This window comes from Danio rerio, chromosome 9 (assembly GCF_049306965.1).
Source record: "Danio rerio strain Tuebingen ecotype United States chromosome 9, GRCz12tu, whole genome shotgun sequence".
Taxonomy (NCBI): Eukaryota; Metazoa; Chordata; class Actinopteri; order Cypriniformes; family Danionidae; genus Danio; species Danio rerio.
Genome location: NC_133184.1, coordinates 17462697 through 17674967, shown reverse-complemented (window position 1 = coordinate 17674967; position 212271 = coordinate 17462697). Strand labels below are relative to the sequence as shown.

The 212271-nt window shown below is 38.4% G+C and overlaps 2 protein-coding genes and 3 long non-coding RNA genes across 13 annotated transcripts; 3 read left to right on the top strand and 2 right to left on the bottom strand.

The window, feature by feature from the left end:
• The first annotated feature begins 17738 nt into the window (after positions 1-17738).
• Positions 17739-28976, top strand: upp2 (uridine phosphorylase 2). The gene is given in 7 exon segments (NM_200144.1): positions 17739-17980; positions 18198-18312; positions 18435-18593; positions 19020-19134; positions 19310-19519; positions 19927-20073; positions 28057-28976. Coding segments are annotated over 7 exon segments (942 nt in total). The 5' UTR covers positions 17739-17927; the 3' UTR covers positions 28200-28976.
• A 10737-nt stretch (positions 28977-39713) lies between these two features.
• On the top strand, positions 39714-43128 carry LOC100538006 (uncharacterized). 7 transcript variants are annotated; one of them, XR_012385241.1, is made up of 6 exons: positions 39714-39757; positions 40853-40922; positions 41034-41099; positions 41440-41694; positions 41925-42289; positions 43007-43128. It is a non-coding gene; the product is annotated as an uncharacterized lncRNA (long non-coding RNA). The 7 variants fall into 7 exon arrangements; XR_012385242.1 differs by having other exon boundaries at positions 40853-40941; positions 41509-41769; positions 41814-42263; XR_012385240.1 differs by lacking the exon at positions 43007-43128 and having other exon boundaries at positions 41509-41769; positions 41814-42453.
• Positions 43129-66857: 23729 nt separating this feature from the next.
• On the top strand, positions 66858-203473 carry crfb4 (cytokine receptor family member b4). 3 transcript variants are annotated; one of them, XM_068223482.2, is made up of 7 exons: positions 66858-66982; positions 110037-110163; positions 146103-146269; positions 169985-170139; positions 188097-188241; positions 188384-188538; positions 202936-203473. In XM_068223482.2, the coding sequence occupies exons 1-7, from the start codon at positions 66925-66927 to the stop codon at positions 203056-203058; spliced, it is 930 nt and encodes a 309-aa protein (XP_068079583.2). In that variant the 5' UTR covers positions 66858-66924; the 3' UTR covers positions 203059-203473. The 3 variants fall into 3 exon arrangements, with proteins under 3 accessions (XP_068079583.2, XP_073768404.1, NP_001077337.1); NM_001083868.1 differs by lacking the exon at positions 202936-203473 and adding an exon at positions 188616-189471 and having other exon boundaries at positions 66862-66982; XM_073912303.1 differs by lacking the exons at positions 188097-188241; positions 188384-188538; positions 202936-203473 and adding an exon at positions 173016-174198.
• Positions 82410-84312, bottom strand: LOC141376094 (uncharacterized). The gene is made up of 3 exons (XR_012385244.1): positions 84240-84312; positions 82678-82862; positions 82410-82511 (listed from the first exon to the last, which is right to left on the bottom strand). It is a non-coding gene; the product is annotated as an uncharacterized lncRNA (long non-coding RNA).
• Positions 139769-144233, bottom strand: LOC141376095 (uncharacterized). The gene is made up of 9 exons (XR_012385253.1): positions 143045-144233; positions 142705-142942; positions 142046-142601; positions 141847-141923; positions 141622-141755; positions 141226-141474; positions 140927-141098; positions 140692-140841; positions 139769-140549 (listed from the first exon to the last, which is right to left on the bottom strand). It is a non-coding gene; the product is annotated as an uncharacterized lncRNA (long non-coding RNA).
• Positions 203474-212271: the final 8798 nt, after the last annotated feature.

The window sequence follows — 212271 nt, the reverse complement described above, 5'->3', positions numbered from 1 at the left end:
CACACATATCACACATTCACACATATCACACATCAATCTGAAACTTTGATGGATAGATGAAAAGTTCAATAATGCATCCAAAGAGAAGAGGTAAAGGACACCAGAGTGGAGGAGGAAAATGATGACGAGGAAGAGCGAAAGCACGGAGGACCAGCAGTTTTGGATGAAGGTCCAGCCACTTTAGTTGACCATGTCATACTGTATACCCAAGGTTTTCTAACATGTTTCTGCCTGCATACTCTATAAACCCAATAGAGGATTTTATTTTTTTATTAATTTATTTTTTTGCATGGCGGTAGAACGTGTATGAATGAGTTAGACATTTGACATTTAAAAAAAAAAAAAAATCCTCTTTTATCCAGATTTCTGCTTTAACCAAGAAAATGGGACTTTAAACAGTCTATTGCTTTGTGTTGCTGTCTTTACTGCAGATAAAGTTTGTATGTTGGCTACTTGTCAGTATTTGTCAAATAAATATTTCTGATGTTTACACAGGTGCTGAACATTTTTTATGAAATATTTATTATTTATATTTAGATATTTTTATTTAATATTTATATTTTTTCGTGTACTGAAGAATAACTAATAAATAAAACTGTGTGTTTTACTGTGGTTGTTTACAGTGGACAGCTGATTCACAATCATTTAATATTATTCAAATTCTCAAACTCCACAAAGAAACCTCAACTGACCCAGCCGAGGCTCGAACCAGCGACCTTCTTGCTGTGAGGCGACAGCACTACCTACTGTGCCACTGCGTCATGTGACATATACAGTAAAATTGATTTAGATAGACTGAGGGTGGGGAACGATGAGGAGGAAAGGGGCCCTTTATTATCAGAGGACCAAGAGAATTATCATAAACATGGTTTTGGCCAATAATTTGATGTTTTAGAAAAATTCACACAAATAATAGTAAAATAACATCCTAAACCACCGAAGAGTTTGCAGTATTAATTTATTGCGTACTATCATCTGTTTTGGATTTTTCAGTGCAAAATGTAAATGCAGCATGTATAAACTGAATGAATTTACGATGTGGAGATGAAAAAAAAAATTACTAGTTTTGGAAATATTGTTTTTTATTAATTGCAGTGTGCAAGACTATGCTGTAGTGCGAGTGTGTTTCCTTGTGTGTGATGTCTGAGGGCAGAATTTGTTTTGTTTTGTTTTTTTTTTAGCAAGAGTAAATGGTTTGAGTGTGAATGATTTTGGGTTTCATTTTAACATGACAATAGGATGTTTGAGAAATTTGGTGAGACATCATGAATTTGTGTTTACTGTTTTGGGAATATAAAGGAAAGTTTCAAGAATGTCAAGCAATCAAGAAAAACTCAAGAAGGAAGTTGTCAGTTGTGTCTGTATAAAGGACCCAAAAGCAGAGGAGTTCAATTCAACAAGGTTTTTTAATAAAATAAGCAAAAAGAAAGTGACTCAGCGCTTGCTGAGATCCCAGAGCAGATCTTGAACTTTAGTAAAAAATAAACTGAAAATTGGACCACAGGCAATGTTCAACAGTACAGGAAAAATACCAACAAAAATTAGTAGCACCACATGAAAAAGAAAAATAAGGAGTGGGCTAAATTTCAATCAAAAAATAAAGTTAGTTTTTGGTCCAGGCCTGGTAATGCAGGAGAAGGGCAATGGCAACGCAAAAGATCAGCTCTCCAGTAGGGCAGACCAAATCCGGGATGGATCCAGGGAACTGGACAGAGAACACAATGATAATACAACAGACCGACAAGAAGGCTGTAAGAAATCCAACACTCTGACAAAAGGAGAAGCGAAACACCCTCAGATATAGGAGCAGCAATTAGCAGAAATGAAAGGCAGCTGGCAGTAACATGTGAGGCTACTAATTGTAAAAGACGATCAGCTGAGTAAAGTTACACAGCAATTTGGAGACAAATTAGAATGTTGTCAGTAAGGAAAGATAGAAAACGCTGTCAGAAAAGAAAGAGGGCAAAGTTCAAACCCGGGTTCTGACAGTACCCCTCTCCCCAGGAACGCCTCCCGGCGTACCCGAGATTTGAGGCAACTGCCGATGGTGGAATTCCTCAATGAGCGCATGGTCCAGAATGTCCCGAGCTGGGACCCAACATCTCTCTTCTGGGCCGTACCCCTCCCAATCTACTAGATATTGAAAACCTCTACCTCGCCTCCTTGAATTAAGAATCTTTCTGACGGTGAAGGCTGGAGAGCCTTCAACCATCAGGGGAGGAGAGGGTGTAGAAGAAAGGGGGGAGTGGGGAGAACGCAAGACAGGTTTGACACAAGAAACATGGAAAACAGGGTGGACACGGCGTAGACTCCGGGGTAGCCGAAGCCGCACCGCCACCGGACTGATCACCTTGGTAATGAGGCATGGTCCAATGAATCGGGGTGCCAATTTACGAGCAGGGACCCGAAGTGGCAGGTCCTTAGTGGAGAGACACACCTTTTGACCACAGACATATTTGGGTGCATCAGCTCGGTGGCGGTCAGCAGTTCTCTTGGTGCGTTCCCTGGTCCGCAACAGTGCCTGCCTGGCCCTTTTCCAGGTGCGGCGGCAGCGTTGAATAAATGCTTGGACCGAGGGAACGGCAGCATCGGCCACCCGGGAAGGAAACACAGGGGGTTGGTAACCAAGACAACACATGAAAGGAGACAGCCCAGTCGACGACACCGGAGTTGTGAGCATATTCTGCCCACACCAACTGCTGACTCCAGGAAGAGGGGTTATGGGAAGCCAGGCATCGGAGCATCCGCCCAAGATCCTGGTTTGCACGCTCAGTCTGGCCGTTGGTCTGTGGATGGAATCCTGACGACAGACTAGCAGTAGAACCAATCTGTCGGCAGAACTCCCTCCAAAAGTGGGAAATGAACTGGGGCCCCCTGTCAGAGACCACATCCTCTGGAAGACCATGAATCCGGAAGACATGGTCCACGACCACCTGGGCCATCTCCCTAGCAGATGGAAGTTTGGGGAGGGGAATGAAGTGGACCGCCTTGGAAAAGCGGTCCACCACAGTGAGGATCACAGTATTGCCATCGGATGGAGGGAGACCAGTGACAAAATCCATGGCAATATGTGACCAGGGGCGGGAGGGAATGGGGAGAGGATGAAGCAGACCAACGGGACGAGAATTAGAGGATTTATTTTGAGCACAGACCGAGCATGCACCCACAAACCGGCGGATGTCCTCCACCATGGCTGGCCACCAAAAGCGCTGACGAACGGCAGCCAGCGACCTCCTTACGCCTGGATGGCAAGCGAACCTGGAGGAATGACCCCACCGAAGGACAGCTGCTCGGGCCGACACAGAAACATACAACAGACCCACCGGACATCCCTTGGGCACCTGGACTTTGGCTAAGGCTCGCCTGACAAGGCCCTCAACACCCCAGATAACAGCCCCCACCACATGGCCCCTGGGCAAAATGGTATCAGGGTGGGGATTGCCATACGGAGTGCCAAAGCATCGTGACAAGGCATCTGGTTTACCATTCTTAGAACCAGGTCTGTAAGAAAGAGTAAAATTAAAGCGCCCAAAGAACAATGCCCAGCGAGCCTGTCGGGAGTTCAGCCTCTTGGCTGTCTGAATATACTCCAGATTCCTGTGGTCGGTCCATACCACAAAAGGTTCAGCTGCCCCCTCCAGCCAATGACGCCACTCCCCCAAAGCCAGCCGCACTGCCAGCAGTTCCCGGTTACCGATGTCGTAGTTCCGCTCTGCAGGAGACAAACGGTGAGAATAGTAAGCACAAGGGTGCAATTTATTGTCTTTAGGGCATATCTGAGAAAGAACTGCTCCGACACCCACCTCTGATGCATCAACCTCCACCACAAATTGTCATGCTGGGTCAGGTAGGACAAGGATTGGCGCAGTTGTAAATCGAGACTTTAATTCTCTAAAAGCTGCCTGAGCAGCTATAGACCAGCAAAAATGAGATTTGGTGGAGGTTAATGCTGTCAGAGGGGCCGCTACCTGGCTGTAGTTGCGAATGAAACGCCTATAGAAATTCGCAAAGCCCAAGAATTGTTGTAGAGCTTTGCGTGAGCCAGGAACCGGCCAGTCGGAGACAGCTCTTACCTTTTCTGGATCCATTCGAATGCCCTCCACCGAAATTATGGAACCCAAGAACGGAACTGACTGGGCATGAAAAAGGCATTTCTCTGCTTTGACAAATAACTGATTCTCCAGCAGCCTCTGCAACACTCGTCTGACGTGCTGGATGTGCACCTGGAGAGAGGGAGAAAAGATGAGAATGTCATCCAGGTACACAAAAACAAATTTGTTTATCATGTCTCTCAGCACATCATTGACGAGTGCCTGGAAGACAGCTGGGGCATTGGACAGCCCAAAGGGAAGAACTAAATATTCAAAGTGCCCAGTGGGGGTGTTAAAGGCGGTCTTCCACTCATCGCACTCCCTAATCCGGACCAAATGGTACGCGTTGCGCAGGTCCAACTTTGTGAAAACCCTTGCTCCCTGCAGGATTTCTAAGGCTGTTGACATTAGAGGAAGGGGGTACCTGTTTTTAATGGTTATGTCATTGAGCCCTCGATAATCAATGCAGGGACGCAAGGAGCCGTCTTTCTTTTTCACAAAGAAGAACCCTGCTCCGGCCGGAGATGAGGAGGAGCGGATGATGCTGGCTGCCAGAGAATCAGACAAATACTTCTCCATGGTCGCTCGTTCTGGAGCTGACAAAGAGAAGAGCCGCCCTCGAGGAGGTGAGGTACCAGGTAGGAGGTTAATAGCACAATCATACGGCCGGTGGGGGGGGGAGAGATGCAGCTCGGGATCGACTGAAAACCATGCGCAGATCGTGGTAAACCCCTGGAACCCGGGAGAGATCAACATCCTCCTCCTGCAAAACAGAAACAGAAGAAACAGAAGGCAACAAGTTGCTGACACAAGACAATTAGCATGACAAGAAGATTTCCAAGTTATAATAGTGTTCTCTGCCCAGTTAATGTGTGGATTATGTAAAGATAGCCATGGATGGCCCAACACTATGGGGGTAGCTGGTGACTCAAAAAGGTAAAACACCAATTCCTCCCGGTGGTTGCCAGAAGTGACCAGACTCACCGGCACAGTGATGTGGGGGATGACAGCTAGCTCACGGCCATCCAGTGTGGAGACAGACACGGGATCCACTAGAGGCTGGATGTGAACCCCTTTAAGATGAGCCCATGTCGAGTCCATGAAGTTGCCCTCGGCACCTGAATCCACAAGCGCAGAGCATGAATGGAGGACATTCTTGATGGACACCATGACAGGCAGTAGGGTGCGGGAGCAGAGGGATGAGGAGATGAAAGTGCCGCTCGCCAGAACTCTCCTGATTACTGGCGAGCACTGGCTTTTACTGGGCAAAGTGAAGCAACATGACCCTGCCCGCCACAGTAGAGACACAGCCCTTTAGACAATCTTCGTTGTTTCTCCTCTGCAGTAAGGCGAAGTCTGCCCACCTGCATGGGTTCAGGCTCAGTTGGACCAAACTTCAATTGGGCAGCAGGAGGCAACTCAGTGGCTTCTGGTCTTGAGCCCATTAAAACACGACGCCTAAGGTCAAAACGATGATCCAGCCGAATGGCCAGGGAGACTAGTTCATCAAAATGCTCTGGGGGATCACGAGCATAAATTTCATCTTTGATTATGTCTGTCAAACCATCCAAGAATCGAGCTGACAATGCCGCTTGATTCCACTCGCTGGTTGCTGCAAGTGTGCGGAATTCAATGGCATAGTCTGCCACAGAGCGTCTACCCTGTTGGAGAGCTGCCAGCAGTCGAGACGCTTCCTTTCCGAACACAGACCTATCAAATGTTTTGATCATCTCCTCCTTGAACCGATGAAAGTCAAGACAACACACATCTTCAGCCTCCCAGACTGCTGCCCCCCAGTCTCGGGCCCGACCAGCAAGGAGAGAAATAATGAAAGCCACTTTGGTTCTCTCCGAAGCATAAGTCTGAGGTTGAAGAGAAAACACAACTTCACACTGGGTGAGGAAAGATCGACAATTAGAAGGCTCACCCGAGTAGACTGGTGGGTTGTTAACCCTGGGCTCCAGTTGAGGGATGCGAGTAGTTGTGGATGGCCCTAACCCCTGCTGGAACTGGAGACTATGGAGCTGATCAGAGAGCTCAGCTACCCGGGAGGCCAACATTTCCACTGTACGATGTGCTGAAGTCAGCTCCTGCTCATGGCGGCCTAGCATGGTACCTTGAAACTCCATTGCAGACAATACAGACGAATCCTCCGCTGGGTCCATACTGGTCAGAGTGTTCTGTCAGGTGTGTCTGTATAAAGGACCCAAAAGCAGAGGAGTTCAATTCAATAGGGTTTTTTAATAAAATAAGCAAAAAGAAAGTGACTCAGCGCTTGCTGAGATCCCAGAGCAGATCTTGAACTTTAGTAAAAAATAAACTGAAAATTGGACCACAGGCAATGTTCAACAGTACAGGAAAAATACCAACAAAAATTAGTAGCACCACATGAAAAAGAAAAATAAGGAGTGGGCTAAATTTCAATCAAAAAATAAAGTTAGTTTTTGGTCCAGGCCTGGTAATGCAGGAGAAGGGCAATGGCAACGCAAAAGATCAGCTCTCCAGTAGGGCAGACCAAATCCGGGATGGATCCAGGGAACTGGACAGAGAACACAATGATAATACAACAGACCGACAAGAAGGCTGTAAGAAATCCAACACTCTGACAAAAGGAGAAGCGAAACACCCTCAGATATAGGAGCAGCAATTAGCAGAAATGAAAGGCAGCTGGCAGTAACATGTGAGGCTACTAATTGTAAAAGACGATCAGCTGAGTAAAGTTACACAGCAATTTGGAGACAAATTAGAATGTTGTCAGTAAGGAAAGATAGAAAACGCTGTCAGAAAAGAAAGAGGGCAAAGTTCAAACCCGGGTTCTGACAGAAGTACAGCATTGCATCAGCCGGTTATTAGACATTTCTGAATTTGAATGTAAAAATGTGGCTCAAAAAAATCATAGTATGGGGATGTTTCTTATATACGTGTTTCCCATTTGAGTTTATCATTTACTATGCATCATGGATCGGTTTGTGTACATCAAATACTTGGAAGAGATTTTGTTGATTATGATTAAGAAAATGCCCCAGAAATGTTTCAACAAGACTATTACCGCAAACACGGTCAACAAACACGTTTGAGATACTTTAATGGAGTGGTCAGCTCCTGCAATGATCTCAACCCATTTGAAAATTAATGGGGTGACATTAAAAATGCAGTTTCTAAAGCAAAACCCTTAACATTTACAGCAACAGCGGGTATTCTGTATGCCAGAAGTTGGATGATCAGAGAATGAAAAACTTGGTACACCAAGTCATAGCTAAATATTAGTAATTAGATGCTTCAAAATTGGATAAAAACAAAGGTTTCTCTTTTAAAGGGTAGATCATAAAGTTCTTAATGGGCTTGTATCATATCTTTTGTGTAATGCCACATAAGATTCATTGGAAAAAAAAACAATTTAGAATACTTCTGTACGCACACTGACTTTCCTTTGGATTATTTCCTTTTTTTTTTATTGAGGGTCACTATAGCAAAAATTGAGTCACCATTTTTTCTGCCAATTGTTTTACACAGCAGATGCTCTTCCAGTTGCAAGCTAGCACTGAGAGTAGAAAACAAAAGGTCTCCTGGTTCAAGCTACTGTGTCACCCATAGAGTAATACAAATATAAGAAATCTAAAAAATAATTCAAAAAGACAAACCCACAAGATGTATTTTATGGAAAAATGTAATTAAATACTTTAATCAAACTGGATAGTCAAACTGAAATACTTGGTTTTGGACCATAATAATTCATTTGTATAGCTTTATTTTGTGGCCAATAGAGCATCAAGTCCTGCACAGTGGCCAGAGGGATTTTGAGCCATTATTCTTGCAGAATATTGGCCAAATATGTGATGCTGGAGGAGGAAAATGCTGAATCACCACTAAAAAACCCAAAGTGGCTTAACAATATTTAGCTCTGGTGATTGTGCAGGCCAAGGGATCAACTTAACTTTCATGTTCATCAAACCAGTCTTGCTGTGGTATTGGTGCATCATCACCCTGGTACAGGGACTGCCTTCAGGATACATTTTTTAAAGTCCTTGGCACTGACGCGCCAATATTGCGTCACACATATTGGGCCTAGGGAATACCATGATATTGCAGCACAAACCATCACTGATCCACCCCCATGCATCACTCTGGGCATGCAACATTTGGGCTTTTCTTCACCGTAACTCTCACAGATGTGGGAAAGATGAACTCCAATAATACATTTTTCACAATGTCTACAGCCCAAGACATATGCAGCTGCCACCAGTGAAATCGGTAGCTGTGTTTCCACTATCGCGTCTAAATCGAGCGAGCCAAGGCCAGTCGTGTTTCCACTGTTACTTCCTGCAAACATGATTTAAGACAAAGATTTACTCTCTCAGGTTATTATATTATAGCCCACGCTATATAATATAAACAAACAAATACGCAAAAACACATCTGTATAGACTTACGTGCCTTTTGGATAACCATAGTTTTTATGTTGGAAATACACTTTGTTTTGCTTTACGGTTGTTGTAAAAGTTTTAAAACTGTATGTATAAATATGCCTACATAGTATTATCATAAAACATTTAAACAAGTGTTGCACACAACCCACTTACAGAACAGACGACAGAAATGAGGCATGAGGAACAAGTCTATCAAATGCCTGCTAGTTACACTATGGACACAAAACAACATTTGATTTTTTTATATAAATATTTTTTTTTGTTCTGAAGAACAGCGAAAAGCAGCCCATACAGTCACATATGCTATACATTTTTAGGAGAAGTTTAAATATTGCAGTTATGACAGAATTAAATGTGTCCAAATTAAGAAAAAAAAAAGACGAAATATCAATTGATCACGTTAAAATGACAGTAACATGTATGTATTTCTTACACATTTATTTACACATGCTGCACTGCAGTATTCTCATAACATTGTTTAATTAAAATAAGCAAACAACAAATGAATCTGTCTTGACAAGTCAAGCCATTATTAACACACAATATGAACTCCCAATTAGAAAAATACTACAAACTATAAAATACTATTCATAAAAATACTTAAATCACAGACTAATCCAAATGCCCATTGCCCAACGCAAGCGGGCTGCGATCCAGACCATAGATCTATACATTACATGTCGCCTACCCTGTAGTTATCTATTAAAAGGAATGCGTCAATAGCGCCGCCATTTTAGTACAGGATAGTGCTCCTTTGAAATGAATGTGGAACCAAGCTTCAGTGAAGGACTGTGGCCATCCAGAGATAGATATACACATATACACATTTATCTCTGATCAGGATTTTTCCCGTGTCCTGAAACACACCTCCTCTCCTGCTTTTACTTCTCATACTAACGAAGGGAGCAATTAGTTTGTGAATCAATCTCTGTTATGAACGACTTCTTTACTTAGCCAACAATATACAAGTTTCTGGCACCGCAGCATCTCGCTGTCATATTTCTTTTGCATTGTTTGTTGATTTTATTCAACAAAACTAGAATAAGCCATTGTATTTAGCGCGAGTTTGGGCTACTTTGCCTTATGGTGAATGCAGTAAAGTGACTCCCTGCTGAAAAATCTAGCTTAAACCAGAATAGGCTGGTTGGCTGGTTTTAGCTGGTCAACCAGGCTGGTTTTAGAGGGGTTTTAACCATTTCCAGGCTGGTTTCGAGCCATTTCCAGCCGGCTCTAAGCTGGTTTTAGCTGGTCATCTGCCTGACCAGCTAAGACCTGGCTGGAATTGGCTGGAGATCAGCCTGGAAATGGCCAAAACCCTTCTAAAACCAGCCTGGTCAACCAGCTAAAACCAACCAACCTGCCTAGTTTATGCTGTTTTTTTTAGTAGGGCTGTATTATCAGTAATGCTACTTGTTTAGCACAAAAGTTTATAACATACAAAATCGTAAAAACGAAATCTTAGCTATGTTCTGCCTTTATGCTTTGTTTTCTTTGTTTGCTCGTTACTACACCTGTACACAGCACTAAAGTCCAGCATCTTGACGTAGTAACACTGTCTTGACTAGTGCGATTGCATTACATTTGTCCTGGGAGCCCTGTACAAATGTGGCGGCGCTATTGGCGCATGCTCGGGGTCTCTATGCAATATCTAGTGTATATATCTATGGCTCCAGATCAGCTCGATGATGTATAATGCCTCCGACACCGCCTGTAGTACCATTTAGCAACTTAATAGTAACCGTCTTTTTAAAGAAGTGTGACCGATTTAAAAAATCAAGAGTGTGGTGTAACTGATGTGTTTTATGTCAGAGAGTAAAACGTGAAAGTATCTTGAGTTTGTGTTTGCCACTCACCTTATTTAAGCGATTTTACTGAAATCCCATTGAAAAAACTTATTGACTTTGGGACGAGGGAACTGCTAAAGTGCTAACTCGCTTTTGGGTTTTTCCATACAAATTGACGTCACAGTTCTGACCCTGTGGAGCTCTTGACAAACAGATTTGGTAAAAACAGAAATTGAGGTGGACATATATTTATGTAGTAAGTTGTACAGCTGTGTTTGTATGTTTTTTTGTGTGTGTGTTTTTTTTATTTTTTTATTTTTTTCATATATCTCCTTCACAAAGTTTTCTCTTGTGTACACAGTTCAATTCAATTCATCTTTATTTCTATAGCGCTTTTACAATGTAGATTGTGTCAAAGCAGCTTCACATAGAAGATTATAGTAAACTGAAACAATGTCAGTTCAGTTTTCAGAGTTGAAGTTTAGTTTAGCTTAGTTCAGTGTGGTATAATATTTACTGCTAAGAGTTCAAACACTGAAGAGCAAATCCATCAATGCCCAGCTATAGAGGTCCCAAACTAAGCAAGCCAGTGGCGACAGCAGTGAGGAAAATCTTCACCAATTGGTGAAAGTAAAGAATTTTAAAAAAATCAAGAGAAACCAGGCTCAGTTGGGTACAACCATTTCTCCTATGGCCAAACGCCTTGTGCAAAGCTGCAATCTCGGCACCTGAGGCTGGAAAGCGCAGTAACTTTTTTGTGGTTCGTCCTTCTTGGTGGTATGCTGACATTACCTTGGATAAAGTGACTCTTCATACATCACAAAGACTTATCTTGGTCACAGATGTGACAGTGAGATGCACATCATCAATTTGTCCACTTTTGAACTTTTGTAATATTTTAAGCAAAATCTTTACACAATGTGCTATCAATTAACATTGCCACCAGGCTGGTCAAAATTAGACATGAAACCTACAATAACGCAATGGGCCAGTGTTACAGTTTCGTTGTCACACCCCTGTATATATGCATGTTTTTCTCACCCTCAAATGATTCCAAACATTTATGTTTCTTTATTCCGTTGAACACAAAAGAAAAAACTTTGATATCTATTGTTAGAAAAACAAATTATATGGAAGTCAAAATGGTTACAGGTTTCCAGCTTTCCTTCAAAATATGTATTTTTTCAAGAGAAGAAACTCAAAACCAGTTTGGAACAGGTGAATGGTCAGTAATTCATGACATAATTTTCATTTCTGGGCGAACTGTCCTGTTAGTCTTCTATGGCCAGTTCAATATCTATGGAAAATAAGTTGACTTGAAAAAAATGTCTTTAAAGATAATGAAAATGTGTTTAAAATCTCAATATGTATTTTATATAATTTATTATTTGTTCATGTTTTTGCTCTTTTCACCACTTGCTTGGCACGGTTGCCTGAGAGGCAGAAGATTATGGGTTGATTAGGCCTTTCTGTGCAGAGTTTGCATGTTCTTTCATTGTTTGCATGGGTTTTCTCTAAGGCCGTACTCACACTATGTACAGTTGCCTCGAACCAAAGCACGCTTGTCCCCCCTCCCGTCTCCCCTGACAGCCCGCACTCACATTACAATCCGGCCTGAGCGCGCTTACGTCATAGATGCTGCGCTGTTCAGTGAGCGCTCTCGGTCAGCAGAGTGGAGATTTTTTTAGTTATACCGCTTCAGTCATTTGATGCAGTGACATGCAGTCAAATATTTCGCTAAATAGCCCTTAGGGATGTGGTGACACGCAGTCAGATATTTTGCAGAACAGATCCACCACTTTTGACGCTCATAAACAATCATAAAGCCCTTGTGCTGCAGGAATGAGGAGGTTTGCTGAAGGTGCGCAGCTGTCGTGCAGTGAGGTGTCTGCGTCTTTAATAAACTACAGCAGTATACGTTCATTGAACAGTAAGAATGATTGATAAATCCATATGAAACAGTCCCTTAAAAGTCACGTCTCGCTTTCAGTTTTGGGTTTTGGTGCGTTTTGCACTCACACACAAGCATACGGTGCCAAAGCCCAAGTGAACCGCGCTCAGGCCCACCTGTTCCAACCGGGCCAGGGCCAGCCAAGTGAACTGTGACTGAGCCCGGTTTCAGCGCACTCACACTTCTCAAACGATCCGGAAAACAGGCCTGGGCACGGTTCGGATAGCATAGTGTAAGTGCGCCATTACTCTCAGGTGCAGCAGGAAGGGCATCTGCCTGTAAAACAAATGCCATTGTGATTGGCGGTTCATTCTGCTGTGGCAAACTACTAACCCTGATAAAGAATGGAATAAACAAAAGGAAAGTGAATAAGTCAATCAATGTGTGAGTTAGTGAGTGATATCCAAATGTGTTTGTTTATATATATATATATATATATATATATATATATATATATATATATATATATGACACACTCATACACTATGGACAATTTAGCTTACCCAATTTACCTGTACCGCATGTCTTTGGACTGCGGGGGAAACCAAAGCACCCGGAGGAAACCCACGCAAACGCAGGGAGAACATGCAAACTACACACAGAAATGCCAACTGAGCTGAGGTTCGAACCAGCGACCTTCTTGCTGTGAGGCGACAGCACTACCTACTGTGCCACTGCACCGCTGACTTTTTGTTCTATTATTTTAAATATATTTTGTTCTGCCATTATGAAACATTGAGGTGTTCAATTGAATTTTTATATTCAAGGAAATAAAACCTTTCTTGGGTGTTCTTTGAGCCTACTGTACATTCAGTATGAGTAAAATACTAAAGCTCTTAAAAATGGATACTTTTATACTTTTACTCAAGTCTTATTGGAATTAGTGACTTGTAACTTGTAATGGAGTAATTTTTACAGTAAAGTATCTGTACTTTTACTCAAGTAAAAAGTTCAGGTCGCTCTACCGCTGTATCATTCTTTTATTTCAATAATGTAACATTTTATTTTGTGAGGGAAGTTTGAGTGTCTTTTTATTTTCCTTTTGTCTACTCATTGGCGTTGACTGGCATGTATGTAGTTGACAGCACTTGGGAGAAACGCATAAAGGTAATATGTAGTAGGTAATATGAAGAGCGAAATAGTTTCTGTCTCCTTTTTTTCATTCCTGTCTCTGGGTAAACAGCTGGCACCCGTCACAATATTGACGGCAACAGAGAACTACTGTAGACTGTAATGGACTGTATGGAGATATCTCTGTAGACGAAGGGTATTTCATGTCACGTTCAGCCTTATAATTTTAAAATGTAAGCAAAATCAGCAGTTTTGTCATCATCACTAGACATTACGCTACAGAGAGTCATTTAAACGCTAACTCTAAAGTGACCGTGAATTAATAACGACTTCTGCTGTTCTGACGTCAGCTGCAGATGTGAATGAATGGCGGAAGAAAGTAGTTTGTCATACTAAGGGTTTTACACTCTCTGTGTTTGATTTTCCTTTTTATATACATGATTTGCCGTGGAACTGTTGTATAAACGCAATATCACACTCATAGCAGTGTGATATGGCTGTATATCAGCGCTGTTGGGATGCTAAGTCACTCGGCCTGCAACCTTGTGCCAACGCACGCCTCCCACAAGTGCTGATAGACAGCCATATTGCACTGCTACTCATGTGATATTGCTCATATATATAACGGATTACATGCAGTGACCCATATGTATTCCCTGGTTAGACATTTATCTGTTTTTAGCATTGGCATAATCTTTCAAATAGTGAGATTTTAAAAATGTCCACAATATTATTGTTTTTTCTCTTACTTTTTCTGAATAAAAATTTCATTTAAAATCAAATTCAGATTAGATGTACAATGCATCTTCAAAATAATTTAGAATGGTTTGTCACTGTAAACCCAAATGCTCAAAATAATTAAATTAATTGAGTTGCATAAACTTAATTTTCTAAAACAGTTCTACTAACTCAAATAGTTTGAGTTTGTGTGACTTTTTAATAGTTTTCAAGTGAATTAAACATATTATATTTGACTAACTGAAACAACTTGCTCATTTATGCACCTAAATGAGCTTGCTCATTTAAGTGCCACTTAAGAGTATAATTTAACTTTAATAATTTGTTGTTTCAACGTGTGTGTGGCGATTGTTTCACAAATATATAAAGAAAAAGTGAGAAAAGAAAGTGATGAGCCTAACTAAATTAGATGCTGACCTCCACTATGGTGACTTCAAACAAACAACAACAATTTAATTAAGAGCATTTGTTCACATTTGACAGAAACAAAGGCAAAGGTTAATAATGGGTGAAAATCCTGATGCTTGTGAAGTTGTTTTATGGTCCTCTGCTGAGATCTTGAGAGAAATGTGTTTGATAAAAAATACATACTGTGGAATGTATTTTTAATGGAATATTCTGTAAATTTATGACTGCAAAATGTTACATTTAAAACAGTAGATTACTAGAAAATACAGCTACCAGTAGTTTCTTTGTAAAATCAAGAAGAGAAAAAACCCTGTACAATACTGTAAAAGCATTGTGTTGCCATTGTGCAGGATAGTAGGGTCTGTGTGCAAGTCCAAGATGAACTGAGAGTATGTGATGTTATCTGCATCTTCTTTTATTTAAATGTAACTGTATAGTTAATAGTACATTGAAAATCTGTTTGTTATTTACAATCACACATGAACACAATAATGCATTTAATTTAAACTATTTAAAATCATTTGAGATGAGTTACCCTTAAAAAAGGTGCTTTTGAGGCATACAACTTTGAGTATTATGTTTTAAATATTTTGAGTTACTTGAACTTAAAACAAAAAGACCAAGATACTAATAAATATTGAGTTCATTGAACTTAAAAGTGGTTATTTGTGCACTTTTTTGAGTAATGGTAACTTAATGCCATGACAATGGGTAAGCAATAGTTTAAGTCACTGTAACTAAATTATTTAAGTTGATTTTATAACAAGTTTTATTTTAAATGTAGTGAAAAGGTCTATGTAGCATTCAATCAAAATATTTAAGTTTAAATATTTATAATAATATAATAAGTTTATAAATATTTAAAATATTTAAGCAAAATTGTCCGTAGTAAATAAGTGTGAATGAGTGTGTGTGGATGTTTCCCAGAGATGGGTTGCAGCTGGAAGGGCATCCGCTGTGTAAAAAAAGTGCTGGATAGGTAGGCGGTTCATTCTGCTGTGGTGACCCCGGATTATTAAAGGCAATAAGCCGAAAAGAAAATGAATGAATGAATGAATGAGTATTTAATTTTTAAGTTCATGAACTAAAAATTAAATTTCTTAAAACTTAAATATTTTGATTACATGATACATACAGAGTTTTTTTTTTATTTTTATTATTTTTTTTAGTTCTGCTTACTAATTTGAGTTTACATTGTGATACTTTGCCATTACCCAAAAATCAGATGTTTAAACCCTATGGATTTTTTTTTTTTTTTTTTAAATAATATTAATTTTACAGAAATATGTTAGTGAAAGCGGTCCACCTTGTCTCTGCAGCTCAGTCCAGATGTTTTTCATCACATATGGAGAGTTGTCCTGGGTTGAATTCCATGGCTTGGAAAGACTGCTGGTGGAAAGGACTCGGCCTTGACAGATTGTGGATGTAGTGTTTAAAAATAGAGCCAATCTCAGAGCTGCGCTCCCAAAGTTCCCACCATTGTGCAGTCTGGGAACACAGTAGAGGCCAAACCTCATGCAACAGGCCATCCCACAGACACACCCAAAAATTTTAAGTGGAGGCCCTAAAACTCCTGATTAAATTGTGATTTCATTTTACATGATAGCCCTTAAGTTGAGTTGTCTTTATGCAGTCATCAGTCCAGAGCCACCAAAAATCATTACAGCAAGGACAACAAGAGAGTACAGCAAAGGGATACAATAGCACTGTGATACTTTGTGGTGTGATCAACTTCTTTAGTCATTTGTTATGCTTTTAATCCGGCACTGTCAAAATCACAGAAAGTATATCTCTGACTGTGATTGACTTTCATTAAGCTGCATTAGTCTCTGGCACCCTCTTCTGGTGCTGCAATACATACTGCATGGATTAAAAAAATGTTTTATGCTTTACATAAGTATATTTTAATTCATTTCAACAAAGCATCAGCCACAAATTTACATCAGGGCTGATAATTTAAGATACAGGTCATATTGGTTCAGGTCAAGATGTATAGGCCAATGAATATTTTTCATTATAATCACAACATTATATCAAACATAAAACATCTGTCACTGTTGATTTAATGTACAAACAAATCTAAATGTATAATGAAATTACATCATACTTTACATTCGTTTGATTTATGGTTTTACATCTTTAAAATGTTTACACAAAGTGTAGGTAAAATAACAAAATATAAAATTCTAATGAAGCCAATGCACTGTAAAATTCAATGTTTCACTGCAATTTTTTATTACTGTATGTGTGGTAGCCTACACAGTGTGCGTAAAATCCTGTTTTCTACAGTATGTTGTTCTGCTTTGATTGAATGTGTAATCTATGAACGATGAGTTCTGTCCTGTGCTATATGCAAATAAAGGTCTATGAAGCTTAGAATAGTGTGTGTGTGTGTGCATGTGTATGTGTGTGTGTATGTGTTTGTGTGTGTGTGTGTGGGTGCGTGTGTGCGTGCGTGCGTGTGATTGTTTTTACTTTATTTAACAAAAATAAAATAAAACAAAAATTTACTAAATTTATCAAAAGCATTGCTTCAATAAATAAAGATTTTCTTCTCTCTCATAGTGTGATTGGAAAACCTACATATGTATTTTATTTAATTTTTTTAAACTTATATTTTTTTTTCTTAACTCATACAGCCCAAGTACAATCTTAATATCTTTTTAACATACATAAAAATAAACATTTTATTACTCATAACAATTATGATGTCAAATTTTAAAGACCGATATAATATTCTAAATCTGTTTTACGGAGCACAGATGGCCTGGCAGACGGTCTACAGAATGTTAATATTTTATTAAATAAACCTAAAACGTGAACAATATTTATTTAACCATTGAGTTTTGTCATCTTCATTGATCGGGTTACATAATTGCTCAAACACTGGTACAGTCAACATAGAACAATTATACTTAATAATTAACATACCTGAATATGAATTTGTTTATACATATGTTTATTAAGCTACAAAACTAAAATATTATTTTTTTATGGTTTTGAGTAGATGAAGCAGTGTAAAAAATAACCTGGATAACATATATAGATCAACAAAAACACATACACTTGCACAAACTACGTACATCAAACGTGTCTGTGTTCAGAGGTAATGTTAGCACAGTGCTATAGTCTGTAGTCTATTTATCAACATTTCAAATAGAGATCAGTAACCAGGTGGAAACAGAAGGAGCAGGTGTTACACCTCCCACAATAACCAATCAATGCCTTCTGAGCTCTATATAAAAGCTTGTCTTAGATAGAGGAAAAAATAAATATAAATATATTTATATGTGTGTGTTTGTGTGTGTGTAGAAAGTCTGTAGAAGTCAGAGGTCTGTAAAGAGAGAAAATCAGTAGGATATATCAAAAGGATTGTTTTTTTTCTAAAAATACTTTTCTAATTCTGCATATATTTTTATTGATATCTCTGTAAACAATTTTTTTTTTGAGAAGAATCATGGCACTTATTTTAATAAACAACACTGGAAATAAGCACAACAATTATATTCGGTAAGAAAAACTTGATCTCGACTTTTATTTCTAAAACTCACCATTTACTGAAATATTTAAAAAAAATGTTTTGTATAAAATAGCTCTTTTTTGGTAAAATACAGTTCCTATGTGTTCTAACCTTCCATAAGCATTAACAGTTTATGTTAACATTCAATGTATAACAGATTTGTTTTTCACTGTCTATTATAACAGTAACTTGTTTAATGTGTCATAGACAGGCGAAGTATGTGAATAATCCTCATCTGGATGGCATGGAAGAGGACATCTTGTACCATTTCAGCCTGAGCACCAAGACCCATGACCTGCCCCAGATGTTTGGCGATGTAAAGGTGTGTCTGCCAGCTAAAAGCAGATTTAAAGTTATATACAAACTCAATTTTCCTAAATTAACAAAAGTTAAATATTATCATATATTATAAAAACATACTTATCTTTCTGTCATTTTCCATAGTTTGTTTGTGTTGGTGGAAGTCCCAATAGAATGAGAACTTTTGCTGAATATATACATGAGCAGCTGGAGATGCCCAGTAACACAGCAGACATTAAAGATATCTGTGAAGGAACAGACAGATACTCGATGTATAAAGTGGGACCTGTGCTTTCCATAAGTGTAAGTGTATAACATATGGATGAGGTTTGAATATATTTAAACTATTTGTTTTTTTTAATTATGTGACAGACTTGAATAGCAACTTGAATCATGCAACTTCATGCCATATCACTAATATTTTTAAAGAACTGGAAATTTTCCTTGGTCTCTTAACCTGAGCCAATAACAAACTGCTCCCACAAATGTAGCGTTGTGGAAGTACAGTTTGTATGGTCACGCACTACTCACCTTTCTTTAAAATAAATAAATAATGGGCAAAGAAAGATGAGTAGTTTAAAAAAAAAAAAAACAATACTGATTGAATGCTACTTGATTTCTTTAAAATAATAATAATAATCTTACATCTTATTAAAAAATGGAATAGAATCACTTTCTTTTTTTACTTGCATCATCACTGATGTATTTTCTGGTATGTATTTCTGATAGCATGGCATGGGTGTTCCCTCCATCTCCATCATGCTGCATGAGCTCATTAAATTGCTCTATCATGCTCGCTGTCGTGATGTCATCATCTTTCGCATTGGCACATCAGGTGGAATTGGTAAGCACTTCTTGTATCACAGACATGTAAACCAAAAATACATCACTCTAAAAATGTTTAATGATCAATTCTAAGCCATTACATATAAGAGCCTAGTATTGTTTGAAGACAAAAAAGGTTTACTGCTCTGTAATTCTGGAGAAAGGGGATTTAAGCCTTTTCTTTGACTACACAGGCTTGGCTGCAGGTACAATAGTGATCACAGATAAAGCTGTGGACTCATTCTTCAGGCCACAGTTTGAGCAGGTGGTTTTGGGAAAGGTAATCACCAGGAGCACAGAGCTTGATGTGGATATAGCCCAAGAACTACTGCAGTATTCATCTGAGCTTACAGATATGCCCACTGTAATTGCAAACACAATGTGCACGCATGATTTCTACGAAGGTAATTTTTTCATTCACTTATGTTTATTATTTTGTTTGTTTGTTTAGTATTAATTCAATGTGTTAGCCAATACTATTAACATAGGATGAAATGCTTTGTCAAATGCATAAAATTTCAAATTTGGCTGTGAGACGGGTAGTTGGCTGTAGACGTTTTTACCCCACATAGTGTTTAGTTTTAGTGAAATGTGTGTTCATTTTATACATATCATTGTGCTACTAAAATGCCAACTATTAACACTACTATAAGACTTGTTAAGCACGAGCTTTAAAACTGTATTTAAAGCATTGCATTTTGCACCTTATCAACCACAAGCATGATAAATCAGAATCTGCTTTTGAAGATTGCACTTTAAAATTTTGTTTATTCCATCTAGAGACATGCATAACCTCTTTTTCCTGTTTTAGGTCAGGGGCGCCTGGATGGAGCCCTGTGCTCATTTTCTACTGAAGAAAAATTTGAATATCTGCGGAAAGCAAGTGAAGCAGGTGTCAGAAACATTGAGATGGAGTCCAGTGTCTTTGCTGCCATGTGTCATGTCTGCAATCTTAAAGGTACTTTAAATATTTACAGTGTATTCTGTCATTATCATAACGTTAATAGAGCCTGAAAATAAATGAGTGTGCCCTAATCATTATGAGAGCATTATAATAGTGTTATTATAATATTGTTAAAGGTAATAAAATCAATATTATTCAAACATTTACGTTTTATATATAATATATAAAAAATGATTGTCATACTGCCTGACCATTGTGTTTCATACCACAAAAAAGGGAGAAAAACAAATCTTTACTTTGCATGTCCATATAAAGACATTGAACAGCAACCAGCTTTGATTAAGATGTCCTTTACCAAACTTATATGCTTGAAAATGAGGAGCACGAAAAAAAAAAAAACTTTTCCAAGTCTGGTTAAATAACAATAAACATATGGTAATCTGTAATAAATTGTATAGTGTTCTTGAACCATACTATTGTAAAGGGTATCATATATAGTATATTATAGTAATAACAAACATTTGTTTATAAATGCTTTACAGTATACTGCAGTATTTTCAGTGTAATTGTAAAACTATATAACTGTTAAACTGTAATAAATATGGAAGTATACTTAAGTTCACTATCAGCTTGGAAACTAAGTTTTGTTAGCATGGCATATTGGGGGAATAGCCGTTGACCAATCACTCTAAAGAGTAAGAAAAGGGAGGGTCACATTTCGGTCTCTGACCTTGAATCAAACATGATGGCAATGTTTTCCTGGGCTGCTTCAGTGATAGGACTGGAGGTGTCATTACCCCTGGTCCATCCACTAGACCTACTAGATGGGTACTATGTGGAGGGTAATAAGAGGGGCAATGTGAGCACAGTGAGCTCATGTAGACATAGTGGGTGCCTTTCTCCTCCCAGTTATTGTGTGCTTCTGCCCTCACCTCTCTCGGTGTGAGGTGGCCAAGGGGTATGAGGCTAATTTCCAGGAGAAGCATGGTATTGTAGTCAATCTTTGACCGCAAAGTTCTGCTACCTGGTAGGGGTCAGCAGAAGCTCTCGTCAAAGTGTGTATGTTATCTGCAACACTTAAGGCCAGCGCCTACACTGCTGTACAACTGGCTGTTTCCACTCTGCATGCAATGACCACATACAAGCAATACCAAGTGTAAGTGCAGGCCAAGCTTCACAAGGGTGGTTCTTCCCCAGGTAAATGGTTCAGCTTCGCACAGAGACCGATTATTCTCTTATGACCACCAAGTGGTCCAAGAATACCACCTATCCCTGAACCTGGCTGATATGCATGACATCTACAAAGCTTGTTTTCTTGGCAGGCCTGTTCGCCGTCACTGGCTGGGACTTTACCCAGGAGTTCTTGGAGGTGAGAGTGCTTACAAACATGATGGGGCAATCACAGCCCCTTCCTTTGGCATAGAGGCTGCATCGAGCCCACCGTAGGAAGTCAACCCACCCAGCCCAGGGCGGCTGTGAAGTGATCCTGACATGGGCCACCCAGATAAGAGGGAAAATGCTTTTCCTCAGTGGATAGCCAAGGAGCCCCATTGCTGCACAACACCTTGCCACTGGCCTGCCACTGGCCAGCCACTGAGCGGCAACCAAATTTTCAAAAAACATAACACTTTTCCATCTCTCCGGGTGTAAAAGCATGAACTCTACCAGCATAGAATGTGATGACTGCCAGCTCACAACCTCTGTGCACTTCGCCACAGGCTCAGAGGGTGTCAGAGAATGAGCTCCCTTCTATCACACCTCCAGCCTCTTTGCAGAATACTGGTAGGAAGGTAAGAGCAAATCTCTCACTTTCAGATCTTTCTTGGGGCTCCCACCGCTTGTCCGTCAGCAATCACTCTGTTGCCTCTCGTTCAGGCACTGCGAGCCTGTTAAGAGCTGCCCAGTCCATCGCGTTAACTCATTTGGATGATCAGACTCAACAATGCGATTCAGTGGGGAACAGAGCATCTCTTATCTTAGAATGCAGCTGGACTCAATCACCATGATGGCGCACTTTACCACCAAGTGCACCAGCCTGGTGCTGTCCTGGCTGTTCTCAGAAAAAACAGTAGTGCAACTGAAATCTTTTCAGAGGCTCCTGAGGCATATAGCATCTGCAGCCTCTGTCACGCTGCACAAACTATTACATATTAGGCCACTTCAGTCCATCAACCATATGAGTGGTATATGCTCCCACTGCATGTCTCAGTTCATGTGTCTGAAATCACTGCTGATGTTGCTCACATCCTGGGTAACCTCAACTGTGCAGCAGCTGATCCTCTCAGGATAATAGAGACTCCACCCTGGTGTGGTTCTGCTGATATGTGAGGACTTCAAAGAAGCCCAGATGGACCTGTTTGTTCCTCCCTTTACCTGGCCCATTGTCAGTTGTTTTATTTTTTGACTGAGGCCTCCCTCTGTTTGGATGTGCTGGCTCACAGATTACTCCAGGGCCTGCGCAAATACCTCCACATGTGGTTCATAGATGCACCAGAGAAAACTTGGATGACTTAACGGCTTTGGTGCACTGTAAAACCCAAAAAGTTAGGGTAACTCAAACCATTTAAGGAAACCGATTGCAACAAACCATTTAAGTTCAAAAACTAATTCTAATAAGTAATATGAACTTAATCTATTTGAGTACATGAAGAAATTTGATAATAGTAAAACTCAATAAATTAAGAGAACTCAAACCAATTGAGTACTGTAAAACCCAATAAGGCAACTCAAACCTTTTGATGACACCAAATGCTACAAACCATTTGAGTTCAAAAACAAATTCTATGTACTGTGGACTTACTCCATTTAAGTTGAAGTAATGAGTTAAGTGATTAAGATTGAGCATTTACGATGAACACTTGCTATTAACAGGCTAAATTACTGAAGAGAAACACAAAACTAGAGCTGAGTCACAACCTTAAAAAAATAAAACACATTCAATCTTTCAACATTTCAGCAGAGGATCATTAAACAACTCAACAAACAGTATCAGCAGCTTCATTTAATACTAACCTACTTGAGTTTATCTTTGTCATATGTCTCCTTAAATTCTCTTAAAAATGATAATTTTCTTAGACATCACCACTGATGTGAACTGTGGCTGCGTCCGAAACCACATAGTTCCATACTATATACAGTAGTACGCTAAAATCAGTATGCGAGCTGAGTAGTATGTCCGAATTCATAGAATTCAAAAATCATTATGCGAGAAGTACCCAGATGACTTAGTACTTCCGGCAAGATTCTAGAGTGCATCCCATGCATGCTACTACGCAATCCCATAATGCCTCGCAAAAGAATTCATGAATGGAAGTGAAGCGACGCAACTGACGCAGGTAAGTCACATGACCATGACAAAATGGCGAATGTAGTACTTCCGAATTCCATTCAAACTTTTCACATTCATACTGTATAGAACGCACTTTTCTAATGGCCGAGTAGTACATTTAAATTCAAATGCAGTACCTACTGAGTAGTAGGTGGTTTTGGACGCAGCCTGTGTTTGCTTTATGAAGGAGTGTTGAAACATTCTCCCAGCATGCACTGCAACATGAAATGTGTCACCACCAATGAGACTCATACTCTGATTCTTGATGTCTTCATCTCTTAGTTAATTTTGATGTGAAGGGAATGTTCCCACATGTTTGTTTAGAAGCCCTTAAAAAGGTTTAGTAAATTAAGCATCTACTTTATTCAATGCTTCATATCCAATACCATATCATCAACTTAATTATGAATTAATTTAAATAACAACATCAATTATGATTCTGCAATTTAACCTGATAACAGTTTTTTCTTATTTTTTTCTTGTAAAAACATAAAATTACAACATTCAAAGAGAAACTAACACTACAAATGAAGTCAAAGAGCTCTAGAAAAGCAACTACTGTTCTGATCAATGGTGGCGTCTAAGACATTTTTTTCTGTGAATCTCACAAAGGACTTTGTAGACATATAACAGAAACAAAGTCCAGCAGGTTAGTAATAAGTGAAGCTGTTGATACTGTTTGTGGTGTTGTTTAATGGTGCTCTATTAAGATTTTAAGAGATTGAATGTGTTTAATTTCATTTAAGTCTGTGACTGAAGTCAGCTCTAGTTTTGTGTTTCTCTTCAGTAATTATGCTTGATAACAGAAGGTGTTCATCATCAATGCTCAATCAACATTTACCTAATCACTTATTTAATTCATTAACTTCAACACTGTTCAAAACTCTTTTCAAATTAGTAGAATTAACTTCCAGTACATTTTGAGGTAACTACACTCTTTTCAATTGATAAATTTGACTGTTGGGTTTTACAGTGTAGTTAACACCATAACTCAGGCTAGAGCATCCTCTTTGAGGCATGCTTACTCCCTAAATTAAATTTTTTTTTGCTTAGTGGTGACTTCTGCCATAAAAAGTTCCGGAATTGCCAGTTCAGTGTTGTGTTATCTTTCCTTTAGTATAAGCTGTAACAGAGGCTGTAACCCTCAACACTGAAGGTTTATTTTGATGCCATCTCAACTCATCATGATGCAGTGGATGGCAGCGCGCTTGGGAAGCATAACCTCATCATCTGGTTCCTCAATCCTTTCATTACCTTTTGGAATCTCTCTGTAGTTCTAGCAGGTCTTCAGCAAGCCACTTGACTAAGTAACTTTAAGAATTCAGTCCATGCATCTGCTGGTTTTGGTCAGCCTAAATTTTAGAGACTTTTGCTGTGTGCCTAAGGTTCCTTCTAATCCCTTTTAAAAACAGGTAGTAAGCATACAAGTGCTTTAATTGCTTTGTTGTTATAAGATTATCTAAGCAGCTCATTGTCTATTATGGTGGTCAGTAGAAGGACAAGTGTCATAAGCAGAGGTTGACCCACTGGATAGTGCGACACACAACACATTCACAAGATTTTAGATTTGGCTAGCTGGTGGAACCTGACTGGTGCTACCCAGCAACCAGGAGGAAAGTAAGCTTGGTTCACCATTCTCTTATTGTATGGGTCTTAGGTTGCTAGGTGACCGTTAACAGTTTTTTTTCAGAGCATGACAAGCTGACAAAACATTGCTGTCACTTCGATACAAGTTTTATTTAAGGAGAAAATTACAAAGCACTGCCGTGTTTGGGTGCTCTGTGTTTGTTTGAGAAAATTAGTCTACTGAAATGTGCATATTTTATACTAAGTAGGAAGCTGATTGGTCAGTTCTTGTCACATGACTTGTGGTGTGCTCACGGCATAGAAGGTGCGAGTGCATTATGCCACTTGAATGTGCAAACCGTGCACTTCCACTGAAAATAACCAACTTGCCCGAACTCTAGAAAAGATAAGCCAATGACCCCTAAAAGGCCGCCGTCATTTTCGATCTGCAGCAATTGATCTTCTTGCACAGATATGGTGGATTCACCTGATTTGTTGACAAATGGGTTGTGATTTATTCATTGGCCGTTCACAGGTCCTTCACTAGGTCTTCCTTCCTTAGCAAAGACACTTTCCACAGACGTCTGTTTGTGGGTTAAATTTGGGTGCTCAAGATGTAAGCGAGAGAATACAGTCATTTTTCAAAATAAACAATTTTTAAAAAATAAAAGATAGTTCTTATTCAGATAATAAATACAACAGAAATAATTAATAATTTCTTGTGCGGCCCAGTACCAATTGATCCATGAACTGGTACTGGTCCATGGCCCGGTGGTTGAGGACCACTGAGTTTTATACTCAGCTGATTAAAATCTGCCACACCTACGAGGAGTTGCTCTTTCCAATTCATAGAACTTCATCTGCCATATTTCTAAAGCTGAAGTCACACTTGACTTTTCTCCCCATAGACTTCCATTCATATGCACGCAAATGCGTCAGACCAAAATGCAGGGTCATGCGTTAAGTTTCGCAGTTCACTGCGGTGCAAAGTTCAAGCTTGGTCAACTCTGACCAGTGAAATCACATTATTCGACTGCGTGAGACCAATCGAGGATCAAAACATGACATCTCTGGAGAGAAATTTATAATATAGAGCAATCGCTCACTTTTTAAAATGTCTAATAAGCTTGTTTAATCCCACCCCTTTTTGCAGCGCCGCACAACAGAATATCGCACACACAAACTCTAATGTGACTGCAGCTTTACTCTTCGGAGTGGTTGGACATCTGGCAATTCCTCCAATATGTTGCACTGACATAATGTTACTGTTCCCTTCTTCAGTAAACGAGGGATACCACAGAGAATTATATAATTTGTTCATAGTTGTTTTACAATTCTAACTACAGAACTGCCACAACAGATTAAAGTACTTTACTATAGTATGGTTCAAAAACACTGTAGCATTTTCTTTAAATAACTATAGTATTTATCTAATTCTACTTTAATGTCATGAATACAGTAAAACAAAAAATACTGATGTAAATGACAAAATGCAAATGTCTCTAATAATTTTCACAAAAGCGGCAGATGTTTATTTATTTTGGATTTTCTTTATTTGATTATTTATTTATTTATTTTTTTATTTTGGAGTTTATGCATTAATAAATCAAGACACAGCTAATTATTATGTCAAATACAAAAATAACAACATGGAATAAATTGTTTGGCCCACAGAATGCAAGTCTTTACATTAAGTAATTAAAATGTTAGCTTAATATCTCAAAAAGAAATCTGACTTCTTGAGAGGGGTCTGGATGCATACTTGGTGCAGTTGCAAGGTGAGCTGCATTTAATGCTTTTAATGTGCACACCTAACTCCAGCCCTAACCCCACCCCTCATAGTGACGTCACCAGCTTTGTGTGCATTGAGTGCATTGTGTTTGAGAAAGGCAGTTTTAGCTTGTAAATCTAAGTCTGACTTAAGATACTATTGGACTTCACAGTCAATCTCTCGCACTGCATCTTTGTAGTTTATGATGAAATTGGTGCATGTACATACAAACAGCCGCAGTACTACGATATTGCTATGTAAAAAAATGCATATACCTGCTCAGATGTTGATGTGGTGGTAAATACCATGTGAAGTAAATATGACTGTTGTCATCGATTTAAGCATACACAAACTCTAAGATCAAATCTGAGATTATGCACATTTTATGAGGACACTGGACAGACAACTACACTGCAAATTTTAGATAGTAGATTTAACTACCTTAGAGTTAAATTTAACACTCCTAAGTTTATATGGGAACCACTATAAAAGTGTTAAAAATAACACTTTTAAAAGAGTTCACCATTCTCAACACTGAGAGACTGTTAATTAGCAAACTCTCATAGTGTAAAATATCTGTGAAATTTACAAAAAAATACCAGCAGCTGTGGTTGCCAGAATTTTTCTGTACAAAAACTTAAGTTTTATAGAACTGTTTAAATTTATGGAAAAAGACTGTATTTCATGAATTGACACAATGTGTCAAAAAGTCATAGCTTAGTGCACAAAAATGTAAAGTTATTCAAAGCATTAATGTGTTCATGTGTGTTTACAATTAACAAACAGATTTTCACTGCATTAGTAACTACACAGTTACCTTTAAACAAAAGAAGATACAGCACAACATAAGATGTTTTCATTTCATCTTGGACTTGAACACAGATGCTACTATCCTTCACACTGGTGACACAATAAACGTTTTGCTGTAATTTTTTCTTTCTTTCTTGTTTTTACATAAAAATACTGGCAGCTGTAATTGCAAGTAATCTACTGTTTTTAACATTTTACATTTATAAATTCAATCTACGGAATATTTATGTTAAAAATACATTCCACAGTCTGTATTTTTTCATATGCCTGAGAAAACCTCTAATCAGATTATATAATAAGCAAAACATTAATGTTTGCAATTCACTGTTTTTAAAACCTAACTAAAAATGGTAGCTTAATTATACTGTCAAGACTTCTGGGATCAGAATCGTTTTATACACACATTATTCCAATATTAGTGTGATTACTTTAGACCCTTTTAAAACAAATTACCTCAAAACTACTTCAAAGTGGTTAATATCATAATGATTAAATGTTACTTAAATATTACTAATAAATATTAAGTAATCAACTTTTTTTATTTATTTTATTTGTTTTGCAGCTGCAGTGGTGTGTGTGACTCTTCTGAATCGGTTTGAGGGGGATCAGATTTCTACACCTCATGATATTCTTATGGAATATCAACAGAGACCACAGCGTCTTGTGGCTCACCTAATCAAAAAACGGCTCGGACTTATCTCATAAAATCATGCAATGAACATCTGCAATGTACATAATTCTGTTCATAATGTGTGTAAATTGATAATGTTGACTTACTTTATACTTTATAAACACAACTTACTTTTGGTATCGTAATAGTCCATATACTGTACACTATGGCAAATAAGTATTGAGCATGCCATGATTTTTTTTTTTTTTTTCTGGAAGTAATATTTCTAAAAGAGCTGTTGGTTCTTTGGGTCCCATCCATCAAATCAGATGTTTTTTTATTTTGTATTTTGTATTGGATTTAAGTCAGGGGGATGGCTCGGCTGGGCCATTCTACAGCATGTTTTTCTTTCTCTGAAACCATTTTAGAATTTCCATGGCTGTGTTTTGCATCATTGTCTTGAAGTTGCAGAAATGTTTATCCTGGTTTCATCTTCATCCTCTGGTACAGTAATGTAGATGTTGGACTGAAGCAGCTAATATTCATTTACAATGGCGAAGAGATTTCAGCTGCTTTTCTTATATATCAATATATCATCCAATTATATCAATAATGAAAATGTATTTATCAGAAAATGCTAACCAAATGTTTATTAAATGTCTTAAATGTTTAGTTTACAATATCTACTGTATAGTTTTGTTTTACCAGTTGTTTTGTATTATAGAACTTAAACATATGTTTTGTATTATTTCTTTAAACATATGCTTTTAAATGACGATTCGTTTTAATATTGAAATTATTCATAAAATCACTTTGCCTTTCCTGTAATATTTATTTTCATATATTGTAATAAAGAAGGAGTTGACCAACAAGTATGTACTTTTTTTTTTTTTGTTTTTTGAGAACAATTGTGTACCTTCATTTCAGTTGTACCATAACAGGTACAGAACAGTATTATATGAGGTAGCAAAACTATATACTACTGTATAGTGGTTGATTGCCAACAATTCAGTCAGGGGGGATTTTGAACCATTCCTGTTTACAAAACTGATTTAGTTCAGCAATGCTTTTGGGATGTCTGGTGTGGATCCCTTTCTTATAAGGTTATGCCACAGCATCTCAATCAGTTTGTGGTCAGGACTCTGACATGGGGCACTCCAGAAGATGTATTTTCTTCTGTTGAATAAAGGGACTGAGCTGAAGTAAAATTAATGAATGAACTTTGGAATCACACACTGTAAAAAATTGCTGTTAAAAAACGGTCAGATTCTACGGTAAAATAATGTTTTTTCACTAAAACAGTAATATTCTGTTAAAAACAGTGCATTCTGGGTAACATTTTTGTTTTCGAGAAAGTAACCAACTGCAGAAAACTGTGAGCGAACAGAGTTCAGATTTGAAGTTTTGAAGTCTGTGTTTAAAATCACATTTTGTGCCCTTGTTCACTATTTCATCAACTAGTTCACCAATATAGTTCATCTGACAGAGTTAATGAAAACTAATGAGTGAATTCAGACACTGATAAACACCTGCTGTTAATAATCTCAATTACTGAAGAAACAAGAAACGCAAACAGTGACTTGAGTTACAACATTAAATAAAATCAAGTCAAATAAAACACCTTCAGTCTCAGCAGAGGATCATTAAACAACTCCACAAACAACAGCAGACACACTTATTACTGACTGCTTGGACGTCCATACTATTCTCATTGAGATCCAACAGAAATTTAGGTGTTTTTGTGTCACCGTAATGGAGCGAGGGGCTGATTTAGTTGGGCTCTTCACCCTTGAACTCATTTGATTAAAATTTCCAACTGCTGTAATACAGAGTTTACAAAATGTTTGTACTATAGCAATAAAGTGGGAAAGTCAATAGATAGATACATCTAGTTGTCTAAAAATTATTCCCATGAATGTTTTGGTATGGTCTAGATGAAGGCACTCATGCAACAGTTTTTATGTTTCGTTGCAGATATTCATTTAATTATTAAGTACATTAGTAACATACAAAAACAATTCTTATATGGCAAAGACACACTCAGACCTCATGAATCAGACCTTGTACCTCAACAATGGTAACAATTCAAATGTTTCATGCTGCAATGCATGCTGGTTGTGGCACAGTACAAATATCCCAGCATGCATTGCGCAATGAATAAATGTAGTATAATGGTCTTACAGTTTTCTTTATTTGCGTTTTATTCTGTTGTTGTTTATGTTTAGACTATCAGTTGCCTGTTTGTGATTTCAACTGTTAATTTTGTTAGTTGTCAGCATTATTGAGGTTCATACGCTGATAATTAATGTCTGTTTGATTGCAACTTACATCATAGAGCAGTGTTTTTGTCCAAGATGTTCTTTAAAACTTTCAGAAATCATTGCCACATATGATGTGAAACAATAGATTAAACACTGAATAGGAGTAGTAAATTATATAATAATTAGAACAGCTTCTGCTATTTAATAGCAACATAAACATCACCAGATCTTACATAGGTTTTTGGCTGGCTTGCCTCATCAAAAGAGCTTTTTAAACAAAGTTTTAGATAATTGCAGCAGCCAAATTACATTAATGATACAAATGTCAGGGCTAAGAGCCCAACTAAAGCAAACTCTGTTCTCCATGATGGTGACGTAAAATGTTAACATTTCTCTCAAGAAGAACTTTAGTAGATGTTAAACAAAAATAAATGTTTCAGTAATAAGTGTAGCTGGTGATGCTGTTTGTAGAGTTGTTTAATCATCCACTGATAATTTAAATGATTTAATCATTTGTTGACCTTCAGGATATTTCATTTCAAAGCTGTGACTTAAATTGTAGTTTTGTATGTTTTGTTCTTGTTTTTTTCCTTCAGCATTTCTTCATTTGTTCACTGCTAATCCTCAATGATCATTTAATTAGTCATTTAATTAATTAATTTACTTTAGCTTTGCTACATTTCTTGAACACTCAGTAGTGTGGACACTTCAATTAAAACTGAAGTATATGCTCTGGGGTTTAAAGGGTTAAAGGTGTGAAAGTAAAAACACAGTGTAAAAATGTATTTTAACAGTAATATACTGTTAATTTAAACTACGGAAGTAGACTGTAAAAAAACAGTAGATTGCTGGCAACCACAGCTGCCAGTAGTTTACCGTTAAATAAAGGAAAAAACAGTATTTTACTGTTTAACCTGAAGCAAATTTCTTCTGTGTGTCACCGATGTGGAGGAGAATAGAGCCAGTGTATGAGCTAAAGATGAACAATGAACTGCTGATGTTATTCTGTATGTTTCTTTTTTTTAAAGACAGCGGCTGTTTAGTTGCTGATGCAGTCAGAATCTCTCTGGTAATTCCAGATTTACATGTATGTGTGCTGCTGTGAAATATAAGACATTTGGGTTAAATAAAACTTTTCTAATTAACTAAAATAAGTTATCATTATGAGTATGCTTCCAAGCATATATAGCACAATACTTCATAAACTCATTCAGTAGTTGGCCAATTTGAGGATGTTGCTTTCAGTGAACAAAATTAGTTCACTTGAGTATTGTGTATATCAATGTAGTCCATGTATTTTTACAGCAACATAGTGTAAAATAACAGTACATTGCTGGCAACTGCAGCTGCCAGTATTTTACAGTTTTTAACGGGACAATTTTTAACAGTGCACATAGCATTGTGAGTTCTTTACAAACAACTCAGTTTTGGTTTCTTCTGTCTACAGAATATTATGCCAGTATTGCTGTGGAACATTAAGGTTAGGGATGGGCAAACTTGTTCCCCTAGGACCGGTGTCCCTGCAGAGTTTTGCTCCAACTTTAATCAAACACATCTGAACAGACTAATCAGTGTCTTCAAGATCACAAGAAAGCTACAGGCAGGTGTGTTTGATTAGGGTTGGAGCAAAACTGCAGGACACTGGTTTGCCCATCCCTGATCTCAGTGCTCTTTTGCAAACACACAAAACACAAAAACTTGATCCAATGTTTTTTTTTTTTTTTTTTTGTCCAGCAGTGGTTTCCTCCATGGTGTTTTCCCATGAACTCCATTATTGTTTAATGTTTTACTTATTGTAGATTTGTCAACAAAAATGTTACCATGTACTAAATGTCTACCTATACACCAACGACTACACCGGTAAAGACCCCTCCATCAAGCTCCTTAAGTTTGCAGACGACACTACTGTTTTTGGCCTCATCAGGAACAGTGATGAGTCTGCATACAGACAGGAGGTGAAGCGACTAGCTTTATAATGCAGATACAACGACCTGGAGCTGAACATGGTCAAAACAGTGGAGATGATAGTGGACTTTAGGAGATACCCCCCTGCACACCCCCAACAAACCATCATGACAGCACTGTGACTGCAGTAAAGTCTTTCAGGTTTCTGAGCACCATCATCTCTCAGGATCTAAAGTGGGACATTCACATAGACTATACTTCCTTCATCAACTGAGGAAATTTAACCTACCACAGGAGCTGCTTGTAGAGTTAGTTCTACTCAGCTGTCATCCAATCTATCCTCTGCACTTTTGTCACTGTCTGGTTTGGCTCAGCTGCCAAAACCGTCCTCTGTAGACTACAGCGAATAGTCTGGACTGTTGAACGAATCGCTGGCACTACTCTTCCTATACTTCAAAAACTTTACTCTTCCAGAGTGACTAAAAGGGCTCGCAAAATCACTCTGGACGCCTTGCACCCAGCTTCAGAGCACCAAGCACAAAAACAGCCAGAGACAGGAAAAGTTTCTTTCCTCAGGCCATCTACCTCATGAACTGTTAAATATTCCCCAACTGTGCAATAAACATGTGCAATACTTTCTCATACGCATTTGTACATAGCATCTTATAACAATATACAATACTTTCTCCATTCGCATTCGTACACAGCACCTTATAACCTGTATATTTATAACAAATCTGTACATACAATTCAACATTCAGATTTTTGGACTAACTGCATCTCTGTTTAATGTTTATTGTCTTTTTCATATTTATTTTGTGTTGTCACTTTATGTACACTGGAAGCTTATAGCCAAAACAAATTCCTTGTGTGTGTGAAGCACATTTGGCAATAAAACTGATTCTGATTTGTCTGATTCTGCTAGAGATTTATGTATGTCTTCAGCTGACACTAGGATTTTTTGTTCTTTCTCGGGTATTCTAAGCTGTGCAGTCATTTTTACAGGAAAACAAATGTTTTGCAAGATAAGCAACAGTGCTAAACTTTCTCCATTTGTATTGCAGTGGAAACTTGAACATCAAATCTTTTTAGAGATACTTTTGTAACCCTTTCCAGCTTCATTCAAGTGCACCAAACCTGATCAATCGTAGCTAAACCAACTAAGCAATATCTAAAGAAGCTTTTGGCTATTAAAGACAGCTTTGTTTGATTAGGGTTGCAGCTGAACCCTCAGGAATAATCAGAAACAGAGTTAAACACCCCTTGCCTGTGGGGTTCACATACGTTTTCCACCCTGTCTTGTGAATCTTTAAATATTGTGTGCAATGAAAACAACCATTAAACATGATAACATTCAATGCAGGTGTGGTATTAGTTTAAACAGAGTTTTTCCAAAACAAGTCATCACAAAGGGTTCACATTTTCCTTGCAATTGTGTGTGTGTGTGTGTGTGTATGTGTGTGTGTGTGTGTGTGTGTGTGTGTGTGTGTAAAACTGTATTTAGCCGATAACTGTTATTACCAAATAGTGAGGTTCGTGCATTGCGAATGATGTAACTGCTGATGTATTATTAGTGATAGAAAAACTAGCATAGATGACAGTATTTGTATTTGTTGTTTCCGAGTGTTTGGCCAATACATTGGAAAGGGTATGTTTAAAGACACAGTTTACTGTATACACAGTTCACTGACACAAAATCATGCTATGGCGATATTTCACATATTGGGCCTATTTATTGTTTAGCAGATTTCATAGAGCAGTTGAATACATCAAAATACTTAGTCAAGGTTATGTTCTCATATATGCTGAAAAGGAAATGCTGCTGAGATTAGTGTTTCAACAATACAATGACCCCAAACTTGAGTAAGTGAGCAACAACAAATTAGTAAACAAGCAACAACTTGGTTGTCAGACAAAAATTTAAATAATAAAATAGTAAGCTCAATTCCCTGACCTTAACCCTCATTGAAAACTTGTGGCATGACATTAAAATGCAATTACTGAATAAAAACCTAAAAACTCACAGGAACTGTGGCAGTTGTTTTTCTTGTGCCAATAAACCCTGCCTCTGTGTGTCAGAACCTTAAAACACTACAGATATAATCTATTTAAATAAACTACAAAAACTATAATATGAATATATCCTGATGTATATATTTACAGTACCTGTTTAACTTAAAGGGTCCGGAAAGAGCTAGAAATCATTAAAAAATAATAATAACAATAAATTTCCCATATACCTTTATTTATTTAATCTTTTATCAGCCATGCATTTTAAGGTATGTGGTATCATTGATAATTGTGAAAAGATGCATTTAGATTAATATATGATTATTTAGAGTATAGGGTGATATATGCTTGTTAAAAAAGATATAAACAGGATCTGAAGGCAGTGGACAATGTGTCTCATCTAGGTGGTTTCAGGGGTTGGATCTCAGACAGAATCAATCTTGCATAAGGTGTTTAATGAAGACATGCAGGTCTGAACCCCTGTTTAAAATGCACTCTGATGTCAGGCAGTCTGAAGGAAAAACAAAACAAGTGCTTTTCAATAAAACCAATTATCATTTGATTAAAAATTCATATAGTGCAACTAAAAATATAACTTAAACTCGTATATAATGTAAATGGATTACTTATAATACTGAAATGCTGTCTGAGTTAATCATTTTGTAACAGTAGCCATTGACAAATTGATCTGTTTGATTTGGCCAAGGTTAAAGTTGGGAACTTGTCTCTGTTTTGTTTATTTACAGGATGTGATGTTAAACATCGATTTTATGAAACAAATGTCTGGAAAAACCTGTTTGGCTTATGACTTGGTAAAGGTTAAAGTCCCTAAATGTTGTCACAGACGGAACCAATATTAACTTAGTGGAAACAAAATGTCCTGTGAACAGACTGTCAGAATAAAAAATATGATTAAAAAAATCTTAATTTCAAAATATTATGCAATACAGAACTGGACACCATTTAAATCACATTTTGTATGATTTATAGGAAAGAAAAAACCTCATTTAAAATAACTTTTGAAAAAGGTTTAACATGTTAATAAATACAGAAATAAATACAGTTGAAGTCAGAATTATTAGTCCCCCTGATTCCCCCCACCCCCGTTAATTCCCCCCCCCCAATTTCTGTTTAACGGAGATAAAATTCTTCCCAACACATTTCTAATCATAATAGTTTTAATAACTCATTTCTAATAACGGATTTATTTTATCTTTTCCATGATGACAGTAACGTTAAAAAACGGTAATATACTGGCAGCTGCAGTTGTACTGTACTGAACAGCAATGTACTGTTGTTTTACAGTATGTTGCTGTAAAAATTAGGGTTGGGTACCGAAACCCGGTGCCATTATAGCACCGGTACCTTGGTAACCGGTATGTATCGGTGTTAAATCAGCGTATGAATTCGATGCCTAATTCCGGTGCTACGGCAAAAACATGAAAAGCATCAAAGGAGTGCATGAAAAAAGGCACATGCGTCGTGTCACAGCATCACTAAACATTTAATTCTAAACAATTTTTAGGAATACGACGGACAGGCGATATCAGGCCTTTGCTATTGTCTCTAGGGAACAGACGCACGCAACGCGCGTAGTACAACGCATTAAAACTGGTTTTCAGTGAGCGAAAGCAAAGCGACGCTCTTTAGATCATGGCGCGTGATCACGTTCATCCAATTTGCTTAAACTAAGCATTCTAAAGCATATTTTACAAGCAAGGATTCTGACACAGCAACTGTCTTTACAAAAGTTGCGTGTAAGGGGGAAACATAAATGACTTAAAAACAAACTTAATGACACATTTGACGGCTCAAAGGCAGAGCCTCTCTCGCGTGCTTTAGGTGTCGCTCCCTCTGTTTTGGCTCTCTCTGTGAAGGTGCTGTGCGCATCAGTTTCCCGCATTCGTCAGAAGTTGACGCCCAAATTGACACAGGTAATAAAAAGATTAAACTTCAGTCATGTCCATCATGTGAAATAGGGGTGTCAAAATTAATCGTTTCTTCGGTGCACTGCAATGCAGACTCGGACAATTCGGTATCGGTTTAGCAATAATCATAACCGGTTATTACTGACGTAATTTACCTCATATGCGCTCTGTCGCGAGTGAGGCGATCGCAAGTATTTACAACGCTTTAACTACTTAAAGGGCCATGAAACCCCCTCGTTTCAGCAGTGTGTTTTCACACCTCTACTTTGGAAAAAGTCAGAAAGTGGGCGTGTCCAGCTCTGTTTAGGGGGGAGTGTCGGAGGAAGAAAAGCGGCTTGGTATGGGAGTGTCTATTTGGGCGCGCTGAATTTCAGAGTCAAAACACACACCCACAGCGGACAATGTGACTGTGTTTACATGGACATCTGTAGTATAATTATTTGCCAAATTATTAAATGGTGGACTTTAACTGCAGTTTGGCTCTTTCATTCAGGGAATTCATTAATGTCCCTCCCGACAAACGTGATATTTGATTCGAGGCGCTGCTCTAAGCGTGTATTTTTCATGCAATGTTTGATACCGCACGGCGAATGAGAAAAAAAAACTCAGCATTTCCCGGACACTTAGATACACACGGCAGGTAGCGTCAGAAAGCCGCGTGTGTTATTCCGGTCACAAAATCCAACACGAGGTTATAGTTTGGTTGTAACTGTTAGTGCTAACTATTGCACTCGGTGCAATAGTTTGTTTGATACGAACAAACTACGAACTGAATAAACAAAGAGCACTGGTCGCTCATTTACCAAATCTGTAAAGACAGGACAATCACCAGCAACTAGAGCCGCGTCTTTATTTAGAGGAGACTACAATCTGGATCTCAGCGTTTGCAGATGAGAACAGCTCTCAGGTAAACAATAATCCTCCTTAGACACGTAAGTTATTGTTGTCGTGCGTCGCGTACACTGTTAATCCACGCGTGAGTCTGCGCTCTCACAGAGATACAATGAAAACGAAACGTAACTGCAGCAAACTATAAAAGCAACACTTCACGCTTGTTTTGCCAACACAAAGTGCCGTCTTTGCCGTCTACACTGTGACAGTAATGAATATTGATGAAGTTGCACAATAGAGCGCGCTGATTGGTTTGAACCAAGCCTTACTCATGCATTAATGCAACACACTGTAAGACGTAATAAGACTCACTCTGGCACAGACGCCCAGTCTGCACGCTGGAATACAGGCTATTATGTCATGACCGTGACGCAGCTTCAAAAATTCGTTTCAAACAGGAAGTATGAATTTGCTTGAAATAACGCAAAAACAACCAATTTACACTTTTTAGTGAAATATAGGTTTCCTAATAGTGTTTTTAGCAGTGTGGGACACATATACGACTGTCAACAGCTCAAAAAATTTGTTTTGGTGTTTCGTGACCCTTTAAAACTCATAAACTGTTTTAAACTCATAAACTCGTAAACATTTTCAGAAACATTATTTTAAATGAATGGGAGGGGTAAAATAAATTGACTTAAACTGTAGGCCTGTTAAAGTTTACAGGTGCAACAATGTGCCTTGATGTACTTGAATGTTAGAGATGTGTTATCCTACACCAGTACAAAGTCACTTGTCGAATAAATGAACAAGAAAGATTATTTTGAGTTTAAGTTTTTCAATTATCTTACCTATGGAGACTGCAGAGTGATGCATGAACAAAAATGACTTTGAATAATGTTAGTTATTTTGTGATGTATATGTTAAAATGTGCTCCTAATAGTAAGTGACCCCTGTCTGCCCCCCCACAGGTTAGTATTATAAATTAGTAAATTTTAAATTCATGCTAACCAACAAATGATCAAAGGAAATCTATTAATGTAATACAAAATGAATTGATGTTTACTTTAAACTGAAATTATATTGTTTTATTAAAATTATTTTTTAATAAAATATTTTTTTAGGAGTCATCCATCATCATTTTGTGGCTAAAAAGTATCGATTCAGGCACCATTTTGGCACCGGTATCATTTTAAAAGTATCCATTTAGCACCGGTATCGAAAAAAACCCAAACAATACCCAACCCTAGTAAAAATACATGGACTACATTGATATACACAAAACTCATGTAAACTCATTTTGTTCATTGAAAGCAACTGTCTCAAACTGGCCAACTACTGAATGAGTTTATTAGTAAAGTGCTATATATGCTTAGAAGCATACTTAACTTATTTTAGTTAATTAGAAAAGTTTCATTTAACCCAAATATATTATATTTTACAGCAGCACACATACATGTAAATCTGGAATTACCATAAAGATTCTGACTGCATCAGCAACCAAACAGCTGCTGTCTTTAAATAAAGAAACATACAGAATTACATCTGCAGTTCATTGTTCATCTTTAACTCATACACTGGCTCTACTATCCTCCACAACAGTGACACACAAAAGAAATTTGCTTCAGGTTTTACAGTAAAATACAGTTTTTTCCTTTATTTAAAGGTAAACTACTAGCAGCTGTGGTTGCCAGCAATCTACTGTCTTTTTACAGTCTACTTCCGTAGTTTAAATTAACAGTATATTACTGTTAAAATACATTTTTACACTGTGTTTTTAAATCTCACACCTTTAACCCTTTAAACCTCAGAGCATATACTTCAGTTTTAATTGAAGTGACCACACTACTGAGTGATCAAGAAACATGTAGCAAAGCTAAAGCAAATTAATTAATTTAATTACTAATTAAATGATGATTGAGGATTAGCAGTGAACAAATAAAGAAATACTTAAGGGAAAAAAACAAGAACAGAACTACAACTTTAGTCACAGCTTTATAATGAAACAACCTGAAGTACAACATATGATTAAATAATTTAAATTATAAGCGGATGATTAAACAACTCTACAAACATCATCACCAGCTTCACTTATTACTGAAACGTTTATTTTTGTATAACATCTACTAAAGGTCTTCTAGAGAGAAAGGTTAACATTTTACGTCACCATCATGGAGAACAGAGTTTGCTTTAGTTGGGGTCATAGCCCTGACATTTGTATCATTAATATATTTTGGCTTTTGTAATTGATAAAACCTTTGTTTAAAAAGCTCTTTTGATAAGGCAAGCCAGCCAAAAACCTAAATAAAATCTGTTGATATTAATGTTGCTATTAAATGGCAGAATCTGTTCTAGTCTAATATAATATAATTTACTGCTCCTATTCAATGTTTAATCTATACGTGGCAATGATTTCTGGAAGTTTTTAAGAATATCTTGTACAAAAACACTACTCTATGGTGTAAGTTGCACTTAAACAGACCAACAGATCAAGAATCAGCGTGAGAACCTCAATAATGGTGACAACTAACAAAATTAACAGTTTAACTCACAAACAGGCAACTGAAGAGAAGGGTATTCCTGCACAACTGGAGTGGCTGCACTCTCAGGACCGCATTTTTAGGACCGCATTTTTAGGACCCTAGTTTTTTGTGACAGCGTCACCTGTCGGATTGGATCATGGATGCGCTAATGGACGACACGGATGACAAGGAAAGTGTAAGTACCGATTTTTCTATTAAGTTTTATTTTAAACTGTTAAAGTATGTGTTTATTTTGTAATCCTGCTGTTTTATACAGTGAGTTTATGCAGAAATGCCAGATTAGCCTGCATGATTTACCCCACTTTTAAGGGTCTGGGACAAAAATGTTACGTGACGATATTTTTTCCAGAAGAAGAATAAAATATTATAATAATAATTATGGATAATTTTACACAGCCAGAGTGAGAGCTGTTATAACTGTTAATAATTTTCTAGAGTTCGTTTTCTAGTTTGATTAAATGCTACGACGTTCGTAGCTCGTGACCATGGTTTAATGAAACATTGTTGATTTAATGGCTTGTTGACTTAACGGCTAATGTGCTTAGTGACATGTATTAAACTAAGATGGTAAAAGCACGTTTGATGTAAGAGTTTTAGATTTATCTATATTTTACTGAATTCGTGTTATTCGTTGTATTACATTAGCACATTAAAAATTGTGCTGACTGCCTGTTTGCCCCACAATACTGTATGTGTTATTAGCCTGATGTTTTGTCATCGTTTTACAGTGATGAATGAGATTCTGAAAGTTAGGATTATTCTGCAGGTCTTAACCATATAAAGTCTCATATCTTTAATTTATATCAGGTATGTTTTACCTGGCGAATAAGAAGTTATGGCCAATATGATAGGATTGCTTAGGCTCATTGTAGGAGGAAAAGAAAACAAACTACAGGAATATTTTCATTGAGGTTATCTCAAACTGTTGAGTAACACTTTATAACATCTGCATACTATAAATAAATAATTATTAAGCATTTAATAACTAGTTAATTTATGAATATTTTATTTGTTTAGCATTAACTCTACATTAAATAGACATTGATAAGCAGTTTATAAATACAGTTACAAATGCTAGCTGTGTTCTTGAGTTTATAGCATATCTATGAAGAAGTGCAGCTTATCTGTGGTGTTCATTTTCCAGAGGAATGTCTGGCCAAATAAGTATATAAACTGCACGCTGGGTGCTACTCATTTTTGAATCCATGTAAAATGATTTGCTGTTCTGTGGTAGTATTTTAGTTCATATTTAAATGATTTTTTTTCATAGGCCATCGTACATCCTCTGGGTGTCTTGAGGAGCTGGTCTTTGGATAATGCTGAGCAGGTCTTTCTTTCTGGTAAAGATTATTATTACAGGTCAGAATATGGTTAATTTTGGCACAATGCTCAAAGAGCCTTTTTGTTACTGGTATATATGTTAACTCAACAGTGATTGTTCTCTATTTCAGTGAAGTAAAAGAATTTAACAGACAGATTTACAAACAACTGACGAAAGAAGGGAGACCATTCAATAGGTGGGTATTGCTCTTATAAACTTAAAAATATGGAGTTGGGAGTAAAGTTTCCTGTTTGGTTCTCCCAACAAGCCAGAAATAAATATATATATATATATATATATATATATATATATATATATATATATATATATATATATATATATATATATATATATATATATATATATATATATATATTATAGCTTACACTGTAAAGCAAATGTTTGTTATTTTACCTCTTATATTAAATATTAATCTGAATTTTATTTCATAACAATTGATTAACCTTTTGAGTTCATATACATTGTTTTACATATTCAAGAATATATATATTCATTCATTTTCTTTTTCGGCTTAGTCCCTTTATTTATCAGGGGTTGCCACAGCAGAAGGAACTGCCAACTTATCCAGCATATGTTTTACACAGCGGATGCCCTTCCAGCTGCAACCCAGTACTGGGAAACACCCATTTACACTCATACACTTGAACATGGGGAGAACATGCAAACTCCACACAGAAATGACCACTGGCCCAGCCGGGGCTTGAACCAGCAACCTTCTTGCTGTGAAGCGACGGTGCTAACCACTGTGCTGCCCTATGTGCTCTATGCGGGTGAGTGGGATTGACAAACCACTTGGAGGGAACACTCTTGCTGTCTTAACCAGACATTTTGTTATAAATAATCATGTGCGTTTCATGTTTATTCATATAACTGCTATTTTATCTCTTAGCACTTCATTTTTGTCTTGATATTTAATATCTCTTGTTTAAATACACTATGAACAGCAGCTGCGCTAATTATTTTCCTTGTTCCCTATTTCCACCTGGGGATATTCATCCAGAGGCCTCTAGAGATCGTAACCTGTGAAGAGATGATGCCACTATAGAGGACTTCTAAATGTATCCATAATCCTGAAACAGACCGTATCATGAGCAGATGCTGTGGTGGTCATGGAGAAGTGGAGAGCATGAGACTGATTAATGAAAGACCCCAGTGACAGATGAGTGCCCACATTGACCCTGTGGTCCAGCCTGAAAACCAGCTGGTGACCTACTCACACCTGCAGCTTCTCTACGATGGACGCCCAGTGTTTGCCTCCAGCGCCTAGACTGCAGCTCTGCATGTGAAGTGTGGCCAGAAGAGAAATGGTTGTTCCCAACTGAGCCTAGTTTCTCTCAAGGTTTATTCCTTCCCTTTCATCAATTGGTAAAGTTTTGTTCCTCCACTGTTGCCATTGGCTTGCTTGGTTTAGGACTTGTGGAACTGTGCATCGATGGATTTGCTTTTTTTTAGTGTTTGGATTTTCAGCAGTGAATACTAAACCACACTAAACTGAACTGAATTTAATAAATATTAAGCTGCTTTGACACAATCTACATTGTAAAAGTGCTTTAGAAATAAAGATGAAATTAATTAAAATTGAATTGAATATTCAACACGTTTTCATTTTTCTCAGAAAACATATTTATAAAGGTGCTGTTGACTTGAAATTTTCACCAGATGTTAATAACAATTTGTAAAGTAATTAGATTTGTTTTCTATTCATATATTTTTTTCTTTGGTTTTCAGGTCAATAGCACCTTTAGAAATATGTTTTCTGAGAATAATGGGAACTTGTTGAATACTTATTTACCCCAGTGTGTATGTGTATATATATATATATATATATATATATATATATATATATATATATATATATATATATATATATATATATGTATGTGTGTGTGTGTGTATGTGTGTGTGTATTTATATGTATGTATATATATATGTGTGTGTGTGTGTGTGTGTGTCTATATATATATATATATATATATATATATATATATATATATATATATATATATATATATATATATATATATATGTGTGTGTATATATATATATATATACTTGAACTTTCTTCTTCACTCTCATTCACAGGAGCTAAAGTCTACAGCCAGTCTGAATGCAGCAACTGAATAAACAGTGGGGTCAATTTTGTGGTTGAATTGCATTAATAAAAAAAAAGTGTGGATATTTATATAAATGTACATTCTTGAATCATTCTTGCGTCTTGTCTCTCTAAAACCTTTACAACCTGGTTTTAAATTAGTAACTGCAAATGCTGAACCCATTTGATTTCAATTTATTTTCCTTAATACTAAGCTAATTTGTTCAATGTAATGGGGTTCATCAATATACAGTATTTTTCAAGGAATTTAAGACTTTTAAGGCACTCAACTCTACTTATTCATTTATATTTTAGGTGTAAATTCATTTGTTGTATTTTAAAAATGTTACTTAAAGCAGGCGTTTTACACTTTAACCTCTGTAATAAAAGTGCCTGAAAGTTTCCGCTATATAATCCAATTCGGTAGGTGGCGCAGTTCCAAAACGGGTCCTAGAAATGCAGTTTCACTTTGTCATCCAATCAAATCAGGTGGCGCTTCTGCAAAAAACTAGGGTCCTAAAAATGCGGTCCTAAACATGCGGTCCTGAGAGTGCAGCTACTCCAGTTGTGCAGGATCATACTATTGCAACTGAAAGTCTAAACTTAAACAAAAGCAGAATAAAATGCAAATAAAGAAAACAGTGAGACCATTATACTTAGAGATGTAACGATATTAGAATTTCACGGTACGATAATACCTTGGTAATGGCACGGTACAGTATTTAATGAGTAATTTACAGGAAAAACAAAACTAATGACAAGACTCGAAAAAAGTGACAAAAGTGTTTATTTACCTTAGCACTGAACATATCAATGACATACAAATTAGCCATCTATCTGTAAGTTTCCAAACAGGAACTTCAATTTTTCAATTTTAATAACAAAAAACTATTAAAACATATAAAAAAATAAAGTTTCAATTTAGTATTGTTGAAAACTCATCACATTCAACATTTAATCACGCACTCACTTAGATGAAGATGGGTTTTTTTAAGGAAAATTATCACATAACTATAATCTGGTAAAAGCTGGGATCTCTGGGCATGTCCCCTGAAACAGAAAAAAAAAACTCTCATTTGGGACTGAGGTTTCTGGGACATGATTTAGCCAAGGTAGACAGCAGTGGGTAACGTTGTGCATTGTCTTTCCACCACTTGAGAGGACAAGCCATGAGTGAGATAGAGGTCTCTTTGCGGTACAGGTCAATGTCTGCATCAATCTAACAAGTGTGCTGTGTTCTGCAGTCCCCATGACTGTTTTTAGTCGTATTCCCCGACTTATATTTCACCACAGTCTGGCAGTGCCTGCATACTGTTTTTTTATTTGTCTGTGTTGTAAATGAGGGCGATGCCAATCCTCTTGTGCACCACCAGAGGGAGCCATCGCCAGAATTCTAATTCGACTCACGGACTCAAACTCCCATAAGCCCTGCTACCTGGCACTGATTGCGGTCCAGGTGCAGCTCATCAGCTCTCGTGTATATATACCACACTCACACTCTGGTTCTTTGCGAAGTCTTGATTTGCCTGGCTGTCATTTCTGAGCGTTCCATACTCCCTGCTTCGGACTGATCTGTGTTTCTGACCCTGTGCTTGTTCTACGATTACGAAAGATATCTGCCTGCCTTTGAACTTTTGCCTGTCCCACGTTCTGTCTCCTGGATTGCCCCTTTGTATTTGTATGTATGTGTGCTTTTAATAAAGCTTGCAAATGGATTCAATGCCTTCTGACTCATCACAACAGTCTGTCACCTTTTCTCCTTTTTCGTATCTTTTTAGAAAGAAATCAAAATGTTTCCACACATCTGATTTAAAACCCACTTTAGGTTAGATCATTTCCAGCTCTTTTTCTTCCCCCCTACTAGCAACACACTCCATATCCGCATTACTGGATCTGTAGTGACAACAGACAGCAAAGGATGATGGCCACACCTAGGCTGATGGGAATTGTAGTTCCCGTTACCTCCCGTTCGCTTCATTTGCCTAAGCAAACTTTTCACAGAAATATAGTTTTATTGAGTCATTTGCCTACGGTAATATTGAAAAAAATTACTATTGCGGTATGACGTATTAACAATATTGTTACATCCCTAATTATACTACATTTATTCACGCCACAATGCATGCTGGGATATTTGTACCGTGCCACAACCAACATTTGAATTGTTAACATCTCAGAAAAAAAGGTACACGGTGGTACAAATAATGTTCCTTGAGGGCCAATTTTGTACCTTTGTAAAAGTTTACTTTATATGGTACAGAAAAGACCTCTTATGATACTGTTCTGTACCTTTTATGGTACAATTTAAATTAAGGTACATAATTGTTCTCATAAAAAGGTACACTCTCAGAAATAAAGGTATTGGAGCTGTCACTGGGGCGGTACCTTTTCAAACGGTACATATTTGTACCTGAAGGGTCCATAATGGTTCTTCAGAGGTACTTTTTAGGTACATTTGGGTACTAATATGTATCTTCTGAAAAAGTACTGCCCCATTGACAGCTCATGTACCTTTATTTCTGAGAATATATATATGGTGAGGCAGTGGTGCAGTAGGTAGTGCTGTTGCCTCACAGCAAGAAGATCGCTGGTTCGAACCTTGGCTCAGTTGGTGTTTCTGTGTGGAGTTTGCATGTTCTCTCTGCCTTTGCATGGGTTTCCTCTGGGTGCTCTGGTTTCCCCCACAGTCCAACAGTGTTATATATATATATATATATATATATATAACAGCTATACTGCATACTCTTTTCTGTTTTGGTCTGGCCAAGCAGCGGGGAAAATGTCACCTTGCATGGCGAATCCAGCCATGAAAAGCATCAACTGCTATAGCTTGGAGAAGGGTAAATCTGTGTGGGGATTTCGGTCACACACTTTTCATCTCCAGGCAAAACAATTCCTCGATAGGTTTGAGGAATGGATAATATAGAGGGACATAAACAACTAAAAATTGTGGGTGGGAAGTGAACCGGTTATGATCCAGATGAGCTGTGATTTCTAAATTGCAATTCTGTGTGAAAGGTTTACTCATGTGATAAGTTAGTATGCTAAGTAGGGCTTCACTGCCAATTATCCCAGCATATAAGCACACCTGGAGCGAGCAAACGCCATCCTTTTCGCTTCAGAGACTTTCTGATCAAGTCGATGAGGGTTCCTCCTGCTGTGATCCAGCAATTCCGAGCGAACGAGACCATTCTCCCGGTCCAGAGTGTGTACACACAGCGGCAGACGGTCGAGATGGGTTTCTCCCTTGCCTGGCGTTCTTTGGGTCTGGTCCTCCAGAGCGGTGCGTATAAAGTTGCACTTCACAAAAAGAGCAACACAGTCGTGCAGCACTGTGGTTCATGCGCACAATCAGACTAGGTGACCGATTCAGTTCGCGAAGCGGCCCCCCAAGTTCACGGGTGTGTATTTCATCAGGGTCAACCCCCTGTCTTGCGAAAGGAGATTGCTGCCCCCCTGGCGAAGGGTGCAATCGAGCCAGTTCCTCCAGCCGAGATGGAGAGTGGGTTTTTCAGCCCATACTTCATCATACCCTAAAAGAGCGGTGGGTCAAAACCAATCCTTCTGCACGTTTTGAACCGTTGTCTGCACAAGCTGCCGTTCAGAATGCTCACGCAGAGGCGCATTCTCCAATGCGTTCGTCCTCGGGATTGGAACCGCCAGTTTCTGCGGTTTGCGTTCGAAGGTTGAGCGTGGCAATACAAGGTCCTCCCCTTCGGGCTCTCTCTGTCTCCGCGGGTCTTCACCAAACTCGCGGAGGGTGCCTTAGCTCCCCTTTGGCTCGCGGGCATCCGCATACTCAATTATCTCAACGACTGGCTGATTTGCTCACTCGCAGGAGCAGTTGATTATGCACAGAGACAAGGTGCTTCGGCATCACCGCCTATTGGGGCTTCAGGTCAACCGAGAAAAGAGCAAACTCGCCCTTGTGCAGAGGATCTCTTTTCTCGGGATGGAACTGGACTCGGTCACCATGGTAGGGCACCTCTCAGAGGAACGTGCTCGCCTGTTGCTGGGCTGTCTGAGAGAGCTCGACAGCAAACTAGTGGTCCCACTGAAGTTCTTTCAGAGGCTCCTGGGGCATATGGCATCCGCAGCCGCCATCGCCACTCGGATTGTTCCATATGAGACCACTCCAGCACTTGCTTCACGATCGAGTCCCAAGACATGCATGGCATGTGGGCACACACCGAGTCTCTGTTACTGCGCTGTGTCGCCGCGCCCTGAGCCCTTGGAACGACCCCTCATTCCTACAGGCCGGTGTGCCTCTAGCACAGACGTCCAGCCATGTTGTTGTTCAACAGATTCTTCCAACACGGGTTGGGGGGCCGTGTATCGCGGGCATACAGCTGCGGGCCTGTGGAAGGGTGCCCAGTTGCATTGGCATATCAATCGCCTAGAGCTGTTGGCAGTGTTCCTCGCTCTCCACCACTTTTTACCGGTGCTGGAGCGGCAACACATGCTGGTCAGGACGGACAGTACGGCGGCGGCGGCGGCGTATATACCCTGGAGGAGGCAGACCCAGCCCTTTCCTTACTTTGTCCAGTTCGTGCCCTGCGCATTTATGTGGACCATACTCAGAACTTTAGATCCTCTGAGCAGCTCTTTGTCTGTTAGGGCGGTCGGCAGCAGGGAAATGCCGTATCGAAACAAAGATTTTCCCACTGGATTGTGGATGCCATTCACTCGCTATTCGAGCAGAGATGAGCTGTGTCTCCCAGGAGTGCACTCGGAGTGTTGCATCCTCTTGGGCGCATGCACGCGGCGCATCTCTAACAGACATTTGTAGAGCTGCGGGCTGGGCAACACCCAACACATTTGCAAGGTTTTACAATCTGAGAGTGGAGCCGGTTTCCTCAATGGTATTAGGTAACCCTTTGGTGATTGAGGAAACAACTCGGCAGGGTGTTAAAAAACACGCTTGCTGCGCCATTCTCCCTAACACGGAGGTACGTGCGCCTTTTTATCTGTCAGTAAGTTCCCCGTCAGGTGAGCCCTGCAGATTCCTCCGTGGCCCCCAGCACTGACTCAGCGGAGGAGTCACCAGCTGGCCCACTACGCTGTAGGTCAGCCCGCTGGTCAGCCCGCATTTTGGGTATAGGTGCTTGCTATGCGTGATCCCGACTAGGTGATCACATATCCTCATTCTGCCACTGTTAAGTCCCCCCCCTGGGTGGACCGTGTCTTCCCTCTTCGCTAACCACTTGTTTTTCTATGCATACTCCCCCTACTTTCTGTAGTTTCTGCCAACCCGACTCTACACCATAACTTTTCAATCCAGATGGATGGGGCAACCATTACTGCATCCAAAATGGTGAAAAGCCTTGGAGTAACGATTGATGACCAACTAAACTTCTCTGACCACATTTCTAGAACTGCTCGATCGTGCAGATTTGCACTCTATAACATCAGAAAGATCCGACCCTTCTTATCTGAACATGCAGCTCAACTCCTTGTTCAAGCTCTTGTTCTCTCCAAACTGGATTACTGCAACTCTCTACTAGCTGGGCTTCCAGCTAACTCTATCAAGCCTCTTCAACTGCTCCAGAATGCAGCAGCACGAGTTGTCTTCAATGAACCTAAACGAGCACATGTCACTCCGCTGCTAGTCCGTTTGCACTGGCTGCCAGTTGCTGCTCGCATCAAATTCAAAACTCTGATGTTTGCCTACAAAGTGACTTCTGGCCTAGCACCTTCTTATCTGCACTCACTTCTGCAGATCTATGTGCCCTCCAGAAACTTGCGTTCTGTGAATGAACGTCGCCTCGTGGTTCCATCCCAAAGAGGGAAAAAATCACTTTCGCGAACGCTCACGCTCAATCTGCCCAGTTGGTGGAATGAACTCCCTAACTGCATCAGAACAGCAGAGTCACTCGCTATTTTCAAGAAACGACTAAAAACTCAACTATTTAGTCTCCACTTCACTTCCTAATCTGCAATTGCCTATTTAAATATCACACTAACTGTACAAAAAAAAAAAAACTACTAACACTTCCCTTCTTAGACTTTACAGACCTGAAACTTGCCTTTAGTACTTATTCATTGTTGCTCTTAGTTGTGTAAATTGCTTCCTTGTCCTCATTTGTAAGTCGCTTTGGATAAAAGCGTCTGCTAAATGACTAAATGTAAATGTAAATGTACTTAGGGCTAGTCCATATGTAAATTCTGCCATCTGTAAATTCCCCGAGAAGGGGAACGGAAGTGCTAAACTCCATCACCATAATGACTGTCCCGTAGCTGTTTGAAAGTCTCTGAAGCTTAAAAGGATGGCGTTTGCTTGCTCCAGGTGTGCTTATATGCTGGGATAATTAGCAATGAAGCACACCTGTGCAAGCTTACGCTGCCAATTCATTGCATTCATTGGCCCTTTCAATACTCTTTCAGACAAGCGGCTTCTGAACCGAATCCCCCCATATGTGGATTTTCCCAAGATCAAATCCACTGTATAGCACTTCCGTTCCCCCCCTCGGGGAACGAAGGGCTACTTCTGTAACCTCGAACGTTTTTTGTTATTAAAATTGAAAAAATTGAAGTTCCTTTTTCAAAACTTACAGATAGATGGCTAATTTGTATGTCATTGATAAGTTCAGTGCTAAGGTAAAGAAGCACTTTTGACACTTTTTTCAATTCTTTTCATTAGTTTTGTTTTCCTGTAAATTACTCAATAAATACTGTATCGTGCCATTCATACCGAGGTATTACCGTACCGTGAAATTCTGATACCATTACATCCCTAGTAAATATAGTACAATTGTTTTAAATATTATAATTCATTTGGGGAACTTTGTCTGTCACCTCAAATTTCTGAAATGTCAAAATGGTGTAACCACCATTTATTGAGCCATTTTGTTAATATTGTGCACAAGACAGTTAGACAGGAAATTGGATCACAGAGAAGAACTCTTGATAAGACTAATTGCTGCATGCAAATGTTAGTAACTCTTTTTAAAATGTGAGATACTTTGACCTTTTTAAGGTATGGTCAGCTATTCTTAGATATACATGTAAAATGGTAAGACCCCAGGAATGCACTGATAATTGTTAAATATTATAAAAATAAGTATTATATTTAAAAGTTACATTTGAAATATTCCCACCAAGCACATGTGCTTGCATAGATGTTAATGATAATGCCTGTCAAATTTCATTTTAAGTTGAAATGTCAAGGGGTGTAACTGGTTACACCATTTGACTCCTATTGCAGGAGTCTTTCTGTTGGGGGTCAATTTAGTGAAATATCATAAGTTCATGATGCTGATCAAAAATCTGACATAAATTAAACTACTATTTGGAGCTATTTTTGTTCATAGTGTTTGGCAAATTGTTTCTAAGTAGATTAGAAGTAAAATAGTGGATTTTTTTTTCTAATATCATCTACTTATTTTTATTTTACTTAAGCCAACTGAAAAGAAACAGTGATGGAAAAGGTGTTAAATGCTAAACATGTTTCTTTAGTTTGTTAATATTCTATTGATGAAGGCCACACATTTAATGTAAAGGATGTTATTACTTGGTGTATTAAAGTTCAGCAACTTGGTTTAAACATATTTGTCAATGACAATCCCACCCCTCTCAGATATTGTTCCTCAACTGTCATTACAATATGAGACATGGGTACACCGTTCATGCGCCATGATGATTTCTTGTTGCCAGACATTTTGGTTAACATTTAAAAGAAATTAAAATCACTTCAGCTAAAATTGTTGACTATCATTCTTAATTTGAATTGATTTTAATTGTCAATTTCAAAATCTTTGGTTGTAGAAGCAACACTGGCAAGTGGTGTAACTGGTTTGTGTCAATTGGTGTAACCAGTATTTTACATAAAAATATAATTATGTACATGAAAATAATGTGACATTAAAATTAAAACACCTAGTTTAGTGTAATAAAATAGTTTTTAACGTTTTTTACATAATTTGTTAAAGATTATTTAGAAATCAGAAGTGTTTTTAGCATGTGTCCAGCCAAATATTGCAAAATCTCATTAAAATGTACATTGAGAGATAATGCGAATAAAATAAATGTTATTGTGGTATTTTAAAATGAAATATTTATTTCGGTGTGTACACTTGCATAGGAGGAGTAAATTATTTAATATTTCACAATTTTTGGCAGTTACACCATTTGACATTTTCAGGTACATTCAGTCTTAATGTTTGTAAAAATGGTGCAAATGTTATTTTTAATAACATAAAATCAACATGAATACATTCTGTACATTTTAAAATATCTGACGGATGCTTTTAAATCAACTTTATAAAAGATTTTTAAATTTCCCGTCTTTCCACACCCGTTTTGTCACTGAACCTAATACTATTCTTACAATCTGTCCATCTGCAACTTTATCACGTTAGTAAAAATGATCATGTGTATGTAACAGGACAGGAATAAGATCTAAGTGAGAGCTTATTACTACCGATCTATCTATGAAGAAATCGGAGTCTCCTCACCAGCTGAGAGTAGGACAGAATTAATGTGAATTTCTGTCCTGTTCATATTTTTACTGTTCTAAAGTGACCACCACTGTTTAGTTCGGATAATCACAGAAACACAGATGCTATCTTAGCTTGTAAGCATGATTATTGAGCAAGATATATTAGGAATAAAATAATACAATGCAGTTCCATCCACAACAGACAAATAGCTCTGTTATTGCTGAGAATTCTTGCTGAAACAGTGTAGATGACATGTTTTCTATAGTCTATAAAATCGTAATTAAATGGGTGGGTGACCCAAAACAATAAGGTGTTATTAGTTATTTTCACATCAACAATTTGTCTATTGCAATATTTATTAGTTTTTTACGTTAATGAAGAAATGCTTATCTATTTTGCTTGTTAACTCACAATGTAATAGCTATTGTTAACAATCATGACTTTTGATGTTTATTAATTAGCAAATTAGTTTAACAATTGCTAACTATTAAATATTAAATAGTTATTTTAATAGTTAATATTAACTATTTATGTGCTGTACAAGTATTGTCTATTATTAGTTCTTGTGAGCAAATGCATTAACTAATGAAATCTTATTTTAAAGTGTGACTAATGGGAGATACTTTTAAAGTATGTAAAATAAGTATTTACAGTGTAGTTTAACCTGATGATATTGCTGCAGATGCAGAACGGCTTTCAAAAGAAGATATTTTGAAGAAAGCTGAAAACCTGTAACCAGCGACTTTCATAGTAGGAAAAAGAATACCATGAATGTCAGTGGTTGCAAGTTTCCAGCTTTCTTCAAAGTATCTTCGTTTGTGTTAAACATCAGAAAGAAACTCAATCAGGTTTGAAACAAGTGAAGGATGAGTAAATAGAACAGCCTTTAATAACTCTCTTTAAAAACCTATTAATATTTTTGTTTCTGTTTTCTAGGTAACATTATGAGATTCAGAGCTAGAAAAGTTTGTGTGTTACTCCATCCTGGAGCGGACATCCATCAGAAAATCCCTGCCATCATCTGCTAGTTAATAGCTCCTGCTTTTGTGTGGCTGAGACAGGGATATGCAAACATTTGGTTGCTTTTCTTTTCCAGACAGCCCATTCATCTAAAATGTGTAATGTCTGTTGTCCCTCCTGCACCCAAATGGAACAGAAGTTGCATAAACCATAAACAACAGTTTGGAATGGATTAATTATGTGTTAAGTTCCATGAAACAGAGGGGTGATTTATTTATTTATTTAATACGTATCAGCCCAAATACCTCTCTATGCACAAGTTACAGAAGAAGCACTGTGCTGATTAAACAATTGATTCAATGTTATTGTTTCTGTTCATATGAATAAAATCTTTTTTTAAAATGTTACTTTTTTTGACAATTTAATTTAATTCACTGTATATAATAAAATTATATACAGTGAATTACATTTTATATGTACAGTAAATAAAATAAAGGTCTTTATTCTGAAAAATATGTTGCAATTAGAAAGTAGCTTAAGAAATGTTTATATACATTATTTTATGTTGCAATTAGAAAGTAGCTTAAGAAATGTTTATATACATTATTTTCAGTTTTTTTTTTTTACTTTAAAGGCAATGGAAATAAACTGTTGTTTGCCATAAAAGCTCCTTTCTTTAAATGTCTGCATCTGGTTGGCACTGGAGCCTCGATCAGGTTGCTAGACTGAAATTGTCAGCTACACTCTTGTCTTTTCTGTTTCTGTAAAATTCTCACGTATAATATTAACAACCCAGCTCTTCTGCACGACTATTTTTTTTTTGGAAACGTGCGAAACTGAGGTTCAATTTCTGATGCTGTGCGTTGCTGAACACAGCAGTGGTAGCTAAAAGTACTCTTCTAACATCTTTGAAATGACAATTTCAAATGTTTAGATGTCATATTTATGTAGCAGACATAAACATATAAAATATTTTCATAAAACATTAAGACAACTCTCCAAAACGTTAGTTGTTTTGATCAGTAGCGCTCCTGTTGTAGCACTGTATGTACGATCGGCGGAAGTTGGCTTGGGGTCTTACATTTAACCGGAAATGCGTCACGCACCGCCGTGCATATAGCCCATTATTTTTTTATTAAATCTTATAAGAACATACAGAAAGAAACAAATAACCGAACAAAGAATTACATTACATTACAAGTCCAAATAGCAGCATCCACACAAAAACAAAAAAAAATATATATAAACATAATAAAATAAAAATAAATTAAAAGCAAAGTACAATGCAATATAATACAAAGGGGTTAATCATCAAAAAATGGCTTTAACAGACTACATATTTTAAGGGCTTTTTATGTCTTATCAGCTTTAAAGAATTGAAGAATACCATTAAATCTTTGGAAAAGCAAAAAAGTGGGGGAGTTCTTAAAAAATCTGCATTTATGAATGAAATAGTTTGCCATAGTCACAATATTGTTAACCAAAAATTCCAGCTCAGGATTCTGACAAAAAGATAAATATTTTACAGTTTTAAAATCAGGTATTACATATTTTAATCTTAATCAAACAGTAATGTCATCCCATAACTTTTTTGAAAATTTGCATAAATAAAGCATATGTTCCAATGACTCTATGTCCGCTTCACAAAAGGTACAAACGTTACAATCCAAATTAAATTTATGTCTGAAGAACTTATTACAAGGATAAATATCGTTGATAATTTTAAACTGAACTTCTTTTGCCTTTGGTAGAAGTGGAAAAGAGAGAAATCTTGTTCGAATTCGAACCACCTTGTCTTCCGGAAAATCTAAAACAAGGGGTCTTTTTTTAACTTTAGAAGGGATAGCTGTTTATTTACTAACCGTCTTAAAGTCTTATTATTACAGCTCTGCCCAGTAAAATTAATACCACCAATAATAAGATTGCCCAATCTTGGTATCAAAGAAGAATTACCCAATTGCCCTTTGATCAGCTGAACCAAACCATCAGGAATAGCTTTCAACAAAGACAAATACAATTTCTGAGTACATATAATATGGTATTTTTCACAAAAATCATCATAATTGAGGAAATTTCCAACCCCATCAAAAATGTGTAAAATAGACCAAACACCTTTGTCCATCCACTCTTGAAAAAACACAGATTTCCTCTTAATAAGTATATACTTATTATTCCACAAAGAACAACTGTGGCGAAAAATTATGTTTGTATATTAACTTCCAATACAGCTATATGAAGAGATGACAATTTACACTTTAACCTATAACTGATGGCTCAAAATCGCATCTTAAAAGTCTATGCCCCCAAAGAAATAAAACAATTTTAGAAGAAAAACTAAACCAGAAAGAATGTTTATGTCAAAGGAAGGTTTGAAGCCACTTCAGCTTAAGGATACCATTCATAACATCAAAATCAATTACATTTAATCCTCCCTCATTGATTGGTTTCACTACATCTGATTTTCTTAGATAATGATGCTTATTTTTCCATAGAAATTTATATTGCATTTGATTTAGATTTTTAACGCACCTATCAGATATACTTAAAGAAAAAGCTGGGTAAATCATCCTGGAAAGTGCTTCTTACTTTTGTAAAACAATTTTACCAAAAATAGATAGATCCCTTTAAACCAACAAATTTAATATTGTTTGAGTTTTTATCAAATTATCCATCAGATTTTTACCTAACTTTAGGGTCTTTAGAAATAACAACACCCATGTATTTTAACTCATTTTTAACTGGAATATTGAACAGTTGTGTTTCAGTGTAGATATGGAGTGCCATCAACTCACATTTTTTAAAATTCAATTGCAGACCAGAAGCATTTAAAAAATGAGACACCAGATTAATGGCAACTGGAATCTGCTCTGCATTACTGAGAAACAGGGTGGTATCGTCTGCTAGTTGACTTATTATTAATTGACTCCCTAAAACATTCAAAGATCTGATAGCTCTGCAATTTTTAACATACAATGCTAATAATTCAGCAACTAAAATAAAAACTCTTCGAAGTCCCAAATGGTAATGATACTGAACTATTTATGTCTTTATATAACATTTCTATTACTTTAACAAATTTATGACTACAACCAAAAAATCTCAATGTATGTAAAATAAAATTATGTTCCCCTTCGATTGGGGAACTCCAGTGCTATAAGTGGATTTGATGTTAAAATCCATGTATGGGAGGTTTCGGTTCAGAAGCTTGTCTGAAAGAGTATTAAAGGGGCCAATGAAAACAATGAATTGGCAGCGTAAGCTTGCGCAGGTGTGCCTCATTGCCAATTATCTTAGCATATAAGCACACCTAACGCTAGCAAACGCCATCCTTTTCGCTTCAGAGACTTTTCTGATCGAGTCAATGAGGGTTCCTCCTGCTGTGATCCAGTGATGCCAAGCAAACGAGAGCTTCTCCCGGTCCAGAGTGTGTACAACGCAGCGGCAGACGGTCGAGCTGGTTTTCTCCCTTGCCTGGTGATTCTTTGGGTCCGGTCCTCCAGAGCGGTGCGTATAAAGTTGCAACTTCACAAAGAGAGAAACAAAGTCGTGCAGCACCTCCTTTTCAGGACGGCGCTGCGACTGTGCATTTCTGGATGCTGTGGGATTCTGTCCTCGGATGATGGGCACGGGCATTGCGTAACATGCTCCATCATGTTAATGCGCTGCTCGGGGGCAGTTCATGTCGTCATTGCGATGCCATGACTGTTGCGCAGTAAAGATCGCGGCTAGCCTTTGCAAAAGGGCAAACCACCCCAGTTGTCCTTTGCTCTGAAGCTGGCACTCAGGCAGATCTGAGGGTTCAACAAGAGATAATCCGTCACCCACGGGCCCGCAGACCTCTCACTCCTCCAAGCGCTCCATCTAAGCTTCAGGCGGGGGAAGCGATCCGTCTAACAGATGGTAGCCCTTACGCTCAATGACACCGGATACCAGACATCTACCGCGGCATCGGAGGGTGGGCTTTCATTGTCCGATGATGATCCAGACCCCCTCGCCCCCTTCGGGCAGGTGAGCGCTGTCCAAACGGATCCTGAATCGGACATGTTAGCCGTGCTTTCCCGGGCTGCTTCGGCCGTGGGTTGGAGATGGTTTATCCCCCAGCTCCGCAGCCGGACCGACTAGAGGGGCGTTCCCTTCTTCCCGGAGGTGCACAGTAGGCTCACGCGGACTTGAAGGGCACTTTATTCTGCTCGCGCTGCGTGTCCCTCCACCCTCACCACTCTCAACGGTGGAGCGGTCAGGGGGTATGTGGCAATTCCTCAGGTTGAGTGCGCGACGGCGCCTCTTCTTGGCGGGGTCCATCTCGTCTCCCATCCAAAGCCTGTAAGTTTTTCTGCTCCCTCGGAGTTAGAGCTTACAAAGCTGCGGGCCAGGCTGCTTCTGCCTTGCATGCGATAGCCACCTACCAGCGATACCAAGTGCAGGCGCTGGCCGAGCTGCACGAGGGTGGGTCCAACCCAGGCTTATGAGCTTCACACCACAGCTGACTAAGCTCTTCGGACTACTAAGCCCGCTGCGTGTGCGTTTGGGAGGACGATGTCCACACTAGTGGTCCAGGAGCGCCACCCCTGACTAAAACTTGGCTGATACGCGCAAAGTCGACAAAGTCCGCTTTCTTGACTTCCCCATATCCCAAGCTGGTCGGCGACATCATCTGCGAATTCACCCAGGAATTCGGGGCGGTGAGAGAGCAGTCTGATGGGTGATGTCACCTTCAGCGGGACCGTACCATCCATATCTGCTCCTCGCCGAAGCAGGCAGCCTCCTGCCCAGAACGCTGCTAAGTCCGGCAACGGACCGCGAAGCGCCCTGGGACAGGTCATCTGGAGAAGAAGTCATCTTTCCCCGCTGGACGGCGGAGCCCCATTTCCAACGGCACTTTTTACTGCCATGAAATGAAAGGGCACTTTTCCACTTCCCCCGATGTGACAGCCCGAAATCTGCCAGTCTGAGACAATGTGCTCTCTAGCTCACAGGTTTGGTGCACTCCGCCAGTGGCTCACGAGCGCTGGGATGGTTTCCTTTCCCCAGCCCTCGAGCCCCCTCTCCGGAGTCAGGGTGCGGAGCCAGAGCGAATCGCTCTCCTCCAGCTCTTTCGCACGACCCTTGCGCTTCCCGGATCAGCACACCCGCTCCGCGCTGCCCCACCTCTGGTACATCAGCGGTTGTAGCGGTGACGCCATTAGCGAGGGCTCTGCCTTCCTGGTTAGCGCGGGCCAGCCCCTCGCGGTGGCTCATACGTACAATCAGACTCGGCTATGCGATTCAGTTTGCGAAACGGCCCCCCAAGTTCACGGGAGTGTATTTCTCCAGGGTCAACCCCCTGTCCGCCCCTGTCTTGCGAGAGGGGATTGCTGCCCTCCTGGCAAAGGGTGCAATCGAGCCGGTTCCTCCAGCCGAGATGGAGAGCGGGTTCTACAGCCCATACTTCATCGTACCCAAAAATAGCGGTGGGTCACGGCCAATCCTAGATCTGCACGTTTTGAATCGCTGTCTTTACAAGCTGCCGTTCAGAATGCTTACGCAGAAGCGCATCCTCTGATGCGTTCAACCTCAGGATTGGTTTGCAGCTATAGATCTGGAGGACGCGTATTTCATGTCTCCATTCTTCCGTGCCACTGCCAGTTTCTGCGTTGGCGTTTGACGGTCGAGCGTGGCAATACAAGGTCCTCCCCTTCGGGCTCTCTCTGTCTCCGCGGGTCTTTACCAAACTCGCGGAGGGTGCCTTAGTGCGCTTTCGGCTTGCGGGCATCCGCATACTCAATTATCTCGACGAATGGCTGATTTTAGCCCACTCGCGGGAGCAATTGACTATGCACAGAGACAAGGTGCTCCGGCATCTTCGCCTATTGGGGTTGCAGGTCAACCGAGAAAAGAGCAAACTCGCCCCGGTGCAGAGGATCTCTTTTCTCGGGATGGAGCTGGACTCGGTCACTATGGTAGCGCGCCTCTCCAGAGAGCGGGCTCGCCTGTTGCTGAACTGTCTGAGGGAGCTCGACAGCAAAATAGTGGTCCCACTGAAATACTTTCAGAGGCTCCTGGGGCATATGGCATCCGCTGCAGCTGTCACGCCGCTCGGATTGCTCCATATGAGACCACTTCAGCACTGGCTTCTAGATCGAGTTCCAAGATGCGCATGGCATGCAGGCGCACACAGAGTCTCGTGTCGCTGCACCCTCAGCCCCTGGAACGACCCCTCGTTCCTGCAGGTCGGTAAGCCTCTGGGACAGGCGTCCAGTCATGTTGTTGTTTCAACAGATGCTTCCAACACGGGCTGGGGAGCCGTGTGTCATGGGCATGCAGCTGCGGGCCTGTGGAAAGGTGCCCAGCTGCATTGGCATATCAATCGCCTAGAGCTGTTGGCAGTGTTCCTCGCTCTCCACCGCTTTTTTCCGGTGTTGGAGCAGCAACACGTGCAGGTCAACCGAGAAAAGAGCAAACTCGCCCCGGTGCAGAGGATCTCTTTTCTCGGGATGGAGCTGGACTCGGTCACTATGGTAGCGCGCCTCTCCAGAGAGCGGGCTCGCCTGTTGCTGAACTGTCTGAGGGAGCTCGACAGCAAAATAGTGGTCCCACTGAAATACTTTCAGAGGCTCCTGGGGCATATGGCATCCGCTGCAGCTGTCACGCCGCTCGGATTGCTCCATATGAGACCACTTCAGCACTGGCTTCTAGATCGAGTTCCAAGATGCGCATGGCATGCAGGCGCACACAGAGTCTCGTGTCGCTGCACCCTCAGCCCCTGGAACGACCCCTCGTTCCTGCAGGTCGGTAAGCCTCTGGGACAGGCGTCCAGTCATGTTGTTGTTTCAACAGATGCTTCCAACACGGGCTGGGGAGCCGTGTGTCATGGGCATGCAGCTGCGGGCCTGTGGAAAGGTGCCCAGCTGCATTGGCATATCAATCGCCTAGAGCTGTTGGCAGTGTTCCTCGCTCTCCACCGCTTTTTTCCGGTGTTGGAGCAGCAACACGTGCTGGTCAGGATGGACAGTACAGCGGCGGCAGCGTATATCAACCGCATGGGGGGTACGCGCTCTCGCCGCATGTTCCAGCTCGCCTGCCGTCTGCTCCTCTGGAGTCACCCGTGGCTGGAATTGCTGCGCGCCATTCACATTCCAGCTATGCTCAACCGTGCAGCCGATGCGCTCTCACGGCAGCAAATTCACTCTGGAGAATGGAGACTCCACCCTGAGTCTGTCCAGCTGATATGGGCGCGATTCGGGGAGACCCCGATCGTTATGTTTGCCTCTCCCGAGAACGCTCATTGCCAGTTGTTCTTTTCCCTGACCGAGGGCACTCTCGGCACAGATGCACTGGCCCACAGCTGGCCTCGGGGCACATGCAAGTATGCGTTTCCCCCAGTGAGCCTGCTCGGGCAGCTATTGTGCAAAGTCAGGGAGGACGAGGAGCAGGTTCTGGTAGTTGCGCCCCTCTGGCCCAACCGAATCTGGATATCAGAGATCTCCCTCCTCGCGACGGCCCTCCCCTGGCAGGTCCCTTTGAGAGAGGACCTACTTTCTAAGGGACAGGGCACCATCTGGCACCCTCGCCCCGATCTCTGGAACCTCCATGTGTGGTCCCTAGATGCGAGGAAGACTTAGGTAACCTACCGTCTGCGGTGGTTGATACCATCACTCAGGCTAGAGCCCCCTCCACGAGACGCGCCTACGCCCTGAAGTGGAGTTTTTCACTGAATGGTGCGTTTCTCGCAGAGAAGACCCCCGAACTTGCCAGATCAGTGTTGTGCTCTCTTACTTCTAGAGAAGCTGGAGAGCAGGCTGTCGCCCTCCACTCTCAAGGTTTACATTGCCGCCATCTCCGCTTATCACGATGCGGTAGCTGGCGGCACCGTGGGAAAGCATAACCTCATCATCCGGTTCCTAAGAGGCGCTAGGCAATTAATCCATCTCGCCCCCCTCTCATGCCCTCTTGGGATCTCGCCCTCGTTCTCACGAGCTTGCGTTCAGATCCCTTCGTGACACTCGAATCAGTATCCTTAAGATTCTGTCGAATTTGGGCCGGATTTTTGTCACGTTATCCTGAGACCCTGCCCGTGTTATGTGCCCAAGGTTCCTACCACTCCTTTTAGAGACCAGGTAGTAACCCTGCAAACGCTGCCCCCGGAGGAGGCAGACCCAGCCCTTACCTTACTCTGTCCAGTTAGAGCGCTGCACATTATGTGGACCGTACTCAGTACTTTAGATCATCTGAGCAGCTCTTTGTCTGTTATGGCAATAGGCAGCAGGGAAGTGCCGTGACCAAACCAAGATTATCCCACTGGATTGTGGAGGCCATTTCTTGTGCTTATTTGAGCAGAGGTCAGCCGCGTCCCCCGGGAGTGCGTGCGCACTACACTCGAAGCGTTGCATCCTCTTGGACGCGTGCACGCGGCGCCTCTTTAACAGACATCTGTATAGTTGCGGGCTGGGCGACACCCAACACATTTGCAAGGTTTTACAATCTGCGAGTGAAACCGGTTTCCTCAAGGGTATTAGGTAACCCTTGGTGATTGAGGAAACAACTCGGTGGGGTGTTGTAATACGCTTGTGGGGCCCTTTTTCCTTAACACTGAGAGATGTGCACCTTCCTGTCTGTCAATAAAGTTCCCCGTTCAGTGAGCCCTGCAGATTCCTCCGAGGCCCCCAGCACTGACTCAGCGGAGGAGTCACTTGATGGCCTACTACATTAGGTCTGCCCACTGGTCAGCCCGCGTTTTTGGGTATAGGTGCCGGCTATGCTATGTGCGATCCCCTTTGGCAATCCCATATGCTTTTTCCACCACGGTTCAGTCCCCCCTCTTGGGTGGACCTGTGCCTTCCCTATCCGCTAACCACCTTTATATGCGCACTCCCCCTTCTTAGGGCTAGTCCATATGTATTTCTATTTTGTCTCCCTCATTGGGTGCGGATGGTCTCAGCAGTGTCCTCCCTACTGGGATTGCACACTTCCCAACGTGCTGTCGTATTCCTAGAATTATCTAGACGCTAGCGACTCCCAAAAAAATATAACTATTCCATAAAACTTTTTTTGAAGTGGGGATAAGTTAGGGCCAAGGGCACGTTGGAGGACTGTGCCTTCCATGATTTGGGTATGTCACGCTTGCTTGACTGCCCTCTCATCGGAGGTGTTGGTAAGGTGCAGTCATTATGGCATTTTCCATAGTCTCCCATACGTGGATTTTAACATCAAATCCACTTATAGCACTGGAGTTCCCCAACCGAAGGGGAACGTTCGAGGTTACAAAAGTAACCCTTCGTTCCCCGAGGAGGGGAACGGAAGTGCTATACTCCGTCGCCATAATGACTGTCCCTTAACTGTTTATAAGTCTCTTCAGCTTAAAAGAATGGCGTTTGCTAGCACCAGGTGAGCTTATATGCTGGGATAATTGGCAATGAAGCACACCTGCGCAAGCTTACGCTGCCAATTCATTGTTTTCATTGGCCCGTTCAATACTCTTTCAGACAAGCGGCTTCTGAACCGAAACCTCCCATACGTGGATTTTAACATCAAATCCACTTATAGCACTTCCGTTCCCCTCCTCGGGGAATGAAGGGTTACTTCTGTAACCTCGAACGTTCTACAGCAGGGGTCACCAAACTTGTTCCTGGAGGGCCGGCGTCCTGCAGATTTTAGCTCCAACCCTAATCAAACACACCTGAACAAGCTAATCAAGGTCTTACTAAGTATACTTGAAAGATCCAGACAAGTGTGTTGAGGCAAGTTAAAGCTAAACCCTGCAGGGACACCGGCCCTCCTGGACCGAGATTGGTGACCCCTGTTCTACAGTATCAAATGCCTTGTAGAAGTCAAGAAATAAAACAAACCCATCCTCTTTAATTAAGTGTCCATAATCAACTAGATCTAAGACCAGTCTATGTTCACTTATAACTTGATTCAATCTAAATTTCAATCTATTAGCTATAGCAGATGTAAGAATTTTATAATCCACAATGAGTAGAGTAATCGGCCTTAAATTCTCAATAAATCTTTTATCTTTGTTTGCCTTTGTAATTAAGAATACTCAAGCCCTGTTTCATACTTGTAAGTAAAGTATTAGAATTAAAACACTCTTTTAATGCTGCTAATAACAAATGTTTTATATCCTCCCAAAACAATTTGTAGAAGTTATTAGTCAAACCATCCTGACCAGGAGACTTACCCAAACACATCTTTTTAATAGCTACTTCAAGTTCCTCTAGCTTTAAATCCTCATCAAACATTTCTTTAAATTCAGTATCTATCTGTGGGATATACTCTTTAACCTTTTCTAGAAATTGAACAGCATTATTTTCAGAATATGATGAAGAATAAATATTACTATAAAATAAATACATTTCCTCAGATATCAGTTTAGAATCCATAATTATTGCATCCTTAATAACTAAAGTATGAATTGCATTACTTTGCTGTCTACTCTTTTCTAATTTACAAAAGTAAGCTGTGTTCTTCTCTCCTTCTTCCACCCATTTTGCCCGAGACCTTACAAAATCTCCTTGTGCTTTCATTACATACATGCTGTCTAATTTAGCTTGAAGAGTGATTAACTTTTCCACATCTTTAACCTTATCATGTGTGTTACAGCAAGCATTAATTTCCTGAATTATTCTTAATTCTTTTAGCAATATATCACTTCTCTTTTGTTTACCAAAACAAATTGAAATTTCCCTTGTTTTAAATTTAAAGTATTCCCATTTAATCCCACTGGAATTTAAAGAGACATCATTCTCAACCTCACTAATTAGGTTTCTAATTTGACTACTATAAACTTTATCCTTTAAAAGTTCTGCATTGAACTTCCAATAGTCTTTCTTAGTAGTATTTTTGTTTACTGGTGTCAAAGTTAATGAAATCACACAGTGATCTGCCAATGGTGCAGCAGAAATTAAAACCTGGTTCGCAAACTCAAGATATTCCTCAGTTATGAGCCAAAAATCTATTCGTGACCTAGAGGACCCATTAGGTTTGACCCAAGAAAACTGATTAGTATTAGGATTCTTGACTCTCCATACATCTATAAGAGAGTTAACTTGGCAAAATTCCTGAATAATACTATTAAGATGATGACTTGTAAAACTAGAAGGAGATCTATCCATCCATTCATTAGGTGCCAAGTTAAAATCACCTCCAATTAGTACCAAATTTGTATTAAATTTCTATTCAAATTGTAAAACAACCTTTGTTAAATCGGATAATAAAGACTTGTTTTGCCCAGCACTATTATAGCCATACACATTCACTATAATAACAAAAATACCTTCAATGATTAATCACATCAGTAAGCCAATGACCATAATCATCAGACTGAAAAGTCACAACCTTCCCAGGACAATTGTTGAGGCATATGGCGACACCTGCTGATCGATTAGAGCCATGACTGAACAAAATTGTGTCTCCCCACATTATTTTTCAAAAAGCTTCATCTTCAGCAGTAGAATGAGTCTCTTGAGGAAACAAAAACTGTGATTTCTGCCCCATAGCAAACAAAAATATAGTTTTCCTTTTTACTTTGTCCTTTAGACTCCTTGCATTCAGTGAACAAAAAGATAAACTAGATTTTAGTGAAAACATATTCCACTGGAACTCACAGTGAACAAAGAAATAATGTCACAGAACAGTCAGTGTAGAATTGGAAGAATAAAAAAAAAAAACTTGCAACGCAAAAAGAGTCTCTGAATAATAAGCTTTTCCCTTATTCAAACCTTTCATCATCCTGGAAAAATTTGCTTTCCCTCAATAAAGGCAAATGGACCCCGAAAGTACGCCACTTTCCCTTCTGCTCGAGCTTGTTTAATGCGTGGCCAAAGCACTTGCCTCGCCTCTTTGTTCTCTCTAATTAAATCCTCCGCAAAATGACAGCCTGCCTCGTTGCACACTGATGATCCTTTGGACAGTATCGAGATTTGATCTCTGTAGATTCTCTTTGAAAGCTGCATGATGATTTGACGTGTGCGATTACCTTCTCTCCCGCCAATTCGATGGACTGTGTCAACCGCTTCTTCTATTTCCCAGGGCACGCCAGGTGCAATATTGGAGAGCAAGGTGATCACTACTTCTTACTACGATCACTACTTACTACGTTCATGATAAACTGCCATGCTTGTGATTTTGCAGAGTGTGTGTCATGTGTAGAGGTCTTAAAATATTGGCACAAAACAGACACCTTAACAAATTACAAACCTGTTTTAATCATAAATCTTAATAGACAACTGTTTACAGCTGTCAACATCACGTCTTAAGGCTGATTTATACTTCTGCGTCAAACACCGGCGTATGCTACGTTGCTGACGCATAGCCCTTCGCCGTGGCCGTCACTGACGTGCACCTCTCAAAAAATGTAACTACACGTCGCAACGACGCATAGCGTAAGCTCTGTGATTGGTCGGCTTGGTAGCGCTGACGAGTCTGGGCGGGACCGAGAGCCGCGCGAATGGCGCGAGCGATTGTTTACAAGTGTGGAGTACCGTGAAGGAGCTCCGAATGGAAAGTTTTATTTCGTGTTTACCTCATAGTTAAAGTTGTTGCACGTCCGCCAGTTCCTGCCTCAAAATGAGCGAGTTTGAGCCACTTGTACATCCCGGAAGTGTTCAGGAAAAGCAAAAAAGCAGCGAAGAAACTCGACACAGAGTAACATTTTCACCTCACTGCCAACTAGCGTTTCGGAAGTGTTAATGCAGACCGACAGAGACAGCGCGCAGAAGTATAAATGCACAGCCACGTGCGTTGCATGCGCCGTGGGTTACGCCGGTCACCTGACGCAGAAGTATAAATCAGGCTTTACTGTCGCCATTGCAAAGCGTTTGGTGATTGCTGATTGGCCAAAGGATGTGACCAGAAAGAAAACCTTTGACCAATGAAAAACCTTTTGCCACGCCCCAACCGGAAAAAAAACTTTGACCAATGAAAAACCTTTTACCACACCCCTACCTTTGCCACGCCCATTTCTCTAGACTGCAGCTACCCATTCTAGAATTCTGGCGCCGTTTTCATATAAAATTAAAAGGGGACTGAGGTTATAATTCAGTGTACAGTTTATGAGCTAGTTGCAAAAGTTTTAGGGGGGCTGAGTAGAAATATAGAGGAGCTACAGCGTCCCTAAAGAGGCCCAGCAACGCCCATGAAAAGTACCCTTAGGTTTTGTACCAACTCTTGAGTTGTTTTATTATGCCACCTTGTGGCTACTGCATGAACTGCATCATAATCAGTTTGTATTATTTACATATCATGTCAAAAAATCGGTGTTCAAATAAGAATAAAACAGAATATAACATAAATTCTTTGATGCCTGAGTTGGGATTTTTTTTATTAAATTGTGCCTATGTAGGCTATTTAAAAATATAATCAATACTGATGCTAAGGAATGACCCCTATTTACAAATATATATTTTTGATAACTCAAGAAGTTATATGTTCTAAAAAATCTAAAATAGTATTAGGCCAGTTCTCTGCTCATTTCAAGAAAAAAAAAAAACTATTTCATTATGTTTAGTGGTCTGTTAGCAATTTATGAAATCATACTAATAAATATTTATTAAACAACACAAGTTCTTATTTATCACTCGTACGCCAATTCTTATTTATGACAATTATTACATCATTATTACATCAAAAGTTATTTGCAATTTGCTGCATGAAACAACATGCTAGTTATTTTTATACCCCTATAGACATTGCTTATATTATTCCAGTTGTAATCCTGTGTCTAATGATGGTTACATGTGCACATCTTAACTTTTGTGTTGTCTGTTTACTACTAATAAACCTACAACGTTCTCTAACTCTTCAAGTGTGTCATCACGGAAATATTCCCAATAATCTGTCAGTCCCAGGCTCCCAGCACCAATTAAATAACCCTGGCCCCTGCTTATTCTAATTTCTATTCCACTGGATATAGTATTGTTCATATCCTTCACATCTGTGAATTTCCTCTGTAGAATAATTAAAATATTTGTTTTGTCCATGTTTAAAAAGCAAGGAACAAAGATTTTAAATTTGGCACAATTATTGTGTTACTTGATTACGTTTTATGTTTCACAGAAGAGATAGCCTAATGTTTATTTTGTGCAATTTCAATTGAAATACTTAAACAACAACAACAACGACGACGACGACGACGACAACAACAACAGAAAGACGTATTCTGAATTACATTTAGATAAATAAGTTTATTTTTAGGCACTTTTGTGCCCTTTTAGGTCTTTCTGTCCCTCTTCATTATAACAGAAAAACAGAGAAAAAAACAATAAAATGAACGTTATATAAAAAATATAGATACCAGGTATACACATATATATAATAAACCCCTCTGAAGCTTAAACCTTTGTCTGCTTTACAGTTTGACACCTCCCCTTACACGGGGTTTCTTTTAAACGTACGCTACGTACATGATGACTTGACTTTTTTCTTTCCCTTTCTTTTTAGAACTCGCTTATTCCTCTTCCTCGTTCACAAGTGTCATACCCGTTCTCAGCGTGCGCACTTCATACCAAGGGATTCTGTCAAATTGAGGAAGAATGTCCGCTTTTATCAGTTTTTCTGTTGTCTTGTTTAATATCATCGGTGTCATCACAGGTAAGTTTCATTTGTTAAAGGTTTACACATATACAACGAATTGTTGTCTGGTAATACTTCACGTATAGGGATTAAAACTGTATATCTGTATCTCAGGGGAAAACCAGTCTAGCAGTTCGCCTAACTTCCTGTTTGTTGTTAACGTTACTGGACGATTTAAACAGGAACATTTACAGAGTCAAACTGTTTTACATGTGTGTGCCTCAATCTTTTTCGCCTCAATGTAAACCTTATCACTTAATTAATTTTGTATTCACGAGCTTATACGGTCCGTGTACAATCAGGGTGTTTTTCACTACGGTCAAGCCAGCCGCGGTTCGGAAAAACACAGTCAAGCCAGCCGCGCTTAATATTTTGGTGCGCGCGCATTATTATCACTACGGTAATGTCAGCAGCCACACAGAGAGCGCTCCACAAGAGCATCCATTTCGCCCATAACAGAGAGATAACAACGAAACATTAGTTTCTCCCACTTTTCTCCCACGTATGCTTTATTAAACATTTTATTAGCTCTTCTTTGACAGTGCTGTTATTTTAAGAAATTGGTGTATGGGCTTACCTGTAATTTTCTTTAAGTTTATCTTTTTGCTTAAAGTGGTTTTATAGCAGATCAAACGGACAGAATAAATATACTATTTATTCTAAATATACTAAATACCCAGAATGCGTTTCTATTTCTCCTAGCCAACTACAGTACATTGCAAATAAGGTTAAATGCAATTTTATAAAACGTGGCTAACCTCAGAAAGTGAAAACAATCATAAAGTAGTCCAACAAAACATTGTTTGAGTTACAAATATATGTTTATTTCATTTAAAGGGGATTTAAAAAGGTATGCTTCTTTCAGTATATGGGATATGGGGCGTTACTACACTTTAGATGACTGTAAAGACCTTAATTTGTTATAAGTAGAATAGAACAACAATATCTGATGCAGGAAGTCTACTGTATGCATACATCATATGAAGCCTGTCTTTCTGCAGCATTTTGGACTAATGTACCATTAACTCACTTTAAAGTGCTATAAAGAAATAAGTAGAAAAAAAACAAAGCTTGGTTCTGATACAGGATGTACATGCATACTCATGTGAAAGACCTACAGATGTTACTACTTCAATGTGTTCCTTGTGCCGCCATTCATACCGCGGCGACGGCGGTACTTGATGCGCCAGCAGCATTTGACCGCTGGGTGGCACTTTAACCACAAATATTCAGCTTTGCCTTTTCACGATGCTAAACAGACTGTTCTGTAGGCGTAGCTTACTGTATGTGATGTGATGTGTTCAATTAAAATATAATTTTAATTTAGTTTTTCTGGTAATAGACATGCTCTTACACTATACTATGCTGCAGAAAAGATACATGGTGAGAAGTCAAAAAGCAAATATAAGAATTAAGTTATTAGCCTTCAGTGCCCGATTAAATTGCGTTGGGGTGAAAATAATGTTTTGATTTCTTTGACTATCATGGCAATGTTATTATCTCAAATCTTAAACGTGCGCATATAAAAAACAGCAAAATAATATAGATTATTCTGCCGGTAGAGCACATCACCTCACAGTTGTGAACTTGCGATCACCTCAACTTACATTTAAAATTTGTTTACCTGGTTTATTGTAAACTTTTTAAGTGCAAAGAGGATTCGTTTTGGAAAATAGAATTGAAGAAATGAAAGACAACTAAAGTGAAAGCATAAACATTCAGTACAAATAAGTAGTCTTAAATAAATAAATAAATAAATAAATAAATAAATAAATAAAGCAGTCTTTTAGTCTAAATATAGAGAGATGTAGTTTGCTATTTTGATAGGACTAAGACAAGATATTTTCATTTATGTTTTTAATTTACGTTTTTATTTACATTTTCGTTGTTGATTATATTTTACTATCTCATTTTATGTTTCAATTATAGTACATAATAATAAACGAATAATGAAAATAAATAAATAATGAAAATAGGACATAAATTAAGTCTGGCAGGTTTATTTTTAATAATTTAGTTTCAGTTCCGTTTTTTTGTTTCAAAACGTCAATGTTCTGCTTTAAAGTATAACGGTTTTGTTTTGTTTTTTTACTTAATGGCTCAGTAAGTTTTGTATTTTAATTTCATATTCAGTCACCTTGCATATGCGTGTGAAATATAATGCCGCATAACCGCGGAAAAAGAAGAAAAGGCTGTCGGTTAAAGCTAATCAAAATTAGCTATATTAAAATACAGCATTTATGTTAATACAGGCAGAGTGTGAACAAACTCAAGGCTAAGATATGCGCTTGTTTTTTTAATGCATTTAAAAATAAATGCTATATAAATAAATGTTTTTTTTTTTTTTTTTACTTTTTTTGTATGGTAAAGGACAATGCACATTATGTTATTGATGTAAACTTAGGCTAAAACTTACCATTGATAAACGTGACCTACCTCAAGCAGATCACTTAAAGTGTAATAAAAATAATGTTGCAGCAGGACATAAACGAAGTCCCGCAAGTTTATTTTTAATAATTTAGTTTCAGTACTATTAACTGTTTCAAAACGTCAATGTTCTGCTTTAAAGTATAACGGTTTTGTTTTGTTTTTTTACTTAATGGCTCAGTAAGTTTTGTATTTTAATTTCATATTCAGTCACCTTGCATATGCGTGTGAAATATAATGCCGCATAACCGCGGAAAAAGAAGAAAAGGCTGTCGGTTAAAGCTAATCAAAATTAGCTATATTAAAATACAGCATTTATGTTAATACAGGCAGAGTGTGAACAAACTCAAGGCTAAGATATGCGCTTGTTTTTTTAATGCATTTAAAAATAAATGCTATATAAATAAATGTTTTTTTTTTTTTTTTTACTTTTTTTGTATGGTAAAGGACAATGCACATTATGTTATTGATGTAAACTTAGGCTAAAACTTACCATTGATAAACGTGACCTACCTCAAGCAGATCACTTAAAGTGTAATAAAAATAATGTTGCAGCAGGACATAAACGAAGTCCCGCAAGTTTATTTTTAATAATTTAGTTTCAGTACTATTAACTTTTTTTTTCTCAAAACATCAATAGCACCTTCAATAATCTAAACATTAAAGATAGACCGCAAGATGTGTTGAGTGGCTATATGTGGTGAAGAACGATGGCAAAGCTAAGTGTGATTATTGTAATAAACTAATAAGTTATAAAGCAGAGAGTCCCGACCAACAGGACTGACTTAGCATATGCGGTTGGCTCATTCTTCACGAATATAGAATTAAAATAATGGCGCGTTAGGTTCATTGTGCATCCCGCAGGTGCAACCAACAAGAGTTGTGCATTTTAGTTTAACTTTTTTGAGCGTTATAAGCAGCTCGGTGTTAGTTTTTAATTAAATATATCGAGCCGAAACTAAGCAGCGCATTCTCTCCGCCTCCTCCTTTATAACCAGCGGGACACGCTACTGAAGCAGGAGACACTCCGTCGTTCATAATCTTAGCTGATGTGTCGGAGTCGAAAGAATATATCAAAGAGGAATGTTCTTTTTACAGTGCCGATATGTTTAATCTTTTTTTCCCTGTCATTTCTCTTCAGCAAATTATATTTTTAAAGCTGCTTGATTCTTTTAAAACCGAAAGCAGAGCCCGTCAATTGGTGTTTTTTCATAAGATACTCCTTTATTAATGTTTTATTTTATGAGTGTCTTTAATGTGCTTTTTAATAGTTTTATTTTATTCAAAGCAGCGCCTAAAAGCCAATTTATCCTCAAATCGTGGCATGCGAGCGATGTCATATCGCATATATTGCCTTTTTTTCTGATCTTTTTGCATAAAGGTTTTAATCAAAAGACAGGTAATTTAATTACTTTCGATGTGCTAAAATATTTGTTAAATAAATGTTATTAAAAAAAGGCATATGCAATGTGCTCTGACGGGTAAAATCAGATTCTTTCTCTCTTTCAAGTTCAAAGCAAATTTGAATGCCAAAGGATTTTAGATGCATATACAAGACTATATGTAGTATATTAACATCAACAAATTAATAAAATAAGTAGCAAATGAGAAATAAATGACAGACAAGTTGATAAAAACAGACATTATCTCTAAAAGTTATCAGAATTGCAAGATTAAAACAGCTGAATATAGGCCTAAAATAAATCTAGAAAGCTTGCGCACTGATATTTATTCTTTTTTTTTTTTCGAATAACGAACAATTTCAACCGCGGGGAGATACCGACAGCTTGATTTGCAGTATTTTCTAACATGTTAGAAGAGGGCAGCGGACATGGCTGCCGGTGGGGAAGCGGTTGTGCCCTCAGCAGCTGATTGAGACGGAGCTGCATATCAAGTGCACTAAATAGGGCTCAACCTGTGCAGTGCACATGCCCTTTTTAGTCTTGGATAGAAAGTGCCCTTCCAAAATGATCAAAAGTGCCCCCGCGACGCGGCACACCCTCGCTCCCGCCCTTCAGTAGGCGCGCAACAACACCGCTCTTGACAACACCACGTCAACACCGCTCTTCAGTACTCGCGCAACAACAACCCCCATATTTGTTTGCACTACTGCCCTTTTTGCCCTTTTTGTCTTGTTTGTGAGACGCGACGCTGCACTGCTTTGGCAAAACGAACGTACAGTTACTTGTCATGCCAATAAAGCACCTCAAATGTGAAAATGTGAAAATAGCCTAGGCAACAAATAAATAGTAGTCTAATAATAACAAAAAATGCCCTTTTCATTTTCATACAATAGGCCTATGTGTGGGTTTTGACAATATGTGTTTAATTAAGCTATAAAGATTTGCCTATCAGATGAAATGCATAGTAAAATATGAAATAAATGTCTCTTTTGCTGAATATTTAATTAATCTATTTAATATTTTAAAAATCAACTCCTTTTTGCCCAGAGAAAGACGCGCGCGGCACTAGTGGACATGGGGTGCTTTCCCCGGCTGAACTATGCACAGTTTGGGGAAAAAAAGGATATAGTGATGCATGTTTCCCAAAACCCCTAGTTTCTCTGTCGCAGATCCATCATTTGAATCACGTTGTAAGTAAAACGCACATAATGATAAAGCACACCATCATCACGAGGGCAATTAAATAAAGACAACCTAAACATATTTTTAATTGTTTATTTATGTAATGTGAGTTTTTATAACTTTGTTCTTTAAATTATTTCAATATAACTTAGGCTATTCTATCGTGATAACACCATAAAAGGCCTTCAATGCATTGATATAGGTAATAGGGATACAATGAAAAGCCGATTTCACTATTGACCCTGTTTTTATTCATTGACGGCTTCCCAACGCCGCAATTCTGTTGCGCGAAAAAAAGCTGCTGCAAATAAGCAAATTTATGACAATACACATTTAATAGTTTCATGAAAGTAGTTGCTGGTGTGCTTCATCTGCGTGATTCTGATTTGACATTCTTCCGCTAAACTTGCTCTATGTTGAGGTGTGAATGGGCTGTGCTCTTTGCTATTGATGCTAAGGCATCAAGGTGTAAATGAGCTATAGTTCTCTTTGCAACTTTCAATTTTGAGGTGGGGGAAGTGGGAAGAGGCAATTCAAATGTACCATCTCTAAAAATAAAAAGGTCGCTTACGCGGAATTTGTGTTTAAAGATTATTACCTTATTTTTATTTTATTATTATTAATTTATTCATTCATTCTTCATTCATTTTCTTTTCGGTTTAGTCCCTTTATTAGTCTGTGATCGCCACAGCGGAATGAACCGTCAACTTATCCAGCATATGTTTTACGCAGTGGATGGCTTCGGGACGGAGTGAAAGGAAAGGCGGAATTTGCCCCGAGTCTGGGAAAGATGGCTTGCCGTAATTACACTAGTTTTCCTATCGCACACATGCGCCAAACACATAAACAAATAAATAAAAAAGGGAAAGAAAACATCTAGCCTTGAGGTCTTTTTGCTTATAATCGCCCTTATGTTTCCGTTTTAAATGTAAGGCTGTTGCATAAAATAATACAATTTTAATTTATAAGTTACTTTGCTGCGTCCCCCTTGATGTTACAATAACGCATAATAATCTCCACACCATATTAAAGACACAGCAGACATAAAGGTTGTGTGTGAGAGCCCGAGCAAAAAAGGATCAGAAATTGATCACGCACGCACAGGAAAAAAGGCAATTATGCAACACATGACATGCATCGCTCTCAATTGACGGGCTCTGCTTTCTGTTTTAACATAATCAAGCAGCTTAAAAAATAATTTGATGAAGAGAAATGACAGGAAAAAAAGTAATAAAAAAAATAAAAAGATTAAACGTATCGGGACTGTTAAAAGAACATTCCTCTTTAATATATTCTTTCGACTCAGATACATCAGCTAAGATTATGAATGACGGAGTAGGCTATCTCTCCTGCTTGCCTCAGCAGCGTGTGTCCAGCTGGTTATGAACGAGGAGGTGGAGAGAATGCGCTGTTTAGTTTCGGTTTGATATAAAAACTAACACCGAACTGCTTATAACGCTCAAAAAGTTAAACTAAAATGCACAACCCTTGTTGGTTGCACCCGCAAGTTGTGTTATTTATATTTGTGGCTGTTAAGTTATACATATATTGAGATACTGAGCCATTACAAGTAAAAAAAACAACAACAAAAAACTAAAATTTTACTTTAAAGAAGAACAGACGTTTTGAGAAAAAAAAACTGAACAGAACTGGAACTAAATTATCAAAACTAAACTTGCAGGACTTCGTTTATGTCCTGCGGCAACTTTATTTTTATAACACTTTTTTTTTTTGCCCCGAGTCTGGGAAAGATGGCTTGCCGTCATTACACCGATCGCACACGAGTTACATGCGTCAAACACATAAATAAATAAATAAATAAATAAATAAATAAATAAATAAATAAATAAATAAATAAATAAATAAATAAATAAATAAATAAATAAATAAGGGAAAGAAAACATCTAACCTTATAGGCTGAGGTCTTTTTGCTTATAATCGCCCTTATGTTTCCGTTTTAAAGGCTGTTGCATAATACAATTTTAATTTATAAGTGACTTTGTTGCTTCCCCTTGATGTTTCAATAACGCATTATAATCTATACACCATATTAAAGACAACAGAAAGACATAAATCTTTACAAATTACCTGTCCCCTTTTGTAGACTCAAAACAAGTGTCAAATCTTGAAAAAATTGCCTGAGCCATATTAAAATATAATTTAAAGAATTATTATTGGATAAAACCGCATTAAATAAATAAAACAATATAAAACAAGCAAAAGCAAGCTATAACAGTTTAGGTATAGGTCTATGTAGCCTACATAAATGAAACCGTTAAAGTCAAATTAAACTTTCATTTTACAAGATATTTTTTTTTTTAAGATTTTAGATATTTTCTAAAAACAATAAACACCAGAGAAAGTTTAAATAATTATATAGTGGTTACGATGATAATAATTAAATCGTTCAAACAGAGCATTTTTTGGGGAGAGTGAAAGCAGAATGCGACCTTTTGATGAATTAGCTCTAACCTTTGACAGTTTTTTTTTCTTTCCGCGGTTATGCGCGCATTATATTTCAAATGCATATGCAAGGTGACTAAAATTGAAATTAAAATACAAAACATACTGGGCCATTAAGTAAAAAAACAAAACAACAGTTATACTTTAAAGAGAACTTTAAAGAGAACATTGTTGTTTTGAAACAAAAAAAATAACTGAAAACTATTAAAAATAAACCTGCGAGATATGTCCTGCGGCAAAATTATTTTATGAAGCAGTGTTCAACTTAAGCTCTTTAGACCATGCATGCGCCTGACCGTTTCTTAGTGTTTCACCACATGTCCTTAAATACATAAGGCCTATTTTTATTATTTTTCATTATTCGTTTATTATTATGTACAATAATTGTGACATAAAATTAAATAGTAAAATATAATCAACAACGAAAATGTAAATAAAAAGGTAAATTAAAACATAAATGAAAAGGTCTTGTGTTAGTCCTACCAAAATAGCAAACACTGAAAATCTCTTTACATTTAGGCTAAAAGACTGCTTTAATTTTTTAATTTAGGCATACTTAGAATATTTGTACTGAATGTTTGTGCTTTCATATTAGTTGTCTTTAACTTCTTCAATTCTATTTTTCAAAAAGAATCCTCTTTGCACTTAAAAAGTTTAGAATAACAATAATTCGTGTTAACAAATTTTAAATGATTAATAAAGGAATTATAATGCTTTGACTTATTGTTTTATCTCATTTACAAGCACAATAGCATATTTAAGGCTGCTGTGTGGGCTATTTCTGTCGGTTCGCATCCCGTCCCTTTGCGCCCCCTGGCGGCTCATTCACAAACTGCGGTCATACACTAAAAACAAAGCGGCTCCTATTTCAAACGGCGGCGGTATATGACGCGGCGGTAATAGTCACTTTGAACTCTCACCTACTGTAATTTAAGTGAGCAGAAGAAAACAATGGACAGGACATCCAATATTATATGCATACCTCATAATAATTTACTGCAGCATTTATTAGCTATTATTAGCTATTAATGAGCTATAAAGTCTTTAAAGTGCTATAAATACAATTTATAAATATAAATAAAAGACTGATCTGGTCTGATAATGGTTGTCCTATGCTATATGCATTTATACCACATATGAATCCTTTTTACTGCAGCAATTTGGAAAAAAATGCTAATTTAAAATATGTAGAAAAAAACAATAGTCAGGTCTGACACAGGACATCTCATACTAAACCTCAGATAAAGACTTGTTACTGCTGTGTTTTGGAGAAATTTGGTATTAACATTACTCAAAGTGTTATACAGACCCAATTTCCAATGCGTAGACAAAAACAATGATCAGTTCCTGTACAAAACATCACATACAATATGCATACTACATATAAACACTTCTTACTCCAGCAATTTAGAGAAGTGGGACATTAACATAATATAAAGTGCTATAAAGACCCCATTTCCAATAAGTAGGAAAAAAATGGTCAGTTCTTTTACAGGACATACTAAACTATGTGTTTACTTTACAAGAAAACTTTTTACTGCAGAGTTTTGGAGAAACAGGGTATTAACATATTATAAGGTGCTGTAAAGACCCCAATTCAAATAAGTAAAAAAATGGTCAGTTCTTATACATGACATACCATGCTATATATGTACTTCACATAAAACCTTTTTACTACAGCATTTTAAAGAAACAGGGTATTAACATAATATAAAATACTATAAAGGCCGCATTTTAAATAAGTAGAAACAAATAATGGTCAGTTCTTATACAGGACATCCCATACTATGTGTGGACTTCACATGAAACCTTATTACTGCAGTGTTTTAGAGAAATTGTATATTATTATATTTCAAAGTGTTATAAAGACCTCAATTCAAATAAGTTGAAAAAAACAATGGTCAATTCTTACACAGGACATCCAATACTATATCTGTACTTCACATGAAACCTTTTTGCTGCAGCATTTTGGAGAAATGGGGTATTAACGTCGAAAAAAGCACTATAAAGACCCCATTTCAAATAAGTAGAAAAAACAATGGTCAGATCTTATACAGGACATCTTAGTCTATGTGTGTACTTCACATGAAAGCTTTTTCCAGCAGCATTTTAAAGAAACGGGGTATTAACATAATATAAAGTACTTTAAAGATTGCATTTTTAATAAGCAGAAAAAAATAATGGTCAGTTCTTATACAGGGCATCCCATACTATATTGTGTACTTCACATTAAACCTTGTTACTGCACTATTTTGGAGAAATTGTATATTTATATGATTTAATGTGTTATCAAGACCCCATTTCTAATAAGTAGAAAAAAACAATGGTCAGTTCTTATATAGGACATCCCATACTATATGTTTACGTCACATGAAACCTTTTTACTGCAGCATTTTAGAGAAATTGGGTATTAACATATTATAAAGTACTATAAAGACTGCATTTCAAATAAGTAGAAAAAAACAATGGTCAGTTCTTATACAGGACATCCCATACTATATGTGTACTTCACATGAAACCTTCTTACTGCACTGTTTTGGAGAAATTGTATAATGGGGTAACAAAGTTTTTATACAGGACGAATGTGTCAAGGACAGACAGAACATCACAGTTTTCTACAACTCCAAATGTGTCAAGGATACAAAAAATTGCAGTTCTCTTCCTGCTGAGGGACTATATTTATTGACCTCCATAGTAATTGTTTTTTTTTTCCAAAATGAAAGTCAATGGTTACCAGTTTTCAGGTTAATTCTAAATATCTTCTTTTGTGTTCAACCAAAGAAAGGAACTCATAAATGTTTATAACCATTTGATTGCCAGTGAATAGTGCGTTTTTTTTCACTTTTGGGTAAACTATCTCTATGATATTAACCAAACATATCAGGTCGCTTTGTCTATGTACCCTACATTTGGAGCAGCACCACTCATCATCCCCAATAATAGCATTTTGTAGTAATGGTACAATAATAGCTTCACACAGTTGGGATTATGCCATCAACCTAACTGACTATTGAATTGACTATTGAAGTGACTGACCTTTTTTTTTTTACTTATTAGAAATGGGGTCTTGATAGCCACCTAAAAGTTAATTATGTCCCTTTTTTCTAAAACGCTGCAGTAAGAAGTCTTCATATGACGCCTCTAGTATGGGACGTCCTTTTTAAGAACAGACCATTGTTTTCTTCTACTGATTAGACATTGGGTCTTTATGAAACTTTGAATGTTGTTATTCCCCCATTTCTCCAAAATACTGCAGTGACAAGGTTTCATGTAAAGTACGCATATATTATGGAATGTCATGAACGTGAACTGCCCATTGTTTTCTTCTACTTATTAGACATTGGGTATTTAAAGCACTTTATATAATGTTTATGCCCAAATTTTCCAAAACACTGCAGTCTTTATCTGATGTATACATGTACTGTAGTATGGGATGTCCTGTACAAGAACTGACCATTGTTTTTTTCTACTTATTAAAAAATTAGGTCTTTATAGTACTTTAAGTTGATACCTATTTCTCCAAAATGCCGCTGTAGGATGGTTTCATGTAAATTGTGCATAAAGTGAGGGACGTCCTGTACAAAAACATAAAGCACTTTATATATTATGTTAATGCCCCAGTTCTCCAAAAATTGGCAGTAAGAATGTTTCATATTAAGTATGCATACAGTATGGGACGTCCTCTACGAGTATTCAGTAATAAGAAGAGCTGAGCATTGTTATTTTTTCTACTTTTTAGAAAAGGGGTCTTTAAAGCACTTTATAAGTTTAATACCCCATTTCTCGAAAATGCTGCAGTAATAAGTTTTCAGATGAAGTATGCATAAATTATAGGACATCCTGTATGATAACTGACTAATGTTTTTTCTACTTTTAAGTAATGGGGTCTTTATAGTACTTCATATTATGTTAGTGCCCCATTTCTCTAAAATCTAGCAGTAAGAAGGCTTCATTTGATGTTTGCAAATTTTATGGGACGTCCTCTACAAAAACTGACTATTTTTGTATTTTCTACTTCTAAAAAATGGGGTCTTTATAACACTTGTATTATGTAATTTCCCGATTTCTCCAAAATGATGTAGTAAGAAGTCTTCACATGAAGTATGTGTATAGTATAGGATGCCCTGTATAAAAACTGGCAATTGTTTTCTTCTACTTATTAGAAATGGGGTCTTTATAGCACTTTCTAATATGTTAATACCCCATTTCTCCAAAATGCTGCAGTAAGAAGGTTCCATGTGAAGTACACATATAGTATGGGATGTCCTATATAAGAACTGACCATTGTTTTTTCTACTTATTTGACATGCAGTCTTTATAGCACTTTATAATAGGTTAATACCCCGTTTCTCCAAAATGCTGCAGTAAAAAGGTTTCATGTGAAGTACATATATAGTTACATATATTGTATTGGAAGTCCTATATAAGAACTGACAATTATTTTTTTCTACTTATGCGGTCTTTATAGCACTTTATAATATGTTAATACCCCATTTCTCCAAAATGCTGCAATAAAAAGTTTTCCTGTGAAGTACACACATAGTATGGGATGTCCTATATATGAGCTGACCATTGTTTTTTCTACTTATTTGAAATGCGGTCTTTATAGCACTTTATATTAGGTTAATACCCCATTTATCCAAAATGTTGCAGTAAAAAGCCTTTATGTGAAGTACACATATAAAATGGGATGTCCTGTATAAGAACCGACCATTGTTTTTTCTACTTATTTGAAATGGTGTTTTTATATCACTGTATATTATGTTAATACCCCGTTTCTGCAAAACAGTTCAGTAAGAAGGTTTCATGTAAAGTACATATATAGTATGGGATGTCCTGTATAAGAACTGACTATTGTTGTCTTCTAATTTAAAAAGCTGTCTTTATAGTACTTTATATAATGTTAATACCCCGTTTCTTTAAAATGCTGCAGTAAAAAGGGTTCATGTGAAGTACACAAATAGATTAGAATATCCTGTATAAGAACTGACCATTCTTTTTTTTCTACCTATTTAAAATGCCGCCTTTATAGTACTTTATATTATTTTAATACCCCGTTTCTTTAAATTGCTGCAGTAAAAAGGTTTCATGTGAAGTACACACATAGTATGGGATGTCCTGTATAAGAACTGACCAATGTTTTTTTCTACTTATTTGAAATGCGGTCTTTATAGCACCGTATATTAGGTTAATACCCCATTCAGCCAAAGCAGTGCAGTTAAAAGGTTTAATGTGAAGTACACATTCAGTATAGGATGTCCTGTATAAGAATTGACAATTGTTTTTTTCTACTTATTTGAAATTAGGTTTTTATAGCTCTTTATAATAGGTTAATACTCCTGTTTCTTTAAAATGCTGCTGTAAAGTTTTCATGTGAAGTACACACATAGATTAGGATTTCCTTTATAAGAACTGACCATTGTTTTTTTTTCTGCTTATTTGAAATGGGGTGTGTATAGTACAATATATTAGGTTAATACACCATTTCTCCAAAGCAGTGCAGTAAGATGGTTTAATGTGAAGTACACATATAGTATAGGATGTCCTGTATAAGAACTGACCACTGTTTTTTTCTACTAATTTGAAATAAGGTTTTTATATCACTTTATAGTATGTTAATACCCCATTTCTTTAAAATGCTGCAGTAAAAAGGTTTCATGTGAAGTACACATATACTATGGGATGTCCTGTATAAGATCTGACCATTGTTTTTTCTACTTATTTAAAATGCTGTCTTTATAAAACTTTATATTATGTTAATACCCAATTTCTTTAAAATGCTTCAGTAAAAAGGTTTCATGTGAAGTACTTATATAGTATGGGATGTCCTGTATAAGAACTGACCATTGGTTTCTTCTACTTATTAAAAATGGGGTCTTTGTAACACTTTAAATTATATTAATATACAATTTCTCCAAAATGCTGCAGTAAAAAGGTTTCATGTAAAGTACACATAGTATGTGATGTCCTGTATAAGATCTGACCATTGTTTTTTTCTACTTATTTGAAATGCAGTCTTTATAGTACTTTATAGGGGTGTAACGATACACTCAGCTCACGATACGATGTGTATCACGATATAATGTTCACGATTCGATATGTATCATGATATTTGGAATAAAAATTGAAAATTTAACTTACATGCAAATTTTACCAAGTAAACTATTTTTTATGTATTTCTTTTGTTTCAACTTGTTAAACTGAACCTTCTTTTAGAAAATATATTAAACAGGCCTGTCTCTGGAAAATAAAACTATTTAAAAACTTCTTAAAAAATATTATTGAATGACAGAGACAAAATTAAGGAACAATTTAAGTAAAGGTGCAAAAAAAATAAGCTTTATATTCAATTGAATTTAACAGTAAGAGCTTAAGGCTTTGCTTGGTCACTTGCGTTTTTTGTGTGTGCAAAAAAAAATCCACATTTCCAGGTAATCAGCAGTTTTATAAAATAATCCTGAACTTATGTGTATCTTCTGAGAGGTTATTATGGATGTCTGTCTTCATGTTGGGCATGATGAGTGACAGGGTGGCCGTCTTTTCATTACACAGGACAGTCGTGACTCTTTTCAGCAGTTTAGGCAGGTTTACTATTTCTTCGGCGTCGCTGATGTCGGCGCTATCAAGTGTATCATGTTGACGTGCATTTTTGTGTACCTCTGTACTCAAAAGGGTTAACCCAGATAGCAAAATACACTCGGGCCAGTTCCGGCTAGATTGTCGCCTGCCGGAGACTAACCCCTCGGCCCAACTTCGGCTGCCGGACTCGGGCCGGATGCCTGTGGACTCACTGCCCGATTCCGGCCCGAATCAAGCGGGCCAGATGCGGCGGCCGTAAGCGAGCCGACGCTGCGCATCCGCGCCGGAAACGGCGCGAGGGTAATGTGCGCTGCGGCCCGGAGCTGGCGCGACTCCGTATTTATACACCTTATAAAACCTTTTGGTATTACATTGGTACTTGATATATGGTATTACAACCATTTGAATTTATATAACAGCAAACACAGGCTATAATGTAAACACAAAGTGTAAGCACTGCGTTTAACCTTTGAATAAAGTGCAAACTGCATACATATTCTGTAACGAAAATAATCAGACAAATGACAAAATAAATAAATGTTAAACGTTTATTCATTGCATGAAAAAAAAGTACTAAAATTTTATAAATAATTTTGAAGTGCACAAGAATATCAATATAAAAACAACACAATAAAGACACACAGAAAGATTTAAACAAAAAATCTAAAAATTACACACAAACACAGATGTTTTTTAAAACAACCCTGTTTTTCCAATAGACTTGAATTAAAAATTTGTAAAAAACAGCTAAATTTTATATAAACCTAAATATAGAAACCAATTTAAGATATAGCAAGAAACATCTTAAAAATACCAATGACAATCCGTAAAATAGTACAAGTCAAACTTGTAAAAAGTACTGCAGAATTCCGAAGAAACATCTTGAAACATTTTTTAATAAAACATTAAAATAATAATAAACAAACAAACAAATATATATATATATATATATATATATATATATATATATATATATATATAATTGCAGAAGTATAAAGTCAAACTTTTTTTTTAAATAAACTTGAACAAAAGCAATTGCACAAACAGCAAGACATGAGTGAGATGATTATACATTTCATATATATACACGTCTTGTGCAATTTTATATTTATAATTTTATTTGTATTACGTTTATTAAAAATGTATCAAGATGTTTCTTCAGAATTTGGCCCACACACATACATACATACATACCATACATAAATACACACACACACACACACACATACACATATATTTATATATATATATATTATATTTTATATTGTATAAATGCAAATGAAAGAAACAAATTGTTCAAGTATCAGGGAACATCCTAATACACTTAAAATGTTGTTTAAAAAATAAAACAAAATAGTGATGTAGACATTTGACACATTAGCTTTCTCTTCTTTCTTCCTCCATCCCTGTCAGGGGCAAGTTGTAGCTACCTTGTAATGCATTTTTCCACTTCTTTATCAGTGGCGTGGTATGGACATTTGTCCTCACTCCATCTGTGATTAAAAGATAAACAGATAATTAGTAGTGAACAAGTACTAATGTAAAAAAAAAAAAAAAATTAGGAAAAAAGTAGGCTACCTACGAAGCAAAAAAAAAAAACAATTAAAAAAAAACAAATTAACCTTAAACACTTTGAAATTAGCAAGAGCTTGAACTTACCAGTTTCTTCATTTGTTCAGGCTGCTCCTTTAGTTGATTTTCAAGCTTTTCCAAATCAAATTGGCCAAAGGAAGGTCAAATGTGTTTACATCTGGAATTTCATCACGTCTGTTTTGGTTTTGTGAGAATCAGGCCCAGCTGCTGCTTTATGACGCTGCATGATTTTAAAACTTCAGTCAGTCGTGCTAAAAAAGAAAAATAACAGATTAGTATAAATCAACCTGTAGCTTATTCTCATACAACTTCTGTAAATACAACAGTGGGTTAGACACTGCTGATATTCTCTAGTTGATCTTTACTTTCTAGCTGCATTAAACCTTAACAAATTTAGTGATGTCTTCAATTCTTACAAAGACATCACGAGATGCAATAAGTTCTGTCTTGATCTCAAACTGCACTAGAACAAAGACTGTAAATGTTCATAGGTGTACTGCAGGAGTGTCCAAACTTTTTGGGCCGAGGGCCAGATGCAAAAAAACAAACGTTGTCGCGGGCCAAATTTTACATACATCACACAGACACGTGTATATAAATATATATATATATATATATATATATATATACAGTTGAAGTCAGAATTGTTAGCCCCCCTAAATTATTAGCCACCGTTTATTTTTTCCCCAATTTCTGTTTAACGGAGAGTTAAACATTTTTTCCACACATTTCTAAACATATTAGTTTTAGTAACTCATTTCTAATAACTGATTTATTTTATCTTTGCCATGATGACAGTAAATAATATTTGACTAGATTATTTTTAAGACACTTCTATACAGCTTAAAGTGACATTTAAAGGCTTAACTAGGTTAATCAAGTTAACTAGTCAAGTTAAGGTAATTAGGCAAGTTATTTTATAACAATGGTTTGTTCTGAAGACTTAAGGGGCTAATAATTTTGACCTTAAAATGGTTCATAAAAAAAATTCAACCGCTTTTTATTCTAGCCGAAATAAAACATAAGTCTTTCTCCAAAAGAAAAAATATTATCAGACATACTGTAAAAATGTCCTTGCTCTGTTAAACATCATTTGGGAAATATTTAAAAAAGAAGAAATAAATCAATGAGGGGCTAATAATTCAGACTTCAACTGTGTGTAGATAGATAGACAGACAGACACAGACAGACAGACACAGACAGACAGACAGACAGACAGACAGACAGACAGACAGACAGACAGACAGACAGACAGACAGACAGACAGACAGACAGACAGACAGACAGACAGACAGATAGATAGATAGATAGATAGATAGATAGATAGATAGATAGATAGATAGATAGATAGATAGATAGATAGATAGATCATAACAAGAACTGCTGCTTAATTGAATGCATGTAATAGCGACACCCGGTGGTTATTTATTGAATTACGTTCATTTTTGTATAGCGGGCCAGATTCTATTGATATTTATAAAAACGGCCCGCGGGCCGTAGTTTGGACACGCCTGGTGTACTGGAATGTACAGTATCTGTGCATCTTGATGGTGGTCTTAAGATTTCTGCCATAGTCATTGATGGTGATGGTACTTGTGGTGCTGCATTGATTTCTGAAATCTTCATACCTGCCTTTTATCCAGCCTCTTTGTTCCAAGTAATTTTTCTTCATCATGGTATAGATGTGTCTATACTGTCCCTTAATCAGATACATTTACAAAACAAAACATCACTTTAGTATAGTGCCAGGGCAAAACTCACAGGTTGTAATAGATCAATGACATAATGTTGACAGTATGTGTTTAAAATAATTGCAAACAAACCTTTAGATGTATGACAGTCATCGTCCTCATCTGTCTACCAGTCAGAAATCACAGTTGCGTGTGGATATTTCAGTCGAGCTTCCTCATATGCATCTATAATAAAACATCGCATTGTTGTTAACCTCCCGTAAAGAAAAGTTCAAATCCTGAAATACTATCAAAGTTAATTAATGCATATAATACATATAATGCATATAATGTTATAGTGTAAATAATCAGTACACAGAAGGTTGCACAAGATTTATTCGGAGATTCATGCAGAGTGACAGCCTTATGAATCTGAGACATAGATTTGTAAGATGGCCAAGCACATGCATTATTCTGTACCCATGAAGATTAACCTACCATTGTGAAAAATGTTTGATGATGATAGCCAATAACAATAAACCATTTCAGCTGTTTGTGAAGCAATTAGTAATGTAATGTCTGAAAAGCTCAATCTATGTTGAAAATGTATCAGCAGTTTACAGCTTATGGACTTTTAGCACACAACTATAGCATGCCTATTCACGTTCAAAAGAGTGTGCCATTGACTGCTTTGGTCGTGATGTGCTGCAAAATGATCTCACTAACCTTTGTTAAACAAGAACAATAAGACTTAACCAACAAATATTGTTACCCATTCATTTAAATCAGAATTTATCACTGTCAATAACATAAAAAAATAAAAAAAAACATCAAAATCTGCTTTAAGACGTTCAGTTTTACATTAACTGATCATTACAGCTTGAACAAAAGATATAATTGATTCACAGAGGCTAACACATATGAATTAAAGTGCATAGTAATATATTTCTCTTGGATAATTTAAAGAGAATAGTAAACAGTCGAGTTTCGATAATTTTCGTGACTAACTGCATAAACAAGATAAACAATATTTTATTAATCCAAAACGATTAGTTTTTATTTACACATAATCACAGAATTAATACTGTTGGATAAGTATACGCCTGTACAATGATTTTTTTCAACATCCACGGTACTTTATAATGTTAAATCAGGAAAAAAAACACGTTTTGCCAAGTTAGTTAATGGATTCGTCTACAGAAACTTTCTTTAACGCAAAGTTAGCATACACACAAATTAGTTTCATGTTTCTTTAAAATAATTAAAATAGTTTTCAGTTACTACACACGTTACAATCTAACATTGTGTAAAAGGAAAAGGAACTTTCAGACGTGTTTGTAACTGTTAGCGTTAGCATACATTAGCTCCAGTCGTGTTTCTTAAAGCAAGTTACATTTCGTATCAAACTGTTTTAAATTACTAAACGCTGTTACAACCAAACACAGTGGAAATGTTTTAAGCTCTAAATTCGCAAATTTTACAGAACACAAGCAGTAAAAAGCTTACCTTTCTGACCGGAATCCACGTGAGTTTTTGGAAAACCAAACTTTTTCTTCTTGTGATCTTCGTGCCATGGTGGTTGACAACCAGCTTTTTGGAGCATTACCGCCACCGTCTGGATTGGAGTTTGGATCAGGAGTTTAGTAACGCATGAGTTTATTATGAAACCAACTTCTGCTTTAAAAAAAAAAACAGTCAGCACAGGAGCGTGCTATCTCAAAAATAAGCGAATTTTACATGTGACATGTATAATCTATTTATAAATAATATTGTTTTGTTTGCGTCTAAACATTGACCATCCACACTAAATATTCTTTTTTTTTTTTTTTTTGCTATTGTACCATGAATATTTTCTCAAATTATCATTAAACGTGGAGCTAACAGATTACTAGATAAAATAAGAACTTAATCGGTTGCCATCAGCTGAGTCCTTGCAAGAAGCGGCCAGGATATGGTTGACCGGAATCGGGCCAGTGCTTTACAGCCGCATCACAACCGCATGTGCGCGAGCGAGCTGCGGGCCGCACTCGGCCCGGATAACACTCGCCGATGCCGAGTCGGAGCCGGAGGCGCCGGGGGGCAGCCGAGCTCGGGCCGATTACTGCCTGCTATCTGGGAATGCTCGTCGTAATCATAACTCTAAAATGCGATATGATTGTTTAAATAATGTGTACGTTTTCGGTTTCATTTCCACTGCTAAGTGCTGTTCATACGTCCCACGCGGCTCCTGAAAGATCACTCTGTTCCACAAACTGAATGTTGTTTACTACTTTATTAGTCACAACCTGCAGGTTCTGTTCACTGAAGCAGACGCGCGCATATGGCAAGCCATTTTAGCATTTAAACCTTTGTTCTGACTATCCATAAATATATTTAATTCATATTCAATTAAATTTATTTAGAAATATCTCTAATTATATTTTGACTAGTCGAATTATAATTATGACTAGTCAAAATATAATTAGAGATATCTCTAAATATATTTATGGATAGTCAGATCAAAGGTTTAAATGCTAAAACGGCTTGCCGTACGCGCGCGTCTATCATAGTCCGCCCTCTGTAGTAACAGCTCACGTCATGTGTGATTTTGCGGCCGCCAATACATCATTATATGAAGACAAAATGATATTTTAGGGGGAATTGTACCTTATAAATACAGTATGTGACTCTTTCAACACCATTAGGAGGTATCCATGTCGCAAATCACTGTGAAGACTTTAAAACTTAGGATGTTTGACCCAGAATGCGTGTCAAAAAGCGGACGAGTCTAAAGCAATGACTGTGTTAATAACGATGTTAATACCCAATTTCTCCAAAATGCTGCAGTAAAAAGGTTTCATGTAAAGTACACATATAGTATGGGATGTCCTATATAAGAACTGACCATTGTTTTTTCTACTTATTAGAAATGGGGTCTTTATAACACTTTAAATCATATTAATATACAATTTCTCCAAAACAGTGCCGTAAGAAGGTTTATTGTGAAGTACACATATAGTAAGGGATGTCCTGTATAAGAACTGACCATTGTTTTTTTTTCTACTTATTTAAAATGGGGTCTTTATAACACATTAAATCATATTAATATACAATTTCTCCAAAACAGTGCAGTAAGAAGGTTTAATGTGAAATACACAATATAGTATGGGATGTCCTGTATAAGAACTGACCAATGTTTTTTTCTACTTATTAAAAATGCTGTTTTTATAGTACTTTATATTATGTTAATACCCCGTTTCTTTAAAATGCTGCAGTAAAAAGCTTTCATGTGAAGTACACTCATAGATTAGGATGTCCTGTATAAGATCTGACCATTGTTTTTTTCTACTTATTTGAAATGTGGTCTTAATAGTACTCTTTCTACGTTAATACCCTGTTTCTCCAAAATGCTGCAGTAAAAAGGTTTCATGTGAAGTACATATATAGTATGAGATATCCTGCATAAGAACTGACCATTGTTTTATTTTTCTACTTATATGAAATTGGGTTTTTATATCACTTTATATTATTTTAATACCTCATTTCTCCAAAACAGTGCAGTAAGAAGGTGTCATGTGATGTACACACATATTATGGAATGTCCTGTATAAGAACTGAGCATTGTTTTTTTCTGCTTATTTGAAATGGGATCTTTATAGCACTTTATATTATGTTAATACCCCATTTCTCCAAAATGCTGCAGTAAAAAGGTTTCATGTGAAGTACAGATATAGTATGGGATGTCCTGTATATAAACTGACCATTGTTTTTTTCTACTTATTTGAATTGGGGTCTTTATAACACTTTGAAATATAATAATATACAATTTCTCCAAAACACTGCAGTAATAAGGTTTCATGTGAAGTCCACATATAGTATGGGATGTCCTGTTTAAGAACTGACCATTATTTTTTCTACTTATTTAAAATGCGGTCTTTATAGTATTTTATATTATGTTAATACCCTGTGTCTTTAAAATGCTGCAGTAAAAAGGTTTCATGTGAAGTACATATATAGCATGGTATGTCATGTATAGGAACTGACCATTGTTTTTTTCTACTTATTTGAAATGTGGTCTTTATAGCACTTTATATTATGTTAATGTCCCACTTCTCCAAATTGCTGGAGTAAGAAGTGATTATATGTAGTATGCATATTGTATGTGATGTTCTGAACTGATCATTGTTTTTGTCTACTTATTGGAAATTGGGTCTTTAAAACAGTTTGAGTAATGTTAATACCAAATTTCTCCAAAACACTGCAGTAACAAGTCTTTATCTGAGGTTTAGAATGGGATGTCCTGTATCAGACCTGACTATTGTTTTTTTCTGCATTTTTAAATGAGCAATTTCTTTTTCTAAATTGCTGCAGTAAAAAGGATTCATATGTGGTATATATGGATATAGCATGGGACATCCATTATCAGACCAGATCAGTCTTTTATTTATATTTATATTTATAAATTGTATTTATAGCACTTTAAAGACTTTATAGCTCATTAATAGCATATTTCTCCAAAATGCTGCAGTAAATTATTATGAGGTATGCATATAATATTGGATGTCTTGTCCATTGTTTTCTTCTCCTCACTTAAATGAGGTCTTTCACATGAGTTATGCATGTACATCCTGTTTCAGAACCAAGCTTTGTTTTTTTCTACTTTTTTTTTTATAGCACTTTAAACTGTGTTAATGGTACATTTCTCCAAAATGCTGCAGAAAGACAGGCTTCATATGATGTATACATACATGATGTATGTATGTATGTATGTATGTATGTATGTATGTGTATATATATATATATATATATATATACACACACACATATATATTTATATATATTTATTTATTTATAGCCGAATCATAATCAATAGGAGGAAATAAAATATTTAGAAAATAGTACCCTTTGTTTTAGCAACTGAGCCCAATGTGTTTTTATTCTGGTCCTGCTAAAACTATTTTTAAAAAAACTAAACAATAAAAAACAGTAAGTGGACAATGATAATAATAATTATTATTATTTAGGCCTACAGTACCTCGGAAACAACCATGCAAACCAGATGCTTCTCGCAAATGGCTGTCTTTGCTCAGCATTAGGTGCACAACAGCAAGATGTTTGGTAGCAAACTAGGCATTTATTATTATTATTATTATTATTATTATTATTATTATTATTATCATTACTAATAATAAAATAATCATGCAAACTAGGTGCTGCTCAGAAATGACTATCGTTGCTCAGCATCAGGTGCACAGCAGCAGGACGTTTGGCAGCGAACTGACTTTATTTAAAAGACAAATGTCTAATAATACTGCTAATTTACATTTTTATTTAATTCATGCATACGCAGAGAATGTAAGTCTGCTAACTGATCAAATAACAGAATATGTAAACTTACTTGAGATATATATATATATATATATATATATATATATATATATATATATATATATATATATATATATATATATATATATATAATTAAATAATAATAATAGTTAAAAGCCTGGGTGCTTGTCCACAGAGGGCTCTTATTTTGAGGGCTACGTCACAAGCTCAGATTTGGTTAACCAATCAAAGGAAAGTTGGCGTTTCAGCTAGGGCTGCATAATTTTGGAAAAATATCACATTGCGATTATTAAGGTAAAAATTCGATAAACAAGTGGTATGACTCAACTTGCTTGTTATTAAAAAAAATGCACACACAGATTACTAATAATGCTGAAATTTTTATTTTTCAACTGATATACAGTATACAGTGCAATCTAGCAACAACTACAAAACGAACAATGTTTTCAAATTAAAACAAAGTTGTACAAAATTAAATAACAGTAACATCTTAACATTACTGAAATAAATTACATTAAATTAATTTTAAAATAAAATTTAAAAGTCAAATGTACAGATAAATAAAACAAATACCCATTTTTAAAAATATTTTTACATTACTAATCTTGGCTTTTATCGCCATGCATTCATTATATTTTTCTCTGTGCTGCTTCAGGTGCTGATATAAATTTGTCGTGTTTCCACGTGATGTAGCAATTTTAGTTTGCCAAATTTTGCAATGTACCTCTTTCTGCTCAGTGTCCGATTTTCTGAAGCCAAAATATCACCAAATAACAGAGGTAGCATTTTTTCTGGGCACAAGTTCAGTGTTGGTCTGTTCTGTATCCATTTTCTCCCGTCTCTACATTGCGTGTATAGTCATAAGAAACTAAATCGCTTTTTGATCGACTACTACAAGCTGGAAAAACATCTGATAAATATGCCAATGCAATTAACGTTATTGCTGAATAGATTCAATATTTACACTTTTGCTTGAGGAAGGAATGATGGGGGTAGTTAAAATTACTATTACTATTTTCTATAACATTTATGCCCTTACATAACATTAGCTGACGTTAAAACTAACAGATAACACTATAGCTATTTACTGATTAGCAATCTGTCAACGTTGGGATGTAAAAAATATGGGACAACAAATAGCTTCAAATGATAGAATACATAGCAAACATTAGAAAATATTGACTATAAAATAAAAGGTTTAGCCTATTAATATCAATGGCCTATACAGAAATTAAATAAAGCTATAAAATCTTTGATTGTATTTGCATATTGATTAAAGTTACTATAGTTATATTTAGTGAAGAGCAGCAAATGAATCTCATTATTTTGTTTGCTAACAGAGGTGTTAATGTAAGAATGCACAGATCTATAATGAAGCATTTGACTACTTTAGTTACTGTTTGTGGTCATTTAAGAAAAAAATTAGTTGTGTTTAAAGTAAAACACGCAGGACGGACATGTTTACATATTTTTAAGTGTATTGTCTGTTTAAACACACACCCGAATCTGAGCGGATTGATCCCTTATCCCTCTGATCCCTTACTGAGAGCTCCTCTCAGCGCGAGCTCTCCTGGCTACATGCATAATGCGACTGCTTAAACGGAGCAGTGCTCGTTATGTCGAGCAAAAAAAAGAAAAAGACAGCTGTGAAACATAACCAGCTTTGTCTTTTTGTAGGAAACACACTTTAGATCTTTTTAGGGTAAGAGGTTTTTGAGTTATTGTCCTCTAAAACTGAATGTGTCAGAAATATCGAAAACAAAACCAACTTAACTGGGCTCATTTACGGCGGCGCCCTGGATGTACAGCGCCCTTAGCATTTGCCTATACTGCCTATGCAGCGGGCCTTAGTGCAGATAGAACGTTTTTTTAAAGGTGCATTTGTTTATATAGAGAGATATATGTAACTACATAGAATAGACAGGGATAGATTGATCTCTGCAGCAGTGGCGGTTCTAGACCAGAGTAACTGGGGGGGCCGGGCAGGGGCCACTTCTACTTTTAGGGGGCACACTTTAACATACATCACAAACTATTTAAACAATTATTCAGTCATTTTTTATGCATCATCCTGCAGTCTTCATAAACATTCATTTATTCATTTTCTTTTTGGCTAGTCCCTTTATTAATCTGGGGTCACCACAGCAGAATGAACCACCAACTTATCCAGCATATGTTTTACGCAGCGGATGACCTTCCAGCTGCAACCCATCACTGGAAAACACCCATACACTCATACACATTGGACAATTTAACAATTTCACCTATAGCACATGTTTTTGGACTGTGGGGGAAACCAGAGCACCCAGAGGAAACCCACAGCAACAAGGGAAGAACATACAAACTCCCCACAGAAATTCCAACTGACCTAGCCGGCACTCGAACCAGCAACATTCTTTCTGTGAGGCATTTGTGCTACCCACTTCGCCACTGTGCTGCCCTGTCTTCATAAATAAGCTAATTAAATAACTTAAACTCGAAAATAATCTTCAGTGTTCATTTATTTGACAAGTAACTTTGTATTTTAGGATAACACATTTCTAACATTCAAGTACAGCAAGGCACATTTTTACACCTGTAAACATTAACAGATGCAATTAAAGTCAAATTTTTTTTGCCCTCCCAATACTTAAAAATAATGTTTCCCAAGTGATCTAAATCAAACGAAGGAGATTTTCTCAGTATTTCCTATAAAACACAAATTTAATTAGTCATAACAAGGCTTATTTCTTATAGTTTATTTCTTGAATAAAAGCAGTTTTAAATAAAATAAAATAAAAAAAAACTATTTTAAGTCTGCGTTATTAGCTTCTTTAAGAAATAAATACTGTATATTTTATTGATCATCTACACAACAAACCAGTTCTACAATAATTTAACTAATCATTCCAACTTTCCTAGTTAACATAACCTAATTAAGTCTTTAAATTACAATTTAATCTGAATCAAAGACTAGAATACTTAAAGGGACTTATATACTTACTGTATATACTTAAACTGTATACAACTGTCTTGCTAAATAACTAGTAAAATATCATGCTCTGTCACGATGGGAAAGGTAAAAAGTAGTTATTACAAAAATTGGTTATTTAAACTATTATGTTCAAAAACGTGTTGTAATAAATCATGTCTTGATGACTCGTGCTTTATGTCACGGCTGAAATCAAAAACGAATGAAGGCAAAACTAAACGAGTTGATTATGACTTTTACATGAGCGTGACTGAAAACTAAACTGGATCACTGTTTCATCTGTTGCCGTTTGTAAGTTCAAGACTGCATTTCCTAACGTAAAACTATGTACAGTCAATTTCTGAATAATAATAGCCTCTCCATAGCCGAGCCCTAACCTAAAATAAAAGTTTTGAAATCGCTTTTGTAAAACAGAAGCCTAATATCATCAACAGCTGACATTTTGATAGTGTTTCACAACATAAACATGACTAAAGTTGAATTGTTTTATTACCTGTGTCAATTCGGGGGTTAACTTCTGACAAGTGCGGGGAACTGAAGTGCGCAGCACCGTCACTGACACACAGACAGACAGACAGACAGACAGACAGACTGACAGAGAGAGAGACAGAGATAGAGAGAGAGAAAGAGAAAGCGCACAAAAGCAGAGAGAGTGAGTGCACGCCATACGACTGCGCTTATGGCTTATGGGGGGGGGTTGCTGTAATGTAATCGCATAGGCTGACATAGCGATTGCGATATGATTAATCGGTCCGTGTACGTTTTGTTCATTTGTTTTCCATTTTCAAACAGAATAAAGGAAATGGAGAAAACGGCCGTTTTTCCATTTTTCTTTTGCTCACGAGAAAACGAAAAAACGAGATTTTGGCTGGATTTTCGTTTTTTGGTTTAGGGTAGGTAAACGGATAAACGACTTTAAAATTCATTTTACACATGTAGGCGGCGCTGAAACGCCCACTTTTCTCTAATTGGTCAACCAAATCTGAGCTCGTGACGTCGCCCTCAAAATAAAAGCCTTGCACGCAGGCTTTTAATTATTATTATTATTATTTAATTGTATATAAACTAAGTTTATATGTTCTATCATTTGAACCACACACAGTTAACAGGCTTACATTCATTGCTTATGTATAAATTCAATAAAAACGTAAATTAGCAGTATTCTTAGACATTTGTCATTAAAATAAGGTCATAGTTTACTGCCAAGCTTCTTGCTGCTGTGCACCTGATGCTGAGCAAAGATAGCCATTTCCGAGCAGGACCTGGTTTGTATGATTGTTTCAGAGCAAGGGCTTTATAATAATAATAATAATAATAATAATAATAATAATAATTTATTATTATTATTATTATTATTATTATTATTATTATTATTATTATCACTTACTAGTGTTTTATTGTTTAGTTTTTTTTTCTTCTTTTTAATAGTTGTTAGCAGAACCAGAATAAGAACACATTGGGCCCTGCTATAAAAACAAAGGGTACAACTTGTTTTTGTTTTATTTCTTCCTGTTTTGCTGGAATAATGAAATGCATTTCAAATTAACTAATTAAACACATTATAGTTGATAAAAAATAGTGTCTAGTAATTCCGACAAACAGATGAGCGTTGTGCATGTGCGTTGCGCTAATAATTTGACATTTGCTCTTCTTGAGAATGTGCTACAGCGGGCCCTGCTATTTCACGTATAAGGTTAGTGATAAATAATTTTTTTATTTTTTTTTGCACATTATTTTGACAATAAATAAGGCTCCCAGTATTTCTGACGCAGAGTCTCTTTTATGGCTACACTACTGAATCAGAGGACACAATCTCAAACAAAACTTGATGCTTATTTACATTATCTAAAGTCATTTCTTTCGAGGTAGGATCTGTTGTTGTAAGCTTATATATTTTCATTTTAATACACAAATAATTTTCTTTAATTTGTAATAGGCCTATTGTCCCTCATTGCATAAAATAAACAGCCTTTGTATTTAATATATTTGTAAATTGTCCATCCAGTTTGATGCAAGCTAAACAACATTTTGGCCTGTTTTGCTTATTAGCCTAAATGAGTGGTTGAAATCCTTAGTTTTCACGGAGAAACAAATCATCCATCCACACAGTTTTGTATAGGACCTGTGTGAACAAAAATATAGACTTTATCATAGCCTATAGGAAAATGTATCTGTTTAGAACCATTTTTTTTTGGTATAATTAAAAATATTAAAAATACAATAAAAATAAAAAGGAAGAATAACATTTGAAGTGCAATGCTTCAAAATAAGATCCACAATACGCTGCATGCAGCGCCAAAACACAAACTGGTTTGTTTCTTTAATAAAATAATAACATGAAATTAAAGTGAAATATTCATAGTTCCATAACCTGTATTATAACTGTATTTACTCTAAATGACAAATCATCCGTTGCTCCGGTCAGTTTCACCTTTAATCAAGAATGTGCCAGAACAGCCTTTACAGACTCTTCTAAAAATAAGAATATTTACAGATTACCTCGAAATAAGAACTCGGTCTGTGAAGGATGCAGAACACAGAAACTCATTGAAAATGGATTTGCATGTTAGATGTTTTATATCCCTTTAGATATTGTAAATAAGCAACAAGTTTTTATTGAGATTGTGTCATGTGTTTTCTTTGACGCACGCGCTGAACAGCTCTGAAAAGGCGCCTTTATTTAGCCTCTAGCCTGAATAATAGTTTATATTTTATAACATATAATGTTACACTACATTAAATGTATAATGTTTTTTAATATTTATGGATCATATAAAATATATAGTTTTGATAAATGCGCTTTAATCATTCAAGGGTCATGCGTTGCATATTCTTCTTATTCTTCATTAGGCTTGATCCGTAAATTGTGTATTTTATAAACTGATCATTTATAAGGACTAAGCTATTAATAACTGTAATTCCTTGAATGGAAAAGTCTTGATTAAAGTAAAAGAGATCTTAATTCGACATATGCATATAATGCGCTTATTTCTGCACACATTGAGCGCTTTACCGAATTACCTTTTTTATTTTTTTTATGCAATATAAATGCATCTGGCAGCACCGAAAAGAGCAAATGGCAAGTTATTAGCGAAGTGCACAGACAGCTAACACTATTCATTCACATCCACTGATCCGATTGTATTTTATTTAGAATAAACCACTTATTTAAAATTAATTAATTAAAAGGTTGCCTGCGTACTCTCCAATACACCACTGAATTATAGTGTCATAATATTTAATAATTTAATAATTATGATTAAGATAGAAACCTGATCTCCATTTAATAAACACTTTATTTGCCATACTCTGTTAATTTGAAGTTTAAAGTTTAAGTTAAATTATTTCAGTTAAACCTAAATTATTTAAAAACTTAAAAAGACTTAAATTTAGTCATTTAAGACATTTTAAGTCATAAGTTTACATACATTGCACGTTGCATTTAGTGGGCCTATTCTGGTCTAAATAAGCTTTTTGCATCTTAGGTGTTTACACACACAAATTAAGCAGTTTATACGTACATTTAATGTTACTTTGAAATTACTTTTGATGCAATAAATAATCCTAAATAGTTGAAAGTGTTAACATATTCTTCAAATGTAGTTATTTTATAACTATGAAATTGTGAATAATTGTGAATTTGCCAAGAAATAATCCACTTTACCACTGTAAAGCAATGCCCCACACTCACTAGAACGGTAGAACCTGGACTGTATGATATGTTCTGTATGTAAAATAGAGAAAATAAGCAAGATGCGCAGTCTCATGCAGCCTTAGTAAAATATAGCGCGTCACAGCAATGAACTGAAAATAAAACCACCCTTGAAATGCTGGCGATCTTAATTTTTTCAGCCTACACTGACTGAGAATAATGTTGCACTATTTTATTAACAAATAATTAGAATGTTTTTTTTCCTTCAACACATTCATCATTACTTTTGCCTGTGCAAGTTTTTTGCGCGTGCGTGAGCGCGAAGGCATCTATTTTCAGGTGCAAGATGCCACTTTGGGTGGTAATAGCACACTCTGCCACACCTGTGGCTATATCCCTGCTACAATAATAATAACAGCAACAACAACAACAACAGCAACACCACCCCCACCAACAACAGCAACAACAACAACAACAAAATAATAACAAACAATAATAATAATAAGACAGGCCTACTTTGACGTTGCAATAAAAAAAGTATTAATTATCAAATAAATATTTACAATAGGATAAAGGCATATATTAAATTAAAATAGGAGAAAATCCAATAGAAACAAATGTTACCATTTATTATAGCCCCATGCAGGTGTAAGAATTGAAATATTACAAATATTTTTGATGTCTTTGACAATTCAAAACATGAGCTGAAAACAGGGCCAACTGACTCCACAACCCAGCAGGGGGGAATGCGGGAAAAACCAGTTCCTGCTGCATTTGCATCTGAGTATGCTGAAACTCAGCTTCATCCCCCCCATCTCACGCATATGGTCATTTCAATGTTTGAATGTTCTAGATTAACCAAACTGACTTTAATTATCATGTTTGATATCATTTGAAATGTCTCAATGCGATTGGTACAATGGTCTCATTCTCTCAGAAACAGACATAATCAAAACAATAAATATATAACTTCAGGCATCTTTTGAACCACTGTGAAGGGTGTGACTTTCCACGGGCAGCACCAAGTGTGAAAGCTCTTTTGTTATACACACACCCCCTTCCTTGAGGGAATTCTTGGATTATTTAAGGTAAGGTTTGAGAAAGGCTCAGGGCGATTCTGCCTAACCAGATCAGCCCATAACATGGAGCCTGCTCCTAGTTATGTATATTTGAGAAGTCAGGTATGCATCTTTCATCTTGGATTTATCTTTGATAATTTGATGTTTTGTATTGATCATTTATGAATTGACTGATTGAATTGGCATAATACATTTACCTGACTAATAAATTGTAATGTTTGACCATATTTTGCTCACTCTGTAATTATTAATTCAAGTAGATTACGCTGTATCCTTGTTTCCGCACGTCTTGCGTCAGGTCAGTAGACGGACTAAAATCCAATTGAGATGGAGCATTGGGCACACTAATTGTGTTTTAGCGATCCGGCTGACTCTTGATATTGATTCATGTGTACTTAGATGGAAAGGGCGATAACTTCCATCTAGGTCAACAAGGTGTTGCACGACTAACCTAGATTGTGTACCCGACCTTTGTTTGAAGGTAATATTATTCTAAATTAAGTTCATATGGGAAACCATGGGCTTGGTGAAAACCAAAGTTACTATAGAGTCCAGTAGTTGGGTACATTTATATTAATGCAGTAACCTCTAATTAGAAATGATGATTGTCTTAACTCAAAGGTGTACACCTAAGCGGGACTAACTAAAGTATTTTAGAACGAGCGCGCTGGTAGCGGCCATCTAAAGTATTAGTCAATTACCTCTGTTTAATATTCAAGACTGACCGGAGTGTGACCGTGAGGGACGCCTTCGGCCGAGGCGATTTCTCTGAGCGACATGAGCACCCGAATGAATGGATGTAATAGTTACTAGTGAAGACAAAAGGTTCAAACATTTATCTAAATTACATATTGATATAATCTTCTTAATGTTTTATGATTGGAGTCAGATAAAACGAGGATAAATATATTAATATTCTAAACCACCTCATACTAAAATTGGAGTCAGATATGAGCTAAGTTTAATATAAATCAACATTGTGCACTGGAAAGACCGGACTGGCATTAAACCTTCATCCACCAGTGGACACCGGCATTGGGCCAACTGGGTGGACCTTACACAGGGTCCAATGTGTTCTTACAACCATCGAATAACTAAGTAAATAATAATAATATTAATAATAATAATAATAATAATAAATTATTATTTTATACAGAGTAGGCTATTATTTAGGCCTCCAATAGCTCTGAAACAATCATGTAAACCAGGTGCTGCTCGGAAATGGCTATCTTTGCTCAGCATCAGGTGCACAGCAGCAAGAAGCTTGGCAGTGAACTATGACCTTATTTTAATGACAAATGTCTAAGAATACTGCTGATTTACGTTTTTTATTTAATTTATACATACGCAATGAATGTAAGCCAGCTGACTGTGTGTGGTTCAACTGATAGAATAGGTAAACTTTGTTTATATGTATAATTAAATAATAATAATTAAAAGCCTGCGTGTAAGGCTTTTATTTTGAGGACGACGTCACGAGCGCAGATTTGGTTGACCAATTAGAGGAGGTGGGCGTTTCAGCACCGCCTACATGTGTAAAATGAATTTTAAAGTCGTTTTCCTGTTTTCCTACCCTAAGCCAAAAAACGAAAATCCAGCCAAAATCTCGTTTTTTCGTTTTCTCGTGAGCAAAAGAAAAACGGAAAAACGGCCGTTTTCTCCATTTTCTGTATTCCGTTTGAAAAGGGAAAACAAATGAACAAAACGTACACGGACCGTACACGGACCCAAAACGTACACGGACCCGGAAGAAACCCTGATTCGTGTACGTTTTGTTAATTTGTTTTCCATTATTAAACGGAATTTGTTTATATTTATGGCTTTTATAAAATATATAAACGCTTCGCTCTGATCATAATGCAGGGATCATATTGCGTTGTACATTCTTCAGTAGATCCATATTGCGTAGCCTATTTTCTAAACGTATAATCAATAACAGTAATTCTTTGAATGGAAAAGGCTTGATTAAAGTCCTGTCGTTTTAAAAAATTTCTACAATTTAAGCATTAGGTCATTAATTTGTGTGCGCATCACGCGCTTTACCAAACGCACTTACTTTTTATTATTTCATGCAATAGTATATATATAAATATAATGTAGCCTACAATAATAATAAAAGCAACAACAGCAATAAAATGGCGTTGCCATAAAATAGTAATAATTATTAAATAAATAATTACATTAGGCTAATAGCATATATATTATTAAAATAGGAGGAAATAAAATAGAAAAACAAATGGTGTCGGTTGTTATAGCCTAGCCCCAGGGCCCAATGTGTTCTTATTCTGGTCCTGCTAACAACTATTAAAATAAATTAAACAATAAGAAACACTAGTAAATAACAACAACTATTATAATAATAACAATTATTATTATTATTATTATTATTATTATTATTATTATTATTATTATTACTATTATTATTATTATTATTGTATTTATTATAAAGACCTTGCTCAGAAACAATCAAGCAAAGCAGGTGCTGCTTGGAAATGTCTCTCTTTGCTCAGCGTCAGGTGCACAGCAGCAAGACATTTGGCAGGGAACTATTAATTTATTTTATTAGCAAATGTCTAATAACATTGCTAATTTACGTCTTTATTTAATTTATACATACGCAATGAATGTAAGCCTGTTAACTGTGTGTGGTTCAAATGATAGAATATGTAAACTTAGCTTATATATATATATATAATTAAATAATATTAATTAAAAGCCTTTATTTTGAGGGCGACGTCACGAGCTCAGATTTGGTTGACCAATGAGAGGACAATAGGCGTTTCAGCACCGCCTACATGTGTATAATGAATTTTAAACTCGTACTCTGGTACTCGGGTACTCTGGTGTTACCCTCACAGTCCAAAGAAATGTCATATAGGTCAGCTAAATTATCCGTACTGTATGTATTCGATGAAAAATACAGACTATGGATACATTCTTAAGATAAATATTTTGTAGATTGAATTTATGAATAAAAAGACAACAGTAAAAAAAGGTAGATTATTGGCAGTCAGAGCTGCCAGTATTTTTCCACAAAAACAAGAAAAAAGAAAAAAAAAACAGCAAAACTTTTTTTTTTTTTTGTAACCAGTCCAAGTCCAAGATGAACTGAGAGCATCTGATGTTGTACTGCATCTTCTTTAGTTTAAATGTAACTGTGTAGTTACTAATGCAGTGAAAATCTGTTTGTTTATTGTTAACACACATGAACACATTAGTGCATTGAATGACATTTTTGTGCACTAAGATATGATTTTGTGAACTGAACATTGTGTTGTTATTGTGATTGATTATTTTCTGGAAATTTAAACAGTTCTATAAAACTTCATTTTTTTTTACGGAAAAATTCTGGCAACCACAGCTGCAGGTATTTTTCTGTAAATTTAAAAGATATTTTACACTATAATAGTTTGATAATTAACACTCTCTCAGTGTTAATAATTCAACTCTTTCAAAAGTGTTATTTTAACATTTTTATAGCGGTTTCCATATAAACTCTGAGGAGTGTTAATTTTAACTCTAAGGTAGTTAAATCTACTATCTAAAATTTGCAGTGTGTGAATGAGTGTGTATGGATGTTTCCTAGTGATGGGTTGCAGCTGGAAGGGCATCCACTGTGTAAAACATATGCGGGATAAGTAGGCGATTCATTCCGCTGTGGCGACCCCAGATTAATAAAGGGACTAAGGGTTTTTTTGTCTCAGAAATATACGAGTTCAAAATAGAAAAAGTATTAGTTTACATCCAGATGTAAATTTATTTTCATTAAGAAAAACAGAATCTATGGGTGACACAGTGGCACAGTAGGTAGTGCTGTCGCCTCACAGCAAGAAGATCGCTGGTTTTAGCCTTGGGTGGGTCAGTTGGCGTTTCTGTGTGGATTTTGCATGTTCTCCCTGTGTTTGCATGGGTCTCCTCCGGGTGTTCCGATATTCCCCACAAGTCCAAAACCATGTTATACAGGTGAATTGTGTAGGCTAAATTGTCCGTAGTAAATGAGTGTGTGTGTGTAAATGTCTCGCAGTGATGGGTTGCGGCTGGAAGGGCATCTGCTGCGTAAAATGTGCTGGATAAGTTGGCGGTTCATTCCGCTGTGGCGACCACGGATTAATAAAGGGACTAAGCCGAAAAGAAAATTATGAATGAATGACTGAAAAACAGAATCTATTCAAATTGTAGCTGTCAGGTTCACAATCCCCACCCATAGTTTACTGTAGCTATTACAACCTCACTTCAGTATCATTTTAGTTTGACATTTATTATGTAAAACAAATACATTTAGTACAAATAAAAATGCACAGCTGATTAACAAACAAAAATACTGTACAGTACAACCACACTGTTTTCAGATTTGGAAAATAATGGCACTTTTGTCTTTAAACTTAAAACATTTGTTATACTAGAAAGCTCTGTAAGAAAATGCTTTTCAATGTAGGCCTGTTTTACAAATGTAGGCTAACAAACATTTATTTATTTTTTTTTACAAAATGTAGCTTAGTCATACTGGCTGCAAATCGTGAATTTAATCACTGTAATGATTAGATTCGCGATAATAGATAAATTCAAAATAATTAATTTTACTGGAAGTTGCAGTCATTTAAAATAAATGAATCACATTACAATATTGCTATATAAAAAAAAAAATTAATATTAGACTACTTTTGCATTACTGTGGGCAGTTGCACAAGCCAACGTTTTTTTTAAATATTTGAACTTTTATGACTAGACTGTATGTGACCGGCCAACCGGATGTGATGTACTGCAGGTCTGTGTGCATGAAATGAGAATTATTAGTAGTTTGTTTGTTTTTTTTTTGCTAATTTATGAATCAGAAATAGTCTATATTCAACAACACATTTCAATTCATAAATGAGTGATAACATTTTTTATTAAAGCTTTTTCTAGGTGGCATGGTGGCTCAGTGGTTAGCACTTTCATCTCACAGCAAGAAGACTGATGGTTCGTGTCTCTACTGGGCCAGTTAGTATTTCTGTGTGGAGTTTGCATGTTCCCCCTGTGTTTGTCTGTGTTCCCCCCTGTCCAAAGACATGCTTTAGGTTATTTGGATGAAGTAGATTGGCCGTAGTGTATAAATGAGAGAGTGTATGGGTGTTACCCAGTACTAGGCTGCAGCTGGAAGGGAATCTATTGCATAAAATTGTCACAAGGGAGACTCTGACAAAGGAAGTGCGGATACAAACGCAGGCTTGGTGGTTGGAGATGGTGTATCTGAAGAGCGATGAGGGATCAGGTGGTGAGGGGTGTGAAGGATGTGCGACTTATTTGAGGACCGGGAGGGAGACGCAAGACAACCCTACTATGCACTAATGCACTATGTACGTATGCACTTACACACTCAACAGCGTAGTATATGTATGTAGTGTCCTCCCAAATTGAGCACTAATGTTTTTTTTTACTAAGTGGAAATTCAAACCATTTCCCTGATGACGTTTGACAGTTGCCAAATCAGTAAAATAAATGACAAAACTATCAAATAATGCCTGCTGTAAGTATAACCGCATTCACCATCGGGAGGCGGTATAAGCACTCTCGTAGGAGAATTTTCAGTTTACCAACCAAAGGTAGATTTGGGATGCAGCTAGTGAGCCTTAAATATGTGTAGTGTAATCAGTCCATGAGCAGCATCAGCTTGTCAGTCTAATCATTGGAGACATAGAACAGGTGTGTGTGCGTTGCATGACTGGATCTTATAGTCCACATTCCTGCAGATTTGTAGTTCTGTTTTTTTTAACGTTCATTCAGCCATGGTAAAAGCACAGAGATGAAAAGTCCTTGCTTTTGCCCTTTTTTATTTAGGACATTGTGAGAGTACACAACAAAACTGAAAAGTTGTGTGACTGCAACAAAGGGGCGTGTTCTGACAGTTGTATTCGAATGTGATGTGCAGTGGAAAAGTGGAAACAGAATTTTCAGTTTTGTTGCGCACCATGAGAGAGAAGCTGATTCTCGCGGTGTCAGAAATAAAGGAGTGCAAAAGCAAGAGCTTTTATTTTCTGTGCATTTACCATGGTTAAAAGAATTAATAAATAAATGAATGAATACTGGAAATACACAGACCAGATTTTAGAGGGAATGTGGAAACAGCATTACATTTTTTGTTATTACTCATTTTGAATAGAAACATGTTTTTTAATATAGACAATTTCTGATTTAAAAAGTAACAAAAAAAAAAAAAATAATAATTCTCATCTCATGCACACGGATCTGGAATACATTACACCCGGTCAGGGTTGGGCAAAAATTAACTGAAATGTATTTTAAAATAAAATACTAAATACATCAGAATCGAAAACTGCTGCTCGTTAACCAAATATTAATGGTTAACTGGTCAGATTAATATTATTCTTTAATCAAAAAATGATGTGTCTATTTTGTGTCTGACACATTAATTATTGCATTTTAAAATACTGATTTATTTTAACAAACTAAATAAAAGAATAAAATAAAGTGCCCTAGATATTTTTTCACTTAAATTACAAATTTAGATTACAAAATCTACAAAAGAACTGGCATTTTTTCCCCATTATATGTTTTTTCCCCGTCAAATAAGAATAGCAGGCTACAGAAAATAGGCCTATGCCTATTTATTAATTTATAGTCCGCTCTTATTCTTTTATTACAAGCCTCTGTTAACATTTTTATTATAAGTCATAAAAGATTACGTCTTGAACATCAGATTTTACCTCATGTCTGTGTGTTTATATTTCCTCTCTCTCTCTCTCTCTCTCTCTCTCTCTCTCTCTCTCTATATATATATATATATATATATATATATATATATATATATATATATATATATATATATATATATATGGGTTATTAAAAATCACCATCAATATTGGTTAACACAGTAAACATTTAAAGAAGTGAGAGCAGTGGCGTATTTAGGCATGGGCAATATGGTCGATGCCCAGGGCAGCATCTTACTGGGGGGTGGCACGGGGAGACGGTGCGAAAAAAAAAAAAAAAAAAAAGATCCCCAGTAAAAGCTTTGAGATATGATTTACTTTATGCAAGTGTATTAAGTTAAAGTAATAATCCCTGAATAAAGACGTTAGAGGCCACTCACATTTGGCGTATTTTGCATGCACAAGTTTGTTATTCTCTATATATATAATTTAAAGCCCTGTTAAAATGTTTTTGATAAAACTATGACAGGATTCAGAAAACAATAAAATCAACGCTGTTGGGTTATTAAAAATCAACATCAATATTGGTTAACACAGTAAACATTTAAAGAAGTGTGAGCAGTGGCGTATTTAGGCATGGGCAATACGGTCGATGCCCAGGGCAGCATCTTACTGGGGGGTGGCACGGGAAGACGGTGCGGGGAAAAAAAAAAAAAAAAGATCCCCAGTAAAAGCTTTGAGATATGATTTACTTTATGCAAGTGTATTAAGTTAAAGTAATAATCCCTGAATAAAGACGTTAGAGGCCATTCACATTTGGCGTATTTTGCATGCGCAAGTTTGTTATTCTCTATGCGCAACCGAAACAACAAACTGATGCATTCATGCTCGCAGAAAACCATTCAAGCGAACCTCATGTGCTGCTCTGCTCCCGGTTGTTTAGGGGAGCGGGGCAAAAAGTAACGCAGGGTTAAATGTAACACAAAGTTTTAAGGTATTTACTCGGGGCTAACCATGGCATTCTTCCGAGGTTTTTACCCCAGTGTCTGCAGATGTCTTTTTGCCAATTATTGAAAAAGTTTGCAGTATAAAAGTATTTTTTATTACAGTCATTTTTTTAAAACATCTGTTAAATGAAGTACAGCTATTGTTGTGATCACCGTCTTCTAGGCTAAAAGATGAAACCATTTTGAAAGCTGAAAAAACACACAGTGACTGCTAGCCAGTTTTGAGAAAAACACGACTCAGGCTAGTTGTAACAAGGTGTGGCAATTAAGCCACACATTGTTGGAAACCAATTAAACCAACAAAATATTTTTTTAAATTTTGAGTGTAATGTTGAGTACTTTTTAAATAAAAATATTTTTAATAGAAAATATTGTTTTAATAGCAAAAATATTTTATTAATAATAATGCAAATAGTTTCAAATTTATCCAATAAATAAATAGGCCTAAATACTTAAACATACTGTGCTATGTAGATTAAAAAAGAAATGAGCCAAATACTGAGGAAATATAGCCACTATTTAAAGTAAACTGAATTTAAATTAACTGTGTTAAATCTGCCTTTTTAAGCATGTGTTACAACTAACTCAATGTCTGTTACAACTTGCCCCGCAGGCGGGGGTAAATAGTAACATTTTTACTCCTGGCGCTTTAGGCAATACTGCACAGAAACCTTAAGTGCGGCGGTCATAATTCCAGTGCTCATTTGTAGAAGAGGCTTGTGTGTTACTGGTAAAAAATATGGCTTGTCTAACCCCATTACTTTGTTCCTTAATTGACCAAAAAAAAAAAGTGTTACTTTGTGCCCTGCTCTCCACTACATGCACGTCAATAAAATACACGCCGCTCATGTACTGTGAAACCAGAGTAACTTTTATTCAGAGGTGTCGGCACGCTGCGAGCTTTGCAAGTCGACAAAACAAAAGTTATAATAACATTAATTCTCAGCCATGAGTCGGGTCTAAGTAAACAGATAATTACATAAAATATTTTTTTTTGTATTCTATAGAATTGTCTTTCAAATTCAAGCAAAGATTTCTTAAGACATTTCTAACACGTTCTAAGACATCTTAACATATCACTAGTTGTGTCTTTGCATTTTTTCCAGTTACATGTAGGATTGATTTCTGTTATTATATATTTAGAATAAAAATTGTCTAATATTATTAATAATGTGGTGAGGCATGTAGGTTTTCTACATGATGCATTGTAAATAAAATAATCATAAAGCCTAGAGACACAATATGAAAATGTTGTATTACAGATTGTGTTTATCTAGACAAAATGCATGAGAGCTTGAACTACATGCCAACCAGAAAGTAGTGGATGCGGTTCTCCCGTTACAGGGCTCTTTAAAATGACGGCAACTGAAGCCCCGCAGAAAAAAAGAAAAAGTTATTTTACAGTATTATCAACTTCAATATGTGTCTTGTTATTTCTATACATATTTTGGATCAGTTTTTAAAAACTATAACCTACCTTTTTCTATATTGCAGACAACAACAATAAAAAACACACATTATACTCTGGATTTTAGTTATTTTATTCAACTGACATTTTTACCAAAACAATATTTTACTCACAACAGATTTTTTTGTAAAAATAAGTTTTACCAAAACTTCACCTTACGACTGTTAAGTAGCACATAGCCAGATTAGTATTAGAAGCCAGCATAATTTGGCTGCGTAAACTTAAAATAAAAAATGAATAAAAAAAAAAAGCCTGAATATTTTTTAGGATGCTTAGCCTTGCAAATTGAGACTCATTTACTTTGCACCACAATAAAGGATCCGGGTTTAGAGAAATGCATGGCTACCTGAAGAAGCTTTCGATTTTGGTGTCATCAGGTGAAACATCACTCATACCGTAGTCCTCGCCGAAAAGAGTGTTGAGACATGACGCACACATGGCAGCTGAAAGTATCACACACCAGACGCGCAGATTCGCATGGTATTTAAAATGAAACTATTCATATGGCGCTCTGTGGTGCGGCAGAAATATAAACAGTGTCCTGAGTTGTGGCTTGGCACCGCTGTGTACCCTGATAGAAACTGAAAAAGAATTCTGAAATGCATGGCACTGCGTGGGCCGGGGCGCGACGCAGCGCTTGTGGTGTGTGACCCTCTGTAATCTGTGCTCTCAGGTCTCGTCTCTGGACCGCAACTCCATGCAGCCATAACCAATCTAATATCAAACTACTGCCCAAATACCAGCATAACCAATCAGAAAGAATGAAATTCATTTTATTTTAGAGCCAATCGATCATCGTTTTCATGCTCGATCATAGCTGATGCGTTCGAGTAATCGATTAATTGAACAATTATGCACATGCCTAGTGCAGAGTTAATCATTATGCAAAAATCAAGAAAATCTTTGGATCTGTTTGATTCATAGATTAGGCTATGATTGCTATTTTAAAAAAAAATAATAATAAAAAAAATAATATATATATATATATATATATATATATATATATATATATATATATATATTTTTTTTTTTTTATAAGAATTAATAATAACTGTACTTTTTTTAATGGAAAAAGGTTGGTTTGTTGGTTGTACACTAAATTAATAGTAGCCTGTTTGTTGAGTTTATGACAGATCCAGGACAGAGGCTATCAGCATAAGTGCTGGTTTAGCATCAACTCGTTTGTGTCAAACTGTAACCAGCAATATCCTTCTTTCAGGGCGCATAAGCAGCACGCAAAACACTCACGGCTGTTAGTAAACCATTCAAAAGATTCGCCTCTCAACACAAAAAGCATGTTCGCTGTGATCGGCCCCTTATGCAGCCAAACTTATATTAAGTATTAAGTAATATTATATATTAAATAATATTTTTTAATCAGTCAATTGATAACATTAATCGGTTACAAATGCACCCTTTCAGTTAGCAGTTAATTAGTTATTTTGACCATTCTTACTACAAAACAACAGCCCCAAATGTATCAAAATAAAATGCTGTATTTTGTATTTTGACATTGACATTTCTTTGCAAACCCTCTATCAATGGGCATATTTGATTAATCCCTTCACCATATATCTGACTTTCTCATTCATTTTGGCATAAATTTTGTACAAATTTAATACAGAAATTCATGTGTTAAAGATGATTTCTTTACCACTGTAAAAACCATCTAATGCAGTTATAATGAGTTGGAATATAGTTCTGTATCTGTAAGTTGTTTTTTTTTTTTTTTTTTGCAATTGAAGTCTTCAATACTTAATGTAAAAACATGATTAAAATCTCCAGTTTTAGTAATTTTCATAAATCATGTTTTTTTTTTCAGTTGTACTCTTCAATTAATATTGAACATGATATCTCTAAAAAAATTAATTCTCTTTTTGCAAATAAACTCTTTTTATATATCCTACTATCACCATGTAACAGGAGTCTGGATTTTTTGACCAGTCTGTACACACTGAGGTATTATTAAATATTAGTGTCTCATATACTGTATTGTTGCACTGAGAGGACTGATATTTTATTCCAACTAATTTCTTAAGGAAAGATGCTTTTGCATTGTACACTATACTGCCATTAAATTTGACTGGTTTTAGCATTGTGCAGCATGCTATTTTCAATGATTGTTAACTTGCTCCCCATATATTTAAAAGTAAAAGTACCCATATATTTGTCTGTTACTTTCTTTATGTGTGTTGCACAGTTTCCATCCATCCATCTTAATCAATTTTTCTGTTCTGATCTCAAGCTTAGGCAAATAACTTGGAAGTTTTTTTTTTTTTTTTTTTTTTACGAATATGAGAATATACTGTGATTGTATATTCTCATTTTCGTATATCAACAAGAAATTGAAGAGACAAAAAGAACCACATTTTTGAAAAAAGAAACTACAACAGAGAAAAAAAAAACTGGAGGGGTAGATACGTTACACATTAAAGAAAAAGATTATATAATTTACAAATTTCAGTTGTTTTTAAAGCCTTTTTTTGTAAAAGAGTTAGAATCTGTTTCAAAGTAATACTGCATTTGAGTCCCTGGTTCACTTATTTTGGCAATGCCGTTACTCTAGTTTGCTTTGAAAGGACTTCTCACTTTTTATAATTGAGAATGTTGATGGGGAATTTTCCTTGCTGTGGGAGAATGTTTGGTTTGGTTTTGTTGATTATGGAATGGGGGCTTTACATAAAAAGAAAACATATTTTCTTAATCTTATTAACAAAATTTTATATAAACACCTTCAGGTATCAATCAGATACTGGATTTTTATGATGTCATCATGTAGACTTCTTCCAAAGTAAGTTTTACAGTATTTTAAATGTTGACAAAGTATTTTGATAGTATTTGAAGTATTTTGTTTGGAGTTAACATGTTCTCCCCGTGTTCACGTGGGTTTCTTCCGGATGCTCTGGTTTTTCCCCACAGTCCAAAGATATGTGCTATAGGTGAATTGGTGAATATGTGTGAATCAGAGTGTATGGGTGTTTCCCAGTGATGGGTTGCAGCTAGAAGGGCATTAAACCTATGCTGCATAAAACATATAATGGATAAGTTGGTGGTTCATTCCGCTGTGGCAACCCCTGATTAATAAAGGGACTAAGCCGAAAGACAATGAATGAATGAGTAACTTAAACAAAACTGACGATAATGATACCCGTAGTGTTACCATTAATTCCGAGTCTTTTTTTCAGCATTTCTCTCATCACTGTAAATATTTGCAATACATATTGACTTGAGTTTTAACATTTTATTAGTGAATCCTCAGGAAGAATCAAGTATATCAGACAGCTATGCAACAGGGCTGCCAATTATCTTTCATTGGGCTTGAGACTCAACTGGCAGTATTCTCACGCCAAGAATCCACTCTCACTGATTACCCTCTTATGATTTACACCCACCACCCCAATCCCACTGCTCTTTTGTTAGTCCTCTCTTATGATACCGACACAAAATGGGGACAGGGGAGTGATTCTCCAAGCTAAAAACAAAAATTGGCAGCCCTGCATGTAATAATAAACACATAGCATTTTAAGGCATATCATTGGCTGATTTTGGTAAACATTTTGTACTAGACATGTGGTTAAATATTATGTTTGTGTGTTTTAGTGTTGTCAGAAAATGTGCCAGTCCCGGAGAATGTGAGAGTAATCTCTATAAACCTGGGATTAGTTTTGGAGTGGGATCCACCACAAACAACTAATAATCATCCATTTAAGTATACTGCTGAACTGAAGTAAGTTACTTTTCAATGTCAATAAATGTACTAGATGGTTTTAACAAATGCATCTTGACAATAATCCCATGCTAAACAAAACTGTTTAAATGCCCTGACCTGTCACGTAATTTGTTTTATTGTGAAGTAATTGATTAATTAGAGACCGTGATAAATAACCATGATTCACTGATGTTTACTTTGTTGTTTATTGTTAAAATATTAAAAAATTTACTTGACAGTTAAAAAGTGCCATTTAATTACTTCATGCCAGTATAATATTCTTATTTTTTTCATGCATTGGTGGAACTTATCTTCTGAAAACAGTCAAAAGTCAAATTTGTAGAGTAACATCTAAACGATCAAAAGGAACAAAAGGAGCATGCAAATGCACTTTCAATTGTGTACTGGTAGGTTGCGATAAAATGGCCAGAAATGGTCTCTCAGTAGCGAGAAGGTCTTGTTGGCCCCAGGGTGGCCAGTTCCCAGAGAGGAGTGTACAAATTTGATGTGGGGTATATGTTCTGACTGTGGAAGGAACTAAAGACCAGGGGCCTCATGTATCAACGCTGTGTACTCACAACAACTTTTTGAACGCCAGGTTTCACGCTCGCGTTTGGATTTACTAACGATAAAATGAGAATGTGCGTTGGACTTCATGTCTAGCGTACATTTGTTTCTTGTGTGTGTTTGTTTAATTTCTATTGGCGACTTCTAGATTGCTATTAATTTATAATGAATAAAATGGGTTAATTGGCACAATATATATATTTTTACCTATTATGTGATTTAGAACATTTAAAAGCATTTGCAAATGTATACAACCCTTAGTCCTTGGCAATGGCAGTGTTGTCCTTATTAGAGGCCATTGTCAATGGTCGAATTCGAAGGGAATGCATTTTTTAGGCATCACAGTGATTTTCTGGTCCATGATGATGACTGGCTTATTAGCCGTTTCAGATTTCCAAGAGCTATCCTCTTGGAGTTCTGTGCTAAGTTGGTTATTCATTTGGAAAGAGAGACAGCAAGGAGGCTCCAAGGTGGCAGGGTGAGCGATGGATGGGTGACTTCTTGGTGAGCGATGGATGGGTGGCTTCTTGGTGAGCGATGTATTTAAAAATGTTATTCCAGCTTTTTTTGTTTGTTTGTTTTATTCAAGTTTTTATTTTTATTTTATTGAGCGTAATTTAACTGCATATCAGGAGACTGTGGTTGTCCATTAAAGACGTGGCTGTTAACTCCCCTCAACAACCCACAAACTGACAGCTAAACTTTCCCACTCTCCACATTTTTTTTTCTTTTATTATAATTTCCGGAGGACAAACTTGCTTGCTTTTGCCAATGCTTTTTCATTTTGTTTTGCCAAAGTGAAGTCATTGCCATATTTTTACGGGGGAGGAGGCAGGGAGTGGTTTTGCGCTCGTGCATGTTGCGCTCAATTTCATATTAATTCGGATGTACAAAGAGAATATGCCTGGGATTCCGCGTATGCAGTGTTTCATACTCCTGATTTTTTTACTGTGTTCACATTTACAGCTTTGTCCGTAAGCAAGCTGAGAAGTTGGAGGTGTCTCCCATTCTATGGTACTCACAATCAGACTTGAAGGGATGATTGGCTCGGGTTCATTTGAGGTCTCTTTGGGGCTATGTAGCCTAAAAAGGATATCTGCTTTGTTGTTCTTACAAACAAGGAGACATGAGATGGTAAAGTTAAATCTCGTAAAGTACAATGCCTACCTTGCTTGTCATGAATTTAATTGCTGAGCTTTATGTAGGTACTGGAGATTCTTATGATTGGCGAACACAATGAATGGATGTTTAGACCCCTCCAACCAATGCCTCCACTCTTTGTGGACAAGCTTGACAGTTAGGAGATCATGGTTTCCAACACCATAATTGGACTCCACCGGGCTGAACTTGCGGGGAAACAAGGCACATGAATGTAGTCGGAATGGCACCCCCTCCCACTAGGATAGAATGGCTCTTACTCCGGTGGTGGATGTGTCCACCTCAACAGTAAATGGGAGATCAGGATTGGGGTGGACTAGGAGGGGTGCCTGGGTAAATGCCGTCTTGAGGCTTTGGAAGGAAGTCATAGCTTCTTCTGTCCAAACTAATGACTTTGCCACGGGGTAGGCCGGTGAGCTGACAAGTGATTCTACTGTAGTCCTTGATAAACTTTCTGTAAAAGTTGAAAAACCCGAAGGAAACACTAGAGTTCCATGTTAGATTTAGGCTGTGGCCAAGAAAAAATGCCTTCCACCTTCCCCTTGTCCATCTTGACCCCAGCTGCAGAAACAAAAAACATGAGGAAGTGGATAGTTTCCTGATGAAACACACATTTTTCAGCTTTCAAGAACAGATTATGCTTACGGAGATGAGACTAGACTTCTCTCACATGCTGTTTTTGTTTTGCTAGATTTCTGGAAAAGATAAAGATGTTATTGATGTAAACAAGAACTGACTTGAATGGGAAGTCACAAAGTACCTCATTCAGGAAGTCTTGGAAGACATTAGCTAATCCATATGGCATCACCCTATGTTCATACTGGCCACTCGGGGTGATAAAGGCTTCCATTTTTCACCCTCTAGGATTCTGATAAAGGTGTAAGCACTTCTGAGGAAATGTTTAGTGGATATACAAGCCCCACGAAGATGTTTAAGTGCAGCCAGGATGAGGAGAAGTAAGTAATGATTTTTAATCGTGATGTTATTGAGAGCTCAAAAATTGATGCAAGGTCAGAGTCCCCCATCTTTCTTGGCCACGAAGAAGAAGATGGGCAGGGCAGGGGATGTAACCTTGAACTAGGGCCTCTTCTACATATTACTCCATGGCCTTCCTTTCGGGAATGGATAAGAGTCAGACATGTCCTTGGGGCACTGGCTCATCTTTGTTCAGGTCGATCGCACAGTCCCATGGCCTGTGACGGGGTAATTGAGTGGCTCTCTTGGGGCAGAAAATGTCTTGAAAATATTTGTAGCGGTGAGGAATCTTCTCGGAACACTGCTCAACCGGACTCTATGGCAATTGTAAACACAGACATAGGATTAAAAATGTTCTTGAAAGGACATTTTGGAATACATTTAGAAAAAAAAACAGTCTTTTCCCTATTCCAGTTTTTCTTCAGTACCCCAAGAGAGCACAGGATTATGCTTGACCAACCACGGCTGCCCTAGGATGATGTCCACGGGGACCCCTCTGAGAACAAAAGTTCAATCTTCTCCTCATGGAAAAGACCCACTCTTAGTTGAACAGAATTCACAACACGATTGATGTGATGACGATTTAAGGGCTTTCTGATGATGGACTGTACATTATAACTTTTCTCAGAGGACCGGGTCTTACAGCAGAGCTGATGGCAGAGAGCTCCAGAGATGAAATTGCTGAACTGGAGTCAAGGAGTGCGACCACTAGAAGAAAGATGTTAGGTGCAGTAAGTGTCACAACAGTTGTTAGAGTTAGCATTTTTTTTTTTTTTTTTTGCATAGCATGAATAGCGGGGTTAACACTGTTGACATGTTAGACAAATGAGTCATGTAGCTCGGAAATGCCTTACTCTTTCACAGTATGAACCTAGACTCCGATTCAGCTGAAATCCGTCTCTGCGACGGTAAGTTTTCCTTGGTCAAGAATCATGAGTTCGGGGTTAGGGTCTGGAGCGGTTAAGGAAACAGGCTACAGGCTTCCATACATGCTGAACCACAAATAGACAACTGGATGAAGTTTTCCAGACCAAATATATCATCATAGGCTGATAACTGCATTCTCGGACAGGGTTCCAACCTCTGATGATAGGTGGCTCTTTCATCCCAAAGGGTGGCTGTTGTGAGGGTAAAACATTTTAAAGAATATTCTTGGATTGACATTTTACCTTGTTTCAGATTATATAACTGTTAACCAGCAGTAGCCTCTTCAACCGATAGGCCAAAAACAAAAAGCGTTAAAATGTTCAGTAAACAGTTTGATGGATTATGTTATTGCTCCTTCCTGAGTTCTCAAGATTTCAGCCCAACACAGTGCCTTTCCTGAAAGCAGAGATATCTTGAAAGCGAATATGCGAAACCTGTTGCACTCCTCTGTCTGTCCAGCCTTGTGTCTCAGAACTGGACTGAGACCAGAACTGAGTGAGTAAATGTAACAGTTTATTGTAGATAGTTGAAAAAGAGGATATATGGCAAACAGGTAAAGTATTTTCTCTTATAGATAATGATCATTGATATGTAATTTAATGGACAGGAGATTGATGGTTACAAAGAACATAGATGGGTTCGGGAAACACACAACCAGGAGGGAACCACAATAAGAAGAGAAGAAGACACCGTAGGTTAACTGGAGCAGACAATTATTATTGTCTGACAATTATAGTGCGTTAACGCATGTGATTAATTTCAAATAATTAACGCGTAAAAAAAAAATATTTAACGCAGTTGCAGGTTTTTTTTACATCCTGTTGTGGTGGAAGCACTGTTTGAAGGCAAATTTCAGTATAAAACAATTAGTCGCATCACCAGGCTCTCCAAAGTTTCATGCAATTTCGGGTGTTTCATTTTTAACTTTCAACTTCTGTTGTAAGTTGATTCCGCATGGCAGACAGAAAGAAAATCCTCCATTTCGTGACTCGGTGTTCCTTTAAGGTAATAAAATCACTGCTTTGGCTACACGGTAGAATTTTAATAAGAGTATAATCTTAATCATATTAAAATCGGAGTATTGTAGTCTTATGTGAATGTACTCAGAAAGTCTCTGGTGAAGTCGCGAGCTGTCAAAGACAGGGCATTACTCTGCCTTTCAGCATGAGCCCTCATAGTTTAGCGTGTTTCCTCATTAAACGCAACGAAATCGTATGCTTTGGGTTGTTGTGTCAGAATCCTTGTGAAATACAGTAATTCTTTAGGATTCTTTAGTTTAAGCAAATTTGATCAACGTGATCATGCGTGTTGAATCTGAAGGGAGTCGCTGGAAGGCCGTTGGGGCCAAAGCGTCTGCAGCACGTTGTGTGTGTGTCTGTGTGTGTGTCTGTGTCAGGCCCGTTGAGGGATGTCAGAGGTGGAGTGAGCGACGTATCTGAGTTGGGGCGTGTGTGCGCAAGATGTGCCTGAGTGAGGGGTGAGTTACGCGCGACATAAGCTACCCGAAGAACTAGGAGGGATGCAGGGGAGAGGGGTGTGCAATGTATCTAACGACTGGTTTGCGAGTAATTATCATACATTTGCAGGCATCCGGGAGTCTCTGTGCACTTGCGGGATACTCCTAGTCTTAGCAACTGGATGAATGTAAAGGAGGATTAAGCAAAATTGTTTCTACTCTATAACTAATGTTCTCAACTCACAGCAATAAAACTTTACAATGAGTGCAACAGTTAGTATTCTATAGTTTATTATTATAATTTTTCATTTTCCATATCTACAATGCCTGTATTTTGGCACTTTTTTGCAGTCCACTTAGAATCCAACTTGGAAATCAATGTTTTCTTTATTGGCATTGATTGTTTTGAAATTTAAATGTCATTAACATGCCTGCGTTTTAATTTCTTTAATAAATATGGCTGTCAAGCCAGGATCTTGATGGTTTATTGTGGGTATGTTGTTTACATGAAAAAATCTGTTACACAAGTTAAACAAAAATTCTATTAAACAATTATATTTTGAATTTTAATTCTAATAAACAATTATATTTTGAATTTAAATAGTTTTTGTCTTGCGCTTACATAAATTTTACATTTGAATAGCCAAATTTACAGGCAAATTTACAAGTTTCAGTATTTTAAATGTATTTTAAATGCGATTAATCGCGATTAATTTTTAAAAAAAGATACGATTAATTTGTAAAAAAAATTTTATCGATTGACAGCACTAATATATATATATATATATATATATATATATTAGAGATGCAACGATGTATAGACCAACAATCTGTATCGTTCGATATAAGCTTTTTTTTCCACTATCGGCCTATTGTCTAAAAACATCCGATTATCAGTGCCGATATATCAGCTATGCAATACATTTCGCGAAACGGCTTCCCAAGTTTATGGGCGTGTATTTCACCAGGCTCAGTCCTGCGTCCGACCCTCGCGAGTGGAGATTGCTTACCTCCTGGCGAAGGATGCAATCGAGCCGGCCCCTCCAGCGGAGATGGAGAGCGGGTTTTACAGCCCGTACTTTATCATGCCCAAAAAGAGTGATGAGTTACAGCCAGTCCCAGATCTGTGCGTTTGAAGCGCTGCCGTCACAGGCCGCGCTTCAAAATACTTACGCAGAAGCGCATCAACCGATGCATTCGTGCTCAGGATTGGTTTGCAGCAATAGATCTGTTGGATGCGTATCTGCATGTCTCCATACTTCCAGACCACCGGCAGTTTCTGCGGTCTGCGTTCGAAGATCGAGCATGACAGTACAAGGTCCTCCCCTTTAGGCTCTCTCTGTCTTCGCGGGGTTTCACCAAGCTCGCGGAGGCGGCCCGTACGCCCCCTCGGCCAGCGGGCGTCCGCATGCTCAATTCTCTCGACATTTGGCTGATTTTAGCCCACTCTTGGGGACAGTTGACTATGCACAGAGACAAGAGCCCCTCCTTTCTCGGGTTGGAGCTGGACTCGATCACCATAAAGTCGGTGACCATAAAGAGCCAGTGCTGGACTGTCTGAGAGAGTTCGACAGAAAAATGTAGTCCCCCTGAAATCTTTTCAGAGGCTCCTGGGGCATATGGCATCCGTGGTCGCAACCTCGCCGCTCTGATTGCTCCATATGACACCACCACATCATTGGCCTCACGATCGGGTCCCCAGACGCGGGCACACACCAAGTGACTCTACTCCGCTGTGTCGCTGCGCCCCCATCCCCTGGAGGGACCTCTCTTTCCTATGAGCCAGAGTACCCCTGGGTTAGTCGTCCAGTCATGTTGTCATTTCGACAGATGCTTCCAGTACGGGTTGGGGGGCCGTGTGTTGCGGGCATGCTGCTGCGGACCTGCGGAAGGGAACCCAGCTGCATAGGCATATCAACTGCCTAGAGCTGTTGACAGTGTTTCTCACTCTGCGCCGCTTTTTACCGGCGCTGAGGGGGCGACACATGCTGGTCAGGACGGACAGCACGGCGACGGGAGCGTATATCAAACGTATGGGGAATATGCGCTCCCGCCGCATGTCTCAGCTCGCTCGCCGTCTGCTTCTCCGGAGTCACTCGTGGCTGAAGTCGCTGCATGCTGTGCCAACGGGCTCTCACGGCAGCTCCTTGCCCCGGGAGAATGGCGACTCCACCCCGAGTCTGTTCAGCTGTCATGGGCACTGCCCCACAGTTTGCCTCGGGGCATGCACAAACTTGCATTTTCCCCAGTGAGCCTGCTCGCGCAGTTTCTGTGCAAACCCAAGGAGGACGAGGAGCAGGTGTTGTTTGTTGCGCCTCTCTGGCCCAAACAGACTTGGATTTTTGAACTCTTCCTCCTCGCGATGGCCCCCCCTGGCAGGTCCCTTTGAGAGAGCACCTACTCTCTCAAGGACAGGGCACCATCGGGCACCCTCGCCCAGATCTGTGGAACCTCCACGTGTGGTCCATAGACGCGAGGAAGACTTGGGTAACCAATGGGGGTGGTTAATACTGTCACTCATGCTAGAGCACCCTCGACGAGGCATGCCTACGCCCTGAAGTGGAGTCTATTCACTGAGTGGTGCGCTTCTTACTGAGAACACTCCCGATCTTGCCAGATCAGTGTTGTGCTTTCTTTCCTTCAGGACAGGCTGGAGCGAAGGCTGTCGCCCTCCACACTGAAGGTCTACGTGCTGCCGCCTCTCATGCCCTCTTGGCACCTCGCGGTAGTGCCACGAGCCTACGTGAGGAGCCCTTCCAGCCACTCGATTCAGTATCCTTGAGTTTTCTGTACTTGAAGACAGCTCTGCTGGTCGGGTTGGCATCGGTTAAGAGGGTCGAGGACCTGTAGGCATTTTCGGTCCGTGACTCATCTCTAGAATTCGGGCCAGCCTACTATATCGGCCCAGCTATATGCCCAAGGTTCCTACCACGCCGTTTAAGGATCATGTAGTGTTACATTGTTGGCATGCCCGCTGGTTAGCCTGTGTTCTGGGTATAGGTGCCTGCTATGTGTGATCCCCTGCGGGCGATCCCATAAGCTCACTCAACCACGGTTTAGTCCCCCCTGTGTTAAGGCGGGCTCGTGTCTTCCCTCCCCGCTAACCATCCTTTTATGTACCCCTCCCCTGTTTCCGGGGCTGGGCCACAGGCTGTCACCAGGTCTCCCCTCCTTGGGTAGCAGGTGAACTCCGCAGCGTCCTCCCTATCATATTAAAAACCCTTTACCTGGTTATTTTTGACTTCCTGAAAAATATAGCCAAACCTGAGTAGGTAAGTAAGGGCCAGGGGACACGTTGGAAGACTGCATCTCGTGGCGTTGTAGGTGCACTCGCTCTACTGCGTGGCGCACCCTTCGCCTGGGAGTGGTAAGGTGCTTTTGTTGTGGCGTTTTCCATAGATTTCCCCATAGAGGAAGGTTTTCCACATAGCATTGGAGTTCCCCATACAAAGGGGAATGCTATGGTTACTAAAGTAACCCTCGTTCTCAGAGGGGGGGAACGGAAATGCTATGTACCTTCACCACAACGATCGTCCCTTAGCTGTTGAGCGTGAAAGTCTCCTCAGTTCAAAAGGATGTCGAGCATTGCACTAGCCGGTTCTTATATACTTGACTGATTTTCATTGATGCCAGCTGTGCATGCTGACGCCGCCAATTCATTTGGCATTTCATTGGCCCGATTTTATACTCTTTCAGATGATTGGTTTCTGACGAAAACCCCATAGTGGAAGGTTTTCCACATAGCATTTCGGTCCACACCCCTCAGGGAACGAGGGTTACTTTAGTAACCGTAGCGTTTTTCAGCTTCTTATTTTCGCTCAGGAAAACACACTAAGCAAGGGCTCATGCGGTCCTGGGGATCGTACTTCGTACGTGGATTACTCAGTTAGCTGGATTTGGATGTTGACCATTTGACACAATCCAGGATCGTTTCGTTATTCAAAGCTGATCCGAGAGTTGTTGTCATAGCAACAGTTCTGGCATTAGAACAATTTGTGTATATTAGAAATGCACAATATGTGACTTTTTTTAAAAGCAGTAAAACATATGCAGTCATAAACATGTTTTGACAGTTAACCCTTAAAGACAGAGACAGTCGCCCGCGGCTAAAAATAAGTATTGCTCTTAAATGTTTAATAACTTTTGATCCGCTAATCCGATTCATAGAATTCAAAGATTGGCATAAAGAAGAGAATCTCAGCTTTCCAGTGCTGTATCACATTACATTCACGGACTTTCAGAGGCTCCGGAATCAGTGCGGTTAAGTCATCAAAATTTGACAACGCTGATTTGACAAAGAAACGCTCGTCACTGTGTCTCCGGACAAACCAGACATGATACATTTATGCATTGTCCCTCCTCCATGCCCAGATTGGTTCAAACTCGCTATATCACAACCAATAAGCATAGGTTTCGCTTTGTGGACCAAACGAGCTTTTTGAACAACACAGAATGAAAGATAGGCTGTACATTTACGCACGGCTAAATAAAACGCAAAAAATTAAAAAGTTTTGCATGAAATAATTCTCATACTAAGTATTTTTGCATGCACAGCAGCACAGAAACATGACAAAACAGTGACACAGCTTAAGACGAAGTGTTGCTCTTGCTATTTTCAAAAGACACAAATGAAGGTGCGGCTGTTTGTCTGCATTGCAGACAACCATATCCATATCCATTTCCACAGACAACCATATCCATGCTGGCACATAAAACCTAAGGATGGTCCATATTGAATCTAGTTTAGTTATGTAACTATTTATAGTATAGTAAATATTTATATCTATTTTTTTACTGAGGATTTGCACCATGTTTATTTGGACTTTGACGCATTATTTATTATTTTCTTATTTTTTTATTTGTTCATTGTAAGTGGTGTTGTTTATAGTAACTGAAAATATATTATTTGGAAAAAGTCAAATTTGCTTCACTGTTCTGTTATTTTGTAACATTTTTTTTCTGTTTAGTTTATTCCCAGAACTTTTGGGCAAATACATTGTCAGTAAATAAATGTATTTTTTCCCCCCCATTGAAAAACGCCTTGGAATAACATTGAAATAAATTGCTATAACTTGCTCAGGGAATTGTGGATGTAGAGAAAAATTTATTTTGGACGTATAAAACATCATAGCATGTATTTCTAAAGAAAGAAAAACAAATTTCATAAGGTTTTGTTTGTAATAACTAGAAAATGCCACTTTTTGAAAAAATCGTTTCTGGAAAATTCTGGAATATTTTCTGTCTGTTCATATGTTTTTGGACCAAAAAATATTTTAGACTAAACCTTTAAATGATACAGATTGAAACTTCAGGTTCTCCTGTTTAAAATGATATATGACACTTGAGGCTGACTGCTAAAATAAAAATAAAACTGCTTTTAAAAAAATAATAATATAGGTAGAGTTGGGGTCGAGTCCACCTTTGTCGAGTCCAAGTCGAGACCAAGTCCTTAACCAGTCGAGTACAAGTCCAAGTCCGAGTCCAAAAGGGGTCGAGTCGAGTCCTTAACATCCGAGTCCGAGTCGAGTCCGCCCGAGTCCAGACAGTCTTAAAACTTCAAAAAAAAATTTTTTCTTTTGGCTTAGTCCCTTATTTATCAGGGGTCGCCACAGCGGAACGAACTGCCAACTAGTCCAGCATATGTTTTACGCAGTGGATGACCTTCCACCATTCACCCATTCACTCATTCACACCCACACACCACGGCCATTTTAGTAAATTAAATTCCCCTATAGTGCATGTGTTTGGACTGTGAGGGAAACCGGAGCACCCGGAGGAAACCCACACCAATACACGGAGAACATGCAAACTCCACACAGAAACACTCCTGGCCCAGTCGAGACGCGAACCAGTGACTTTCTTGCTGTGCGGTAACAGTGCTAAGCATTGAGCCATGGTGCCACCTATGTAAAAAAAAAAAGTAAAATAATAATAATAAATCAAAGGTATGAAACAATTGATATTACATAACTTGTTTTTAATAAACATCCATAAGATGCAGCACGGTGGTGCAGTGGGTAGCACAATGGCCTCACAGCAAGAAGGTTACTGATTCGAGCTGGCTTAGGGCAAAATAAACACATACTTATCTGTTCATTCAACTTTGAACTGTCTATTCTCTTCATCAATTCTTTTCAGTGAGGCTGACATCTTCTTCTATTAAAAATTATTGCTTTGCTGCAGTGTGTTAAAACAGGTGAGCACGCACAATTATCCATTATGATCATGAGTAGGCCCGGCCCTAACCAATTTGGAGCCCTAGGCAAGATTTCTGGTGAATTCCAGTAAATTCCACTGCTAGTGTAGATATACTCATAAGACACTTATTAGCTTTGTCTTGGACATTCTTTCATTTTAATAAAGCAAGTGTACAATCAAAATACTTTTGATTGAAGTTTTTGCAACTCTGGGAAACCTCGAAAAAATATGCAGCGATTATGCATAGTGAAACCTGTGTAAGTTTTGCAAGTGGACAAAACAAAAATTTAAACAATATGATGATGATCTTATTTTAACTAAACATGCTATGAAGCAGAAAAGAAGGATGAAGAGTCAGGCAGGTAAGATTAGCCCTAAAACGCTTCACAATTCAGGTCTAAAAAGACAACAGATAATTCTCATTCATTCATTCATTTCTTTTCTTTTCGACTTAGTCCCTTTATTAATCAGGGGTCGCCACAGCGGAATGAACTGCCAATTTATCCAGCATGTTTTACACAGCGGATGCCCTTCCCTTCATATGCTATGGCCAATTTAATTCATCAATTCACCTATAGTTTTTGGACTGTGGGGGAAACCGGAGCTCCCGGAGAAAACCCACGCCAACACAATGAGAACATGCAAACTCCACACAGAAACATCAACTGACCCAGCTGTAGCTCGAACCAGTGACCTTCTTGCTGTAAGGCGACAGTGCTACTGTCATGTTCACCAGCGAACAACCACCAGATGTCGCTGGTAAACACTCACTCATAAAACTACATATCTGCCTTCTTCTGGACTACATATGCATACATGCACTTCTCCTAGACACTCACACCTGCTCACTCATCCAGCTTGATTACATTTGCACACCTGAGGACTTTCAGAGACTGATTAACACACACTATTTAAGCCACACATTCACCCCTTCAGTTTGCCGAGTCTTGTTTATCTGTAAGGTGACATTACAACGCGTTATCCTGGTCTTGTTTTCCCGTGTTTTGTTCTTAGCCCTGTTTATCCTTGTCATCCTGTTTAGCCGCCTGCCTTATGACCTATTGCCTGTTTACTGACTACGATTCTGGATTGTCTACATATATCTGTTTGCTCCCGTATTGACCACTGCTTGCCTGACTGTGAATAAAACCTGCATATTGGATCCTACCTTCTGTTGTTGGTGTCACTCCCCGGCGTTACAGCTACTCACTGCGCTACCGTGCAGCCCACAGATAATTCTATAAAACATATCTTTTTGTATCTTATGGAATTGTCAATTTAAATTAATATTCTTGCAAAAGACTTCTTAAATGATCTTAATACATCACTCCAGTTGTGTCTTTGTGTTCCAGTTACATTTAGAACAAATTTCTGTTATTTATTTAGAATATTAATTGTATAATAATATTAATCATAATAATAATTATATATATATATATATATATATATATATATATATATATATATATATATATATATATATATATATATATAAACGGTGGGTGGGGGGCTTTTGAGGATATAGGTCATCGTCCTAGTCCTCAGTTCAAAAGACAGTGATGATGACATCAGCATACAACTATGCATAATTCTGAATCATTTTAAAATGAAACAATTAAGATGATTAATTGTGCAATACACATATTCTTGCACTCTGTCATTGACTACATATAAATAGAATCAGAAATGTGTCATTATCAGATTGTCTCTTGCATATTCAACATGTAGGGCAGATATATACTGCTGCTCACAATCAGTAATGTTTATTCTCACACAGAAGACTCACATTGTGGACCTAATCTCTCCAATGTCTCTCATCAAAATATTACCTGAATAATAATTTTTACGCAGATTCAAAGTCAAACCTCATTCTATCTTTAAAAAGATTAAATTATTGCTTGAATTTGTGGACTTAGTCCAGTGATTATCCATTCTGAATGTTGTCTGGATTTGAATATAACTCTACATTAAATTCATTTGTGCTTTTATTGACTTAATATAATATGCAACTCCAAGCAACATTATTACAACGTTTTTGCTATTCCATAATTTAATTACTGTAATTTTACACAATCTTTATACTCTCCTAACCCTACCCTCAAAAGCAGAAGCTGATCTGGGATCGGGGATGAGTTTATTATACGGAACGCGTCCGTCAGTTAGCATGTATAGGCTACACTGATTCAGAAATGTGATGATCGACGCACATCTTTAATGGAAGTGAATGCAAACATTTTTATATTCATTTTAACGTGCTTTCAAGCCAAAATAAAGCGAAAGCACAATTCTCTTGAACAGCTCTTGCAGTTCTATCGCATTTGAGATCGCTGTGTTGACGGTGCTTTCACTTTTCATAGAAAGATTAAGCATAAGGGGGACGTATTGGAAAATGAAACTGGATGATTGCGGGGATGTCATTATAAGAGTCACACAGGAAAACTTTGAATATTACGGAGTCCGGATTTGAGAAGCCTTGGCCTAAATAAAGTGCTGAACGCATCTTTCTCTGGCTCAGAGCCAAAGCGTGAACCCTCTGGCAGTTATTTGCGGATATATTGACACCAATATAAACAACAAAACAATATCGCCAGTATGTTTTAACATCATCCCTACGATATGAATGTACAATTCAAGTAAATAAGCTCTTACCTTTCCTTGTTTTCTTTCAACATGTCGGTAGAAGAAAAATTATTGTTGATTTTAAAGACATTATTGTCCTAAACCTAGCCACGCATTGTGTGATATATGGCTATTTCTGGTTACACGTTTAAGGTGATGACGTGCTGCTGCTGTCTGCTGGTACAGTGCGGTGCCGTAAATAAAAGCTGGCATGCAGCCAGAGAGATCGCTAAATTCTTGTCATAGTTTCATGCTGTTTATTAATTTTTAATATCTTTATTTGTGTTGTGAATGATGTGGACTCGACTGGACTCGTGATATTTTCCGGGTCCAAAATGTCCATGTCCGAGTCAAGTCCGAGTAAAAGTTTCCCCAAGTCCGTGACAAGTCCTAGTCCAATGAAAACTGGACTCGAGTCCGGACTCGAGTCCGAGTCCAAGTTCGAGTACCCCAACACTAAATATAGGCCCATTAGGTGCCCACAAAATACCTCTAGGTCTTTAAGGGTTAATATGACGGTGATTTGATGCTTCACAAAAGTTGCAGACACCTTTAACAATATCAAAATGCTTTTGTAAACCCAGTTATTCTTTACACCGATTAAAAAAAGGCTACTATAATAAAGAAGATATTTTCCAAATGTAGAACTAAATACACTGATATGCATTGAACAATAACAATTAACAAACGTGTAGTGTACAGTCCAAAGATAAAATTACTTTTATAGTTTAGTATTTGATATTTACTATTTGATTTGAGTATTTTGCAAGGGTTTTATGACTCCTGGCTCCAAGAAGTCTGGATTTTCATGACAGCTTAAGTTGTCCAGGGGGACTGGAGAGATATGCCTGTCAACTTCAGAGACATTCCTGCCCAAATACACACACACACACCCACGAGGCTGTCCCGACAGAAAGAAAATGAACTAAAAAAAATGAACCAGCACAAGACTAAAGTGTTATGTTTTGTAAACTTTGTATCTCATTTCTGACTTTTCTTACCTGTGTAACCTCTCTTATAACCTGTATGCATGTTCCCTTTAGGCCTTTTTAAAGCATAAATATTGTAAGGATATGAAAAATTATGTTGATGTACTTATAAACCCCCCATGTTTGGTACCGATGGGTTTCTGCTGACATTTTACAACACATGATACATAGAGCAAAACCATAACTCGCATTGCTTTATTCTTTAAATCCCTGTATTAAATGCCTGTCCGCATGCTCTGGGCGGACACTCAAATTTGCATACGAGCAGCCTCGAGACAAAGGAAGGTTTGCGCGCAAACTTTCTCCTGAAATCATTGGTCAGAATGCTGAACGGGTTGTCACGTGACCCGCAGGTATAACCAGACTTCTCCCCAAACATCCCACAGAGAACGTCCTAACAAAGAACCCATCAAAAGGGCCATGCGGCTTTTCTACGCCGCATGGACTTTTTCCCGCCACGCTTTCTTTATTTTCCGGCAAAGTAAACTCAGTTTAAAGTTTGCGATCGCGTTCCTCAGAACTGTATTACAAACTCAAGGCATCAAGAAGGACATCAAAGGAGTTTCATCAGGACGGAAGCATAAAGAGAGAGAACCCAGACATTAAGTACAGGTACTTTTATTTATGCGATTAAGCTGTGCCCCTTTTATCAAAAAGGTGTTTTTTATAATCTTGGTGGTCCTAAATGGTGCGTGTGGAACTGAAAGTTTTGTCACTCTTTTATCTGAAATCTCTATTTCCTAGCTTTACTATTTCTCTTTGTTGTTACACGTTCAATAAACCCGATATCTCCATGTGGTTTACCTTTGTTTTGTGTTTAATATATGTTTGTGCGTTTGTTCGTTATCCGTCTGACTAGTCAATAAATCCTATTATAATCAAATTAATTGTATTTTTTGCCTCACGAGAAAATGTCACTGAAATACAGATTCCCCCTACCTAGCTATTATAAGTTGTTTAAAACTTTTGAATGATTAATCTACCTCACAAGAAGTAGCAATTAAATTCCCTTTTTCTAAATGAATAGATCATTTCCGTGTCCGCTCGGAAGAGCGGCGGCTCTGCTTGTGTTTGTTTGGTCAAATTAACAATTAATTGATCCGGAATATTAATGATTAATAATAATTTGTTATTGTTGATAATTAATATTCATAATCTGGGAATCCGCTCGGTCGCGCAAGCATGATCATATACAATCATATGTTCGTTTGACCAAACTGACTGAAGCTTAAGCCAGAATATTAATAATTAAGAATAAACCGTTATTGTTGATTATTAATATTCATAAAATGAGCTAATTTCTGTTACAAACGGTTTACTGCTAATTTGATGTCATTTTGCTCACATGGATAATTGAATATTAATCAGATGATGTCATTATGCTGATGTGCCGTCAGCCAATCGTTGCATTGCTGATCATGATTTCGAGGATCGATAGATCTGTCCTTCACAACACACGCAGCGATCTCAGATCAGTTTATCTAGATATTCTTTTCTGATTCGTGAACTTGTTTGTAGAACCAAATTAGCCAGAGATCAGTTATCGAGATGAAAAGATCCAGGATCTGCCAAATAATCTTAGATCATTTAAGCAAGGTACGAAGAACGGACTCCTGGTGCCATTTTGTGGATAGACAATGCCAACCGTCTTTGGCCGCTGACAAGCTGTCTCTTAGAAATTGTAAATATTTTAATATATACACTATTCTTACAAATAAACTGCGTAGTTGCAATCTAAACAACTACATTCTTGACTAAAAAAGCCTCAAAAGTAAATTTTGTAAAATACATTGCAGTTTTGTCTGAAACTAACGTTATGGTTTTAGCTGGCTGTATTTTTGCCTCCCGTTCTTTCGCTCTCTTCATGCTGGTCTCATTTTTGTAGGTCAGCCTTCACGACAGCTGATGCCTGTCATTTGTGTAGGTCTGCCTTCAGAACAGCTGATTGGTCAGGAGACCGATCTATCATCATGTGACGACGTAGCGCGGGGATATAAAAAGCATGTCAGGAAGAGCGGGAGAGCGCGCTGTTTTCTTTGATCTAGTTTTTCGTGTATTTTGATGACATGATTATGCTTTTCGTTGTTTTTGCTTAACTTTCGTTTGGGCAAAATTATTTTGCATTACTTTTGCCCACTTTGTTAGTTTCGTACATTTTTATTTTGATTAATTTGTTTGTTATTTTTTGGCTCAGCTCTTTGCCGACAATATTGAACTATACCTCCTCAAGTTCACTCTTTTCTCAAAGTAAGGTGGATAGGGAAGATGTCGACTTTCATTTTGCAATCACGTAGAATATGTATCATTAAAGACATCAGGTAAAAGGTAAACGTCATCTTTTCTAAAAATTTTATTCTTCAGTTAAGTAAAGGGAAGAATGCGTCGCACTGCGCAGAAGACCTTTTTTTTTCATCAGTTTATAGCCAGGTAAAGGGTTATTCATGAGTTAGAATTGTTTTGTTATATTTCTTTCTTTTGTTTGGTTTCACTATCTTCCCCTTACTTGAGTTTAACTATTTTTTTGTTTGATACTTTGTTCGAATTTGCTACTTATGTTTTTTTTTATAATTGTAAATATTTCTTTTTTTTGTATATATTTGGGCATTATTCTGGTTTCATTTTTGTACATAAAATGACTTGATGGCAGTTCTGTTGTCAGTGTCTTTTGCTCACACACTCACTCTGTGAATTTTCCACACTTTTTAAATGTTATTCCTTATACGTTTCATGAAACCGTTACGACAGATAGGCGTGCGCTTTGTCAACGACACAAATTCCATTTCTGTACTCCACTGGAAAACCAAAATGTTCCCACACAGACAACTTAAATGTGTCTGGGGGATCTGCAATCTCAATACTATGTGAAGCAGCCATCCTGCATGCAGTTGTAACCGAGTGTGTTCGCTCAAGTCACATGACATGACTACTAGTAAAATACTAACTTTAGAATATAATATTTAGAACAAAAGCTCATCATAACTAATACAATTACTAATACAATTTATCAAATGTGATCAAATAAAGATGTTTAAATGGGTTCAATTAGTTACAACAAGTGACGTCAACCTTAACAATGGGCAGCAGGGGTGGATGGTGTATCGCGATATTTCGGTTCGTTTTGTAATATCGTTACACCCCTAAAAAATATATATATATATACACACACATATATATATACACACACACACACACAGATTTAATGCAGTACAGGCTTTATTTACAAAAGGACATTAATTACTACAAGATATACAAACAGAAAATGCACTGGAATTATAATAAAAAAAAACAAATTAATCTTCTATTCTGCCCGGTCTATTGCATTTGCCAGGCTTTTTCTTCTTTGGCCTGGCATGGTAACTGTGGTCCTATGGCTTATTATGTTTTTTCCACGGCGACGTCTTTTCACCAAGTTTCACCAAGTTGAAGCCAGCCTCACCAACATAATTTCATATGGGACTTGATTGGCCTCCAACTCCATGACTCCCTGATAGTAATTAGACACAGTGTATGTAAATGCTGTACTGTACTGTATATCTACTGTATGTACTAATGAACTTCAGGTTTATAGAGTAGTTTACTGCAAAACACACTGTGTATAGTACAGTGATGACAGAGTTCTTTGGTTCGCTCACTGTTCCTTTAAAAAACAGAAAGAGTGAGAGGGGTCTGGATGTCCAATGCTTTTTAATGCGTTTACCTAACCCTACCCCTAACCCTACCTGTCATAGTGATGTCACTCACTCCATTAAGTGCATTGTGTCTGACAACGCATCCCTGAGTGATGCAATCTCAGCTTGCATCATAAATAGCTTCTCTTGATTTTTCCTCTTTTTTAAAATTTGTATTCAATATTTTTCTATAACATATAAATTTGAGTGTACTCATTTTGGACAGTTATCGTAAGTTATTTTGTTAGATAAGCTCCAGATTTGGCTTCAGTACTGACTGATCTAATGTATATGTCAGGGAACACAGGCGGACACAAGTGCAGGTTAGGAAAAGTTTATTATTGATCAGAAAATAACCCTTGAAAAATCAAAAGAAAAACAAAACAAAAAAACTGCATAAAAAACTCCCAGAAGAGGGTGCTGTTAAGTCCTCAACAACAGAGACTGGGTCCTGTCACCAGACACATCCAAAAGGGGGCGCACCGTTCACAATCTTCTAAAAAGGAGAAAGCAAAAGACAACCGGGGTGAGCCAAAAAAGGTATACAAACAATAGAGTCTATAATGTTGTTACCCGGCATGGGGCGTGCTGAAGCGTGGCCGTACGGGAAATGTGGAAGTGAAGCATGAGCAAAGGAGAGGAAGCCGGCAGTCAGTTGAAGCCGGTAGGCTCCGTGAAGTTGAAGCAGTCCGACCTGGGAACAGAGGAGGTTAAGGAGAGGCAAAGTAGATGGTTCTGGCGTGGAGCAGCACAACAAAACGAGATGAGACGAGAGTGGCTTGGAGTGGGCGCACTCGCAAACAACAATCTAGCACACGACTACACACAAGAGGGGAGTAAATAGGACACGAGAGGAATCACTCATAGAGTGCAGGTGAGTGAAAATCAGTCTTAATAGATGGAAAATGGGGAGTCCGGGTATGATCAGCTGCTGCTTTGGTCCGTTTATTAGCCTGGGCCAAGGCCTTCCTGGCTCTCCTCCAGGTGCGTCGACACCGCTGGACGAAAGCAAGAGCAGACAAAACAGCAGCTTCGGATTTCTGCGTGGGAAACAAAGGAGGTTGGAACCCCATGGAGCATTGAAAAGGGGACATAACTGTAGCAGATGATGGTAGGGAATTATGGGCGTGCTCGACCCAAAGTAATTGTTGACACCAAGAGCCAGGATTGTGAGATGTCAGGCAGCGGAGAGTAGTTTCCAAATCCTGGTTTGCCTGCTCGGACTGCCCTTTGGTCTGGGGATGAAATCCTGAAGACAGATTCGTAGAGGCCCTGATCTGTCGACCGAATTCCCTCCGAAACAGGGAGACAAACTGAGGGCCCCTATCAGAAACTACATTGACCGGAAGACCATGAATCCGGAAAACATGATCAATCACCATTTAAGCAGTCTCCTTGGCTGAGGGGAGTTTGGGAAGGGGAATGAAATGGGCTGCTTTGGAGAAGCGGTCCACCACCGTGAGAATAGCGATGTTGCCTTTAGATTCTGGTAAGCCAAAATCAAGGGCCAAATGTGACCAGGGGCTGGATGGGATGAGAAGGGGGCAGAGCAGACCAATGAGAGGCATGTTGGAATTATTGTTCTGAGCGCAAACAGAGCAGGCGGCCAAAAAATGCCTGACGTCCTTGACCATAGATGGCCACCAGAATCGCTGATGGATGGCAGCCAGCAATCTCCTGACTCCTGGGTGACAGGTCTACTTAGAGGAGTAACCTCACTGGATTACTTCAAAGCGCATCTTGGTAGGAACAAAGAGACATCACGCTGGAATCCTCCCCCGTCTTGGACTTGTCCTCCTGGCTTCCTCAACCCATCTTTCAATGTCCCAAGTGAGAGATGCCACCACCATTTTCTTGGGTAAAATGTAGGGCTGTAACGATACACGATATAAAATCGAAATCGCGACACTCAAATCTACGATCCTGTGTCGCGGAGTGATAAGGGAGAATCGCGACACACCCCGTGATACCTTTCCAATAACGTCACGCGTGCCTGCAAAAGTTGAGCTAATTAACACTTTTTTCGTTCGACATTACAAGCACTGCTCCGTTTAAGCCCTCGCAATATTTAGCCGGGAGAGCTCACACGGAGCTCTTAGTAAGGGACCGTCTGAATGGGATATCAAAAACAAAACCAACTTAACCCCGCTTGACAACCGACAACGCCAGAAACATTGCCAATGCTGTCAAAGCGGCCGGATTTTCAGCGCATATACGATGATTTGCTCACACTGTTAATGTGGCTGTGCAGAGAGGGATGCGCGTTCACCAGATGTCAGGTAACAGCGCAAACTTTTCTGTAACCGTGCTGTGTGCTTTCTGTTTGAACCTTTGAAAGTGCTGACTGACAGGTGCGATGCGGGAGGTCAGAAAACACGACGAAGCTTTCAGTTAAGATGAACACAGTTTCTATAGTTATACTTTATTTAGAGATAAAGGTATATGGCTCTGCATATAATCACTCTATCTTGCTGGAGTTTATAGCCGTTTCGCTTTACTTCAGGACGCATCAACGCCGCTCTGAAGGTCTAATCGCTGTTTTAAGTTATCCAGAGCTGTATGAATATACAAATCTTGAATATCACAATAGTATTAAATATTACTTTTGTAACAACACAGACAGCAACACTTTTGCACAATCGATACCCAGCTGATTTAGTCGTTTCATGAGAAGACCGCGCTTCTTCTTTTTTCCTTGTCAACATAAAGGCAGTGAGATGCGCCTCGTTTTCGGCCACTTGTTTAACTGCAAGGCATACTTAATTTGCGGGACCATAACGTATAACCCGTGCCTACAGACACATTTGCCAAAGAAGTAAAATGGAAGAAGAATATTGCTGTTTGATACAGACCTGTTGGTGCTTAACCAGCGCTTATGTTGACCTGGATCTGCGTAATAAATGCAACAAATAGGCTTTACTTTTTATTTTACAGCTTATAAAGCATGTACGCAGATTAATGCAATATCATATTTAAACAACAAAACTGTTTACAAAAAGTCTGAGTGCATTGTTGCTGTCTTTTCATCACGCAGCGCGCACTTGAACCGCGAGGGAGAAAGAGGAAACCATAGGCTATATCAGGACATAATCTTTAAAATAATGATTTCTATTAAAAATGTAAAAGGTTTTGTGATTATAATGATAACAGCGGGGCATTAAATAAATGCATATTTTCCGTGGAACGGGCAATTTGAGGAAGTCTGCGATTTTTATTTGACGGAAGAAAAAAACATATGATTGGAAAAAAAAAGCATATGCCGGTTATTAAAAAGAATCAGTCTGTATTTTCGTTTTGTAATATAAATTAATTATTTAAGTGAAAATAATTTAGGGCAGTCCTATTTATTTTATTCATTTTATTTAGATTATTCTGCTCTTCTGTGCTAAACACTGCAGGTGCGTGAAGATGCTCTGTTGTTCTGTTCCGCTATTAATATTCTAACATTTAAAAATAAATCAGTATTTTAAAATGCAATATTTAATGTGTCAGACACAAAATAGACACATCAATTTGTTTAATATAAAATTAATAGTAATCTGACCAGTTAACCGTTAATAACCGATTAATGAGCAGCGGTTGTCGGTTAGCAAAATTAACGAAATGAGCACCCCTAGTAGCTATTTAGAGAACTTGATTGAAAAAGAATTTTCAACATGCTTGAACCATCTACACAATGGAGTTTAGTTCTGTTTGGTTTTTCAACAGTATTTTGTTACAAAGAAAACAGAAGTGATAGCTTTGGCTATTTATTTATTTTATATATGGCTATTTATATTGTTAATAATTTCCATAGTTAATATTGTTCTTTGATGTTTAGTTTATAAAGATTTTTCAAATGTTATTTAATAAAAAATAGTTTCAAAAATCTTTTTTTTCCCACCCCACACGAAAAAAAAAAAAAATAAAAAATCGTGATACAAACCGAATCGTGGGTCAAAAATCGTGATACAAACCGAATCGTGGGTTTGGTGTATCGTTACAGCCCTAGTAAAATGGTGTCTGGTTGTTCCTTCTCCCCTGGGGCCTCAAACAGACGGGAGAGAGCATCTGGCTTAATATTTAAGACAGAGGTAAAATTAAATCGCCCCAAAGAAGAGGGCCCAGCTTTCGGGAACTCAGCCTCCTGGCTGAATGGATATATTCAAGGTTCTTGTGATCCGTTCAGACCAGGAAAGGCTGAGCTGCACCTTCTAACCAATGACGCCACTCACCCAGGGCCAACCTGACTGTCAACAATTCCCTATTACCTATGTCGTAATTTCGCTCAGAAGGATTCAGGACCCCAGGAATTGCTGCAGAGCCTTACAAAAGTCTGGAATTGGCCACTCGGCAACAGCCTTTACCTTGTGTCTGCCTGGATACCGTGTCTGCCTGGATCTCTTCAGCTGAAATAATAAATCCCAAGAAAAAAAACGACTGGACGTAGAAAACGCACTTCTCCGCCTTAACATAAAGCTGATTCTCCAGCAACTGTTGTAGCACCTGGCGGACATGTTGGGTGTGTACCTGTAAAGACGGAGAGAATATCAAGATATCATCAAGGTACACAAAGACAAAATGATAACCCATGTCTCTCAACACACCATTAACCAAGGCCTGAAAGACCGCCGGAGAATCGACAGACCGAATAGTAAGACCTGGTACTCGAAGTGTCCCGTAGGCGTGTTAAAGGCGAATATGCGAATGAGATGGTAAGCATTCCGGAGGTCAAGTTTGGTAAAGACCTTGGCTCTCTGCAAGAGTTCAAAGGCAGAAGACATAAGAGGTAAGAGGTACCTGTTCTTGATAGTGATGTCATTAAGACCTTGGTAATCAATACAGGGATGCAGGGAGCCATCTTTCTTTTTGACAAAAAAGAACCCGGCACCTGCAGGGGAGGAAGAGGGTTGGATGAGACCGGCTTTGAGTGATTCATTGATATATTTATCCATGGCCTCTCTCTCAGGACCAGAAAGGGAAAACAAATGACCCTTGGACGGAGAAGTGCCTGGGAGGAGTTCTATGGCACAATTGTAAGGACGATGCGAAGGCAGGGAAGTGGCCCGAGACTTGCTCAACACCCGGCGCGGGTCAAGGTACTCCGCCGGTACCCCAGACAGATCAGCAGCCTCCACCTGTAAGACAGGACACACAGACACAGGAAAAAGCAGCAGGATCCAAACACGAAGCAAGACAATGCTGACTCCAAGACAAAATTGAATTACTTGACCAATCAACGTGAGGGCCATGCTGCATCAGCCATGGATGCCCCAAAACTATGGGGGCCCTAGGCGAATCTAGGAGGAGCAGCGTGGTGACCTCATGGTAATTGCCAGAGACAATGATATGTAGGGGAGGAGTGGTATGGGATACAGTGGTGAAGAGGGTGCCATTAAGAGAGCGAGCAGGAATAGGATTGAAAAGAGGAAGTGCAGGGATTTCCCACAAGGTAGCTAAAGAACTATCCATAAAACTACCTTCGGCCCCGGAATCAACAAAGGCCGAAGCAGAATTAAAAGAGTCACCAAACTGGTCAGATACAGGAAGAACAGTTCAAAAAGAGGGGGAATGCAATAAAGGGGTAGCGCTCACCAGGGTCCCCATCTTCACTGGTGAGCCACAACTTTTAACAGACAAGCCACTGCAAAGTGTCCTGGCTTGCCGCAGTAGAAACACAGGCCCTGGATAAGGCACTGTTGTTTCTGTTGGGGAGTCAGCCAAAGACGCCCCATCTGCATGGGCTCCGAACCCAAGGAAGTGGTTTTAGCAGCCTCAGGAGCAGCAGAAGATGTGTCCTCCATCCTCCAGGGTGCCGGAAGGCCGGATGTTGGCGAAGACAGCACAAATGTCTTTCTACCCGTAGGGCCATACTGATAAGATCGTCAAAATCTTGAGGAAGGTCGATGGTGACCAACTCGTCCTGGATTTCCTCTTCAAGCCCCGCACGAAACATGGACATGCAGGCCCCTTGATTCCAGTTGCAGGAAGCTGCCATGGTCTTAAACTGGATGGCATACTCTGTGACTGACCTGCCTGCCTGGCACAAACGAGCCAACTGGTCTCCTGCCTCCTGCCCCTGGGCAGATCTGTCAAACAACCTCACCATCTTTTGTCTAAAATCTTCATGTCTGATGCACAGCAGGGAGCTTGGATTTCCCAGACTGAGGTTCCCCAATCACGGTCCTTGCATGTGAGCAGCGTCAGAACGTAGGTCACCTTTGTTCTTTCAGCTGTGTAGGTATGTGGCTGTAAGGCAAACACCACAGAGCATTGAAAAAGGAAGGCTCTACATGAGTTGGGGTCCCCGTCGTAAGGTGGTGGGTTGTTTCATCGGGGTTCATGTGGATGCTGAGTGCCAGGGTCCACTTGCCCCCCCTGGGCTGTATCGTGCTGTAACTCATGAATACGTGCGGTTAAATCAGCTACCTGGTTGGCCAAGTACTCCATCTGCCTAGTGGTGTTGGTCAACCTTGCCTCATGCTGGCCTAGCAGCACACCCTGCTGGGTGACTGCAGTAAGGACTGGATCCGAACCCGCTGCGTCTATTGTGGCTAGATTGTTCTGTTGGGGAACACAGGCCGACACAAGTGCAGGTTAGGAAAAGTTTATTCTTGATCAGAAAACAACCCCTAAACAGGTCGCACACCAAAAGCGGCGCTCGGCGCCGCGACACGGCGCGCACATGACAGTTTAAAGTATCGCACACCAGATGCACACATTCACATGATATTTAAACTAATCAGATGGCGCTCTGTGGCGCGGCTGAAAAATGAACTGCGTCCTGAGTCATGGCCGGGCACCGCCGGCTTGCAACGCCAATGTGTGTACCCTGATAAAAACCTACGTTTAGAATTTTAAAATGCATGCCGCTGCGCGGCGCTTCTGGTGTGCGACCTGCTTTAGAGAGAAAAATCTAAATACAACTGGGCTCTTGCAAAGAAAAATAAGAGAAAAATAAAACAAAAAAAAACTGCATGAAAAACTCCCAGAAGAGGGCGCTGTTAAGTCCTCAACAACAGAGACCGGGTCCTGTCCCCAGACACAAAAGGGGGCGGATCGTTCACAAAAGGAGAAAGCAAAAGACAGCCGGGGTGAGCCAAAAAAGGTATACAAACAATAGAGTCTATAATGCTGTTACCCGGCAGGGGGCGTGCTGAAGCGTGGCCGCATGGGGAATGCGAAAGTGGAGCGTGAGCAAGGGAGAGGAAGCCGGCAGTCAGTTGAAGCCGGTAGGCTCCATGAAGTTGAAGCAGTCCGGCCTGGGACGAGGAGGTTAAGGAGAGGCAAAGTGCAAAGTAGACAGTTCTGGCGTGGAGCAGCACAACAAGACAAAATAGGATAGGATATCAACGACAGAAGACAAGACGAGACAAGACGATAGTGGCTTGGTGTAAGCGCACTCGCAAACAACAATCTAGCACAGGACTACACACAAGAGGGGAATAAATGGGACATGAAAGGGATCACTAATAGAGTGCATGTGAGTGAAAATCAATCTTAATAGAAGGAAAATGGGGTAACGAGAGGGAGGAGCGATATGGGAGTGATCAAAATAAACATTCATGTGCGCTCGCCACATGTAGACAAAAATGGGAAACAGACAGCATGATCAGACCAAGGGTGTGAGAGTATATGCACAAATATAATATTGTATAGCTTCCTATTAAAAATACAAATTTAAAAGATAGATTTGTGAGGTGTGTACTTGCTGTATATGCTGATCACTGTATATTGTTTACTGAGAGTGTTTACATGGTCTTAATACAGCAAATTATACAACAAGCATTTAGGCCCAGTTTACACTAATATGTATCAGTTTTAGAGGCATGCACTGCAGCATGCTTCGAGCACATCTTCTCATTTGAGAGCTGTGCATGTCGGACTTTTAATCAAGCATCTACAGCTGGATCTAATCTTACTATATTTGTTAAACGTGATATTCAGTTTATCTTGTTGTCCATATCTGACGACTTATTCCCCAACTTTTGTCTTTTGAATTTATTACTTATTTACGTTACTCAGGTAACGTGTTTTGGCTGAGTGCAAAGATAAGTTAGGTAAATATATTAATTAATGTAACCGTGGACACTAATTCTGCATATTAACTGATTGCTTGCGTTTGTTTCCTATATTGTAGAACTATTTTACGTTATACTTTTTATAATGGCAATTATTGATTATTAAAACAGATATTCATTGAAACAGATTGCATATTTTTCATATTTTCAATGAAAATTAAAGGAGGCAGTAATGTAATAGGCTCCGTTTAGTTATAAATATGCATGAAGATGATGGTCTTATAAATATGCAGCTACACAATGACGACAACATTTTTAGTGTCTTTTAAGTTGCTAGTATCAAAATGAAAATAGGCAGTTCCTTTTATCTGGTTTTCATTTTATTGTTAAGAAAGTGAAACAACGTAGCCAGGGTGATGTGAATAAGGTTATACAGTACAGTTTTCCCTAAGATTTACCCGATGTGTCCTCGGGAGTTTTTTTTCCATATCAAACTTGCGAAGTCTGAACTTACAAGCAAAGGATGCAAGACTGAACTGTGTGTAGGCTACTTAACATTGAGGTAAAAGCTCAGATCCCTCATCCACACTAAGAACAGCAGCGTTTTAAAATGAAAATGGCCTCTTCGGATTTTTCAAAACGCTTCGTTATGTAAATCATTGTAATGTTTTTTGAATAAGAGAACTGAATAATTTTCACATAATTGTGAAGTAAATTTTCTAGCCTACAAGACTGGTTACTCAAATGTAAGGCCCATTCAATGTGGTATTTTGGACCTTATTTCAGCTAAAAAGATATTCTCCAGAACCTACGAACCATGACAATTATTGTTTTCTAAATACTGTGAACCAGTTAGCATAATATCATTGAAACACAGTCCCTCCCCTGCCATCCAGAGCCATGCCTCCTGAAACACGAAACAACTGCACCTTAAAAATTAAAGCAGAAAATCCTCTCTCACATGCTGTCCTAAAGCGACTCTGCTTAGTGCTTGGCCGGCAATGTGGAGGAATTACACTTATTACTAAGCCATACTTGCATGCTATTTCAGACCGAATATTCAAAGTAACATGGTAAACAATATAGTGAGCACATCACAGGTTGTCACTGTTGAAAAATAAACCAATTTGAATATAAAACCAACCATCTCTCAGTAAAGTAGGCTAGGCAGAATAGTGCTATGTGCTTATGTTTTGTTGTTAAATCCAGTTAAACTTTGCGGACCCGGTACTGGGTCCGTGACGTCATCGAGTTTTGCTTTAAGATTTAAAGGGCTAGCGTTGCACCAGACCCCCATAAGTGGTTTCATTTGAAAGTGTAGAATCTATATTTTATGCACGTATGCATCACTTTTTTTATTCTACTGTACAAAAGTTATTTACACTTAAAGGGCACATAGTTTAGCCCTTTTTTGAGATTTAATACTAATATTATGGTTCTTCTGAGTGTGGGAATGTAGGTTCAGATCAAAACGCAATTCAGATATTGGTATTATGCTATGTTAAAAAGTGTAAATTTAGAGGCGTGTACACAGGTTGCTGTTTTGGGGTGTGTTGCTTAACATGATAATAAGTTTCGACTGCCCGCCCAACGTAACAAGGGGGCGGAGCCAAAAGCGCCTCTGCTTTGTTCACTGCATCACACAGGCAGACAGGAAGAGTCAACATGAGTGAGAGGAACAGCATTCAGCTGTACATGTACGACCCAGACTCGGACACAGAACAAGCAGAGTCGACTGTTGAGGAATCTATAATCCGAATTTGCCAGAATGTGTCAGAGTGGTACATACAAAATAATTTATGTCTTTTTATACTTTTACAGCCGCTATGTAATGATGCATGCGTCATCCGTAATTTGTTTGATAAAGTTAGCGAACGTCGTGCGCCACATCACAGGTCTTTCAACAAACACAGACAAGACATAAAGATTTCCACAAAGATAAATTTTGCATTGGTATGATTTATTTGTAATTCATAAATATTGACGTTGACAAATATTGGCAGGTGCTTGTGTGACAATTGTGAAAAAATGCCAATTGATGCTGAAAATGTATGCTGCAAAGAGGTACCGCAAGTTAATTTCCAGTTTATGTTAACGTTGCTTCTCTAAAGACATCGAATGAGATAATAAACAGCAAAACTATGTGTCGTGTAATAAGGTTAGAAGACGAATGGATCAACTGGAAGTGCAACCCTCATGCATGACGGAGCATCCAGGAATGGATCCCGTTTGCTTCAATATTTATTCCTTGCAAAATGCATCGAATATATACAAAGCAGACTTCCCCTGCGAGGTCCCCTGCGACTTTGTGATGTGCAAAAGTGAGTTTAAATAAATAGAAAGAATAGCAGGTTACCTTGTAGATGTTCATGATCTGCATGCTCGCGTTCTTTTTAAGGACATTACACTGTGTAGTCAATAAAATAGCGATAAAGTTGGTTTTATATTCGCACATTCAGAAGTCCCTGTATTGTTTGCCATGGTACTTTGAACATTCGATTGGATTTAGCATGCAAGTATGACTTGTAAACAACATTAACACTATCTAATTTACTGTAAACAATGTTCTACTTTGTCATTTGCTGCTAACAAGATTTCCCTATTTAGAATTTGCAAAGAATACTTTTCTGAAATGATAGTATTAAAGAGAATGTCTGAATATCTGAAGAGTAGGGGTTTAACCCCGGCATCCTGGCCAAATCTGCCCACTGGCCTCTGTCCATCATGGCCTCCTAACCCTCCCCATATCATGATTGGCATATCATCACTCTGTCTCCTCTCCACCAATCAGCTGGTGTGTGGTGTGCGGTCTGGCGCAAAATGGCTGCCGTCGCGTCATCCAGGTGGATGCTGCACACTGGTGGTGGATGAGGAGATTCCCCCCCCATTGTGTAAAGCGCTTTGAGTGCCCAGAAAAGCGCTATATAAATGTAACGAATTATTATTATTATTATTATTATTAATATAAAACCAACTTTACCTCAATGTCAATAGAAATGAAATACGTACCTTATTTTTATTGCTGCTATTTCTGAAATGACAATTTGAATTATTTCATAAAATGTTGAGTAATGTATGTACTTTTTATTGAAAAAAATATTTTAAAGTCACTAAACATTTTAATTTAATTTTAATTAATTTTAAAAATCAGTATGGCATAGAAACATTAAACCTTCAGAAAAGATGCTTCAATTTCTGAGTCATATAAAAACTTTATATTGAAGTATAAATTAAAGTGTGATTGGCATATACAAAATGTATCCTTGTGCAAATATAAATATAAACTCCAAGTTGTGTCACTTTGTTGAATGAAATACAATTGTCCATGAACATTAGAAAGTATATCTACAAACACATAAAAACATATCAAACATACATTGGCAGTTGAATAAATGAAATATGACTTCTGAAATGTTGTTAAAGCTAGTTATTCAATCAAAAATAAAATTGTATTTGTGTTAACTCCCAAGTTCAAATTGTAGTGCAATTTCTAAAACAATGTTTCATTATTATGTCTCTGTTAGACAGTCCCGCTTTTTTGGCTTATCAGAGCTTTGTGAGCTGGTTTTGGGGTTTCCTCGGGCGGAGAGTCCGTGTTGTGATTCCTGCATGTGTGGTGCTGAAGATTCGCAGACAGTTTCCTGAAGAGCAGGGCAGCTATGTGGGTTTTAGGATATCTATTGATTGAAGCGGGTCACCCTGCTGGAGATAGCCTCCACCATCTCAGGTCGATCGTAAGCTGATGATAAAGCACGTGGTATGTGAATTCCCAACACTTCATTAACATAGGGTGACGGGTCCACTAACACTTCGTTGAAGATGAGGTCCAGCAGCTCTTCTACATAACCTGTGCAATATAACAGTTATCTTTTTAGTAATTTAATTTTGTATTTTGAGTAGTGAACGTGTATTGTGAATGTAAAGTGCAATTATTTATATTTTTTTATTTGTTGAAATATTAATAAAAATATGAATATTTATATACATACTGAAAATTTGCTGTGTCTTCACTTCTCGGACCCTATACTCTCCTTTCTTTTTTCTTTGGTAAGGCAAGCTTGTAAAGGGGTTTACCAGTTGCTGATGTGGCCTGGGGATGCCCAACATTTTTATTGTAATGCAGTGCAGCCAAGTTCAACCTAACAAAAAGAAAAAAATGTAAATGACGTACCATGACAAGACTGTATGATATTGTAAATATAAATTTCTGATCAGTGGCTTTACCTGCATAGCATCCCCAGAAATGGGAATACCCCATTTTTGGGTGCAAGCCGCAGTATGACGCTGTGGAAAGCTTTAACTGTTGACGTCTGGTGGTGAGGACTTAGCTTGGCCACATCCTTTAATATTCTCTTGTTAGCAAGAACTTTCTCCAGCTTGTGGAATGGCATCGTTGCTGAAGAAGTAAAGATGTATTTAGGTTATTAGAGTCTGAACCGAAAACAAATCTGAACAAAGAAACAAGCTCTGTTTTGCATTAGTTTTATCAAGAAAAATATTTTATTTGTTTGTATACAACTTACCAGCCGACAGTCATTTGTTCCTGTCTCTGCTTATCCGTGGCGGATGCAGACAAGCCGGAAAATTGGGGTCTTCATGTACATGTTTGTCTTTTACATGGTTCAAGATAGAGGTCCACTTTGCCACTCTTTCAGGACTGTTTGTGTATGATGCAGCAGTCCTGTAGATGTGGTTTTTGATGCTACGTAACCATTTGCGTAACTTCTCACACCGCTTTATCTGACATATCTTGTCCAGTTTTTTGGAAATTCCTGGAAATTAAAGGAAAAAAAAGACCAACAAAAAAATAATAAAACACATGTAAGAACTGTAAATGGCAATTTGATCTTGGATGAATGCTAAATTACATATCTTTCTTGATATGCCACACATCAAAAAACTGAGTGACATTTCGATACCTAAGATATTTCTAGATTTGAGGATGTCTGTCTGTGATAATGCATTCCAGACGAACACCGCGGGCATCCAACAGGTCAAGGCTTCTCTTTAGGCCTTCTTTTTCTATATGGTAACTGCCGCCCACCTCATTACTCTATAAAATTTTAAATAAGGTAAAAAAAAAAAAATTACATATTTTCCATCCAAAATATTATGCTAGTTCACATAACACTTTTCTGTATTACCTGGACTAACTGTAGGTCGACCACTGTGTTAGTTGCAAGGTCCATCATTGTAAAACCCCCATACTTGGCAGAGTGGCCTTCAAGAACAAACCGTACATAATTATTTTAAACACATTTTTGGAATAATTGTAATGTATTTCATATTTATTTTTGTTATTAGACAGTATTTAATTAGAAATTAAATCTTTTGTCTAAATACCTGGGGAGTCAGCCCTCCTATCTCCTCCAACGATCACATTCTCTCTTCGACTGAGCTGTTCTAGTATTTCATTCTGCCAATTTCTCCACTTGTGGACAACAGCAGGTTCAATGTAAAGTCTTGCATGTCGACGAAATGAATCGTGTTTAAAAATGTGTAGTTTCATTGCAGCAAATACCTGACAACAGAGAGGAGAATTTTTAGTACAATGTGCATGCACCCTGTGACAAAATTCATATTGTGTTTCTAAAAGAAACGTGATAAATTTTGATAGATAATTAGCTTTTCAACTACAAAAAATGATGCACCGCTCAAGTACACTGCAGCGGAAAGATGCAGGTTGCCAGCTGGAGTACTACCAATAATTGGCTGACTGTTCCATTGTCTAACAAACTCGCAGTGTGGGTAGACTTGCTGTACGCTAAGAAATGTCCCAAGCCTTTGTGACTTTACATTACATCTACTCTGACACACTGGGCAGTCACTGAAGAGCTCCATGAGGCATGTTTCATAGACAATGAACTTGGCTATCTTATGAACTGGGCATTCTTGGATTCTGTAAAAATAAATATATACATGTACATAAGTAAAAAAAGATGATGAATGTTATGATGACAATACACAATCTTGCAAATAATTTACATAATGCATAAACTCACGACAAGTCTGTTGGTTCAGTTGCAGATGTGTATTCCTCTGCAGGGTCAAATGTCACATACGAGTCTTGGGCTATAATTTTTGACTCTGTTAGAGTTTCTTCGGCTTCTTCTTCCTCCTCCTCCTCCAGCTTCAGACGAGGTCTTTTTAATGAAGGTTTGAGGGGTGTCGAAGTCATAAATGCAGTAGAGGATGCTGATGGTACAGTCAGTTCAAAACTGGATACTGTTGTCTGGACACCTATAGTGTAATTTTATGATTAATCTCAGTGCACGTTTATAAAGATAGTAAAAAATGTTTCTAATGCAGCAACTTAAAATAAACAGAGAAAATTTAACTTACTTGTACTCCTGCGTTTGGCCTGAAGCGTCCTAAACAACAACTGCGTACCAACACTGTGTAAAGATATGTGAAATGGTTCTGTCTGGCAAGCAACATCCACCTTGTTGCTCTGTGTCAACGTCGTGGCCTTTGTAAGAAAACATACATTTTTTAAAATGACCTTTCTTTGCTGAAAACATACCGATCTTATTGTAAACAACTGCAGACCACGTGCAAGTACAGTGAAAAAATTACAACAAACATCCCACATACACAACAAACTTTAGCTGTAGCCAGTGGTACTGCTTTATTACAATGTTTCTATTTTTCTACGGTTTCTGTTTCTAATGGCTAAAACTCCTTCATGTACACATTACCACTTACAGCTTAGAGTATATAGACTGTTTTAGAAAAGCACAATAGCAGTAAACACGCGCAAACAAACATCCAAAGTAGCTTTAGCCGCAGATGCTATTCATTTCGGCTTAACATTACAGTATACACATTACAACAAACCACCTTACATACAAAACAAACTTTAGCTGTAGCCAGTACTGGTTACTGCTTTATTACAATGTTTCTATTTTTCTACGGTTTCTGTTTATAATGGCTAAAAGCCCTTCCTGTACACATTACCACTTACAGCTTCGAGTATGTAGACTGTTTTAGAAAAGGACAATAGCAGTAAACACATGCAAACAAACATTCGAAGCAACTTTAGCTGCAGATGTTATTCATTTCGGCTTAACATTACAGTACAACAAACATCCCACATACACAACAAACTTTAGCTGTAGCCAGTAGTACTGCTTTATTACAATGTTTCTATTTTTCTACGGTTTCTGTTTCTAATGGCTAAAACCTCTTCATGTACACATTACCACTTACAGCTTAGAGTATGTAGACTGTTTTAGAAAAGCACAATAGCAGTAAACACGCGCAAACAAACATCCGAAGTAGCTTTAGCCGCAGATGCTATTCATTTCGGCTTAACATTACAGTATACACATCACAACAAACATCCCACATACAAAACAAACTTTAGCTGTAGCCAGTACTGGTTACTGCTTTATTACAATGTTTCTATTTTTCTACGTCGGTCTAAAAAAGCAGCTCCAATTGTTTTGACCCTTTATTTGTAGATAAATTAAAAAAGGACTGGGTGTGTACATATCACCCCAGTATGATGGTCTATACACTATACCAACACACAGATCTGTCCAAACAGCTTGAAAAGTAGATTTTTACCATAGGTGCCCTTTAAATACACAGTATTTTGGATACCCGAGCTGGGTATTGAACATTGGTTCATTTTCATATTTTTCATATGGTTCATATATGACACATGTGCAGGTTATAGCTCAAATGAAAGCTCTTGCCGATGCTCATATGGTTCTAGCATTCTTTTTACTTAATTATATTCACATATCAAATAGTTATCGAATGAATCGCGATGTTTCCATGGTGCAGAAGTAAAAACAATACATTTATGATCAAAAAGCAGCCAAAGATAGCACAGACTGCTGTCATCTCTTACCTTAAGGCTGATTTATACTTCTGCATCAAGCGCACGCGTATGCTACGGCGTTGACGCATAGCTCTACTCTGTGGCCGTCGGCGTAGTTGATTTGCACCTCTTAAAAAATTTAACTACACCTCGCAACAAAGCGTAGCGCAAGCTCTGTGATTGGTCGGCTTGGTAACGCTGATGAGTCTGGGCGGGACCGAGAGCCGCGCAAGCCCGATGGAGTGATTGTATACAAGTGTGGAGTTCCGTGAAGGAGCTCCAAATGGAAAGTTTTTTTTTGTGTTTACCTCATAGTTAAAGTTGTTGCTCGTCCGCTGGTTCCTCCCTCAAAATGAGCGAGTTTGAGCCACTTGTACATTTAGGAAGCATTCAGAAAATGCAAAACACCAGCGAAGAAACTTGACACAGAGGAACATAAACACCTCACTGCCAACTAGCGTTTCAGAAGTGTTAATGCAAACCAACAGAGACAGCGTGCAGAAATATAAATGCACAGCTACGGGCGTTGCATGCGCCGTGGGTTACGCTGGTCACTTGGTGCAGAAGTATAAACCAGGCTTCATGCTGTGCGCTTCAGGGCCATTCTACAGACATGTGAAGGAACCACCAAAATTAATTACAGCACCCTAGACCACACAGAACCTAAAAGGTACACTTTCAAATTTGAGTTTATTAAAAAAAACTAAAAATACCAAAAAAGCACCTCTTTTTTAGGTGTTTATTATGACACAGACAACATATAAAGATATTTTAGACACTTTTAATAGTGTTTTATGAAATTTAAAATTTTTGCATTTACAACTCTGCATGTGGATTTGGGAAGCTTTTAAATTTTGGTAGGCAAAATTCAGGCGGAAATCCCAAAAATAGCAGCAGAGTTTAACTGGTTAATAAAGGGACTAAGTTGAAAAGAAAATGAATGAATGAACTACACTTCTGCACATATAACCCATTTGTAACAACACAATCTACAGTACATTAGCTTTGCGTGACTAAAACAGTTTTAAAACATAACATTACGTGTCTAAAAGAAATACATCAGCCATGGTGTCATCTTTCCAGTGTGCAAAAGTAACTTCGATATTGATTTCATGATTTTAAAAAGTTTTGATTCAGCATTGGTATTGACTGCTCTCTCTCTTTCTCTCTCTCTCTCTCTCTCGTGTCCGCATAAACGAGCAGCAGCATGTGTACGCGCAATTGGCAGATCTGCATGAACAGAGATGCACAGTTGTACAAACCTACTTATCAGAATTATGTGAATTGTCGGCCTTACAAAATTTAATTGGATGAACATTTTTAGTTTTATGCCTTACTTAGAATATGAAAATACATATAAATACATTTACTTTAATCTTTACTATTGGAATGTGAAGAGACTTTCAACCAGCACAACAAAAAAAATGTTTCTGAAGAAAATCACCTACTGCACCTTTTAATGTGTCATTTTGCTTTATTTTTGTAAAGAACCTTATACAGCCATTTAGGTTGTAATGTGTTATATAAATACAATTGTAGTATTAATTCTTGTTTATTCTTTTTCATTTTTAGAGGGTGGAGGGGTTATGATCCAGTTTGTCAAAACAGCTCATCGCTAACCTGTGACTTTACTGACAATGTTACCATTTTTGGTTCTTACCAACTTCGTGTTCGGACAGAACTAGATGGAGAAACATCTGATTGGGTGGAGACTAAACAAGTTGCAGTGGACAAAATAAGTAAGTACCTTGTTTAATTTGACTTTGTTTGGAGCAGAAATATTTCAGAGTAAGACAGATTTTTACACAAATATTAAGAAAATATTACTATAATGGTTTAAATTAGTGTTCAAATACGTTTTCAGTAGCATACTCTTACATTTATAACACTTTGTAATGTTTCAGTCTTATTCCAAAATCATTTTTATTGATTGATTATCCCACATCAATCTACAGTCTAAAAGAAAACTTAAATAATCCATGAAAAGATGTTAACACAGTCTCTCTTAAAAATGGAAAAAATGCACAATGTTTTTCAGCGAACATTGATGCATAGTTATCTCTTATCTCATAAATTGAACATAAATAAATAAAGACATTAACATGGCACTGTGCAAACGTTTGGGCACTTTATAAGTTTTAGACCTTAATCAACTTGTTAGATCTGATGCATAGCAACAGCTGTCATTAGTAAATGGCAATTTTAAAGCTTATCAATACTTTGTTCAATATTTTGTCCACCTTGTGCACACACTGGTGGACACTAAACACTAAACATAAGCATATTATTGAAGTAAACACCTCATTCAAACTAGATAAGATACACATATGCGGCTGTCAAAAATGGACCACACACAGATACACACACACGCACATTGCAAAATGTGAAAGTTTTTTTTCTTTCCATTTCCATTTCTTTTTAAGAGGACAATAATCTTTAACTTACCTTGAAATCCACTATAGGATTTCTTAAAAGATGCAAGCTGAAGATTTTGGAACGGCCATCACAGTGACCTTATTTACAGTTTTTATTTTTTTTTACATTGCCTACAACAGTTTTTTTAATACATTTTTTTTTTTTCAATACAGTTTCCTAAACTCTTAACACGGTCAGTACAGCATCCGTCTTTGTAGGCTATACAATTAAGACATTTCTTGTTGCTTTGATACAAAATGCATACAGTTAACACCAATTTCAAATGCTTGAAGAATGTAATTTTACTGTCAAATTTACAAATGCTTTCACACAGTATGTCAGAAGAGCAGATAACATTATGTTCTAAACATAACTTATAGGCTAAAGTCAAATTGAACAGCTTTTCATATCATGCATGGAAACACAAATATATTCTCTGTATTATTTTCCATTGCCAATGAGAATCAACTTATTACAGTTATGTTAGTACATAAATCACAGCAGTTTCCGTTTTAGGAACCACATTCAGGTTTTTCAAATTACATGATCATATGTTCTAAAAGAGGACTCTTTGGGCTGATCTTGTGTGGAAAATGAACAACAAGAGAATTTTTCCCATGATACCTTGCCAGAGAAGATATCCGGTGTGATGTGGATGAGAGCATGTGGCCAAATACAGACGATTACTTTGTTTTTTTATTATAATTGCGGTGCTTTTTCTGTTTGCAAATCTTGCAGTAATGTCGTTTTGCAAATAAAGTCTGTACTGCAGCAATTTTGTGCCTGTATTTTTTTTTACATAAACTAAACATTTTATAAAGCTACTCAGACATAGTAAATTAAAATTTATGGGTATCTTAAAGTTTTTTTTTACAATTGCTATGACAGTACATTTAACAAGTTTCCTAAACTCCTAATGCACCAACACACCTAAAACATATAATTGGCAGAACAGTTCGTTTCATGCACAAAATCACACATTGTAAACTATGGAACAAAATCAATGCCTAAAGTCTTGAATTAAAAAGCTTGTTGAATATCACAAACTGAAAAAAATAATACACCGTATTAACAAGTTCTTGCATTTCAATGAATGAGACGCTCATTTAATGCATTCGCATGTTAAATTATTTTAAATCAGACGCCCCATCCATAACCAACCTTAAATCATACCTGAACTCTCTGTTTAACATTTCCAAGTAAACTGTTTTGTGACATTCTCATAAAATCTCTCTGGTTTTGAAAATCTTTGTTCGTAATTGTTCTTAGCCCTGTCAATGTTTATCTATTTTGTATTATTATTATAATATTTCCTCTCCTGTTTCGCTTAAGTTTATATTCTTTAGCTGTCAATATAATACTTAGCGTCTATGGAAGAAAGAGTCAATAAAGATAGACAATGTGTAACATCATATTCATCAAAAGACGGATTATGTGCAAGTAACCGCACCGGTCCGAGCAGGTAACGAGCCAGCATGGGAGACAAGCTCCGATAAGATTGCAGAACAACGTCTGTCCCTGGATCTGAGGGGTGAGCTTTACGCGATCACCAGCTGGCTTCCGTTACATAAGGGCAAATATAGATGACTAAACCCTCATTTACTCATTTTACTCTGTAAGAATCAGCTCTTTGGTTTAAATCATGTTTAAACTTTGGGGATTCGAATCAAAGATTCGAACATGATTCACATAGAATTATTTAAAGCTTACACTTAACTTTAGTATTTGTCCAGCAAATAGAACGTTTAGTGTAAAGCAATTCTGTATTATATTATTACGTGGCCAACAATAACAATATAAAAACAGTATCTAATTATTTAATAAGCAAGGTAGCAGTATCTGAAGCTGAGGCATTAACTTATAAAGCACACAACACACCAACACGGATCTTAAAACGAAACAAAAGTTTATTGCTACTCTATAACACAAAGTACTAATCTACGTAAAACAAACAAACGCACATACATACACACACGCACAAGCAGTTTGAGGAGAGTTTTGACTGAGTGGATTTAACTTCTAGCCTTTGCTAAGTTCTTAGCATTGCAACCTGAGAGAAACCATAAAAGCAGAGAATTTCGCTATTCTTTACTACTTAAACATAATTCACACCAGAGTCAGCAATGGATAGAAACCTTGTTTGTGCTACTTGCGTTCTGATGTAATTTGGTTTCCTCGACTGGTCCAAAGGGAAATCCCGGCGAAGCTGATTGGTCAGCGTAGCAACTTCAGTGACGTGATGGAATTCCCTTGTCGGTGAAGAGGGGTTTCCTTAGTCGGTTGCTAGGGATACGGATGTTGGACAAGGCGGCGTTCGAAGTCCTTCCTGGGTTCCTGTAGTTAGGATGAGTTTCAGAGTTTGGATGTGTTGACCCGATGGCTTGTTGTTGAAGCGGTTGCACAAGCAGATCGGGGGTCGAGCCGGCAGCAAGTGAAGGTCGCGGTCTGCTCCGTGATGTAACGAGGCTTCCGGCGAGGCGATGTAACGGCCACAGCACGAGAAGAGCGACGTCCGGGCAGCGACGGCGGTGACGACTGGCAAAGATGACCGGCAAAAGACGATGATGAAATTCCTTTGTTCAAAGTTTTATAGGCTTTGGTAGAGGCTGGGTCTACACAATGCTTGTCCAATCAGATAAGGTGCGGGGTGGAGTCACACCCCAATTCTGCCCTCTAGGAGGCCGGGTTGACACCTGGTGTGGGTGCTGCTTTGATAGCATAGTGGTTAAAATAAAGTCTTATAACATAAACACTTTTCATAGTATGGTTTCTTCATATAAACCAATGCATTTGAAATGTTCCTAGCTTTCAATCGATACCAAACATGAAGTATTTCACAAACATTCTGTAGATTTCATTTGTCGCTGAGGGCTATTACTCAAGAACTATTTATAACAGTTTTGTTAAACACATGGAACATGTACACACAAAAACCTACAGAAACATAAAGCAAACATACATTACTCAAATAAACACAGTTTTACTGTATGTCCATTAAACTTTGGAAGCGTTTCTGATCGCTTCTGTGTCTGCCTGAGAATGTGTATTCCTTGCAGACGCCAAAGGACACGCAAACCAAAAGGTACTTCTCAAAAACCGGTTTGGTGGGTTTTTGATTGTAGAGCCTCTTATTGTTTTAAGGTGTAAAGTTAATTAACACGCAACTGTGATGTTGACCTGTGGATTGCCTTTTGCTGGGTGCCTGTGGATTGCTTTGAAAATGAAAACAAAGCTCAGACATGTAGGCACCAACCAATCTTTTAAGGATAACATGGTCTGTGACTTGTTCGGTTCTGGAACGATCCGTTGACTCCCCACATCCCCCATTTGGATGGTGATGTTCCTGGCATGAACATCGGCAGATACTGGAACAAGAGGCATAGGTAGAGAGAGAACAGACACACAAGACACAAACCACATTTCCATTCCATAGACTGAGTTCTGGTGCAGGTTTTAGCTTAAATTGTTCGGGTTAAGAACACAAGGTGTAGTGTAACATTGCCTGAAATAATTCAAATTTAGTTATTTAGCTAGTTTACTTCATTGCGAGTATGTAGTGGCGCTAGCTTCAACTTAAATGAGCAATAATTCTGCAGCAATTGATACTAATTTGGGAAAAGGAGTCAATCCTACTTTTAGGCCCTGTGAATGAATTTACAGGAGTTCCCTGTAGAGGGGACTGGAACTGCAAATTAGTTAGGGAGAGAGAGAGAAAGAAAGAAATGAAGAGGCATAGTGATGCAACAAAACAAGGTAGGTTAAAAACCAGCAAAACAGTGTTGCAAATGTGGAGTGGATCCTCTCTACTAGAGGTTGTTCTAGCAGTGCTGAAGAGGAGAAAGTATTAGTGTTGTGTTTAACTAGGTGTTCCCTAGAATGTCAAAGGTTATGTTAGTATGTAGAGGGTAGAACAGTTGATCTGTGTCAAGTTGTGGTCCTCCCCCATTTGTTGTTTAATGATGATGGAGCAGTCAAATGTTCATCTAGTAATGGAGGTACCGGAGTTTGGCATGGGTCAGGAAGGGTTTCAGGACTGAACTGAGGTTTGTCGGAGGAGTGGCAGACGACCAGAATGGCACTTTTAGAAACCTGAGGGTTTTCACCTGCAAGTGTTTGTTGGTTCAGGTGGTTGTTGCTTCTCCGCTCGGCAACTAGTCAGGCTGAATCTGCTTTTTCCTTTTCCCGTTTCCTGTCCTCCTCTATGCATTTGAGAAACTCTTTCATCATCAATTTCACCAGTTCTTGAGGGTCAAATCCCGGTGGGGTATTTTCCTCTTGCTGGGATTGAGTCTGAGCGTTGTCAGGGTGGAAATGTTTGGAGTACCTTCGTTGACTCCTTGGACTTGATGATACAGGGTTTTGATGTCTTCCCTTGGATGGTGACCAGCTTTTGTTCGACCCCCATTGGTTTCTTTCCCGGTGGTGTTCAGGTGAGCGTCGTTGTCCACGCGGTCTATCCCAGTGACTGTTCCTCTGTTTGAATCTCGTGTCAGCGTAGGAGTTCTGTTGTCTATTGGACGGAGACGCATTCCACGCTGGGGATAGTGGTCTCACGCTGTTTGAGCGTTGGGCACCCTCTAGTGCCAGTTCTGGATGGGTGTTAAAGTCAAAAACTGTGGCAGGTTTAGTGTTTTTCTCTAACACCATCTTTTGTTTGTCGTGGGCTTTCCGTGTCAAATCTCGCAATTGCTGGATGCTCATTGTTCGTGGGCATGCGAGTACTCCGAGATGTTGGCTTACTGCAGGATGGAGGTTTCTCAGGAAGAGAATCTTAAAGTTCAGGTCTTCCTCCATATTCGGTTCGTTGCGAGTTCCGAAAAAGGCTTGCCTGAGTCGGTTATAGTAAGCATGTGGGGACTCATTGCGAGCTTGTTTTGTCTCCAGAGCACTTAACAGTCCTTGATCTGATTCAGGGTTTGCAAACTCTCTGATGAGGGCTTCTTGGAGCAAGCGATAATCATTCTTTACCCGAGCCGGTTGTCGGTCCAGGAAGCTGCGCACCTCAGTGCTGGATGTGGCTCGAAGCAAATACAGTCTTTCTTTATGAGAGACATTGGGTCTCATTTCCAGGTGGAAATCAATGTCTTGCAAATAAGCGTGGACCTCCAACCCACCTGACACACTTGGAGTAAACTTGCCAATGTTTCTGGCCAGCTTGTCAAGGTCTTTAAGGTCCAGACTGTATGACGATCTGTGACTGGCTATCACAGGCTCTCGTCGCTGTGGGGTAAGGTAAGGCTCTTCAGAAGGTGTTGGCGAAGATCTTCGGCATGGTTTCTCACCTCTTTCAATAGGTGAGAGCTCAGGGACAGGGGATCCTGTCCTGCTTGGCAGGGGCGAGGCTGGTGCACATCTTGTCTTTGGAGGTTCATAGCGCAGTGCATAGGCATGCCTGAGTTCACTGGCAGACTCCTCTTTGATGTCATCCACTTCCTGCATTAGTCTGTCGATCTCATGTCTTGCTTCGCTCAGGTGAGTTTCAAGGGCTTTGATTCTGGCCTTCTTGTCTCTTAAGTCCACCTTCGCTTCTTTCAGTAGTTGTTCAGCGTAATCTAGCTTGTTAGCGACGTCAGCGTGGTCTGCTCTGGCTTGTTCTCTTTCTTCTGTGACGGCTGTTAAAGCTTCTTGTAGTTTGTCGATCTCCTCTGTGGTACCTTCATACATCTCATTTGGTTGATTCAGACGTTCCTGAGCCTCTAGCTCTAGCTGCTCGGTGCGGGCTTGCAGGCGTGTCAGCTTGTGTTGGAGTTGGGAGGCGTGTCTGTCACTCAATTTGAGGGTGGCTATGAGTGTGTGACTCAAAGTACCAGTGATTTTGGCCAGCTCCTTGTGGTTGAAGCTTTGACTTGGGTCTTGCTTCATGATGCTGTCTATGTTCTCATCCAGTTGGTTTTGCGTCAGGGGCTGCAGTGTTTCGGCAGCTTTAGGGAGGAGACTGCCTGTTACAACGCTCAGCCAGCATTCCAGGTCCTTCCAGAGGCCAACTGGATCTTTGAAGTGAGCCATCTTTTGCGGCAGGGGGGAGGACTTAGAATTTAACTGACACAGACCTTGAAGAGAGATAGAGAGGAGAAAGAAAAAACAAGGTAGAACAATGCAAACAGAAAAGGAGAAATGTTAATGTGCAATGTTAAGTGTGTTCTAATGTTGAGTTAAGTGTGGTTCTCTGGAACTGTGGCCCTCTGGTGGGTACGCGTGTCTAACTGGTAGTCTCTGTGGAAAGAGTCAGTAGCACAGACACAGTGAGAGAACAAAGAAAACAAAAGTGATGAGGAGACTAAGGAGTAGGGTGAAAATCTGTAGTTTCCACTTTCCTAGAGAGAGAGTTCCTTTAGCTTTTGTTAAATATAAAATTAAGATTTCTAAATACCAGGACTGAAGTTGCTATTAACTTTCCTCTGAAGTGACAGAAAGTAGGAAAACAATAACAGTATTGGCTTCTGAATAGGATTGACTCCGTACACCAAATAAATTGTTTCTGGATGCGTGTTTAGAATTGGATCCAACGACGCCTATCCTCTTGTTGACCTGATGAGTGAGAAAGGAGGGGTGAGATCAGACAATTTCAACAATTAAAAGTGTTCAAGTGTCCCAAACATCTATTAAATGTTTCTAAAATTCTCTGCTTTTTGACTCTCACAAGCACAATCCTTAAACCAGCATCAATAGTCTAGTTAAAAGAAGATAGTAAGTAAAGAGAGAGAACAAAGGAGTTAGTTTTCTCTTAGCATTAGGTGGCGCTGTTGAGTTGACACTACAAGAAGTGTTGGTTTTATTGTGTTATATAGTAACCACTTAGCCTACGTATTAGAAAAATCTGAATTTTCCTTTTGAAGTTGGCTAATTGGAGGGCTACTGCTCTAAGACTAGGCTCAATGATGACTTAGGTTGGTACCTTACAGCTCACTGGGCTGGACTGTCCAATTGCATCAATGAAGCAGCAGGGGGAGCACTGTCTGTAAGCAGGCTTAAAATAAACTAAATTTAATAGACTAAATTCAATTTTGAATTGAACTTAACTTTCAATCTGAAACGGGGTAATAACTTTTTTAAGTTATCTTTAAGATTGATAAGAACACTTATGACTAAATTTTATTAATAATTGTTATTAAAATGATAGAGCCATGCATAAATGAACCATTAATGAAATTAAAAATTCAAAACAATGAAGTTGGTTAGAGTAACATTTAATGCAGTTTATCATTAAATTAAACAATTATAATTTATTTAATCAGTGAGTCTTATCCGTATAAATCAACAATTATAGGAAATGGGTGTTCCTAGATGTTGATGAATGGAAAAAGTATTTATACTTGTACAGGTCAGAGAGCATTAATTTATAGTAATGAAAACAAAACTATAATTCATCACTAATAAAACCAACAGCTTATGTGAGTTCAAACTGATCAAATTCAACAGGCCAAGTACAGCAGTAAAAACAAAAATAAAATAAAATAGTAGTGATTAAACTCAGCAGTTAGATCGTGCACTCTTTGATTAACTTTGCGTTTGTCAACTTTTCCAAGGTGAGTAAAGAGAAATAACTGAGATGCAAGAGTTATTTTAAACATCAGCCATACAATGCATTTAAGACCACTAAATGCTACGTGCTATTTATTAGCCTTCGCTGCTACTGGAAATGCATAGACTTCAATGCAAACGTGTTAGCGTTAGTTTAGCTTAGCTTCACGCTATGCTCTTTGTTTACAATTCAAGCTGGCGCTGGCGGACTGCACATGCACGCTTGAATGTAATTCCGGCAAGTCTCTCTGTACTTCCGGACCAAGGTTGCTGCTATGGCAACGACCACAAAGTGGAATAATAGTAAATTTCACAGTATCACTTGAGATGACGGCGCATCTCACACTGTTCAAGCAAAAAGCACTTGTTAGATTTTATATCTTAACAGTACTGAACCATCTCAACTCATGAAAGTGAGATAAATTAATCAACAGGATTTCTGAGATTAATACAAATCGTGACAGAGATATGCGGGATCTCAGCACTCTGTGTTAAGTCTGTTTAGACTGCAAACACAACCGTGGATTCAAACCACAATTTTAATTGATCAATTTCAAAACTTCTCCTATAAACTACGTTAGGCAGCTTTCTCTGAGCTCCGCGTTTTAAATAATTTACTAAGTATTAGCAAATTACAGGGCAACATGAATTTAGTTAGCTATGCTAAATCAGTTACTAGGAGAAAACACAGCTGAGTTTCCATCCGGGAATCGCGGCGTACGAAATCATACTGTGAAGGCCTTATATAACGTTATGAGATAAGCACAAAGGAATACGCTTTGTCTTTCTCTGCATGCGCTTTAGAGCGGCTTACAGTGTGTCTCGGCGGACAACTTAAATGAAGTTTTACTTTCTTAACAACACTAAATGTAGTCAAGCAATAAAACAAATGGTACCACAATGAAATTGTGCAGTAGCAAAACTTCTGTTCTTTCTGATCTATTCTTTCCGGACAAAAATAGAAAAGATTAACAACGTGATTTCGGGATTTTGTGCTTTAAAAGTTAGATCTGCTTGCCCGAATTATTCTCCACCACTATGTAAGAATCAGCTCTTTGGTTTAAATCATGTTTAAACTTTGGGGATTCGAATCAAAGATTCGAACATGATTCACATAGAATTATTTAAAGCTTACACTTAACTTTAGTATTTGTCCAGCAAATAGAACGTTTAGTGTAAAGCAATTCTGTATTATATTATTACGTGGCCAACAATAACAATATAAAAACAGTATCTAATTATTTAATAAGCAAGGTAGCAGTATCTGAAGCTGAGGCATTAACTTATAAAGCACACAACACACCAACACGGATCTTAAAACGAAACAAAAGTTTATTGCTACTCTATAACACAAAGTACTAATCTACGTAAAACAAACAAACGCACATACATACACACACGCACAAGCAGTTTGAGGAGAGTTTTGACTGAGTGGATTTAACTTCTAGCCTTTGCTAAGTTCTTAGCATTGCAACCTGAGAGAAACCATAAAAGCAGAGAATTTCGCTATTCTTTACTACTTAAACATAATTCACACCAGAGTCAGCAATGGATAGAAACCTTGTTTGTGCTACTTGCGTTCTGATGTAATTTGGTTTCCTCGACTGGTCCAAAGGGAAATCCCGGCGAAGCTGATTGGTCAGCGTAGCAACTTCAGTGACGTGATGGAATTCCCTTGTCGGTGAAGAGGGGTTTCCTTAGTCGGTTGCTAGGGATACGGATGTTGGACAAGGCGGCGTTCGAAGTCCTTCCTGGGTTCCTGTAGTTAGGATGAGTTTCAGAGTTTGGATGTGTTGACCCGATGGCTTGTTGTTGAAGCGGTTGCACAAGCAGATCGGGGGTCGAGGCGGCAGCAAGTGAAGGTCGCGGTCTGCTCCGTGATGTAACGAGGCTTCGGGCGAGGCGATGTAACGGCCACAGCACGAGAAGAGCGACGTCCTGGCAGCGACGGCGGTGACGACTGGCAAAGATGACCGGCAAAAGACGACGATGAAATTCCTTTGTTCAAAGTTTTATAGGCTTTGGTAGAGGCTGGGTCTACACAATGCTTGTCCAATCAGATAAGGTGCGGGGTGGAGTCACACCCCAATTCTGCCCTCTAGGAGGCCGGGTTGACACCTGGTGTGGGTGCTGCTTTGATAGCATAGTGGTTAAAATAAAGTCTTATAACATAAACACTTTTCATAGTATGGTTTCTTCATATAAACCAATGCATTTGAAATGTTCCTAGCTTTCAATCGATACCAAACATGAAGTATTTCACAAACATTCTGTAGATTTCATTTGTCACTGAGGGCTATTACTCAATAACTATCCATAACAGTTTTGTTAAACACATGGAACATGTATACACAAAAACCTACAGAAACATAAAGCAAACATACATTACTCAAATAAACACAGTTTTACTGTATGTCCATTAAACTTTGCAAGCGTTTCTGATCGCTTCTGTGTCTGCCTGAGAATGTGTATTCCTTGCAGACGCCAAAGGACACGCAAACCAAAAGGTACTTCTCAAAAACCGGTTTGGTGGGTTTTTGATTGTAGAGCCTCTTATTGTTTTAAGGTGTAAAGTTAATTAACACGCAACTGTGATGTTGACCTGTGGATTGCCTTTTGCTGGGTGCCTGTGGATTGCTTTGAAAATGAAAACAAAGCTCAGACATGTAGGCACCAACCAATCTTTTAAGGATAACATGGTCTGTGACTTGTTCGGTTCTGGAACGATCCGTTGACTCCCCACAACTCATACTTTTTATTATTTATAATGTCCAAGGCATTGATATTAATATTAAATTCTACTTTTGTGCCTTTTTTAGCCTTTTTCTCGCTTGTTTACTGGGTTAAAAATCTTACATTATTCCATCTCCACCTGCTGGTGAAAGCTAGAGCAGCTGGCGATCTTCAATCAGCAATCTATTGGTTCTCCTGCAGTTCCCGGATGTAATGTTGAATTTTATCAGTCGAATTTGATCCACTGAATTTATGGACGCGAATATTTGAACTGAAATAAAATGAACTGAAAATGACCTTTTGAATATTATACATCGTATTTTTAAAGGGTATTGAATATTTTGTAAGTGAAATCTGAAAATTTAATATGAATTATTGAATTTTTAAGTATGAAAAAGTGTTTGAAATATTTTTCGTTGAAATATTCACAGCTTAAATAAACAGATATGTTAAATTTCAGGACCTAAAAATACAAACCCTGGAATTCAAGTCATTGAAATGCAAGAACTTGTTAATACGGTGTATTATTTTTTTTAGTTTGTGATATTCAACAAGCTTTTTAATTCAAGACTTTAGGCATTGATTTTGTTCCATAGTAAACTAAACCACAAAACAAATTTTCAAAATGCAACAATAAACTAGCACAATACACCATGTCCAACAAAACACTGCAAACATGTTTCAAAATGAAATAATGTCTTAAAAAACTAACACATGGGGCCCTATCATACACCCGGCACAATGTGGCGCAAGGCTTTTTTCACTTACACTTACTTTACGTCATGTAAATAGCAAATGCGCTTATGGCGCAACGCAAGGCTCTTAAAGGGAATGAGAGATAAGACTCTGATTGGTTTATTCTCAAAACACACCTATAACTCATTAAGAAAATAAACTCAATGCTTTTAGACCATGCGCCATGGCGCAAAGCGGATTTTCCCTATCCTTAAATTAGCAAACATGGATTCTGACACACCCTGAATGAGTTTGCGCCCTGCGCTTTCCGTTTTGCGGATGGACCGTCAAAATAGAGCCTATGTTCTCTACCTACAGAAACATTAAGTCAATCATAACACATTGACCAAAAAAAAAAAAAAAAAAACACTATCATTAGCTAAAATTACAGAAACTGCATTATTTAATGTGTCATGTCTGCCATTATATTTGAAGCTTCTCTATCGTTTTGTTTTGTTGGGTTTAGTAAATGCATGCATTTTCTTGCTTTTACTGCAAAAATTCAATAAAAAAATGAAGAAAAAAATTGCTTGACAAAAATTTACAGTTTATGTAAGAAAAAAAAAAAAAAAACAAAGACACAAAATTGCTGCAGTACAGACTCTTTTTTTGCAAAGGGATATCACTGCAAGATATACAAGAAGAAAAAAGCACCGCGATTACAATACAGTTTTTTACAATGGCTATGACAGATTTTTCAATACATTTAACAAGTTTACTAAACTCTTAACGCACCAACACACCTAAAACACACAATTGGGAAAACATTTAATTTCATGCTTAATATCACACATTGTAAAACTAAACCTCTAAACTACTTTTCAAAATACAATAATAAACTATCACAATACACCATGGGCCTGTTTCAGAAAGTAGGTTAAGTGAAAACTCAGAGTATTTTAACCCTGAAATGAGAGAAACTCTGGGTTTTCCATTTCAAAATGGCATCTTTCAGGCGTTATTCCAGTTTTGCACAAATTTACGTTATATATTTTGATGGAAACATAGATATTGCCTACATTTTTGTCACACACAGAACAAAGTCACGTATGAGAATGGCTTGTCCTTTTTTCAGAAATAATTAGGTTAACCTTTGACATGTATTAATGGAATTATTATTCTTTCTAAAAAGTATTTTTAGCACTGCTTACCTTCTAAATGTTATATCAACTTCTATCACTTGATCAATAAAAAGGCAGACACACAAGTGCACTGTTAAATCTATTAAAACTGATAAACGTGTATAAAAGTTTATTATACTTAAATATTTAAATAGCCTACTTTAAATTAAAAATGACGCATTAACTTGAGCAGCTGTTTTTTCACGCTAACTGTCTGTTTCACTGATGGCTTCTTTTTAAATATATACGCTCATATTTGCTATAACTTTGCATGATCACATCAAGTTCAAGTTTTTTTTCACATCAAGTTTTTTTTTAAGATGTTGCCATGTTCACTCGTAATATCTGCTCCATTGATAATGCCTTTTTATAGTCACGGTGTGCGTGCTTTACTCTGAGTTGGTCGACTCAAAGTTAATTGACCTAACTCAGATCTGCTATTCTGGAACCGAAAACTCTGAGTTTTTAATCTCTCGGTAAATCAACTCAGAGTTCAAGTTTAAACTCCGAGTTGTTTGAACCTCCTAACTGAAACAGGCCCCATGTCTAACAAAACACTGCAAACATGTTTCAAAATGAAATAATGATTCAAAACACTAACACATGTTCTTTTCCAACAGAAACATTTAGTCAATCATAACACACTCACACAAAAAACACTATCTAAAATTACAGAAACTGCATTATTTTATGTGTAAGCTCTGCCCTTATGTTTGAAGACATTTTTGTTTTGTTGGGCTTAGCAAGCGCTTGCATTTTTTTTACTTTTACTGCAAAAATTCTATACAAAAATGAAGAAAAAAAAAATGGTTTTATAAAATTTACAGTTTATTTTTAAAAATCGACACAGAATTGCTGCAGTACAGACTTTATTTGCAAAAGGACAATACTGCAAGATATACAAACAGAAAAAGCATCACAATTATAATTATTATAATAATAATAATAAAAAAGTAATCTTTTATTCTGCCTGGTCTTATGCATTTGGCCACATGTTCTCATCCACTTTATACTTGATAGCTTCTATGGCCTGGCATGGTAACTGTGGCCCTTTGACCTTTTATGTTTCTCCCACGGCGACATCCACAGCCTCGTCAACATAGATAATTCCATGTGGTACTTGATTGGCCTCCAACTTAATGACTCGTTGAAAGTAATTAGACACATGTATGCAAATGCTGTACTGTACTGTATATCTACTGTATGTACCTATGAAATCCAGGTTTATAGAGTAGTTTAATGCGAAACACTGTGTATATTAAAGCAATGAATGTATTGCATAACCTTACCTGAACGCATTGGTAACAGAGTTCTTTAATGTGCTCGCTGTTCCGTTCATAAAAACTGCAATTAGCAGTAGAATAAAATACAGGTAATATATTTGTCTTTTAATTCACAATATAATCAGCTGTTCACTTTGACTTTATCCTATACAAGTTCTGTTTAGAACATGATGTTATCTGTTCTGACATACTGTTTGAAAGCATTTGTAAATTTGATTGTAAAATTACATTGTTTTGGTCTTGGTTGTGCTTGTGTGTAAAAGAAGTTCAAGCATTTTAAATTGTTGTTAACTGGATGCATTTTGTGTCAAAGCAACAAGAAATGTGTTAATTGTAGAGCCCACAAAGATGGATGTTGTGCTAACCGTGTTAAGAGTTTAGAAAACTTATTAAATGTATTAAATAAACTGTCATAGCCATTGAAAAAAAAAAAAAAAACTGTTATGTGTTTACTGTTCCTTTCAAAAGCTCAAATAGTCCTCTTTTATAACATATGATCATGCGATTGGAAAAACCTCTGTTTTTCCAACAGACTGCTGTTGTGTTTGTGATAAGGAGGGACAAGGCTGAATCCAGTTCAGGGCTCGAAATTAACGTTTTTGCTTGGTAGCACCGGTGCTCCTAACTTTAAAAATGTAGGCGCATCAGCCAAAAATTTGTCGCACCCACCAATTATTCGCACCATTACTCAGGTTTTATACAAACATATTTATTGTATTTGAAATCAACACTAATCAAACTAACAAGCAAAAAAAAAAAATAATACATATATGCAAGCGTGAGGAAAATATGTCTCAACGAAATCCTGTTATCACAAGAAAATACATTTTTATAACAGAACTGAGTGACCAAAGCTTACACGGAGCGCTTACCGGCCCTGCACACACTGCTTGAATGAATCTGTTAACGGTATAACTGTGCTGTTCTCACAAGTGCTGTCTGATATTGCACTGATGCTTTTGACACATACTGTACCTTATTATGTGCATACATGTTAATAGCAATACCGGCCTTTTTATGAGTAGCGATGTTAGGTTAGTCAGTGCTGCAAGCCCTTTGCGTCGGTGTACGTGGTGTTAAATTTGACATATAGCTGCCACTTGCACGGCGGACAGCATCTGGCAATTATATGAAGGATTAAACTGAAGGTCTCGTGCTAGATGTGGCAAACAGTTACCTGAAAACTCCATCCCACCGACTTTTCATAGCGGACTTGAAGCCAATGGAAGTCCTCTAGTCTTGGAAAAGTGTTGATGGTGGATTAACATTCAGCACATGATCACTAGTAAGATGTGTAATTATTTGTAACTAGATGGTTTCTAAAACTAAATCTGTCAGTGTTATCTTCATTCTCATCTTCAGCGCTTAACAATTTTTCGCGGTAGTAGCTCTCTGTCATCCGAAGCCAGAAGGCGCTGAGTGATTGACAGCTGATATTAACCAATTATTCGCGTTCAGTGCTGAAGCAGTGGTGGGCCAAAAAGAAGAGCGTGAAGGCGGGGCAAGCATTAAGGACTTGGCTTTGTTTACTGCAGCAAGTTGACATGACAACTGTTTCAAACCATTCCTGAGCACTGCGTTTCGCATTTCAAGTGCCGACAAAGAGCTTAGAGATGCATTCTGCGTGAATGTCTCCCGAATCCGCGCGTGTGGTGAACATTTTGCAGTAAAAACTGGTCACACACAGCAATTTTAAGCACTCGCAGAAATGCTCCCAAATATATTTTAAGGTCGCATAGATAAAATTTCGGGCGCATATGCGACCAAAATGGTTGCAATCTCGAGCCCTGAAGTTCGTATTGCCTCTATCCGGTCCACCTTAAAAACCACGAGGCTTCTGTTTTTCAGCTTTTTATTCTCGCTCAGAGAACACACTGAGCAAGGGCTTATTATGTGTTTCTGGCGCTAGACAACGTCAACCGTCTTTGGCCGCCGAGGAACTCTCAGAAATTGTAAATATTTTAAAATAGGCACTATTCTTGCAAATAAACTGCATAGTTGCAATCAAAACAACTACATTCACGACTAAAAAGCCTCAAAAGTATATTTTGTTGTGTAACAGCAGTAATATTTGTCAAACTGTAGTGTCTGCTTGTTGCTGGCTGTATGTGGGCGCAGTAATACACAAAGGGTAAAGAGACTGTACAGATGGTGATATTACTTAAATATATATATATTAGAGCTGCACAATTAATCATTAAAAGATCGCGATCTCGATTTGACCCCCTAGACGATTTTAATCCACCATTTCCACGATTCTGCCAATCATATTTTCAAGTTCAGGAGAGAAGAAAAGGTGGCTGCACGAGTCTTTTCATTGTTTCACACACATTGCTCAGTGACATCGACACCTCCAAATGATGTTGAATTAGTTGAGTTAGTTGAATTGATATAATAAATTGATATTTATATGATATTTATATGATATTTAAATTAATATGATAAATCATGATTAATATAATGATGTTTTCGCGATCGGGAAATCACACGAGACGTGAGTCGCTGACCGTGAGCTGTTATCACAGAGAGGGCGGGCGCGCGCTCTCTACTTAATGATAGACGCGCGCGTCTACTTTAGTGAACAGAACCTGCATATGTTGCGAGTAACAGGTAATACTGTTGTAAATAATATTCAGTTTGTGGCACAGAGTAGAGGTCTGCGTTCCCGCTGCGGGACCCGACCAGATTTCTGCGGCGCGGCAATAAATTTTCGAATAAATCGTGGGAGCGGTCGGTAACGGGTTTAATTTGAGACGGGAGAAGGCTGTCTAGCAATATCGCGGATATTGCTATGCAAATGAAAGAGAAAGACCTTTGCCTGTGCGTGTGCTTGGTGCTTGTGTGTGTTTATGTTAGTGCGCGCGCGAATGAGAGAGAGAGAGCTTTCCCAGATAGCAAAATACACTCGGGCCAGTTCCGGCTAGATTCTCGGGCCGGATGCTTGTGGACTCACTCCAGATGCGGCGGCCGTAAGCGAGCCGACGCTGCCGCATCCACGCCGGAATGGGCCCAAGAGTAATGTGCGCTGCGGCCCGGAGCTGGCGCGACTCAGTATTTATATACCTTAATATAAAACTTTTTGGTATTACATTGGTACTTGATACATCGTATTACAACCCTTTGAGTTGATATAACAGCAAACGCCTGTGTGTCTGCTTGGTGCTTGTGTGTGTGTGTGTTAGTGCACGCGCATGTATGAGAGAGAGAGAGCTTTGTCTGTGTGTGTGTGCTTGGTGCTGTGTGTGTGTTTATACAGACAGCTTGGCTGTCTGGACTGTATAGCTTGGTGATTTTCGGTTTTGTTCTCCCCCGCTCTTTAGCGGGATCTGGCGTGGCGGCCAGAAAATGGGGCTGGATGGGCAGTGGGACAACAAATTCTTAATATAAGCGGGAGTGGTCGGGTTCGGGCTAAAACCTGGCGGGTGCGGGCGGGAGCGGGATTCAAAATTTAGTCCCGCGCAGATCTCTAGCACAGAGTTATGGTTTGGGAGCCGCGCACGAAGTATGAAGAGGCACTTAGCAGTCAAAATGAAACCGAAAGTGTGCACTTCATTTAAATGATCATATCGCATTTTAGAGTTATGATTACGACAAGTATTTGATATGTTTTTTCTTTCATAACGAACCCACAGTTGTGCATGAAAATAAATGTTTACAATGTCAGTATAACTACTTTAGTCTATATATTGTTGAATATAATCTGATAATGGCAAATGTCTGATTTTACTAGTGTTGGGGTACTCGAACTTGGACTCGGACTCAAGTCCGTATTCGAGTCCAGTTTTATTTTGACTTGGACTTGTCACGGACTTGGGGAAACTTTTACTTGGACTTGACTCGGACTTGGACATTTTGGACTTGGAAAATATCACGAGTCCAGTCGAGTCCACATCATTCACAACACAAATAAAGATATTAAAAATTAATAAATAACAACATAAAACTATAACAAGAATTTAGCAAACTCTCTGGCTGCATGCCAGCTTTTATTTACGCCACCGCACCGTACCAGCATGCAGCAGCAGCATGTCATGACCTTTAACGTGTAATCAGAAATAGCCATATATCACACAATGCGGGGCTAGGTTTAGAACAATAATGTCTTCAAAATCAGCAATAGTTTGTCTTCTACCGACATGTTTAAAGAAAACAAAGAAAGATAAGAGCTTATTTACTTGAATTGTACGTTCATATCATAGGGACGATGTTAATACATACTGGCGATATTGTTTTGTTGTTTCCGCAAATAACTGCCAGATTCAGAGAGAATTATGCTTTTGCTTTATTTTGGCTTGAAAGCATGTTAAAATGAATATAAAAATGTCTGCATTCACTTTCTTTCCATAAAAAGATGTGCGTCGATCATCACATTTCTGAATCAGTGTAGCCTTTACATGCTGACTGATGGACGCGTTCCATATAATAAACTCATTCCAGATCCCAGATCCGCTTCTGCTTTTGGGAGGTAGGGTTAGGAGAGTATAAAGAGTGTGTAAAATTACCGTAATTAAATAATGGGATAGCAAAAATTTAATAATGTTGCTTGGAGTTGCATATTATATCAAGTAAATATAAGCACAAATGGATTTAATGTAGAATTATATTCAAATCCAGTCAACATTCAGAATAAATAATCACTGGACTAAATCCACAAATTCAAGCAATAATTTAATCTATTTAAAGATAGAATAAGTTTGACTTTGTGTAAAAATTAATATTCAGGTAATATTTTGATGAGAGACATTGGAGAGATTAGGGGTGCCTGTGTCCACAATGTGAGTTTTTTGTGTGAGAATAAACATTACTGATTGTGAGCAGCAGTATATATCTGCCTTACATGTTGAATATGCAAGAGAGAATCTGATAATGAGACATTTCTGATTATATTTATATGTAGTCAATGACAGAGTGTAATTATGTGTATTGCATTATTAATTAATGTTTCATTTTAAAATGATTCAGAATTATACATAGTTGTATGCTGATGTCATTATCACTGTCTTTTGAACTGAGGACCAGGACCATGACCTATCCTCAAAAGCCCCCCACCCTCCATTTATTTATATATATATATATATATATATATATATATATATATATATATATATATATATATATATATATATATATATATATATATATATATATTTTTTTTTTTTTTTTTTCATTTTTTTTTTCAATATATAAAATTATTATTATTGTTATTATTATTATTGTTATTATTATACGATTAATATTCTAGAAAATAACAGAAATTGGTCCTAAATGTAACTGGAAGGCAAAGACACAACTGGAGTGATGTATTAAGATCATTTAAGAAGTCTTTTGCAAGAATATTAATATAATTTGACAATTCCATAAGATACAAAAAATATGTTTTATAGAATTATCTGTGGGCTGCACAGTAGCGCAGTGGGTAGCACTGTCGCCTTACAGCAAAAAGGTAGCTGGTTCGAGCTACGGATGGGTCAGTTGATGTTTCTGTGTGCATGTTATCACCGTGTTGACGTGGGTTTTCTCCGGGAGCTCAGGTTTCCCCCACAGTCCAAAAACTATAGGTGAACTGATTAATTAAATTGGCCATAGCGTATGAAGGGAAGGGCATCCGCTGTGTAAAACATATGCTGGATAAGTTGGCGGTTCATTCCGCTGTGGCGACCCCTGATTAATAAAGGGACTAAGTCAAAAAGAAAATGAATGAATGAATGAATGAGAATTATCTGTTGTCTTTTTAGACCTGAATCATGAACTGTTTTAGGCCTAATCTTACCTGCCCGACTCTTCATCCTTCTTTTCTGCTTCATAGCATGTTTAGTTAAAATAAGATCATCATCATATTGTTTTAATTTTTGTTTTGTCCACTTGCAAAACTTACACAGGTTTCACAATGCATAATCGCTGCGTATTTTTTCGACGTGTCCCAGAGTTGCAAAAACTTCTTTCTAAGTATTTTGAATGTACACTTGCTTTATTAAAATGAAAGAATGTCCAAGACAAAGCTAATAGGTGTCTTATGAGTATATGTACACTAGCAGTGGAATTTACTGGAATTTATCTGAAATCTTGCCTAGGGCTCCAAATTGGTTAGGGCCGGGCCTAATCATAACCATGCTGGATAATTGCGCGCAGGCCTGTTTTAACACACTGCAGCAAAGCGATCATTTGAATGGAAGAAGATATCGGCCTTACTGAAAATAATTGATGAAGAGAATAGACAGTTCAAAATTGAATAAACAGATAAGTATGTGTTTATTTTGCCCCAAGCCAGCTCGAATCAGTAACCTTCTTGCTGTGAGGCCAATGTGCTTCCCACTGTGCCACCGTGCTGCATCTTATGGATGTTTATTAAAAAAAAGTTATGTAACATCAATTGTTTCATACCTTTGACCTTAATAAAAAAAATTTAAGAACGTGTTTCAGGCTATAGATAGCTAGATAGACCCAGATCATGAGCCTAGAAATCTGCCCTGGACTATTTTTTCAGTCTGATTACCACTGGGTTTTATTTTGCACCCAATCGCCCCCGCTATTTATTCAATCTTTGTTTATTTAGAACAAAATTCTTCTGTCTGTTAATTCCCTGTTAAGACAGCTGTGAAGCCTAATTGTCTCTTTTTGCTCAACCTTTATGTTCTTTGCTGATCTGGGTCAGTCGGCATGAATATGGTTTCATTTTCCACACTGGGGCTGATAACAGAGTTCTCTGGAATTAATGTAAAAATGCATTGTTGCCTTGGTAATGTAAGCGTAGTTTAAGCAGAAGAAATGTGAGAAAGTGGCATGAGAATAATGTCAAACATGTGAGTCTTGTAAAGTAATAAAAATTCTACATATATCCTCCTATTTTCATTTTAATTCAAAGCAAGCTAACAAAAAATATAAGGCATTTTGCAAAAATGTATAAAAAGTTTAAAATATTAATTTAACTGTTTAATTGTTAATAGAAAAATATATTTGATTTATTATTATTATTTTTTTATTTATTTCTTTTTTTTTTTACATTGGTGGCACCATGGCTCAGTGCTTAGCACTGTTGCTGCACAGCAAGAAGGTCACTGGTTCGAGTCTCGACTGGGCCAGGAGTGTTTCTTTGTAGAGTTTGCATGTTCTCTGTGTCTTAGTGGGGGTTTTCCTCCGGATGCTCCGGTTTCCCTCACAGTCCAAACACATGCGCTATAGGGGAATTTAATTTATTAAAATGGCCGTGGTGTGAATGAGAGTGAATGGGTTGCGGCTGGAAGGGCATCCGCTGCGTAAAACATATGCTGGTCTAGTTGGCAGTTCGTTTCGCTGTGGCGACTCCTGCTAAATAAGGGACTAAGCCAAAAGAAAAATTAATAAATGAGTTTTAAGACTGTCTCGACTCGGACTCGGATGTTAAGGACTCGGACTTAAGTCCGACTCGACCCCTTTTGGACTCGGACTTGGACTTGAACTCGACTGTTTAAGGACTTGGTCTCGACTTGGGCTCGACCCCAACTCTAGATTTTACCAGTGAATTAAATTGTCTAATATGACAGATTGCAAGCATATATCTCAAACATAATAATCCAACATCAGAATTATTACAAGAATAGATTAATATAGAATAGAATTATTTATAGAAACCAGTAGACCTACACATATTATTATCGAGGTTGTGCCATATGTTTGTTTTTACCATACTTTTATTTTACATCTACAGAATCGTAAGAAAATCATGATCTTTATTTTGAGCAAAAAAATCGCGATTCTCATTTTAGCCAGAATCGTGCAGCTCTAATATAAATATATAGATATAGCAATATCACATGAGTAGCAGTGTGCTATGGCTGTATATCAGCACTGGTGGAAGGGAGGCATGCGTTGGCTTAGCACCCCACCAGTGCAGATATACAGCCATAGCACACTGTTACTTATGTGCTATTGCGTTTATTCAACAATTCAACAGCACAATCTTATACATAAAAAAGAAAACATACAAAGAAAACACAGAGAGTCTAAAACCCCTTTGTTTTAGGAACTAATTTATTCAGCCATTCATTCACATTTGCAGCTGACTTCAAAACAGCATAAGCCATTACTAATTCACCAATGTCACTTTTGAGCTAGTGTTTGAATGATTCTCTATATCGTAATGTAAAGCGACGCTTCTGGTGTGTGACCCCCTTAAGGTGATGAGAAAACAGCAAATTTTGCTCACATTTTAAGATTATATGGCTGAACGTTACATGAAATGCCATCCCTCTACAGTGATTTCTCACGAGACTGCTGTTGTGTTTGCGATAAGGAGGGACAAGGCTGAAAAACCTTGTGGCTTCCATTTTTTAGCTTTTTATACGTGCTCAGAGAACACACTGAGCAAGGGCTTATTATGCGGTTCTGGCGCTATCTTGTAGATAGACAACTTTAACCTTTTTTGGCCACCAAGGAGCTCTCAGAAATTGTAAATATTTTAAAATTCTTGCACTATTCTTGCAAATAAACTGCATATTTCATATTTGCAATCTAAACAACTACATTCATGACTAAAAAAAGCCTCAAAAGTATATTTTGTTGTGTAACAGCAGTAATATTTGTCAAAATGTAGTATCTGCTTGTTAGCTGGCTGTATGTAGGCATGAGCAATACATAAAGGGTAAAAAGGGCTGTATGATGCTTAAATATTTCTATGTGTGTGTGTGTGTGTGTGTGTGTGTGTGTGTGTGCGTGTGTGTGTATATATATATATATATATATATATATATATATATATATATATATATATATACATATATATATATATATATATATATATATATATATATATATATATATATATATATATATATATATATATCTGCGATAAGCTGTTTCTCTTTGGCAATGGAATAGAATATACGAATATATTTGAAAGCAAACAGCTGTTCACTTTGACTTTAGCCTATATGTTATGTTTAGAACATGATATTATCTGTTCTGAAATACAGTGTGAAAGCATTGGTAAATTTTACTTTATTATTGCATTGTTTTGGTCTTGATTGATCTTGTGTTTGACGGATGTTGTACTTACCGTGTTAAGAGTTTAGGAAACTTGTTAAATGTATTGACGACCAAAGAATATTACAGTACTAGAAGCCTTTTGCAAGGAAGAATGGGACAAAATCCCAACTACAAGAATTGAAAGAATTTTAGCTTTCTATAAAAAGTGTTTGCAAGCTGTTATATCTGCCAAAATGTTGTACAGTGCCATATATATTTTTTTTTCAATTTATGGCATAAGAAGCTACTATGCATCGGTTTACAAGACATATTATGCATTCCCTGAATTTTCAAGAGAGACTGTGTTAACATTTTTTCAATTAAAAAAAATCACCAAAATCTGTTATTTATCATGGGGTGGCTAATCTTTTGCATAGGACTGTACCATTATGCAGGAAAATGACTTTTCTGAACCATAAGAAGGCAAAACTCAGGAAGATCATAAGACAATTCGAGTCACTCATATTTCTATATGAAGAACATTTTTTAAAAAGGCTGCAAAAAAATCAAATGTATATATAAAAAACTTTATGACTTCATTATATATGAAATACTGCGTTTTTTATACTTAAACATTTCATTTATTTTTTACTTGAAATGAATATTTTTTAGTACTATGTTTTAAAACATTGCTGTGTGTCTACAGCTGAGATTAGTGCTCCTCATGTAGAACTGAGAAGTAACAATGGACAAACAGAAGTTGATATCACTGATCCACCGATGAAAAGAAAAAACCTGAGAGACGTCTTTGGGAATATTTCTTACCTCATACGTTTTTGGAAAAAAGGAGAATCAAATAAGGTAAAGAACGTTTCCTCAAAAGTATTTTAAATTTTTTATTTTGCAGTTGGAAAAAAAATGTGGCTCACTCCACTTAGTATATTACACTTTGTGTTTACTTTAAAACTATGGAGTTTTACATCACTACAACAATATAAACACCTGTTCATAATGCTGATGTGTCCTCATTACAGTTACACTTGACATTAATTTAACAATTTACAATGTGCATAAACATTTCACAGGACAATAATGGATGCTATGAGTGAAAAAAGAACACTTTAAAGTAAATTGTTTAGAAAAACTGACTGCTCTTGACTACTTCAATATAATAGGGCTGTATATTGGCAAGGGCCTCACGATATGATACATATCACGATACATGGGTCATGGTATCACAGTATATTGCGATACAATAAATATTGGGATATATTGCAATAGTGTGTAATAGTATGTGTATCATGTTATATTGACAACTTGATAAAGTCATGGGGTTTAAAATTTATTTACTATGCATTTCAATTCCTTAGAACTGCACAGAAATGCACTGTGATTGAACAGAGAACTCACTGAAATGTATAAAATGCATATTGTAAACACTTAACTAAAACGTATATGCCACTAAAGTTACATATAAATAAAATAAACAAGTTATAAAACTAAAGCAAGTAAAAAAAATAAATAAAATGCATCAATTAATTATAAAACTGGAACACAGTGCTTTAAAATGTGACTAAACTATTAGAAACTTAAGTGTCCAAAATCAGGGCTCTAAATTGTATACTAATCTGCGCCCAAAACTTTATCTATGCAACCTCAAAATATATTTGGGAGCATTTGTGCGAGTGCATAAAATTGTTGTTGTGCTCCTATATATTTTCCACCATGCTTACTCTTGCTTGCGTACTAGTTAACGTTTTGTTAATAGCAAATTAGCGACATCTACTGGAGCAGAGGAGGAGGTTGTTTGGCACAACTTGTATGGATACTTAAGGTTGGATTATCGATACACTATCGTGAAAGCAGTTATCGCGATAGTCAGATATATAGATAATTTTCCACAGCCCTTCAATATAAATGTATAAACATTCATATGCAAATTAGGCTTGGACGGTATCCAAATGTTAATACTGTCAAACCTCCTCTCTATTTTCCCTCGGTATCCGGTATTACTGTGCATAATTAAAAAAAAAAAATATGGCGTAAGGCTCAGACAGCTTCACCAAACTGTTGGCTTGTGCCTAAACCATTCAGAAACTGAATACCATATAAGCGACCTGTTTGCCTTGTTCGTATTAGAAATCTGCACGGGACGCTCTCTCATATTCACACACATACACACACATGACGGAGTATGTGAGTGGAGCGGGACTATTCACATAATCTCCAGTGGTATTTTTTGCTGTCGTTACTAATGCAAGAACTTAAAGTGCTTGTTCGGCTTTTACTTGACTGGCCTTTAGTGCATACATGATGTTTCATATTTTAGATACCGGTCTTGTGGCTTTTATATAAAGCGCTTTACTGCCGTTGCATAGCCTATTACATACCCAGCATCTGATTCAACCTCGTTAATCTTTGATAAAACACTCATAAACAACACTTTTCTTTCCTTCCTTTTGTTTTTAATTGTCCATTTTTAAGTTTCTCTCGGATAGGTTTTGCCTTCAGTTCTGCTTTAACAAAAAAGTAAAAAAAATACAAAGCAAAAATCATTAATTAAACTCATCCACCCGCAATTATTCATAATGTACATTTTATTACCCGACCCACCCGACCTGCGGATAAGCAGCGTGCACGAATAAAATCGTCATCCACGCATTACTTATTTATATATATATATATATATATATATATATATATATATATATATATATATATATATATATATATATACAGGGCTTGAAATGATCACCAGCCAGGTCTTTTTTGATCACAAGCCACTGTGACTAGGATTTTTCCACTGTTACTGGCCATTCACCAATTTTCCTAGCAACAATTTTGTTGTTGGGAAAATTAATTTTATATGCATAAATTTGACTTTTGGCATGCTAAAATTACTTCATTTAGATTTTGTGTTTTTTCTACTTGCCACTTGTCTCATTTAACTGTTTTTTGTTTATGAGCTTATGGGTTATGCTTTCATAAAAAAAAGGGTCTCATTGCAGTTAGTTTTCTTTCACAGGACTTTTCAGGGCTCAACACAATAAGGATTTAACTTTTTCTCTGGCCTCACCAAACTAATTATTTGCTTGCCACAAACTTTAAATAATGTGTTAAAAGCAAAATGCTGCTGTATACATACACTTTTTATTCAACAAAACAGCTGACATTTAAAAAATATATATTCTCACCCATCTAAAATTATGCACAGTGGTCTGTTCTGGCTCAAGATCCTAGATCACCGGTTAACTATACACACAACAACATATTAAAGCAATATTATTGTAAAGGATAATCATTAAACTATATTAACAAACATAACAGCAAGCAAAAGAAAGTGGGTAAAAAACATTCTGTGCTCGATAATGAAACGATGATGCCGTGCACACGGTTAATGTTAGGCCAATTAATAATCTGTTCAAAGAATGATTAAAGTCAAAGTGTCAACAACTGCTGCTGCTTACAAAAAATCTGGAGCCCCTGAAGGACTGTGGGTGCACGAGCATCGCACTAGTTTCGTTTCCAGGCACAGTTGCTTCGAGTGAGGAAACGGCACAGGAGCTTTTAAGCACTTGGGCAAAATAAATCATCTGTGCACGACACTAAAGCCCTCATACATCATCAAGATGGCGCCAAGCATGGCCACCGTGTTGCGAACTCCCAGCAAATTTTGCTGTGTTTTGTGTATTTTACTCATATTTTTTTACTTGTATTTTTGTCGTTTTTTGTGCTAGATGTACACACTCTCATTACCTATGACAGACACACACTTCGGGAAATTGGCTCCCTCGTTGCACATCGAAGAACCGACTTTGAGTTCTTTAACAAGGCTCTGTTTACAAACACAGCAACAGGGCCCTGTGTCTGGTTCACACAACCGAAGCGACGAAGGAAATGCAGCCGGAAAAGAGAAATGAGAGTCGGCATGGATTTCGACCTCTGCTCCCCACCATTCTGCTGGCTAACGTTCAGTCACTGGACAACAAATTTTGTGAGTTACGGGCGCACATTTACTTCCAACGAGAAACAAGAAACTGCTGCATTATCTGCCTTACAGAAACATGGCTATCTGCGGAAGTACCAGACACAGCTGTTGAACTTTCGGGGTTCTCCATGCACCGCACTGACGGAACAAAAGAACTCACAGGAAAAAGAGGAGGTGTGTGTTTCTTTAATAACAACTCATGGTGTGATGAGAGGAACATACACCCAGTTAGATCATTTTGTTCTCCCCATCTGGAATAACTTATGCTTCGGTGTCGACCATAATGGCTACTAAGGGAGTTCACAGCTGTTATCATTGCGGCTGTATACATCCAACCTCAAGCCAACACAGAGCAGGCGCTCAGGGAAATGTACGGGAGCATAAGCGAGCAGGAAAACGCACACCTGGAGGCAGCGTTTATTGTTACAGGGGACTTTAACAACGGCAATTTCAGGAAAATCGTTCCAAAATACTATCAACACATCACCGTAAACACGCGGGGAGACCGGATTCTAGACCACTGCTACTCCTCGCTCTGGCACGCATACAAATCCCTCCCCCGCCTACCGTTAGGCAAATCAGATTACTCTTCTGTTCTGCTCTTGCCTGCTTACAGGCAGAAACTGAAACGGGTCTTTTATTGCTATAACTAATATTTACTTTAAAAATCTCATCACAACAAACTTGTCTATTGTCTCTAATACAAAGTCATAGGTGGAAACACAGCTCTGAAAAATACTTAGCAACAAACTAACAACCTGGGACCTGACAGTGGAGCTTTTATGTGTGGATAGCTATGTGTATCATATTTTTTGTGATTCCCTGTTATAATTTCTGTGCACGTTACCTTACTGAGGTGATGGAATGTAATGGTATTTATGTGTATAGAAACTGTACTGAAATATGCAATATCCAATAAATAAATATACTTAAAAAAGTAATGTAAAAAGTTATATGAAGAGAGGCTAACTAGCTAACAATGTAGCTTTTAAGAACACAGTTTAAGATAACAACAATATAACTTAAAACACAGCCTTATTTTAGAAACCCTCAAAAACACATTTTACTTACTCATTGTAGATTCTTATTTAAAGCCTAAAACATATTAGACTCAACATCTGAATTGATAGACAGAGAATAGACAGAATAGATAGAGAGTAAACTAATCAAACACCTGGCTCCCTTAAAGGGCCAGCATTTTCTTGAAACTTTTTCCAACACCTTTGTTTTTAGAATAAAACAGACAGCCTGTCGTGGGTGTGGTAATGCCTAAATCGTTGTTTTCTGCCTTTAAAATATAAGTCTCTGTAAAAAGCAACATAAAGTATCAGAGTAGACGGGACATTAATGGTTGAACAGTAATTTGCCATTTATTGTCACAGTTACTACCTGTAATGTGTACATAAAGTAAATTACTGTAGTTTATTATTTGCACTACACAGTTTCATACAAATCCTGCTCTTTTTACAGTAAAATACTGTTTACCTTTCATTACAGCAAAACACTGGCTATTTTACAGTTATTTACTGCATAATCTACGGTAAGGGTTAACAGTATAGCAAGGGTTTTCTCATTTTGTGTGTGTACAGTGTACACGTTTATGAGGTTTACAGGGACACAAAGTTGCACAATGACATCTATATCTACTTATTGAGGTGTTTTTTAGGGACACACCTTGTGTCCCTTTAATTCAGCACAGTTACACAAAGCACAGTTACTTAGCTAGAGCCTAAAAGTTTGTTGATGAATTATTATGTTTATGACCTGAGTCTATGAATTTAAGATTTGCACAAACATGTTTTGCATGCATGCATCTTAATTTACTTTTGCGAAAAGGAAGTTTTGTATTTTTGGATCAGGTGATGCTCGTGTGTGAATTGACCCTTTGTTTGAATCTATACTGCCAGCTTCATTTGAATTTTGAAATTTTATTTTCATGGTTTTTACACTTTTTTTAGGAATCAAACACAAACAACTTTAAATAAAAAAGCCACAACATTCTAATGCAATTTGTACACATCTACCTACTGATTTGAGAATTATACAATCCTGCGTTTCCACACTTATGTCTGAAAAAGCCTGATTTAATTAAATGTGCGATTGTATTTTTGAGTACACATACTCTCCTGGGGATTAGGTGGCGCTCATTATGGGTGACTGACGGCAAATCCACGCACGTGCAACTCTTGATCCACGTGCAAATGTGCTAATGCATTTAACCTGGGACCACTAGATGGCAATCTCAGCATTACAGAGCAGGCCATATAACCTAACGACCTGTAAAAGCCAGCAAAGTCACAAAAGTGAATGTCGCAACGCATCAGCTGGATGAATGGCTGGGTATTCTGACACTCTATGCCTGTTTGAGGTCAACATTTAAACCACTGAAAAGTCAAGTCTCCTCTCAGGCAGTGCTGGACTGGGGCAAAAAATCGGCCCTGGCATTTTGGGCCAGAGTGGGCCACTACACACAATCAAAATGCTACCCATCTGTGCATGTACAATATGTTTAACAACTTTTATATTATAAAAAAAACACAAATGCCATATATTCATTCATTCATTATCTTGTCAGCTTAATCCCTTTATTACAGTTTGTTTACAATGGCTATGACACTTTTTTTCAATACATTTAACAACGTTCCTAAACTCTTAACACGATTAGCACATCCGTCTTTTTTTGGCTATACAATTAACAAATTTCTTTCAAAAAATTCATCCAGTTAACGCCAATTTAAAATGTTCAAACTTCTTTTACACACAAACTCAACCACGACTAAAACAATGTAATATTACAGTCAAATTTACAAATGTTTAAACACAGTATGTCAGAACAGATAACGCTCTGGTTACTAAAGTAACCCTCAGAAATGCTATTAGTGGATTTTAATCCACAAATGGGGGATTTCGTTTTAGAAAGCCAATCGTCTGAAAGAGAATATAACGAGCCAATGAAATGCCAAATGAGTTGGCAGTGTAAGCTTGCGCACCTAGAGCTTATTCCCAATTAGCTTTGCATATAAGCACAGGGAAAGCAAGGAAACACCATCCTTTTAAGCTGAAGAGACTGACAATTACAGCTAAGGAACAATCATTATGGTGATGCTATATAGCATTGAGGGTTACTTTAGTAACCAGACCGTTCCCCTTCGGATGTGGAACTTCAATGCTATTAGTGGATTTTAATCCACGAATGGGGTAAATGTCTGGAAAATACCATAATTACTGCACCTTACCTTCACCTCCGATGAGAGGATTGCCAGGCATAGCGTGAGCGCTCCTGCATTAAAGAGAGGCGCGGTCTTCCAACGTGATCCCTGGCCCTTACTTATCCCACTTCAAAGAAGTTTTACGGATTTAGATATATTTTTTGGGAGTCGCAAGCGTCTAGATAATTCTAGGAAAATACGACAGTATGTTGGGAAAGCGTGCCGTCCCAATAGGGAGGACGCTGCGGAGGCCACCTGCTACCCAATGGGGAGATATGATGGCAAAATATATGGACTAGCCCTGAGAAGGGGAAGTACGCATATAATAAGATGGTTAGCAGAGAGGTGAGACACGGGTCCGCTCGTGAGGGGGGACTGCACCGTGGCTGAATAAGCATATGGGATCGCCTAGTGGGGATCACGCATAGCGGGCACCTATACCCAAAACGCAGGCTGACCAGCGGGCAGACCAACGACGTAATGGGCCAGCGAGTGACTCCTCTGCTGAGTCAATGCTGGGGGCCTCGGAGGAATCTGCAGGGCTTAACTAACAGGGAACTTTACTAACAGATGAAAAAGAGCATGTATCTCTGTGTTCGGCAGAATGGCACAGCAAGCGTGTTTCAACACCTTCACCAAGTTGTTTTCTCAATCACCAAGGGTTACCTAATACCCTTGGGAAAACCGGCTCTACTCGCAGATTGTAAAACCTTGCAAATGTATTAAGTGTTGCCCACCCCGCAGCTCTACAGATGTCTGTTGGAGAGGCGCCGCGTGCACGGGCCCAAGAGGATGCAATGCTCCGAGTGGAGTGCGCACGCTCTCGGGGGACACGGCTCACCCTGGTTCTAAGTGAGGGAGATGGCATCTACTAACCAGTGGGCCAAACTCTGTTCCAATATGGCACTTCCCTGCTGCCGGCCGCCATAACAGACGAAGAGCTGCTCAGATGATCTGAAACTCCGAGTGCGGTCCAGATAAATACGCAAAGCGCTAACTTTACAAAGTAAGAAAAGGGCTGAGTCTGCCTCCTCCGAGGGCAGCACTTGCAGGCTCACTACTTGGTCTTTTAACGGTGTGGTAGGAATCTTGGGCACATATCCCGGGCGAGTTCTCAGGAAACGTGAGAGTAAGCCAGCCTGAATTACAGGCACGAGTCACTGACCAAAAAATGCCTCCAGGTCCCCGACCCTCTAAATCGATATCAACGCGACCAGCAGAGCTGTCATCAGGGACAGAAATCTTAAAGATACTGAGTCAAGGATCGAAGGGATCTGACGCAGGCTTGTGAGAACGAGGGCGAGATCGTAAGAGGGCATGAGAGGGGGCCAGGGTGGATTCGCCTAGCGCCTCTGAGGAACCGGATGATGAGGTTATGCCTTCCCACGGTGCTGCCAGCCACCGCGTTAAATCATAATTGCTCAAACTAAGCTCATGCTATGGCAATATCTGAATCATGGCTAACCTCTGATATACCAGATTCATTTCTTTCAATAGAAAACTATTCATTGTTCCGTAGAGTTTGGAATGAGAAAATGGGTGGTGGAGTTGGAGTTTATGTAAACAAAAAATATTGTCATTCAGTTACAAAAATCTCAACTGACTCAGAATCGTTACAATTAGTTGTCAATCTATCAAACCAGCTTTCAGTTACTATTATTGTCACTTACAAGCCCCCAAATGTCAGCGCGGCTACATACTTAATGCAGCTTGCTTACATGATAAAATGTGTTAAAAATAAGGAGCTTGTAATTCTTGGTGACATTAATATGAACTGGATTGACAACTTATCCAAATCTTTGAAAGCCATAGCTATAAAATTGGGTTTACATCAATTAATTAAGGCTCCAACTAGATTTGGTAAAACTCGTAATTCTATTTTGATCTTATATTTACAAACCAACCAAGTATGGTATATCTGGAATAATTCACACCTCTGTTTCAGACCATTCACTAATATATGTCATATAGAAAACTTTTAAACATCCAAGAACCCTAAAAAACAATTATACATTAAATTTACCAAACTCCAAATTACCCCAGTTTAATGCTGAATTTGGAGATATTGACTGGAGTAATGAGATGTTATTGTCAAATCCTGACTGCATCTTGGCAAATTTCTATAGCAGATGGAGGAAATATGGCAAAAGTATACAACTACTTGCAAAATGTATGTCAGACACAACAAAGTACCTTGGGTAAATTCTGAAATTTTACAACTTTTAAATAAAAAAGCATCCTCTCTGAAGGCATACAGTTTTTCTAAAACACATGAAAATAGGCTTATGTTTAGTCAATACAGAAATAAATGTTACTCTGAATTGTGGAAAGCTAAACAAGTCTATTTTCAAAATCTAATTAATCAAGCTGCTACCAATCCAAGAGTACTATGGCAAACTATTAAATCTATAACTGGTGAAAATAGTTTAAATCATAACAATAACTTACAAATTGCTATAAATGGTACTCTTCTCACTGATCATGAAAAAATTGCTAACTCATTCAATGAGTATTTTATTTCATCTGAAAAAGGGCGGTCTTCTAAATTTTTAGCTTCTCCTATGCTCCAAGTACCACCAAATACATGTCAACAGTTTTCTTTTTCTGAGATCTCACAAAGTTAGTTATCCGATATTCTGAACTCTTTTAGTATTTCTCATGCCTGCGATGTAAACAACTTAAACATGCATTTTATGAAAACTCATGCTAGTACTCTTATACAACTTTTCCATTATTTAGTTAATTTATGTATTAGGCTCCATAAATTCCCTGACACCTGGAAAACTGCTCAGATTATTCCAATATTCAAATCTGAGGACCATACTAGTGTCTCTAATTATCGGCCGATCTTAATTCTCCCTACATTTTCTAAGTTACTTGAAAAGGCATTGTATAATCAGTTAATTGACTATCTTGAAGACAATAAGTTGCTTAGTGATAGCCAGCATGGCTTTAGACTATTGCAGTCAACCATGTCAGCATTGCTTTTATTTACTGAACATATATGTATGGCACTAAATAAAGGTCATGTCACTGGAGCTGTATACATATATTTTAGAAAGGCATTTGATACAGTTAATCATAATATTCTTTTAAACAAATTGATCTCTTTTAATCTCTCTTCTTTTGCAATAGATATGTTTTCATCATATTTATCCAATAGATCTTAGGTTTTTAAAATTGGTATAACTTCCCAGGCATTAGGTTGTTCTATGGGGGTTCCACAGGGGGAAGTATTTTGGGACCTTTACTTTTCCTGATGTATATCAGTGACCTCCCTCAGGTAATTAAACATTCAGATTCTTTATTATATGCAGATGACAATGTACTTTTGTGTCTGGATCAAGTACAGACATAATTAACAATAAATTAAATACAGATCTTCAGCTTTTACATGAGTGACTGCAAGACAATAATTTGACTATTTACGTTAAAACAGAGTGTATGTACTTTTATTCACCTAGGAGAAAATTATCCATATCCCATCCCCTCACTTTCTCAAATCAAAAACTTTCCATTGTATCCACATATCAATATTTGGGAATCAGTCTGGACTCTCACCTCACTTATTGTAACCATGTTCAAAATGTTTATAAAAAGCTGAAACAAAAGCTGTTTGTTTATGACAAAATTAGGACAAATTTGTCTTTTTCTGTTTCAGAAACTTATCTGCATGCCATAATCTTGTCTACCTTGTCCTACTGTCTGCCTATTTGGTCTCTCACAACAAACAATATCTTGGAGCCAATAGCTAGACTGTACAATAGGGCCTATAAGATCCACAACAGACTTTCTGGATGGACACAACATTATTTTGCTCTATCACTTTCTAAAGCTTTAACATTTCAAAACTACATTATGAACACAGGTATTAAACTGTACTATAAAATTTTAAATAGCCCTACCTAGCAGCCCTGTGTGCTTTTGTACCAAAACTCAACACAAGGACTGATCGTTCCACCAGATCTGTAACAAATGGATGGTTACCAGTACCAGCTTTTAAAAACTGTTATGGACAGATCTTTCTTTTAGTTTGCACAAAAGCCTGGAATGAGATCCCACAACATCTCAAAACAATACCAACACTGAGACTTTTTAAAAAATCCCATGCTTGTCATCTAATGGTCAACTATCGCTGTAGCCACTGAGATAGTAGCCTACTTTTCTTTATTTTATATGTTTGGTGATTGTTTGTACTGTGTTGTTGGATGAAATGTTAGTCTGTTTTTATGTTCTGCAGAGCAGGAACCTGCTAAAAACCAGCATTCATGCTGAGTCAGGCCCAATTATATTTTAATCTTTTCCTGTTTAAAAATCATAAATAAATAATAAATAAACAAACAAATAAATAAATAAACACTGATCTGGCAAATTTTGGGGGTCTTCTCTGTGAGAGACGCATCATTCAGTGAATAGATTCCACTTCAGGGCATAGGCGCGCTCAAGGAGGGGGCTCTACCCAGAGTGACGGTATTAACCACCGCAATCAGTAGGTTACCTAAGTCTTCCTTGCGTCTAAGGACCACACGTGGAGGTTTCAAAGAACGGGGCGAGGGTGCCAGATGGTGCCCTGTTCCTAAGAGAGTAGGTCCTCTCTCAAAGGGATCTGTCAGGGAAGGGCCGTCACGAGGAGGGAGAGCTCTGACATCCAGGTAGGTTGGGTCAGAGGGGCGCAATAAGCAAAACCTGTTCCTCATCCTCCCTGACCACAGTAACTGCACGAGCAGGCTCACTGGGGGAAACGCATATTTGCACATGCCCCAAGGCCAGCCAGTGCATCCATGCCGAGAGAGCCCTTGGGCAGGGAAAAGAACAACTGGCAATGAGTGTTCACGGGGGAAGTAACATCGATCTGGGCTTCCCCAAATCGCACTCATATCAACTGAACAGACTCAGGGTGGAGTCTCCATTCTCCGGGACGTAACGGCTGCCGTGAGAGCATGTAGGCTGCACAGTTGAGCTTGCGTGGAATGTGAATGATGCGCAGTGGTTTCAGCCGCAGATGACTCCAGAGGAGCAGACGGCGGGCGAGCTGAGACATGCAGTGAGAGCGAATAACCCCCATGCGGTTGATATATGCCACCACCGCCATGCTGCCCGTTCTGACCAGCACATGTTGCTGCTCCAGCACTGGAAAAAAATGGTGGAGAGCAAGGAACACTGCCAACAGCTCCAGGCGATTGATATGCCAATGCAACTGGGTTCCTTTCCACAGGCCCGCAGCTGCAGGCCGCAGCACACAGCCCCCCAGCCCGTGCTGGAAGCATCTGTTGAGACAACAACATGACTGGACGCCTGTCCTGGAGGCACTCTGGCCTGTAGGAACGAGGGTTCATTCCAAGGGCTGAGGGCGCGGCGACAGAGCGCAGTAACAGAGAATCGGTGTGCGCGCATGTGCCATTCTCGTCTGATGCGATTGTAAAGCCAGGGCTGGAGTGGTCTCATATAGAGTAATCCGAGCGGCGTGACAGCAGCTGCGGATGCCATATGCCCCACAAGCAGACAGTTCAGCATCAGCTAAGTGCGCTCTCCGGAAAGGTGTGCTGTTATGGTGACCGAGTCCAGCTCCAGCCCGAAAAAAGAGATGTTCTGCACGGGGACGAGTTTGCTTTTTTCTCGGTTGACCTGAAGCCCCAACAGGTGGAGGTGCCTAAGCACCTTGTCTCTGTGCATAATCAATTGCTCACGAGAGTGGGCTAAAATCAGCTAGTCGCAGAGATAATTGAGTATGCGGATGCCCGCGAGCCGAAGTGGCGCTAAGACACCCTCCACGAGCTTGGTGAAGACCCGCGGAGACAGAGAGAGCCCGAAAGGGAGGACTTTGTATTGCAGAGCTCGACTTTCGAACGCAAACCGCAGAAACTGACAGTGGCGAGGAAGAATGGAGACATGGAAATATGCGTCCTTCAGGTCTATTGCTGCAAACCAATCCTGAGGACGAACGCACCGGAGGATACGCCTCTGCGTGAGCATTCTTAACGGCAGCTTGTGCAGACAGCGGTTTAAAATGCGCTGATCTAGGATAAGTTTTGACCCACTGCTCTTTTTGGGCACAATGTAAAACCCGCTCTCCATCTCGGCTGGAGGGACCGGCTTGATTACATCCTTTGATAGGAGGACAGCAATCTCCTCTCGCAAGACAGGGGCGAACAGGGGGCTGTCTCTGGTGAGATACACACCCGTGAACTTGGGGGGCCGTTTCGCAAACTGAATCGCATAGCCGAGTCTGATTGTATATATGAGCCACAGCGAAGGGCCAGCCCACGCTTACCAGGCAGGCAGAGCTCTCGCTAATGGACTCATCGCTACAATCGCTGACAAACTAGCAGTGGGGCAGCGCGCAGTGGGTGTGCTGATCCGGGAAGTGCGAGGGTCCCGCGGAAGGGTCCCAGGCGAGTGATTTGTTCTCACTCTGCACCCAAACTCCGGAGAGGGGGCTCGAGGGGTGGGAGAAAGGAGACCGTCCTCGCAGCGCTCGTGAGCCACTGGCGAAACGCACCAAACCTGCGAGCTAGAAGCATAGCATCTCAGATTGGCAGATTTTGGGCTGTCACATCCGGAGAAGTGGAAAAGTGTTCTTTCGTTAATGTTTTCAAGGCAGTAAAAAGTGCCATTGGAAATGGGGCCCGCCCCTCCAGCAGGGAAAGAGCAAGTTCCCTCTTCTCCAGATGACCTGTCCCAGGGACGCTTCGCGGTCCATATACAGAACTTAGCGGCGCTCTGGGCTGGAGGGGTGTGGGGGCAGGCCAGCTTGGGATATGGGGGAGTCAAGAAAGTGGACTTTGTCGACTTTGCGCATACTAGCCAAGTTTAGCCAGAGGTGGCGCTCCTGGACCACTAATGTGAACATCGTCCTTCTCAACGCACACGCTGCAACTTAGTGGTCCGAAGAGAATAGTTGGTTGCGGTGCAAAGCTCATGTAACAAGCCTGGGTTGGACCCACCCTCGTGCAGCTCGGCCAGCGCCTGCGCTTAGTAGCGCTGTTGGGTGGCTATCGTGTGCAAGGCTGAAGCAGCCTGGCCCACAGCCTTGTAAGCTCTAGTTCCGAGGGAGGCAAATAACTTACAGGCTTTGGACGGGAGACGAGGTGGACCCCGCCAAGAAGAGGCACCACACGGTCAAAGATTGACTGCAATTGCGCACTCGACCTGAGGAATCGCCACATACCCCCTGGCCGCTCCACTGTCAAGAGTGGTGAGGGCGGAGGGACACGTAGCACGGGCATATAAAAGTGCCCTCCAAGACTGCGTGAGCCTACTGTGCACCTCCGGGAAGAAGGGGACGATAGGCTTCAAAGGCTTAGCCCTCTGGTCCTCTACGTAGCACCCATCTAGTCGGTCCGGCCGCGGAGCTGGAGGATTAACCATCTCCAACCCAACGGGCAAAGCAGCCCGGGAAAGCAAGGCTAACATGTCCGTTTCAGAATCCGTTTTGACAGCGCTCACCTGCCCGAAGGGGGCAAGCGGGCCTGGTTTCTCGTAGGACAATGAAAGCCCCCCCTTCGATGCAGCTGTGGATGTCTGGTCCCCGGTGTCATCGAACATAAGGGCTACGTTTAGACGGATCGCTTCCTCCGCTCGAAGCTTAGATGGAGCGCTTGGAGGAGCGGGAGGTCCGTGGGCCCGGAGGCAACGGATTATCTCCCACTTGAACCCTCAGATCTGCCCGAGTGCCCACTGCAGTGCAAGGGACAGCTGGGGTGTTTTGCCCTTTTGCAAAGGCTAGCCGCGATCTTAACTGCGCAACAGTCATTGCATCGCAATGATGACGTGAACTGCCCGCGCATTAACATGCATTAACATGCTGGACCCCCAGACAAGCAACGCAGTGCTCGTGCCCATCATCCAGGGACAGGAAACCATCGCATCCAGAAACGCACGGTCGGAGCGCCATCCTGAAAAGAACGTGCTGCACGACTGTGTTGCTCTTTTTGTGAAATTGCAACTTTATAGGCACCACTCTGGAGGACCGGACCCAAAGAACGCCAGGCAAGGGAGAACCCATCTCGACCATCTGCCGCTGCGTGTACACACTCTGGACCGGGAGACTGCTCTTGTTCACTCGAAATCGCTGAATCACAGCAGGAGAAACCCTCATCGACTCTCTCAGAAGGCTGTAATCTCAGGCCACCTGTCATTCACTGCGGGACTCGTGAATAGGCAGTGATCTGTGTCATTATAATGGCGTCAGTATAAAAGGTGCACAACCAACAGGAACCAGCCAACAGTATCTGAGGTGTTCGCTAAAATGACTAAGTACAAGTGAGTGAAAGATTGAAGCTGTCTACTGAACCTCTGACTGCCTGGACCTGCTGTCTCGAGCGCATGGCTGTGTGTGCCTCTGTGTGTGTGTGTGGTCACGTGATGTGCGTTTTCAGAGGTAGTGAGGAAGGAGGGCTGCTCAGAAATGCCACATGCCACTGTGGATGTCAAATCGTTGTTGTTCTAAAATGCCATTTAAAAACAAAGACATGTTAGTGTAAACACGGCCTGAGTGTGTACTTTTCCAAGCGGATTTGCAATGGGGGCGGGGCGGAGGATTGCGATGCCGGTGTTGTCTATCGGTCGAACCCTAATACGTACATAGCAGAGCTTGCAAACTGTTTTTTTTTTTTTTTTTTTTTGTCAACAACACGAACGTTGTCAACATAACTCACTTGAAATCCAAAATGCTTCCACAACGGTGACTTCATTGAAAGAGGAGAGAGTTTAAGCTCTGTCGACGGGTCTCCTGCTTCTGCAGTTTACAGTTTTTTTACAATGGCTATGACACTTTTTTCAATACATTTAACAAGTTTCCTAAACTCTTAACACGGTTAGCACAACATCCGTTTTCATAGGCTATACAATTAACACATTTCTTGTTGCTTTGACACAAAATGCATCCAGTTAACGACAATTTAAAATGCTTGAACTTCGTTTACACACAAACTTAACCAAAACAATGTAATTTTACAGTCCAATTTACCAATGCTTTCACACAGTATGTCAGAAAAGATAACATCATGCGCTAAACATAACGTATATATGCTATATAGGTTCTATATAACAATTGTAACACAAATTTTAGAACATACAGTATGATCATGTGATTTGATAAACCTCAACACATGAGTGTGGTTTCTAGATGTGAATCAGCTGTATATATATCACAGCTGATTCCCATCTAGAAACCACACTCATGTGTTGAGGTTTATCAAATCACATGATCATAATCACAATCTGGTGTCATCCGCGGCTGAAATCGCTGCACGCCATTCACATTTCAAGCTAGCTCAACCGTGCAGCCGATGCGCTCTCACGGCATCCTTTACGTCCCAGAGAATGGAGACTCCACCCCGAGTCTGTTCAGCTGATATGGGCGCGATTCGGGGATCGATCTGTTTGCTTCCCCCGAGAACGCTCATTGCCAGTTGTTCTTTTCCCTGACCGAGGGCTCTCTCGGCACGGATGCACTGGCCCACAGCTGGCCTCAGGCCATGCGTAAATATGCGTTTCCCCCAGTGAGGCTGCTCGCGCAGTTACTGTGCAAGGTCAGGGAGGATGAGGAACAGGTTTTGCTGGTTGCGCCCCTCTGGCCCAACGGGACCTGGATGTCAGAGCTCTCCCTCCTCGCGACGGCCCTCCCCTGGCAGATCCCTTTGAGAGAGGACCTACTCTTTCAGGCACAGGGCACCATCTGGCACCCTCGCCCCGATCTTTGGAACCTCCACGTGTGGTCCTTAGACACGAGAAAGACTTAGGTAACCTACCGATCTCGGTGGCATACCCTGATCATCCGTTTCCTCAGTGGCGCTAGGCGAATTAATCCAACCGGCCCTCTCTCATGCCCTCTTGGGATCTCACCATCATTCTCACTAGCCTGCGCAAAGATCCCTTTGAGCCACTTGACTTAGTATCTTTTAAGATTTCTGTCCTGAAGACAGCTCTGCTGGTCACGTTGGCATCTATTAAGAGGGTCGGGGACCTGGAGGCATTTTCGGTCAGTGACTCCTTTTCTTACTTTGTCCAGTTTGCGCTTTGCATATTTATCTGGACCATACTCAGAGCTTTAGATCATCTGAGCAGCTCTTCGTCTGTTATGGCGGTCGGCAGCAGGGAAGTGCCGAAACAGAGGTTGGCCCACTGGATAGTGGATGCCATCTCCCTCGCTTATCAGAGCCACTCGGAGCATCGCATCCTCTTGAGCGTGTGCACGCGGTGCCTCTCTAACAGACATCTGTAGAGTTGGGGGCTAGGCGACACCTAATACATTTGCAAGGTTTTACAATTTGCGAGTGGAGCCAGTTTCCTCAAGAGTATTAGGTAACCCTTGGTGATTGAGGAAACAACTCGGTTAAGGTGTTGAAACACGCTTGCTGCGCCATTCTCCCTAACACAGAGATACATGTGCTTTTTCATCTGTCAGTAAAGTTCCCCATACTTTTCTCAATGTACTGTCGTATTTTCCTAGAATTATCTACACACTTGCGGCTCCCAAAAAATATATCTAAATCCGTAAAACTTCTTTGAAGTGGGATAAGTAAGGGCCAGGGATCACGTTAGAAGACCGCACCTCTCTTTGATGCAGGAGCGCTCACGCTATGCCTGGCTATCCTCTCATTGGGGGCGAAGGTAAGGTGCAGTCATTGTGGCGTTTTCCAGACATTTCCCCATTTCGTGGATTAAAATCCACTAATAGCATTGAAGTTCCCATCCGAAGGGGAACGCTCTGTTTACTAAAGTAACCCTCGTTCCCCGAGGAGGGAAATGGAAATGCTATATAGTATCGCCATAACGGTTGTTCCTTAGCTGTAAGTGTCAGTCTCTGAAGCGAAAAGGATAGCGTTTCCTTGCTTTCCATGTGCTTATATGTGGAGCTAATTGACAATAAGCTCCAGGTGCGCAAGCTTACGCTGCCAACTCATTTGGCATTTCATTGGCCCGTTATATACTCTTTTAGATGATTGGCTTTCTGAAACGAAATCCCATTTCGTGGATTAAAATCCACTAATAGCATTTCCGTTACCCTCCTCTGGGAACCAGGGTTACTTTACAGTTTTTCTCATTTGCCAAGATACACTCAGTGAAACTGGGATTCACTTGATCTTCATCATCACATTCTTAACACAGGAGAAGTCTTCTCTTTCAAATGCCTTAACACTTTTTCATTTGTTTCACACATTTCTCACACCCTTTGTCACCACAGATCTCATTGAAAGAAGAAAGTACTTGCATAATTATGAATATCCATTGCACCTGTGTGAAACTTGTTTGCACAACTCTTCAATTAGCAATCAATCCTCATCCTTCTACAAAAGATGCCACCTCTGCATTGCTATTTGCAAGCATGGATCAAAGAGGCCACAGGCATGGAAGGAGAGTAAGAGGCCATGGCAGAGGGGCCAGAGGAAGAGGAGCTTGTATACGTGGTATACACACTTTAGCCATGTAGCTTGCTAACTTTCTTAGATCTTATCATAGCGCATCTTCAGTACTATTTACCAAGACCATTTCACTTTCGACTTCTTCAGGGCCAGGTGTAGGCCAACCATGGTAGAATTAGAAAATAGAGAACATTTCAGCTATATCTGTTTAACCAAGTTGTGTAATTTAATCTTTTTGTAATTCATTTTTAACAGGTCAAACTAAAAAGAGAACAGAGCAGAGTCATGTTACCAAAAGTGAAGCCTCTGGAAAACTACTGTGTCGAAGTAGAGGTTTTGTATTTGAAGAATAAAACAAGCCAGCCCAGCAACATGACCTGTTTAAAAAATTCGCCCAGCAGTAAGTATTCCACTATATAAAGTCTGTATTCTCTTTTTTTTTCCAAATTAATTTACTGAATGTTTATTATGATGATGCTTTAATCCTTTTTCTTTTGTTTTTAATATTTAACATAAAATACTGATTTGTATGTTTTTTTTAGATGAGACAGAACCCTGGCTTATAGCTGTGATGCTTTTGATCAGTTTTCTAGTGGTGTTAGTTGCGGTTCTCCTGATCTTTATGGCTGTGTGGTACAGTTACAAAGGATACAGAATTGTATTCCCTAATGATAATCTGCCAGAGCATCTAAAACAGGTAGCAAAATTATAAAAGGCAACTGACTTACTGTTAATCTGTTACTGACTTTTTTCTCTTGCTGTCTTCTCTTAAAGTATTTGGCACAACGGTCCCAGTCACCTGCACCTTTACCCATACATGAGGGAACTCACCTGAAGGAGCCCATTCATGAGTTAATGATATATGAAAAGAAACTTAACAGCTCTCAGGACAATCAGCAAATAATATAACAATTATCGTTTCAGACAAATAGGAGGATTGTATTTGAGGTAATGTAAATAAATGTAATGATAAATGTAATAAAGAGAAACTTTTTTTTTTTTTTTACACAACAGAAGTTTTGCTTACCATAATCATATTACAGTTTTTAAAATTGCTAGCATACATTTGCCCAATCTGTAGCCACATTTTCAAAACACTAAGTGAAGTTTAATAAACTAATTTCAAGAGGAGCACGTGATATGCACCGCTGGCCACTCATCCGTAATCAGTAAAAATCCAATCAGAATGATCCTAGCTTAATATAAAAGGATCACTTTCTCCTTATTGCTCTATATTCGTTTTGGAAGAATCCCCCCTTCCACCACATCTCCTCCTTTTTTCTCCTCTTTTAAAGGGGGAGTGATCAAGACCTACCTGATCTCGGTTCTCCTGATATGCTTCTAGACCGGGCGGGAGCCCTGGGCTCAAATATCTCCGAGCTCAGGGTTCTCTCCCGGGACAGCATGCCAAACCTGCTATAAGTGCCAAGCATATCTAAGTGGAAACGCTTGAAACACAATTAGCACAACATTAGTATATTGTGACCATACCATTACAGTTTTTCTCACTTGATTAAACACATGTCTTGAAACTATGCCTCATATTCTCAAAATAGTAAACACAAAGCCATAATGTATAACCAAATTTCCCAAACATCCTATTTAAGGTCAAAATTAAGCTCTTTCCAAACCATTCACTCTTGCTGAAAAACCAAACTCAAAAAACACACACTTACACACTGGTGCAATAAAATAAAAACATTTCCAAAACTGGCAAGTTATGTTTTTACATGATGAACACAAAAGACAAAAACAATTTGTATGTACTGGTTTATTATTTATTTAAGGACTATAAAGTACAAAACACAAACACACTTTTTTAATTTAACCATTCAATTCACAACCATTATAAAACCATTCAATTCTTCCATGCTAAGAATACATTTTGCACTGAAAAAAAAAAAAAATTATGGTACACAAACAAACAAAAAACACTGAAATCTGGGTCGTGATTCAGGATATTATTTTATTATTATTAGTCAGATTTTTTGTCTGTAACACATCGAATTATTGGCCAAAACCATGTTTATGATAGCTTTCTTGGTCATCTGCGACTAAAGGGCCCCTTACCTGGAAAGCACACAAGTTTCAAACATGGAATACAGTGAACACCAAAAACTGGGTTTAACCAAACACTGGCTATGTTTAATCAGTTGGTTCATGTGCATGTTCATTTGAAAGCATTTGCTTTAAACTTGTGAGGAAATGACATGATAAATATCTGTCTAATGCATAAAAGTGTTTAGTGTTTTTCAAATCAATGTGTGATGTTCTGCAAAAAGTGTGAAGCTGACAATGCGCTTACAGTTGTGCAAATCTCTTTGCTCCTTGAGTGTTAAGGTTTTGTAAAATTGTGGGAACTTTAATGTGTAAACAATTGGAAAACATCTGTAACTCTGCTAGGCAGGCTTCTTCAGTGGCATAAATACATAAATTTGTCTTCCACTGACATAAATTTCTCTGTCATACACTTTCCACTGTCATGCCAAAAAAACTCCTCTATCAGGTTTATTAAGGGAGAGAATGAAGGCAGAAAAACTTGGGTGTAGGACATGCTCAAATAAGGGACTGGAATTTAAACTAAGACTGCAGGTCTCCTTGCCTTTGTTCTTCCATGTCCTTGTCATCACCTTCTCCTCTTCCTCTTTCATCACTTCCTCTTCTTCATCTTCTTCTTCTTTTTCTTCTTCTCCCCCTCCACTACATTGTCCTTGACATCTCTAATGTCTCTTTGGATCCTATAGCTGCGTCTCAAATGACACACTATACACTATGCACAATATACTTATGCACTTACACACTCAACAGCATAGTACATGTATGTAGTGTTGTCCCAAATGGAGCACTAATGTTTTTTTTACTAAGCGGAAATTCAACCCATTTCCCTGATGACGTTTGACGGTTGCCAAATCAGTAAAATAAAAGACTAAATTATCAAATAATACCTGCCCTAAGTATAACCACATTCACCATCAGGAGGCACTATAATCACTGTTTGTAGGAGAATTTTGCTTTCACAATCCAAAATAAATAAAGTTATCCAACATGTGCGCCCGATTCCTCTGCCTCTTTTGCTATGACATTGATGACATGCGTCACAGACACGCTACTGTCCGTGCTTAGCAGTTCGCTCTATCGCAGTCTCGCAGAAAGTTTTAAGCTACAAAATGGGAGCCCTGAGTAAAGATGTGTATGAACAAGCTTCCACAAGTAAGAATGCAGACGAATTGGTTGATGAGAGAGAAAGACTAATGCAATGGTTTAAAAGTGGTTCGGCTTTTTAAGTTCCGATAAACTTATAGTTCCAGTGCTCTGCAAAATGTGAATGCCGACTAGCATCGGGAACCCATCAAATCTGTTCTACCCGATAGAACAGTGGTCAGGAACCTATGGCAAAACCCACCATGCAGCTTTTGCGGCAAAGTACAAGCTGAGCGAAAGTTGAAAGAAGGCATGAGGAGCTTCAGCAAAAAAATGCAAACCTTTCACAAATGGTGAATAAGTCGTGTATGTTAAGTACGCCAAATAAACTGTTTGCGCCAGTGCTGGATCTTGCTGCGGGAAATGTCAGATTTTCGTGTTTTGCGTAACTTGTGCGTGGTGAATACCTGCATGTTTGTTTATGTGAGAGAGAGACTGTGAATGAGTCCGAGTGAAAAACAGCTAGCAAATGTCAAAAATCAAAAACCCGGCGAAATGCAAAAAAAATAAAAAAAACGCCCAATCTGGCAATAATGGTGGAATGCATTGTGTACGTGTGTTTATTTAGAGAATTTAGAGAAGAAACAGGAAAAAATGAAGCAGTTATTTGATCGTAATTCTGAAGTCCGTGAGTTTTCTCCTGGGGATCAGGTGCTTGCGCTGTTGCCTTTGCCTGCTTCACCTTTCCGAGCCAAATTTTCAGGCCCTTATATAGTTACTCGCCGCATATCCGAGTTAAATTATTTTATTTCAACCCCAGATCGAAAGAAAAGTGAGCAGTTGTGCCACGTAAATTTGTTGAAACCATATTATTCCCGTGATCAGACTGATTGTAAAACATCTGCTGTGTTAACGGTTTCTCAGACAGATGAAATTGTACCGGAGATGGAGGAAGATGAGGCTCCAACTGATTGTGTGCTGCAACCGAGGTTTTCCAATACAGAGACGCTTCTTAATTTAGAGAATTTAATGCGCCATCTAACTATTTCTCAGAAGGGAGAATTAATAAAGCTGATACACGAATTTCCAGAGTTGTTTGGCGATGTTCCATCTCGCACCCATTTGATCGAACATGATGTGGATGTTGGTGACGCAACACCTGTTCGTCAGCGTTTTTACCGAGCGCCACGGGTAAAGCAACAGGCGTTAGAGGCTGAAGTTCAGTATTTGCTTGATAATAACTTGGCAAAACCATCTTGTTCTAGTTGGGCTTCACCTTGTTTATTGGTAAAAAAATCTGATAATTCATACCGATTTTGTACAGATTATCGAAAGATAAATAAGATCACTAAACACTTCCACTTCCCAGAGTCGAAGAATGCGTGGATCAAGTAGGGGCTGCTAAATTCGTAAGTAAATTCGACCTGTTAAAGGGTTATTATCAAATTCCATTAACACCTCGAGCGCAAGAGATCACTGCGATTGTGACTTCTTCCGGATTATATTCCTATTCTGTAATGAGCTCCGGATTGCGAAACGCTCCGGCAACGTTTCAAAGATCAATGAATCGGGTTGTGTCAGGACTTTCGGGTTGTGCAGTCTATTTAAACAACGTAGTTGTTTGTAGTGATACATGGGAACAACATCTGGAGCGTGTTCGTGCTTTATTTTTGCGGTTATTGGAGGCGAAACTCACAATAAATTTGGCAAAGTGCGAGTTTGCCAAGGCTACTGTGTTCTATTTGAGAAGGGAAGTCGGACATGGTTACGTGCGTCCCTTGAAAGAGAAGGTGCGGGCAATTGAGGGGTTCCCCGTCCTATCTACAAAAAAGGATTTAATGCGTTTTTTGGGAATGGCGGGCTATTATCGAGGGTTTTGCCCAAATTTTTCTTCTGTAGTAGCCCCATTAACAAATCTTTTAAAAGAGTCTGTTCCATTCGTTTGGTCCTCTGGTTGCCAGCAAGCATTTAACAATGCTAAACTTCTGCTTTCCTCAAATCCAGTTCTTGTTGCACCGCAGTTTGACAAGCCATTTATGATTCAGGTGGATGCGAGTCAGATTGGGGCAGGTGCAGTTCTTTTGCAAACTGGGTTGGATGGTGTGGACCACCCAGTTTGTTATTTCTCAAGGAAATTTAACTCCTATCAGGTAAACTACTCTGTTATTGAGAGAGACACTTGCTTTAATATGGGCACTCCAATATTTTGAAGTTTATGTGGGAGGTGGTTCTCAAGTTGTTGTTTTTTCAGATCATAATCCGTTAATTTTTCTCCATACACTGAAAAGTCCCAGTCAGAGATTGATGCGGTGGGTTTTGTTTTTACAACCCTATAATTTGTTAATTAAACACATAAGGGGTACGGACAATGTGTTTTCTGACTGTTTGTCTCGAGCTCATTCTGAGTGATGTGACTGAGTGGGTAAGTTGTTTGGTAGTCTTGTTGTGTCTCTTCTTTTTCTTAAATGCTTTTAGGATCCGGTTTGCTGGAGGAGAGGAGATGGGGCAGGAGTATGCCAAACTGTAGCTTTAATTTACCGTTTCATCCTTAGAAAATTTAAGCAGTACTAATGTTTAAAGTTTAGAGAGAACAAAATAGGGAAAAAATAGTATAAAAATTGAAGAGAAATTATTGGTATTTGTGGCATTTATATATTTTTTCTTTTTTTAGGGGGGGAGATGTTAGGTCACATGTGGGACCTGTTTGTATGTGTGTTTGTTATTTGCAGATTCTGCGTGATTGCAGATTGGTGGGTGGGTCATCCCACCTGAGACTCATTGTGTGGGGTTTATAAGGAGTTCGTCATTCTGTCTGGGAGAGCTTGATTAGCCGGACGTCTCTGCTCAGCGCTATTGATTTGTTTTAGTTTGTGTTTGGATCATGAGCTCAGTACACTTCCATACACATGCTTTTCACTACTGACTTTCACCTATACTGACTTTGATTGCTTTAAATACTTTTGTTAATTATACGTTTTGATAATAAATCATTTCTCTTTTCAATTTACCTGGTCCGTATTGTCTCTCTGATGTTGCAACTTTGAGCCGGTTGTAACAATATATATATATATATATATATATATATATATATATATATATATATATATATAAACTTGATTCTTGCATAGACCCAAATTAACACTAACACACATAAACTTGCTGCATGCTGGTATAGCACTTGAGCAGACTTACAAAATAAAATTCACAAAAATATTTATCAGGAATCTGGTTATTGCAAAGCTGTTGAAATAGAATGAATGTGATTAATAGAGATAATAAGTCTGTTAAATAATGAAAGTATGTTATATAAAATAATATAAAATATTAGCCTATATAAATAGACTATATAAAATATATAAGAACTATCTTATGTTAAACCTTTTCATTTAATTAGGTGATTTCATACACAAATATAAATAGACAGAAATAACCCTTAAAGGATGTTCAAGTTAAAAAGCAAACAGAACTATGAATATACTCATCTGTTTGTAAAGGCTTAATACAAATAAAAAGTGAACATTCTTTTTTTTTTTTTTTTTTTACTTTTGCAGTTTTTTTTTTAAAGTTATAAGAGCCTGGAGTTATTATAGACTTTGCAAATTCAGTTTGCAGACATTTGTAGGTACAGACATCTATTGTGTGCATTCTTGGCAGTTTTTCCTGGCTTTTTAAACTTGTCCATATCGGTATTGGAATTATATTGTATTGACCGAAATTAAGAAATATATCATGATATAAATTTTTGCCATATCGTCCAGCCCATATCACTGCTATGCTGATGACACACAGATTTACATCAGTGCTCGCCCTGATGTCACCTCTGCCAGGTCAGTTTTATCTGCCTTGAGAACGAGCCAGCACACTGCCAGTTCTCAGCTTTTCAAAGGGGGCAGTGCATGCATTGATTTTGCAGAAGCCGTTTTATTTTTGGTTTTCTGTTATTTTGAATGTGTAAATGATGGAAATAAAGTAACTTTTTTTGACATATAAAAAAAATGTCTAATCTGTAATTTGATCCCTTTTGGAGATTTTTCCTTGGCTTCTTTTTACCTGGGGTGCTCAAACTTTCGATCCCCACTGTATAATACATATCTGGATTTTGCATATATAAAATATATATTTTTATGAAAAATTGTTTTTATTATTTCAGTTTTTGTTTAATATAGAAAGGACACAGCATATGACTATTGTAAAACAACCTTGAATCCCCATCCCCCATTGCATCCTCAAATAATGTATTACCTATGGTTTACATGTGATTACAACGTCTTAAAGACATTCATGTATAACCGGACTGAAATTAGACCTGATTGCATTTCAAAGCTTTAAATAATAATGTAAAGTCCAAAAGATGACAATTCGACGTGCAGGAACCGTGTAGAAAAGATGGGTGATTCACGGCCAGATGACGTAAAAGACGCTGGTTGGATTTTCATTTTGGAACTGCTTTTCAACCATGACGGGATGTGACAGAGGGATGTCTTTTCAAGGAGCAGTTTTGCAAACTCTCAGCAAACATTTGGACATCCGATTACCATTGAAAAGACGTCGCTCTGTCACATCCCGCTATGGCACGTCGAATTATGTCATGTTCTGGACATTTGTGCCATATTCAGGTTGTTTATAAAACATGTTGCTGCATACATTAAGTGTTTTAATAGCCTATTGTGCATATTAAATAATTAAACTTATTATTTAAAGCTGTAAAATGCAATCAGGTCTGATTTCGGTCCAGTCATACCCAAACGTTGTAATCATGTGTAAACCATAATTAAGACATTATTTGAGGAAACTATTTATTGTGCATATTGTGTAACAGATTTACATCAATGTTAAACAGACACAGCTAATAAGACTGAATAAAAAACAACAACAAAACATAAGTATGGGCAACACAAGTGTAGAAGTCCATCTATTAGCCCAATGATGAAACTAACAGCATGTTCGAAGGTTAAATGCATGTTAGCGTTTTACTAGTGCTTCTAAAAAGATTTTTGTTATTTATTAGAAATTATTTATATTTGTTTTTTTTAGCTCCAAATTTATTCTCACTCCAATTAAAGTGATCCTAAAGTTTTAAGTGTATTTCTAATTGTAAGAATGGATCACACTCATCATTTATGATTTAATTTACAGTTTTGATTTATATCTGTTCCCTTACTCTTCAGTTATACGTTCATTAGGGACCTAATGCCACTCAGAGTTCCACGCCCTGAGTTGAAGTATCTTCTCACGGACGGTATGTCGACACTCTGAAGTTAGTCAGAGGGTACAGGATTAAATAATATTTAAATAGGCTGGTTGCAAACCGCCCACACATTCCTAAACAAGTAGCAAAAACAGCCAAGCCCATTGCTAATTGCTACTTTCAGCAAATAGTTGATTAAAGATCTTCTTGCTGACATGCCAAAACAGCTCTGTACAGTCAAATGTGCCTTAGAACCAAATCTAATCATGTTGAATGATAAAGGTAACATAAGACTCCACTTAATCTTCTAAATATAAAAAAATTCAGAATTCAAAATGAATCAAAACTTAACATTTTATTTGTCATGTAAAATTGTACTATGCCAATTACATAATAGAACCATCAGAAAGCCAATTCAGAGATGAGACTGTAACAATGCAACATCGATTACTCAAAGATAAATCAAAGAATTATAGATGCATCCCTGACCAGAGAAGTATGTTGCAGCATAAGTCTCAGAAATTTCCCCCCAACTGATATCACATCTTCACCTTTTATACTCAACTCAGAACAAACAGCCATAAATTCAAGACAATAGAAGCATCACCGAGACCCTTGCCTGGGTAATTTGAGGAGGTTATTATCTCTGAGGAGGGGGAGCATCTGGCAAATATCTTATCAAAGCCAAAAAACAATTTAACATATACAAAATAAAGTTTACAGTGAAATTAATTTTCCAGCCTGTTTGCATTGTCAACAGTGACTTAAATTGAACAGTTGAACAGCTGCTTTCCTGATCTTCTCAGATCAGAAAGACTATTGTTGTATTGCATATCAATTCTTATGGTCTTGTGTCATGAAATTCCATAACAGTTCTTGGGGTCTGATATTCTGAAGTCTTTCACAAGTGAAAAGTCATTTTAGAGTCTTTTATTTCTAATATCCTCCAGTCCTTCCTGAAAGGTGTTCGCTGTGTTCCTCCATTGCTGCATCTGTGTCTGTAACATCTGGACTCCATCACTTCACAGTATCTGAGGGGGAGAATATGATTTTGTATGATCCTACAACTAAAAACTTACAATAGATCAAGGATTATTGTCATGTTTTAGGAATAAACAGCAATGTGCAGAGTAGCAATTGTATGTAATGTCTATACATACACATTCCCTACCACTCAAAGTTTTTTTCTACATATTTACCCATATCCACAGTTTTTTTGAGAAGCAAAGACTATCATTCATGGCTTACACTGAAACTATAATTTAATTTACTGTTAAAAGTTGTCCCTAAAAAACAGTAAAATACCGGCAGTTGCCAGCAATGTACTGTTATTTTACAGTATGCTACAGTAAAAATGGACTTAACTGATATATACAATACTCAAATGAACTCATTTTGTTCACTAAAAGCTGCCTCAAATTGGTCAACTGCTGTATGAGTTTATGAAGTATTGTGCTATATATGCTTAGAAGCATACTTTTAATGATAACCTATTTTTGTTAATTAGAAAAGTTCAGTTTATCTCAAATGTCTTAAATTTCACATCAGTACACATACATTTAAAGAGATTCTTTCTGCATCAGCAACTAAACAGCCACTGTCTTTAAGTAAAGAAACATGCAGAATAACATCAGCAGTTCATCTTTTACTACGCTGGCTAGAAACATGTAGCAAAGCTGAAGTAAATTAATTAATTAAATGACTAATTTAATGATAGTTAAGGATTAATGATGAACAAATAAAGAAATACTGAAGGCAAAAAAACAAAAACAGAACATGCAAAAAACTACAACTTTAGTCACAGCTTTGTAATGAAATAACCTGGAGGTCAACAAATGATTAAATCATTTAAATAATCAGTGGATGATTAAACAACTCCACAAATATCATCACCAGCTACACTTATTACTAAAACATGTATTTTTGTATAACATCTACTAAAGTTCTTCTTAAGAGAAAGGTTAACATTTTAGGTCACCATCATGGAGAACTGAGTTTCCTTTAGTTGGGCTCTTAGCCCTGACATTTTTAACAGTGCATTTTTAACTCAGTTGCTGCAGTTGTTAAGAACTGTTTGAACAATTCTTTTGATATGGTAAGCCAGCCAAAAACCTTAATAAGATCTGGTGATGTTCATGTTGTTTTTAAGAAGACTCAACCTGTTCTAATTTACTATAATATAATTTACTGCTCATATTCAAGGTTTAGTCTATTGTTTTACATAATATGTCTATACGTGGCTTTAAATTCTGGATTTAAGAATATCTTGGATCGAAACACTTTGCGATATACACTATGTTGAGTTGCACTCAAACAGACAACATTCAGTGTATAAACCTCAACAATGGTGACAACTAACAAAATTTACAGTTTAATTTACTAACAGGCTACTAAAAGTCTAAACATAAACAACAGCAGAATACAACGCAAACAAAGAAAACTGTAAAACCATTATACTACATTTATTTATGTGACAATGCATGCTGGGATATTTGTACTATGCCACACCCAGCATGCATTGCAGCATGAAACATTTGAATTGTTTAGATTGTTGAGGTACAAGGTCTGATTTATGAGGTCTAAGTGTGTCTCTGTCATAACTTTACTGTTTTTGTATGTTATTTCTTAATCCTGTAAAGTAATTAGGTATCTTTCCTGATTCCACTTCTCTTTAACTAGATTAATATCTGCAACTGATGCCTCGTTTCCACTAACTGGTACAGTATGGTACGGTTCGGGTCGGTACGGGTCACCTTTATCAGGCTTGCGTTTCCACTACCAAGGGTACCCTTTTAGTGGGCGTGGTGAATGACAAAGTTTCAGTCGACTTCACTTTCGCAAATGGACATTAGACATTGTCTACAATATTGTCTACAATAAAGCTGCACAGGTTGCTCACATATCATATGAAAAGCACTTCTCACAAAACAGATGCTTTACACACAAACACTTCTGTATAAATGTTTATTACTAACTTTTCTATGAACAGGATTTGATTGTAACTGCAGATCAATGACAGCTCGAAAAAGCCTACTGTAACGTCTGTAATTATAATATTATATAAATTATTATAATATAAATTAACATATATAAACACATACAGTCCCCAATATGTTACCAACTACAGAAAAAGTACACACAGCATACTATTCGTCCTTAATTAGGTTCAAAACAACACAAAATATCGCCTACAGTCAGTGAAAACCTCTCGTCTGTAATCTGCAGCGGCACATGTAGCCTCTGTTAGAGAGTAACTCCATCATTCCCAGTTCATATTAGTCCAAAAGGTGATGTTAAAAATTAAAAAGGGCAGTTCGTTCATGTTTGCTGAAGAAATAACATGCTTCTTGGCTTCTCCTTTTTTCCGCACTCCACTCTCGTGTTAAAGTTAGTCCTTTTCTTTCTGAATGTGTCATTCTCGCGTTTGTCAGCTTCTCACAGGATCGGTTTTCCAAAGCTTGTCAATAACCAAGCACACATTATTATTATCAGCTCAAGAAGTTTGTTATTTCAGATATAGATGGCAGCTAGCACAAGCAAGAAAGTGTAACCGCTCGCTCTTTAGACTGGCTCTTAAAAAACTACGAGGCACAGGGTTCTGGGGTCCGTTCTTCGTACGTGGATTACTCAGTTAGCTGGATTTGGATATTGACGATTTGACAATATCCAGAATCGTTTCGTTCTTCAAAGTCGATCCGAGAGTTCTTGTCATAGCAACAGCTCTGCTAGCTCAAACCTGATCGGAAGCAGGTTCAATTCATATAAACAGGATTAGATCGGGTCAGTTTAAGCAAAGATAATAGCGAAAGTATGTACCGAATTCTGATATTTTCTTACAGTAGTAGTTATATACACTTGGGAAAATAGTAAATATTTTTTCAACTATATATATAAAGTTATAGTTATTAATAAAATAAATAAAGTTATATATATTAGCGCTGTCAAAATTAGTGCGTTAACGCATGCGATTAATTTTAAATAATTAACATTTTAAAAAAATTAACGCAATTAACGCAGTTGCAGGTTTTTTTTGTACTTCCTGTTGTGGTGGACGTGTGTTTAACATGCAAGAAATGTGGATAAGACCAAGGAAGCACTTTTTGAAGGCAAGTTTCAGTATAAAACAATTAGTCGCATCACCAGGCTCTCCAGAGTTTCATGCAATTTCGGATGTTTCATTTTTAACTTTCGACTTCTGTTGTAAGTTGATACCGCATGGCGAACAGAAAGAAAATCCTCCGCATTTCGGTGTTCCTTTAAGGTAATAAAATCATTGCTTAGGCTGCACGGTAGAATTTTAATAAGAGTATAATCTTAATCATATTAAAATCGGAGTATTGGTGTCTTATGTGAATGTACTCAGAAAGTCTCTAGTGAAGTCGCGAGCTGTCAAAGACAGGGCATTACTCTGCCTTTCAGCATGAGCCCTTTAAGTTTAGCGTGTTTCCTCATTAAACGCAACGAAAGTGTATGCTTCGCGTCGTTGTGTCAGAATCCTTGTGAAATACAGTAATACTTTAGGATGCTTAGTTAAAGCAAATTGGATGAACGTGATCATGCGTGTTGAATCTGAGGGGAGTCGCTCCAGTATGGAAGGCCGTTGGGGCCAAAACGTCTGCAGCACGTTGTGTGTGTGTCTGTGTCAGACCCGATAAGGGGTGTCAGGGGTGGAGTGAGCGACGTATCTGATTAGGGGCGTGTGCGCACGAGACGTACCTGAAGGACAGTGGGGGTGAGTTGCACGCGCCATAGACTACCTGAAGAGCTAGGAGGGATGCGGGGGAGAGGGGTGTGCAATGTAATTAATGACCGGTTTGCAAGAAATTATCATTAATTTGCGGGCATTTGGGAGTCTCTGTGCATTTGCGGGATACTCCTAGTCTTAGCAACTGGATGAATGTAAAGGAGGATTAAGAAAAATTGTTTCTACTCTATAACTAATGTTCTCAACTCACAGCAATAAAACTTTACAGTGAGTGCAACAGTTTGTATTTTATTATTATAATTTTTCATTTTCCATATCTGTGATGCCTGTATTTTGGCATTTTTTTGCAGTCCACTTTTAATCCTACATGAAAATCAATGTTTTCTTTTTTGGCAATGATTGTTTTGAAATTTAAATGTCATTAACATGCCTGTGTTTTAATTTCTTTAATAAATATGGCTGTCAAGCCAGGATCTTGATGGTTTGTTGTGAGTATGTTGTTTACATGAAGAAATCTGTGTTACAAGTTAAACAAAAATTCTATTAAACAATTATATTTTGAATTTTAATTCTAATAAACAATTATATTTTGAATTTAAATAGTTTTTGTCTTGCGTTTACATTAATTTTACATTTGAATAGCTAAAATTAGAAGTTTTTTAAAAAGGTGAGATTAATTAGTTAATTTTTTTAATCGATTGACATCACTAATATATATTAATAAAACTTATGCAATCTGCACCCCCCGAAATGAAAGTACAAAGACTGCCATCTGGTGGTGCAAAGAGAAAATTTATTAATATGAACTTCTTAGACCGCTTTAGTACAATTTGTGTATGATAATAGAAATGCAGAATATGTGACTTTTTAAAAAAATAAATAATACATTAATGCAGTCATCAACATGTTTTGGCAGTTAATATGCCAGTGATTATGTTTCACAAAAGTTGCAGATGCCTTTACCAATATCAAAATGCTTTCGTAAACATCCAGTTATTCCATACAGCGATTAAAAAACCGCATACTATAATAAAGAAAATATTTTCTAAATGTAGAACAAAGTACATTGATATGCATTGAAATACATGATGAATACTCTTGACACAAGAAGGTGTAGTGCCTGCAGGTCACAACAAATGTGGAAAGTTATTGCGTCATATTTAACAAACCATTTACTGCTAATTTGATGTAATTTTGCTCACATGGATAATTGAATATTAATCAGATGATGTCATTACGCTGCTGTGCCGTCAGCCAATCATGGCATTACTGATCATGATTTAGAGGAATTCCTGGAGGGCCGCAGCCCTGCACAGTTTAGTTCCAACCCTAATTAAACACATCTGATCAAACTAATTCAGTTCTTCAGGCTTGTTTGAAACCTACAGGTAAGTGTAATGGAGCAGGGTTGGAAATAAACTGTGCAGGGCTGCGGCCCTCCAGGAATTAAGTTTGACATCCCTGATTTAGAGGATCGATAGATCTGTCCTTCACAACACACGCAGTGATCTCAGATCAGTTCATCCAGACATTCTAATCTGATTCGCAAACTTTTTTGAAGAACCAAATTAGCCAGAGATCGGTAATCAAGATTAAAAGATCCAGGATCTGCCAAATCATCTTAGATCATTTAAGCGATGTACGAAGAACGGACCCCTGCTCTACTCCATGGCTTTGTGACTGTTTATTAAGACGACGACAAGGCTCTTTATTATATGTATATATAATTCCACTGTAATCTCTCACTGTGTGTTTCAAACATGGCGGGTCCTTTGTTTGCATTCTGGCTTGTTGCGTAAGCGAATGACGTATCTCTGTAAACCAATAGCGTTCAGCTGCACGTCTAGCTCCGCCTTTTGGTACCTGTAGCGAGTCGGCTAATACCACGTCACCCTGGGCACAAATCCACACCAGCTGGAACACTCATCAACACCGGATCGCTCACAGCTGGACCTCATCAGCCAGGGAGAGATATAAGTCAGCCCCACACAGGAGGAAACCGAGCTTCATTTGACATGACTCCCTGCGCTAACGCTTGTCTCTCTCTGTCTCTCCCACAGCCGAATCCAGCTCGTGACCGATCCAACACCAAAACTCTCACCAGTCTTCACCATCTCCCCGGAGCACTTGAGCACGCACCCTTAAGAAGAGCACTCATTCACCCCTTGAACACTTGTAAATAAAGCACCCTCGCTACAACTGGTGGAGAATGCGGGCATTGCAGAGGGAAAAAATTCAGAAGAAACACTTACCAGTAAGAAGAGATAACCGCTGAATTTTTCTTTGTGTTTGTTACAGACAGGCATCCGCTTTCTCTCTCTCCCACGCTTCCTCTTACTCGGCTGTCAACATCCCGTCGCCATGTCTCTGGAAGAGGTACTGCTCCACCTAGCGGAGATCTCCAGTAAGCAGAATTCCATCTCTGAGCAACTTACAGCCAGACAGGATCGACTGGAACAACAGCTCCGCCAGGCGGCCAGATACCATCCGACTCCCGAAGTGAGTGCGCATCATCATCTCACTAAACTCAGCGACCTGGATGATATTGACGCTTACTTACATACTTTTGAAGTTATTGCCGAGAGAGAAGGCTGGCCGAAGGAAAACTGGGCGAGAATGTTGGCTCCGTTTCTCACAGGAGAAGCACAATGAGCATATTTTTCACTAGAGACACCTAAAAATGAAGATTATAAAGCGTTAAAAAAGGAGATATTAGCCAGAATGGGGCTATCCACAATCAGCGCAGCACAACAGTTTTCCCAGTGGGCTTATGACGAGAAACAGCCAGTGCGGACTCAAGCAGCTCAACTTTCTCGTCTAGGAAGGCTATGGTTATTAGGAGGAGATCCCTCGGCAGTCCAGGTCGCTGAGAAGGTGATTATCGAGAAGATGATGCGAGCGTTACCCCGACGTTTGCGAACACTCACCAGCATGCGAAATCCTGAGTCACTGGCCACCCTGGTGGAGGCGATCGAGCTGGCTGAAGCTCACATCGCCAGAGACAATGGGGAGAGAGCGGCTCTGCCACCCCGGAGGGTAAGTGCACCTTGGCGACCGGTGGAGGGCACAGCGCGACCAGGCGGCAGACCAGTGGTCCCCAGCCCGGTGGACGAGCCGATGCCCACCGAGCCGACGACGCACTCGACCCCGGCCTGGACAGCAGGGTGCGCGGTACACCGCAACATCCCTCCCGAAGCTCCCACCCATAAAGTCCAGTTAGAGGGAAAAACACAAACGACCACGTTAGACACAGGAAGCGCCATCACTCTGGTTCAAGCGAAGACTCTAAAATACCACCAGGAAAGTAAAAGCCTTATTCCAATCACGTGTGTACACGGTGATACCCGCCACGTACCCGCCCGGAGAGTGACCATCGCGGCTAAACCAGGCAACTGGCGCATCGAAGTCGGGGTCGTTCCAGATCTTCCTGTGCCCCTCCTACTGGGCAGAGACTGGCCGGGGTTCGACGAACTCCTCACCCACCACCACGCTCTATCGGCTCGTTCAAAGAAGAAGAACAAGTCACGGGCTTATCGGGACCGCAAACCAGCGCTGATGACCACCGAGAGCGACAGAGGGGGTGAGTCATCAATATCCGCTAATTTGTACTTTGATCTGTTTCAACAGATAACTGCAGGAGGCGATTTTGGTAGAGCACAAAGGGAAGATGAGACGCTCAAACACTGCTGGCCGCAAGTAAGAATCATTGACGGTAATGAGCGACTTCCCAGCTCTCACCCCCTCCCACATTTTATTGTGGAAAATGGTCTGCTGTACTGTGTCGCAGAGAGGCGGGGGGAAAAGAAGACACTACTGGTCGTTCCGAGGACCAAGAGGGAGACGGTCTTAGAATTGGCACATACCCACCCGATGGCTGGACATCTGGGAGCGGCCAACATGGTGAAAAGGATCCGCGACCGTTTCCATTGGCCGGGGCTAGACGGGGAAGTAAAAAGGTATTGCCAGGCATGTGACATCTGAATGTCTCCCCAACGACCACCCCCCAGCCCTCTAATACCACTACCCATCATTGATGTGCCCTTCACCCGCATTGGTATGGCCAATGGTAGGGCCTTTGCCGAAGTCGGCCCGGGGACATGAACACATCCTTGTTATCCTCGATTTTGCCACCAGATACCCTGAAGCGATTCCCCTGAGGAAAGCCACGTCATCGGCCATCGCGAAGGAGCTGTTTCTTCTATGCAGTCGAGTGGGAATTCCAGCAGAGATACTGACCGACCAGGGCACCCCCTTCATGTCCCGGTTGATGGCAGACCTCTGTCACCTCCTCAAGGAAAAACAAATAAAAACCTCAGTATACCATCCACAGACTGACGGCCTTGTCGAGAGATTTAACAAAACTCTGAAACAGATGCTCCGACGGGTGGTGGCAGAGGACGGGCGCAACTGGGACCTCATGATCCCGTACGTGTTGTTTGGTATCAGGGAAGTCCCCCAGGCCTCCACAGGCTTTACCCCCTTCGAACTGCTGTTTGGCCGCCAACCCCGAGGGCTATTGGATGTGGCTCGTCAAGCCTGGGAACAGGAGCCAGCCCCCCAGCGGTCGGTGATTGAACACGTACGGGACATGAGAGAACGCATCGAGAAAGTCATGCCCATCGTCAAACAACACCTGACCGAAGCCCAGCGCGCCCAGCAGAGATTGTATAACCGGCCCGCCCAACCCACGTGCATTTCTGGGGTTAGCGTGCTACTATAGATGTTTCATACCTAACTTCACATCCATAGCCAGCCCTCTGACAGACCTGACCAGAAAGGGGCAGCCGGAGAGGATAACATGGACCAAGGAAGCCCACGACGCGTTCCTTCATTCTTCAGACGGATGCTTCCGACTCGGGCCTGGGCGCAGTACTCTCCCAGGTCCACGGCGATGAAGAACATCCCGTCATGTACTTGAGTCGGAAGCTTACCCCCGCAGAGACCCGCTACGCAACGGTGGAGAAGGAGGCCCTGGCGATCAAGTGGGCAATCCTGGAGCTAAGATACTATCTCCTTGGCAGGAAATTCACTCTGGTGACCGACCACGCCCCACTACAATGGATGGCTACAGCGAAGAACAACAATGCTCGGGTCACCAGATGGTTCCTGTCGCTCCAGGATTTCAACTTTGACATCCAACATCGAGCCGGGGCCTCCCACGGAAACGCAGACGGACTCTCACGGCTCTGGTCAGGATGGGCAGGTCTGTCAAAACATTCTACCCCCCCTCTCAACACACTGCTCTTTCTTCGCAGAATACCCAGGACCAGGACGACGCTAAGGGGGGGGGGAATGTAGCGAGTCGGCTAATACCACGCCGCCCTGGGCACAAATCCACACCAGCTGGAACACTCATCAACACCGGATCGCTCACAGCTGGACCTCATCAGCCAGGGAGAGATATAAGCCAGCCCCACACAGGAGGAAACCGAGCTTCATTTGACATGACTCCCTGCGCTAACGCTTGTCTCTCTCTGTCTCTCCCACAGCCGAATCCAGCTCGTGACCAATCCAACACCAAAACTCTCACCAGTCTTCAGCATCTCCCCGGAGCACTTGAGCACGCACCCTTAAGAAGAGCACTCATTCACCCCTTGAACACTTGTAAATAAAGCACCCTCCGGGGCATTGTTTGTAACATCATCTACTGTGTTTGTGTTTTCCCTCTGCCTCGCTACAGTACCCTTTCTTGTGTTTGGGCCCCTTAACGAAAGTGTGCCAAAAAAGTGGTAAGGTACACCTTTAGACAGTGGAAACGGCCATAAAAGCATCCCAAACCAAACCATTAGTATACATACTACTGCATGAGGCTCTTTATCTAGACCTTTATTAAAACGAATTTCAGATAATCAAATTCATCTATCTATCAACTTTACAACTTTATTGCTATAATACACCTGTTTCTAAACCCTGTATTAAATCAGTTGAAGAATCTAAATTAACAAGTTTAAGGGTGAAGAGCCCAACTAAACCAGCCCCTCACTCCATTACGGCAAGTGATGCGATTTCGCAGGTCAGAGTTCACCAAGCTTAAACTTTGCACCACAACAACCTGCGAAACTTGACGCATAAAGCTGGAATTATACTTTCGCCTGGTGCCGCATCGCGCACCTTGCAAAACAGAATAGGCTTTTATACTCGCCATGTTTGCCGTTGTGATATTTTTTAAAACGGCAGGGGGCGGTCAAAAGAAACCCACCATAAAATCAGATGGATAAACAGAGAAGTAGGAAGTTTCCGGAAGTTCTTCATATCATAATGTCGTTCAATATTTTTAAACTAATTATTTTGTATAGTTTGGGGGTGGACCAAGATGGCGTACTATGTAGCAGCATTTTGTAACAGCTGGCTGAATCTCAAAGTGTTTCTTAGTGTTTTTTTGAAGTTTTCCTAATTGATTGGTAGCAAATTGTTTTTTTCATTATCCAAAAATGCCGGGTAAAGGAAGAAAAAGTGAAGGATATAGCTGTGATCAGTGACAAATTATATCATGATTATGCGGAGGTGATGGAAGTAGGTGCTGAAACTAATAAGTGTCTCCTGGAGGTTTGTGGTGATGTGAATCTACCTGTTACGCCCAGTAAAGTGCACATTTTGAAGAAAGTATCTTAGGACAGCGAGGAACATATTTCTAATGCTGATATTCTTGTGGCCATTTAATTCCTTGGCAACAGATTTTACAAGCAGGAAGAAAAGTTGGAAGAAGTCACAAGAAAATTTGAAGAAAACTAGTGTCATTTCTGAAGTCAAAGAGGAGTTAAAAGTTCACAAACAGAAGGCAATTGAATTGGAACTGGATCTTTCTGATCTCAAAAAAGAAACAAAAGAGTTAGAACTAGATCGCTACAAAAGGCGCTGGAATTTATGCATAAAAGGACTGCCAGAGAAACAGAACTAGAATATTAGAGAAGTGGTGATCAACTTGTTCTCCAAAATTGTGCCTGGCGTGCCCTGGGAAATGGAAGAAGCAGTCCATCGAATTGGCAGGAGAGAAGGTAATTGCACACGTCAAATCACCATGCAGTTTTCAAAAAGAATCTACATAGATCAAATCTGGGCACCGTCCAACGGATGTAACATGAAATTAGCTCATTTTATGAATATTAATAATCAACAATAACGGTTTATTCTTAACTATTAATATTCCGACTTAAGCTTCAGTCAACTTGGTCAAACAAACATATGATTGTACCCGATCATGCTCGCGCGGCCGAGCGGATTCCCAGATTACGAATATTAATTATCAACAATAACGAGTTATTATTAATCATTAATATTCCGGATAAATTTATTGTTAATTTGACCAAACAACACAAGCAGAGCCTTCGCTCTTCCGAGCGGACATGGTAATCTATTCATTTAGAAAAAGGGAATTTAATTGCTACTTCTTGTGAAGTAGGTTAATCATTCAAAAGTTTTAAACAACTTATAATAGCTAGGCAGGGGAATCTGTATTTCAGTGACATTTTCTCATGAGGCAAACAATACAATTCATTTGATTATAATGGAATTTATTGACTAGTCAGACGTAACGAACAAACAAACGCACAAACATATATTAAACACAAAACAAAGGTAAACCACATGGAGATATCGGGTCTATAGAACGTGTAACAGCAAAGAGAAATAGTAAAGCTAGGAAATATAGATTTCCGATAAAAGAGTGAAAAAAACTTTCAGTTCCACACGCACCATTACGGACCACCAAGGTTATAAAAAACACCTTTTTGATAAAAGGGGCACAGCTTAATCGCATAACTAAAATCACCTGGTCTTTCATGTCTGGAGGTCTCTTTTATGCGTCTCTCTTCCGTCGTGATGAAACTCCTTTTAATGTCCTTCTTGATGCGTGGAGTTTGTAATGCAGTTCGGACGAACACGATCGCAAACTTTAAAATTGAGTTTACTTTTGCCGGAAAATAAAGAAAACGTGGCGGGAAAGTCCATGCGGCTGTGAAGAGCCGTGTGGCCCTTAAAGGGACCACCGTCAATGATGTTCCTTTTTCGGACGTTCTATTTCTGCGCAGATGTTTGGCAAAAGGTCTGGTTATACCTGCGGGTCACGTGACAACCCGTTCAGCATTCTGACCAATGGTTTCAGGGGAAAGTTTGCGCGCGAACCTTCCTTTGTCTCGGGGCTGCTCGTATGCAAATTTGAGTGTCCGCCTAAAGCATGCGGACAGGCATTTAATACAGGGCTTTAAAGAATAAAGCAATGCGAGTTATGGTCTTGCTCTATGCATCATGTGTTGTAAAATGTCAGCAGAAACCCATCGGTACCAAACATGGGGGGGTTTAAAGTACATCAACCTAATTTTTCATATCCTTACAATATTTATGCTTTACAAAGGCCTAAAGGGAACATGCATACAGGTTTTAAGAGAGGTTACACAGGTAGGAAAAGTCAGAAATGAGATACAAAGTTTACAAAACATAACACATTGGTTTTGTGCTGGTTCAGGATTTGATGAGTTCATTTTCTTTCTGTCGGAACAGCCTTGTGTGTGTGTGTGTATATTTGGGCAGGAATGTGTTTGAAGCGACAGACTCAGTAATCCAGGGACACTAAAGAGATAAGTCTAGCGGGGGTACCCAGACTTTGTGGAGCCAGGAGTCGTAAAACCGTTCTGTCGACCAAAGCCAGACCGTGATAAAATCAATAAGAAATTTTATCTATGGACTGTACGCTACAGGATCATCAGTGTGCAATGAAGCAGGCTGTCATTTTGTGGAGGACTTAATTAAAGAGGACAGAGAAGTGAGACAAGTGCTTTGACCACGCATTAAACAAGCTCAGCAGAAGGGAAAGTGGTGTACTTTCGGGGTCCATTTGTTTTCATTGAGGGAAAGCAACTTTTTCAAGGATGATGAAAGGTTTGAATAAGGGAAAAGCTGATTATTAAGAGACTTTTTTTGCATTGCAAGTTTTTTTCCTTCTTACGATCTATACGCTACAGAAAAATCCAGCCTAAACCAGCCTAGGCTGGTTGGCTGGTTTTAGCTGGTCGACCAGCCTGGTTTTAGAGGGGTTTTGGCCATTTCCAGGCTGGTTTCCAGCCATTTCCAGCCTGGTCTTAGCTGGTCAGGCTGGGAGAAGACCAGCTAAAACCAGCTTGACCAGCCTAGCCAGGCTGGGAGTCCAGCCAAAACCAGCTATGTCCAGCTTAAACCAGGCTGGTCAAGCTGGTTTTAGCTGGATTTAGCTGGTCATTTTCCAGCCTGACCAGCTAAGACCAGCCAACCAGCTGGATTTAAGCTGGATTTTTCAGCAGGGTATAGACTATGCTGTGATATTTTTTCTTTGTTCACTTTGAATTCCAGTGGTATATGTTCTCACAAAAATGTAGTTTATCTTTTTGTTTACTGAATGCAAGGGGTCTAAAGGACAAAGTAAAACGGAAAGCTATATTTTTGTTTGCTAAGGGGAAGAAATCACAGTTTGAAAATGGGTTTTTCAAAAGAAAAAACGGATTACATAATAGGATTAGATCACGTAATCCAATCTTGGTTTTGATCCAGATCAAACCTTTAGTTTGGGTTTTTCAGACCTTTTTTGTAGGATATAGTTATATATAGTTATATATATATATAGTTACAAACCCAGTTTTTTTAAGGCTGGTCTAGGGAAGGGGTTAGCGAAATAAAAGGACACAGAAACCAGAAGTACAATTCTCTATTTATTTAGAGACCAGAATATAGGTGTCCTAGTTAATTAAGGTGGCAACAGAAATATAAATCATTAATTAAACAATATCTTAGTCAAAGCAATTACTTCAACAAACAAACAAAACATAAATCATAAAGAAAAATATAGATAAAGTATAAATAATACACAGATCAAAGTAACGCGCACAAGACGCGCACAGAAGTTTCAGACATTCATCAGGGCAAGATACGGAGAGATTCTCAGCAAGTACGGGTTATACTCTCCAAAGACAGACAAGATCGCGAGGATCAGTCAGACGCGCTGGAAAAACAAGAGCCACACCGACACAGACTCAGCTTCGGTTTATAAAGGCGACCAGCCGAATTAGCGGCAGGTGCAAGGCGGAGCCAGCCTCAAAGAAAAGAAAAAGCAATTAGTAAAACAATCTCCACCACAACACAAAATCAGGGATAATAATTATAATAATAATAATAATAATAATAATATAGAAGGAAGACTAAATAAAGAATAAACCATGACAATATATATATATATATATATATATATATATATATATATATATATATATATATATATATATATATATATTAAGGTTGGAGCCGAACCCGAATACGGTATTCGGAAAGGCACGAATAGCGTGTTTTTACGAATACTTATTTCGAACAAATACTTGAAAAATTATTTTTATTCGGGAGCAAGAAAAACAATATATCAAAAAGCAGCGTTTCCTCATGAGACCGCAGTGCATGCCCGCGTGAGTGAGTGAGTGAGAGAGAGAGAGAGAGAGACGCTCAGTCAGAAGTCGGAGGGCGGGGTGGAGGTAAAAGGTGTCTGGCACAAGCTTCTTCACAGCAACAGAGAAGGCTCGGCTGAGCAAAAAAAATACTTCACTGCATCACTATTTTTGTTAAATACATTTTTGTACCTTAATTGGGTTCCAGATGCAGTTTATAAACTTGTAGCGGAGTTTGATCGGGATATTCCATTACGCTGCATTTTTGAAGTTTGCAATCGGGTGCTCTCTGTTTAAGCAACGTTAGCTCTGTTAGCACAGTAATTTAGACAATAGACTGTTGACAGAGTAACGTTAACATTCGTTTATAAAGGTTAAAACAATGCTTGTGCAGTTGTTTTGAATAATATGCACTTATGGGAGTTATATGGTACGTCTAAATAACTGTCTTTTGCAGACAGCAAGATATATGCTATAGGCTAGTTAACCTTAGCATGGCTTCCCGTCACTTTTTATTAACTTGAAATTCCTCAAATACATTTGGGCACCCAGAAAAAGAGTGAGACTGCTGCTGAGCCATTTCTTGGTCCTCCACCAGTCAAAAAAAAAAAACTTCATGTTATTTGTGGATGCATTTTACAGTCAGTGGTGCTGCAGATAAAACAAAATGATACAGTATAATGTGTGTAAAAGTGAAATCAGCAGAGGCAGAGATATTGAACATCTGTCAACATCTTCTATGCATAAACATTCATTTTCTTTTCGGCTTAGTCCCTTTATTAATCTGGGGTTGCCACGGTGGAATGAACCACCAATTTATCCAGCATATGTTTTACACAGTGGCTGCCCTTCCAGCTGCTACCCAGCACTGGGAAACATCCATAGACTCTCTTTCACACACATACAATAGGGACAATTTAGCTTACCCAATTTACCTATATTGCATGTGTTTGGGCTGTGGGGGAAACCGGAGCACCCGAAGGAAACCCACGCCAA

What these genes read in the sequence shown, in the direction of transcription:
- crfb4 (NM_001083868.1), top strand. Translation starts at nt 66,925, where the DNA reads ATGTCCGCTTTTATCAGTTTTTCTGTTGTCTTGTTTAATATCATCGGT. An exon ending in AAAAAGGAGAATCAAATAAG is followed by an intron (nt 170,140 to 188,096) that starts GTAAAGAACGTT and finishes CATTTTTAACAG; the next exon opens with GTCAAACTAAAAAGAGAACA. An exon ending in TGCCAGAGCATCTAAAACAG is followed by an intron (nt 188,539 to 188,615) that starts GTAGCAAAATTA and finishes CTTCTCTTAAAG; the next exon opens with TATTTGGCACAACGGTCCCA.